This window comes from Dipteris shenzhenensis, chromosome 19, assembly GCF_047967505.1.
Source record: "Dipteris shenzhenensis isolate YYH24624 ecotype China chromosome 19, Dip_SZ_1.0, whole genome shotgun sequence".
In the NCBI taxonomy this organism is placed as follows: Eukaryota; Viridiplantae; Streptophyta; class Polypodiopsida; order Gleicheniales; family Dipteridaceae; genus Dipteris; species Dipteris shenzhenensis.
In genome coordinates this window covers 36,777,797-37,049,116 of record NC_141614.1, presented here as the reverse complement: position 1 = coordinate 37,049,116, position 271,320 = coordinate 36,777,797, and the positions used below count along the sequence as shown (strand labels likewise).

The 271,320-nt window shown below is 42.8% G+C and overlaps 2 protein-coding genes and 1 pseudogene across 6 annotated transcripts; 2 read left to right on the top strand and 1 right to left on the bottom strand.

The window, feature by feature from the left end:
* Positions 1–28,344: 28,344 nt before the first annotated feature.
* ALA2 (aminophospholipid ATPase 2) lies at positions 28,345–155,852 on the top strand. 4 transcript variants are annotated; one of them, XM_087390375.1, is made up of 26 exons: positions 28,345–28,496; positions 28,622–28,777; positions 39,337–39,571; positions 40,148–40,361; positions 40,503–40,619; positions 60,300–60,392; positions 60,544–60,718; positions 68,716–68,882; positions 69,088–69,192; positions 69,992–70,089; positions 75,898–76,040; positions 100,346–100,442; positions 100,614–100,723; positions 109,141–109,305; positions 109,807–109,961; positions 110,297–110,377; positions 110,468–110,588; positions 129,576–129,682; positions 129,871–130,002; positions 130,126–130,279; positions 130,812–130,929; positions 131,317–131,490; positions 131,997–132,048; positions 154,212–154,339; positions 154,473–154,623; positions 154,736–155,852. In XM_087390375.1, exons 3-26 carry the CDS (start codon positions 39,447–39,449, stop codon positions 155,054–155,056), a joined length of 3,303 nt encoding a protein of 1,100 aa, XP_087246501.1. In that variant the 5' UTR covers positions 28,345–28,496; positions 28,622–28,777; positions 39,337–39,446; the 3' UTR covers positions 155,057–155,852. The 4 variants fall into 4 exon arrangements, with proteins under 4 accessions (XP_087246501.1, XP_087246502.1, XP_087246505.1 ...); XM_087390378.1 differs by having other exon boundaries at positions 28,346–28,496; positions 75,898–76,025; XM_087390376.1 differs by lacking the exon at positions 28,622–28,777.
* LOC147890423 (uncharacterized) lies at positions 77,250–80,045 on the bottom strand (annotated as a pseudogene).
* Positions 155,853–193,708: 37,856 nt separating the features above from the next.
* On the top strand, positions 193,709–199,934 carry LOC147890421 (putative serine/threonine-protein kinase WNK9). 2 transcript variants are annotated; one of them, XM_087390467.1, is made up of 7 exons: positions 193,709–194,241; positions 194,503–194,540; positions 194,649–194,876; positions 194,966–195,189; positions 195,273–195,430; positions 195,604–196,090; positions 198,493–199,934. In XM_087390467.1, exons 1-7 carry the CDS (start codon positions 194,122–194,124, stop codon positions 199,521–199,523), a joined length of 2,286 nt encoding a protein of 761 aa, XP_087246593.1. In that variant the 5' UTR covers positions 193,709–194,121; the 3' UTR covers positions 199,524–199,934. The 2 variants fall into 2 exon arrangements, with proteins under 2 accessions (XP_087246593.1, XP_087246595.1); XM_087390469.1 differs by lacking the exon at positions 194,503–194,540 and having other exon boundaries at positions 194,125–194,241; positions 194,617–194,876.
* Positions 199,935–271,320: the final 71,386 nt, after the last annotated feature.

Sequence of the window (271,320 nt, the reverse complement as noted above, 5' to 3'; positions counted from 1 at the left end):
CCTTGCTGCAATTTTCCAGTCATGATGTCATTCTGCTTTTAATAGCAGTCTTTAACCATATGACCCATTTTACCACAGTAGTAGCATTCAACATTATTGTTTGCATTTTGGCCTCTCTGCCATCCACCACGACCTCTTTGGCTCCCCCTGCCTCTAAAGTCACCACGTCCTCCTCCATAGGACTGGTTTTCTTGAATTTGCTGCATATTCTGATTTCTGCCATGGCCTCCAAATCGGCCTGCTCTACCTCTGCCTCTGCCTCTACCTCTTCTAGCATTTGAGTAAAAGACAACTTCTTTTGAAGTTCCCCTTGAAGAAGATGCACCACCATTTCTTTGCTCTTCAGAAATTAGAAGAGTAATCAACTCCTCAAAATCAGGAAAATTCTCACGGACGGCAATGGATGTCTAGAATTGTGCATAATCCTTTCCTAGACCATTCAAGGTCACAAAAACTAAATCATCATCTTCCACTGGCAACCCAATAGATGCAAGTGCATCTGCAATCTTCTTCACCTTCATGTGGTAGTCATTGATGCTCATATTTTCTCTTTGCACATTATGCAACTCCTGCTTGAGCTGCATTTTCTTGGCTTGCGTATTTGTGCTATACATTTTTGTCAAGGTATCCCACGCCTCCTTCGGCGTGCTTGCGTCCTGAATATGCACAATCATAGAATTTGAAATACTGATAGATAGCCGATACATAACTTTTCTGGCTCTCTCATGCCAGCCTTTAAATGCCTACAACTCCTGTTGACTTGGAACATTAGGAATAACTGGTTCTTATTCAGCTCCAGTAATGAACTCCCAATAGCCTTTCCCCTTAAGGCTAAATTCATCATTCTAAACTTCCATGCTTGGAAGTTGTTCTTGTCAAGCTTTTCAGTGACAATCTGTGAAAAGAGCATCAGACGCCATTACAAAACACTACAAAATATTCTATCACAACTTCTGCCTCACAAGGGCAAATTTGCAAAACTGACAAGAGTGGTATTTGACCACACAGTCGCTGCCTAGTGACGATTATGCATCAATAGGCATAAGAATGATTTTGTCACTCCCAATATCTCTGTGCACAGGCATACGATGTAATTTCTGCGATAACTTTTCACCGACCTGTAGAACAGTGGTCGCACAGCAAAAACAGGGCACTTTCCTGAGTGCCTGCGAAAAACTTCCGCCACCAAAACGGGCCCCGAAATGGCCTCGAATCAAAAAAATAATTTCACCAAGGGCTTCGCCTGCCCCCATAGCATATACTACCCTCTCGCCACACCGCGAAGGGCGTCCCAATCTGAGACAGTGCACTCTTGCACTTTTTGGCTGTGCTAGCTGTAGAGATTTGCTCCCAAACTCGAAAAAAAAGAAAAGCAACACTGATCCTCTTACTAGGACACCACGAACTTGGTTTGCTTTCTTGAGCTCCTTACCACGAACTGAGCTCTAATACCATGTGAAGAGAGTGGGAGATAAGGAAGGAGTCTCACTTGCAGCTTTCTCACATACACAATGGGGGAATATACACAAAGGTGGAGGTTGAAAATAGTTTTCCTCTTCTTAGTTGTGAAAGCCAAAAGAACTCTAAGTACAAAAGAATAGGTGAACCCTATATGTGGGTCTCAAACCAAACTCAGCTAACTAAGGTGGCATACTAACTGAGCCACTAACTAGAGTACATAAAGATAGCTATCATCCAGCTATTATTCATGGGCGGTGTACCAACTGCATCTGTAGCTAACAAGTCGGTGACATAAATGCACAACGGTCACCCTGGTATATCACGAGTAGAGCTTGATATCTCAACAAAATTTGCTTGAACGCATAGGGAGAGACAGGAAGAGCGAAGATGAAATTTGTAATCTTGCATCCAACCACCTTACAATAGCCATGTTGGCACCAAGGGGGGCTATTGATCATTGTGGTGCCATGGAGGACTAGAGGATTGTGCCATGGAGCACTAGAGATTTGTTGTGCCATGGAGCACTAGAGACTTATGGTGCCATCTAGCACTACAAGATGGTGAGTCATAGAAGAGAGGTGTGGAGTAGAAAAACATCTAGCACTAGAGGATGGTGACTCATAGAAGAGTGGTGTGGAGTAAGAAAATGTGTGATTGTAAGATGGGAGTTTGCAACAATGGGATGTTGACATGTGGACTTAAATGAGGATTATAATACCTTGAGGCTATAAAACAATGTATTTGATCATTGGATGAATGGAAGAGATGTAGCCTTGGATTTAGTGTCGGATCTTATATCTTCCCATGTGTGGTCTTGTGTGTGCTTCTCTCTATCCTCCATGAGTTTCAAAAATTATAAATCTTTGGATCACCAGTTGGTTTGGGTCGTAGTGAATGATTTACTTAATCCCATCTATTTTTTGATTGAATATTAGGACTAGCTAATTATTTCAATACTGTAGCTTGGATTGTTTAGCTTTATTAAAGACTCAAGGTTGGTGTTGCCTAATGTAGACATAATGTTAGTGCCGATTGATCAATGTACATCAAGTGAAATAGGTTAAAAACTTATGATTTGTATTCATCTTTGAAGAAAAGTGCCAAATTTCTCAAAATGCCTTTGAGATTGTTGCTTTTAATTTACAAAGGTTTGCTAAAAAATATGTGGCTATCACATAAGTTCAATAAAAGGTATATTTGTTTCACTTTTTTGGATGTAAATTTATAGAAATAACTACATAGGGAGATTTTTTAATGGATTTTGGCAAAATTTTGTTTGTGTAGAAAAAGGGACCATTTTTTAAACTCAAAATTTATGGATAAGGGATTTCTACTATACTCCTTGAATGCATGCTTTAGTCTAGTTTTTTATATAGTGAACCCCTCGTGATGAACTTGTTGGTGAATACAAGATTAAATTTTGATTAATATGTCCCAATATGCTTAAAAAAGTATGCCAGATGATGCACTTATGGGCATGAACAATAACTCAAAATATGATTGAAATAGTCTCAAAATGGCACCAACAATTAGTAGTTTGTATTCCTTAAAACTTGGGTTCAAAATGGCTTAAAGGTACAATAAATTTTTGGACTATAACTATACCAACTAAGACACCTATAATCAAAGTAACTATGGAGTTACAATTACTAAAATGGGTTATAGTGACCAAGCATGAATAAGGAACCAAGTTGCTTTAGACTAGCATAATCCAATTCTATTTGTAGCTAAAAGCTAACCCAAGAAACATAATAAAGAGAGCTTGTAAAAGTGATGTGGGACGTATAGTCATGGGTAATGATGATGTGTGGCATGTAGTATGCTTAGGTGGTATTGTGTGCTAAAATGGCAAGTGTTAAAGTGTCACAATGTGACATGTTTCAATGATGAAATATGGCTTGTTGATGTAGCATTAGATAGCATGGCACTAAACATTGATATGGTAGAGGGGATGTGGTAAGTCACACCACATTGTGCCTTATGAGTGCCTTATCCACTTTGATGATGATGACTAACACATGTCCCTTATCCTATCTCATCTCCTATATTGCTACTTCATCTTATAGGTTTGGAGCCTAAGAGGCTAAGCAGGTGGATCTCGGTGGTGAGATAGAGGCAAGCGACAAGTTGCAACATCGTCGTCGGTAAAATGTTCGAGAAGTAAAGAAGAGCTATGTAGACTAATAGAAGGCTCCACACTTGCGGCTAGGCACACAATAGGGCTTCAATAGTGCAATAATATTTTCAACAAATTCAACAACAATGGCTTCGTATATACAACCATGCATTGCAACACTCAAGACCCTAATTCTTAATGAAGCTTTAAGGATATGACAATGAGTATTAATGAAGTTTTTGCTACATGAATATGTGGACAACCATGCCAAGAGCTTGCTAATAAGATATCAACTTACAGTCATAGATCGTGATTCATTGCATGGATTGGGGGATGGAGCTCAAGGTTGAAGATCATGGCTCTAAAACCAATGTTGATGTCGTACTTCTCACTTGCAATGAGTGCAATGACAGTATAACCTCTGTGTAAGCCACTTTGTGCTCCCAGGCATTGGTGCATCATCGGATGAGCTTCCACTCATCCCTTCCATCTACACTTATAAAATCACGACATAAGTTGCAAGGAAATATATTAGCAGTTATAAAATAGCATCTATGAGCTTCTTTTATTAACAGTTATAAAATAGCATCTATGAGCTTCTTTTTTAACTTTAAACATAAAGTGTCTTAAAGCGTTACTATATAGCGATGTTTTGCTCTATTCCGTTGCTATAAAGTGATGCTTTTAATTAAAAATGTCGCTATATAGCGATAGAATAGTGTCGCTATATAGCGACGCTATGGGTTAAAACCCGAAACCCAATGCGACGTGCGGCGCTTTCTTTAGCACTCTCTAATCTCTATTGTAAGCAAAGCAATCTCTCCTCCCACCTATTTTCGATGACCTCCCACTCTATTCTCCACTCCTCACCACTACCCACCCCTCTCCTAGCTCATAGAATCCCTCTCCACCCTTCTCCCTCTTTGGTTTCTTGAAAGGAAGTTTTTCAAGAAGGTGAGTCTCTTTGAGCAATGTAGGTAGGTTTTTTGTGAGATTTCGTTTTGTGAGTGCTTCTCCTTGTATTGCTAAAGTTGTGTACTAGTTTTCATGCTTTATTTCAAAGGATTAAAACAAAAAATGAGATTTCAAGAAAGAAAGAAGACTCACCTCTTCTAGTCTTTTTTGTATTTCTCTTCCTTCTCTTTCTCCTTGTCTCCTCAATCCAATCTCTTTGAGAAGTTGCTTTTGTAATCTCCTCCTTCCTCTAACATCTTATTTGAAAAATGGTGTGAACCATTGACGCTACGGGTCTGGGCATAACTGCATACATCTATGTGAATCAAATTAAGAATATCTCTTGCTCGAGAGGTGCTTCTGCCGAAGTCCACTTTTATTTTCTAAAGCAGCATGCTTCGCAAACTTTTCCAAGAAACTGTAGCTTAGGAATCCCAATTGCCATATTTTGATTCCTGAGATCTAACAAGCTCTTGAAGTTGACATGAGCATATCTCTTGTTCCACTTTGCAACAGATAGTGGCATCTATTGTGGTTGAGCTAACATGGCATGCTTCTCTAGTACTGCTAGCATTCTGTATAAGCATCCTTCCTTGACACCTTTTGCTACTAGCTGAAATCTTCTAGATTTGTCTATGATAGTGCATTCATCTCCGTCAAAGATGACTCGGTAGTTTTGTTCCGTCATTTGACCTACTAGACAAGAGGTTCTTGTTGAGCTTTGGAACATAGAGTACATCTTTCACCAATCCTTTTGTACTAGTGACATTGTTCATAGGGATAACACCTATTCCTTGAACTGGATTCGGTGTATTTTTTGCTATGTAGATGACATTCTTTTGTCCTTCTAATGGTTTCATCTCTATGAACCATTCCTGATGATTTGTCATGTGAGATGATGCACTGCTGTAGATATACCAAGGATCCTGATCTGCTTGGTCGACTTGATAGCAGAAATCCTCTTTTGTATTGTAATCAATGTCTAAGTACATAGTATCAGTCTTCTACATTTCCTTGTTTCTAATGCTCACAAAGAGCTACAACAACAATGACGAGATAACATGCTCATAAAGAAGCACACACTCACAACAAATTTGTCTCAAAGTAACGTTCACAGAGAACTAAGTAGCTCACAAAGAGCTAAAAATGTAGGACTTGTTCACAAAGAACATAAATCCAACTGCTCACGAAGAGCACATGTTCATCAGAAGGCCCAATCTTGATCCTTGAGAAGATTATCTTCTACCAGCATAGTTGCTTCCTCCTTACTATCGACCGCAAGTGATTTATCTTTACTATTCTCTATCTTTAGAACCTCATCTTATTTCTTTCCATAGCAGAACCTCTCTATGTGGCCATCTTTGCCATAGTAAGACCATTTGAGAGTGTTACAAGCAGTTCGCTTCTTCTGTTGGTGGCCAAATAAGTTCTAGAATCATAGATGGATGCAAAATTACGTTTCTCCTCACTAAGTAATAGAACTACACAGTCTAGAAAGTCCATAGTATCATCTAACTTGCATAATATCTTCACCGTGTAGCCAGATTGCTCAACTGGCAAACTCTTTAGCAAGATTGCTTTCTTATCCTCATCATCGACCTTGGCTCCCAGCTTGTTCAGTTGTCATAGTAGTGCTTGCATGTGGTTGAGAAATACTCCAAGTGACTCTGAGTGGTCCATCTGTAAATCAAACAGATCTTGTTTGAGATTAGCCTTTGAATGTTTTAATTGGACTCCGAATAGAGACTCCAAATTTTGCCAATTTTTTGCTGCTTTCAGCTTCACGTTGAGGTGGTAAAAGTATTCAAAACCCAAAGCTTTGCCCATATAGACAATGGATTTCTCATTCTTTGTTTCCCATGCTAGGATTTTGTCATCATCATATGACCTCTCCTTCAGTCTTTTCTCTATCCCAGCAACCACACTCCACAAGTTCTTATGCATGAATAGAAGTCGGGTTGCCAGCTGCCAAGAAGGAAAGTTTTTGCCGTTCAATGTCTCACAAGTATCCCACTAGCCTTTTCATTCTCCATAATCACTGATTGAATATCTCAAGGAAGCAAGCCTCTTGGTCTTCTCAACTCTCTAGGCACTATAATAGAACTCTCAATTCTCACGACCTAGCTCTGATACCACTGTTGGTAAATCAAAGATGCTGAATTAATGCAAGATAAACTCACAAAGAGAAGACAATATAATCTAGTGCATGAAATGTAAAGAAAGCATTTCTGATGAATCTATAATCTTTCAGATATCCTCACTCAATCACTAATGGTTGTGCATCCCTACAAGGTTTTTTGCAACCTCAAAAAAACAACTACATCAGTCAGCCAAGAAAGGCTTAACTCAAACAACACACACACACACACGGAAAATAGTGACCTGTGACGACCACACCTCAGAGCTTGTAGAACACTACCTCATTCACGTGCTTGCCAACAGCAACAAGGCTCCAACTGTCGATGTCACCTAGCCTCTTGAGTATGTTAGAAGTCATTTTGCCTCCCTGAATTCTTGGAGGTCGACTCTCATCGAACCCACTGGAGAAAACCAGTGAAGGCAGCTTACTACATGCATTTTAATGTAGGTGATTGCATGTCAGCTCGCCATATGGCCACACACAAACTTCACCATGCAATTAACCACGTCCATCAACCTTACACTATGATTGACCAAATGAGGATGAGCACCATCCCAACAAACCCCCCTCAGCCAAAATGAGGGAGAAAACAACCAGTCATGAAAACGTGACTACTTTAGGTATTTTAAATGATCATCTCATTTGGGATTCATGCACAAGTCATCCAAGAAGGCTTCTACAAAATCTCTTGGGTACTCCTTGAAGGCGGTGATCTTTACCCACCATTGAAATGTGGCGAGCTCATTGGTGAGTCCAAATAGCATCACCTTGGATGCATACACACACCATTTGGTTGCAAAGGTAGTTTTATGCTGATCCTTTGGGGCGATGGATACATGATTGTACCTTAAGAACCCATCTAGGAAGCTATAAGCTTCCTTCCTGTCTACCCTTTCTAGAACATGTTCCGTGAAAGGCAATGGGTAGTGATCACACTGTGTGGCAACATTGACCTTATTCAAGTTTATGCATACTCAGATTTTTCCATTCTTCTTTAGGACTATCACAATGGGTGATACCCAGTCTGTATGCTCTATCTCATAGACGAATCCTGCATCTAAAAGATTTTGGATCTCCTCCCTCACTATGAGCGCATATTTGGGATTCATAGGATAGGGACGATGTTGCGTTGTCCTGATGTCATCACAACCATGCGTATAGTGTGCTGTACAAATTCATGGGCACACCCTTCATGTTTGTATACTTCTAGGCTATGTAGTCCTTGGACTCTCAGAGGAAGGCATTTAAGGCTTGCTCCTCTTTAAGTGTGAGGTCATCTGCTATTTGTACAAGTTGTGTCTTTTCCCCTTCTGGAGCCAGGTTCACTTTCTTCACTTTGGTCGGGCCATTGTATCCTTAGAAGCAACCTTCTTCTTAGGTTCTCTTGGCTTGCTAGTATAAGATTTTGTGGTCTTCTATCATGTAGGCCTTATAATGAGAAGGAACATGTCACATTTCCTCCTTTTCTTCATCCTCCTCCTCCTCCACTTTTTGGGTTGCTTCTCCCTTGCCCTTGGTAGAATCTCTTAGGCATTTGGAACTTCGGAGTTTCAAACCTGAAGGGGGCTCCTCCATGGAAATTTTTGGAGCCTATGCTACGAGTTGATTGTTGTAGTCTTTGATCTTGATGAGTACATAAGCATGACCAGTTTCACTACTGTTGCGAAAACTCTGGTTGATTTGGTTTCTCAGTGTGAGAATCCTAGATGTGTTCTTGGACTCATAGACAGATCTGCAAACATATCCCATGCTTCTTTTGATGTCTTGACGGTCTTGAGCTATCCTAGCATGACATCTTGCACATTCTGCTTGATTAGATGATATGCATACTTATCTTTCTTATCCCATTTTGCCTAATCTTGGGCAATGGTAGGATCTACTATAGGTGCAAAAACTCATTGTGTAGCTAGAGATCCCATTGCTGGTGCTATGACAACAGCTGGAGTAGAGCTATTGTTGGCTAGATCATCTAATGGTCTAGGTGTAGATCCATCAACATACTCCCATTTGTCCTAAAGTACAAGAATGGTCTCCATTCGGTATTTCCATGTGCCATAATTGGAGTTGTCTAGCTTAGCAGATGCCTCCAGATTGAGGTTGCTAGTCATAGACATGGTGCAAGAAATGTACTCAAAGTGTCGTGAAAATCACTGTACGAATCAACTGCAAAACACTAATGGAAAGAGAAATTTAAGAGAAGAAAACAAGATATGACTAAAAGTAAAAAGGTAGAAAAATAAGTAGTTCTCTAAAAAGAATGAATTTAAAGAAAAATTAAAGAGGGAATTAAGAGAATTGAAGAAAGGAAATTTTTCCTTTATAAAGAAAGGAGCTTAAAGGGTAAGGATAAAAAGAAAGGGGGGGGGAAAGAGAATCCTCTATTGTATGTCTACCTAAGACTTGATCCTCTAGTTCACCCTCTAATTCTCCCTCTTCTTCCCCAATGTCATCCTCCATTACAATGTCATTAGTCGCCTTCTTCCTGGCCCATATCGTCATCTTCATCCTCTGCCCTAGATCCATCGGCATCATTAGTTGATCCATTGGTGGCAAAACTGTATCCACATCCCTATATTCCAAAATATGTTTGCTTAAAGGAGCAACTTGGATCATGTACCACCATCTTGGATCCAAATGATCCAGATGAAAGACCACCTACATTGAAGATGCAAATTTTGCTTTGTTGAGTTGCCCTAAGGGGTTGATTACTTTTCTAAAAGTTGTTGAGAACCTCAAACCTTCCTTTAAATCCACAACCAAAAGCTTAGAAACCTCTCTAAGAACTAGAATACTCTTTCTCTCTCTCTCTCTCTCTCCAATGAATGAACAGAATTTGATCTAAGAAAGAATTATAATGACTCTCTCTCACAAAGAGATGAACGGAAATCTCTTAAGGAAAATGGATGGAAATTTCTATCAAAGGATGGATAAAGATCTCTCATCGGAAGTGGACTCTCATGGATAACACTCAAGAGAACTCTCAATCTCACACTTTCAAGAATCACAATGCCTCAGCGGAAGGCAAGGGAGCTCTGATACCATGACAAAATATGAAGAGGGGAGAGGAGAAGAGTGGAGATGAGGAGAGAGGGCACAGCTAGAGAGCACACCACAAATGACTAACTGTAGTACACTAGATTTAGTTGAAAACGTAGAATATATACAAACCCATTTAGGGTTAGGGTTAGGGTTAGGGCATAACCCTTTCCTTTATAGCACTCTATTGGGTTAGTGCTATGCACATATGATCACATGATATTGAGCGTGAACTCTTAACAACCCCCCTTTTGGAGCTACAGGATCAAGGCCATCATCTCCATGGTGAGACGGATTTCTCGCACTAGGGACTCCAAAACTTTGCTCACATGGACCTAGAAGCTGTAAAAAAGGGTCATATGTCTCCGTCGGCTCCAAGAGAGCTTCCTCTTGAACGGAATAGGGTCGGGTTGGAATTGAGAGGAAGATGCCAAATCTCTACCATTGTCGGATGGCTTAGGCATCGAAGGGTTTGAGTCTCATGGGAGACTGGGCAGGACGAGGGAGTGCAAGAGCCCCCGTTGAAGCAAGGGGTGGAGGTGGAGGCAAAGACAGGGGCAAAGGTGAGTGGTGAGTATGACCACAAATTGTGTAGGGGCGGTAACAGGAAGGCAAGTAGGGCCGAGGATGACCAAGTTGAGAGGAAGGGGGGCAAGTAGGAGGAAGGGTGCAGAGGGAGGCAACAAGGGTGGTGGTGGTGGGGGATATACTTGCATGAACTGTCCCATCGTCCTTTAATGAAGGCACTGACTTGAGAGGCCCGACACCTGAACACTCCATCGAAACTCTCCCACATCGTGTCTTGAGTAGGATTAATGCCAATCAGTCACCTTGAGTCGAGGGACTTCCACCACTAAGGCTGTTGTAGTTGTTGGGGTCTCTAATATTGTGCAAAAGATAGGCTGATGCTCCTATGGGAGCCCCGAGAAACAAAGCCTCACTAGGAATTCCATGTCATTGAATGTGAACCCATGGTACCAAGGGGTGAAGAACACTAGGTGCAGGCCATCGAGCAGGGCCTAAGCCCCAACATGGACAAAATACACAGGGGACTCTCAATGTGCAATCAAGAAGACACAAGACAAGAATGGAGAAGAAGGGTGACTGACTGTATTGCATGTAACCATGTATATAGAGATGCTCATACCCCTTCATAACACCCAAAATGTGCCCCTTCATAGCACACACCCACACACCCCGTGGCATCACCATTTAAGGATAAACCCATGTGTTTATACCTTAACAAACTCATTTAGCTATGCCCAACTCTCAAGAGCTTGGCTCAAGCTAGAAGCTCTAAAGAGACATGCCTTGGAAGGAAAATAATGAAATTTTAGCTCTTTTTCTTTACCATTCTCCCTATGTTGCAAACAATCTCAATAGGTTCAATTCCCATAAAGAATACCTCAAAGGGTTTAAACCATGGAATCCCATCCTTTATCTTTCTTGTCAACGTCCAATCTATCATCCTCTTGAAATGGATTTCTATCCCCTTGATGCATTTTCTTCCTGATCATCCTTGATGCCCTCCTCTCATGCCTTCTTTGCCTTCCTATCTTGCAAGAGTTACCTCAAAGGCCTCCATCAGTTTCTACTCCCCCTTCCCTTTGCCCAATCTTAAGATTCCCTCTCCCTCTCCTGTTTTCCCCTCTACAATTGTAGTTTCTTCCTCTTCCTTTTCTTTGCCCCTCTCCATGTTCCCTTTCCCCTTTCCCTCTATCATGCTCTTTCTCCTCCCATTTCCCTCACCCTCACCCTCACCCTCACCGATTTCTATCTTCCTTCTATGCACCTGTAGCATTTCTTTTCTGTCATCCTATTGTTTCCCTCTACCTTTCCATCTCCATCTATCTTTCTCCCTCTATACCTTTAGCATCTAAAAGCCCTTTGTGCCTCCCCTCAAACATATTTATCAAATACATGTTGTGGCTAGGCATTTCTTGAATGCCAAGTGTAAGAAGACTAAGAGTGCCCATATAAACATCAAAATTTGTGTCTTAAGTTTTCTAGAGTTATTATTAGAATGAGCATTAGCATCAGGATATAAATGTCCAAAAATCCAATACAATCTATTAGCACCAATGGTGGTAAACAATGACTTCTTATCTTGTTTTTTTCCCAACCGTTACTCTCACCTTGCAAACCCCATTTTCCCCTTTTACATGCAAAACATCATTTGCACATCCCTCAATAATATTAGCATTTCAATGGGATTTTTCACATCTCTCTCTCTCTCTCTCTCTCTCTCTCTCTCTCTCTCTCTCTCATATTGAGATTGTGTCAAGCATTCATAAGCAATTGTTCCTTATCTAATTGAATAGTGGAGTGGCTTATTCCACACTCTCTATACCAAAAGAGCCATTTGTCACTCTAATGGACAATTTGAGTGAGTAAAGGGCCTTGATTTAACAAGGATCTAAGACAATTCGACTTGATAGTATTGAGAGTCTAGCAAGGATATAATTCCAAGTGTAGATAGTCCTTATGCACTTAGGGAAACCCACATTAAGGCTTTTTATACATTGTGTTATGTTCACTATTTTGTTAGTGGGTCTCATTTGTATCGCCAATAGGCTAGAGTGACTATGTTGAGTGTGTGAGTTGTGTCGTTTGCTTTACATGGTATCAAAATATATTTCTGCATAGTATCATAGTGTCTGGTTTAGTCTAATAGGTGAGAGGAGCAACTAAGAAGAGATATCAAGTGTTAGCCCCCTTTGTTTACTTCAATTTCATTCTTTAGAATGTGTGAGGGCAAAGGTTGTAGATCTCATCGTTTGCATCAATGCTTATATTCATTGGTTGTGTGTGAGTCCCTCCCTCTCTTGATTGTATGTCGATTTCCTTGTGTGGGTTCTCCATTTCCTTAAACTTGTGTCCTAGTTGAGTATGTGATGTAAAAGGATAGATTTAGTAGATATTATATAAATTGGAAAAATTAGCCTTTTGAGTAAGGCATACTTATTAACCAATTTAGGTAGGAAATTCTTTTGATCACATATCTATAAGAGAGTAGATGATGAATTGTGAGCAATGGGAATATTACAAAGTTACTTATTACAACATTCAATGTAAATAGCAACATTGAGTCATTGCTTGAGTGTTTGAGTGTTTGTCTATCAATGGTATTCTAGAATGCCCCAAAACTATATGTCAACTTATACTTAAAAACATTGATGATACCATTTTGCCTTACATTTAAGTCTATACCAAGACTACCTCTTCCTACTCGTTTCATTCTATGAAGGTGAATGCATTTCTCCTAATCAAAGTATTTGTGTGTTTTATGCCATGAATGTCTTGTGATTCAATAATTTACAACCTCCTTGTGTCAATGTCTATATTCTATCTTGAGAAGGAAAGGACATCACTTCACCTCATGAATGTTTGTACCATGAATCATATGAAGATTTAAGAGGAGTCAATTTGTGTGTGGAGGGGTCAAACGGTGCACTACCAAGAAACCCTATGTATAACGTATTTTCAAAACCCATTACCTGTACTTTTTTCATGAATAAGACCACTCTTATGTATTTTTGTCATGAATAAGATGACCCCTTTTCTATAAAGACTCATGGATTTCCTTTTTAAATTGATTTTCAAAATCCCTTCCGTAAAGGTATTTTTGTAAATGTACATACTTTTAGGTGAACCCAACCTTGTGGCTTTTCGTTTGCTTTTTGTTTGTTTGGCATTTGTAATGTTTTGCACATTGTGCTTGTGTAATCATAGTTTAGCTATTTGGCATTTGATTCCCTAGGGATATGCAGTTCTTTTTGCTTGTGTCTGACTTAAAAGATTAAGTATTGTTGCTCTCACTATTTTGGCATCGATTCTTTTTGCAACTACTATTTGTGATTCGTTATATATATGATTCTTTTGCTCAAGTTTGTTACCATTGAGGAACGCCACATCCACTGGACATATCAATAAATGCACGTGTGTGGCATGCATATTCATACGAAGATCGAAAATAGGATCTCCATAGAGCAAATGCAAGCATTGATCATTAGAAATCACTTAAAACCAACTTACATCATAGAGTTTACAAGCATAGAGACTTAGATAGTTGTGACCTAAAGGCTACATAGCGTCAACACCTTATGCAAAGAAATAGTGATGCATCATCGGAGATATAATTTCAAGTGGACAAACACTCCATTTCTTCATAATTTGTCACAAAAGCTAGGAAAAATGCAGTTCCAAAGCCAATATCAGGCATTCAATAGTAGTATGGACTTAAATCCATATTGGAAATCAGGATTATACACTCATGGCTAACTAAGTAGAAGTATGGCATAAGTATAGACAGAGATCAAAAATTCATTACCTTAACAAAATTCCAATTATACCAATAAGCTTGAGCATGTCCCAGTGCCCTCTATAATCAAAACAGCTAGCATGTTATGACAACCTGAAGTCTCAGTCTCTAAGTAAACAAGCTGTATAGCATCAACATGCACTTTAACTATTGAAACCATCCAATGTTCATAATCTTAACATCAGAAAAGAAAATAATATGGCTATATCATATCCAAATATTCAAACAGAGATACAATTTTAGGTTGACTCTAATATTTTGCAACAACTTCTATGTCATTGGTGAATTTGCACTAAGTTGAGTGGTAAAATAGACTTCTATTATCAAAACTACTTTTTTGCACAAAGATGTCCTGACTCACTATATAAGGTTTATTTTAAAGCAAAAATGTGGACACCAATAAGCATTTCATGGGAGATCTAGTCATTTCTAACAACCTTTAGTATGACATGGAAAGATTTAAAGCTTTCCATTGAGCATTTCCCATTATAGAAAGGCAAAGATCCATATAATCCTATATAGTTCCAAAATACAACTAATCAAAAAGGCTCTCGACTAAAAGCCCTCCGTAGAATGATGCTCATGTGAGAGCACATCTAGCTGTCCTATCTTTAAGCTCAACTGTTCCTCCAATTTTGATCAATCAGCTCAGATCTTTTTGGAATGAATCCTTGGGTTTCTACGAGAAGACTTCCGTGTTCAACTCCTAACAAGTTCATCTCTTCGAATTTTTGATTATGGCTATTGTAACGAACGCAATAGAATTGCATAAGGAGAAACAAAGTTGAGTCAATTAGAACAAAAAAAAACACTCGTTTTCAAATCTGTTATACTATAGTAAATTAAGCACATAAAAGAAGCTTGAACAGGTCTTCTTTCTTTAGCAAAGATTCTCTATGCACGTGAACACATTCATGTAGAATGACGCTTAATTTTCTATGGGAAGGCTCAACATCAACATCTAAAGTTATAAATACACAGAAAGAAGTTCTTCTTCTAGCAGGAGACTGTAACACACCTTCAATAGGTACTTGAGATCTATCTTAATCTCCTTGGTTCATAAAGAGAAGTGAGGTTTTAATATATGACCACTGTGATGGTCATGCACTATGAAATAAGCCATTCCTTTGAATCCTAGGGTAGGGAAGCCCTATGTGAATTCCGAGTCCTTTTGTCTCCCCATACTCAACAAAAAATTGAAACTCACAAACTTGCATTGGCATAGAGTTAATATGCACAAAGTTGAAAACTAATCATGAACTCATAAGAGCACCTTGAATGCATGGCTAGCTCACATTGCATTCTTGCAGCAACTTGAGAAATGAGAGAAACTAAAGGTGATAGCATACATACAGCACAAGTACCGTTACATTGTGCTGTATGGAAAAAATTTAAGGTACGCCAGCTTTGTAAAAAGAGGGAGTAAAGGGGCACAGGGGGAGGGGGAGAGAGACAATACGCTAGTGACTATAGTCCATAGTATGCAATGACTAATCACTATCAAAATTTAATTAGATTCTACTATAGTTGACTATTGATATACATACGTCATACATGGAACTTCATAATACACAAAGAGATTCAACGTGAAATTGAAAGCTCAAAGTTGAGATCGCAGAACATACTAGAGCAACGATTCGTGACTTAAGAGAGTCTATAGTCTACGGGGCTATGTGGACCAAGGGGAGTGACTATAGCTTTGAAGAGAAGGATGGGCTATGTAGGGGTAGCAACCAGCCTTGAGAAAGGATGGGAAGGGAAGAGGTGGCAAGTGTACACAAACAAGTGCCAAATCGATTTAAGCTACAAAGGGATTTTTAGGCACCTTTTATAATTATAGGAATTTTTTTAAAGGAAGGAAGTCACATATGAACCACACCCTTTAAATTTTACTTTTTTTAAACACATGCATAGACACCCAAGCAAAGCAGAACCAAGAACCCCCATATTTACTAGGAGAGAAAAACAACAACCATTGTTTGTATAGCCTTGCAAGGGCATCATTCTGAATCTTAAAAGTGCAACCCCCACATTTTGTCAGGAGAGCAGACCAATTAGCCATTGTTGTATCTGTCACAGGCATCCACATCTTGTGGCCATGCTAGACTACCACACAGGCAGCTAGCTCAATAAGCAATCCACGTAGGCACCAACCACGCAAGTAGTTGCCATGTAGGACTACCATGTAATTAGCCAACCACAGCAGGTGCTGGACATGTAGGCAACACACAAGGACATGCAGGCAGTGCAAGAGCTACCACATGGCAATGCTGACATCAGCATCTGCCATGTGGCTAATCGCCTACCACATCAGCAAGTAGCTCAGCAGTAGCAACAAGTCGATGAGGGAGTAGCCTGGTCGATGGGCCAGTAGCCTACTGGTGTGGTTGGTCAGAGTCTGATGCCCAACAGGGCCTATAAAAGCACTCCCTTGGCCTTCATAGTAGCTTAGTCGATGGGCCAGTAGCCTACTGGTTGATCAGAGTTTGATGCCCAACGGGGCCTATAAAAGCACTCCCTTGGCCTTCACTTCTCATTCCCAACCTCAAGCCTTCCAAGCCTTTAGTGCAACAATAGATAGCTCCCAACAGCAGACCAGTAGGGTGGCTCAACCTCTACAGGGATCTAGTGAGGAATCACCTTATCTTTCTAGTTTTGTAGTTGAGTTTCAGCCCCTCCATACAGTTGTATTCAACCCTTTAGGCATTCAGGGAAGGCTTTATACATTTTTATTTATATATTGCGCCCCAACATAATCGTTATTCCTAGAAGTTTTATTAGCGTTCGCATTTTGATAGCAAGGAATGTTTAGTTGTCCTTTGAAAATCGAATAAATTTTTTAATAAAGTAAATCTTGAATTTATTAAAGAAATCCATTCCTCATGGGTAGGGGACCTTAGATGTGACACTAAAAGTTGAGTAATGAAAGTTAAGATTTGTTTTTGAAACTTCTAAAGGAATTTGTTTAAGCAAACTTTTAAAGAAATCTTTTATTGAAGGGTGAGGGTCACGATACACATATTTTAATATGCTTGCACAAATATACCAATGACACACACATACACAAACACAAATTTTGGGTTTTCTAATGGTAGGCATTCCTATCAAATCAGTGGCAGCTCAACAACTCTTTGCCCGATCAATACATCCCATTCGCCTCCTCATTACATCAGGTTGGTGATGTTTGTTTTTGGCAAATTGTTAAATAACTCTTTCTTCTTGAAGGGTAGGGCTCACGATACACACATTTTAGTATGTCTACACACATGTACCACTGACATGCACACAATTAGAAAACAAAGCATGCATTCTTTGGTTTTCTAATTGTAGGCACTCCTATCCAAGCTCTCTTTTGTGAACTGAAGCATGCTTTTGGGCCTCCTTTCCCTAGCGATTATATCTTATCATAATTTATAGTACCCAGAGTATTTGTATATTAGGCTTAGCAGAAAATAGTTAATGCACGTCTATTAGTGTACTCACTCTCTTCCTCTCTCTCGATGTGTGTGCGTGCGTGTGTGCATGTGTGTGTGCATGCGCACGCATACTTCGATGGCTATAGCTAGAGTTTCTTTTACTTGGCAAGATCATATGTCTAACGAGAAAAAGCTACAATTCAAAAGCTGGTTGTTTGTTTTTCTATAGCTTTACACACACACATGCATAGCTATGGCTACATACATACATGAGAAAATATATCATGTTTAAAGCAAGCTTTTTAAGACATACTTTTTTTAAAGGTGTAAAGAGTTTAAAGCAAGCTTTTTAAGACATACTTATTTAAAAGATGTAAAGAGTTTAAAGCAATATGTTTAAAAAGGGTCCATAGTTGCATTGTAGGTAGTTAAATCCAGTCGATGGCATGCCTATTAATGTAGTCTCTCACACACACATGCATCAATATATGGCTATACACACACAATGAGATATTCTAGACATGCAAAGATTTTCACAAGTTATTGTGGATGCAGTTTTGCGAACATGCCTTCAGTCGTTGTCCCTAGTGCTGACGAGGTAGTTCTAGATATCATTGTGTCATCTGTGTGTGAATGAAAAGACCTTTGTGCAATTAAATGACTTGCAAGGGGTGGGCCTTCCACCTATGGAACCAAGCAAGCAACTAAACATGACTATTCAAAATGAAACACTATTGCTATTGCAAGACATTTGAACTCGATAGGTGGACGTCGAAGTCTTTGAACAATGAGATGATTCACAAGAGTGGGGCCTTCCACCTCTACAACTAAACATGAAACTAATTGCCTATCTTCTTCAAGCTAAAACGCTATTGCTATTGCAAAGCATTTGAATTCCATTCAAGAATTGTGTGAGCACAATGAACACAACATATTTGAGCTCCTTATGGAGAGAAATCCATTTGGATGGTGGTGGAGCATTTGTTGAAACTAACATTACAAGGATTTCCCGAATTGAGAGTGGGGACATTTGTTGAAACTAACATTACAAGGATTTCCCGAATTGAGAATGGCGTAAAGGTCATAAATGAGTACATGCAAGATCTTCTAGGGAGGGGTGGAGAAGGTTCAATTGTATGCGATAAAGGATGTAGGCTACAGATAGAGACCGTAAAGGAGCAAGTGAAGTTGTTTCATAGCAAGGTGTCGACATTTAAAGTTCATTTAAATAGGTTGATAGCTCTGATGACACAAATGAGACGTAAGCTAGACCAAGTTGCAACCCATGGCAATTAAAATTTATACATAATGTATTGATATTGCGTTGGAAGTCAAAGTTGCTCTCTCTCTCTCTCTCTCTCTCTCTCTCTCTCTCTCTCTCTCTCTCTCTCTCTCTCTCTCTCTCTCTCTCTCTCTCTCTCTCTCTCTCTCTCTTTCATGGACCCTATGGTACATTTAATGTCTTTGTTGCTTGCATGATTGATGGCAAATTTAGTCCTCATTACCCACGTGCATTCTCTCTGGTGGGCAATGATGGTTATCCTATTTACATGTGTTGAGATGATGGTAGAAAGATTCAGGTGAAAGGGGCTACAGTAGAGATAATCGTTGGATTGTGTCATTTAATTTTCCTCTCCATGAAGTACACGGCACATATTAATGCTGAAATTTGCTGAACAATTACTGTCAAGTATTTGCATAAATATGTATACAAGGGTCATGATAGAGCAACCATTAGGATGTAGATAAATTGCATGGAAGGACAAGGACAAATGCACAACCCAGTCGATGGTGGCATTGATGAGATTAGTAGCTACTTGGATGCATGGTATGTGTCAGCATCAGAAGCGTGCTGGCAAATTTATGAGTATGCTTTGTACGATGAAAATTTGGATGTCCAAAGGTTACATGTTCATCCCGATGATGAATAATGTCATATTTCGAGTGATGATGATTTGCAGAACATAGTGGTGGGGGATAGAGACCAAAACAGAAAGACTACTCTCACAGAATAGTTCATTTATAATCAATTACACAATGACTCAAATAATTTACTATACGATGACTTTCCAGGCGAGTTATTCTGGAACAAAAGCGGCAAAAAGTGGAGTAGAAGAGAGCTGTTGAGAGTTCACGCTCAACATCATGTGATCACGTGTGCATAGCACCATCATGTGATCATATGTGCATAGCACTAACCTAATAGAGTGCTATAAAGGAAAGGGTTAGATCCCCTAACCCTAACCCTAAATGGTTTGTATATATTCTATTTTTTCAACTAAATCTAGTGTATAGTTAGTCATTTGTGGTGTGCTCTCTAGTTGTGCCCTCTCTCCTCATCTCCACTCTTCTCCTCTCCCCTCTTCATATTTTGTCATGGTATCAGAGCTCCCTTGCCTTCTGCTAAGGCATTGCGATTCTTGAGAGCTTGAGAGAGATTGTGAGATTGAGAGTTCTCAAGTGTTCTTGTGAGAGTTCACTTCCGTAGAGAATTTCCCTTCGTTGGAAAAATTTCTGTCCATAGGATTTCCATTCATCTCTTTCGATAGTTTGTGAGAGATCTATTGAACAAGAGAGTTTTACGTTCATTGCTTGAGTTCTTTGTGAGAATTTCTCTTCATTCCATTGAGATATTATGAGTGAATCTAAGAGATTGTGAGTAATGCTTTGAGAGAAATATAGAGAGAGAGCTGCTCCTCTGTATTCTACCCGATTGAGAGAGATAGAGCTATTAGAGATAGCCACATGCACTTAGTCATTTGTGTAAGCTTTGAGCTGTGGACTCAGTAAATCAATATGCACAGCGTGCAAGCAAGCTACTCTACAATAATCTACTCTACAGCAAAGCATCGAGCCTATCAACTATCTATCGGCTTCTTCACCAAGCCTTCGGTAGGTTATATCTCTAAGCTTTCTACAATGACCTTGCTTCTACAAAGACTTGTGGCACCACGTTTTTTGCTTCCATGACCAAGCTTTACTGCCCACGGTGCTCCAAAGCATCCAACAACTTAGAGACTGCACAAAGGCTCTGAGGCCTTAATCAGAGCTCCCTTGCAGTAGATTAAATAGAGATCTCTAAGAGAGAGATAGGTGGGGGGATCTACAGAGAGACATTGACTCTCTTTGAGGAGTACTTTCCTTGCTGTCTAGACAGCCGCTACTCACAGTCATGCATCCAAAAGAAGCTGCTCCAAACACGCACTCCTAACTCTCGGGCTTCTTCAAAGGCTACTACAAGTGCATCTACTCCATCGACATCTAAGGCTCTCCAGTGATTAGGAGCTTCGACGTGGCTGGCTGACCACCAGCTCTACAACGAGCCTCTACATACAAGAAGCCCTACAATCGCAACTCACTCTAAGCCTCCATCAGTGCAACTAAGCTTCTCCAATGCGCCTCGCCATAGTCAAACGAGCCCATGCTTACATAATCGACGAGACGTGGCTCTACAAACTACGACCCAATGAGCCTTCAACCAACCTTCCCACTGCGTTGCGCTAGAGAACCTTCGACTCCCATAAAGCTCCTTTCAACGCCCATGACTCAATCAATCGACCAGCACTGACAACAGTCGACTATAGCCTAGTAGACCGACACTGACGCTCTCGAATCAAAGGCGACTCTTGCGACACAAAGGCTTTGTCAGCCTTTACTCCTAGTCGACTAAACTGAAGCCAGCAATGCCTAGCACTACAGCAACACAAGGTGACGCTTCTGCTTCTACTCGAGCCTCGACACCTTCTGAGCAACGACTGCTCCACAAGCTCACGCATGCACAGTAGCGCATCTCTCCAACGAGACATCGACAGCCACATCAGCAAGGTACGTCACCTTGCCAGCTCATCAACCATGTCATCACTGCCATATCATCAGTGCCATGTCACCATTGCCATGTCATCATTACCACATCATCAATGCCATATCATCTACCACATCATTAGTGCCACATCATCAGTGCCATGTCATCATTGCCACATCATCTATTGATATCATCATTTGCGCCACCTCAGTTGTCCAGTCAGCTCTAACCTCTACAGGCACACACAGTGCTCCACAGTCACTCCATGTGACCACTCTTGCCACCTCAGCATAGGGCTCCACTAGCACACCTCTTGCTAGGCACAGTGCCACATCATCATTGCATGTGACCCATAGTGACACATCATCATTGAGCACCATTTGCACTCCTTTTGCCCCTCCACCTAGATCAAGCCGTATCTCCTGATCCAAGAAGAATTTCAGGGCACTCTAAAAAGGAAAGTCGCTAAATTTTTAGTGCATTTCACACACACATGCCACCATTGTAAAGCCTATTCGGCTATCTCATGGCATCGTGCACATCATTTTAGCCTTGTAAAGCCTCTTGGCTATTCCCGGCATCATTTGCCACAAGCCTTGTAATACAAATCAGATTTTATATATTGTAGTTCTATCTTCACCGACGGTTCAGAGATTTCACTTCGCATACTCAGTGTATTTGCAATTGATTCATACAGAGATTTTCACGACACTTTTGAGTACATTTCTTGCACCATGTCTATGACTAGCAACCTCAATCTGGAGGCATCTGCTAAGTCAGACAACTCCAATTATGGTACATGGAAATACCGAATGGAGACCATTCTTGTACTTCAAGACAAATGGAAGTATGTCGATGGGTCTACACCTAGACCATTGGACGATCCAGCCACTAGTAGCTCTACTCCATCTGTTGTCACCGCACCAACAATGGAATCTACAGCTACACAAATAGTTTCTGCACCAGTAGTAGATCCTGCCATTGCTTGAGCTCCGGCATAATGGGATAAGAAAGACAAGTACACCTATCATCTGATCAAGCAGAATGTGCAAGATGTCATGCTAGGATAGCTCAACACAGTCAAGGCATCGAAAGAAGCATGGGATATGTTCGCAGCTCTCTATGAGTCCAAGAACACATCTAAGATTCTCACACTAAGAAACCAGATCAACCAGAGTTTTTGCAACAGTAGCGATAGCGAAACTGGTAATGCTTATGTACTCCGCATAAAAGACTACAACAATCAACTTGCAGCAGCAAGAGAGACTATGAACCCCGCAGAAATGGTTCAAGTCATCCTGAATGGACTAGGAGAGGGATATGAGAATCTAGTCCAGAGTATTGCCATCCCCAACGCAAATTTCGACACTGGAATAACTTCAGTCAACTCTACTTGGTGAAGAACTCAGGACTCAGGCAATTCAAGCACGAAAAGGTCATTCTAATGATCAGGCATTCATAGCTTCAGACAGAAGCAAAGGCAAAGGTAGAGGCAGAGGTAGATCATATCAGAAAAGTGGTCATCATCACATCAACAAAATCAAAGTCAGCATCAACATCAGCATCAGCATCATCCTCAGCAGCATCAGAATCAGCAAAGAGGAAATCATTCCAACCGAGGAAGATTTCACGGACGAGGGAATGCATCCACCAATATGTCAACAGTGCAACTACTGTCACAAGTTTGGACACTATGAAAGAGATTGGCGCAAGAAGTAGTATGACCAAGGTGGTCAATCCAGTAGCAATCAAGGGAATTTTCGAGGCAGAGGAAATCATCGTGGTGGACATTCTAGTCACCGTCATTTTACAAACGAACATGAAAATATGTTTCTTGCAAGCGAGGAAATGCATCAGACTGATACAGTGTACCCAGACACTAATTTCAATCCCAAAGAGAATTTCAACTATCAAGTCGACCAAGTGGAACAGGATCCTTGATACATCGACAGCGGTGCATCATCTCACATGACAAATAATCAGGAATGGTTCACAGAAATGAAGCCATTAGAAGGTCAAAAAAATGTCATCTACAAAGTAGACAATACACAAATCCAGTTCAAGGGACAGGTGTTATCCATATGAACAATTTCACTGATACGAAAGGATTAGTGAAAGGTGTGCTCTATGTTCCGAAGCTCCACAAGAGCCTCTTGTCAGTAGGTCAAATGATGGAACACAATTATCGAGTCATCTTCGACGGTGATGAATGCACTATCAGAGACAAATCCAAAAGATGTCAGCTAGTAGCAAAAGGTGTCAAGGAAGGACGCTTATATAGAATGCTAGCTACAGTACCAGATAAGCATGCCATGTCAACTCAACCGCAACAGATGCCACTATCTGCAAAATGGCACAAGAGATGTGGTCATGCCAACTTCAAGTAAATGTTAGATCTCAGGAATCAGAATAAGGCAATTGGGATTCCGAAGCTATAGTTTCTTGGAAAAGTTTGCGAAGCATGCTGCTTCGGCAAACAAAAACCGAACCAACTTTGTCAGAAGTACCTCTCATGCACGAGGTATTCTTGATTTGATACATACAGATGTTTGGGGTTATGCCCAAACCCGCAGCATCAATGGTTCACTTTACTACTTGACTTTCATCGACGACTACAGCAGATATTATTGGGTCTACTTTCTGAAAGAGAAATCTGAAGTGTTTTCCAGATTTCAAGAATTTAAAGCCATGGTAGAAAACTAAACAGGCAGAAAGGTCAAGGTCATGAGATCAGATAGAGGAGGTGAATTCATGTCTTCAGCATTCATGAACTTTTGCAAAAACCATGGCATTCGAAGACAATTCACATGTGCAGATACTCCTCAGCAGAATGCAAGAGCTGAAAGGAAGAATGGGACTTTAGCAGACAATGCTAGAGCAATGCTTAGTGAAAAGCATCTTCCGAATCAATATTGGGCAGAAGCAATAGCTATAGCAAACTACTTGCTTAATTGGCTTCCTATCGAACCGATACAAGGTATGACTCCTTATGAAGCATTCAGTGGACACAAGCCACACATTGGGCATCTCCGCATATTTGGTTGCATAGCATATGCCCACATACATGATGATCATCGCAGGAAATTGGATGCGAAGTCACACAAATGCATCATGGTTGGCTACAGTGAAGAAAGCAAAGCATACAAATTGTATGATCCCATCAACCGCAAGGTCATTATCTCTAGAGATGTAATCTTTGATGAGGAATCAGAATGGAAAACCTTACCTATACAGGAGATAGAAGCATCGACTTCACAGTCATCTACATAATAGGTTGATGAAAAAGAGCAAGAATTGCCCAGCAACACCCCAAGTAGAGCCACAATAGCTCAGACGGTCTACGAGGGAAAGCAGACCTCCAGCTAGATTGACATATGCTTAGAAAGGCAAAGCAATTTAGGTGGAAACCACCAACTATGCTCTTATGACTACCTTCATGGCTACAGAAGAGCCAGTGTACTTCGAAGACGCAGTAGACAAGCCAGAATGGCAAACTACTATGAATGAAGAAATGAATGCTTTGTATGAGAATAATACTTGGGAATTATGCGACCTTCCACTAGGAAAGAAGGCCATAGCAAACAAATGGGTATACAAAGTGAAGTACAATCCAGATGGAAGTATTCAAAGATACAAAGCCAAACTAGTTGCAAAAGGATTTGCACAACAATATGGTCAGGACTATGATGAGACTTATGCTCCAGTAGCAAAGATGGATTCCATACGGTTCTTGATATCACTAGCGACACTCAGCAAATGGAATGTGTACCAGCTCGATGTCAAGAATGCATTTCTCAATGGTTATCTAGACGAGGAAGTCTACATGCAACAACCAATAGGTTATGTTGAACCAGGAAAGGAGAATAAGGTTTGCCATCTCAAGAAAAGTCTCTATGGCTTAAAGCAAGCACCCAGAAGTTGGTACAATAGAATTCACAGGTATTTTTCTAATCTGGGATACATGAAATCCAATGCAAATCATACTCTCTACTACAAAGTTCAAGGGGAAGACATTACTATTGCACTTTTGTACGTAGATGATCTGATTGTGACAGGAAGCAAGGATAGCTTCATCAAAAAACTAAAACAAGACTTATTTGCAAAGTTCGACATGAAAGATCTTGGACTTATGCACTATTGTCTTGGAATTGAGTTATGGAGAGATTCAGATAGCACATTCATGAGTTAGCTTAAGTATGTTGACAATCTCCTAAAGAAGTTTCATATGGCAGATTGCAAGATTGCAGCCACTCCCATGGAACAGAGTTTGAAACTTACTAAAGATTCAGAAAAGCCTACAGTCAATGACAGATACTATAGGCAGCTCATCGGATCTCTTATATATATGACAATCACTCGGCCAGATATTTGTTATGGCAGTAAGCTCACTAGCATAGTTTATGGCAAATCCAAAACAGTCTCACTGGAATGCAGCCAAAAGAGTCTTGAGATACATCAGAGGTACAAGACAGTTTGGGATAGAATACAGAGGAAGTCATCCACGGTTGCATGGATACAGTGACAGTGACTATGCCGGAGATCATGAGACCAGGAGATCAACACAAGGATATGCATTTTTCCTTGGTTAAGGTGCTATATCATGGTTGTCAAACAAACAACCAACTATTTCTCTGTCTTCGATTGAAGTAGATTATAGGGCACTCACTACAGGTGCATGTGAGACTATATGGCTTAGAAGAATCTTGTCAGAAACAGATTACTTTGATGAGTCAAAGCCAACAACAATATACTGTGATAATCAATCGGCTCAAGCATTGGCCAAGAATCCAATATATCACTCCAGGACAAAGCACATTATGTCAGAAAGCACTTCATCAGAGAAAGAGTGTTACTTGGTGACATCACGCTGCAGCATTATGATAGCAAATAGAATGTTGCAGACATCTTTACCAAACCACTCGATAAAGAGCTATTTGAGAAACACCGACTAGCTCTTGGTTTGACATAGAGGAAGGACATTCCCATTAAAGGGGTGTGATGGAATGTAATTCTTAGTCCTTCTTCAATTCCCCAGAATTATCATCTTGAGGCCTACTTCATGATGTTGATCTTGAGGGAAAGTGTTGAGAGTTCACGCTCAACATCATGTGATCATGTGTGCATAGCACCATCATGTGATCATATGTGCATAGCACTAACCCAATAGAGTGCTATAAAGGAAAGGGTTAGATCCCCTAACCCTAACCCTAAATGGGTTTGTATATATTCTATTTTTTCAACTAAATCTAGTGTACAGTTAGTCATTTGTGGTGTGGTCTCTAGCTGTGCCCTCATGTATTGGCGCTCTTCTAGCAATACATTCTAGGAATGAGACTCATTTTTAATGAGATCTATTGCAGTGTACTGGCTACATTAGCATGATTTTGTATGCGGATTGGAAAAACAATTGTAGGGTTATCAAGCATATGCCTAGTTTCCATGTGCACGAGGAGTGAAAGATCCCCAAATACATGGGATATAGATGGTTATGTTCGGACTATGGACACACTATGATAACTATGATCCACTTTCATAGTAACATATTTTGTTCACTATGATCACTTGTAGATTTGACTCTTAAAATAGTGGTGCATTCTTTTTTGCTCACAATCACTCCTGCATTTAGGCTAATACTAAATAATTATATATATGTGACTTATGTGAAGAAGGCTTTGACCTTGGGTCCCACGCATGCTCCGATGATATATTTGACAATTATAGTTCTCTATCATCTTGTGGTCTATAGAATTATGAATTACAAATGGGTTTGTGCATATAAGACTAAAGATTTGTTTAAACTTCTGGCCAATACACGGACAATGCATCTTTTCTTGCTATGCTGGATTAGAGTGTGCAATTGACTAAGGGCATGCTTTCATCTTTGGCCAACATGTAGGCTATATTATATGGTACGATGGTATTGACATACAATGTTTTGCTTGACTCAAAAAAAGCCAGACAGCTTCACAATAGGCATCTCAATGGTCTAAATGGGTTTTTTGGAAAAAAATATTACTTCTATGTGTGCTAGCTTCTTTTTGGAACACTTAGTGGGGCTAATGACTCAAACATTGAGTTGCCTTACATGTACCTCTTGCTAAGCATATCAATTTGATTTGATGTGTACTTGCATTTGATATTGTGACGTGGAGCTCTGCCTTGAAGCTTGCAGTCCCACAATGAAAGGTTCTTGTATAAACATATCTTTTTTTGTGGATGGATGTAGGTGAGTGGAGCCCCTTCAATATCATGTGCAGTGTGTTACAATCTTAGATCCTTAGCACCTTGTGTGTAAAATGCAATCCCCACATGTTGAGTCAATTTTTATATATATTTGTTATATACATTTGAGTGGTCTTTTTGTCTGAAGAATGTATTGAATAAAGTCTTGAAAACACACATATATATGTATGTATGTATGTATATGTGTGTGTGTGTGTGGAGAGAGAGAGAGAGAATGTACATATACATGTATATCTATTTGTCTATCTATCTAACACACACGCACACATGCACGTGCACGTGCTCACACACACACACACACGTGCCATCATTTGGTCTTCAATTCCTTTGTCATGACTTCCCTTGATAGAAGTAGGGGAAATCGGACAGTTGACCTTGTGTAGTGCTTCATTCTCGTCCTCTCTTTTGTTATTTTTCTTATAACAATGGCATATTTGTGAAAGTCAATGGTCAGAGGCGCTCAGCCCAGCAGGTCACTTTTGGCTTGCAAACTGAAAAATTTACAGAAACCGTGCCATAGGGCATATAGATTCCAAAAGCCCTCCAGTTGTGCTCAAGTGGTTGCTCCCCAAGAGGAAAGCAAGAGGCCACCATAGGACGGTGTACTGGGTCTCCAAGTCGCTTCCCTATTTCATTAAAAGAACTTGACACGTGGCTCAACATTAGCTCAAGGTGGGTCAGGTAACTAGCGGAGCCGTAGGAGTTTTCATAACTCACCCACTGAGGAGTCACATTATACACGGCTTGCATGAATGGCACCCAACCAGGTGCAAAAAAAACTTGGAGGGACCAAAGACTAGAGCTTGGATTTGGTATTGGGTTTGACTATTCAAGCAAATCAAGTCCTTTTTAAAGCGCATGATGTTCAAACTTCACTTTTGTGGAAACGCCACCCTTTAGACTAGTTCCTGCAGCCTCATCTTTCACGCAAAAACCCTATTTTTCACTTCTTGCAGAAGCATTATCAGAAGCAGACGCAAATTCAAATCAGCTACAACTATCCTCAGGTAAAATGCTGCTACCAGTTTTACATCTTCGTTACTTCACATTCTTGCCCGATCATGTCGCCGATGAGGCTTCTTTATAGTACCGCTTAGTAACTCACAAGCATGACGCCAATTGAATTTGTCAGTAGGATCGCATTTACTCGAGGGTTCAAACTGCCAAATCTGCGTTCTTCACCTGGTCCAGCAAGCCTTCTCAAACCCGAGAAAGCAACATAAAAAAATGCGGTGTCCTAGTTGGGAGAGCTAATTTTGTGGATCATAAGCTATTTCCAAAGCAATAGGTGAAGAGTTTGTAATGGTACTGCATTTCGTAATTGTGTGAACAAGTGCTCTTTCTTTGATAGTTTGTTGATTCCTTGAGCAGTAACCCCGCTCACTCAGGTGTGTAGCATGTCCAACCCAATCTGTGACTAAATGTCCGTGGCCTCCAATTATTACGTCGAGAAATGTGTTTCAATGCACAGCTCATCCCTATCTCTTACAATCTCCTATGATGAACCGTACGAGAAGAATTAGGAGTGATCCTGGTACGAATTGGTGAAGGGATGCTGCTTTCAACATAAATGGGTGAAAGTCAGGCATCTTTAGTTCTAGAAGCCTAGGCCAACCTGGTAGACGATGCAGAATGCAGAAGGTATGAGGATTGAGATGTACGAATTGGTGAGATGAATGAGTTGTCATAGGATCATCAAGGGATGCTGCTTTCAACCTATATAAATGGGTGAAAGTCAGGCATCTTTATTTCCAGAAGCCTAGGCCAACCTGGTAGACGGTGCAGAATGCAGAAGGCATGAGGATTGAGATGGAATCCATGCTCCGTAATAACAAGACTTGGGATCTTGTGAAAATTGTGCAAGGTCATAGGTACCAAGTTGGTCTTCCGGCTTTCATGAGTGGAGACACAGAGGAGGGGTTGTATGTGGAACAAAGTCCTCAGATTACAGGGAAGAACGTGTGCAGACTTGGAAAGGCACTGTATGGGCTGAAACAGGTTCTTACGGTGTGGGATGCGCACATTGATGATTAGTCCCTCTTCAAGATAGTGTTCAATATGACTATTGCACTTACCGTCTCAGTACTCCAAGGAGATTCTTGAGTCTTACCAGATGGAGGAGTGCAAAGTTGGTAATGTGAGCTTGTCAAGGCGGACAGATCCCCACCGATAGATATCCTAGACTACCGGAGGTTGATTGGCAACCTCATCTACCTGTCCAACACAATAACTGAGATCTGCTTTGTAGGTTGGCTTATTGTGTCAGTTCTCCACCATCTGCTGGCAGGCTGCAGTAAAAGTATTGAGCTACATGAAGGTACTCAGGAGTACCGCATCAAACATAGTGCTAGAGCTACACTGAGTGGTTACTGTGATTCATTTGGGCAGCAGATATAGACTCACAGGTCTACATCAGGCTATTGTTTCATCCTGGCAGGGAGTTGTGTTTCTTGGCTTTGAGGCAGTGTACAGTTGCTTTTTCTTCCACGGAGGCAGAGTACTGAGGTGCTGCATAGGGGCATGCAAAGCATTATGGTTGAGATTGATTTTGGATAACATAACTTCTTTCAGGTTGACCATCCTGAATTGCGACCACCACATTTGCATTGCAATTGCAAAGAATTGATAATGCTTGGACAAAGCACGTTGATTTTCACCAACAAAGGAGTATGCATTGAACATTTTCACTAAGGTGCTCAGTCATGAGACACACGAGTACCTTATGAAGATTCTTGGTATTGGATCTCATAAGATTGGACATTTTAGGGGGGAAGGGGGTGCTTCACCCGCTAGACACTTGGCTAGAACTTAGATGCTCAACATGTAAGGCCCCATTCAGTCATTCTTGAAGACAGAGTCCCATTTGACTATTGCATTTACTGTCTCGGTACTCCAAGGAGATTCTTAGAGTCTTACCAGATGGAGAAGTGCAAAGCAGAGCCTGTCAAGGCAGACAGGTCAGCCACGTGGCAGATCTCCCACTTGGCATGACATGGTTGGCTGATCAAACATGGCATCCTAGAATGGCTATCCCATAATTCATGTTGAAAATGTTGCCAGGCCCAAGCCTATAAAATGGTGGGGGGGTCCTGCTGTCCATGGATTCATTCATGATTGGCAATCAAATAAACATTCATCTCAAGCTCAGCATCTGTGCTCTTGGCCGAAACTTAGCTGAACTCAACTAGGACTTGACTTCTAGCCTAGGAATGACCTTCCTAGTCTGTAGCTTGTGTAGTCCTTCACAAGCCATGGTTTATACTTAAGATGCTAGGTACTTTGATGATTCAGCACATGAATTCCATTGTTTGCATACTGTTCTACACATTTATTACAGTCTACTGTCATTGCTGATTACATAAGTTGTGGAATTAAGATTAAACTAGCATGCTGTAGGCTAGTTTAGCTACATTGGTATCATAGCACTTTCCAGGGCTTTTTGTGGGGTCAATTATATCCTTTTGATTTGAATCTTGGAGCACATCATCTTGAGGCCGGGACCTACCTGCTTGCAAAATTCTGTCGCGGCCAGGTGTCTAGATCTCTTGTGGCAGCCCCTGATTGGACCAGGATTCAAAGTGCTGAGAATTGAACAATCTATATCACTGTGCTCAGCTTGATCCCCTGATCAGAAGCCCTAAAGTATGGTAGTGAAATTTCACAATTTGACCTATGGTTGGGCAGGATTCAGTGGCACTGGCAGAAATCAATTCCTGCAACGATCTGCAACGATCTGGCTATTTATGGCTTCAAAAGCTGATTTGACGGCATACCTTGAGTCGCCTCTGCCCATGGGACACCTGTACCAAGTTTGGTACTGTATCAGTTGTCATTTGCACGTACTTCTGCCTCGAAATTGGTTCCAACAGGTGCATTTTTGATTATCAGAAGTTATGGTTTCCCTTAAATTGGCAGGGTTTGAACGGCAACTTGGACTGCAGAGGTCAAGGAGCACAATTGGAGTAAAACAGGGTCCGTTGTCAGCTCCTGGTTCCTTGCTATTGTGGGCCATGTTCATGTGTAAAACAAATGAAGTTATTAAACATTTTGTAGTATTCTTTTCTGAACCTGACCTGGAATTCTTTACTTTATGCATGTGTCAATCTTTCATTGTTACCTTATGAACTTAGAATTACCAGGAATGCACTATAGCCTCATTGACCTTTTAGTGCTGCTTATGCTTGGGCACTGATGATGACATAAGTGTTGCTTTGCTTGCTAAGTATGTCTTCCTTTTGCTTTTCATAAAAGTTTTTGTTTACCTCTTTTTTCTTCTCTTTCATTTTCTCTTTTATTTTCTTTGTAGATTTTTGATCTTTAGAACAACAAAAATTCTAAATTTGTAGGATTGGACTTATTCTAGTCTTACAAAGGTATATATAAGCTTTTGAGTTGTTCCAGCTAATCTGACCTATTCTATTCCATCTATACCTAATCTGAACATTTGGTTGGGGAATTGAGCTTCAAATTGGGCCAAACTGTGAACTATCCAGACATGTGGCAGTGAATCTGCTGCCCTAATCAGTGATATTTCCTGATTCAGATAGTATTTTCTCACACAGTGGGTCTGTTAGTGCTCTGAATGTCACACAGGCTCCTATACAGTGTTTTGACAGAAGACTTACTGGTCAAACAATGTTCAAATTCTGCAGACAGTGCTTCTATTGAGGATCAGACAAGAAATTCTGTTCAAACAGTGTTTCTGACCTTCCACAGTGTTTGACACTGTTTTTGGCAGTAAATCACTGTTCATTAGAGTTCTAAACAGAGTTTTTTATAGTGAGATTGATTGGCTGCCCATCATGCCTGCAAGGAGGCCTAGTAATCTCAGCAAGAAGCATCAGTTTTGGGGGACCTGGACCCCATTCCAGAGGATGAAGCATTAATGGAGTCAACCAGACTGGGTAATGGCTCCCAATGAGGGAGTCCAAGATGATGGCATGGACGATAATGATGTCCCTGGCAGCAGCAAACAGGGGACTACAGAGAGCACCTCATTTTCTCAAGGCCAGGAGCAGAATAATATTGTTATTTGGATCCTTTATTGCAGGTGCTAAAGGAGATGACAATGGAGATAAGGGCAAATGGACTAATGATGCAGAATTCTTTTGCCACTATGAACAGGAAATTAGATCAGCTCAAAAGGAGCCATGTTCATGAAGGAAAGAGGCCCATGGAGCAAGCCATAGGGGATGACTCAGATTTTGAAACTGAACCATTGCTGAGCCTAATGGAGATCCTCATGGATTCATGTCTTCAGCAAGGAAGGCCCATCATGTTAATGTGGGAACTGATCATAAGAGTAAGGAGTCAACAAGGAGTCATCCGCCCAAGGGTACTAGCCCTGAGGCAGATGTTCTCAGTCAAAGGTTTAATGAATATAAGGCTTTACCAGCTGAGAACTCAGGTCAGTCTTCCCATTTCATCAATACATTCAGACTGTTAGAGCTGCTGAACCTAAGGTGTTCATCAAGACAAGGATGTCAAAGATAAGATTGTTTTATCTAAGTTCAAGGGAGACACTTGTACCCCTAATGAGCCAGTGGAATGGTTGGGTAAGATGGAGGACTATTTTATATTGTACCCCGAGAGTGACTCAAGCAAGGTAAGGTTTGCCGTACTTCACTTGGAGGACAATGCCCATACTTGGTGGAGGCACCTCCAACAAAAGGGAACTCTTGTCCACACTTGAGAGGATTTTAAAGAGCAAATGTTCGAAACTTTTGTATCTCCCTTGGCTAGAGATAAATTGGTATGTGAATGGTATGAACTAACTCAGCAGGGATCAATAAGGAATTATATTAAAAGGTTTTGGAAGCTATCCTTGTTTGCTTTTGAGATTGATGATAGAAGCAGGCTGCTTAGGTTCATTCATGGACTCCATCCAAGTATAGTAGCTAATGTGTCGCTATCACGAGGATGTGAAATTATGGGACTTTTGATTTGCGACTCCTGTAATTTGCGCGTGACTGCTTTGCGTCTCTGGGGTGCGAGGGTCTGGCCATGGGACGGGACTTGGGGAATTAAAATTCCTAAGTGGGTCCTTGGAAATAGTGAATGTGCGCCCAGTTACTAGGCAATTACTTCCTTGGGCCAAAGTGTGCAACATGGGGGCCAAAAGAGTGGTGCAATTGAAAAACTGCTTTTAGGGACCAAAAGAGTGGTGCATTAAAAAAAACACTGCTTTTTGGAGCCTAGGGCCAGTTCCAGGTGATCCAGGGCCTGACAGAGCAAATCGCAATTGATCCAGGAGTTTGTTGCAGGAGGCGATGATTTTTGCCAGGGTGTCTGTTCTAGTTTGCGATTTGCTTTTGGGCTCTTTTGGGCTGTTCCAGGTGCCTGCGATTGGCTCTAGGGCTGTTCCAGGAGTTCTGGACTTGACCACGCTGTTCAGGGTGAACTGCGACTTACTTTTTCAGGCTTTTGGGCTTTGCAGGAGATTTCGACCTGATTTTCTGGAGCTTTGGTATCTTTCCAGGCGTGGCTTCCGGGCTGTGCCAGGGAAGAATCAGCTTTTCTCTGCAGGATCTAGGGTTTTCTAGTCCCGGTGACCAAGCTGTGGATACTGGGTAGAAGAAGGCTTGCTTTTTGCCTACTTTTGCTGTTCTCAGACTGGTTACTGGCTGGTTATTGCGTTTGGGTTGCTTTCCTTGCGAAGAAAGGTTAATTTATGATGTTGGGCAGTAGCCAGGGATGCTATAGATTGAGGCAACCCGCTGGGAAGTGTTTGGTTGTTTGATTGCACCATAGTTCAGCTGTTGAAGGCTTTGTCTTGCAGTTGTTCAGCCATGTTTGGCTGGTTGGGCACTTGGTTGTGCGATTGCAAGAGTGGTTCAGACAGTGGATGCTATTGGGGTCTTTGTTGCATGCTTTGGTTGGCTGAGGATACAGGATTGTCTAGTGATTGGATGTCGTTTACCATTTGAAGTTGAGCAGGGAATTACAGGGTGGGCTGGACGGGGAGTCTGTGGCCATTGGTTTGCATGTGGTGCAGCTTCCCAGAGACCTTTGCAATCAGCCGCTTGGCTTCAAATGAATGTTAAATAAATACCGCAAGGGGCACCAACGTTTGGGACCAATTGGTGTCCTTGTTTCTGAGTAGGAGTGCTCTAGCTCCCCTGTGATTTGTTTGTGGTGCATATTTACTTGTCAATTTACTGTGTATGCTGTAATTAAGTGGATCCTACCTCCCTTTACGTTGTTGAGGCTGGTTTGAGTCGCCCCAAAACCCAAGCACTTTGAGGGAGGCCATGAGGTTGGCTGAGGCAACCCATTAACAATAATAGCCCTCCAATGGTTTCTAAGCAAGAGGAATCTTCTACAATAGCAGCTACTCTCCCTAGGTGTCCTATTGTCTATTGCAGCAAGATAGGGAACACTAAACCCTTTAGGGCTGAGGAGGCCAAGTCCCTAATCAGGCCCAGCCCTAAGGAGGAGTCAATTGACAAGAGGGAGAAGGTGGTGAAGCAAGTCTCTTAGGCCTTGATGGGATGAAAGGAAAAAGAAGAATTTGTGCTATCTTTGTGGGACCCGGGAACATCAGAGTGTGTGCAAAGCCAAATCAGGGGCAAAGTTAGCACGATACTTGAGATGGATGAGGATCTACCCTCTGATAGTCCAGTAGCAGATTCTGAATTCCAAGATTGTGAGAATGATGTCAAGGATAATGATGGGGTTATTCATAGGAACACAAGGGAGTCCTCTTCCCATATGACCCTGGTGGGTCCACTTTATGTGAACTCCACAACTAATTGTGACTACCACTCCATTCTTTCACTGTAAATTCACAGATTGGTGTCACAACTCTGATGGTATGCAATGATGGCTACTGAGCTTGCTGAGAGAGGAATACAGATGCCTACTCATTGGAGATTGGGGTTTAAAACAGCTTTTGGTGTAGTACAAGCATTGGAGTATACACACTCTTATGCTGACCCATCAGTGATTCATGGAGGCTTAAGTGAAGCAATATCCTTTTGGATGAAACACTCATAGCCAAGTGGCAGACTTAAGGACTATTGCAGAGCTTAATACTCATGTTTCAACAAAGGCAGCTGGAACAATAGGGAACACGGGTCTTCAACATGTCTTAAGGGAGCAACTCAACCTCCTGCACTGATATTTGAGGGTGATATCATTTTCCTGTTGCTATCCCAAAAGTGAACTATTTGAAAAGAGTATGGTGGTTGTGACAGTTGCAAACACACTTGCCCTACAATCCCCAGCACTGCCACCATTGCCAGCAAATTCACAACCTGAAGGAGCATTCATATATGAAGAAAGTGTATCTGAGGAGCTTCAAGACAGGGTTTCAACTTGCCTGGCTTCCTTTGGGTGGAGCTGATTATTTTGTAGGGGTCGCCAAGACTCCAAGACCATGGATAAGCAAAGCCAGCACAACCCGAATGTGTTTTGTTGTCAAGTCTAGATAGCCAAGTCAAGGCCAAGCATTCTTCAATCCTGCCTCAAATCTAAGCTCTACAGGGTTTTGTGACAGCTCACAACTGAGTGTTGCATCAGATTACCATGGGATCAATCCAGCCTTTGGTTTAGAAAGTCTCTCAGTTGTCGTCGGCATTAGAAACAGTGTTACTCCTTGATCCTTCAGCTGGACATGAGAGAGTTATTCTATCACATGTAGGGAGCAAATGCCTCATACAGCTGTTGTTACTTCTTGTAATGGATGTTCTACTTTCCACAGTGTATTTTACTGCTTCATACACAACAATCACCATGACCTGCAAACACAGGCAACAGTGTACTAGTGACAGGTCTCCACATGATCTGTGAGACAGGAGAATTGAAGGAACAAGGAGCAGCGGAAGACTGATAGAATAGCCCAAGAGTTCACACACAGTGTGTGTGGTGGGGTGGAATCACAAGCTTCCTAAACTTATGTGCTTCAAATAGATGTGCAGACTCATCAATAGACAATGATCCAGCCAGATATAGAAGCTACCGAAAGAATATATTTCCGTCCAAAACTATGGACATAATACAAAGAGAGATAGATCCAAAGTCCCACTAGAGCGCCTTTGACCTTACCACCACGTACTTCTGCTATATACCGGATATCTGTAGATCCAAAGTCCCACTGGAGCGTATGTAGACTCTCCGTCCTTTGACCTCAGCTCCTTGCTGCCCTGGAAGACAGCCTAGGTCTCAGCCTTACTCTTGAGCGAAGTCTGCAGCAACACTTGCACTCCTTCACCTCCTGGATGTATGCCCCAAGGATGGTGCTTTGCTGCTCCGTTCTGCTCTGCTAGAAGCTGCAGTGGTGGATGATGTTATGAGGACCAAGTGCCTCTTTTTATAGGGGCTGAGCCCCCCAAAACCAACCGACTGAAGGGGGGGAAGTGACCGACTTTCTGCCCCCCCTTCAGCAAAGGGCTGTGGGCAACTCCTCTTGGGCCGTGTGCCCTGTACATTCAAGTGGGGGTCCAGCCCCCCTTGTAGTGTGTGCCAGCTCCCTCCACTCATTCCCATGTATGGGGCTGTGGGCTGGCCTATGTGGCCGACCAGCATTCCTGGCCCTATATAAGGGCAGGGTGCTGCCCACCTCCCTTCCTTGCAACACCTGGCCCATTGTTTGTGCTGCTGCCAGGCCCTATACCTTCGCTTCTTTTCTGCTCTTCCGTCACCTCGTTCCAGGCCAGATCCAAGGCTTGATGCCCCGCCATCTCTCCTGCACATCAGCTCCTTTGATGTACCCTCTGAAGCTCTGGTTTGCTGTGAGGTCTCCTCTTTCTCTCTCTTCTCTGGGCAGATCTTGCCCTAGGTCTCCCTCCCCCATGCTAAATCATAATTGGTTTATGACTTGGAATGCCAAGTGATGGTGGAAGAGATTGCAGCGACTTTGGACTTGCAAGCTCCCTCTTCGCCAACAAGTTCTCTTATGGTAGGTCATGCTTGGAGTTATCCCTTTGTTCAATTCTTGGCACGCTGGCATATTGCTCCTGCTATTTGTCACAGATGTCTAGCTCCCAGGGAGTCCAGGGCTCACCTCTTTTGGCATTGCCCTCAGACTCGAGGCTTCTTGCATTCCCTACAGCAGCTTCTACGGGCACGGTTTCCTGGTGCATGTTTTGGCAAGCATTAGTTATTTGGGATGCACCCTGTTTGATCTTTTCTTTGCATGGTTCGCTATTGGGCACTTTAGACTTATGGAGGATTCAAACTATAGCGTCTTTGGTGATCCATGTATAGCCAAGTTTTCTTTCTTCCGGATGTCTCTGGCGGCAATCAGTCTTTGATTTTCTGCCATGCTTGACATCTGGATTACTCTGTATACTTGTCTTATAATACTATCTTGACATCTGGATTACTCTGTATACTTGTCTTATAATACTATCTTCTGATATTGTATTTGCATGTTCCCATTCTGGGGACTGCACCTTGTGATATAAATACAAATAGACTTCACTATGAAAGTATGTGTGTCTGTGTCCGTGTTTATATATGTGTATGTATAGCCACGTGGCAGCCACAAAACATCCTTCTTAGGGTCGCCTATAGGGAGCCATGTGGGCTGAGGTACTGTACTGGTTGGTAGTACGTCATGTACTGGTCAGTGGTACAGCAGCAGGTAGAGTCTGCAGAGTCCGTAAGCAGCTGTGCAGGCCGGACAACAGGAGCTACATAGTCTGCAGGGTTGGCAGTCTGAAGCAGGCTTGGGCCAGTGGCAGCCTGCCATGTGGCATAGGTGTCTAGCAGACAGGAGCCTACAGCAGGTACCTGTATAATGGGCAGGAGCCTGTTTGGTTGGCTGGAACAGCCATAGACCGGGTCAACTTGCAGTCCGCCAGGTTGGCCGGTCCGCCAGTCTGGTCGGCCGGATCAGTGTGCTAGTCAGTCAGATCAAAGGGGCTAGGGCCTATAAAATGGCCGCCTTGGGGGGACATTCACTAGTTCAGATGCAAGAGAATTGGGCCTTCCATGAGCTCACACAGAGGCAGATCTACCCCGTGTAGCAGAGCCATAGTGTGGAGCAAGGAGGGTGATAAGCAGGAGGACTCACCTAGAGAGCTACTGAAGCCAGTGTGAGGCATTTGGTGATCTAGGAGAAGTCTACGGTAGGAGGTTCAGCAAATAGAACCTGAGTTTGTGTTTTTGCTGCAGGTGTTGGTAAAGATTTGACAGATTTTGTACGTGGTTTTGACAATTATATGTAAGATATTTTGGCTGTACAAGAGTGTGTATTTTTCTCTATATCAGAAGTGTTCTTTTTTTATACATAGATGCACATGGACTGAGTTGGTATCTGAAGTGACGTTGTGATCTCTTCCCTATCTCTATTCCGCTACGCATGCGTTGATTGTAGCAAGCGGCTCTTTTCTCTGACACAAGATTCTTCTGTTGGTTCTTATTTCTTTTGTTGCTTGGGAGTCTAGCTAGGTAATCGAGGTGTTAGGGTACAAACCTAGTTTCTTCAACAGCATCGTCCCTTAAACCACACTCCTTGCAAAAGTTTTGTGGCTTGATGGGTCCTTTTAGTATGGGCAATACATTACAGGCTTCTTCCGCATTAGGCCTTTTCACCTGGCAAGCTTGGTCTCTATCCATAGCTCTGACCACCAGCGAGAAAGACACCACCCATTCTTGAGTGATTTGGACTCTCAAAGGTGTACCTTGATCTAGAAAACTCATTTCTTTTTCGTCTTGAACTTCAGACTTGTATTTTAGGACTTTTTCTGTTATGTGTAGCATATACATTTTTTGCCCTATTGAAAGAGTATGTAAGGGATAACCTAATGTTTCTGGTATGTGTAAACCGCTGCTTTTTCTAGGGTCTACATTTAAGCTTTGTATGCTGTTCTAGCTTGTTTGATGTCTTTTGGTTTTTATCAGATCATACGCTTGGTGCAACCTTTGTTATGTGAAAAATCTAAGGTTAGATTTGGGGGTGGCCAAAGAGGCTATGTGATGAGAGCGAGTCCTGTCAGCATCACACACGAAGAATGAAGAGATATGTTTATATAAACGATCAAGACCTTTTTCAAGATGCCTTCTGCAATAATAAAGTGTCGAATACAAAGTACACGATTTTCAACTTTCTCCCCAAAAACCTATGGGAGCAGTTCAGGTCTGTTATACTATCTAGCCACTTCTCATGGTCGAATTATTAGTTTTTTTTGGGGGTTTCCTTGCTTCTCTTTTAATTTTTTTTAAAACATGCTTCTTTGACTGCTACTATGGAACCTATTGTAAAAGGTAGAAGTGGTGCTAATCTTATGTTTTTGTGAGTGGTGACTGATCTTGGCGAGAAAATTTGGGAAATCACTAGTGTTGCTTAGTAAGGGGAAAGTTTGTTGTTTTAACAGTTGAGTGGCACTTTGTCTTAAGTGCTGTTGATGCTACAGCCTTCAAAATTGGTTTTTGCCTCTTGTTCCAATTATTTTCAAGAGTTCTAAGGACATCCTTGTGTAATACCATTTACATTTACATTGTTACAATGAAGTAAAAAGGTGTCAGGGCAGTAAGTTGAGTTGCAGCAGGTGAGTATGGAAGTTGTGCTACAGCTAAGCGACGAAGTTTTCACTCATAGCCCATTCTATACCCTAGCATTAGTATAATGCACAATGGTGTTTTGAATGTTCTAATGTGGTTGTATGATCATTTTGCAAACGTTTGGTACTAAACTTCTTTTTGTATATTACAGTCGATTTATGAACAAGTACTTCTTACTTATAGCTTGCCTACAACTTTGGCCGCGTATCACTCCTGTCAACCCAGCGAGCACATGGGGACCACTGGTTTTCATATTTGCAGTCTCAGCTTCAAAAGAGGCATGGGATGATTACAACAGATACTTACTAGACAAACAGGCTAATGAGAAAAAAATTTGGGTTGTGCGAAAGGGAATTAAGACACAGGTATTCAAATTGTATGCTGCTGTTGTAAATTTCTGGTCTTCCAACGCCAATACAAGACTGAATATTTAACAAAGTAGGTTCTGGCTTGTGTTGTCTTTCTTCTAAGTAAAATGTCTACTCTCTATTGTGGCTTTGTTGCAGATATGTGCTCAAGCAATCCATGTTGGGGACATTGTATGGCTTCGTGAGAATGAAGAAGTGCCTTGTGACTTGGTCCTACTTGGCACATCAGAACCTCAGGGCATTTGCTATGTGGAAGTAGGGGCTTAACTTTTCTTATTATTCTTCAAATTATAAGAAAGTGATCTTCAATGTATTTAAATGAGTTGTGATGTCAGTTTGTATGAATTATGCACAGTTTCTAAGTGCTGACATAAAATTTTAGTTGGGACAGATGCATAACAGAAAATCTAAGGGTATAGTCTTGCTCCACCCCCACTTGGATCTAACCCTAAACACAGTCCAAACTTAGTCAACAAACAAAATAAAGATCAGTAAGTGACATCACCTCCCAGCCACCCCAAGCACATGGGTTACAGTTCAGACTCCCACAAGGCTATGCCCAAAACTCTAGCGTCCCATACCATCAGAGCCCTCCACAAGGAACCTTCAGCATAGTATCTCTTGATGTGCCATGTAGAAGGCACGAATCTAGGCTTAAGATCCATATTAGCCCATCCAATGGTGTGTACACACTAAATATAAACACAATAGCCTTGGCCACTCTTTTATAGAAGAACATACCACTTTATAGGAAGCGTCTTGGCTAAATATAGCCAATTGGCCTTTTGCTAATGTTCTAAGTCGGCTAAATATAACCAGTTGGCCTTTTGCTAATGTTCTAAGTCCTCTGGTCCCACATTATCCTGCTTCCCTTAATCCCAATTCTCCCTTACCCTGCTGGATTAATCCGAGGATTAGCATCCAGGTACATAATATATTCCCCTCTTTAAGCAGTTACTCTTAAACAAAATTGGGAAAGTTCTTTTGCAAACTGGCAATCGACTCCCAAGTTGAGTCCTCCTCAGACCTATTCTTCCTTTTTAACTTTGAACTTTGGAATTAACTTATTCATAAGTTTCCTGTTCTTAAAATCGATAACTCTTTCAGGTTCATGTGGAACATAGGTTAAATCCTCAACTTCCACAAGCTCTTAATATGGGCGTCTTCAGCCTTTAACGCCTGTTTCAATGTACTTTGAAAAAAAAAACATGAAAAAGACTTGTATTAAGTATGAATAGAACCCACAATAGGAAGCTCAAGGCGGAAAGACATCATGAGAATAGAATACCCTAAACGGGACAAAATAAAGCTCCTTAGAGCGAAAAAAAAAAAAACCCAAGGCTGAGGCTGAAAGTGCCATCTTAACCTTGCTATGGTCTTCGAGAAAAGCCACTCCATTCCCAAAGGAAAATAGCCCTTCTAGTGGAGGCTGCTTGGGAGGACCCCTGCATGCTCACTCAAAGGGCCATAAGCGTGTGTATTGTATTTGACCAAATACTGACCATAGTGTGAGAAGGGTGGACTTGAGATCTATCCAGGCCTCTGTACATCTGGCTCTCCAAATATGCTACATTGAAATATTTATCTCCTGTGGAGAATCCACAGAAGATGCAAGGGCCTGAAGGGGACATCATCTAGAGAGCAAGACTCCATGAAGTGTTGATGAATCGAAAGAGCCCAAGAAGATTCGTGTTTCTTATAAAAGACCTGAGGTCCCGAAAGAGAGAGCTAAGCCATTGAGCCCTAGGTCATATATAGATACACAAAATCGTAGCAATACCCTTCTAGATGGTCTTTGGATGACTACAAACCTGTAGGCAATGCTGAATAGACTCCTCAGCAAAAAGGCATCGAGGACGAGTATATTCAGCCTCAAATTTGGATCTCCACATGTTCAATGTAATTCCTCGATGAATAAAAAAGAGTGATTTTTCTATTCTTGATGGATTTCCAAAGCCTCTTCCAAAAAAATATCCATAAGTCAATAGAGGAGCTCTAGAGGGCCTCTAGCCTTTACACACAATGCGGAGATGCTTGACATGCTCGTCCAGTGAATGACTGTATACCATATATCGTCAAAGAATACCGCTACAAATTGCCCCAGATATTCATGAAAGACATCGTTCATGATCTAGTGGAAGCTTGCAAGCGCATATGTGAGTCCAAAAGGGAGTACTACGGACTTATAATGGCCACATGTAGTTCTGAATCTCGTCTTATAGATGTCATCCTCAGCTATGCATATCTGGTGCTAGCTAGTAAGAAGGTCAATCTTCATAAAATAGGCATCTCCCTGCAGCCTATCAATTCCAAGGAAGGGGATGTCAGTTCTTGATTGTAACTTTGTTCAACTTTTATAGTTTACACACATTCTTCAACTTCCATCCTTGTGGTTCAACAACACCAGATCACCCCAGGGAGATTTACTTTTCCTAATTTGCTCCAAGCATAGATATTCCGATAACTGTAGAGATATCTCATCTTTTTCCATTTGAATCCAGCTTGAAAGGGGCCATGCTTACAGGCTAAGCTTTTGGAAATAACTCTATCTGATGATCTACCATCCTAACAGGTGGCAAACCAAGCGGTAACTCGGATGGAAATACATCTTCATTCACATTATTAGCTTCAGATAATACACCAATATTAGTTTCAAAAGATAGTTTGTTTGAGTATGCTTGTGCTTTCTAAGTTAGAAATGTATTTTGGACTCTTTGTAGGAAACGATACATAAGTGTAAAGGACCATTTAGCTTTTTATGTTTTAAATAAGAGTGAGAGTGAGAGTGAGAATGAGAGAGAGAGAGAGAGAGAGAGAGAGAGAGAGAGAGAGAGAGAGATTCCAGATTTTTGGAAGATTTTGTTTCTTGACTTGCTTGTTTATTTTTGCTTAGTCACCTGCTTCCTTTCTTCTTTATTTCTTGTTTTCTTTCTCTTTTGTTTATTTGACGTATTTTAGTAAGCATTGGGTTTGCCCAAGAGACTCCGCGGGTCTTTAGAAACCCATTATAGCTTCTTATGCTTGGGCACTGATGACGACATAAGTGTTGCTTTGCTTGCTAAGTATGCCTTCCTTTTGTTTTTCATAAAAGTTTTTGTTTACGTCTTTTTTCTCTTTATTTTCTCTTTTATTTTTTGTGTAGATTTTTGATCTTTAGAACAACAAAAAATCTAAATTTGTATGATTGGACTTATTCTAGTCTTACAAAGGTATATTTTTCTATCACCTTAGCGGACATGCAAATTCTTTGAATTTTCGTCCAAGTGGTGATCAGCTGTTCAACTACATCGTTTTATCTTATGCGGGTACAGAAGCCCCAACAGCTTAACTTATTCTCATTTATTCTTATTATTATTTAATCCTTTTGTTTTTGTTTAATAATTTAATTTTAATTTTATTATTTAATCCTTTTGTTTTTGTTTAATAATTTAATTTTAATTTTATTTTTAATTTTCTCTCTCTTTCTCTCTCTCTCAATTTTAATTAAAAAAAAATTTATTTCTTTAAAAAGTGTGCTTTTGCGTCTTGTTTTAGTTGCTCTCCTTGGTTTATTTCATTGTATGACCGCTATATTTTTTATTTTATTTTTTAAATTATTGGTAACTTTCCTTTTCTCTTTCTCTTTCTTTGGTGCTTCTAGGTTGATTAAGCTCTTACAGTGGCCTTGGGGCCCTGGCTAACCCTAACTGTAATCGCTAGTTTGGGGGTATATTGGCTTAGCGATACATGCTAAGATGAATTTGCCTTTTGGAAACCAATAGGGCGATCTCCCGGGATGTTGTCTGGCTCCTGTGACATTCCCTTGTAGTAGTAGGGGAGGAGTTACCTTGGGACGAGTAATGACTGTGCAAGCAAGCCCCCCCCTAAATACTAGTCTCGCTCCTGCTAGAATTAGGGGATATAGCAAGGGAGAAACTGCCTTGGGATGGGCAGGGAGAGTGCAAGCAAGTTTCCCAATGTTGGATCGTTTGACCTCACCGAACAACATCGGAAATACTAGTGATGGTCTTGTCTCTTTGGTAGGTGATTTAGTTAGGTCTAGCTCGGTAAATCAAAACAAAAAAGTTAGAAGAAACATATATAGAGAAAGGTTTAACTTTTTAGCTAGATCAAACATGAATAATCTTCATGATTTTGGGGAAGGTAACATTAACTAGTCTAACTTTAAGGCTTTATTAGTTAGCACTCATTATACTAATAATAACATAAGAATTCTTAATAAACTAAGACGTCTTAGAAACAAGCATCTCAAGAGCCTTCAAAATCTTCGATCCTTAGAGAACCTTGTTGTTGTAAAAGTAAGAGATTCCAAAGCTTTATTGATGCTGATTTAGGACATGTAGTCACAGCTGATACCTCAATTTTGCTTTCTAGTAACTTAAGAGACCTTTTCATGAAAGGCACGAAATTTCGATTGTACTCTTTTAAAGAGTCTTGCCTTTTAAAAGCTATCGATAATTTTTGAAAGATTTTGTTTCTTGACTTGCTTGTTTATTTTTGCTTAGTCACGTGCTTCCTTTCTTCTTCCTTTCTTGTTTTCTTTCTCCTTTGTTTATTTGACGTATTTTAGTAAGCACTGGGTTTGCCCAAGAGACTCCGCGGGTCTTTAGAAACCCAGTATAGCTGCTTATGCTTGGGCACTGATGACGACATAAGTGTTGCTTTGCTTGCTAAGTATGTCTTCCTTTTGTTTTTCATAAAAGTTTTTGTTTACCTATTTTTTCTTCTACACTTCATACTTAGAAGTTGCCCCCATATTTCTTACTTCCACAGAGTTTACAAGAGGGCAGAGTGGGGCATCAAAAATCGCCTTGGAATGGTAGACATTTGGAGCACGATCGTTCACACGCTCAAGGGTCAGTGGGATCAGATTCAGGGGGAGTCCTGGGCAGGGAAGGAAAAGAGACGGCGCTTCCTTCGCGACTGGGACCACCGGGAGTTGTTCTTCCAGCACTCTGCTCAGAGTCTTCAGTGGCATTACGCCCCCCCACCGTCGCTGTTTGTCCACTCTCCGATGATTATGCCCTGAGAGGCTTGTAATTAGCATTTTGACTCCTCGGGCTGTATCCATTCTATGATTGCAGCCCGCTGGCCTTTAGGCCTTCTTGTACTCTCGCTTTCAAGTAATATAACTAGCACTACTTTTTGCGCAAAAAAAAAAAAAGTCGCCTTGGAATACATAGGGTACTCCCCCTTTGATCCCAGGCCCCCCCTAACCCTACTCGATTAAGTCCAAGTTAGTCCTGTTATTTAAACAGCATCAATTTTAGTTGCAGTATTTTGATTCTGATGTGCTTGTTGGTTGGCAACATGGATGGTTCTGTAGGATTGAAATAGGAAAAAAAGGATGCTGGTGTGCAGCTGAATGGAATTGTGATGGAGCTGTAGCAGAATTAATTGGAGTGTTTCGCAATGAGCTACTCTAAGTCTTTGTGGGTGATATGTAGCATGGCCTAGGCCCTGAGGAAGGCCATGTTATGTCTCTTAAGGATGCAGGCAGGGTTTTAAACAAAGAGTAGGCAAACATATCTGGATAGCTATTGTGATAGTGAGACTGTTATCAGCTATGGCTGTCTTAGTTGTTCCTCTTTGGACAATGTCTTTGGACTTAGGGTGCACCATGACCTCGCCCTCATGGGTGAGTGGCTATGGTATTGGTCACAACTCCTTGCTATGTTCCCGCCTCGATATGGTCTAGAACCCGAGATCGGGAGTAACTTGATGTATGGAGCCTGTGGTGGGAGGTAACAATGACTCGTAGATCTTTTACTTGGAGTCTATCCTATTCAAGGGAATGGCTATGGTATGAGCCACACAAGGGTGGTTGCAAGCGTTGATTCAGTGTAGGAGAAGGGAGTTACTGTCTACCCAACTCGACATGATTGAGGTAGATTTGCAAGATTCAGTGTAGGAGAAGGGAGTTAAACTCTCTGCTGAAAGTAACCTGGGAGCTTGTCCTCCATACGTTGTTCGGTGCCCACAGACTTAGCCTTGGACAGACAAGTCCTTGTCTCTATTTTCAAGACCAAACCCTCTCCTTATGGCTGGCCATCGCTTTCACTTTAACTCAGCTTTGTCCCACACCTGGCCCCACACTTGCAGCCCCTTTTTAAAAATGACCAAGTTTGAGGTGCATTCTCATTACTAAGCTGATCGTTGTCGAAGTTAGTTTGAGCATTTTAAGTCTTACAATTTGCCCAGGTCTACATGCAGGTGCCAAGTTCCAACCACATGTTACACAAGTGTCAAGTTGCATTTATTTATTTTTTTCCAAGAAAGAGACTTCTATTAAGTAAGAGAAAAAACCCGCGAGAGCAAGCTCAAAGCATAATACATCATGAAATCATGAGGATAAATAAAACGTGGAAAACAACCAAGGCTGAGGCTGAAAGTGCCACCTCAACCCTGAAGTAGTCTCAGAGAAGAAAGGAGAATCCTTCCATTCCTTGAAGAAAGAAGCCCTCCTAGCTGAGGCTGCATGGGAAGTTGCATTTATTTGTATGCTAACTAGGCAAAAATTAGGTGAGTTCACAAGACATTCGGCAATTCTGGTAAGTATCTAGCTACTATTTCCATTTCTTTATGGCTACTAGTCACAAGTAGGAGAGTGCTGTAGCTAGGCGTTGTTAGACGAGAGTTATTTGCTGCAGCCGACTCCCATCCAGCGGCAGAAGAGAACACCAACTAACTACGTGTGCATGTATGTATAGAAAGTACAATTCAGAACTGTAAAAAGAACACTCAGATATACAGCCAAACAATATGTATGGATGTTACGAACCAAGTAAACTGCCAATATATGTACGGTCACCTACAACATACTGTCGCTGAGGTAGGGTACCAATATCAGATCCGTATGCTGTTTGTATTGAGGTAGACTCCTCTTGATGACCATGTTAGGCTTAGTAGCTAAAACACTAGTACAAAGTCTATGAGCCTATGGAGAGGACTGAAGATGTGGTGTGACGTTACTCTGGTGGTGCCCTCAATGCTGGTGGAGGAATGAAGTCTGCGAGGGGCTCCTGTGATGTATGGGGCTGCTTTGGCATGATGGAGTCCTAGTGATGGTCAGTATGCGTGGTATCCTAGCTTTTGCCGTGTGAGTGTCGGACAAGTGCCACTGACACATCCGTCAGCCGTGCCTCTGGTTTGGTGAACATGGAGGGAAGATCTCCAAGCCTGATTTGTGCATTGACAGGCTGACAGGTTTGTTATATCTCTCTCTCCGGGCCTCGGCTAAGCCATCTCCTTGGGTTGTTGCTATATAACTGGAAAAACTTAGTGATCATACTCTGGGTGAAATCTAGCTGAGCATCCTGATCTCATCTGTGTGCCTTGAGGAGCTGGTCTTTGTGTCATACAGCCTCATGAATGAAAGTCGCCAAATGTCTTTGATCTAGGTGAGACGAGGGTGGGCTGGGATCCGAAATCATCCCTTAAAAGACAATGGTAGTGACCTCGGATCTCATAGAGTCTTCGGATACCGATGGGTCTATGAGACTGAGAAACGTGAAAGAAAGAAAGAAATATTAATATTAACGTCCTCGGGAGGCCTCACGGGCCTATGGGACAAAACACACACCAAAGAGATAAACACCAAATATTAGTTATATCTTGGGATTTTGTATAGTACTCACAAAGTTATTATAGCTTAACTATGTGAAAATCCACACTTTTCGAGAATGCAAATGTGTGCAACGCATGCAAAATTTGAATGCCGATTGGCCCTCCAATCGGGAAGAGCGCCCTCGTGAGAGTACTTGTTTCTATTTCGACCTACATGCAAGGTGGGAGAGAGATGACGGATGAATGCAATGTGGTAGAGAGAATGCGACGTGAGATTCACAATGAAAGGGTGATACCCTTTCATTAATGTCCCTTGAGATCACTCAAGTTCCATCTTCCCACTTACACCTACCCTTAGCCTATGACCCATGCATCTACCATTCAATGCACCTTAATGCACCCTTCCCTTCCTATTGCCCCTAGGACTTAGACACGTCGTGTGTGCACATTTTTATTAATAAAATAAGTATCACATGTCCAAATTCGATGCCGTCTGAAGCAGTGGCTCTAGCTCGACTAGTCCTATCTACTCAGATGATCCACCGCCATAACAAATCGGTCGGTGTCCATCATAAATACAAATACATGATACACCATTGGCGTATAACATAATAATAATGTTTTAATGTCTACTAATCACAGATTAGTGATTTCTCTTGTCATGACACTCCCTCCTGCTTGAATGGGCAGAAGTCCTCTTCTGGATCCTCTCTTGTCTCTTTCTCTTGCGTACGCTTCTCTTTTACTTCTGCATTTGCATCTCCTTTTCATAATCTGCAAATAATCTTCTCCTGGTAGTACACAATCTCTTCTGAATGCGAACTTAAATCTCATCTTCAAGTTCTGGTTCCTCTTGATGTTGAATATTCAAAATGCAGAAGTACCACTGCAGTGCCTCTTCAGTATCTCTTCATGCTCAGAATCCTGTTATGAATACTTAGCTGCTGAAATCTCTTTACAGTAACCTGCTCAATAAGCTTAAACACATTCTCAACAAATTGTATTAAAACGATTCTCTCACCCAAATGTTTTCATTGAACTAGGTAGACCTTGGCTATGGATGATTTTGCGATGGAGAGCTACTTAGTCTATAGAAACTATAGACCTTCAATCTCTTTTTCCAACTCTTCTATTTCAGCCCTATTTATCTTATCCGACGCTCTACATGGAGGAGAAAAATATTTATTCTCTGTCCATACTCTACAATGAATATGCCTACTCTCTATTCAGTTCACACATCCATACACCAGTGTTGGTTGAATGGATAGCATTTACTCTTGGTTCTATGTTCATCGTAGAGTCTTGGGATGAGGAGGTAGAAGCCTCACCCTCCTGCTTGGATGCTTTGCCTTTCCCTTTTACAGAATTGGTTTTGACAATTTTGGCTAATAGAGTAGGACATTTATGCCATGGATGCCCTGGCTTATGTTTCTTACATCCGAAACATTTTCCCTCCTTAATTAGCTTTTTCTTCTCATCGTCAGTCATGGAAGGAAATGGTATCCATCCAAGACGTGATTGGCTGTTAACATTTTGTACAATAACTTTCTCATTTCCTTTGTTGAAGGGTTTACGTGGATTCAATTTCCTCTCGGCTATTTCAGCCAGCTTAGTGAGGTCCTTAAGCGTGGTCGGGTTAAACATTTCAACCTCGTACCTTACTTTTGGGCATAAAGCTGCTAAATACTTCTTAATGTACCTTTTGAAGTTCAGAGGGCTCCCATCCACCGATGCCCAATGGGTGGACAGAGCTACATTTCAGGAGTGTCCTGAAATCCTGGATGCTTATGAGGAAGCATTTCAGTTGCGGACAACCGAATGAAAGACGAAGGGAATGTCATCCTGCTTCAACATGTATCCACTTGCTTGGTACTATTTCTTTTTGTTTTTAAATAGTATGCTTATTAAGAAATGAAATGTTTGGGACTAGGTCTAGCATTTGAGGGTGGACCCCCTTGCTTAGGGTTATGGGCATTAGTGACCCACAAGAGTGATGGCCTCTCTTTGAGAGGAACATCTGGAAACCACACCCCACCTGAGTACCCAAACATGGGACTAATCAAATGCACAGATTGCATACCGACCTAGGAACCATTCAAGAGAATGTTCCCTGAGCTTTGGGTGTGGGCCTGGCAGCATGCCAAGAGTAATGGAGATACAAGATAAGACGACAAACAAATGAGCTCAGTATGGCTCAATTATGACCTTAGAGTACGTCAATAGATAGTCTAAGCTGTTAGGAACGCGTGGGTGCGATCAGAATTGAATTCTGACAACTTTGAAATTTTAGGGTTTTTGGGAGTGACACGTGGCAGTGGCAGGGCATGCAGGCCAAGTGTTTGGCCCCAAATCTGATAGATTTGGGGCAGGTTGTGGGCTGTCCTCTTTGGGACTGCAGCCCACCAAAAATCTGGGACAAGTGTCCACCTTCCACTCTAGGCGCCCGGGGGGGGGGGGGGGGGGGGCTGAGCCTATAAAAGAAGGCCTTTCCCCTTCATTCCTCACATGAAAAATTCGTCACTTTTCTTCTCCCTCCTTTTGGATGATGCAGCAGAACCTCTCTAGCTCCTTGGGTGCAGCCAGCTTCTCCTCAGGCCATTCTCTCACCTCAGCAGCACTTTCTCTCTCTACAACAACACATTCTCTCTCTACAATTCCAGCCCCTCCTCTCCAGAAATCTGCCACCTCTCAGCTCTTCTGGAACAGCAGCAGCATCCTCTCTCCTTCTCCTAGCTTGGAGCAGCCACAGCCCCTTTCTCTCTCCTGCTGCAGTCTTTCTCTCTCTACTGCAGAATTTGTCTCTCTACTGTTCCAGCCCATTTCCTTTGCAGAAATCTGCCTTTCTGTGCACCTCTGGAACAGCAGCAGCTCCTCTCTTACATCCCCTCCCTTGGGATCAGCATTGGCACTCTCTCTCTACAGCTATCACTCCATAAAAACTTTCTCTCTCTAGCCTACAGGCTCTTTTTCTAAGCTGTTCTCATTCCAGCCCCATTTCCACACTCTCCTCACCCAAGGTAGCTTTAGAGGCATCAAGGACTTCATCTACAAAAGGGTCAAGTCACGAAGGGAGCTTGTATTGTCAAGTTTATCTCATTTACAGCACTATTTCATGTTGTTTCTACTATCTTTCTAGAAACTAGTGCTTGTCTCTAATGTTGGATGTAAGTGGTGATTGTTGCAGGCTTCTTCCTTGTGGATTGGGCAAGCCAAGAGTTGAAACCTGAGCTTGAAGTCCTCCTTTTTGTTGTCTACCTTGCACATATGCTCTTGAGTCTTGTATCTAGGTCCTAGGTTTTCACTGAGTTCATCAGTTTGGAAGGTGCATTGCACCTTGGTCTTGTATCTCCATTTTCAAGAATAAAGTGAGCTTGGATAAGGGGGGGGAGGGGGGCCGTCTTGGCCCCTCAATCATATTGCATTTTTCAATGATGTCACTCTGTGTTTAAGCTGTATAAGTCTTAATTCCAGCTTAATTGCAAACTCTTAAGTTCAAGTATATGTGTTTGGCAACTCGCAATCATCTCATTCAAACGCCTCTGCAAAATCCGTTGTCTGAATTGATAGAAAGCACCGAGTAGTTTACATTCTCCTATCTTCCTCACTCTTTTCCAGTAACTCTAGAGAGAGTTTCCAAAATTTGGCTGTAAAATCTGCATTACTCTCATTATTGAACTGCCTATTGTTGAAGCTTCACCTAGCTCGGCTAACTGTAGGACTAAATGTCGTTCAAGTGGAAAGTCCACGACAAGTGCCTTCCCTTTCATTTCCTTGGAAAACTTGGCCACCACTTATCTTTGCTATTTTCAGTTAATGTCCTTTTTCTAGAGTGGGCCCTTCTTGAGACCCTCTGTTGGACCTTGAGACTGGGTAACTAATTGGCCTTAACTGAGGTTGGAAAAATGAAAGGTTAGGTTCTCTTCATGCCTCGGTGGCATGAAAGTGGCTTTCAGTTGCTCCACGCCCATTCATGAATAGGCTCTTTTCTTGTTTGTGACAAGGACCACCACATTAGAGCATCCTTTTGCATATGCAATGTGGCAAGAGCAAGCTTCTCTTGCTCGGTCTTATCTTGATGGGCAAAGTATAGCTCAAAATGACGAATCCAATTGAGGATTTTGTTAGCGTCCCTTGCCCCATCATATTTGGGAAACTCAATCCTCTCTCGTGGTTGGAATTGGGACCTCTTAGAAGGGGTACTCAACTCTTCATCCCCAAAGTTTAAAGTCCTCTTAGTCCCTAATCTTGTCATAATGGACTGCTCAATCATATTGCTAAGCTAGAAAATCAGCTTATCAACAGGAGTCTCCTCTCTTCCTCTTGCACTTGGATTATAATCCATGTGTACTGGGCTTTGAGTTGAAGGCGTGAACTCATCACCTTGTTCTTGGCTGGTCTCATTTCTTCTTTCATTACGAAAGGAGAACTCCCTATCAAGAGGTTCTTGAAGGAGAGACTGCTGTAAATTTATTTGTGGGTTATCATACTCAAGGTGTGTATAACTCTCACCTTATCCATTCTCTTCAAGAGGGGGTGAAGGTGTTCTTTCTCTCTCTCTCTCCTTGGGGTAATGGAGGAAAAGGAATAAGTTCATTGTTATATGTCCCTTCCCCTTCCATTCTTTCCTTTTAGTAATACAAGAAAGAAAATGTCTGGCTGTAATTTTAAAAAAAAGAGGTTTATTTTACAGCAAAAGTCAAGTGTTGTAGAGTTGGTGGTACTTATCCGACTCCCGCTTCGTTTGTGTTGAGAAGATACTTAAAATGACCTCCTTTCCCTTCTCTTTCAAGCTTTTCTTCTTGTATTTTTGCTGTAAACTGATACGCTCCGTTTGGGCTACTTGTTTTGAGTGGACTGGAGCTCTAGATACCGTTATAGGGGGTACTTGATGGGTGGATCACCCCCTTAAATCTTATCCCGATCCGACTTTCCGTTGGGGAGAACGGGGGATCCCTTTTCCTCACGGTTTAAGGCTTTTAAGGGTACATTCACTTTTTGGGGGGGGGGGGGGGGGCGGGGCGCAAATTCACCCCGTGAAGACACCCTGTTCACCGTTCAAGACCAGAAATTTTCAGAAAAATCCCTTGTCTCAGAACCTCGGAGATCGGTCAGTCGTGATTCTTCTCCGCAACTTCTCTTGCGAATTCCGTCGTCCGCAACTGTCGCCCTCTTCTCGTCCTGCTCGTGGATCGTCACCGCTCTGATACCAAATGTGAAAATCCACACTTTTCGAGAATGCAAATGTGTGCAATGCATGCATAATTTGAATGCCGATTGGCCCTCCAATGGGGAAGAGCGCCCTCGTGAGAGTACTTGTTTCTATTTCGACCTACATGCAAGGTGGGAGAGAGATGACGGATGAATGCAATGTGGTAGAGAGAATGTAACGTGAGATTCACAATGAAAGGGTGATACCCTTTCATTAATGTCCCTTGAGATCACTCAAGTTCCATCTTCCCATTTACACCTATCCTTAGCCTATGACCCATGCACCTACCATTCAATGCACCTTAATGCACCCTTCCCTTCCTATTGCCCCTAGGACCTAGACACATGTGTGCACATTTTTATTAATAAAATAAGTATCACATGTCCAAATTCGATGCCGTCTGAAGCAGTGGCTCCAGCTCGACTAGTCCTATCTACTCAGATGATCCACCGCCATAACAAATCGGTCGGTGTCCATCATAAATACAAATACATGATACACCATTGGCGTATAACATAATAATAATGTTTTAATGTCTACGAATCACAGATTAGTGATTTCTCTTGTCATGACAAACTACAGTCTACTACAGAAGCTGATCGGTCTGCATTACATCAGTTTAAGACTTAGGGTCTTTGGGTGAGTTGAAATCTCTGAGTATTGCTTTTCCATCCCTATAAACAGCCCATTTTCCTTCCTTTCAAGCATCCTTCATTTTAGTCAATTCAGTGGCCTTCAGTTTGAGCTGAGTGGGGGTGAGCTCTTCCGCTATCCATACTTTAGTAACTTTCAACTTTTTGGTTTGCTTGAGAATCCTGCTTCTTTTCATCTTGTCCTGGAACATACTTTGGCTTGTATCCCCTCTTTCAAAACAGTTTTACATCTTCAGCTTCCCACTCTATTCATGGGATTCTTTCCATGATATTTTCCAGTTTTTCTTTTTGACTTCCTTCGAACCAGCCCTCTGATAGCCCCCCTATGTGTATGAATCGTGCATTAACCACCCTGTTTTCCTGTTCTTGTACTTCTTCATATACATCCGATGCGTTGATTTTAGTGTCCAATGTTGTTGTAATTTCTTGTTTCACTCACTGGAGCTGAGTTGTAACCAAGTCCTAGATTGTAGTCACCATCGGTACTGCTGTGTTGCATATCTGCAATAGTTCATGAATGATTTCCTGCTTGCCTTGTCTGTCCCAAGCACTTGTTTTCCTCTCTAGAGCTGCAAGTTTGAGCTTAAGCTCACGGATTTCCTGCTGTAGATAGTAAATATGCTCTTGTGGATCTATCATGCTCACCATTCTCTTATTCTGTAGATAATTCTTGGCAAACGGGGAACGTGTCTTTACAAACACGTAAGAGGGGGGCGAAGGGGGAGCTACAATGGAGGAGTATGAGGCTTTTGTCGGGGTAGAGGTAAAAATCTTGAACTTGCGCGTATTAATCCCTAGGGTTGGGTTGGGGGCTCAGCCTAAACCCTAGAGCTACGTCCCTCTTTGCTGAAGCTCTATGCAACCCTAAATAGTGGCTAGGGTTAGGATGACAAAGACACCACTGACGGCGGCCGTACGGCGAGCTATATGGAGACCTGTTGAATGGTTTGTACTGTGACCTGTACGAAAAGAGAGGCGGCTTGTACGGAAAGAGAGACGGCTTGTACGAAAAGAGAGGCGACTCGAACAATCTCTATGGAGAGCTAGCGGGAGGGTAGACCTATATAGAGCGAGAGAGAGAGAGAGAAAGAAAGAAAGAAAGAAAGTTTATTAAAGTCTTCGGGAGACCGTGAAGGTCTATGAGACTAAAGATAACTGATACAATGAGCATAACGGTGGTGGTCTCAAAACGGGCCAACCAACCGTTTCTACAAAAAAGAGGTTATGAGAGAGAGAGAGAGAGAGAGAGAGAGAGAGAGAGAGAGAGAGAGAGAGGGAGGGAGGGAGGGTTTATTGAAGTCTTCGGAAGCCTGATGGGTCTATGAGACGATGAAAACCTGGTACAAATAAGCTGTGGGGGTGGAGCTACTAAGTGAGCATCCACGCCAATGTAGAATGCAGAATGCAAAAATGCAAAATGATAGCACTAAGTACAATGCAAGTGGTCGACTACAGATCAACATCATCATCATCGCCATCAAGAAATCAGGGTGGATGAGGCAGCAATGGAGGCATGAAATCGGCGATAAAGTGCTGTCGGCTGCTCACGGGTGTGGCTCTGTGACATCTCCTAGTCATAGCTATGTGTCTAACAAGGGCCACAGTAACCCTTGTCGGTCGGGCTCCAATTCTGAACAGAGAGGGGATGTCTCCAAGTGTGATCTGCGCGTCAACCCTTTGTCTGAGTTGTCGGGTCACTGGCTCTGGATCGAGATCATGTCGAAGCCTCGTCTCGCGGGTGTCCATGTGATCTGGCAGAAAGAACTCCGTGATACAGCTCTAAGAAGGATCTGCTAAGGAATAAGTCTGTGCGTGTGTGCGTGATCAAAGTATCCTCTCGCGATGCCTGACTACCTCATGGATGAAGCTTGCCAAACATTTTTGGTCTGGGTAGGAGAGGAAGCGGGACAAAACCCCAAAACTATTTCTGAAGAAGCAGTAGAAATGCCCTCGGATCTCATAGTAAATAGGGCACTTGAAGATGAAGTGCTCTTTCGTCTCAACCTCCTGCATGTCACATAATGTGCATATGCACCTCTCCCTGGGTATGCCCTTTGCTCTGCCACTCTCAATATGAAGTCTATGTGAAGAGACCTGGATTGAGTCGTGGGGAAAGATCTAATGGCGGCGTCCTGTACCACTGAGGCAAGGGTGTCCGAGGCATGGGTGAGATCTCCATCATCTCCAAGTAGCAAGACTGGAAGCTTCTGGGTTAAATGGCTTACATAGATGGGGTCAAGGGCACTGTCAAAATGGATCTGGACCCAAGTGGATGTGGGATGGGCCCTCCCTGTGACTTGCATAACAATAGATAAACGAAAGGCTAGGTATGAGTGATCAGCCCCGAGTGTGGGGGGGGAGGGGGGCGGCACCACAAAGTCATGTATCCGTGAGACGAATGCTAGGGGACCCACTGTCCACTGTTCTCGTCCCCCCACCATGTGGGAAACACTTGAGCCTGCTAGATGACGGCCATCTCTGGAGACCATTATATATGATCAGATCATGAACTGCCCCCAACTCAAGTAGGTGTTGCCCATACCCTGTCACCTGTGCTGCGTCTGCTGAGTGTCTCACTATCCCAAGCTCTGTTGCATCTAGTTCCGGCACCATGAGAGAATCAGATGCAAAATCCAGTAGGCCTACTTGTGTATCTCTTGTACGTGCATTGAAGTCACCTAGAAGAAGGACATCACCCTGCTTGGAGAACTCTATGATGTCATCATGAGACGGATCTCATAGTATACAAAGAGAGAGATTAAAGTCCGTGCGAGAACCTTTAATATCTATGGGACTGGTGATCTATATTAACAAATAATGATCTTTTACAATCTAGTGAAAGACAGTATCACAACCTCGCTATGTTTTGAGTACTGTTGAGCTCTAGTCAGATACCATGTTGTGGCGTTCCAAGATTTCTTTTAAGTAGCTTCCTAGCTTTTTGGCTGGCTGCCCCAACAGATTTTTCAGGTTGCTTCTGCTGTCCCCTTAGTTTTCTTTGATGTGTGCATAGGCTTGAGAGAGAGAGATTCTTATTCTATGGTCTACACCCATCATTGGCAACCTTGTGGGTGACTGTCATGAATTGAAACTGCACTATTTGTTATGTTTTCAGAGGATGAGTTTGGGCATGTTCCTGCATTCATCTAACTCTAGATCGTAGGCCTTTGGGCATCTTTATGATCAAGATGTCTAACAAGCCCATCTTTAAGCCTAGATCAGAAATAGCTCAGTCCTTTAAATGTGATTGTCAAAAGACATTTAAAGCTTCCAAAAATCAGCACTTGGTAAATATATGCTAACCGTAGTTTAAGTATTCCAATCGTGTAGTTAGCTTGCTGGTACAATGTTCTGCTCCTGACAGAGTTATTGGATTTCCATGTTCGAAGCATTGATATTTTGATAACCAATATTGATTTTCCAGAGGGTCTGAATGCACAATAGCTCCACAATGTATTCTTTCTGATCCTTATGTAATTGACTCAACAGTCACCTTTTAACGTATGTTTTTAAAACCTCTACGAGATCTTACATTAGAAACCAACTTTAGTAGTATTATTTAACAGGGTACAGCATTATGTGCTCTTTAATAGGCCTTTGCCTCCTTATTCCATTTTTTTTACTTGATATGTTCTTAGTTGGCATCAGTGCTTATCATGAGACAACTCACATTATAAGGAAGCGTTTAAAGTTTAAGTGGTGATACCGAAGTTGAGCTAGTTGCGGAAAGGAGTCGTCCAATTTTATGTCAATGTGGTCTCAAATAAATGTATGCACTAGCACATGCAGATCATCCCGTCGCTGTTTTGTTTTCCATTGCACACAAGTTACTCTTAGATGCCAAATGCTGTGTAGCTCAGTAAAAAAAGTAAAAATGTAACTTCTCTAAAGATTCAAAGTGATATCTGTGAGGCTTCAAAATTTTAAAGGGTCTAAACTTTGAGATGAACACTGGCATATCCTCCACGGTTTTAAAATACAAAATCTTTTATGAGATAAGTCTTAAATGAAACAGAAATACATAGAAGATATTATTTGACATACCAACCGTTTTTCATTATCTATAAAAGCAATTCCATAAAGAAACTACTAGAGCAAAAAGCTTGCCACCACCGAACAATCATGCCTTGCCTCTTGCTTAGCAAAAATGTCATATGCTTTTTCTTCTCTCTAATTTTCTTTAATTCAGTTCACATTAGTAGAACACTTTATCGCAGCATACCATATGTATCGCACAATAATAGTTTTGTTATCTACAATTAAGCTAGGATTGGCATCTACTCAAGCAAGCTATGAGGATACAAGACCTCTAAGTAATTGTATTTCTTATTTCATACATATATAGGATATATGTCTTCTTATCCGTATTAATGTACATAATCATGCTTATTTAATTATAGCAAACTCTTAGCTCACATAATCATGCGCATTTAATTATAACAAACTCTTAGCTCACCTAGATTATCCTAGATTCCATATAGGCTATCATATTTTATTCTTTTTTTCATGCTATTTTAATTTGATATATCACTCTTCTTTAAATTCAATTGTTCCCTTCCATCGCCATACCATTCTTTCTTGTCTCTATATGAGTATTTCAATAAGAGTAAGAAAAATGAAAATATAGAAAAACAAAAATATGGGAATAGATACGTATCTCCTTTGTCCTTTCAAATCTTTGCTTGCTTGGTTGAGCCCCAATCAACTTTCTTTTGCTTCTTGTTCAATCGTCGGTCTGATAACTTTGTGGTTCAAAAGAGATTCCTTGCTGAGCCTCTCTTTCATAGCGACCTCATCATATGCAACTTAAGAAAAGCAATTAAGTAAAGCAAAGAAGAAAGATAAAAGATGTATCTAGAGATGCTTTGGGTATCTCGTCACAACGCTTGTATGCTTGATTGTGTCTACTAAGCTGACAAGAGAAATTGTCGATCGTTATCGAAGCAATTACATGCATATAGTGCATCTGTTTGTTCTTGTTTCATCCGCAGCTCTCGATTCTTAATTTAGTCTTATTGCTTTCTTCCAAATTAAATAGCCATGGTATTTTCCTTAGGAGAGGGACATCCGGGTTGCAATTTTCATACGACTTACATTCTTGAAATCACATCATGATGCTACTATTACTCTAAATATCACTAATTCTATAAGAATATGAATCTTTACTGTTCTCATGCCCTAAGGTTAAATCATCTTTGGTCTCTCTCTGGTCATGGTGGTTCATCTTTCTATCCAAAGACTGCTTCTACCAATTCATTGACAACAAGCACTGAAAAGAAACAACCATAAATTTCTTACCTGAAGTCAGAATATATTGATCCAACCACTCAAAAGAACCGGCTCATACCCTTTGAATAAGCCAACGTGGGCCGTTTTTGTCAATCGCACTTGTAGCGTTGATTTTCAAAGCATCTTTGATAACTTTTGCATACAAACTCAAAACCTAGCAATCAAGTAGTCCATCAGAAAGAACATTCTGAGAACGACTATGTCATTAGATTATAGAAACTCATGTCGCTTGCCTCCCCAGTCAGGCTAGAGCGTAGCCAGACTCTGAAACCACTGTTACGGAAACTGAACTCAAACATGCTGACAAATTCAAGATTTACCCAAACCATAGAAACCAAGAACAAGAAAACAAGTGGGAAAGAGAAGAGAAAGAGAGAGTGACACTGCATGGGGTCCAATCTGCCCCCCTTAGATGGTGGCTCTTGCTTCCCATCTAGAGTATTTATAATTGTAATTCCAAAAAGCAAAGAGCGAATAATAGTACATCCAAAAGCATCCCTTGTCCACAATTAGAGGGATTGCTCAACATAGCTCTACAAGCTTAAAATATCACAATGCTTAATATGCCCTCATCTATAATTAATAAAATAAATTAGCCCACGGCCTAAAATTCATTACTTTACAATATGGCCCATGGTCTTTGATAGCCATTAGATACTTTGATCAATCCAAATCACCTTCACCATCTCCGTTCCTCGTTATCCAACTCATCATCTGTACTTAAGTCGTCAATTGTTACAATCAATTGATGAATCATCACATCAACTAATCCCAACACAATTGTACGCTTGATATACAGACATCAAAATACACACCTTGCAACCAATTGCAATAACACCAGTAATATTAGCGACATTAGTATTAACATGGAATCACCCACAATACTAACCATCTAGCTTGGCAAAACACAGGTAGTTAGGCGTCCCCAACTAAACCTCACAAAGGATGGACCCCTGCCGCGTCCGGTGTGCTCCTATGGAATACTTTGCCATAGTCACATTTGACTAAAATAAAATAATTTCCATAGCAAGAAATATTGGAAATACAATTCCGTAATAGTTCAGTAGGTGTTTCAGTTGAATGGTGAGGTGGGATGCAGTGGTCTGCTTTCATGTGTTAGAAGTATTCATGTCATCCGTAAAGGTCAGAGTTTTAGCTAGAGTATATTGTTTGAAAGAGCCGTGCCTCTCATATGTTTGCTTATTACATATCATGCAGACTGCAGCCATGGATGGAGAGACAGATCTCAAGACAAGAGTTGTGCCACCCCCGTGCCTGGGCTTAATGAGTGATCTTCTCCATAAAATAAAGGTTGACTTTGAATGAAAAGATTCAATATCTGGGCAGTTTCAAACATGTTTGCCTATTAAAAAAGGCAGAATTTTCATAATGCTATTCTGGTCTTCCTTATGGAACCAGCAGGCAGACTTTGAAGTGACTTTTCTGCGTTTCTTGTGTCCAGGGTCTGGTTGAATGTGCTGGTCCAGACAATGATATAAGAAGATTTGATGGAAACATTCGATTATTTCCTCCGTTCATTGACAATGACATGTCCCCTCTCACCATTAACAATACTTTACTGCAAAGTTGTTATCTGAGAAACACAGAATGGGCTTGTGGTGTTGCAGTCTATACAGGTATCTTCATTGAAGCCATTAGATCAAATTGTTTTAAAGTGTTTTAAGTGAGGGAGTTGCATGCAATAGTGTAGAATTAAACAAATCCTGGACAGGAAATAACTGATTTTGTTTGTCAGTCCACAATGATCAGTTGCAATGTTTGTCATTGTATACGCCACTTATGTCTCTCAGCTCAAGGGTGGTTTCGTGACTAACAACTCTACGAGGTGAAGGAAAATGTACAAAGGCAGGCACAAGAGGGTGTGAGGGGCATAGTCTAAAGTAGATGTTTGCACATCAAATTCTGTGGAAGGCCAGAAAGGCAGTGATAGTACTATAAATATGCACATTTATTCTATGTAGATGATAACACTGAAGTGTTACAGAAATGGAAAAATTATAAGGCTGCTGAGTTGCAGCAATTTTGTGCAAAGATTCTTAAATTGGGCAGGGGGACATCAGCTTTGTTGGTCTGTATCATGTTCAACTCACTCAACTTAACAAAGGCAGACAGGGGTGACCACAGTCGTGACACTGGAGCAATGATGTAGAGGATTATTCTGATATGACTATGTAGCATTTAGATTTTTGCTATTGCATTGGTGTTGATGCTCAGTTAGTTAGCTCCACCCTTTCAGCTGGCTTGTATCAGGTTTCTCACAGTCTCATAGACCCATTGGTGTTCTGAAGACTTCAATAGACTTTCTTTCTTTCTTTCTTTCTTTCATGCATGAGGGGTTCCTAATGGAGTTGACATATTATGGGATCAAGTGTGTACCTACAAAACCATTTTGGGTAGTTCTGTTATGGCTTAACTGGCTGGGACAAATGATGGAGATAAACATCAGGGAATGGGCTGAAGAACTTTAGTAAATAGGCAAGGACAAGTCACACGGTACCACAAATATTCTGGTACCTTGTTGTGTCCTCATGGGATAGAGATGGTGGCAGGGAAACAGCCTATATTGGCCCTTCGTTGACTTCAAAAAGCCTGTCCTCACCATCTAGACACATCACTTGAGCTAATGCATATATGGTGATTATAGATAATGGTGTTGGAGCTTGAAAAAATACTCGTTTGACACACTTGTCACCCCAAATTGGATCTTTAAAATTGAGATTTTGTAGGGAAGGGCCTCTCTTGGAATGAGTTGGAACAGATTAAAAAATAATGTTTGACCAGGTTTTTGGGGTTTAGAGACTGGTGGAAAAACAAACGAGGATTTGCAAAACCACAGCATAATCCATTTGCCTTTTGGATAGTTGAATACACGGACAAGGTGCATGCATGCTAGCTGACACACTTGCTTGCCCTGCTTTTGAAGCCAATCTCAAAAAACTGATATTCAAGAGCAAAGTCCTACAACCAAGGCGAATGAAAGCCATGAAATATTGGTTTTAGAGATGAGATATGGAGCCCCTCTTAAGATCTTTTCCTTGTATGGGAACGCCGTAGAAGATTGCTTGGACCATTATTGTTTGGAGTGGTGGGGGAGGTGTATTCATCAAAATAACTATTTGATACTATATACACAACATACAGATTCATCATGTAAGGCTAGCTTCTTTGCCAAATGAGGAAGGTTGAGAATATCTTCTGGAGCAATCTCATGGTAGTATAGCAACCTCCACTAGATCTGCTCTCACATTAGAGATTATATTTTTTTACCGTTGTAATACTGTTTTTAGTCCCATAGGCCATATTTGGCCTCCCCTCCATTGAAGCAAATCTTACCACCATTGCACCATCACTAACACTAGTGCACACAAGTCACATATAAACCAAATAAAAATCTCCTTCAAGTACATTTCCAATACAGACAGTGGGGTGAGGTTTGAAGCCTCTCCTTGTGGAAATGGCTCAAGGGCTTTCTATGCTAGACAATTTTTTTTTTTTCAAAGAAAGGAACCTTCTATTAATACTTGAAAGATTTCATACAAGACAACAGCCCCGAAGGTGCTGAGTATGAAAAAACTGAAAAAGGTTGAAAGAAAAACCGGCCTGTAAATTCCTCGCGGAGTGAAGATGTAGAAAACACTTGCAGGCCAAGCCTTGCAGAAACGAGCACACCTCTCAATAGTCGCCCTGGAGCCTGGAGTCCCACGCTCCTAGGTGGACCATAGAGTGTAAATGATATCCTGCCAGATGGCAACCAAGGTAGCTGAGGGTGGAACCAAGTGCTCTCCCATCACAAGACTGCAATGAGCCACCCAAATGTTCCAAGCTGTGATGTTGGCTACCACCTCCCAAACACCGTCTTCCCTAGTAGTAGGAGGAGCCAAGGCATCGGGGGGGCTGCCTCGTGGAGTGCAATCCTCTGAATGCTTTGACCCTGTATCCGGTAGGCTGGGGAGATCTCATTAATCTGAAACGCGTGTCCTCCCTCTGTCAACCAAGCCACCATCCCCCAGGTGTAGTCTCTGTGAAGACTCTGGATATGTGTCATGATCCTGAGGGCTCTCATCCAGATCCTTGCTGCGCTTCGACAGCTCCATAGGCAGTGTGGGATAGTCTCGAGGACACCATCTGAGCAGCAATGGCACTGCCCCTCCACTCGCATCTGCTCCAACCACGGGCCAATGGGCAAGCCTCCGTGCCAGAAGAAGTATGAAATCTTCCTCGGCTGCAAGCTGGACCACAACCGCGTCCAAAATCTAGAGCGAACATCCTGGGGCACTCTCTGGGTCACCCAGTGTCTCTCCCTCGAGGGAGTCCATCTGAAGTCTCCTGCCAATCCGTGTGGTGCAGGAAAAGAAAGGCACCTCATCTATCGTCTCAGCCAGGCCGCCCTTGGAGGGCCAGAACTACTTCCCCGGGTCCCACTGGACCTCCCTCAGGGGTCGACCCTCCCATAGCTAGAGGCGCCATCTAGAGGCGTCTTGCTCTGAGATACTTGGAGGATCAATGTGCCATTCCTTCCCCAAGCGTTCTACCACTCTGATCATCTACCAGTGTATCCCATCAAGACTCCCATCCATCTCAAGGTCACTCCCAGTGAGGGGCTGAAGTAGGCCTCCAGGTCCTACACGGAAGAAGCTGGGGTGCGTGCTGTCGCGCTGCATCAAAATCCTCAAGGGAACACCAGTACGGGAAAACTGCCCCAACCATCTATTGTCTCTCCAAATGTGAAGTCCTTCCCACCAGGACTCAGGAATGGCTAAGTCGATCTCGCCCATCCGCTGCTGTGCCCCTCTCAGATGTGGTAGGGCATCAAGCCTCGCCTCTGCCTCCATAAGGTAGTCTGCTCTAGCGACCAAAAGACCCTGCCGGACCACTGTCCCACTGTGCCCAACCAATGTGAGTCCGCTGCCCAAGCATACGTCCCTCTTGATCTTTGACCTTTGGGTGCCACATAACGGGCTGACACTCGAACTCCTCTCTGCATTTGGGCGGAGCACGAATGAGACCCCCTGTGAGTCTTTGCCAAACCCTGTCTAGACTCCTCATCAGGGGGGAGCCCTTCCCGGTAAGGGGGGCCTCTGAGAAGATCCATCTATGTGAAGGCTGCCACTGTCCCCTACTGCGTGGGGTGTTCCTCATAAGCCCTCTTTGTAAGAGGAGCTTCCAAGGCTCGGCACCTGGGGTGAGGCCACGAACCACCAACTTGCCAGAAGGGCCCTGCTCTGCATCTCCGGATCAATGATACCCAAGCCTCCCAGTGCCTGCAGCATGATCATCGTCTGCCAAGCTACTCGGGCCCTAGTGTTTCTCGTGCCGTCTGAACCTGCCCAGAGAAAGCTCCATACCAACCGTTGAAGCTGCCCAATGCATCCTCTGTGAAAGCATCAATAGGAGGCAGTATACCAGGTAGTGGCAAGAAGGACCTAGTTTGCCACTAAGGCGCGACCTGCGAGTGAGAGTTTGGCCGAGCTCCAATAGAGAAGCTTGCTCCGAACACTCTCAAGGACCAGGGCAATCTGTTGCTTTGTTGTAATGTCAATACCCACTTGGCATCCGAGGTATCTCGCCGTCTGGCCCCGTGGTATCCATCTGAAACCAAAGTCACTCCCCCACTCACGGATCTCCTGTGTCTCCTCAAAGCCCGTGAAGAAGCCTATGGATTGTGTCTAGTTGATCCGTGCCCCCGAGGCATAGCCAAGGCACCTCTGACTCTCTCTAGACTCGCCGTGGTGCCCTCAACATACAAGGCCGTGTCATCTGCAAACTCCGAGTCAAGGTGCTCCTCCTCTTGTCTGATTGGGAGCCTCAACCCTGTGAGACCCGCCACCTGTGATCTCAAATAGTAGCCCAGAGCCTCCGCTACAAACAAGAAGAGGAAGGGAGCTAGTGGGCAGCCCTGGCGAACCAAGTGAGAGAGAGGAAAGGCCTCGCCTATGTGTCCTCCGATAATCATATGACTAGAGCTCCTTGCGTATAGCGCTAAAACTCCACTGACCCATCTGTTTGAGAAGCCTAATCTCCTCATAGTGCCCACCAAGAAAGACCACTCCACCCTGTCATAGGCCTTCTCAAAATCCAAGAGAAGGATGGCCAGTGGCTGTGACTCCTCCCTGGACCAATCCACAGCCTCCCAGAACGTGAAGATGTTGTCCAGGATGCTGCGCTCTTGGACAAACTTAGTCTGCGTGTCATGAATGATGTCAGTAAGATGAGGCCGTAACCGCAAACTCAAGACCTTCGCCGAGATCTTGTATGCAGTATCAAGCAGAGTGATCGGCCTCCACTGTCGGATATCTGACCTATCTCTCCCTTTCGGGATCAAATAGATCCACCCCCTGCACAAGGACTGAGGGAGAAGGCTTGTGTCGAAAATCTCCTGGCAAGCTAAACGGAAAGGGGTGGAGATAATCTCCCAGAGGTTCCGGAAGAAGGCCGGAGTCAAGCCATCCTCCCCTGGGCACTTCTGGGTCGGGAGAGCCTTGAGGGATTCCCAGAGCTCCTCATTTGTGAAAGGCTCCTCAAGTCTGCTGCATAAGTCCCGCGATACTAGCTCTCGGGCCACAAGACCAGTTGGGGTCATCCTCTCTGTCTGAAAGAGCTGGCTATAAAATCCGATGGTCATGTCAAGAATCTTCTGCGGGTCAATGTGCATGATGCCCTGCGAGTCCCGAAGACACTATAGTTGTGTGCCGGTCAATCGGGGCCCAGTGATTTGAAAGAACTGCTTCGTCATCCTGTTCTCCTATTGTACCCATCGAGCCCGGGAGGAATGGTAGGAGAACTCAGCCCGCCGTAGCTCCGTGTCCTGAAGCTCGAGACGAGCGCTCTCCAATCTGTCACTAAGCCATTGAGAACTGAGTCCTGCTCCCTGAGCCTCTTGATGGAGGCGAGGTCTCTCCTCAAAGCCCGCTTGCGCTCTTGAAGGGTCCTCCTCAAAGCCCGCTTGCGCTCTTGAAGGGTCCTCCTCAAAGCCCGCTTGCGCTCTTGAAGGGTCCTCCTCCGCCTAAGGGCATGAGCCTGCAGCTCCACTCTGCTCCTTTGAATCACATCTGCCACCCATGCAGCCCAGCCCTCACTCGGTGCCATCTCTGAGTGCTCCCAGATCTCTGCCATAACCTGCTGAATCTCCTCATCCTGCAAAAGGTCCTTTTGAATGCGGACCCCTTGCTGGGGGAGACCTCGGCGGGGCTGATCCAAGTGAAGTACCATTGGAGAGTGGTCGGACATCGTGGTACCTGCCAGAATCCTGGTAGAACCGCCTCTGTGTAAGGCCCAGTCCCCAACATAGAAGCAATCTAATCTCTCGAGCAATCCATCGTGTCTCCTCTGTCCAAAGGAGAAGAGAAGGTTGCTAGGAGTCCTGTTGAACTCTGGCTCTCTCCACGGGTCTCTGCCCACTGATCATGAAAATGAATTGCTCCCAGGTACTACGCTCTGCTGCTGGCATCTCTAAGAACGAGGCGCTGCCTTGCTTGTCTTCCCCAAACTCTAGGTTGTTAAAGTCCCCTCCAACTATCCAGGAGTCAACATCCGGAAGACACTCTGACAGCCTCCTCCAAAATGTCGGGCGGTGCTGTCTACACGCTGGGGCATACACGTTCAGGATTCCAATCTTGGACTCTCCCATCCGAGCTCCCATCCAAATTGCCCGTTCTGGAGTGAGCTCGCCTTGATCGTAGACCTCTGAAGCCAAAGTCTGTGAGACTGAGATGCAGACCCCTCCGCTCCGTCCTACTGCGGGAGACCACTCCTCTGGACCTCTCCTCGAGAGAAGGTGATGGCATCGTCTAATATCTGCTGCTGAAAACATGTGCTCCTGAATCATAAGGATGTCCAATACCCGCTCTACCACTGTCCTCTGCAACTCTTGCCGGAGCATTAGGTACTGCGGCTGACTACAAACACGGTCATGGAGCCCGTGTACGTTCCAGCTCACTATGGTCCAGCTCATGAGGACAGGGCAGTTGGGAACAAGGCTCTCCTATGAGTGGGTGCCTGTCCTAGAAAGACTGCCTTGTGTGATTTTGCTGGGGGTTTGGAGGACGAGTAGTCAGTGTCTGTGCGGGGTCGTACTAGGGTGGATACCGGCTCAATAGTGATCTTCCGTGCCCACTTCATCATGAAGGAGGCTTCCACCCCAAACAACTCCGCACACGTTTGGAGGGGCCAGAAGTGTGCTTGCTCCACCTTTGCCTCCATCGGCAATCTGATAACTCCTGTCGCCAAACCACACATTGGCTCCTCGCGCGTGAAGCTCAGCTGAAAGTTTACCTCCGTGCCATGGGCGTACCAAAGATCTAGTCCTTGTGGTCCCATCCAGTCGTCTATCATGAGCATAATCTGATTACCCAAAATAGCATCAAACACCTCTGGGGACCTCTTCTCCAACCCTGTGGAGGCGAACGAAAATCTCCAAACGGGGTGTGTCTGAGATCCCACTGCACTGATCAAACCCCCCTTTCGGGGCTGAAGGACCATGAACGTGACCTCCAATGGTAGAGGGTACGAGTCCGGGATCTCCAAATAGTTCTAGGGTCCTAATCTCTAAAAGTCCCGCGGTAAGGGACGCCCAGGATGGAAGTTGGGAGCTGCTGGCCGGGAAGACGAGCCTCATCCCTTAGGATCCCTCTTTGAGCGGACCTGCCGCTACGATGAGGAAGCAGAAGGGGGCGTCGTATTTCCCTTGCCTGACGGCAGGGGTGTCGAAGCGGAAGAAGCTGCAACTGAAGTGGAGAGGGGGGCGGCGGGAGAGTTAGAGGTAGGGACGCGGGGGACGGAGGGCGGGGGGTGGGAGGTGAGAGTGACTATAGAAGGGGGGACTGAGGGGGGGGGGAGGGGGCAGGGGGAACCTTGGAGGGGGAGGGGGAAGTGAAGAGGAGGAGGGGGAGGGGGGGGGGGGGGGAGGAGGAGTAAAAAGGGCGACAAATTGAGATGGGTGATGGCTGGTTATTTTGTCACAAAGTGAGGCCTTGACTCCTTGTAAGGAAAACTGTAATTGCAATACCATAGAATTTGCCAACAGCCAAAACATGATTGAGTATAAGAAAATAATGTAGCACAACACGGAGTACTTGGTTGAGTGTAATGTCCCCCCTTTAGATGGTCGATGTTCCTTTCTAGCTAGAGTATAGTTTCTTCAAAGAGAGGTCAGTCTGTTTCAAAGATATTGTTATTTTTAAATATATTTTCTATATGCATTGAGGATTGTCCCAGGTTTATGGTATTTATACTAAGGTCGTTAAGTTGATGAATTTTCACTTTTGATAGCTCTCACAGCCCAAGGTCATAAGCCTAAGTATTCACCATTAGTATTTGTAGTTGACCATACTTAGGTTAATCCTATTGTGTGTCCAACCCTTGCTGTGCTTATCTAGTTTTTATGAACTACGGAATTAACCCAATGTCAATATTATGTAGCCCTGATTCATATGACATTTTGGTCCCTAAAAGTGTGGACGATCAGCTCTTCATCACAAACACAGATACTTAGTTGTGTAGTGATGCATGAAGGTATAGTATTTGTTTTTGTGTACAGGTCAGATCTTTTGCTGGACTTGCACTGTTGTTGAAAGCGATGCAGTTTGAAGCTTGGATGTGTGTACTTTGTGTGTAGGGAATGAGACAAAGTTGGGAATGAGCAAAGGATTGCCAGAGCCAAAACTCACAGCTGTGGACGGAATGATTGATAAATTGACGGGTGCTATATTTTTGTTCCAATTGGTAGTTGTTTTAATACTGGGTGTAGCAGGGAACATGTGGAAAGCATTTGAAGCACAAAAGGTAGGCTATCAGCATGCTTAAGATGCTGTATTATGTTATAGTTCTTGCAGACAAATTTAAAGGACATGCAGTTTAATTTTTGTGAATGTTTTCTGATAATGATAGATAGCGTGATTAATCTGAATACATAATGTAGTTGATAGGTTTTTGTGATGTGCAGTTTGACCACTGGTTGTTGTCTTGTTCTTAATGGTGTGTGGTGTAGAAATGGTACGTGAGCTATCCTCGGAAGGCTCCCTGGTTTGAGTTCCTTGTAATTCCTTTGCGGTTTGAACTCCTTTGTTCAATTATGATACCGATATCTATAAAGGTAATATTGAACTTGCCATCTTCAAAAGGGGTTACTTCTAAGCATTTGTGTCAGTATATCTTGACTGTTGTAAAAACCTAAGCAGATATCTCTAGCTCATCACTCAAGCCCAGACACCATGTTAGAAGAACAGTGACCTTGCATCAATTACCAACAAATCATCTAATATGGAATATAATGTCCAAGATACCAACACCACGTATCTCGCTTCACAAATGGTTAGAGAAAACTTTCAGCTCTGGGAAGAGCATAAACAGATGTACAGCCATGTTATAGATATGTAGATTAAGTACAAAACTGGCCTGTTATGTAGCCGACACCTGCAGCACACATCTGCTCAGGTTTGGTACCAAGATGGATCCGTATGCTGCGCCCTTTGCTGTAGAGGAGCCCCACTGCTCACATATGTGTTGGTCTGCACGCTGGATGCTCTTAGCTGAACTTGGCTTGCAGACACCTTTATGTAGGGGTGAAGCCCTCCAAAACTGGCAGACCAATGTAGGGCTAGGTCAACCAGATTAGGACCGACTCTGTTCCTAGTGAAAAAACTTTTTTGAGAAAAGTGTAGTAGTGGCATGTTCTGTTGCCTTGCATTATTAATGCAATAAATGCATGTGATAGGTGTATTTGGAGTTTCTGTAACAACAAAATCCAAAGCAAAATGTTTAATTAGAGCGACCAGAGCCCAGAAAAGCTAATTTATTTTGTTTGAAACTGCTCAGTTGTCTGGCTATGTGGGCTCTAGAGAGTGCAATAGGTGGGAATGTGTCTAATCTACCTTTGATATCTGAATCTGCAGGTGTCTCTTGACCTTGTTAAAGGGTTGTATGCAAAATTTATTGATTGGGATATCCATATGTATGATGAGAAGACGGGCACGCCTGCAGTAGCTACAAAGTATGAAACTGTCATCCATGCTTTCACAGTCTAAAACTATCTTTCCCTTTCCATGTATCCAACGACCATCCAATTTCTTTTGTTTTACAACAGTTGTATCCCTTTTAACTTCTAATCTTCTCGTTTTATTATCCTACATTTGTTCTTTGAGGTCTCTCCTGTTACGGATTGTAGCATTCTGTATAACATGGACTTTTATTGCTTTACTGAAGACATCAAAGTTTTGTTTATGGAGGATGGTGGAGAGGTGATGAAAATGTATCATAATTGCTCGTGTCTAGAGGTCTTTGCAGTTATTTCTGTTACGATAAACAACCACTGAGATCTGTTTTATATCATTGCTTCTGTCACTAATTTTTACAGTTGTGCTTTTTAAAATGATATGTATCATGATATAAACTCCTTGGATATTTGCTTCTATGACATTTGAAGTTCAAACTGCCAACTGCTAAGCAGGGTTGTGGAGAGCAGGGAGCCTTGCTTCTATGCCGTACTGTTAAATGTAAGATGAACTGTTTTTGCTGCCATGAATATTGTTATGCTAGAAATACATTGCTTCTGTCAATAATTTTTACAGGTCTAAAATATGTATCATGATAAAAGCTGCTCGAATGTTTGCTTCTATAAAGCAGTTTTATAGTATAGTATTCAAACTCCAATGCACTAAGTTCCATGGTTGGTTCAGTTGGGTACCCACAGATTAGAGTCTTTGGGTACAATAGGTGTGTTCGATACTAAAGGTGCAATATGGGTTTGTTCCTCGTAGGCATGTCACTGAGAATATTGCAAATGTCTACATTGGGATAGACTATGCAAAATACATGGAGTTGATATTGCCAAGGCTTTTGACACGGTTCAATGGGATTTCATCTTGCAAACCATGAAAGCTTTGGGTTTTGGCACGAAAATGTAGCATGTTATTTACCGGCTGTACAATGACAATAAAGCTGCCTATATATTGTGTGGGGATATTTCTGAAAATTGCACTCTCTGTTGTTCGGTTCGCTAGGGATGTCCACTTAGTGCACTATTGTATGTGATAGCCATGCATCCAATGCTTCAATACATGGATCATCTATTGGCTATAAGCATGTTGCATGGACTGTAAATTCATGGAAGTCGCAATATGGTTATTCAAGCATATGCTGATGGTTCTTTTTTGTCTACATGTGAATTTTCAAAAGCCTAAGCTGTTACCTTTGCGTTCTAAAGACTGATATAGTCTTTTATGGTCGGGGGAAATTAATCCGCCTACTCAATTAGTTTGCCATCTTCGTTATCCTTTCGGATGGAGGATTACTCGTCGTCAACAAACTGACTGGGCACTTGCAAATTTCAAAATTAAAGAAAAAGCTTGATTACTGAAAATTGGCAACTTGGCCGTTGCATGTTCGCCTAAGGATAGTCCAATCTATATTGGTGGCATGTATTCAGTTTTATCTGTCTTTGATCATTGTTGGAAAGGGAGATCTTACATGCTTTATGTCAGCCATTATGGAAATTTTTTGGCGTTCGAAACATGGTCGGAAAAGTTTGAGATTGCTTTCAGTGCAACATCTTTGTTCGCCAAAGATGCATGGGGGCTTGAATATGCTCAACATCCATGTGCATATCCTTGCTCATAAGGGCAAAATGATGCTGCAATTTATGTAAGGAGATCAACCTTGGGCTGCCATGATCTGCTATTTGCTCTTGCGAATCACCACCTCTGCTTTTGGGTATTGGCAGCCCACTCAGTGGGATTTTCTACTTGGATGTATTGATGGCAAAATCAAAGGCTGTCCTTTTCCTTTGGCCTCCAGGATGTTATTTGATTCGAAGCATATTCTTTCCCACTTGGAATGGCTTTTCCGCTACTTTATGTAAGGCAATTCTTTGAGAGGTGAAAGTCTACATTTTTCAAAGGTCTTTGATCCTCCATTGGCTTTATAGGAACCTAGATGTTCCTACTTTATCAGTTTCAAAGGGATTTGCTCGATGGATGATGTAATTCATGGTGGTGGTACCATGATATCTTTTCCTCTTGCTGCCAAGCAATATGCTTTAGGGATGCGTCATCGTCCTTTGTGGCAAACTATTGCTCACATGCTTTTTTGTCGGTACCTCCACTTGAGCTTAAAGATAGGCTTGAAGATTGGACTCTTCATTGGTTTTTGATAAGGCAAACCACCTCTGGCATGCTAATCGCTTGGCACAGTGGTGGAGGAAGAGATTGAGGCAGCTTTGGAGCTTCAAAGTTCCTCTACTCCAACAGTTTTTTTTGTGGCGGGTGCTGCCAGGAATTTTTCCGTCTAGGCAGCTTTTGGCACACACACATATTGCTCCGGCTATATGTTACAAATATTTGGCTCCACAGGAATATGTGCCTCAACCCCTTTGGCACTCTCCACACACCCGTGACTTCTTGGGTCTTCTTCGGCAGCGTTTGAGAGCTAGATTTCCTACTACTAGCATTTTTGGCTTTTAGGGATTCATCCACGCAAACAAGGTTTGAGCTGTTTTCCATTTGGGTTCGTTACTGGGAATTTTGGACTCTATGGAAGGATAGAAATCATAGAGTCTTTGGTGGTCCAACGTTTCCCCCATTCCCTTTCTTCCGATGCTCTCTGCAGCAATCTTTCTTTGATTGTTTGCAGACTCGTTACATAGATTACAATGTATACTTGTCATATAGTGAGATCTTTTGCTGATGAACTTTTGAGCTCTTCATTTAGGGGAAGCTACAGTCTAATATAAAGCAATCACCCCCCAAAAAAAAGCGTGCGCGCACGTGCATGTGTTAGGTACTTGAACCTGAAACACTTCTAACTTTTCACACCCGATGTACCTGACAACCATGATGCTAGTTAGGGTTGTGGAGAGCATGGAGCGTTGCGTCTATGCCATAATGTTGTATGGAAGATGAGCTGTTTTTGTTGTTGGGGATATTGGTACACTAGCAATGCATAATTCGTTTGTCCATCTCAAAGCTCTCTAACCTGTCCTTTAAGTACTATATTGGATGTCCTATATTAAAAGGATAGATACCACTTTTTTTTGTTGCGTTTTTTTTGGCTACATTAACTGTGAGTTTGTTTCCTAGTTGTTGAAATGCCATCACAACAATTTGTAGACCTTTGGCAAAACAAGCTGAGGCCGATCGAACTATCTACTAGATTATCTTGACTAGCTACTCTCCAGGCACTTGGAAGTTTGTAGACAAGCATGCAGAATTGTTGGAGATACAATCCACATTCTATAGGGAATGAATTACTGTGTTTGAATCCTAGACTTGGTAAGAGATATTTCCATAAGTTGGGTAAGACCGGAGAAAATCCATCACCTTAGGTTTTGTTGTTTGGATGGCTAGATCGATTTGTGAATCTCTGGGTTAGTGCGCTCACTCGTGAAGAAAACGAGGATGGGAGCTATATTGGGTTTTTAAAGACCCGCGGAGTCTCTTGGGCACTGATGACGACATTAGTGTTGCTCTGCTTGCTAAGTATGTCTTCCTTTTGTTTTTCATACAAGTTTTTGTTTACCTCTTTTTTCTTCTCTTTCATTTTCTCTTTTATTTTCTGTGTAAATTTTTGATCTTTAGAACAACAAAAACTCTAAAATGATTGGACTTATTCTAGTCTTACAAAGGTATATAGGTAAGACTCAGAGAGCATCCATCACCTTAGGTTTTGGTGTTTGGATGGCTAGATTAAGTTGTGGAAATCTTTAGTTCATCGCGCTTAGGCGTAAAGAAAACTAGGATGGGTGACCTCCCGGGAAAGGGGAGATATGGCAACCCTCATCTAGTTTCCAATTTCTAATATGGTATCAGAGCTGGTTGTGAATTCGGGAGTTATAACCTCAACCGAAGTGTGGCTTGCGGGTGAGTGTTGGAGATACAATCCACACATCTAGAGAGAACCAATTTGTGTTTGAATCTTAGACTTGGTAAGAGAGATTTCCATAAATTGGGTACACCTTACGGTTTTGGTGTCTGGATGGCTTGATCAATTTGGGGAAATCTCTGGTTAAGCTCAGGCGCGAACAAAACTAGGATGGGTGACCTCCCGAGAAAGGGGAGATATGGCAACCCTCGCCTAGCCAATTTCCAACAGCAACTTATTCAAATGTGTGGGAACTGCATTGATCACCGATCTAGTCTTCCAAGTTATGGAGTTCGTCTAGACATTTGCAATGGTCGAATTGGTGTTTGATTCTGATGCATATAAGTTTAGATAATGAAAAGCGTAGTTTTTAGAACATGCTAAACGTTAAATAATTTGAATAACCATAAAGTGCAACTATTGAAGTGCTACATGTCGCTATATGATTAAAAACGAGATTTGAAGTTTGAACTATGAAAAGAGCTGCCCAAACCTTGATTCAGAGCCGTAATTTTAGCCACCCCCCCCCTACGCCCCCCCCCTCCCCCTCTCCCCCAACACACACACACAACCATAAAAGTAGTGAAATTGGTGTCTCTCCCCTAAGGGAGTCCAAGAAGAGACATGTAGCTGTAGATGTTTGCCAATACAGGTGGTGTACAACAAGAAGACATCTGCAGCCCTTGCTAATTGCCGTATTTGAGCAGGCAAAAATAACTCTCCCAGGTCTCAATGTAGCTCTCTCAGTGGACGACCCTCCGTGAGCCAGTTGAATGCATTGGAGTAGTCCCTCTTAGGGTTCCGATAAACGTCTCAAGCTCATCTATGTAGAGGCAGAACAAGCTTGGTGATAAAGGACAACCTTGTTTGACCCCAATGGTGCTCATGATCTCCTCTATCCACCCTGCACCAGTCCGAACCTACCTGGGACTCTCTCATAAAGTGCCATGACTGCCGAGATGATCTCTTGATCGTATCCCAACTCCTGTAGGCGCCTGATGGGTCGGACTCTTGGCACTGCATCAAAAGCCTTGCGAAAATCCACAAAGCAGCGATACACCCTCTGTCTCTGTGCCTTGGCCTTCTCGATGGTCCCCTTGAGTGTAAGTATATGGTCCATGGTCCCGTGATCTCTTGGAAGCCTGGCTGCCCCATGGCTTTGAATCCGCGAAGCTCTGCAACCAGTCTAACCTTTGCATCGAGTACTGATGCGTAGATCTTGGAGATAACATGTCCAATCATAATGGTCATGTTGTTTTCAGGACTCATGGGATCTCTTGCCTTGTGTATGGGTGTGATGGTGTTAAGGGTCCAGGTGTGTGGGAAGCGTGTGCAAACTGCTTCATTGAAGAGATTTGCTAAGATTGGGGCCAAGGTATTATATCTCAATGCAACGAATTCCATGCGTAGGCCCTCATGATCTTTTGCTCGGCCATTGTGAAGCTTCCGTGCTGCGTGCTTGACACCACCGGCTATGAAAAGCGTGCATGAAGTGGGGCGCGGTACATGTGCAAGGTCAGGTGCTGGCTGGTTAGGAACATCGTACAATGCGCGTGCGTAGGAGTGCCAGGTTTTGGTGTCTGTGAGAGGGGATGGGGCTCTCCGTTTGAGGAACCTCCGTAGAGATTGTTGTGCCATCTTTTGTGCTGTCGTCTCTGCATCTTTTGAATTGACGTATTTCATGTGCGCATATGTTATGCTGGCAAATGCATTTCATTTTGGAGCATGGTGATGATAAAAAATGATTTTGATTTACGAGGTCCTAATTATAGACTTGTCCATGGAGCGATTCTATATCTGGGTTGATTGTAAAAAATAATCCTACTATGGTGCTTTTCAAATTTGAAGGAGATCTCTGAACCCCTTTTTCAGCATTCATTTCATGGCTGCATCTTTAGAATCTATTTTAAGACTCTTGAGTTTCTTCTTTGTGTTGTGTGTGCAGCACAGCAATTAGTGAAGATTTGGGGCAAATTGAATTTGTTTTAACAGACAAGACAGGGACACTGACTGAAAATGTGATGGTCTTCAAGACATGCTGCATCAAAGGTGTCCACTATGGGCATGTGACAGGTGATGTGTTAGCAGGTATCACCTGAAAGGATTCTTGTTTGTAAGTGGGTATGTGTGGGGTGGGTTGTCGGGCGGGGGTGTTGGGTGTTTGTGTGTATGTGCACATGTATGGGACTGTGTCTGTGGGTTTGTGTGCGAGTGTACATATACATGTTTACCGCTGGGGTTTTGAAGGAGCCCTACAAGTTCTGAAGGGCATAGGTAGGCACAAATGACAAGCCATGAGTTATTTTTATCCATGTTGATGGGAATAGTATACAACCGTAGCTATGAGCATATGGAGCGCTGAATGCATAGCTTGCAGACGTCTTGACTTATGCATATATCTTTATCTAATTAATGCCTTTCTTTCCCGTAGAGTGCACACTATATTACTTTCTTGGCTTTCTTGACTTTAACAAGATCAATTGCTATCTACTTGTGGTGACTTTGGGCCAGCTCTTTCACACTTCATACAATTGTGGCTTTGAGCTCGTTATCTTTGTTATAACATGTCATGACACAATGATATTACCTTTTTAATAACTGGAAACTGCTCTGAAGTTGATCTTCTGTTGTGAATCATCTAACTTGTGAAATCATGTCAATGACATGGAAAAAGAACGGAAGAAGGCTATATGAGAGAAAGCTTAAATGCAGGAGCACATCATACAATGCATGAGGAAAAAACAGCACAAAATGAGCTAATAAAAAACCAAGGTGGAGGCTGAAAATGCCATCTCAACCCTGAGGGAGACTCAGAGAAGAAAGGAGATCCTCTCCAAACTCTAAAAAAAGTAACTCTCTTGGTAGTGGCTGCTCTGGAGGATCCCTGCATGCTCGCCCATATGGCCATCAGAGCATGGTTGACACGTACGATCATGTTCGGTGCGTGCCATTCGATATTAGTGCGGTACTAAACGAACTAAAAAATCTTAGGTGTACGTCCGATGGTACGTTCGATACAAAAAAAAAGGAGGGATATTTTAGAGTTTTAGAGTAAGTTGAAACACAAACATGTCCATGACTTGATTCTTGAAAGTTAAAACACAAACATTCTAGCATCTACATGTTGCATAGGTGCAATTTGCAAAACTTAAAAGAACCGAAGATATATCATGATTCGTGACATAAAGTAGTGAGTACAAAAAGGGGGACCAAGGTCTAATATAGATGGAAAAAGTTTTACAAAAAGCTTTACTACTACAGGCAAGAGCCTAGGGCCTAGGTCCTAGGTCCTAGCCTCTAGGTACTCCCATCACTGTCAAATCCAAGACTATGATCACTCTCACTAGAGGATGATGAGGATCCATGAGACTCCTCACCATAGTCACCCTTACTAAGAACATTGCTCTTCTCATCACACTCCGGCTCTCTAGCCACAGGGGTGTCCTCAGCAACGGATGTGGTTGATATGCTCCCGGAGCCGCGCCTCACATAGGTTCGGGGAGTTGATGGCACGGATGTCTTGATACGGGGTGTGGATGCTCTGCTACCACGAGTGCTACCAACTGGAGTGGTGACCTTTCTCCCAATGCAAGTGCGTGACACTCGTTGATCTATCTCCTCCAGCTCTGTCCCTGAAAATCTGGTCCTGCTTTGGATCGTGCTCTCTGGTAACACTTTTAAGCTTATCTGCCGATAGCTTGCACTCATCCACATTTACCTGAAAATTTGACGTGTGGACTGTAGTTAGAACTTCCTAGTATGGAAAGCAAATATGAGTTTACAATATAGGAAGTTGAAAAGTCTACCTGTCTAGCCATAGGCATCTCATGCATATTGCGTAACATACGTAAGTTAGAGCGACAATAAATAAGCCGCTCCAATTGTTTTGTGCTAAGCTTGTTGCGTATCTTTGTGTGAATGAGAGAGTAGGCAGACCAATTTCTCTCACATGCACCATAGGAGCAATCCTAATGTACATCAAGATTCAAACATTAATGTTAAGTAAACGATTTCAAGATTGAAGAGCCCAGAGGTATGAATTGAAATATTAGAGTGTATTGCGTTCTAGCCTTAGATTTCTAATTACCTGTGCAAGAACCCTCATAGCTACTTTTTGTAGATGACCAAAAAAGAGGTTTGACCAAGGAGTCCCTCTTTCAACACACAGTGGAAGCAAATGCGGTTCCCCTCTGGTCATTGTAGTTAATAAGTTCTTGAAGAAATGGACCATGCTTGTCCTCATGCAAGGCTTTAGGAAGATATGCATCTCTATCAGAGGCCAACTCCGAGTTCGTAAAGACAGAGGGGTCCTTGAAAGCGGGATGCATGAGGGAAGCAAAACCATGGATGGGTCGTTTCATCCACTTCCACCTCTTGTTGACATGAAAGAGGATATCATCCTGCTTTGGTGTGGTATCCAAGATATCACTAATATCCAAAGCATAACGATAAGTTAGAGTCTAGACTCGAGATTATTAATTAACATTCAAACTCAAAGAAACAAGATTCGATATTAGGATTGTAGGTTTATAAGTTACCATGACGGACTAAAATCCGTATCTAGAATGATGGAGGCGCTAATCTCTGCAATGGCTTCTTTCATGAAGTGATGGAGAAGCCCCAAAGTAGCCCCCTCCATGTTCGACATGCGTAATACCTTGTACAAGGGTGTAATGGCAATGACAATGGCCTTCACCCCTTGCCAAAAAGACTCTTTCAAGCAAAGCCGTTGAATGTCTTTGGCATCTTGTTGAGTTGCATTCGACTCTCCTTCAAGCCATTCTTTATATACAATTCATTGGACATGACCGTCTTTTGGACCTTGTTTTGAACATCATAGAGCCGCTCAAGAAGTAGCCACATAGCAGCAAATCGTGTCTTTGATCGCTTCTTGAGCTCCAAGTCGGAGTAGATACGAAAGATGGCAGAAGCTTGTTTTTGGAGTTGATGGGTCTTTACCCAAGGCAATTTACCAATGTCCTCCATGAGAAGGTCAAGGCAATGACTAGCACATGGAGTCCACACTATTGAGGGGAACTCCCCTTCAAGCATGTGATCCATGGACCTACAATTGGAGGCATTGTCCGTTACGACTTGCACCTCATTTGGGGGACCGACTTACATGACAAGTTTCAGCTTGTAAGATTCAAGGAGTAGATTTGCTTATGGAGATCAAAAAATATAAGAAGCTAGCTGCCACATGACTCTCGAGTCTCAACTTGCCTCAAGTATAGCATCCCGAATGTGACGATAGATAAAGGAGGCGGTGGTTTTTCTTCCCTTCTCTCCCGCATCCACAGCCTGCAAGAAGTATGTGCCAAGAGGGCAAGAGACAAGAATGTTGATGATGCCTCTCTTCTTTCTATCACACCATCCGTCGGAGAGAATGGAGCATCCATACTTAGCCCACCTGGCACGCACGGGCTCGAGAGATGTGTTGATTCTCTCCCTCTCTTCATCTAGCTTCTTGGTACACATGTTGTTGTAGCTAACTCCATCCCACCCTTCACATGGACCAACCGAGGCTATGGATTTTACCATTCTTTGCCACCGGTCACATCGAAGCACATGGAAAGAGAGATTGCACTCAATGATGGTGCGTGCAATCTCTATTTCAGCTTGTCTTTGCTGCTCCTTCAAGAATGACAATGGACTGGAGAGGCCATCCGTGGCTTGGGCAAGAGTGGCTTGCCTCCTCCTTGGTGCATCACTTGTCTTCGTTCTCTTTGATGCCGTACCGGAGGACATAGTAGCCCCAGCGGAGGCAACGGAGACGGATTGAGAGACCTCATCCTCTGCTTCGGATGAGGAATTATTTGGGCACACCATCTTCTCTCGTGCCATAGAGGTCTTCTTCCTTGGCTTGAAGGGTAAGTACTTTTGACAACAATCTTGAAAAATGTCATTGGGAATCTCTATGCATGGCCCGCATTGCCCACTCAACTTACATAAATGAATAAGAAGGCGGGCCACACTACCAGTTTGGGCCATGGGATAATACTTACAACTCCACTTGCAAACATTGGACTTCTCTTTCACTCTCTCAAAGTAAGCACAATGCAAGGAAAAGGCCTCATGAATAGTTGGTGGCATTGCGGGCAGCGGGGGGGAGAGAGAGAGAGAGAGAGAGAGAGAGAGAGAGAGAGAGAAGGACGAAGAGGCTTGAATCTTGATGCTTGGAGAAAGGGAGAGAGATGGAGATGGAGAGGGAGAGAGATGGAAATGGAGAGGAGCTTGATGGAGATGGAGATGGAGATGGATAGGGAGAGGGAGAGGGAGAGAGAGATGGAGAGGGAGAGGGAGCTTGATAAAGGGGCCCAAGGGGATGGAGAGGGAGAGAGAGAGAGATGGAGAGGGAGCTTGATGGTGAGGCCCAAGGGAGATGGAGAGGGAGAGAGAGAGAGATGGAGAGGGAGCTTGATGGAGAGGCCCAAGGGAGATGGAGAGAAGCTTGATGGAGAGGGAGATGGAGATGGAGGGGGAGCTTGATGGAGAGGGAGAGGGCGATGGAGATGGAGGGGGAGCTTGATGGAGAGGGAGAGGGAGATGGAGATAGAGAGAGAGCTTGATGGAGAGAGAGAGCTTGAAGAAGAGGGAGCTTGATGGAGATGGAGATTGATGAAGATGGAGAAGTGATGGAGAAGGGGGGGGGATGAAGAGGGAGCTTGATGGAGAGGGAGGGAGAGGGAGAGAGAGAGAGATGGAGAGGGAGCTTGATGGAGAGGCCCAAGGGAGATGGAGAGAAGCTTGATGGAGAGGGAGATGGAGATGGAGGGGGAGCTTGATGGAGAGGGAGAGGGGGATGGAGATGGAGGGGGAGCTTGATGGAGAGGGAGAGGGAGATAGAGATAGAGAGAGAGCTTGATGGAGAGAGAGAGCTTGAAGAAGAGGGAGCTTGATGGAGATGGAGATTGATGGAGATGGAGAAGTGATGGAGAAGGGGGGGGATGAAGAGGGAGCTTGATGGAGAGGGAGGGGGAGAGGGAGGGGGAGAGGGAGAGAAAGAGGAAGATGGAGATGGAGATGGAGAGGGGAGAGGGAGAGGGAGATGGAGAGGGAGGGAGAGGGAGATGGAGAGGAGGTGGGCAGCGGGCTGCTTGATGGCTAGGGAGATGGAGAGGCAAGAGTGCTTGGTGGAGAGGGGGAGGGGTATATATGCAGGTTTGGAGGAGAGGCTGGCCCCAACAGTAAAAAATGGGCAGAATTTTTCAGCACGACCGCGGAAATCTGAAAACTATGCCAATGGGACGCTCTGGAGGGCCTCCAACCTCTACTGCTGAGCTGAAGCCTCCGGCCATTTCTAACTGTGTAGCGAAAGAAGGGGAAGCTCTTCTCTCGGTGCCCCTCATCAATCCATTCCCACTCCCTTGGGTGCCACTGCAAGAACCTAATAGGGGAACCACCATACAGCCAGAGTCTTCAAGACCCCAGCGCAAGGAGAATAGGATCGGGATCAAGATACCACTGTGAGTCCCTGTCCCACTCCATGAAACCTGCAATCCTGATAGGTTGAAATGCAACCTCCAAAAGAATATCATCAGAAGACTTGATAAGTCTGCCTCCCGATTGAACATCAAAGACTAGGGTATCCTCATATGCATCCTGCAGTGCAATAATTTGTTAACAGAATGCCCGTCCCCGAAAACGCTCCCTACCAAGTGGACTCTGTGAAGTCTCTGATCCTCTGGAAGTCTCATAAAGGCCTGCCAAGCGCCTACTGTAGAAGCAGGTCCCCTCTCCCATCTAGACCACTGCATATAATGTGACTCCAAGTAACCTGCCATGGTCATCCAAAATCGAGTTATTCCACCTGAGTGGCTAGCCGTCTATGAATTTCTTCAGGAGAGGTAGGTGGAACTCTGCGAAGTGTGTTTCTGAAGCAGCCCCAAGCTTTCAGAACAGCAGCCAAGGGGGAGATTTGAGATGGGCTGAAGTAAAGATTGTAGGCCATCTTCTGGTGGTTCTAGTGATGTCCTATAGGCCATGGTATGTGCCTTGTAGGCATAAGTGTAGGCACTTATAGTGTTAGTGCCTTTTAGGCCACATAGGACACTTAGTCCTATGTGACACCTAGGACACTTAGTCCTAGGTCTAGGTACAAGTACTTTGTACTTGTATGTTTTTGATCTATCTAAGACTTTGATGTGACGGCTGTTCTACTACGACTCCTTGCTACCTGCAGTCTCTCTCTCTTCTATCCGATCCTACAGTGGTATCAGAGCAGGTATTGCTCTTGTCTTCCAGCTCTCCTCAGCCCCCCGAGTCCTCCATTGCTCATTGGGGGTCTGTTGCTCTGCTGGTCGACACATCTCCAGCTGCTGCAGCTTTTTCGAGGTCTCCTTCAGCACCCGTGGCCATCATTTGCCATTTTTCTTGTGCTACAGATCCAAGCACCCAGCTTCCGCAATCTCATGCCACCGTACAGCCTGCACACCAGACATCCGTACTGTGACGTACGGATAGTCGCCGTACACTGCGCTCCGTACTGTCACGTACATCTGCGATCCGTACACTGCGTTGTACCTGATCCATACACTGCGATCCGTACCTGTGCCGCTGTACAGCCACGTGTGAAGACCCACCTACCATGGCCTATAGGGCATAAGTGTAGGCACAAAGTGATCGCACGGCTTCTGTTGTACGGAAGCACAAGTCGTCTCCAACGTTGTACGGCAGGTCTTCACGCAGCTGTAGGCGGGTCTTCACATGTGGTTGTACGGCGGCACAGGTACGGATCGCAGTGTGGCCTATAGGGCATAAGTGTAGGCACAAAGTGATCGCACGTGTGGCGCATGGCTTAAGTTGTACGGAAGCCTGGTGTATAGAAGCACAAGTCGTCTCCAATGTTGTACGGCAGGTCTTCACGCAGCTATAGGCGGGTCTTCACACGTGGCTGTACGGAGGTATGGATCGCAGTGTACGGAGCAGGTACAACGCAGTGTACGGAACACAAAAGTACGGCGACGCAGATGTACGTGACAGTACAGAGCGCAGTGTACGGCGACACAGATATCCATACGTCACAGTACGGATGTCTGGTGTGCAGGCTGTACGGTGGCGTGAGATTGCGGAAGCTGGGCGCTTGGATTTGCAGCACAAGAAAAATGGCGAATGATGGCCACGGGTGCTAAAGGAGACCTCGAAAAAGCTGCAGCAGCTGGAGATGTGTCGACCAGCAGAGCAACAGACTCCCAATGAGCAATGGAGGACATTGGGTGAGATTGCAATAAATTGGGTCACATTTGCAAAATCTCAGCAAAATTTGGGGCTTTTCTGCATTTGCCCTCTTTTTGGCCTATTTGCCCTCAATAAATTTGGGGCTTTTGCCAAATTTGCTGTTTTTTGCAGTGAACATTGCCTGTCACAGTCACATTTGGGTCAGATCTGCATTTGCCCTTTGATTTGGGTCTGAAATTTGCAGATATTTGCTGTCATTTTTGGGACAGCCAGCTTTTTGCAGTGATAGCCTTGAGGCTTTTGGGTTTTCAGGTCTTTTTCAGGGTATCACATTTGCTATGGCTGGGAACAATCAAGATTTATTTGGAGTTCTTCGTGAAGATGATAAGTTAGATGGCACCAACTATCCGATGTGGTCTTATCTCATGAAACATATTCTTGTTGCAAAGCATTTGTGGAATATTGTTTCTGGGGCTGATCTGAGGCCAGCCAATCCTCTCAATCCAAGTATATTGGACAGCTCCTTGATCGTTTTCAGTTTGAGGATTGCAAGCCAATCTCTACTCCAGTGGACCCTGGCTTCAAATTTTCAGCTCATGATGGGAGCCCACCATGTGATATCACTCTTTATCAGCAGGTTGTTGGATGCCTTATTTATTTATGTCACACTAGACCTGACTTGCAGTATGCAGTATCTCAGCTCAGTAGATTCATGCACATGCCCAGTTCACAGCATTGGCAGGCAGTGAAGAGAGTCTTCAGATATCTCAGAGGCACTCAGGATTTAGCCCTCTTCTATGGTGATCAGGGTTCACTTACCATGCATGCTTACACGGATAGTGACTGGACAGTATGTTCCGACACTAGAGTGTCACATACTGGCAATTGTTTTTTGCTTGGCAATTCATGTATCTCTTGGCTCAGCAAGAAGCAACCAACAGTTGCCACGTCTAGCTGTGAGGCTGAGTACAGGGCAGCTTTCACTGCTACAGTAGAGTGTGTTTGGCTGCGACAGCTACTTACAGATCTTGGTATTTGCCAGACATCCTCCACTATTGTCTACACTGACAGCCAGAGTGCTTTGGCCATTGCGCGTAACCCAGTGTTTCATGCGCGTACCAAGCATATTGAAGTTCACTATCATTATGTTTAGGAGCAGTTGTCAGTAGGAAACATAGAGTTGTCCTATCTTCCCACAGAGGACAACATCGCAGATATGTTTACAAAGGCACTTCCTCGTCCCAAGTTCGAAGTCTTCCGACATGCTTTACACTTGGTTCCCTTTGTTACATGATCTGACATTCCTTGTACATTCATAGGTGGCTATATCCTTTTGGATGAACATGTGCCACCATGACAAAAAACTACCAGGTATTGTGAGACGTTTCCAGAGTACTTCAGCCCATCCCATGGAGGGGGGTTTGTAGGCCATCTTCTGGTGGTTCTAGTGATGCCCTATAGGCCATGGTAGGCATAAGTGTAGGCACTTATGGTGTTAGTGCCTTTTAGGCCACCTAGGACACTTAGTCCTATGTGACACCTAGGACACTTAGTCCTAGGTCTAGGTACAAGTACTTTGTACTTGTATGTTTTTGATCTATCTAAGACATACAAGTACAAAGTACTTGTACCTAGACCTAGGACTAAGTGTCCTAGGTGTCACATAGGACTAAGTGTCCTATGTGGCCTAAAGGCCACTAACACTATAAGTGCCTACACTTATGCCTACAAGGCACATACTATCTAAGACATACAAGTACACAATACTTGTACCTAGACCTAGGACTAAGTGTCCTATGTGGCCTAAAAGGCACTAACACTATAAGTGCCTACACCTATGCCTACAAGGCACATACCATGGCCTATAGGGCATCACTAGAACCACCAGAAGATGGCCTACAAAGATCCATCTGCTGCTGTCCAACCAATCTTCCCCATGAGAAGGGGTACAAGACTGAATGCTGCGCGAGAAAAAATATTTCCAGGGCTCCTGTCTAGGCATCAATCCACATACTACGAACTTGTAGAGCAAGGGCATACACTGCAAGTTCGGGTCAATAATATTCATACCTCCTCCTGTGGGGAGAATGAGGACCTCCCAAGCCACCCTGGCTACATCATCTAAGGTGCCATCTAAACCACTCCATAGGAAGTTCTTGATAGGTCTCATGAGCTGAGCGATACAACTTCTAGATCTGCACCAACATGAGCAAACGACCCAGGCAGTGGCCAATAATACCTGGTTCACAACCACAACTCTGGATACAAGGTCAAGTCTGGCTGAACTCCAAAAGATGAGTTTCCTCCTGATACTCTTCAACACGAGAGCGAATTGTTGTGCCGGAGAGATGCCCATCCCAACTTGGCATCCCAGATATCTGACGGAGACTCCCCTTTGAGTCCAAGTGAACCCTTTGTCATTCCCGCAGACTGGAGTGTCCTCATCACTCATCCAAAAGCCATTGGATTTGTTTCAATTAATGTGTGTGCCTGCCGCAATGCAAAACAAATCCAATGTCGTCCTGAATGAAGTAAGAGTCTGTGGAGTGGCATCCAAAAAAACAGCCGTATGACCTGCCAACTCAGTGTCTAAGAGCTCATCCTCCTGCCTCAGAGGAAGCCTGAGCCCTACAAATCCCAGCCGGAGCTCTAATGTAATAGCTCATAGCCTCAGCCACAAAAAGGAATAAAAAGGGGGCTAAGGGGCATCCCTGACGGACTGATCTGGTAATCTTAAACCTTTCCCCCCTGACTCCACCAATAAGAACTTGGCTATGGGCTGATCTATAGAGGGATGACACCCCTTTGATCCATGCATATGAAAAACCAAAGCGAGTAACTGTGCCCTCCTGAAAGCCCCAGTCTACCCTGTCATAAGCTTTCTCAAAGTCCAAGAGTAGAATGGCCAGCTTGTGGCCATTATGCATGGCCCAATCCGAAGCCTCCCAAAATGAGAAGATGTTATCAAAAATGCTCCTACCATGCACAAAACCCGTCTGCATGTCATGGATAAGATCTGGGAGAAAGGGCTGCAGACGAAGGTTGATAGCTTTAGCTAGGATTTTATACAAGGTAATCGGTCTCCACTGAGACACTAAGTTCCTACAACCCCCTTTCGAAATCAAATGAATGAGGCCCTCCGTAAGTAAGTCTAGCATCTCACCCGAGTCCCATACACCCTGCAAGGATGAGGTAATGTGATCCCCAATCTGATCCCAAAATGCAGTAAAAAATAAGGGAGTAAGTCCATCTGAACCAGGACACTTGACCTTATGAAAGGCAGAGAGAGCAGTCTTGAACTCTACGTTGGTGAAGGATACATCAAGTGAGATAGTCATATCCCCTGTCACCAACCCAGATAACTATTGCCAAATAACCACTCTAGCATCATCTGTGGGCTGAGTGTCAGGATCTGCTGTAAGAAGGGAGGCATAGAAATTGGTGGCAACTGCAAGACAGCATCTGAATGTGTTTGAAGAACTCCGCTTGAATCAACAAGCTATGAGACGCTCTCCCTACTATGTCTGGGGCCAAGAGTAGAGAAGAACTGCTTGTTGACCCTACCTCCTCTCTGGCATGAAAGGCATACTCTGCTCTCTGATCTAAAAGTGACTGCTGTTGAGCCCTTGCTGCAGCAAGACGCTCCTGAATCCAAGCATCTGTAGGCCTCTTCTGCTCCTCCCTTTGGAGGGTAGCCAACTACTGGCGGATACCTATCTCACGCTTGAGGATCTCACCCCTCCTGATACAAGCAACTAAAAGATAAAAGTCGCTAATATCAGAGAGGGCTGCGGCTAAGTCTGAAGGAGAAAGCTGCCCATCCTGCAAATGAGATACGCAAGTCCTCAACACTGTCTTTGTAAGGCCTTGCTCTGCAAGAAAGGAATCTGGAATCCTAACACTGGTAGAGCGGCCCCTCACATGAGGATATGAGACCATCAGTACCACTGGAAAATGATCCGAAGTGGACACCCTAGCTGCAATGCAAAAAGTACCACCTCTGTCAAGAGCCCAATCATCCACATAAAATCTGTCAATCCTTGCATGTATAGGCATCTGCAATCTCTTGTTCGACCGAGAAAACATGAGAGAATGTGGCTGAGTGTGAAAAGCATCATTGTGCCAAGCATCCATGTCACTGTACTGAAAAAGGAAGGCATCCCACGCTGCTCTCTCTAGGGAGTGAATGCCACCTTCCCTACCACCCCTTTTGTTTGAGGGCATTTCAACCATGTTGAAATTGCCCCCTATAATCCAAGCATCTGCAATATGTGACTAAGAGAGCAGTTGTTTCCAAAAAAGAACACGATTCCCTCTAGAATTGGGTGCATAAAGGTTTAAAAGACCAACCTTATCACCAAGGGGAGTATAGAAGAAGAAACATAGATGCAAGTACCTCCCCTGGTGCCCAAGGTGGGTGACAAAAAAGTATGGCCTGAAAGAAGCTTACCCGACTTGGCATAATCCCTGACATCCAATTTGTGTTTCCGAATCATCAGAATGTCCATGGGACCCCCAGCAACACCTGGATGAAGTTGGTTACGAATCAGCTGCCTGCGGCGGCTGTGAGGTACACCCCCGAGGCCCAGAACGTTCCAATTGACAATCCTCATCTGCGAGAGGAGGAGACCGCATAAAAGATCCTACCCGACGTGGTAGCGGAGAAAGCCCTTTCCTGCGAAAAGTTCCTTCTATCAAGAGGAGGGAAGTCAATTGGGGATAGCACACCCACATTTGCTGAGGGGGAAACTCTGTCCACAGATGTCTGAAAAATGTGCTCCCCGAGCATAGATGGTACTACAAACTCCTCTGCTGCCTCAAACTCAGCCAAGTATGCTAGAATTGAAAATGAATTCTTGCGAAGTACCTTTGGCGCAGGAGTGCGAAGGAGCCATGTGGAAGGAGGAGTGGAACCAATAATCCCCCTACCTCTGTCAGATGTAGACAGACGTGCAGGAGAGGGAGGGGGGTGCCGCAAGAACTCGGCATGCTACATGACCTCGGCCACGACTTTGGCATTATTCTCAAGTAAGGCATGGGTCTCTACCGAAAGGATCTCCCTAGGTAAACGCTCCCGCACATGAATACGTGAAGGGGTAGGAGCAGTCTCATTTGCACATGGAACCAGGACATGAATGTCTCCTGCTTGAAGAGACCAATCTGCGGCCCCATCAGTGGTACCCTGAGGTGGAATTGGTTCCCCAACTCTGATAGGCACCCAATGGGGGACGACCGAAACAAGACGTGCTGACTATCCTGTCCATGCTGTAGAAGTACCAGGATGAGAGGCTAACAGTCATGGCTGTGAAGTCGAAGGTCTAGCAGTGCGTGAAGTGGTAGGAGCTGATCGTGAGGAAGGTCCAGGTCGGGTGAAGCTATGAGACGCACTTGTGGATCTTTTAGGTCTTTTCTTTTCCCTTGGGCAAAGTGCCCAAGGGTCCTGCAAATCCTACACTAATCCTGTCTCCCTACAGTCTCGACTCTCTGTTTGAAGGAGCCATCTGGACCCTGAAGAATAATGTGGTCATCCGAGATGTTAGGATTAGAGACGATGACCCTAACACGCAGTATCCCATCGGACTTGAGTGCCTCTGCTGCTGAAGAAGGCATTTCAGGGAGAGGGGGGAATCTTAGTAACCACTCCAAAGGCGGCTCCAATGGAATGTAGAAGTCGATGGTACACCTAAGGAAGGTATGTAAATTTGATGAAGAGTGACGTCGTCTGGCTGTTTTCCTCGACAGGATCAAACCCCAATGAAAAAGGGGTCAAAAACATCCTCCTGGAGCTCAGTGCTAATAGGCTAGCCTGAAGCACTGTACGTGCTATCTTTGAGGAGTCAAAAACAATCTGGAAGAAACCTCGCCTAAGCAAACGAACATCTGTGAGGTGCCCTGCGAGGTCTCCAGGTAAAGCGGCGAGCATCTGGTCCCTGGCCTATAACCTGGAAGGGTGGGACCCATGGATGCAAGCAAAGAGCGATGTGGAGCTCTCCTATTCTGTAACTTTTTTGAGCTGTTGCAACTCGTCTTTCGAGAAAGTGATGGTTTTCGCGGCCGGTGGAAGCGGGCGAGGATTGGTTGAAGGTTGGGCCATCGTCAATCAAGGTGTGAAGGCCGATTCGAACACAGAAGGCTTCGTTTGACCAAAAATGCTGCTAGGAAGGGCTAGGAAGAGGAGGAAGAAGGATAGAAAAGGAAGAAGGAAGAGTAGGGGGGGGCTGAGGGAGGGGAGGGTGAGGGCTAAGGGGAGAAAGGGGGCAGCAGGGAGGGAGAGGGAGAGGGTGTTAGGAGGGTAGGGCGGAGAGGGAAGGATGAGTAGGGGAGGGAGTAGCCGGGGGGGCTAGGGAGTGAGGGCGGGGAGAAGAGAGGGTGTAAGGGTAGGCGGAGAGGGAGGAAGGGCTAGGGAGAGAGGCCGGAGAGGCTAGGGGGGAGGCGGAGGGGCTAGGGAGAGAGGGCGGAGAGGCTAGGGGTAGGCGGAGGGGCTAGGGAGTGCGGGCGGAGAGGAGGGGGTAGGTGGAGAGGTGACAGGAGGGCCGTACGGCTGAGGAGAAGGGCAGCGGGGCTGAGAGGAGAGGGAGCGGGGCTGAGTGGAGAGGGCCGCGGGGCTTAGAGGAGGTACGGGAGGGAGAGGAGAGGGCTAGCAAAGGAGAGGAGAGGGAGGGGGTAGGCGGAGAGGTGACAGGAGAGCTGTACGGCCGTACGGCTGAGGAGAAGGGCGGCGGGGCTGAGAGGAGAGGGAGCGGGGCTGAGAGGAGATGGGCGGCGGGGCTGAGAGGAGGTATGGGAGGGAGAGGAGAGGGCTAGTAGAGGGGAGAGGAGAGGGAGGGCCGTACGGCTGAGAAGAGGGAGTGGAGCAGCACAGGTCGGGGAGGAGCAGCAGCTCCCTAATCGGTTCCAAATGTTTAGAAAAGCATGGGGTCACAAATATAATTAAAGAGCTGGAAAAAGAGAGAGAAAGAAGGAGATGGCTGTCTATTACATAGAGAGATCCATTGCTTGGTGCCAGCTCGAAGCTATAGTGTGGGAAGTGCAAGGGTGAGCTAAAGCAGGAAGCAGAGTAGTTCTTGTATGTGCATCTCATGGAATCTTCCACATGGAACAGTACAATACATATTGTATTGTACGGTATGTGTACCTAAAAGCATGTTTTTTTTCGGGGGGCTTGCGGGGGGTGGTTGGTTTACCTAATCTGTCCCCCTTCCTTCAAATGTATACTTGTAATTATAAAATGCATCTAAAAATCCTGCCATGACTTTAAATCAGGCTGATTTGGTGCTGCAGACTTGTGGCGACATTTTATGATTTATTTACTCTTGCTCAAGCCTCTCCATCCATGCTGCCCTTGCCCTCCCTTTTAAGCCCATTTCAAGGCCGTGCAGCCCCTCTTTGTGACTGTTGCAGTTCACGCTGCCCTTCTTACTTTGCCTGCCCTTCTTGATACTCATTTTTACTGCCAATTGCCCCTTCTTTTCCCATCTAATTGCAGCTTTCTTCTCCATGGATACTTGATTCTGTACTTTGTCCCATAGGCCGGCGAGGCCTCCCGCGGACGTAAATATATCTTTCTTTCTTTCTTTCTCTCTCTCTCTCGCTAGCCTATCCGCCCTGCCCGCTAGCCTCTTCATCACCTCGTCCAGCCTCGCTACTCCTACATACCACTCCCTCGCCCAGATCACAGCGTCCCCACCCTCAGTACAACCTCAGCACCCCACCTTCATTCCAACCCCTCTCGAGATCCAGTTCCCACTTGGACCAGGACATCTTTCCCCACCAGATGCTTGGGACTCCCTATTGGCTGAGATACACAGCATCCAGGCCCGTCAGGCAGAGCTGACACATTACACTCAAGAGCAGGCCCGATACACCTAGGAGCAGGTCCGCATTACACACGAGCAGGGGACCCTTATCTAGGGGCTCAGACACGACGTCACACAGCTTCGAGAGGAGCTTGGGACCCTGAGAGCAGCGCCTGGAGGGACCCCAGTCATAGAGATGGAGGCACAGATAGCCACGATACAGTCGGCTATAGCAGAGAACGACTAGATGGGTGGATGTGGCGAAACAGGAGCCCACAAAGGCAACTGTTTCAGCTGCCATACAGGAGCAACAGCAGAGGGCTTCGAAGGCCCTCAACATCCGGATACGAGGGATCACGCGAGACAGCACCAACACCACTACAGCGCTCATGGAGGAGGCGATCACCTTTCTGACCACCACCATGGGGGTCCTCGACCATGGCATAGAGGGAGCATGGCGTGTTGGGAGAGACCCCAACCGAGAGCAGCCCCTAGTCATTTGCTTCAGAGATTCACATGCTTGACTAGTGACACTTGGACACCGAGCCGCCCTACGAGAGTATCCCACATTGTCCATGGACGAGGATTTGACACCACTACAGATTGAGGAGCGACGAGTTCTTGTGCAGCAGCGGGATGTTGCCCGTAAGGAGGGGAAATGGGCTGTGGTTCAAGATGGTAGGCTGTTGACCGGCACCGGTCGGGCTCCCACCCGTACCCCCTAGGGGGACGGGGCCTATGAGACTCAGGTTTCTAGCCTGCACCATTTGGAACTGTAATGGTACCTTATGGTCGGACCCAGGGAATTTCTTGGAGTCTTATACAGGACGAGACATAGTCTTTTACATGGAGACACATCAAAGCCCAGAGCGTCCACTACCGATAGTCAGTGGCTACACATGGGAGTCAGCCTTCAGGGATGAGACGAGGGATACAGGAGGAGTCCGAGGATCAGGCGGGGTTGCACTATTGTACAGGTCTTCCCTTGTTGGACCATCTCCATTGAGAGGAAGGGCGCACACTCTCGATTCATGTGTATTCGGATCCGATGCACAGACACCCGTAACCTTCTCATAGCAATATGCTACTTCCTGCTAGACACATCCCACTTTGCCAGAGTGGCACGAGAGGAGGGTGAGACATCGCCATATGCACCCTCACCATATGCATCCTCACATCAGGATATTCCCAGACCTTTCAGCCTGCGGGGAAGTTCTCCTTGTTGGGGACTTCAACGCCAGGACGAGCACGCGCCAGACACCACTCCTGGACTTTCGAGACGACTCTATCATGCTACCAGACATGGACCTAGATGGAGCAGGTATGACCAGGACCTCATCGGACCGGCACGGCCTTGTTACACCATATGGACACGCGCTCCTTGATCTGGGCAGGATGCATGATCTCATCATCTACAACGAGCTTGACCTATGGCCCTCCTCAGGCGGTTTTACTTGCTTCCCACACCGGGGGGGGGGGGGGGGGACTCGTGTAGTAGATTACATCATGGGATCCCCTACCTTCACTTCATGTATCACCGACTTCACTGTAGCACCACTCCCACTAGGAGTAGATCACACATACCTATTCTTCACTATCGCCACCCCACACTTAGCCACACCACACACACCACATAGGAAGCATGACACCCACCACGACATACACTTTGATCATAGCCTCTTCCCAGCCTACTCTGGATGCCTAAACAGACTCCTAACCTACATCAATCACATACCACTCATAGAGGACCGTGCTGCCCTGATTAGTCGCACACTCCATAAGGCTTCCCTCCAAATCTTTCCCCACACCACACAGTCCACTAGACCACCACCTCTTGGTTGTGTACCCTGCAACAACTGGTACGATGAGGAGTGCAAGGCTTATCGCCGACAGCTCCGACTTGAAACCAGATGTCACCTCCCGAACACACCAGACAGGGTACGTAAGTACCGACGTCTCGTACGTTGGAAGAAGCAGGCATTTCTTCGTCGAAATGAGGAGGAGCTGTTGAACATCTTGTACGGCAACAACTAAGGATTTTCGGCAGAGAGTCCTTGAGCATAGGTCTACATCAGCCCTCTCTGACACGAGAGTCTGGCACACGTATGCACATTATCTTTATGATGTCCCACACCAGCCCACTCCAGATCTCATACACACACCTCGCCCCACTACTTGCACGTTCTTCACCAGAGGGGGGGTCAAGGATGCGACATTGAAACTGGACAATGGCCGAGCTAAGGATCATGAGGGGCGATGCACTGGGTTTATCGCATATGGGATCAACACTTTAGCCCTGATCCTAGCAAAGCTATTCAATGATGCTGTTTGCCTTGGCTTCCCTTGCACTTGGACACTCAACACTATCACCCCCATCCACAAGGCACGGGATCCCATGGACCCGAGGAACTACATGACTATCATGATTGGACATGTGATGTCCAAGATCTATGCAGCAGTATTGGATGCGTCGGTTAGCCTGTTCGCAGAGATGAGACAGCTCAAAGCAGAGGTTCAGGCCGGTTTCAGGCGAGACCACAGGACTATGGATCACATACTCACACTCAGGATTGTCATTGAGGAGGCCCATATCACAGAAGGAGAGGGTATATTGCTTGTGGATTTTTGCAAAGCTTTTGACACTGTACCTCGAGCTCGTCTCATCACACGCCTACAGACATTGGGATTTGATCAGGAGATCATCTGGGCAGTCATGGCACTTTATGAGAGAGTCTTAGGCCGAGTTCGGACAGGCGCAGGTTGGACTGATGAGATCTTGAGTACCATAGGGGTCAAACAAGGTTGTCTCTTATCATCAACCCTGTTTGGCCTCTACATCGATGAGCTGGAGACTTTCATGGGGGCGTTCGGAGGGACCGGTTGCTCACTTGCCGGATCATCATTAGGATTCTTCTTTATGCAGATGATGTGGCACTCTTGTCGTCCACACCCGAGGGGCTCCAGCGACACCTGGATGGACTCCAAGCTTTTTGTCTATCCCATGATTTGGAGGTCAACCTTGGCAGTTCAATACAGTTCGGATGCCCCTCCGGTACTCCCACGCACCATCCCGATCGGGCCACACACCAACTTGGTCATTCGAGAGGATCTCTTGCAGCACACACCTTTAGGACCTGGTTGGAGTCGAGGGAGCTTCCAGTGAAGCTGAGTTTCTACATAGATCACTGTCTTCGTATTTCGGAGAAGGGATTCATCACATCACCAGGGTACATTGAGCTTCATATGCCTCACTCACTACGGATCTCCATTGGACAGTTTTGGGTATCATCACATAGAGAGCGGTAGAGCAAAGGGGATCCCTAGGGAATATCGCATATGCATATTGTGCGATTGTCAAGAGGTTGAGTCAGAGGAGCATTTTATTTTCAGGTGCCCAGTGTACTACGAGATCCGAGGCCGCTACCATTGTCTCTTTAGAGACGGCTCCAGGCTCCTTTCCAAATTCCGGATCCCTAGGGAACAGCGTATATGCATATTGTGCGATTGTCAGGAGGTTGAGTCGGAGGAGCATTTTATTTTCAGGTTCCCAGTGTACTACAAGATCCGAGGCCACTACCACTGTCTCTTTAGAGACGGCTCCAGGCTCCTTTCCAAATTCCTCACCTACCCATATCAGAGATGCCTCGCGGCCTTCATTCACAAGGGGGTCTGACACAGAGACACAGAGAGTACTTACTCAGGTGACGGGGCTTGGCCACACCATCAGACACCTCTCAGAGCAGGATCAGAGAGTTCTTCCCATCGAATGACATTGATCGTCCAGTCTCTAGCCACAGACGTGACAGAGACTTCGACCCGACGACCGCAGCACGACAGGAGAGATTGAGGAGACACACATAACACTCTGGGTGACCTCCTGCCATTGTTTAGACTCGGGATACGTCCCACGGGAGTCATGGTGGCTCAGGTCTTGCGTCGAGCCTCCTCCAAGAGATCGAGACGCACGGGATCCCTTGACGGACGCTAGCGCCCCATCACCGGCTATGCACCAACCAGGGCGACATACGGAGGATTACGTTCCGCTCCAGTCTTTTTTATTTTCACTATGATACCCAGATGTATTTGATTATGTATGATCAGACTTAGGATTCAGCACAGGTGATGATGCTCGTTTTAGTAGCTCCACCCTTACTGGGATTTGTATCAGGTTTTTTTTCAGTCTCATAGACCCATTGGTCTTCGGAAGACTTTAATAAAATTTCTTTCTTTCTTTCTTTCTTTCTCCGCTCCCTCTCGCTAGCCTCTCCGCCCTCTCGCTTCCCCTCCCAAGCTTTTCCTGTTTTGCCCTCTCCGCCTGCAGCTCCGCCTTGCTGCAACCCCTCCTTTGCCCGCTGTTGCCTCCCCCATAATGAAAGACAAAGGGGGATGAGGACAGGGGACTAGACGGGAGACCCTTCAGTCCAAATTTACATCTGCGAGGAGATGGGGAAGGGGAACGGTGACAAGGGGAAAACACAAAAGCAACTCAGCTTGGAGGACTTCAACAAGCGCAGCAATCGGAGTGGTTTGACAGTGGACAGCACCGCGGCCTTGAAGAAAGGGGCCCACCCGAAGCCTATGCTGCTCACCACATCCTCGACCTCTATGGTTACCACCACTATTTCACCACCATCATCCGCTTCATCATCTACGCCACCTCTCCCCTCCCCCTCTCCTACATCATCATCACAGGTCTCCTCTCCAGTAGCCCCACCACTAACCCAACCGGCCACGGCTCCACAGTACTTTTCTCTCGTATCCCCTCTACCTCTCAGTCAGCCACCCTTCATCACCTCGTCCGGCCTCGCTACTCCTACATACCACTCCCCGCCCAGATCACACTGTCCCCACCCTTGGTACAACCTCAGCAGCCCACCTTCATTCCAACCTTTCTCGAGATACAGCTCCCACTTGGACCAGGATATCTTAGGCCCCCACCAGATGCTTGGGACTCCCTATTGGTTGAGATACACAGCATCCGGGCCTCTCAGGCAGAGCTAACACATTACACTCAGGATCAGGCCCAATACACCCAGGAGCAAGCCTGCATTATACACGGGCAGGGCACCCTTATCCAGGGGCTCAGACATGACGTCACACAGCTTCGAGAGGAGCTTGAAACCCTGAGAGCAGCGCTTGGAGGGACCCCAATCACAGAGATGGAGGCACAGATAGCCACGATACAGTCGGCTATAGCAGAGACGACTAGGTGGGTGGACGTAGCGAAACGGGAGCCCGCAAAGGCAACCGTTTCAGTCGCCATACAACAGCAGCAGCAGAGGGCTTCAAAGGCCCTTAACATCCGGATACGAGGGATCAAGCGAGACAGCACTAGCACCACTACGACGCCCATGGAGGAGGCGATCACCTTTGTGACCACCACCATGGGGGTCTCCCACCATGGCATAGAGGAAGCATGGGAGAGACCCCAACCGAGAGCAGCCCCTAGTCATTTGCTTTAGAGATTCACATGCTCGACTAGTGACACTCCGACGTCGAGCCGCTTTACGAGAGCATCCCACCTTGTCCATGGACGAGGATTTGACACCACTACAGATGAGGAGCGACGAGTTCTTCTCCAGCAGCGAGATGTTGCCCACAAGGAGGGGAAATGGGCTCTGGTCCGAGATGTAGGTTGTTGACCGGCACCCGTCGGGCTCCCACCCGTACTTCCTAGGGGGATGGGGCCTATGAGACTCATGTTTTCGAGACCCTAACCTGCACCATTTGGAACTGTAGTGGTACCTTATGGTCAGACCCATGAAACTTCTCGGAATCTTACATAGGATGAGACATAGTCTTTTACACGGAGACACACCAGAGCCCAGAGCGTCCACTATCAATAGTCAGTGGCTACACATGGGAGTCAGCCTTCAGGGATGAGACGAGGGATACAAGAGAAGTCCGAGGATGAGGCGGGGTCGTAGTATTGTACATGTCTTCCCTCTTTGGAGCCATCTCCATTGAGAGGAAGGACGCACACTCCCGATTCATGTGGATCCGGATCTGACCCACGGCCACTCCTGACCTTTTCATAGCAATATGCTACTCTCCCTATGCACCCTTACATCATGATATCCTAGACCTTTCAGCCCGCGGCGAAGTTCTCCTTGTTGGGGACTTCAACGCTAGAACGAGCACGCGCCAGGCACCACTCCTTGACTTCCGAGACGACTCTATCATGCTATCAGACATGGACCTAGACGGAGCAGGTATGACCAGGACGTCATCGGACCAACACGGCCCTATTAGTGTAGTAGATTACATCATGGGATGCCTTGCCTTCACCTCATGTATCACCGACTTCACCGTAGCACCACTCCCTCCAGGAGCTGATCACACATACCTATTCTTCACTATCGCCACCCCACGCTTAGCCACACCACACACACCACATAGGAAGCACGACACCTACCATGACATACACTTTGATCACAGCCTCTCCCCTGCGTACTCTAGACGCCTAAACAGATTCCTAACTTACATCGATCACATACCTCTCATAGAGGACCGTGCTACCCTAATTAGTCGCACACTCCACGAGGCTGCCCTCCAAATCTTTTCCCACACCACACGGTCCACTAGACCACCACCTCTTGGTTCTGTACCCTGCGACAACTGGGACGATGCGGAGTGCAAGGCTTATTGCGGACAACTCTGACTTTAAACCAGATGTCACCTCCCGAACACACCAGACACGGTACGCAAGTATCGATGTCTCGTACATCGGAAGAAGTAGGCATTTCTTCGCTGAAATGAGGAGCTGCTGAAGATTTTGTACAGCAACAACTCTAAGGATTTAGGCAGAGATTCCTTGAGCGTAGGTCTCCATCACCCCTCACCGACACGAGAGTTTGACACACGTATGCACACCATCTTTATGATGTCCCACACCAGCCTCCTCCAGATCTCATACACACACCTCGCCCCACCACTTGCACGTTGTTCACCAGAGGGGGAGTCAAGGACGCGACATTGAAACTGCACAATGGCCGAGCTAAGGATCACGAGGGGCTATGCATTGAGTTTATCGCATATGGGATCGACACGTTAGCCCCAATCCTAGCAAAGCTATTTAATGACGCTGTTTGCCTTGGTTTCCCCCGCACTTGGACACTCAACACCATCACCCCCATCCACAAGGCAGGGGATCCCATGGACCCGAGTAACTATAGGACTATCAGCCCTTGTTGGGGACCTATCATGTCAGAGATAGAGTGGACACGGGTGGAGCGCCTGCAGATCCTGATGCTCTCACGGATGATCCGGGGGAAACCATCTGTACCACATCACATCATTCAGGCCGAGTTTGGTGCTTCTCCACTCCAGCTAGATGCAGCCTTTTAGACCATCACATATCTACACCGGGTTAGATCATATGGGGACTGCACATCAGGGACACAGAGGTTGCCATGGTTGGCTCTCGATTCCTCCATGAGGTTGGTAGCAGAGGGGGACGAGCGATGCTGGTATGCACGGACTCACAGATGGTTTGTTAGACTAGGGTTTCACATCGATAGGATACCTCCTTTTCAGTACAGTTTACATGCTCCTCCGCCGGTACTCCCATCCACCATCCCGATCGGGCCGCACACCAACCAGGTCATTTGAGAGGATCTCCTGCAGCTACACACCTTTAGGACTTGGTTGGAGTTGAGGGAGCTTCCAGTGAAGCTGAGTTTCTACAGAGATCATTGTCTTTGTATTTCGGAGGATGGATTCATCACACCACCGGGGTACACTGAGCTTCATATGCCCCACTCACTACGGATCTCCATCGGACAGTTTCGGGTATCATCACACCGCCTCTGCATAGAGAGTGGCAGAGCAGAGGGGATCCCTAGGGAGCATCGCGTATGCATATTGTGCGACTGTCAGGAGGTTGAGTCGAGGAGCATTTTATCTTCAGGTGCCCAGTGTACTACAAGATCCGAGGTCGCTACCACTGTCTCTTCAGAGACGGTTTCGGGCTCCTTTCCAGAGTCCTCGCCTACTTAGATCAGAGATGCCTCACGGCCTTCATTCACGAGGGGGTTCGACACAGAGAGTACTTACTCAGGCGACAGGGCTTGGCCACACCATTAGACACCTCTCAGAGCAGGATCACAGAGTTCTTCCCATCGAGTGACATTGATCGTCTAGTATCTAGCTGCAGACGTGACAGAGATCCCGACACAACGATCGCAGCATGACACACGAGACATCGAGGGGACGCACAGATCACTTTGGGGGACCTCTTGTCGTTGTTTAGACTCGGGATACGTCCCATGGGAGTCACGGTGGCTCTGGTCTTTCGTCAAGCGTCCTCCAAGAGACCGAGATGCACAAGACCTCTTGACGGAAGCCAACATCCTATCACCGGCTATGCACCAGCCAGGGCGACATGACATACGGAGGATTCCGTCCCGCTCTAGTCTTTTTTTTTCTCATTGTTATACCTAGATGTATTTGATTATGAATGATCAGACTTAGGATTCAGCACGGGTGATGATGCTCGTTTTAGTAGCTCCACCCTTACTGTGATTTGTATCAGGTTTTCTTTCAATCTCATAGACCCATCGGTCTTCCGAAGACTCTAATAAAATTTCTTTCTTTCTTTCTCTCTCTCTCTCTCTCTCTCTCTCTCCCCCTCCTCATGTTAAAAAGAATATTAACTTAGTACCTTTTCTTCTTTTCCATATGGTACACGTACCGGTACTTGTTTCGTACGCATTGTGTCGAAAGTATGGTACCACCTTGGTAGAAGGGTAATGGCTAGCGAGGGATGATGTGGAACCACCTTGCAAAATAGTAGGAACAACTCGTGATGTGGATTATGTGGCAGTTGATTGCTTGTCTAGAGCAAGAATTGCATACTCTCATTGATTTTAAAGAGACTAAATTCTATGATTGCTACATATTCGGTAATTCTAGAGGTATGTGTGCTTCTTCGCTTGACAATGCTGACGTGATGTTCTAAGCCCTCTTGAGATTTAATAGAACACATCTCTTGACACAAATTATCATGCCAAATTTGTGTGTAGGTGTTGTGTATGTGCATGTATGCAAGAGCACGTGTGTGCTTGTGTTTGTTAATGTGGAAAATCATCACATCTTTGTGGTATCTGTGTGGAATACAAATAAAGTAGAAGGTATGGAGCCTATGCAAGTAGAACATATATATGTGCGAATTCTTAGCTTAAGTTAGTAGTCTTTTGGATAAAGAGCCAATGTGAGGCTAGGATAAGTAGAATAACTGAATGGTGAATGCTACAATTGGGCTTCTTTTATTTGTATCTGCTGGTTTCCTTCCATGACAAATCTGGAGAAGCGACTACTTTATCCTGTGTGCATCTGTCAATCTCTTGGGAAACTCTTTGAAGGAGATGTAAATTATCTTGGGTTGGCCAACTCACTGAATTGCATTTATCACCATGGCAGATCCTGATCTAGGACATGCTGTGGTGGACATGGTTCCAGAGGTCATCAAATTTGTGTTAGTGATGGCATTGTGCAACACAGTTGTACCTATCAGAAGGTTTGACTTTGCCTTGCTTTGGTGATCTTTTTGGTAAAAAGAAATAAAATTTGAAGCTACATTCCACAGATTTCTATTTATTGAGTTTGAAATCTAGCTGCGAATTCAAAACCCAAACCCAAGTATTTGCCCCAACTGAGATACTTCTCCCGTTTTTATGACATGCTGCAGTCCTGATGGCTCAATTTCATACAAGGCTCAATCTCAAGATGAGGAAGCTTTAGTATCTGCAGCCGCACAGTTAAATGTGGTTCTGATCAGCAGGACTACATGCTTTCTCCGTATGTAGTATGTTTGTTATTTGTCTCCCAATTCCAGGTTTACTGTTTTTATGTATAACGTTGTTATTGAAACAACTCTACAATGTCTTGGTATTAACATAGCCCCTTCATCGGCAGATTTATTTTTGAGGATTGTATATTTGTACATCAGACAAACATTAAATTCATATCATCTCATTATGTAGCTTCTACCCTAAAATTGTTAATGTTCATCTTAAATGCCATAGAAACAATTTCAGCATTTAGGGTTAGGCTGAATGTATGAAGGAATTTGTGGGAGCTCCTATTGAGGATGAAGGAAGGATGGCACTTTAAAACTGAATCGTGTATTGTAGATTTCAAGATCTTTTCTTTTTGAAGACACATCTAACTTTTTGCTTTCAAAAGCTCTCACTTCATGATTGAGAGATTTCAGTCAGCCCTATGAAATCTATCTACAGAATATCAGGTGGTGGCACAGAGATTTCCTCCCAGCTGTTCTTCACAGCAAAACTCACATGACATGTTTTTTTTCCCATTTCTACTGTTACCAGCAAGCCTCAAATCCCTAGATGGATCTAGATCTCACATGTTACATTTCTAAGGGCTATCTTTGATGCACACTTTTACCCTCTTGGGATACATTCAATCCATTTGCCCCTGGGTACATGTCACAATTAGGTGCGCCAAGGCCTTTGGTTCTAGATCTATGTAGTCCATTCCATTCACCCCCACCGACGATCTATTAAAACCTTTTGACTGTATACATAAATGTCGGTCGTGTAAAGAATATGGACAATTGATCCTTATGAGTTTATGCTATCTCGGCTGTAGCATAAGATTCCTTCTCTCTAGGCATCATTGGCCTTATGATGAAATGTGGTACACGAATTTTCAAGTTGCTTCTGAGAGGTAAACCATGCCATGCAACCAATAGCATGGGTATCTTTTAATTCTATCTTTGTATTGTTCCTCGGTCATGATTCTTATTGGTTGGTGCCTTGCATTATCATCCATCTCTTGAAACAAAACAATACCAAGTGGCCTTGGTGCAATAACTGTTTTAAATGAGAAACTTGAAACAGTGGGTGCACCTTACACCCTTTTGGTGATTCTAACCTATAGGCTACCTCGCCTATTCTTTTTAGAATTAACGACTGCCCACAATATCTGGGTGATAACTGAGCACAGGCTCTTGGAGTCAAACACTTAAAGTGCAAAGGAATCGTGAGAAAATCTTTTTCTCCTTAAACTCTTTGAAATTTTATTTTCATCCACATATGTATGAGCCACGTCTATAGCTTGGCGGTATTAGCTCTTGCAAGCTCCAGCATCTCCTGCATCTGAACAACATAGTGCATGGCACTAGGCAGATTTTGAGGTATTCCAACTATAGTTATATTTGCTAGTCCATGATCATAGTTCAACTCGAAGGGGCTCATTCTTTTAGAGGAATGTTTTTTATCATTGTAGGCAAACTCCAACAATTGCAGCCACTTGTTCCATGTATGTTGCCTTAATGATAGAAATGCTCTCAACATTTCCTCTAAATTCCAATTGACTCTCTCTGTTTGACAATTCGTCTCAAGATGATCTCCACTGCTCACTCCCAACTCAATGCTTATTGTATCAAACACTGCAATCCAAAAATGACCGATAAAACTATATCCCCCGTCCGACACTATGGATTAGGTAATCCATGCAGCTGAAATTTATGATTAATAAACAAATCCGCTATTTGTAGAGCACTAACAGACTCCCTAGTTGGAATGAAGTGAGCCATCTTGGTAAGACGATCAACCAACATAATAATAGCCCACCTTGCGTCATAGGCCTGATGGTATTGCTCTCCCATTTGCCTGATGGAATTGCTTTTCCATTTGCCTGATGGTATCTCCATGGGATGCAAAGGGCCAGGTGGCTTCAACCGGTCTGCCTTATTCACTTGGCACGAGAAACACCGTCACATATTCATGCTTTCTCATCTTTTTCCAAAGAAATCGCGTCCCACGAGATATGTCGTCTTATTGACATCTGGATGTTCCGCACATGGGCTAACATGGCATTGCCGAATGACCCTTTGCTTGAGTCATTCTGACTACCTTGCCATTATGTTTTTAGCATACCATCTTCTATGATACATCTTACATAAGTTGGGCCTTTTCTAGATGCTAAGTTATCTATTAGCCCGGATTTAATCACAATAGCCTTAGGCAAAAGGCTCTAGACAAACTCGTCCACTTTCTGAGTCTCCCTTATCTTTGTCATTAGAGAACTCTCTGATTTCGTGAAACTCATATTATGCATAGTGCATGACAATGCATCAGCAACCTTATTTTCCTTTTGTCTTCGGTACTTAATCTTTATGATAAACTCTTGTAAGAGCTGTGGCCATTCAAGCTAGGCTGTTCATAAAAATACTTCAGAGCATTGTGGCTCACATCCGTGTAAAACCTTGAACCATACAAATAATGCTTCCATGCTTTCAAAGCATGAATAACAACGTACAACTCTTGTTCGTGAGTTGGCGAATTACTCTAAGAGAGGAAAAGCTTCTTGCTTTTAAAGGCTATTGGCCTTCCCTATTGGAGAAGAACCGCTCCCACCCCATGTGAGTTTTGGGGAGAGAGAGAGAGCAAGAGAGTGAGCTGAGAGCTTAAAGCTTGAAAGCTTAGTTGCAATAGAAGAGTGTGTGAGTTTAACTGAAAGAGTGAGAGATAAGGTTTTGTCCTAGTGACAAAACCTTAGTAGTCACTAACCATAGTTAGTGGACTAACTGCGGTTAGGGGAAAAAACCTCTTAAAGAGGGAAAAGTGCCCCTAACTAGCTTATTAAATTACATTGGTCACTGCTGAATTATATCTATAATTCTAACACCCCCTGCAGTGCCAATGTCATGTACAAGGTTGATTAATCACCAAATGGATATAAGTTCAGGGCACTGCGAAATGCCTCAAACTTTTCACGTGGTAGTGCTTTGGTGAAAATATCTGCAACATTGTCATGTGTGGACACAAAGATCATACTGATCTCTCCTGCATGCAACTTCTCTCTGACGTAGTGATAGTGAACCTCAATGTGCTTCGTGCGAGCATGAAACACTGGATTCTTTGCCACTGCAATGGCACTCTGACTATCAGTGAGAATTGGAGAAGGACCCTCCAATGACAGATGAAGATCAACAAATAGACGTCGCAGCCAGACACAGTCAATTGTTGCTGTGAAAGCTGCCTTGTACTCAGCTTCACATGATGAGGTAGCCACTGTAGATTGTTTCTTGCTCAGCCAGGAAATGCAAAATTTACCCAAAAAGAAACAATTGCCACTAGTGGACTGCCTAGTGTCATAATCACCAGCCCAATTTGAATCGCTGTAGGCATGCATCTGCAAGTCACCCCCCCTGGGAAATAACAAGCCAAAAGACTTCGTGCCCTGCAAATAACGGAAGATGCGCTTAGCTGCCTGCCAATGCATAGTTTTTGGGCTGTGCATATACCTGCTCACCTGAGATACTGCAAACTGAATATCAGGTCTAGTGTTGCAGAGATATATGAGGCATCCAACAGCCTAACTGTAAAGTGTGGCATCAACTAATTCTCTTGCATCATGCATTGTGAGTTTCAGCCCCGGCTCCATGGGAGTGGCTATGGGCTTACAATCATGCATGTCAAATCTGTCCAAGAGTTTCTGCACATACTTGGACTGAGACATACAGTGCCACGTCTCTCTTGAGAGAACTGGATCCCCAAATAAAAGTGAAGCAGTCCCAAATCTGACATGTCAAAGTTGGTCTGCAAATCAGCTTTGAAATCTACAATATTATCTTCATTGGACCCTGTGAGCAGTAAGTCATCGACATAAAGAAGGATGACTAAAATTTCCCCCCCATCCATCTTGATGTAGAGGGTGCTCTCAGTAGGACTATTGTGCAGCCCCTTGCTGGTCAAAAAGGCATGAATCTTGGCATACCATGCACGAGGGGCTTGTTTCAGCCCATACAAAGCTTTGTTTAGCTTGCATACCTGAAGTGCATTTGCTGTAATTTCAAAGCCTAGAGGTTGTTTGACATAAACCTCTTCCAACAAGTCTCCATTTAAGAAGACTGTTTTTATGTCCAAGTGATAATCTATGCCCTTTTTTTGAGCATAGCCTTTAGCAACCAGCCTTGCCTTGTATCTGTCAATGGAGCCATCTGGCTTTCGTTTCACCTTGAAAACCCATCGTGTGCCAATGGCATGTTTACTTGGTGGCAAGTCTACAACATCCCAAGTCTGATTTTTCTTAATGGACTGCAACTCATCGTGCATGGCATTCATCCAATGCACATTGTCCTTTGCTTCTTCGAATGTTGCAGGCTCCTCCTCATCGAGAAGAGTACCTGCATATGCTGATTCCACTGAATTAGCACCTTCCATGTGCCTTGTTGCAGTGCGAGTCGTGCCAGGTAATGGAGCATCAATCTTACTCTCCCTGAGAGTCTGTAACAGCCAGTTTGGGGTAGCTGCACCAAGAACTTGTTCTGCAGCTGCACCCTGTGCACGACCTCTTCCACCTCCTTGCTGGGGAGGGGTATTAGGTGCCATACCTGCTGGTCGGATCTCACCCCCATTCACATAATCCCATAAATTGCGAGAAATCAGAATATTGCGTACCATAAAACTCCAGAGGGAGTAGTTGGTACCATCCAACTTGTCTTCCTGTGAAAGACCACCGAACTGGAAATCATTCTGATTTTGCTGGGCCATATCTGAGAAAGAGATTTTAGCAGATACAAGACTGAATTCCCTTACTGGGAATGAAATGCACAACTCCCAAAAAACACAGCCAAGCACTGGCTGTAAATGCAACTCAGATTTCTGCACTTGCACTGTCAGAAATCTGTCCAAGCATCAAAAAACTCTCCAGAATCTGCTAAAAGTGCTGCAAAACACTTCAAGAAAGGCAGTATGAACTGAAATCTCCAAAATTGCTCTCCCAACATAAAAGCCCCAAAATAGGCCCGAAATTGCAACCAGAAAGGGGCAAATTAATCAAAAGCCCCAAATGTTGCAAGAATTACGCTCTGTCTGCAAAAGCCCTAAATTTCACTGCGAAATTCGAGCTTGAAATTGCAATCAGAAAGGGACAAATTTACTAAAAGCCCCAAATTTTGCAATTGCAATGCAACCATATTAAATGTTCATGATGTGCATCAATACTTTTGTTGTAAGAATATCGTCAATAAAGTGTGCTACAAACTCTCCTTTATGTGTGTGTAGTAATTCTTTCATAAACTTGACGAACATAATCAGAGCATTGGTAATGACATTGGAACTACAGTCTGCCATCCGACCAATATACTTCCAGTCTATAATTTGTAGTATTTGGCACTCTACCCTTTACAGGTTTGATCATATGTACACTAGACTTTGGCTCCACTGGAGCCTTTTCTTTGTCTTCTTTGGGTGGTCTCATAGAGAGCAGTTGAACCTTCCTTCTTAACTCTAATTGACATATCTTAGCCTATGACTGTTGATTCATAATTTGTTGTAAGGCATCTTCTACAATGGCAATCCTACCAGTCAATATATGAGCCATAGGTGTGACACCTACTAGGTCAGCTAGACGCCTGATTCTACGGAATCCACCTGTGAAGTTTCTCCAACTGGCATCCATTGAGTTTTAGTTGGATGTGAAGAGATAAATATGGGGCTTTTTCCCTCCCTTAAAAAAAACACGTACTATCCATGTAATAAACCAGCTCCCAAAATCTACTACTATACATGCATAATCCAAATACTCAAACTTGCCCATCACTCCAAACCGCAAAGCTGTAAATTCACAACAACTAAGACTAGTACCCTTTCCCTATGCTAGGGAAATACCTGCAACTGCAAACATCTAAGATTGCAACTTGAGGACGTACAAAATTCCAAAGATCTACCAAACTGAATTCAAGAGGGAATAAGAAAGCTCCTTGGTGCAATTTCTCTCGTCTAGCCCCAATAGTTTTTTTCTTCCATGCTTGTTAGTATGTAGGTTCACCTCTAAAAGATCATTGCCGCACCAAAGTCCTACTAATTCCATGTGGGAAATCCATCAATGTGTTGAATTATCTAGTCAATCTGTGTGTATGCCAATTAACTAAAAAATCTTTCATGCTCATGAAATTTTGAAGCTGCAGAGTCATCATGTGTATTCGATAGTTGAAACACCTTACCTCTTGTTGATTGTGACGGGTGCATCCATTCGCTCGAAAGGTCTTCATCTGACCATCATATGAATCAATGACCTTGATGGCGATGCTCCGATTGAAGGCCTCGTTCTAGGGTAATTCGTGGAAGTTGTTGAGGCTGATCAAGTTGATCTAGTTGAGCGAAGCGTCTCTGGTTTTTTGTGCTTCGTCTCCTTGGCGGTGTCCACGTTACTCTTCTCGGCCTTTCGCTTTGGATGTTGGTTTGATGCCATTCGGTCTGATGTTTTGAAGCCGGGGTTTGGAGGCTATGGAGGTAAGGGAGTTCTGGCTGCTCTGATCGTGAATGAGAAAACTGATATCCTCTTCCACGAAGATTGCGCAATGATCATCCTTTTGAAAAAACCCCTTTCTCAATTGGAATTCTATTTTGTTCCCAGACTCTGATGAGAAATACTTCACGCTTTACTAATAAAGAAGGTTGCTTGCCAAACATGGAGGAGGGACGAGCGTAGTTGACTATATCATGGGATCCTTTGCCTTCACATCCTACATCACAAACTTTTCCATCCCCCAACCACCCCATGGAGCCAATCATACCTACCAATTCTTTAGCTTATCATTCCCCCTACCACCATAGAGCACATCGCGTCCCACGTCACTACTTTCCAGGAGATTTATTTCAACCATACACTAGCCCTTGCCTATGCCACCCCTCTCTCTTGTATGCTTGAGGATCTTGACGATCTCCCACATTTAGAAGATAGAGACGTAGTTATCACCCGTTCCTTACTGCTTGGGCACTAATGATGACATAAGTGTTGTTTTGCTTGCTAAGTACGTCTTCCTTTTGTTTTTCATTTTTTTTAAAAACCTCTTTTTTCTTCTCTTTCGTTTTCTCTTTTATTTTTGTGTAGATTTTTGGATTTTAGAACAACAAAATTCTAAATTTTTACGATTGGATATATTCTAGTCTTACTAAGGTATATTAGTTTAATCATGGCCTTGCCCTCTTCCTTTTTACCCCTCTCCCTTTCTCCACAACTAATTAATAGGAATTTCTAGGAAATTCATATGATGGGGCACTTATTCACCAAGGCTCTACCAAAGTAGAAAATTTTCCTCTACAAGCATCTCCTTGGTATACAAGATAAGTCATTTCTCAAAAGGCAGATTGATAATGCATGATGGTGAATTTGTAAGAATTAAATCAGACTCCTACAACCATTTTGTATCATGGGGGGGACTGTGGGGCGTAAGCTTATCATGGATAGAATAATGCCTTCATGGGTTGTAACCAAGTTCACATCAAGAATTTGACTCTAGTTCAATGAAGGAGTTTCGGGTGCTTGAGAGGATGGTGAAATAATAATTTTGTACCATACATGTGGCACTATGCCATGTGTCACTATAGGACTTAATCATAGTTCTAGGGTTTAAGGTTTCATACAAAACTCAATTTCTTTTTATTTCAAATTTGTGTGCAAATCATTTCAGCTTCTCAAGCTTTTTCCAATGTTGTGTGTTTTTTCACTGCTCTCACAAACTTCATAGCCTTTGCCATGCATTGTAAGTATTTATCAACGTGGGTGACTTCCATGAGACTAGTGAATTGTTTCCTTTTACATAATGACTTTGTGCATCTTCTTGGATTAATCTAAATATATAGTCTATATCATACTAGCAGACATGGAAAACATATCTTTTGAAGTTTTGTTCAAGGTTGCAACCTAGTAATGTTTTTGCTTGGAGATAGACATTTAAGAGGGACAAGGATGTGTTCACAATAAGGTGTAGCTTAGATGAGCAGAATGTGGAGTGCTTTTGTTTTCTGTAGAGGGCCCACTTGTCTAAAGCATGTGGCTCCTCACTCCCACACAAGCATATCGCACGTTCGTATTTTTTTCATTCTCATAGACAAAAGAGGTCATAGTCATTGCATGGGGGGTTGTACCAATGTAGGCTGCTCTCCTCTTCTACAAAGGGTGCTGAGAGAGAGGCCCTTATAGGTATATAAGATTAACGTGCTTGGCCTTGCCATATGCCTATAGGCCTTCAATAGGGCTGTTAGCCACACATTATACATTCCTGGTGTGTGAGTTATGTTTTGATTATCCCTGGTCTTGTTTAAACAATCGTCACTCTTTCTGTAGATACAAAAAAAGAAAATCCTGCAGACAGCGGGCAAAAATTGTAGTCAAACTAACAATTTCGTCCTTTCATCTTGGTCAACAAACAAAACTCATTTTGTGCGTTTGTATTTCAGAAATAAAGCTCTTGGGTAATCTGCTCGATTATGAGGTTTTGGATATTTTGGAGTTTACATCTGATAGAAAGAGGATGTCTGTGATTTTGAAAGAAGGACACAGTGGGAAAATAATGCTTTTGACCAAAGGGGCTGATGAAGTGATATTTCCTTTTCTGCACAGTGGTAAGAGGAACAGAACATAATAAGGTTGTTGGTTGCATTATCTTTGTCTTAGAATATTGTATTTCAATTAGCAAAGAGCATTGAAGTTGCATGTCTTGTTAAGTCCATTGTCATACACAAGCAATCTCTCTAGAGCTCCAAGGTTTGAGAGTACTGTTGCTCATTGATAGCTGCATGAAGCTTCTCACATTGTGAAAGTTATCTCAAAACTTCCCATTATATAAGAACTTAGTGGCTTATCTGTGAGCTGAAGTAGAATGCAGTAGTTGGCCTTGCCATAAGTGGAATGTGGAAATCCATGAACCCAGGAGCAGTTTGCTTTTGCTCTCTCTATTTGTTCACGTTTCCTTAACTTTTCTTTGTCTCTTTTTTTCTCACTGCTCATTATCAATAGCTCTCTTCTCTTGGACTCTCTCCCCTTTTTTTCTTGCAAAATCTGTTATAAGTACATGTTTTCTTGTTAGTTGGAGTAAAAGATCTTGCTTTGTAATTGAAATACAGATCAACATGTAAAACGTGTAGCTGAAGCAGTGGATCACTACTCACAGATGGGACTGAGAACTATGTGCCTTGCCTGGCGAGACCTTGAAGAGACTGACTATATTGATTGGTCAAAGAAATTCAAGGATGCTAGCACTAGCATCAAAGATCGTGAGGTTGGTGAAACCATTGAACATTTTAAGCATGACAATTATAGATTTTTGACTGTAGATTGAGAGGCCCCGTATGTTTCCTTTCACATGAAAGGACAATTAGAATACAATAAGATTTGTTTCCTGCATGTGCAGATTAAGATTTGACAGGTGTGTTATGTGTTCAATCCTATTCATACCAGAGTCGTGTTTTTTGGCCTTTCGCTTTTTGCTTTCTTGGGGAGATAATGCTTTGCAAGCATACTGTGTGAAGCTCCATGCTAGTTCCTTTATCTTGGTTTTTAATCTATATTTATTATTTGCATACATCATAACTCATCAAAAGGTGCTATTTTCAGTGGAAGATGGCAGAAGTCTGTCAACAACTCGAAAGAAATCTTGAACTACTCGGGGTGACAGCCATTGAGGATAAGCTACAGGTGCATTGTTCTCTGCTGAAATTGTCTCTTGAGTGTGAGGTTTTAAGTACACCGATGGATTTATGATTGCATGGTGAATTTTGTTCGCAGGATGGTGTTCCAGAGACAATATCTTGTTTAAGAAAGGCAGGGATAAATTTTTGGATGCTTACTGGGGACAAACTTAGTACAGCCGTACAAATTGCTCTGTCTTGTAACCTAGTCTTACCAGGTATGCTAGCTGGTGAAGGCTTTTGTTGTTTTCCATAAATCCCCTTTTTCTCTGTTTTTGGCATTTAACACCCTTGTACAAGCATTATTATATATTGTTAGTGGTGGTCTGCTGTTTGTAGTTCAGCTGTCGTACAAAACACCATCTATTAGGCTCACTATTTCTAACTGCAAAACATGGCCAGATATAGTGTCAAAGTCTTTTTAATGTAAACACTACTTAGTCAATCAAATTTTGGAGGAGATTGATATTCTCAAGAGATTGATGTATCCTTTGATTCCAAACTCCTAGAGATTGCTCAGCTCTTTAGCATAGACACAACACCTCCTGACATGAACACACAGCATATCCTTGAGGCCAATCCATGTAGATGCATTGTGGGGGTCTAGGAACACCATTGAGAGATACCATCTTGACAGTCATATAATGTAGGTGAACCCGTTCAAGAACACCATTGTGGGGGTCTAGGAACACCATTAAGAAATACCATCTGGTTAAGAAGAAAGATTCCAGTGTGCATCAGTGCATAGACTACAAGAGACTAAATCGCTTTACAATTAAGAACAAATATCCATTACCTCAGATGAACAATCTCATTGATCGGCTCTGCAAGCTAAGTACTTCATGAAGATCATAGTGCATTTCTAGTCCTCTTTAGAAATGTGACATTCATATAATGTAGGTGAGCCCGCTCAAGAACACTATTGCAAAGGTATGGGCTGATATTCTGTAGGAAAATAGCGTGCTATTAAACATTACTAAAATCTGGCCATTCCTACAAGCACGGGATTCCTTCAAAGAAATATTTAAGATTAGGGCCTCCAAGTCTCATATTTTGGAAATCCAAGTGGGGAGGGTGGTTAAGAATAAAACTGTGAACCCTTCTCTTTAAAAGGAGACTTCCGTTTGTCTTTGTGATGTGTGAATGCCCTAGTTTTTCAGACTAATGGAGTGTTGGTTATCATGGAAAAGTTTCTGCATGGAGTTACCGTGATTATATGGTTTCAATCTGAAAAGAAGGGAAGTAGACTATTTCCACATGACATTCAAATGCATGATGCATGGTCATATTTTTCTTCTGGTCACATAAAATATAATGTCCAGTGTATGGAGATTTTATCCTCTAATGCCTGAGAATATGCCATCTGCTCTTATGGCATGTACCAAGTTCCAGGTTAGGACCATGTACTTCCCGTTGAAGTATACTAGTCAAGGCTCGAAGGTGTTTCTCATCTAGTATGTCTTGGGTTACTGAACATTTGATCTCTGTCACTAGAAGTTAGCACAAATGAATCTCTGTCTGGATCCACATACAAATAAACGTGGAGTTGGGATTATGAGTTCAGAAGGGATGTAGAACAACAAGACCAGCTTTGACAACTATCTTCATGGCATGGGCAACATTATGTCGTGCTTTTATCAGAAAATCCTTGAAAAGAAACCAAGACTGCTGGCAAAGCTGCATCGGTGGGTTGAGAATAGAAGTAATATGACCAAACCTCTGTGCAACGGCAATGCATTTCAGGGTATCACGTGTCTGAAAAGCTGTTTTAATATTTTCAGGGATTTTTGGGCACACAGGCGGGATCAGGGCATACAGTTAGAGCATGATTACTGAGTTTTTCCAGCCATATAGCACCGACCAGCAAGAACTGCGGAGGCGGTCGGCATGGGACGTGATCCAGAGTTACGACAGACTCGCTAGCAGACTGAGACACAGATCATATTATGGGATCTTCTCTCCATGCTCACCAAACTGGAGACATGACCCATAGGAGTGACAGTGGCACTTGTTCGCTAGGCCATAGCCAGGAGACCTCGGCAGCCCACACATGGTGACATCCGCCAGTGCTCCATCACAAGTTTTAGCAGCCTCACACAGTGACACCCCCTTCTCAGGACTGATGCCTCGCCAGCTCCCATCCTATGATCTCGGAGAGTTTTTTCTCTCCATGTATTGGTGCTTATGATCATGATTATGGACTCTTCTTTTTGTTTTCGTCATGGGTGTTGATCATCGTATCAGGTTTCTTGCAGTCTCATAGACCCTTTGGTCTTCCGAAAGACTTTTAATACTCTCTCTCTCTCTCTCCTCTCTCTCTCTCTCTCTCTCTCTCACCATATGCAGCTCTTTATATCAGTCCATTGTCGACTTCTTGAGCTGCGGGGAAGTCATCCTGGATTTTATTGTCGCACCTTCCCCCCCAGGGGCTGATCGTACATACCTCTTCTCTAGCATCTCGACACCCCCCCTCATAGCATCTTCCACTCCACAATCGCCTACACCACCTTTCATGACATAGGTTTCGACCGTGATCTTTCACCTATATACTCAGCCTGCCTTTACATACTTCTCACATATATTGACTTCATACCCCTACTAGAGGACCGTGCTGCCCTGATCACCCACTCACTACACAAGGTTGCCCTTCACGCTTTCCCTCACACCACTCGCTCCACCCATCCACCACCACCTGGGACCGTACCTTGGAGTAGTTGGTACGATGATGAGTCCAAGGCTTTACGCTGTCAGCTCAGACTCGAAACCAATAACAACCTTTTGAATGAAACGGAGACGCTACACGAGTAGCGTCGATTGGTACGCAGGAAGAAGTTGGATTTCGTTTGTCAGAACTACTGAACATTCTGTATAGTAACAACTCTAAGGACTTTTGGCGGAGATATTTAGCTAGCTCTGACCTTTCACATATACCTTGCCCTACCTCCTGCACACTCTTCACTGAGGGGAGAGTGAAGGATGCCCTAATGAAACTTCATAATGGCTGAGTGAAAGATCATGAGGGCCTATGCACTGAATTCATTGCATATGGGATTAATGTCCTAGCCCCGATCTTAGCAAAGCTCTTTAATGAAGCTATTTGTTTGGGGTTTCCACGCACCTGGATTGTTAACACTATCTCACCCATCCACAAGGTAGGGGATTCCATAAGCTTGGAAAACTACATGACCATTATGATTGGAAATGTCATGTGCAAGATTTATGCATCAATGCTTGATTCTAAGGTCAATCGATTCGCAGAGTGCCGGGGACTTAGAGCAACCGGACAGGCTCGATTCCGATGCGACGATCATGGGACCATGGATCACATTCTCACACTCAAGTGTATCATCGAGGAGGCGAGGGCACGGAAGCAAAGGGTATATTGTTACTTTGTGGATTCCCGCAAAGCCTTTGATGCTTATAGGAATCGGGTATGACTAGGAGATCATTTGGGCCATCATGGCACTTAACGAGAGAGTCTCAGGCAGAGTCCAGGTAGGTTCGGGGTGGATAGATGAGATCATGAGCACTATTGGGAGGTATCCTTTATCACCCACCTTGTTTGGCCTCTACATTGACGAGCTTGAGGTAGTTATGCAGACACTCGGGGGAGATGGATGCTCGTTGGCACGTTGATCTGGATATTGCTATATGCAAGTGATGTGGCACTTTTGTCTTCATCAGCAGAGGGGCTCTAGAGACACCTTGATGCACTATAGTCCTATTGTGAGTCCCATGATTTGAAGGTCAACCTTAGTAAAACCAAGTTCATGATCTTCAATATATCTCGAGCCATTATGCATCGGGAGTAGTTCATGTTTGAGGGTCGCCTGTTGAGACTATTTTGTCATATACATACCTTGGGGTTACCTTCTTTGGACTTATCTTCACTATGAGACGTGCGATGCAGGCTTGCCTGAGCAGGGGATACGCTTCATTGGCCAGATTAGAGAGGCAGTGGTTGTGCTCACACTTTCAGGATCCGCGGACCAAGGGATTGTTGTTTGACTTCTTGGTTCGTCCAACGGGGATGTACGGTAGTTCTTTTTAGGGGCCGTATCTGTCAAATATAGAGTGGGCTCGTGTGGAGCGGCTACAGTTTCTCATGCTATCATGGATGATCTACGGCAAGCCATTTGTCCCTCACTAGATCATTCTGGCTGAGTTTGGGTCATCCCCACTACAGCTGGATGTATCACCTACCTATACGGGGTCAAGGGGTACGTGGATTGCACTTCTGGGCATAGTAGATTACCATGGCTACCATTGTTCTCTTCTATGGCACTATCAACAGTAGGTGACCAGAGATTCTAGTATGCACGCACAGAGAGATGGGTTGAGCGACTTGGGCTCCACATGGATAGACTCCCTCCCGCCATTCTCTCCTCTCCTATCACACGAGGTCAACCTTGTCATCCGCGAGGATCTTTTACAGCTACACACATTGCGGACCTGGTTGGGACCCCGAGCGAGCTTTCGGTGAAGCTCAACTTCTATAGGGATCATTGTTTACATATCACAGAGGTCTTTATTGACCCACCAGGATATACACAAATCCAGTTACCCCACTTTATTGACCCACCAGGATATACACAAATTTCGGGTCTCTTTACATAGACTGCACATTGAGAGTGGTAGGGTAGAGGGTCTACCCTAGGAGAGGCGCATATGCACATTATGTGACATACATGAGGTCGAGTCGGAGGAGCATTTCATTTTCAGGTGCCCACTTTACAATGAGATTCGAGGATGCTTCTACTGCCTCTTCAGAGACAGTCTGGGGTGTTGTCCCAATTTCTCTCCTATCCAGACCATAGATGCTTTTGGCGGCGTTCATCCATGCGGCAATCAGGCACTGCGAGCGTCTACTTTGATCACGAAGACATGAGCAGACCTCCTTGGTAGACCCTTCTCATAGCTCGATCATGGAGTTCTTCCAGCTAGAGCATGTGGACCCCCGTACTACAAGGCCCCGACATGATTGGGATCCAGAGCCAACGACACAACAACTCAGACAGAGGGTTGACGCACATATTACACTTGGGGATATGCTGTCTTTGTTTAGAGTCGGACTCGATTGACAGGGGTCATTTTAGCCCTTGTTAGACGCAGAGCTATGACCACGAGATGACACAGGACCACGCCTGCGAGCAGTCAACAACACTCTATTGCTGACTTCATGCTTCGGCTGTCTTATCCTCTTGGATGACCTGATGATGATGATGAGGAGGAGGAGGATGATGTGTAGTCGATCTTTCTAACGTGACTATGTAGTACTTAGCACTAGCTTTTTGCATTCTGCATTGGTGTGGATGCTCGTTTAGTAGCTCCACCCTCACAGTTTGTTTGTATCAGGATTCTCACAGTCTCATAGACCCATCGGTCTTCCGACGACTTTAATAAGCTTTCTTTCTTTCTTTCTTTCTTTCTTTCTCTCTCTCTCTCACACACACACACACACACACACACATACTTTTTTTCTTTTTATTTATTTTTGGTGAAATCTTATATTTATGTGTGGGAAACCCCAAAAAAGAGGTAAAAACCCACCAATAAGTACAAAGGAAAAATTTAGAAGTAAAGCCTCGGAGCAAAAGTCATGAGGCAGCCAAGTAAAAAGTTACATATCAAGATCAAACACAACATCCTCCAGCTTCAGATTATATCTTTGTAAAAACTGATGCAATGTAGAAACCACACCATCAATAAAAACAAGCTGTTTTTTAACCTTGTGATTCTTCTTAATATAGGCGGGCACCCGAAATTTCTGAATCACAGGGTCAAAAACGTGTTGTAACATGGGATGAAAAGAATCCAGTGAAAATGGCACACACACACACACGCGCGCACACTTTTTTTGTGGGTTAAAAAAACTTTCCATTAAGACAATTTTACATTCATAGCTGTCCCAGAGTGGAACATCTACTACTGAAAACTAAAAATACTGATAAAAGACCCCCAACTGGGCTAGAGGAAGGTTACACACACACACACACATTTAAAAAAAATAGTGAAAGCCATGTTTGTTTACATTACAAAAAGACCGTCCCCAAAGAGAGATCAGCCAATGCAAAATCAGAAAATCTCAGTATAAGACAAGTAGACAGCATAGTCTATATGGTGAACGGACAAACAATCATTGAATGATTGCTTGAGTGACATCCGAAAAAAGAAGAACATGGAAGTTGTGGGCTCATGAAAAACAATTTGATTCCTATCTTTCCATATAGTCGAGAGTGTCCAATATCTGACCCATAGAAATAACAACTCAAACTCCGATCGTCACGGGTGAATCCCAAAGAGCCATAAAAGCTTTCCAAATGTAGCAAAGGGAAAGCGTGCTTGAGGACAATACTGAAGCACCAAGAAAAAATCCCGAGTGACGGGACAAGTCCAGAATAGATGAAGCATAGATTCCCTAGGAGCGAAACATTTGTGGCATAACGCAGGAGCAAAATGTCGACGAGCCAGGAGTTGGCCAAAGGGAATGACACCCAGCAACACTCTCAATTAAAAAACCTGCTAGCGAAGGGCCAATTTGTGTTGAGATATCGAGCTTCACTCGTGATATGCCAGGGTGATCGTTGTGCATTTATGTCACCGACTTGTTAGCTGCAGATGCGGTTGGTACATCGCCCATGAATAATAGCTTAATGATAGCTATCTTTATGTACTCTAGTTACTGGCTCAGTTAGTATGCCACCTAGGTTAGCTGAGTTTGGTTTGAGACCTAGCTATAGGGTTCATCTATTCCTTTTGTATTAAGAGAGAGATTCTTTTGGCTTTTACAACTAAGAAGAGGAAAACTGTTTTCAACCTACACCTTTGTGTGTATTCTCCCATTGTGTATGTGAGAAAACTGCAAGTGAGACTCCTTACTTCTCTCCCACTCTCTTTACATGGTATCAGAGCTTGGTTCGTGGTAAGGAGCTCAAGAAAACAAACTAAGTTCGCGGTGTCTTGGTAAGAGGATCAGTGTTGCTTTTCTTTTTCGAGTTTGGGAGCAAATCTCTGCAGGTAGCACAGCCGGAAAGTGCAAGAGTGCACTGTCTCAGATTGGGACGTCCTTCGCAATGTGGCGAGAGAGTGACATAATTTTTTTGATTCGCGGTTATTTCGGGGTTCGTTTCGGTAGCGAAAGTTTTTCACAAGCACTCAGAAAAGTGCCATGTTTTTTGCTGTGCGACCACTGTTTCGCAGGTCAGTGAAAAGTTACCGCAAAAATTACATCGTATGCCTGTGCGCAGAGATATTGGGAGTGACAGAATCATTCTTTGATGCAAAATCGTCACTAGGAAGTGACTGTGTGGTCAAATACCACTTTCGTCAGTTTTGCAGATTTGCCCTTGTGAGGCAGAAGTTGTGTTTTTTGTAGTGACAGAATATTTTTGTAGTGTTCTGTAATGGCGTCTGATGCTCTTTCATAGATTGTCACTGAAAAGCTTGACAAGAACAACTTCCAAGCATGGAAGTTTAGAATGACGAATTTAGCCTTAAGAAAAAAGGCTATTGGGAGTTCATTATTGGAGTTGAACGAGAATCAATTATTCCTAATGTTCCCAATCAAGAGGAGTTGCAGACATTTAAAGGATGGTATGAGACAGTCAGAAAAGTTATGTATTGTTTGTCTATCAGTACTTCAGATTCTATGATTGTGCATATTCAGGATGCATGCACGTCGAAGGAGGCGTGGGATACTCTAACAAAAATGTACAGCACAAATACGCAAGCCAGAAAAATGCAGCTTAAGCAGAAGTTGCATAATGTGCAGAGAGAATATGAGCATCAATGACTACCACATGAAGGTGAAGAAGATTACAGATGCACTTGCTTCCATTGGGTCGCCGGTGGAAGATGATGATTTAGTTTCTGTGACCTTGAATAGTCTAGGAAAGGATTATGTACAATTTCGGACATCCATTGCCGTCCGTGAAAATTTTTTTGATTTTGAGAAGTTGATTGCTCTGCTAATTTCTGAAGAGCAGAGAATTGATGGTGCATCTTCTTCAAGAGGAACTTTAAAAGAAACTGTCTTCTACTCAAATGCTGGCAGAGGTAGAGGCAGAGGCAGAGGCAGAGGCAGAGGCAGATCTGGAGGCCATGGCAAAATCAAAATATGCAGCAAATTCAAGAAAATCAGTCCTATGGAGGAGGACGTGGTAACTTTAGAGGCGAGGGGAGCCAAAGAGGTCGTGGTGGATGACAGAGAGGGCAAAATGCAAACAGCAATGTTGAATGCTACTACTGTGATAAAATGGGTCATATGGCTAAAGATTGCTACAAAAAGCAGAATGACATCATGAATGAAAAATTACAGCAAGGCAATTATGCATCATCTAGTAGCAGCATTTATTTGTGGTGCAGCACATGACCAATTTTGTGACAAGTGCAGAAGAAAGCAATGATGTGTGGTATGTTGACTCAGGTGCATCGAATCACATGACAGGTCATGCAGAATGGATGCAGGATGCAAGGAAAATAGAAAGACCAGGATTTATGGAGACTGGTGATGATACTGCACATCCTATTGTGCAGATTGGTAAAATTCCTTTGTCTATGCAGAATGGAAAAAAGAAATACCTGTCTGATGTATTTCATGTCCAATGACTATTACCAAGTCAAATTTGAGCTATGTTGTTGGGTTGGTAAGTCAGTTTATGCAGGCTCCAAGGAAATCGCATTTGGATGCGGCTAGACGCATACTGAGGTATATGAAGTCCACATTGCAGTATGGACTAATTTGGGGTTCAGATACAGTTGCATGGATACACTGATGCTGACTCTTCATAGTTTATAAGACCAAATTTGATGCAATCTTTTACGCCACCGTTTGGCACTATGATTAAAACGCCAGAGTCGGTTAGCATGCTGCATGATCCAATGAGGAGTCAGCAGAATCTCTTACAAAAACCAGCTACTGAAATATCAGCCAGGCACAACGGGCACATAGAAGAACCTTGGCTATGCAAAAACCAATCAGCAAGCTGATCTGTGAGCTCCAATCTGGGTGTCGGTAGGAAAGAAAAAAGCACCTGAGAGAGGGAATGCCAAAGTGGTCTGTAATGCATCCCCAATCCATATTGTCTGGCGGCCAATGGAAAAGGCAATAAAGTACCATCATTGCGAAGGACATTACCAACAAGTGAAATACCTTTAGAAGAGAGGAAGTAGGAATGCCTAGGTTCCTATAGAGCAAGCAGCGGGTGAAATACTTTCGACCAGTTGAAGTTCTCAACGCTCTAAGACTTGCCTTGCAAAGAGTCATGCCCAGTCCATTTAAGATGAGATAAAATCTGCTTCCAAGCTAAGAGCATTTGAGAAACAAAAAGACAGCTCTTAATCTTACCATCAAGGTGTCTCAGAATAAAGTCCCATGGGATGCCAATGCCCAAAAACAGGAGTAGACAATTGCAAAAGAAAATGAGAGATTGTGGCTGTCCAAGGCTGATCACCTTCTAGAAAATGCAGCATCATTTTACCCTTGTGCGCAAGAACCAGCCTGTTCCAGAGAAACCCAGTTCACTGCCTAGGGGATCTCTGGTACTAGGACTAACAGCCAGCTGGGGGGACTATACAACAAGCGAATCCCTCGTGGAGTGAAAATGTAAAAAACTCTTGCAGGCCAAGCCTTGCAGAATCGAGCACGCCTTGCGATAGTCGCCCTAGAGCCTGGGGTCCCATGCTCCCAGGTGGAGCGGAGGGTGTAGATGATATCCTACCAAATGGTGACCAAGGTAGTCGAGGGTTGAACCGGATGCTCACCCATCACCAGACTGCAGCGAGCAACCCAAATGTTCCACGCAGTGATACTGGCTACTACTTAACAAACGCTGTCCTCCGGAGGAACAGCAACAGCCAGGCTATCAAGGGGGACCGCCTCATGGAGCTCTATCCTCTGAATTCTCTGACCTTGTATCCAGTAAGCCGGGGAAATCTCATCAATCTGGAACACATGTCCTCCCTCAGTCAACCAGGCTAGCATCCCCCAAGTGTAGTCCCTCTGAAGACTCTACATACGGGTCATAATCCTGAGGGCTCCCATCCAAATCCTCACTGCGCTAGGACAACTCCAGAGGCAGTGTAGAATTGTCTCTAGAAAAGCAGCAATGACACTTCCCCTCCACCCGCATCTGCTCCAACCACGTTGATAGGACAAATTTTGTATCAAGTTTTTGAGCACTGTAGATAGCTGTGGGTAAGCACATAGATGTACACATCTAGGGTAGGTGTGGGCTCCTGAGTCGTGGATTTTTCTTTTTCAAGCATGATGGACTGATGTATAGTTTTTTTGAGACAATAAAGTATGTTTTGCAGGGACTTCATGGAAAATGATGAAATGCAATGTGGTTGTACCAGATCTCCAGAGCAAGGGTATCTAGTGTGTGGTCAAGTGAAAATGTTTTTGGGGTCATGTAAAATCAAGTCATGAAGGGGTTTTTTAAATTTTCCTGAGTCAATGTGGTCTTGCATTTTACGGGAATTTGATATGTTCTGGTGCCCATGTCAAGGGGCTTTTCATGTGGGTGTACAGGGGTGCATGCAAGCTTTGATGTGCATGCTAATGTGTGTGGGAATTGTGTGACTAAAGGTCCACATTGTGCATTTAATGTGCCTTGGGCGGTATTTGCATTTTTTAATGGGAGAGTGGTAAATTCCACGTGCTGACGTGGAATGGAAATTCTGGAAGAGAACGTGCACATGCAAGGTGGCTACGTGATCTAGAATAGGGATGCTTTGTCTGAGTTGATCGATGGGATGCTTGCTGGAAGGAAGTACATAATTTCCTGGCTGTCTTTTCTTTTTTTTCCTTATCAACGTGCTAATGGGCAAGCGTCCGTGGGTAGCCAGCTAGAAGACATATGATATCTTCCTCGGCCGCAAATTGGACCATAACCACATCCAAAACCTGGAACGGGCATCCTGGGGCACTCTCTAGGCCACCCATTGCCTCTCCCTCTAGGGGTCCACGTCGAAAAATCCATCTGAAGCCTCGTGCCAATCCGTGTGGTGTAGGAAAAGAAGGGCACCTGGTCCACCTGCTCGGCAAGGCCTCCCTTGGAGGGCCAGAACCACTCTCCCGGATCCCATTAGACTTCCCTCAAGGGCCAAAATCACTCCCCTGGATCCCATCGGAGTTCCCTCAAGGGCCTACCCTCCCAAAGCCAGAGGTGCCATCTGGGGGCATCATGCTCTGAGATACTGGGAGGGTCAATGTGCCACTCCTTCCCCAAGCGTCGCACCACTCTGATCATCTGCCAGTGAATCCCATCCAGACTCCCATCCATCTCTGGGTCTCTCTCAGTGAGTGGTTGGAGTAGACCTCCAGGTCCTATACGGGAAAATTGGGCTGCGTGCTTCCTCGCTGCATCATCATCCTCAAGGGAACACCAGTCCAAGAAAACTAGCCCAACCATCTATTGTCCATCCACATGCAAAGTCCCTCCTACCAGGACTCAGGGATAGCTAAGTCAATCTCTCTCATCTTCTGCCCTATCCTGTTAGATATCAATGCTCCACTCTCGTGTAACTACGTGGGAACCAGCTAACTCTACTTGTAAGCCCCCCATATGAGGAGAAGTCATTTGAGTAGCTCGGTTATCCGGTAGGTCCTGGTTTGGACACCAGATGGGGGCCATGTGTGGCTTGATGGCTGGACGGAGTTGACACACTGCCAACTAGGCTACATGCAAGTGCGGGAAGGCATCCCATGACTGATCGCATTGAGGTAGACGGAGCATTTCCCGGGACAGCCCACTCTCGGGTTATGGGGCCCGTTTGGAGCCTCAGATGATTCCGGATGGCTCTAGGCCGAACGATACCGTAGGTTAGTTGGTCTATTTTGCGCCACAGTTCTATCATATGGTCGGTGGCCTATTTCGGGACCGACCCCCAGTCGGCCGTTTTGGGCGGACTGGGTTGGTCACCCAATTGGGTCTAACCGACTACGATTGGTGGCTGTATAAGAGCAAGCCCGTGAAGCCCATTTTATCACTGGCTAGAGTAACCGTGATTCCTTGGCATCCAGCCTCCGTCCTGTACTGTTTCCAGCCTGCCATCGAAGCTTCTCTCATAGGAGCGCACGGTTAGGAGGCAGCACCATCTATTGTATCAGTTTTACAATAACCAAATTTTTTATTCTCCATACTATCTGCTTTTCTCTCTTGCGTACAAGATCTTGTTATTTGTTGAGCACAGACGTTGTATTGTTTTCTTACATGGTATCAGAGCCTGGACTCTAGCAAGAAGATTTGGTAGTGTGTTTCTGTTTGCGAGCAGATTGTGAGAGATGGCCCAGTCCGCAAGACTGCGAATCCCACCGCTCGACGAAAGCGAAAAGTTGGACGGCACTAACTATCCACTCTGGAAGTTCAAGATGAAGATCATCCTAAGCGCATATGAGATTTGGGATACTGCTAGTGGGGTGGACGTGAAGCCGGTTGCGAGACCGGATCCAGCCAATGCAGGACAACAGATAGTACCAACTACGGATGAGATTCTCGCGTGGACAAGAAGAAATGCAGATGCGCTGCGTTCTATTATCTGCAGTGTAAGTGACTCTGTCATGGCGTTAATTCAACATGTCACCACAGCGGAGGAGGCATGGACGGTCTTGAAAAATCAGTACGAGACTACGAATCAGACGTAAATTTAGAATCTGGAGACTCAACCCACGAACGAGAAATTGCTGAATCTGAAGCGGCAGAGAAGTTCATCACCAGAGTGAAGAATCTGCGCGATCAGATGACTGCGATTGGCATCACCATCACCAGCGAGAATCTAGCACGAAGGTGCATACAGATTCTCCCACCAAAGTACGACGGTCTTGTTACGGTGCTGAATACGCAGAATAAAAATTCGTCCCTCAACTTTGAGGATTTCAGCACAATGCTTCTGGAGGAGGAGATGCGTCAAAAGACAAGGACTGGAGAAGATTCGGCTTTCTATGCTGGACTCTAGTAACCCATATTCTTCTGATGATAAAAAGAGAAAGAAGAAGATCAAGTACTTCTATTGCAACAAGGCATGGCACAAGCAGAATGAGTGTCAGAAGAAGATTACAGATGAGAAGAACGGAGTAAAGAAAGAGTCCAGCAACAGCACGTAGGCAGTACTAGTAGAGCTATTCGTAACAATTGAGGAGATTTCAGTTCATGTACCAGTCGAAAGGATTGGTATATCTCTCTACAGTCAGTAGGGAATGACATCCTGGTAGCAGTCGGCAATGATGCAAAATGTCCAGCAAAAGGAAAAGGTACGATTGCTCTCAAGACAGATGGAGTTGTAAAATAGTTGTCCGATTTTCTTTATATGCCAGATATCAAGAGGAACTTGTTGTCCGTTTCTGCGATCACGGATCGGGACCTCAAAGTTCAATTCGATAAGAATGGTGCACAGATCTTGGATCTTCAAGAGAAGGTCGTTGATAAAGATACACTGCGTAACAACATCTACGAACTCTCAACTTTCAGTGCTCGAGCGGATGTGAAGAACACAAAGCTATGGCATGAGAGGTTTGGTCATCTAAACCTTAGTTCTTTAAAGGAGATGCATAAAAGTGGAATGATTGCTGACCTACTAGAAATTACAGATCTGCCCGATGTATGTGAAGCTTGCATGATGGGCAAGCAGCATCGGCAGTCCTTTCCTAAAGAGGCCAGCAGGGCAAAGGCTCCTCTAGAGCTTGTTCACATGGACCTCTGCGGAAAGATAGAGACGGAAGCTTTGGGTGGTTCCTACTACTTCATGACGCTGATGGACGACTACAGTAGAAGGATATGGATATACTTCCTGAAGACTAAAGATGAGGCTTTTAGTAAGTTCAAAGAATGGCATGTAATGGTCAAGAAAGAAACGGGGAGGAAGGTGAAGAAGTTGAGATCAGACAGAGGTGGTGAGTTCACATCAAGTGAATTCGAAAGTTACTGCAAAAGTCACGGGATCAAGAGGCGAAAATCCCCGTCACATATATCACAACAAAATGGAGTAGCAGAGCGCAAGATGCGCGTCATCTGCGAAATGGGCAGGAGTATGATGAAAGAGAAAGATTTGCCAAAGACTTTCTGAGCTGAAGCATGTAACACGGCAGTTTACATTCTGAATCGTAGCTACACGAAGGCTGTGAACGGGATGACTCCACTGCAGGCCTTTTCTGGTAAGAAACCTTCTGCTGCACATTTCAAAGTTTTTAGATGTGACTGTTTTGTGTATGTTCCTGATGCTAACAGGACCAAATGGGAATCGAAGAGCCGGAAGTGTATTTTCTTGGGCTACAGTGAAGAGGCGAAGGGTTACTATCTCTATAACCCTGTTACCAAGAAGGTAATAGTAAGTCGCGATGTGGTCTTCTCAGAACAGCCGCATTACTTGGAGGGGGATGCTTCCTTCCCAGACAACGAGGACGAGGATATTCATCCAATACAACCACCAACAACAGACCGAACTCCCCAAACGGTGCTTGGGAGGATTCAAGATAAAGAAGAGGAAGAAGAGCCTGCAGAACCACAACGGCAACGGCCATTTTCAAAGTGGGTAAAGCAGCTTTTGGACGGCATAGAACCGCTAGCCATTGAGGAGGAACCATCCGAACACCGTCGGTCCAAGAGATTAGAGAAGCAAAGAAGGGCGCAAGAACACTTGGTCAACTACGCTTTGATGACAGAGGTGATCCGTGCTGATGAATCCAAGTATCTTGAAGAGGCACAGGGTGATGATAGGTGGATGGAGGTTATGCAGTCGGAGTATGGCTCCATAATGAAGAACAACACTTGGGACCTTGTGGATCGTCCACCAAAACGCAAGGTAATCGGTACCAAGTGGGTGTATAAGACTAAGTATAAGTCCGATGGCACGTTGGATAAGTACAAGGCTCGGCTCGGCTCGTGGCAAAAGGATTCGCACAAGTACATGGTTTTGATTATCAGGATACTTTTGCTCCCACAGCTCGACTAACCACAATTCGCATTGTTTTGGCTTTAGCTGCCCAAGGAAGTTGGCCCGTGTTTCAGATGGATGTAAAATCCGCCTTTCTGAATGGAGATCTCAAGGAGGAGGTATACGTGGAACAACCACCAGGTTTTGTGATCCTCGGTTCAAAAGGTAAAGTCTGTAAACTGAAGAAGGTACTTTACGGGCTGAAACAGGTTCCACGAGCGTGGTACCAACGAAACATGAGGAGGATTTTTGGGGACATGGGTGCAGTGCAGAACAAGCCTACGCAGTTATCATGTGACAAGCAGAGTTGCATGGCGATTGCAAAGAACCATGTGTTCCATGCTCGCACAAAACACATTGAGATTCAATATCACTTTGTATGCGAGCTCATCATGGATGGAGAGGTCGACTTGGTGTACTGTCCGACTACAGAGAATGTGCGAACATCTTCACGAAGACTCTTGGAAGAGACTTGCTGGAGAGGCATCTTCATTGACTTGGCATTGGCCCAAAAAAGTAAGTTCACTTGCGGGTGGACATTGAGGAGGGGTGTTAGATATCAATGCTCCACTCTCGTGTAACTACGCGCGTGTAACTACGCGGGAACCAGCTAACTCTACTTGTAAGCCCTCCATATGAGGAGAAGGCATTTGAGTAGCTCCGTTATCCGGTAGGTCCTGGTTTGGACATCAGATGGGGGACCATGTGTGGACTGATGTCTGGACGGAGTTGGCACACTATCAACTAGGCTACATGCAAGTGTGGGAAGGCATCCCATGATTGACCGCATTGAGGATAGACGGAGTATTTCTCGAGGCAGTCCACTCTCGGGTTGCGGGGCCCGTTTGGAGCCCCATATGATCCCGGATGGCTCTATTTTACGCCACGGTTCTATCGTGTGGTCGGTAGCCTATTTCGGGACCGATCCCCAGTCGGCCGTTTTGGGCGGACTGGGTCGGTCACCCAATTGGGTCTAACCGACTATGACTGGTGGCTATATAAGAGCAAGCCCGTGAAGCTCATTTTATCACTGGCTATAGCAACCATGATTCCTTAGCATCCAGCCTCCATCCTCTACTGTTTCTAGCATGCCATTGAAGCTTCTCTCACAGGAGCGCACGGCTGGGAGGCACCGGCTGGGAGGCAGCGCCACTATTGTATCAGTTTTACAGTAATCAAAATTTTGATTCTTCATACTATCTGCTTTTCTCTCTTGCATACGAGATCCTGTTATCTGTTGAGCACAGACGTTGTATTGTTTTCTTACATATCCCTCGCAGATGCGCTATGGCACCATGCCTTGCCTCTACCTCCATCACTGTCCCACTGTGCCCAACCAATGTTAGTCCACTGTTCGAGCATACGCTCCTCTTGATCCCAGATCTCTGGGTGCCAAATAAGGGGTTGATGCTCGAACTCTTCTCTGCATCTGGGCTGAGCTCAAATGAGGCCTCTTGCTAATCTTTGCTAGACCCAGACCCTTTGGCGGCTCCTCATCAAGGAGGAACCATTCCCCATAAGGGGGACCTCTGAGAAGATCCACCTGTGTGAAAGCTGCCACTGCCCCCCAATGCGTGGGGTGTTCCTAAGAAGCCCTCGTTGTAAGAGGAGCTTCCAAGGCTCTGCACCTAAGAGGGCTCTGCTCTGCATCTCTAGATCAATGATACCCAAGCGTCTCAGTGCTTGCGGCATGATCACCGTCTGTCAAGCAACCCGGGTCCTATGTGTTCCTTGTGCCATCCGAACCTGCCCAAAGGAAGTTCCAAACCAATCGTCGGAGCTGCCCAATGCACCCTTTGTGAAAACACTAGCAAGAGGCAATATACCAGACCGTGGCAAGAAGGACTTGGTTTGCCACTAAGGCACGACCTGCTAGGGAGAGTTTGGCCGAGCTCCAGTAGAGAAGCTTATGCCGAACACTCTAGGACCGGGGCGATTTGCTACTCTGCTGTAATGTCAATACCAACCTGGCATCCAAGGTAGCTCGCCGTTTGGCCCCGCGGTATCCATCTGAAGCCAAAGTCGCTCCCCCACTCACGACTCCTGTGTCTTCTCAGAGCTTGTGAAGAAACCTATGGACTTAGTCCAGTTGATCTGTGCACCAGAGGCCTCACAATAGATAGCCAGGGCTCCCCTGACTCTCTTCAAACTCGCTGTGGTGCCCTCTACATACAAGGCTGTGTCATCTGCAAACTCGGAGTCCAACAGCTGCTCCTCCTGCCTGATTGGGAGCCTCAACCTTGTGAGGCCTTGGCTAGCAATCAGGGTCTGCACCAAGGAAAGAGAGTCTACAAAACAGAGAGCGGAAGACGTGAGGAGCAGGAGCAGCAAGCCCGTACATACAGTACAACACTGTGCAAACGTTTTTCATATAGTTGCAGGTCTTTGGCTGAGCGGTACTGCATAGGAGAGCTTGTGGGTGAGGTTGAAATCCTAAAAAGGGTGTGGAGAAAACTCAGAAACCATAGCTTGCTCCTCATCCACCTCTCTCTCTCTCTCTCTCTCACTCACTTTTTTTATTATAGTGAAAGCCATGATTGTTTATATTACAAGAAAAACCACCTCGAAGCGAGGAGCTAGAAATTACATCAGCTGAAAACCTTTGTACATGCTAAAGATCGATGTAATGAGTCTGCAAGCAGTCAAAAAAAGATTGCTGCAGAGAACGCTTGAAGAAAGCAAATAAAGAAAATGTTGGATCACCAAAGAATTTACAATTCCTGTTTATCCACAAAGTCCAAAGTGCCCAGTAACGATTTTTCAAACAAAGAAAAGATCAAACTCCTGAGTGCGCCGAGAAGAATTTCCCAAAAGCAGGAGTCGGGAATCTCGTTCTCAGCCGCTGTCAAAGAAAATTCAGGAACTCTCTCTCTCTCTCTCTCTCTCACACACACACACACACACACACACACACTTTTTTGGGGGGTGAAAACTTTGAATGCTTTATATTACAAGGTAGCTAGCCCAAAACTAGGAAGCTAGAAGATACATAGCTAGAAAATACATAAAGAGAAAATCTCAGTGTAGGACAAATATACATCATACTCTATATAGTGAGTTTGCAGGCAATCAAAAAGAGATTGCTGCAAAGAACGACGAAAGAAAACAAATTTGGAAAAACTAGGGTCACCATAGACTCTATGGCGCGCGTGCGTGCGCGCACACCAAAACAATAAGGACATGTCCATTAGGGACTTTGTAAGGCAGTTGTGTCTGGCCAAGATTTGGAATGAACTAAGCGAAAATATGGCATTTCAAGGGTGATAGTGATACCTTGATGATGACATATTTGTGTTCAAATGGCACCTATCAGCAAGATGAGGACCAACTTACTTCAGATTGCTGTACAAACAGGAAGATTGAAAAACATGTTAAGAGAAGATATGGTAAGCAAGATCTGATGCAAACCAAAAAATAAAAAGATGTGCCACAAACGCCACAAGCTGCTTAGTAATTGTGCATAGCGCTCATTGAACATATAGGTTTCCATCACACAAGACCTGTATAGCCTCTTCGATATAGCTAGGCTTTTACATCACCATAGAGCAGACACAGTGGCCAGACAAGTGCTATATAGCACCATTCAGAATTAGGTAGTTGCCAGCTGTGCATAGAGATTCTACTCATAATCATTGATGCTAATTCTACTGCCCCAGACATTTTGACATTTTTCAATGTTTGGTTGGATTGGGAGATTCACCTTTCCTGAAAGTATTTTGCATACAGTGAAAGGAGGCTTGCGGTTATCCACACATCAAAGGTGGAATATGATGCCACAAACGCACTTAGTCCACCCTTCTGCATAGGGCACTCCACGTATACACCACCTGCATATTAGCATCCACCACTGTGCGACTAGAGTTCAACCTATGGGGGCATTATGCTGCCTTGGCCAAGATTCAAACATGGATGGTCTTGAAGGCTGACATGTCTTGAGTGGGACGATAACGCCAATGATCAGCATCCAGTGTTTGTTTGCAAAAGCTTAAACTTGGTTATCTATTGAGAAGAAATGTAAGCTGATTGTAGAATACAACAACATAATTGTCAAGCTATTTAGATGAATGTGGCACGCTTGAAGGCTGATTATCGAGCAATATGAAGACATTGCTTTCTAATCTATTTTCTCTTGCTTGGTATATGTTCTCTTTAAGGTTTTTCTTTAGCTTCCCTATGCATTCCAACGTAAGTTTAGATTATAATAATGTTTTATTGAAGACAAACCTTTGCTTTAATAACGAAAGTGTGAACTTATCTCTCTTCTGGTCTTGCAGAGCCTGAAGGCCAGCTCTTGTATGTTCAAGGTATCACTCAAGACGATGTTGCAAGTAGTCTTGAAAGAGTGCTTCGGACTATGAGAATAACAAGTACAGAAATAAAGGTCAGACCTATCTTGCATCAACTTTAAAATGTTTCATGAATAAGACTGGACTGGCACCTAAATGATAGAAGCTATGTTGCCAAATCTTTTATTATCTATACAATAATCTGGAAGTTGGAGAACTATGGCCTTGGATATGCAAGTAGGCAAATCTGAATTCAAAATGTATACGCTCCATTTTGTAACAGGATGTTGCTTTTGTTATTGATGGATGGGCCCTGGAGATTGCACTCAGGCATTATTATGCTTCATTCATAGAGCTTGCTATGCTTGCAAAGACCGCTGTATGCTGTCGTGTGACTCCATCACAGAAAGCTCAAGTCAGTTGCTCTCTTTTGTCATTGAATAACTGTTCATACCTTTGGCTGGTGACTTTGTGTAAGGTAACATCGTAGAAGAACATTACATGTGTAGAACTGATTGCTCGCTATTGTTGATTGCAGCTTGTTGAGCTGCTTAAAAAGTGTGATTATAGAACTCTTGCAATTGGAGATGGTGGAAATGATGTAAAGATGATACAGGAGGCTCATGTTGGTGTTGGCATCAGTGGTCGAGAAGGCCTTCAAGCTGCAAGGGCATCCGATTTCAGCTTTGGAAGTATGCTTTTGTCAAAGTAGCTTTGTATTGAGTCTTTCTATAAAGGGTGGATGTCCTTGGGATTAGTGTCATGCTCTCTGAAATTACATGTCAACCGTGCTTTGCTGTCAATTCTGCATATCGACTATGATAGGCAAATACTTCATCATCTGTGAAAAAGAAACAAGTAGGAAAATGCAATATAGCCATAATGCGGCAATTATCTCCTGTTCCTGGAATTAAATAAGGTGTTTTGCATAAAGGGAATATCTTAGATCTGATTTTTCAAATAACAAAATTAATCTTATACCCCATATGTAAGTCAATGTTGAGCGTCTTTTAATTGTTTCTAGGAACCTTCTTTTCTTATCTTCTTAGGTCATGCTTCTCACAATTTCTGTATTCTGTGTTGTGACCTCTAGTCTTTCCTTCTTAAAAGTTATTGAATCAGCGGTTAGATTTGCATGTGGGGCCATTCATAGAGAATAATTTGTGCTTAAGATATTGCCAAAACTAAGATCTGATTCAAACTGTGCATTGGACTTTTGCACAGAATTCCGCTTTCTGAAAAGGTTGATCTTGGTTCATGGGAGATACTCATACAATCGAACAGCATTCTTGGCTCAATACTCAATCTATAAATCATTACTCGTGTGCTTCATCCAAATATTGTAAGCTCTAAGCTGAGTAATTGCTGTTACACATTTGGATATTGGGATCAATGATATTAGGAATATAAAGGAATATAATGGGTGACATGTGACACCATCTGCAAAATTTGTAGCTTGGAGAAAGCCATCTATTGGTGCGACATCCTTGAAATGACGTGATGTAGTTCTTTTCTTTGATAATAAGCTAAGCATGTTTCTATTTGAGGTCTTACGGTGGACATGTTGTGTTTCTTCTGTCTTTAGCAGATGCTTTTCTTCTGAATGGTTGATCAGAATTTTTGTCTGCTATGGAAGTGTCTGCATGCTTGCAACTGAGCTTGGACTTTGAGGGGAATTTTGGATGAATAGTTTGCCGATAACTGTGCGCCTGTGCTACCTGCTGGGAAGCTTTTCTTTTATTTCAGGTGTGTCAGGAACAAGCCTATTCAATTCATTTAGCCTTATGGCGTATAATGTGTTATACACAAGTATTCCTGTGATGGTGAATGTCCTTGACAAAGATGTGAGCGAGAGCACTGTGGTCCAACATCCACAGATTCTCTATTATTGTCAAGCAGGCAGGTAAACCATAAGTCTTTAGAAGCTGCACACATACTTGGCTTTGGCACGACTAAGTTTTGTGAAGTATAAGTTTTTGTAGACTTGTGTCTCCCCCCCAAAAAAATAATAAAAATGAAAAAGAAAGTAAATAAATAAAATAAAAAATGAAATAAAACTAACTAAATAAATAAACATATACATGTTTATTGATGGATGGATGTATGTATGCATGCACGCACGCACACACTTTTTTTTTTTATGAAAGAAATTTTGCATTAAAAAACATTTGCATTCATAGCTGTTCCAGTGTGGAACAACTACTACTTATAAAGAAAAACTGACAACTAAAAGCAGTAAAAGCTGCTCATGTAAAGAACAGCTAGTACACACACACACACACACACACACACACACACACAGATAGATAGATAGATAGATAGAGAGAGAGAGAGAGAGAGAGAGAGAGAGAGTGAGAGAGAGAGTTTTCAGCATGCAAAGTCTCATCTTGTGGCATGTTAAATGTGCAGATTGATCAATCCAAGTACTTTTGCTGGGTGGTTTGGCCGCTCCCTTTTTCATGTATGTTCTTTTGTACCTTTGATTATCTGTAGTGTTGAAATTCTTGATACAAATAAGCATCTATTAACTTCAACCTGATACTTCTAATATGTGTGTGTGTGAGTACACACATGCACATGCATGGTACCAGGCATGTATGTCTAGCCTTCTCCTTTAGTGCTAGCCATCGTCATGGCTGAGTTTGCCCTTCACCTCCAGAGTGCCAACATAAATTCAGTATGAAGACTTTGTACAAATGCATGCTCAAGTATGCGTGGGTGTGTGGATTTGTATGTGCGAGAGCATATTTTTATACTATGGTCTATGCCCACTGTTGAGTGCTGATGACGTCAGTGGGGATGTCATAGTTATGGTTTTCAACCTTATGAGTGACTATCATGAGATTGAAATTGCACTATGTTGTGTTTCTAGAGGATGAGTGTGGAAATGTTTCTGGATTCATATAGGTATCTGTATGTCCTGCATGTACGCACACACACACACTTTTTGGTGAGAAGAAATATTTTATTGGTGTGAAATAATTACATTCATAGTTACTTCAAAAGCGGAGTAACTACTATTCAATTGAAAATCTCAGTATGAGCCATATATACATCATGATCAATCAAATGAATATGAAAGCAATCATAAAACAATTGCCGCAAAGATCGTTTGAAAAAAACGAAAGATGGAAAAGTAGGATCACCAACAAAGACTCTATGATTTATGTCCATCCATAGAGTCCAAAGTGCCCAGTAGCGCACCCAAACAAAAAATAAATCAAAATCCTGTCTAGCGGGATGAAAACCAAATAACCAGAAGAACCTGCCAAAAGTAACAATAGGAAATCTCGCTCGACGCCCCTGACGAATGAGAGCGAGGAAATCACAAGTATGTGGACAGTGCCAGAAAATGTGAAGCATAGATTCAACAGAATGTAGACATCTATGGCAGACAGCCGGGTCAATATGTCTATGCGCCAGTAACTGCCCAGATGGAAAAATGCCAAGTAGGACTCGCTAAAGGAAAAGCTGTCGCCAAAGAGGGATTTTATAATGCCAAAGGAGATGCAGCCGCTTTCTCAATTACTTGAGTGGGCGATCCATATGCCAAATAGAATTGGCTCTGTCAGAAACCCAAGGCGGATGTAACAACACTTTATACAGAGAAGACACTGTGATATGTGAGAGCTTCAAAGGACAGGCTGAAGAAGATGAAGAATGGAGAGTCTAATCCTCAAGCTTGTCGTGAAGTTCCAAACGAGGTACTGGCAAGAAAGGTTGAAGCCAGTCAGTCAGGATAGTGGGCTTCATGGAGCATGGCTCTCTTTCACAGTGGTACTTGGATCTTGATCCGCTTCTCCTCGCCCTTGGCTCATGGAGGCTGTGGCTCTATGGAGGTGTCCCAATTAAGTTTTTGCAGTGGGACCCTGGGGAATGGGAATGGATAGATGAAGGGCACCGAGAGAAGTGCATCCCCTTCTTTCGTTACACGGTCAGTAATGCCATGAAATTCTAGCTCAGCTGTAGGGGTTGGAGGCCCACCAAAGCTCATCATTGGGAGAACTTTTAGATTCCCGCTGACTTGCAGAAATTTTTTTGGCAGAGACTCTGGAAATCCCGCCAGAATAGAAAAATCACTCTCTTCTTTTGGCTTTCTATTCATGATGGGATAGCAGTAAACCATTGGAGATCCAGGTTCGGAGCTGTTGACCCTTCTCGCCCTCATTGCCTTTGTGCTTTGGAGACAATACAACACTGCCTTTGGGATTGCAGACAGGCGAGAATCATATGGAAGGGGATTGCAAGACTTTTCAGCACTTTTGTTCGCCTACCTTTCTATATGACCTGGGGATCGGTGGCTTGGCTTACTCTTTCAGGGCTCCAGGTATTTTTTGAGAGACTTGATTCCTCTTGGGCTCTTGACATCCGACGACACCTTGTGGAGTCGTGCTCTCTAGAGGATGTTCCGGCCACTCTTTTCAGGGCTGCTCACTCCTCGGTCGACTCTCCATGTGAGATCCTAGCTAGCATTGCAGCATGGCACATTTGGAGAGCCAGATGCACTGAGGCTTTGGAGGGTTCTCAGGTTCACCCTTCTCAGATCTTGGCCAGTACTTGGACAGATACGATACACACTCTGATGGCTATTTGGGCGACCATGCTGGGATCATCTCGAGCAGCCTCCTCCAGGAGAGTTACTTTTCTCAGAGATTGGAGAGACTCTCCCTTCTTTGCTGAGACTTCTACAAGGTTGAGATAGCATTTTCAGCCTCAACCTTGGTTTCTTTCTACTGGATTCCTCTGAGGTGTTTTTATTATTACATGCTTAGCATGGTGTATTTCCGCACAGAGCTTGCTCTAGCGGGTTTCTTTCTTACTTAATAGAAGTCTCTTTTTTGAAAAAAAAAGAAAGGTTGAAGCATTATTGAAATTTTATGCCTAAAGCACGATAATGAGCTCCCAAACCATACTTGCTAGCAGCCGCAAAAAAAGATAAAAGAGTGCCATCATCCTGAAGTACATCCGTCACAGAAGAAATACCTTTGAAAGATATAAAATAAGAATGCCTGGGTTCTTGTATAGCCAAAGGAGGGTGGAATACTTTGGACCAATAAATATTCTCAGCCCTCAGCTTCTGATCTTGCCTTGAATGGAGCCAAATAGAAAATCCCACTGTGTAGGCTGCCAATGCCCAAAAGCAGAAGTATCAATATGTAACAAAAGAGAGCGGATCATGAAAGCCTAAGGCTGATTCCCTTGCATAAACTGCAACATCATTTTCCCCCTGTGAGCAAGTATATGCATTTGAATATTGAGTATGTTCAAACCCCCGTGCATCTTTGGAGAACAGAGACGATGCATAGAGAGTAATCTGAGACTTTTCTTATTTTGCATATTCTTTAGGGTAAAGAAAGAATCATCAGCATAGGCTTGAGCAACCATGCTGCGATTTGCATCCAATTCCAAACCATGAAGGGAGTGTAGCCATGAGATGATCAATATATTGCAACATAGGATGGGTAGCAATGGCATACAATAAAGCACTAAGGAGACATCCCTGACGGACCGAACAACGAAGAGTCCACTCATCAGAGAGATCTCTAGAAAGAATGCAAGCTGCATTGTTGTCCTTGTAAAGCTAGTAAATAATCTGCTGCATTTTTGCTCCAAACCCCAATGTTCGGATTGTTTGCGAGATGAATTTCCATTGAATTGTATCAAAAGCTTTTGCAATATTTACTTGTAAGAGCAGAACATCCTGCTGCGTGTATTTGGCATATTCAATCCCAATGTAAGCATTGGCAATATTATCTATGATATGCCTATGGGGGACGAAGCCATATTGTGAAGGATGCAACCCATCATGCAAATAACCTTTAATACGATCAACAACCATTTTGGCTATGATCTTGTAAATGACTGGCATGAGCGTTATTGGTCTCCAATCAGTGAGCAAATCACATAGTTGCTTTTTTGGAAGGAGCTTGACAAGTCCTTTTTTCCATGACATAGGCATTTGTTGAATTTCCTAGGCTGAATTAACCATTTGCAGCAAAGTAGGTTTGAGGATATCCAAAAGGTAAGAAAAAATTCCACAGTGAGACCATCCCATCCTGGAGATTTCCATTTGCCACAGGATTTAACAGCATCTGACAGTTCTCTTTCAGTGAAAGGAATTTCCAATTCCAAAGCCTGAGCATCAAAGAGAATGGGATGGACATGCTGCAAAGAAGCTGGCGGGCAGACACAATCTGAGGATTAAGAATGTCCGCATGCCCAAAATGAGATGAAAAGTGTTGAACACAAAAAGCAGCAAGCTCCGATTGAGATGAGGACCAAGAACCATGAGGCATCCGGATGCGACAAATATTGGCAGCCGGTCTTTTGTAATGCAAACTTTTAAAGAATTGCTTGGAAGAGTAACCTTGATCCCAAAAAGCCCTTTGCTGAGATCGGGTCTCCCATTTAGCAAGCTTTCTATGATCATTCGATTGGAGACATAATTTAGCCTGACATCATAGCATGCTTTCTTCTGAAGACAAAGGCCGAAGATGAGTGAGTTCAGTCAAACTCTGGCAAGTGTATTTGGCATGCTTCACGATCTCCCTTGTGGCCTGCATGTAGGATTTACCATAATCCCGAATAACAGCTAGCATAAGCCTGCCATGCATAATCCAAATCAATGTGCATCTGATGAGAAAGAGGTTGAATGGCATCAGAAACCATGGCTTTAAAATCAGCATGGTCAAGGTAAGCATTATTTATCAACAAAAGGCGTTTGCAAGCCAATCTATCATCCAGAAAGTCATGCAAAGAATTAGGTGTTGTTAGGGTGACAAGAGACACAGGTCATCCCACATTCTCTCATGTTCGTGAACAAATTGAAGGTGATGAGCTTCTATTGGAACCCTTTGAGTTTGTTAAGGACGAATATACAATAACCAAACGGCAAGAGGAACGATGGAAAATCAATGATCAACAAAGACGAGCATGGTCAGAATATGTGAAAGCATGGTCAATCCAAAGCTGACAAGTGAAGGCATCAGAATGCTGCGGATCAACCTGATATCATATGTCCAAGCGTGCCTGAGATGAATATTAAGCAGTATGCTAAAAGGTATAGCCCAGAAGCATGGGCTGCAATTCCTTCCAAAGATCAACTAGAGACAATTGAAGCAAACAATTAGACCATGCCTGCTTTTCAGAAGCCAACATGTGAGTGTGGCCCGAGGTATTATCTCCCGGTTGTGGGGCATTATTGAAATCACCGCGGTTGTGGGGCATTATTGAAATCATTACAGATAAAAGCAGAATGTCGCCAGGGATATTTATGCATAGCATCCCAAATCAAAGCTCGATGGAAGATTGCAAATTCAAAGATGTCGCCTTGAACAAGGCATTGTCCATCGACCATGGTGATCATTGAAGGCCACAATAGGGTGAAGATCATGCTTAACCAAAAAGGCTACCCTAGAGAAAGAGTGCTCTCTAGCATAGAAAATGTCATAACCAGCACAATGTCCAGATGTACCAGCATACATATGCTGATTATGCTCTTGTAAAGCCACTATATCAGGCTGCAATTGGCGTATATACACCCAAACCAGTTTTCATTTTCGACCATCACACAAACCTTGTACATTCAAAGTGACACATTTAAGATGATCAAGCATATTTACAGATATAGGAGAGGTATGTACAACAGCAAAAATGCCTTCTATGTCTGCATTTCCACCTCAGTATCCAAGCCTCGTCCCTGAGAAGAAAACTCAGCCCAAGGAGAAGACAATAAGGCAGCAACTTCCTCTTTTGGAAAGAGGGTACGATTGGCAGTCACAGCAGCCCAAGTCACACCAATGCTAGAGTTTTCAGCTGGTGTTTTGCCCTGAGAGGAGGCACTTTTTAAGTCTGGGAGGGCAAAGGTCTCCTAGGTGAGATGACTTTTGTTGGGGTTTTCCAGGCATCATTCAAAATTTTTTCCCTCACTTGAGGATGAGAGGCCAAAGGGACAGAAAGAGGAGCATCACCATTCGAAGCAACCGGTGCTTTCCCTGTCCTGGACAGCAAAAAACTGTTTTACCTACCCCTTAGGCTTCATCAGAGAGGAGGCATTAGAATTCTTGTTTGGAGGCTGTGACAATTCAGCCTGCAATGGCATTTTGGGAGCACGTGATGGGCATTGTGAAGCCATATGCCCGAACTTCTTGCATTCAAAGCAAGCACCTACAAAGAGGCCCCATTTCAATTTATAAAAGGCACTGCCCATCGAAGCATTATTCACTATGACCGAATAAGAGTCTGGGGTTGGATTGTCTGTATCCCACAAAATGCAAAATCTACTTGAATTGCCATTAGGCCGTGGTGGGCAAACCACTTCGCCAAGAGGCTGCAATTTTTGGCAAAAGAGAAGCCAGACATTGAGGGAAATCCATAACTTCCACCCAGACAGGGCATCTGTGTCTGATCAATGCTGCCTAGTAATCTCTGGTAGGTCACCAGGGCAACACATGAACCATGTGCTGCCCATAGAAGAGAGGAGAGCGCTCCAATAAAATCTGTCTATGATCTTCATCTGCCATGATCACTTCAAAAAAGCCCCTTGCTGCATAATGAACCTTTTTAACATAGCAACCACCCAGGGTTCTAGTCAACCAGTTACCAACATTTGCAGCAGCAGGCATACGTCCTAGAAAAAAGATAATAATGGCATGCTTGGCATATTCCTTGACAAGATCAAAAATATCATCCACATCCACCATGATGGCCGTGGTGGGAACTCGATCCTTCCAACTCTTTCGAGTGTCTTCAAAACCCTCATGCATCACCTCATAGACAAGCTGAGCCTCTGCAGTCTGCAAAGTCATGAAGGGGGTCATCTTGACCTATAACCTGCTTTTGTTTTTTGTGTTGCACTGATCTCTCTTTTTGAAAAGTCTTTTCGTAAGGACAATCCACCATTTGAAGGTGAGGAAAAGAAGGTCCAAGAAAAGAAGCAGCTTGAAAGAGAGCTGTAGAAGAAGGAACCCAGAACTAAAAGGGAGGCTGTGGATTATAGAGCAAGAACGAAGGAAAGGAGCAACAAAGAGTGCTAGAGCTGAAGAAGACAATGAGAAAGAAGACTGTACGGAAAGGTCTGACAATACGGAAGTTGTATGTAGTAAAAAGTACAAAAGCTGTACAGGATAGCAAGGGATAGAAAAGCTTGGCAGTACGGAATAGAAAATAAATCTGTACGAAAAAGAAGACAGAAAAGCTGACAACACGGGACTGTACGGAAAAGAGAATCTGTACGGAATAGAAGAGGATAGGAGAGGCTGACAGTACGGAAAGAAAACGGACAGTAGGGTCGTGGAGGCAAGCCACACCGTGGAATGATGAATCTGTACAGACGGGGCCAGACAGTAGCAAACGGGCAGTCTGCCAGTGTACGGACAGGAAAACGGGCCTTGTACAGATTCCATACAGGGTGTACAGAGACAACGCAGGGATGTACACACGCACACACACACACTTTTTTCTAGTGAAATCTTATATTTCTGTGTGGGAAACCTCAAAAGAGGTAAAAACCCACCAATGAGTACAAGGAAAAAATTTACAAGTAAAGCCTCAGAGCAAAAGTCATGAGGCAGCCAAGTAAAAAGTTACATATCAAGCTGGAGGAGGATCAAACACAACATCCTCCAGCTTCAAATTATTGCTTTGTAAAATTGATGCAGTGATGAAACCACACCATCAATAAAAACAAGCTATTTTTTGCCCTTGTGATTCTTCTTGATATAGGTTGGTACCCGAAATTTTTGAATCACAGGGTCAAAAACCTATTGTAACATGGGATGAAAAGATTCCAGTAAAAAAGGCACTTCTGCATCCTGAACAGAAGAAGACTCTGGCACATACATCAAAGGCAAAGTGGCTAAATCAACATCTGTATCCTCCGACGAAAGAGCTGCATCTGATAAAGCAGGACTCAGCATTTCAGCTTCACTGTGAGGATCAACCTGAGAAAGAGTAGGGGCAACATCTTGTATATAATTCCCTTTGCAAGGGGCCATCCATATCCTAAGGGGAAGGAGGCTGAAGATGCTCAACAGGAGTCGGATCCTGAACTTCTTCAGCAAGAGAAAGAGTGGCATGTGATTTTTCTACCTTGCGGGGAACTCGATAAAGGAGCTTCTGTGACAGAGGCTGAGCACAATTGGCAAAGAAGATCCAGTTGGAGAGAAGGAGCACCATCAGAAACATCCAGCTTTGCCGATTTGAGTGAAGGCGAGGCAAACACACCACCATGCTTCCGCCGAAGAAAAACACGAGTAGTAGGAGTAGAGGTAGGAGGAGGAGGGGCCGAGGCAGAAAAAACAAAGGAAAGAGGGGTTGAAGCAGTAGGAAGGGAGGAGGAAGGTGACACCGAGGGCTGCAACACCAGTACGGAAGGCGGAAGGGACTTATTTTCAGGCAGTACGGAAGAGGGAGCAGAGGAAACAGCTCCAGAAAATGCAGGGACAGATGGAGACCGTACAGGGTGTACGGACGGCTGCAGGACAGGGTTTGCAAAAGGAAATGGCAGAGAGGAAGGCTGTTGCAGGCCAGTGGCTCTAGGACTCAGTCCCGAGGGCTGTACGAAGGGTGCAGGAGAGGCAAGAACCTGTACGGACTGCGTGAAGAGACCAGATGAAGGGCGCGACTGGACAAAACTGGGCTGGGACTGTACAAACGGGCGTGAGAAGGAAGCAGGAAGCCATACAGAGGGTACAGATGGGGCTAGGAGGTGAACAGAGGATGACAGAATGGAAACAGAAGGGGACGGAGGGTCGACCAGGGCTACGGGGGCTCCAGAGCTCTCCATCGGTACACCACACACACACACACACTTTTTTTTGGGGGGGTGAACTTTGAATGCTTTATATTACAAGAAAACTATCCCAAAACTGGGAAGCTGAAAAAGTACATTAAGAGAATCTCCATGTAGGACAAATATATATCATAGTCTATGTAGTGAGTTTGCAGACAATGAAAGTGATTGCTGCAAAGAACGACGAAAGAAAACAAAAGGAAAAAACATAGGATCACCAAAGACACACACACACACACACATTTTTGGTGAAAATGTTTTTTGCATTATATTACAGAGACTATCCCAAAGTGGGATGTGTTCAAATACATCAAGAAAAGATCTCAAGTATACAACATGATCTATAGACTGTGTTTGCAAGCAATCATAGAAAGATTGCTGCAAAGAGTGCGTGAATATAGAGTAAATTGAAAAAATTGGATCACGATTTTTGTCCTTCCATAGAATCCAAAGTGCCCAATACCGAACCCAAATGAAAAATAAATAAAAACACACACTCTTTTTTTTTTAAAGTGAAATCTTTATATTTCTTTGTGGGAAACCTCAAAAGAGGTAAAAACCCACCAATAAGTACAAGGGAAAAGTTTTAACAAGTAAAACCTCAGAGCAAAAGTCATGAGGTAGGCAAGTAAAATATTACATATCAAGCTTGAGGAGAATCAAACACAGCATAATCCAGCTTCAAATTGTTGCTCTGTAAAAACTAATGCAGTGATAAAACCACACCATCAATAAACACAAGCTGTTTTTCGCCCTTATGATATTCTTCTTGATATAGGCTGGTACTCGAAATTTTTAAATCAAAGGGTCAAAAACCTGTTGTAACATGGGATGGAAAGATTCCAATAAAAGAGGTACTTCTGCATCCCTGACAGAAGAAAGCTTTGGCACAGGCATCAAAGGCATAGGAGCTAGCTCAAAGTCTGTGTCTTCCGATAAAGAAGCTACATCTGATGAAATAGGGTTCTGCATTTGAGCTTCATTCGGAGGATCAATCTGAATAAGAGCAGGGGTAGTATCCTGAGAGAGAGCATGCATATCATCCTGTAATTGGCCCTCTGCAAGGGCTACATCCATATCCTGAATAGAAGGAAACTGATGGTGCTCAACAAGAGTGCAATCCTGAGCTTTTTCAGCAAGGGGAAGATTTGCCTGTGATTTATCAACCTTCCTCCAGTAGTGCTTCGGAGCAGTAGAGGACTTCATCAAAGAAGCCATAGCAGAAACTGGAGGAGAAGGGAGAGTAACCTTGACAGTTGAAGAAGGAGCAGGTGGTATGGGCCTGGATATGGAAGGGCAAGCACGTGCAAAATGGCCGATCTGTCGGCACCGATAACATGCAGTGGGGAAAGATGCAAAATGGAGCCTGATGCGCATCGGATGAGCAAATCCCAAATCAAGATCCAGAGTAGATGGCACGGGCTGCGTCATATCCCACAGAATGCAAAGACGAACATCACGGGAAGCTTGCAAGAACTCCTATCTCGGAATATGGAGAGGCCTTCCCAAAAAAGCTGCAAGAGTTGTGAGATGCTGAAGAAGAGGCACAGGCAGCGCTTTGAGAGTAATCCAAACCGGATAGTGAGTCAAAAGTGTCGCAGAAGGATCGAAAAGTGGATCCCAGGGCATAACATAAGCAAAGAAACCCGCTCTAGGAACACCATCATCATTGACAAGGCGCTCTACCACCTCAGTTGAAGAGCACTGGGCATAGTAAAATCCTTTGCCTAGAAAGACAAAGGAAGAAATACAGTCCAGACCCACTGCCCATAAAGTAGAGGCAGACTCCAAATTTTTGAGCTTGTCGAAGACTAGAGACCAAAAGGGCAGAATCCAAGGATAAAACCCTGCCCATAAAGTAGAGGTAGACTCTAAATTTTTGAGCTTGTCGAAGACCAGAGACCAAAAGGGCAGAATCCAAGGAGCAAACAAGTGGGAAACTCGATGAAGGAACTTTTGTGACAAAGGCAGAGCACAATTGGCGAAGAAGATTCAGCTAGAGTGGTGAAGGACCATCAGAACCATCCAGCTTTGCCGATTTGACGAGAGGAGAGGCAGTCAGACCACCATGTTTTCGGCGAAGAAACACACGAGTAGGAGCAGAGGTAGAGGGAGGTGCCGAGGCGGAGAAAATAAAAGAGGGAGGAGGCTACGCAGGGGACTGTACGGGCTGTACGGTCTTCCATATAGGCTGTACGGTCGACCGTATAGCCTGTACGAAAGGCCGTACGTCAGGGACGAAGGACAGTACGGAAGGGTCCATAGCGAACGAAGGCCGTACGGGAGGCAGAGGCAGGGTGAGCGAAGGTGGTACGGAAATCCGTAGAGCTGACGGCAGCTGTACGGAAGACGGAGCAGACAGCAGAGGCGTGCCAGGGTACTATACAGACGGGGACTGTACGGATGGAATCAGGGCGGAAGACTGTACGGACGAGGCTGGCTGTGTGGAGGAGGAGATCTCCATCGCGCTCTCCCCCATATATACACACACTCTTTTTTTTTTGTGAGAAGAAATCTTTTATTGCTGTAAAATAATTACATGCATAGTTACTTCGAAAATGGAGTAACTATTACTCAACTAAAGATCTCAGTATAAGCTGTATACACATCCTGATCAATCAAACGAGTCTGAACACAATCATAGAATGATTGCTGCAGAGGTCGTTTGAAAAAAATAAAGGATGAAAAAAGTGGATCACCAAAGACTATGATTTCTATCCATCCATAAAGTCCATAGTGCCCAGTAGCGTACCCATACAAAAAATAAGTCAAAACCCTGTCTCGCTAGATGAAAACCAAACAACCAGAAAAGCCTGCCAAATGTAACAGTAGGAAATCTCGCTCGAAGCCTCTGTCGGATGAGAGCGATGAAGTCACAAGTATGTGGACATAACCAAAAGATGTGTAGCACAGATTCAGTAGGGTGTAAGCATCTGTGTGACAAACAGCCGGAGCAATATGTCTGTGTGCAAGTAGCTGACCAGATGGAAAAATGCCAAGCAGGACTCGCCAAAGGAAAAGTTGTTGTCGAAGAGGGACTTTGTAATGCCAAAGGAGAGGCAGCCTTTTTCTCCACCACTTTAGTGGGCGATTCATATGCCAAACAGTATTTGCTTTTTCAGAAATCAAAGGCGGAAATAATAGCACTTTATACAGTGATGGCACTATGATATGTGAGAGCTTCAAGGGACGGGCTGAAGAGGAGAAAGGGCGTAAAATCCAATCCTCAAGCCTATTCTGAAGTTCCAAGCGAGGTACCGGCAAAAACGGTTGAGGCATTGCTGAAATTCCATGCCATAAAGGACGATAATGAGCTCCCAAACCGTATTTGCTGGCAGCCATAGAAAAAGATAAAAGTGTGCCATCATCTTGAAGTACATCCGCCACAGATGTAATGCCTTTAAAGGAGAGAAAATAAGAACGTCTTGGTTCTTGAATGGCCAAAGAAGGGTGGAATACTTTAGACCAATAAAGATTCTCAGCCCTCGAAGAGTTTCCCGACAAAGAATCTCGACCATGCCATTCCAAGTGGGATAAGATATGTTTCCAATCGAGAAGCAGGCAAGAAACAAAAGGGCAGCCTCTGATCTTGCCTTGGATAGAGCCAAATATGAAATCCCACTGAGTAGGCTGCCAATGCCCAAAGGCAGAAGTATGAATATTTAATAAGAGAGAGCGGATCATGAAAGCCCAAGGTTGATCTCCTTGCATAAACTGCAACATCATTTTTCCTCTGTGAGCAAGTAAATGCATTTGAATATTGCGAATGTTCAGACCCCCGTGCATCTTTGGAGAACAGAGACGATGCATAGAGAGTAATCTGAGACTTTTCTTGCCATTTTTTGCACACCAGAAAATTTTCATGATAGCTGACATAAAGGAATTCAGCTCTGCCTTAGTGAACATAATGAGAGGTAGATAAAATTGTATGTATGCTATCAAAATGGATTGTGCGATTCGCAAACGAACATGCAGTGGCCAAGTTGCAAGCTTCCAATATTCAAGTTTTGCCCTCAACTTTGTCAACACCCAATCAGTTTGTTGGGAACGGGTGAGTTCCCAACCTAGAGGATAGCCAAGATGTCGAATAAATTGAGAAGCGGGGACAATTTTCCCAGGCCACAGAAGACTGTGCCATTCCTGTTCATGCAACGGTAACAATTTTGATTTCTGAAAATTTACCCAAAGGCCAGCAGCCAATCCATATGTAGAAAGAGCCTGCATAATCATGGACAGATCAGTCCAAGTATTTTTTGGGGTAAAGAATGAATCATCAGCATATGCCTGAGCGATCATGCTGTGACTGCCAGCAATCTCCAAACCATGCAATTGGTCAGTGTCCAAAAGGTGGTCCAGATATTGAAGCATTGGATGAGTGGCTATGGCAAAAAGTAAAGCACTTAGGGGACATCCTTGCCTAACAGAACAACCAAGAGTCCAGGATGTATAAATATCCCCTGAAAGTATGCAGGCAGCTTTACTATCTTGATATAACGAAGTGATGACTTGCTGCATTTTTGTGCCAAATCCCAATGCCTGCATAGTCGATGAAATAAAATCCCACTTAACAGTATCAAAGGCTTTGGCAATATCAACTTGCAATAATAAAACATCCTGTTGCGTGTATTTGGCATATACAATTCCAACATAGGCATTAGCAATGTTATCTGTGATATGCCTACACGGGACAAAACCATATTGAGCAGGATGCAACCCATCATGTAAAAACCCTTTTAGCCGATCGACAATCATTTTTGTAGTGACTTTGTAAATGACTGGCATGAGGGTGATAGGTCTCCAGTCTGCCAAAGATTCACAAATTTGTTTTTTTGGAAGGAGTTTAACGAGACCTCTCTTCCATGTGTCTTGACATTTTCTGATTTTGCCATGCAGCATTCACCATATGTAGCAATGTATGCTTCAAAAGAGGCCAATATTCTAGAAAAAACTCAACTGTAAGACCATCCCATCCTGGAGATTTCCATTTGCCGCAAGATTTGATTGCATCTAGCAGTTCTCTCTGAGTAAAAGGTTCCTCCAATTCCAAAGCTTGAGTAGTGGAAATAATGGGAGAAACATGCTGCAACAGTAAATTTCTTGCAATCAAAGCTTGCTGTGAGGGAGGAACTGTAGAACCAAATTGTTGAGAGAAATGATGCACACAAACAGAAGCAAGCTCTGACCGCGAGGTGGTCCATGATCCATCAGGCATAAGCACCCTGGAAATTTCTGTTTTTAATCTCCTCTGATACAAGCTTTTGAAAAATTCTTTGGAAGAGCAGCCTTTATTTGTAAAGGCTCTTTGTCTGGCTCTAGTCTCCCATTTAGCCAGTTTTCTGTGATCATTGAGTTTAAGACAATGTCTGGCCTGGCATAGTGTTGTTTGCTCATGCAGGGACAACGAACTAAGATGGCTGAGTTCAGTGAGATCCTGACAAGTGAGTTTAGCCTGAGCAATACTTTCCCTCAGAGTCTTCATGTAGGACTTGCCATAAACTCTTATCACAACTTGCATTTTGGAAACAAAAGAATCCTAGGCATCATCAATATGAATATGGCTGCGAGAAGACAGAGAATGAGATGCTTCAGTAACCATGGCCTTGAAAGCATCATGTTGCAAGTAGTTATTGTTCACGATCAGATGTCGCCTTTGTGGCAATCTATCATCTGGCATATCATGAAAGGATAACCGCAACCATAGAGGTGCATGATCAGAATGCACAAAGGCATAGTCAATCCACATTTTGCATGTAAAATCCCCATTTTGTTGCGGAGCTATACTATACCATCGATCCAGACGTGCCTGATAAGAAGAAAGAGCATTATGTTGGAATGTGTATCCAGGTGACAAAGGCTGCAATTCCTTCCAAAGGTCCACCAAATCCAGATGCATCAGTAATTGAGACCATGCATGCCTTTCAGGGATTAACATATGAGTATGTCTGGAGGTATTGTCACCCTGTTGAGGAGCATTATTGAAATCCCCACATATAAAGGCATGATATCTCCATGGATATTGTTGCATGGCATCCCAAATTTTAGTTCTTTCTCTAGAGGATTGAGGTGCATAAACAGAGGCAAATTCAAACACCTCTCCTCGAATAATGCATTGAAGAACAAGCCATCTGCCTTTGTTGTCATTTAGGGCAATAATGGGTCGAAGCTCATGTTTGATCAAAATGACCACCCCTGAGAAAGATTACTCTCTAGCATAGAAAATGTCATAGCCACAGTAGTGTCCTATCTTTCCGGCATAGACATGTTGGTTGTGTTCTTTTAATGCCACTATGTCAGGCTGAAATCTATTGATGTACAGCCACACTGTTTTTCATTTCCTACTGTCACACATCCCCTGGACATTGAGTATAAAGCATTTGATATGAGCAGTAATATTTACAGATATGTATAGCAATATAATAACTATGTACAACAGCAAATTTCATGATGTCAGCCTTGCATTTCTATCTCAGGGTCAATGCTTCTCCCCTGAGAAGAAATATCCACCTGAGGAGTAGACAACAAAGCAGTAACCTCTTCTTCAGGGAAGAGTGTTCAGCTAGCTGTCACTGCAGCCCATGTGATCCCAATTCCTGTATTGACCTCTAGGGTGTTTCCACTAGAAGACGCACCATTCCAAGTGCGAGGGGGGGAAAGTCTTCTAGCAGAAATAACTTTTCTTGGACTTTGCCATCCATCGGTTGGAGGTTTCTGTCCTTTTGCCGAGGGTTGAATAGCATGAGGGGAATGTGAAGAAACATTCCCATTTGAAACCACTGGAGCATTGCCTTTATCCTGAATTCCAGCAAACTGTCTACTACCTTTGTTTTTATTTGCAATAGTAGTAGGAGCATCTTTAGTGGGCATTTGAACCGGCAAAGCAATAGGAGGCATTTTATGCTAATTCATTGGACACTGTGGAGCCATGTGTCCAAATTTTTTGCAGTCAAAACAAGCCCCTACAAATAGTCCCCATTTCAGTTTGTAAAAGGCACTTCCCATGTCCACATTATTCACCGTGACTGAATAAAAGTCAGGTGTGGGATTATCAGTATCCCAAAGAATGCAAAATCGATTTGAGTTGCCATTAGGCCGTGGTGGGCAGACCACTTTGCCTAAAGAAGCTGCAATTTTAGGCAAGAGTGATGCCATGCATTGTGGGAAGTCTACAACTTCAACCCAGACCGGGCATCTGTGTCAGATTAAAGCCTGATAATCCCTTGTGGGAGACCATGGCAATACATGCACCATTTGCTGTCCAAAAAAAAGAGGCGAATGTTCCAAAAGCATTTGTCTGTGTAGCTCATCCACCATAATAACCTCAAAAAAACCCCTGGCTGCATAGTGCACTTTGCGAACAAACGAGCTAGCTAGTGTGCGAGTCAACCAGTTACCTATGTCTGCAGCAGGTGGCATCCGGCCTGGAAAAAATAAAATGACTGCATCTTTAGCATATTCTCTGACAGGATCCACAATTTCATCTACTTCAACCATGAGGTCAACTGATGGAACTGAGTCTTTCCACTCTTTCCTTGTGTCTGCAGATCCTTCATGCATGACATCATAGACCAGTTGGGCCTCAAGAGTATCATGTATTGGGTCATGCTGACCCTCAGTCTGCTTTTGCTTCTTGCAGTGAACCGAACGTTCCTTTTGAAATGTCTTTTCATAGGAATATTCAGCCATAGCTTTGTAAAAAGTGGAACTCAGAAAGGAGGTACCTGTAAAGTGGTATTGGAGGAAAGAAACCAGTCCCAAAAAAAGCCCACAGGAAACCCACAGAGAAGAGAAAAAGAGTATACGTGTAAAGAGAAAGAAGGGAACGAGGGATGTAGAGGTCGAGATAGGATAGAAAACAGTTTTGTAGAGGAAGAAGAGAGAAAAAACCAGTAAAAAATCCCAGATGAACTATATTTCAGAGGAAAATGGAAGATTTTGGCCATGGGAAAGATGTAGCAGACCCAGAGACTGAAGAGGGGAGAAACGGGAGCGAAGGCCTTCAAGATCAGTGCGCAGCTGTAGTCCGGAGGCAGAACCCTGCGTGGAAAACAGTCCAGAAACCAGATATGATGTGGGAGCAGCAGACTGCTACAGACGAAATGGTCTGTACAGGCCGTACAGCTGTACGGAAGCTGTACGGAAGTCTGATAGGCTGTACGGCAGCTGATGACTGCTCCAAAAGGCCAATTTCAGGGCGTTGATGCAGCGCAGCAGGGTGCTGATGTTCACGGGCTGGTTGCGGGGGGCTTTGGACCTTATCTGCAAGGTGTCTCCACTCCTCTCTACTCTCTCTCTCACACACTCTCCTCTCTCACACACACTACACACACACACCAGGGCACACGCACGCGCGCGCGCACACACACACACACACACACTCTTTTTTAAAAGTAAAATCCAGTGCAGTGTATTTATATTCTCATAAATTTACAAGATGGGAAGTCACCAAAATGGAGAGTATCCCAAAGATCAGAAACATAGAAAGAAAAGCTCTATGCAAGAAGCATGTATATCACCCTCATGGCAGGCATCATATAAGGATTGCCGCAATGAGGCTCGGAAAGATTCATATGACTTGTGAACATGCCGACCCAAGTATACCAAATTATGCTCACTCCAGATTGTCCAAAGGGCCCAATATCTCACCCATGAGAGAAATAGTAAGTATTGAGACAAAGACCTCATAAATCTGCCAAATAACCAAAAGTGTTTCCCAAATATGTGACTCGGGAAATGGAGCCGAAGATGATCTGAAATTCTCCGAAGGAGGTTCCTAGAACCCGGGCAGTGCCAAAGCAAATGAGGGACAGTCTCTGAAGGAGCCTGACATTGTAAACATGTGGATGGTGCAAAGTGACGTTTGGCAAGTGTGATTCCCACTGACAATGTGCCTGTCATGCATCTCCAAAGAAAAAGTCTTTGTTTCAAAGGCATTTTACACTTCCATAATATCTGGAGATTCTTCCGCCACCATGAGAGGGGCTTCCTGATATGCCACAGAGTATTAGCATATTGCTGAATCCATGGAGCAGGCTGAAGAAGCCTGTAGGCTTTGATGGAGGTCGAGGCAGGCAGAGGAACCGGACGAGAGCATGTAGCAGAGGGTTGCAATTGCCAATCCATAAGCCTGTCTGTGCCAGCCATAGGAGGAACAGGTAGAAAAGGAAGTAACAAATCAGCAATTTTTTTCCATATCGACCTATGATGCATTCCCAATGCATAGGAAGCAGTGGCCTGAGGAAAAGATAAGACATAGCCGTGATCATCTACCACATCATTGATGTATCTAATTCCCAATTTCATGAGATTATATGCCCGAACAGGTTCGTGTAAGGCAAGTGGAATATCAAAGATGGCACTCCAATGAATACTTTCTTTCCTCATTGAGTTTGTCCTCGAGCGATTATCGGGAGCCCATTTGACCTTAGAAAGTACTTGTTTCCAATCAAGTATCCGAGCAGTAGAGAAAGGACAGCCAGGTATCTTCCCTACAAATCTCCCAATGATCAGTAGTCCAATGGCCATAAGCAGATGTCCTCATGTTGACACATGGATGCTATCATACAAGTCCATGGCTATTGTTGACGGAAAAAAGTATGGAGCATAGTCGCCCTCCTTGCAAGTACATGATATCTTATATTGAGAACATTAAGTCCACCATGCATCCTAGGAGAGCACACCATTTCCATCTTCATTAGTCTCAATGCTTTCACAGCAGTTTTTGTCCTCCATAACAGCTCCATAGCTTGAGACATAAAGGCTGAAATATCTTTGGAGGACCAATGTAGCAAAGGCAAAAAGAACTGAACATAGGACATTACAATGGACTGTACTATTCTAAGCCTGACATGAAGTGGCCAAGTAGAGATTTTCCAATATTCCAGTTTATGTTGAAGTCTTTGGAAGATCCATTTTAACTGTTGCTTCCTGGTGATATGCCATCCTATAGGATATCCCAAATGCCTGACTACATCTTTGGAATGCACTACCTGACCTGGCCAAAGAATAGAATGCCAGTCACATTGTTTCAGGGGAAGCAATTTAGATTTGTCAAAATTGACTTGCAATCCCGCTGCTAATCCATACAATGATAGTGTGGTCATAAGCATGTGAACTTCCCGAGGAGAATTCTGTGGCATAAAGAAGGAATCATCAGCATATGCTTGTGCCAAAAAAGATGCAGCCCCAGGGATTTTAAGACCAGTCATCTGTCTTGTGTTTGTAAGATGATCAAGATACATCAAGAGGGGATGGGTCGCAATGGCATAGAAGAGAGCACTAAGAGGGCAGCCCTGTCTAATTGATCTAGCCAACGTCCACGACCGAGATAGATGACCCCCAAGAATGCACTGAGAAGTAGAGCCAGAATAAAGCCAATAAATTGCATTTGCTATCTTGGGACCAAAGCCCAACTTTGTCATGATTTGAGAGATAAAATCCTATTGAACAATGTCAAATGCCTTAGCAATATTTACGTGCAATATGAGCACATCTTGATGCGAGTACTTAGCATATTCAATTGTAGTCAATGCATTGGAGATATTGTCATGGATTTGTCTTCGCGGCACAAACCCATACTGATGAGAATGAAGGCCCGCATTCAGTATCCCGTGAAGCCTATACACAATCATTTTAGCAATGAGTTTGTAAACTACAAGCATCAAAGTAATAGGCCTCCAATCTGACATATGGTCACACAGATGTTTTTTGGGCACAAGTTTGATTATGCCATGCTTCCAAAGGTGCGGCAAGTGATTTTCTTGCCAGGCAACATTGATCATTTGCAAAAGGACATCTTTCAAATCATCCCAAAAAGAAATATAAAATTCCACCCTAAGGCCATCCCAGCCAGGGGACTTGTATTCGCTGGGGTGGGACAATGCATTATCAAGTTCTGTGTCAGTAAAAGGTCTCTCCAATGTAAGTACATCATCCATTTTCACTATCTCAGAAACATATTGAAGAAATTCAGTCCTCGCATCAGTCATTTGATTTGATGGGGAACCACGAGCAGAGAACAATTTCTGAAAATAATTTTGGCATTCATCTTGGAGATCAGAGAAAGAGTGCGTCCAAGAGCCATCTAGCTTCCTTACCCTTAGACATGAGTTTTTCTTTCGAGTAGCATGCAGGCCCTGGAAGAAGGCTTTTGATGAGCAGCCCTTATCCATGAGAGGCTTCATTCTTGCTCTAATCTGCCATTTGTGCAATTTCCTCTGATCATTATCAGTCAGTTTGATCCGAGCATGTGAAAGGGAATCATTTTCTGATTCAGAGAGAGGCCTTAAATGTGAAAATTCAGTCAATTGTTGTGCTGTCCTTTTTGCCCATTTAACCTCATTCCTCCATTTAGTCATATGCCAGTTTCCATACTCCCTAATGACATTCTGTATACGAGAGACAAAACTGTCCCAAGCATAATCCATGTCCTCCTGGGCATGCAAAAGCAAGGGATGAATTGCAAGTCTGATCATTTGCTGGAAATATTGATGTCGGAGATAAGCCTGATTAACATGCAGTAATCTACTGGAAAGAGGTGGCAAATCATCCAGTGGCATACCAAGTTGCAGATTTATCCATAATGGGGCATGATCTGACAAGCCCAATGAGAAATCTATGAGGAGACGAGGGCTAAAATCTGCATATTGTTGTGGGTAAAATAAATACCATCTGTCAAGTCTTGCCCAGTATGTAGTAAATGCATTATGATGAAAAATATATCCAGGCACTGACCCTTGGAGAAGCAGCCATAAATCTTCAGCCTGCACAGAAAGAAGCATGCTATCCCATTTCTGCCTTTCCGATGATAGCATATGAGATCTTGAAGTGGTGTTATCTCTCGGCAGAGGGGAATTATTAAAATCTCCACAGATAAATGCATTAGATCTCCATGGATATTTTTCAAAGAATCCCATAAAGAAACCCTCATGGCAGAGGTCTGGGAGGCATAGACTGATGCAAACTCAAGAATATCACCATTGACATTACATTGTATGACCGTCCATCTGCCACTGCTGTCATTGAAGGCTAACTGAGGCTCCAGCTCATGTCTAACCATTATGCATACACCTGAGTAGGTAGTGGTACCAGCATAATATATATCATAGCCGCCAAAGTAATCATGATGACCAGCCTTAGAGTGTTGATTATGCTCTTGCAAACAAACAATATCTGGCTGCATTTTATGTACATAATTCCAGAAAAGCCTCCACTTTGAGACATTGCAGAGGCTCTGTACATTGTATGTAAAGCACTTGAGTGTTTGATGCATGAAAGAGATATATACAGAAAAGTATAAGGATGAAACAAGATATCAGAGAGGCAAAGCCTCTGCCTGCATGGACTGCATGCCTTCATGATCCGTGAAAGATATAGCATTCTCCCCTTCTTCAGAATCACATATGGGGATGCCCTTCTTCAAAACCCCCACCTAATTTTGAAGGACAGGAGCTGAAGTGGAAGCCTGTCCTGGTGAGGGAGAAGAAGCATCCCATTGACGAGATTGAAAGGGGTGTTGCTTTAATACAACCACCTTCTTAGGCTGTTGAAAACCATCCCGATCTGTTCCCACAGATTCCTTCATCTTCTCTTTTTCTTTTTCTTTTCCTTTTCCAGCAAGTGATTGCACCTGATTGATTGGTTTGGCATTCTTTGCTCCATTACACACACACACACACACACACACACACACACACACAGAGGCAATGCTTGCATCACCTTTGGGCACATGAGGCAATGCTTGCCAAACAAATTTAATATTAGATTATACCCTGGTGAAGCTAGCTGCTATGCATGTATTATTCTAGGAGCCCTGTTGCAACAAACTGGATCGCTTTCTTTGCAAGGCTACAAATTTTCATGTTTCAAGGGTCATCGGATCAGTGGGATACTGGGTGTTTTGGTTTATTTGCCTTCTGCTTTTCTGGACCACATAAATATCTGCACGACATCTGCTGATTTGGAGCAAACTGGATGGTTTCCTTGTTCCTTCCAGTACGTATTGCCACTCTCCATTGGAGTCAGTCAATTTATCCAAAAGATTTATCGATATACACAGTTTGAGATTCGTTTCCATCTCGGTTGGGAGGAAAGGCCCCTTCAGTTGCTCCATGAAGGGTCGGTGCCAAGTAACCTCAGTATACATATATATTGCAGGTGGAATGAGTGCGCACATGTGCGTGCAAGCACATTGCACTCTCATGCACATGGGTGCCTACAGGTGCGTGCATGTGGGCATGTGCAGCATGGAGCTCAGGGGAGGCTATGGGACAGAGTGGAAAAGGGGCAGCAGGCATTGCTCTCGTTATCTGATTGATATTACTCTGGATCTGTGGATAGCCTATGCTTGAGTCTTTTGGTCTTGCTCTTCTTCTAGGGCTCCTTCGTTATTTTCTTCCTTCTGTATAAGTACTGAATACCTGCATATGGTTCTATTCAGTTTTGTATACATTTTAATAATTATCTGGTGTCTTATTTTCTCACAAAATGAAAGTTTTATATTTGGAGTCATTCTGTTGCACAAAAAACTTATATTATCAAGCTTTCTTATATTTGGTGGATTTGCTAAGCCTGATGCATATCCTGTTGGTAAGCTTTTGCAGGATGTATTGTACACATCATGATTATAGAAAAGGTTGTGTGCCTATGTGCTCTTGTTGGGTTAAGATTGCCCATTTTTCAGTGTAGAAAGACAGATTCAACTGAGTTATGTATAACACATTGTAATGTCGAACTGGGCAAATGAATATCCATTAATGTAATAACCTTCTGTGCCTTGAACAGCAATTAGATCTTATTACTAATGCGACAGATTCGTATTACTTCATTTATGGCAGGCAGCGGTTGTGTTTCTTGTGACAACGAACGTCTACAAAAATGGAAGTAGTAACTTGGAGGAACTGTCCATGGTAGCTTTCTCTGGGTGCATATGCTTGCAAGCGTTTGCTGTTGCTCTTGAAACCAAGTGAGTTTGTCACTCATAGAATACTTATTCTTTACTTTGTAAAACATCATTTCTGTATCTGTTGGTCATTGTCACCCGTATGATTGTGATCAAGGGCCAGGCCTCTCAGTTTTTCCTTTATTCAATATTGCAGCTCCTTCACTGCACTACAGCATATTGCAATATGGGGAAATCTTCTGGCATTCTTTGTTCTAAACCTCGCTGCTAGTCTGGTGTCATGGAGTGGGATATATACTATTATGTTTCGATTGTGCAGAGAACCTGTGTATTGGCTTTCCATGCTGGTGAGAAATTTGAAACGTATTCTACTATTTTTATTTAGGAATATGAGGTCCTGTTCTTGGAGGTCATACCTACCATTTCTCTGATATAAATAAAATTGTGCTTGTTTTTCAGCTTATTGTTATTGCAGGTATGGGGCCTTTGCTAGCTCTCAAGTACTTCCGCTTCACTTATCGACCAAATGCAATTAATGTACTGCAGCATTTGGAACGTTCTGAACCATCTTCATGTTTGAGATGCTCTTCTGATGATGGATATGCAGTGGGCATCAACAATGAGGGCATACCTATGAATCTTACCAGCGTGAAAACAGATCAAAATTCAATGTATCAGCCTTTACTAACCGATAAAGCATGCAATGTCAGGATAGACCTGACTGCATGCTCCTCCCTTGGGGTATCATCAGCTAACAACCCCCGCACAAAAAATACTTAGAAGCTGAATCATGAAAATGTATAGTTAAATCAAGTTGTACCACTATAAATTGAAGGTGATGCGGAGATAAGATCCACTCCAGATCACCATGTCAGAGTCCATACCCATCACAAGAAAGAAAAGAGAAGAAAGGTGTATAGGGAAGGTTTTCTCTCATTCTGCAAAATCAAGGCTACAAAGAGTTCAACCACAAATCAGCCAAGGCTGTATCTGGGAGGATAGGAAATAAACAGAGTGAATGTGGAAGAAAGATCCTTTTGAGATCACCATGTCAGAGTCCACACCCATCAGAAGAAATCTGAAAGAAAAAAGGTATAGTAGGAAGGTCATGTCCTAAGACAACTTAAAATCAGCTTGGGCTGTATCTGGGAGGATAGAGGATTTTGTTTTGCATCACTTGCTGAACCTTTTTGGCCGTTTTGTCAGAAATAAAGCTCTGTAATGACCATCAATCATTAAGTATAGCCTTGTTAATGTCTAGGGGCAGATCTTTTTGAGACTTTTTGAAATTACGACAGTTGGAAAGAGGAGGCGGATGCTGGAAAGTGTATCGTTCACCCTTGTGTTGATGAGAGTCTTTTAGATTTTCCCTTGTCAGCTATGTGTGAATCTTTTCCCTAGTTAGCAATGTGTGCCAAAATAATGCGTTCTCACAAGAGATTCACTTTTGAAGGGAGCTTTCCATGCCTTTATTTTCTTGTATACGCTCAAGTTCACATTACATGCTGTCAATGCTTGTGAACAATCTTGGGGCCATGGCCTCCACATGCCGAGTTATCTTTACAAGTGGTTGGTGCAATGATAGTCTCATCAATCACATGGGATCCTTTTGGAACAATCATATCTATTACTATGATTTGCTAAAGTTAAAGTAAATGCATCAATAACTTTTACTTAAGATGATAGGTAGATCCTCCACCTTCTAGATTGGATTGGGTCTCACGTATTCTCATGTCTCAACCATTTTTGGCTCCCCTAAGTGTTGCATATACAATAATTGGCAGTCCTTGTTCCATGTTCCACATTGGCTCTGAATAGTATACAAAAGTTGAAAGATCTTAGACATTTTAGTTTGCATTAAACAAAAATAGCAGCACCAATTTATTGTCTCACTTACAATTGCTATTTTATAGCCCATTTACTCATGAGATATCCTTTGTGATGTTGAGATAGTCTCTTACTTTTTTGTAAATCTATGTTATGTATCTAATGTGGTAAAGGGTGCTCTTAAAGATAGCGTGTAAGGTATAAACTATAGGAAATGCACTCCTCTACTACCTACTGTGATTTCACTCAATAATGGACACCACCATTGTTATTTCTATGATACTTATGCTACTAGTCATAATTCATGTCACAATAGAACTTGTGAAGTTCGAAAGTTCGTTGGTCCTAAACATGGTTTTTGCATACTCGTGGTAGACATATATATACCTACTTAGTCTGCAAATGATTGGCTTTCACGAATAAGCTTGTAGATTAATGTGTATGTTTTCAAATTACTTCTTGTAGATACGTTGCAAAGCAAATAGATTGCCATGCTCTCTTTTTTTTAAATTGTGAAAGCTATGATTGTTTATATTACAAGAAAAGCCATCTCAAAGTGAGGAGCTAGAAATTACATTAGCTGAAAATCTCTGTATATGCTAAATATACATCATGATTGATGTAGCGAATCTGCAAGTAGTCAAAAAAAGATTACTGCAGAGAATGCTTGAAGAAAGCAAATAAAGAAAATGTTGGATCACCAAAGACTTTATAATTCCTGTTTATCCACAAAGTCCAAAGTGTCCAATAACAAACCCAAGTAAAGAATAGATCAAACTCTTAAATGCGCGGATGACAACCAAAGAGCTAGAAGAATTTTCCAAAAGCAGGAGTCGGGAGTCTCGTTCTCAATCGTTGTCGAAGAAAATCCAGGAACTCATGAGAGGACGGGCAAAACTAGAACAAATGAAGCATAATCTCTTGAGAAGCCAAACATCTGTGACAAACACCACAATCGAGCTAGTTATATGTAGCAAGTTGGTTGGTTGGTAGAACTATTAGCATTTAAATAGAAAATCTCAAGCTTCCAACTAAACTTGCTTGTTCAATATGTTGTGAGTCATTATAATTTCATACAATAACTTTTAAAGCTTATCTATGAACTTGTAAGAGTAATAAGCGATTAGAGTTGTTCCTAAAACACACATTGTTTATAGCTTTGCAAGGGCATCTATATACTATTTTGATCATCTTGTTGGTCCAAATGGTTAAGTATTATTGTTTTCTAAATTGTTGCCATTTAAAGTCGTGTAATTTGTAATTTGATTGTGTTGTGTTGAGGTAGGTCTCAAATTTGGAATTTATCAATATTTGTAATGTGCTAGTATTCCTATCTATTTGCTTCTCACGGGTTGTCCCACATAGGTGTCACGATAGCTCACCACGAGTTCTTCTCCAACTGGGAACTAGGGCGAGTAACGTAACCTCCCCTGTCGGCTCTATAAGCGCAATGGAAGAGCCTCCTTCAGGTCCCAAACCCCCTATATCCAAGCACGGCTAAGGTCAAAAGGGCCACTGCTTCGGTAGAAATAAAGAATGAAATTGAAGAGAAAGAGAACCGACAACAGATACCATGCCATTACAAGGCCTACACGATTGAGGATCGCAAGATCCTATACCAACAGGCCCAGAGGTCTCAAAAAGACGGATGCTCTCAAGGGTATGATGGGCCAGCCTTGGTCAAGGAGGTAAATCTAGCTCTGGAAGAGTAGGACTCCCAACCCGTATTGTAAGGGCAAATAGGAAGGCCATGCCAAAAGTGAGGGGGTAGTACACCGACATGAAAGGGGTGCATGTCGCAGTATTGTAGCACACAATTCCCATGTTAGACGATGCCAGGTTGGTATATCAACGCCCCTATCTTATGAATCCTAAATACGCACTCATAGTGAGGGAGAAATCCAAACAACTCATAGATGCGGGATTCATCTATGAGATTGAGCATATGGGTTGAGCATCGCCTATTGTAATAGTCCTAAAGAAAAATGAAAAATTTAGAGTATGTGTGTATTTGAAAAAAGGTTAATGCTTTCACTAGACATGACCACTACCCCTTGCCATTCACGGAACATGTTCTATAAAGGGTAGCCAAAAAGGAAGCATATAGCTCTCTAGACAGATTTTTCAGGTTACAACCAAGTGTCGATTGCCTCGCAAGATCAACATAAGACTGCCTTTGCCACCGAATGGGGTGTGCATGCAGTCAGGGTGATGATATTTGGATTAACCAATGTCCCTGCTACCTTTTAACGGATGATGATCACGGTATTCAAAGAGTATCTGAGAGACTTTGTGGAAGTCTTCTTGGATGACATTTGCTTGAACTCGAAGTGGGATGAGCACCTAAAGTACCTCAGGCTCGTGCTCTAGAAATGCCTCTTATATCGCATATCTCTCAATCCTCTTAAGTGCCAATTTTGGGTCAAACATGGTGTCATCTTGGGCCGCATAGTGTCCTGGAATGGAATCTCTACGGACTATAATAAAATTAAACTCATCTTGGAGTTACCACCCCCCACTAATGCCAAGGGAGTCCAACGATTTATTGGCCACACGGGCTATTACAGAACATAGCCCGTCCATTATACAAACTGCTAGTATCCTTTGAGTGGATCGAGAAATGTCACACATCCTTTAAAACCCTTAAACTAGCTCTAACCACCGCACCAGTGTTGAGGTCACCTGACTGGAATTTAATATTCCATGTCCTTATCGATGCCTTCAACTTTGCCATCGGGTGTGTTTTAGCCCAACCCAGGGAGCATAATTTAGATTACCTAGTATAGTTTGCGAGCCGCCAATTAAACAAGGCCGAGGATAACTACACCACAACTGAGAGGGAAGGTCTCACCATGGTCTACGTAGTTAAGAAGTTTGTTGGCTAACAATTTTGTCATCTTCGTGGATCATCAAGCATTGCTATACTTGGTCAACAAACCCTGCATGACTGGATGCATCACCAGGTAGATGTTAATCCTTCTAGAGTTCGACTTCACAGTTGTTGTACGTAAAGGGAAAACCCATGTCCTGGTCGACCACCTATTGAGAATCCCAAATGGTGAAGCCCCAACGGGAGTAGAAGATCATCTCCCAGATGCTTCTCTCTTCTTCCTCGACATCATTCTCGAATGGGCCGCTGAAATCGGCCACTCGGCTAACGGATTACCCCTAGGCCAGGATCTGAAGAAGGATAGAGTCCGCAAATTAATTAAGGACGCAGTGCCATATCAACTGATAGACGGCCAACTATACCGCATGGGCAAGGATGGCATCCTGCAAAGATTTGTGTGCGAACACGAATACATCGATGTGCTTGAAGAAGCCCACTCAAGAATCGCAGGTCATTTTGTTGCTGATGTTATAGCACGTAAAGTGCTGCAAGCTGGTCTTTGGTGGTCGACACTCTTCGGAGACGTTGTCGAATTCATCAAACGATGCGACCCCTGCTAGCGTATCCAAATCCCACACAAGGCAGACGTGATGCACTTGATCGGAATCCAGACTGATCAACCCTTCGAAAAATGGGGCATCTATTTCATTGGACCCATAAGTCCAGCAGTACAACTAAGGGGAGTAGGGCCAGATACATTATCTTGGCCATCGATTACTTCACCAAGTGGGTAGAAGGAAGAGCCGATGCGAGATCCACTGCCAAATTCTTATATGAACAAGTCATCATGCGGTTCGGATGTCCATTGGAGTTAGTCAGCGACTGAGGAACTCACTTCCTCAACGAAACAATAGCAATCCTAACTAGTGAGTTTATGATCATACATAGAAAGTCAACACCATACTACCCAAAAAATGCTGTAAGATCATCACTTGTACAGTAGGAGCCAGTCGTACTGACTGGGAGATAACCTCGTAGAAGCGTTATGGGCCTATGGGACCTCCTACAATTTGGCCACGTATTGTACACCCCTCAGTCTGGCCTTCGGGGTGGAAGCAGTAATGCAAATGGAGTATGTAGTGCTAAGCTTTGTCTTACCGTTAAGGAAAGACACACAGAGAACGCGCTAGCAGAACGGCTAGTTGACCTCGAAAGGTTAGAAGAGGCAAGGTTGCGTGCAACCTACTCTCTCTGGGTAGAAAAGGCCCGACATAAAAAGTGGTTTAATCGCAACCTCAAGAACAAGGACCTGGATGAAGAAGATTTGGCACTCCTATACAGCGTCCGTAATACCAAACACAAGCCTAAGTACCGAGGTATGGGTCCCTACCGCGTGGTTGAGATCACTCCCCAAGGGTCGTGCCGAATAGCCACCCTTGATGGGACAAAAATGGATGGCTACCTTAATGGGAGCAAATTAAAAAGATACTACGGGCCACTCATTCTCTCCACTCTCCAAGCCATGCATAGAGAAAAAGAACTCAAGGCCAAAGTGGTCAAGATGAAATGCCAGGCCATCGAGGAAGCCAAAATCTATGACGCTAAGCTCTGCTAGCGTAAGCAAATGACACTGCTCAAGGCAATGACTGAACAAATGCAACTAACGGATGAGCTAATAGTGGAGCCAGCCAGGTTGCTTGTTCAATTGCAGGTTCTGTGCATGCACACCAAAGCACTCGTGGATCTAGGAGCAAGCCACAACTTCATCTCCCGTGAGGTATGGAAAAAGCTACAGGTACCTCTAACCCTCACTGTTGCTTTAGTATAAGAGCTATAAACGGTCAACTCCTACAAACTTTGGGTTTTGTGAATTTAAGTAACGGTTGTTCGCCAAGCATTAAATATACAATTTTATGTTCTCCCCACAGAAGCAACCAAAGAACATATTATATTGGGAAGAACTTGGTGCTACGTCGTGAACTGTCAAATCGACTGGTGCGTCCGGACTGCTTCACTCGCCAATGGTGGCAGAACGACAGTAGTCCGATGTGTGGACCAAGTCTTGCTTCTTCAGTTCCGCCCTCGTCGATCCACGACAATGAAGCTACACAAAAGGATGGATCGGAAGCCCCAACCACCTCCAACACCCCACCAAAAGCCCTAGCTCGAAGGGGAAAGAAAGCCATCCATAGTAAGTAAACCGGTACCATTGCTCACTCCACCGCCACCACCATCCTCCACTCAGGAAATTCGTTGAACAGTAAGTACAAGAGGCTATCCTCTGTGCCCAACGTGACTTCAATCGGACCCAACTCCCAGAGGAAGTCCAAGTAGCATAGAAGGCCCTGGTTGCCTTAGGGATGTCTCTTCCGAAACCATCCGTTACAAGAAGAAGACCACACCGCCATCCCATGCTACCACCTCATCCACCATCACACCCCTCCAACATCTCAGTCAACACCCACCACTTGGGCAGCCAAGGCAAGAAGATCGCTTGGGTCCTGATGTCGAGGGTGCAAGCTGTGAAGGTTTCGAAGGCAGCAACACAAGAACCTGTGTCTCCTCGGGATACATCACCACAAGAACCTACCACGATGAAGCGAACGAAGCAGGCCATCCCCAAGGTGTCGAGTACACACTAGTACCATGAATGGTTCGACTTAACACAAATCTTGCTAAGGGCAACCATGGAGGAGCGCAAGGACTGACCCCTCCCCTACGAGGTGTTACACGAGAGCCTCCCTCTGATTTTGAAGGCAAACCCTCCAAATTACCACCTCCAATGGTACCGACCCACTCACGAAAGCAAGGGTCTATGCCAAGGGCGGTCACATAAGAACCTGCTTCCCCCAAGAAGAGGGACCATGCCGCAACAACTAAGCCTAGGGTAAATTTGCCTCTGGCATCCAAGGTAAAAAACAAGCTGGACAATTACTGCACGTGGCTATTTACATGCTATGCAGCAGTACGGCATCCGCCCACACCGCATTCATCATAATCACTGAGTCCAGATCTAGGTGAGTCAGTATGGTAGGCGTCTCACCTCACACATGCAGCCCACCAGCCCTTGCCGAACACACACACACACACACTCACGGTAAGCACTAGGTGATCAGTCGTCCATTTTTGCATTTATTCGCCATCTTACACGCTGACCTCACCATGAGCCCTGCACCGCACAAGTGCACTCTACTCACTCCCTCTCCCACTCACCTTCATAGCCCCTGCTTCTCTTTCCCTTTTACTTCTTTACACAATTAGTATCCCGATGATCGTCGCCATAGAGGTATCCCACCGATCGCCGTCGTCATCACCAAATCACGCCAGTCGCCGCCCAAGGAAAATCACACCGACCACCACCATAAAGGTATCCCTCCGATCATCGCCAAAGAAAGACCCCGCCACCCATCGCCATCGTGAGATCGCATCGACTGTCATCATCTCGTATCAGGCTGGTCGCGGTCTTTGTCACATCACACTGGCCGTTGCCATCAACTTACCACGTCGACCGTCACCATCTCCTTACCCCACCGACTGTCGCTATCTCGTATCCCGCCGGTCGTGGGGATGCTAAATTTATATAAATAGGCTTATCCTGTCGGGTCCTTGCCATAGCAGTTGCCCCCAAACTCTTGCAAAATTGTCCTAGAATTCTCATAGCCTCTTGCTCTCTTCCACTGCCCTCTGAACAACCTGTTTATGTCCTCTTGCTCTTCCTCATCCACCAACTCCCTCATCACTCAACTTCCCTCCCTCTTTCTGATGGATCCCAAACACGAGTTCTTCGAGCTCGAATCAGACTTAGAACTCCACCCTCGCCCTATCCCACAGGTCAGTGGCCCCTCAGACTCCCAAAGCACTCTGTTTGCCACGATTCGCATGCCTTCCGAGATCCCCTTAGAAGATTTGGAAGGGGAAGAAGAAGTGTCCACCAGGCAAACCACTCAGGAGGGTACGACAGCAGTAAGTACACCTCCCTCGAGATCAAGAAAGTGCACCCTGGTGCCATCTGCAAGCGAGTACAAGGTCGTGTGCTCCCAAGCACACTCACCACTTGGAGAAGCATGGCTCCAAGAACTGGATGCGTGCGCTGTGTGCACTCGCGCTTCACATACGAGGGCCATGACTACACCCTCCACTACCATACCGTAGTAGCATATGTAGCATTGAAAGAGCCAACGGTGGAGGATGCGCTCAGAGTTACCGGCTTGTTGAGCAAAGTGGCCGACCGCCTCCCATGCCACCTGGACATGAAGCTGTTGGTAGAATTCCTCCAGGCATACAACAACACCAATGTTGGCATCCTGCCAGATGCAACAAAGCCACCACTACTGTATCAAATCAAGATGTGGTACGGGCAGCCTTCAACCTGTCAGTCATCAGTGAGAAGTACTCCAAGAAGAAGAAGCTAGACACCCTCAGCAAGGTTTGTCACAATGATAGCCAGAAGAGCAAGGGCCACCTCCAGTTCACAGCCATCCACAAGCTCGAGGTGGAAAGGCCACAACAAGAGCCTTGCAATGGCTCATACAAGTCGAGGACACAGACCACCATCAATCCGTCATGCTAAATATTTTGCTACGCTTTGTGGAGCCTCAAGATACCAATTGGGCTCACTACTTCTGCACCCAAATGAGGGATGACCTCAACACTCATGGGGAAGTAATCGACAATCCCATGCTACATGCCGGTTCTCTACTACTTGCTACATCAACATCTGCTAGTTAGCTTTGGGCTAGCCAAAAAATCCGCCACAGGGCCAATACAGACAGAGCCCGAAGAGATAGAGGTCAAGCCCAAGCGAGTGAGGACAATGCCCAATGCCACTCCGGCCAGTCATGTGCAACTGGACCCAAGTCAACTGCTCGCAAAATATGAGGACCACCAGCAGATGCAAGAATTCATGTGCCAACAACAGTGACTCTAGCAAGCAGATTCTCAAAACAAGGGCAAACGGGTTCAGGAGGAGCCCATCCTCATCCAAGACCTCTAGGGTGACAAAACAATCACCATTGGCATCCATCCGGGAGCTAGAGCCACGCAGACCACTCCCGATGTGCCCTATGTCTCGGTCTCGACAACCCCCCAAGAGACTACATCTTTCGCCACTGGCACCTTTTCCTCTCCAAGGGCAGGCCTAGCAGAGGCCTTATAGTTTTGCAGCACGCCCCAATATAGGGCAGCAGGTGGCTATAGCCACATGTCAGCCGAGCAGTTATCAAGTGCGGACCTGATGGAACAACACCTCTTTGAAGCCATGGCACGGCTCCCATAGATCGCCCACACAATTTTGCAGAGGAGGCAGGAACAAGCCTCACAACTCTCAGCTAGTCTCCAGCAAGCACCACTCTCTGCACATGATAGCTAATCCGTAATGGTTGCAGCCCAAGCCACGAGCCAAGCAGCAGTACAAAGAGCGGAGGAGTACCAGGCAAAAGCTGAGGAGCTCGAGCTAGCTCTTACAAAGCTTAAGGACAACCTCGCCACAAGTGAATCCCTGGTCCAAACTCATGGACCAGGCCAACAAGGAAGAAGCAAGCCTATGAACAATGTTGGAACAAAAAGCGCAGGCAGAGGCACAATACGCCCGAACACAGGAGCACCACCAGGAATAATAGATCCAATCTCTAAAGGATCTCCTAGCACAAGAAAGGGAACTTACGATTTCCCTCCAAGCACAAAATGAACACTTGCTTGCCTTCGGCCAATTAGAGAAGTCATGATTGGAAGACCGAGAGCAACAAGAGTTCCAAATGTATGGGGAGGTCTCTGCACAGTTCACCACATACACACTTGCACCACACACCATCCCCCAAACCCTCCAAATGCACTTCAATGCACTCCGTACACAAAACCGGGATATAAATCTAGGGGTTTGAAGGGGCTGATTTGGCTGGATGGGTAAATTCCGGGAAAACATGGCACCTCCTTCACAGAAGCCTCTGGAAATGGCTCAAAATCATTCTACAAATTGCTAAAAAACACAGAGGTCTATAACTTCCACCAGAAAACTGATATAAAAAATTAAAGTACATACAGGGATGTGCCTTGAAGGAGCTTCGTACTGATATAAGTTTCATTGAAAACAAATAATCGGTTGAAGAGATATGGACAGTTTACTAAAAGGGGGTAAAAACTACCATAGAAATAAACAGTCATACACAGAGACTCATAACTTCTTGTCTTGGACCCAATGAAAGAAACTAATTACATGAGAGGGAGACCCTTAAAGAGAGCTTCACATGATATAAGTTTCATTGAAAACAGATAACCGGTTGAAGAGATATGGACAGTTTACTGAAAGGGGGTAAAAATTGCCATAGAAATAAACAGTCATACATAGAGACTCATAACTTCTTGTCCTAGACTCAATGCAAAAAACTAATTACATGAGGAGATCCTTAAAGAGAGCTTCGTGCTGATATAGGTTTCATTGAAATCGGACCACCGAGGAGAAAGTTATAGGCCAAATATTGCAGGGATCTAACTGCTATATTAACTACCATCTGCCCATGCAGATTTCGCCTAAGCAAACTACTCCCTCAAGGCTCCACAATTATCAACGATCCAATGCCCCTAGAATTCATCTAAAAGAGAGGAAGAATCTTGCATGGTGGCTCGAGAAACAGATGAACCATGTGTGCACAGTGAGCGGCCGAACAAGAACTACTTTAGAGACTTGAATAGAGAGGGAAAAGAACATAGGAATGAAAAAAAGGAATGGAGACTCAAGGAAAATGATAAGAAGTGACTTTCATTGTCATGAGGGTAAGACTCCACTCAAATACACTCAAAATACTATGAAGACAAGGGAGAAGAAGAGGTTTCATACATACAAGAGGGAGCGAAAGCTCCGAGACTACTCATAGAGAGAGAATGAACTAGAGAGAGATGGACTCAAGAGTCTACATAAGAGAATATCTACAAGAGGGAGAGAAGACTCATGGACGAGGCTTGAGGAGACTAGAGCTGCAGCAACATGAGGCCTAATGGTAGAAGAGATGATGAACAAGGGAGAGGAGGGCTCCTTTTATAGAGATTTTGTCACCCTCCACCCATTTACAATTGCTGCCTGTAGATTCTTTTTCCCATCAATAACATAAGCCCATATGTCACCATCCATGTCCTTTTTGGCTACTCTTGTCATGTGTCCCATCAAAAGATGCTCAAGACTCTTATATATTAAGAAAGTCAAGAGTCTCCCCACATGGAGCCCATAGGGACCCTCTCTTTTCCATATGTCCACATTCTCCTTATTCCACATGGGAATTCTAGAAGGATTCCTCTTGACTCCACGCTCCTCCACACGCCTTCCACACGCTTGGCATGTGGCCTCTCTTATATTATTGGAACACATGGACATGAGCCCACCTCTTTATATGACTCACTCTTCCTATTTTCTAAAAACCCCATAATATCCCATACACAAATAACTTTCACCCCATACTAAGGTTTTTATAATTCATACCTATGGTATTTACAATGATCCATTCCACTCATCCTCTCAATCCCATACAATATCTTAGAAAATAGAAATAAGTGAGAGCTGCTAGGTTATCACTTGATCTCAAACTCTTAGCAAACATAGAAGAAAACAATACCAATGCCAAATAAAAAATATCAATTTTTGGCGTCACATCTTTCCCCCCCCAGCAGATCCTCTCTAGTGATAGAGAGGGTCTGTTGGCCCTCAAGGTGATTGAGCATAGAAGAATTTAAGGCGATACTCATTGGTGCATCTGGGTATCACCATGCCATCAACATCCTCAAGCTGATAGGTTCCATTGGTGACATTCATATACATCCTTATGGAGGCGTGGCCAAAAGTAACCAATCTCTGCTTCTGGAACCCTTGAGAAAACATGCCTTCTTCCACATATTGCTGAACATCTTGTAGTTCTGGCCATCTAGTGTCTACCAAAGAAACCACCCCTTGGTCTTGTACTACAATGGCTTGAGTAGCCAACTCATCTACCCTTTGATTTTCTTTTTTGTTTATATGAACAAACTTGCAAAAATCAAATTGACTACATAGTGCCATAGCGTTTTGATTAAGCTCCTTCAAATTAGGACTTCTTGTCTTGTAATGCCCTTGCATTTGCTTTATAAAAAGCTGAGAAACTCCTCTTACTTCCAATTCTTTAACTTGACTTTGAAGACAACCCTCCAAACCAAGAATCAAAGAATTATACTCAACTGCATTGTTAGTTGTGATACCTGAAAGCTCTTGTCCTCTTGCCCACACCTCTTGACCTTTAGAATTCATCAAGACTATCCCCGTGGCTCCTTGTTGGCATGGACTAAAAGCCCCATTAAAATACAAAACAAGAGCTGTTGGTGGTGTATCCCTTTCATCTTTAATGTTCTCCTTACATTTCTTTTCTTCTCCTAGATCCTCCTGTCTTGTGAACAAATCTGCCATAGTGGACCTAGTGGTATTTTCAGTGACAAAAGAGAAAGAGGACTTGTGAAGATATGACAACCATTTTGCAAATCTTCCCCCAGGATTAGGCTTGCAAACTAGATATGCTAATACAGTGTAAGAGGTAAGGAAGAAAAATGGTCGAGGTAATAAATAGGAGTGAAACTTTTTGACTGAAAATACCAAAGAGAGAGCTTGCTGCTCCATTTCTTCATACCTTGTTTCCACCTCTGTAAGCTATCGGCTAGCATAATAGATGGTTGCATTGTACCTGCCTCTCCTTTTTTTAGCAATACAGCATCAATTGAATGCAAAGATACACTTGGATTTACATAAAAATCTTGAGACCACACCAATCAGGGGGCTTCAATATTGGGCCCTTACTCATGGCCTCCTTAAGTTGTTGAAAGCCTCTTATTGCTCCACACCCCATTGGAAAGAAACTCCTTTTCTTGTCAATAAGTTCATGGGATGCACTATCTCTGTGAAATCATCACAAAAGCGTTGATAATACTTGCTTTTTCCTAGAATTCTATGGACCCGAGTGACACTATCAGGACTTGGCAATGCCATGATTGGTTGAACCTTGTTAGGATCCATTTGCAGGCCTTCTTCAGACACAATATGCCCCAGCAAGACTACTTTTGTTTGAGCCAAATGATACTTGCTAGGATTTAGACACCCTTTTGCTTCATCAACCCTAGCTAAGGTCATCTTTAATTTCTCCATGTGATCTATGCATCGAGAATAAATGCAAACATCATGCAAAAACACCCTTATGAACTTTCCCAAGTAAGGCTCGAGCACTTGACTCATGAACCTTTGAAATGTAGTTGGTACATTGGTCAATCCAAAAGGCATCACTCTGTAAACAAAAACTCCCCAAGGTGTGACAAATGATGTTTTCTTTTGATCTTCCTCCTGAATACAAATTTGAAAGTACCCCGAATACTCATCACATACAGAATACATCTCATGCCCTACTACTTGATCTAGTATTTCATCTTGGAATGGCAAAGGAAAATGATCCCTCTTAGTGCATGCATTCAAAGGACAATAATCCACACAAACCCGCCACTTATTTCCTTTCTTTAGTGTGACAACTATAGGACATATCCATTCTGAATCATCAATAGGAAATATGAATCCCGCCTCAAGTAGTTGTGTTACCTCTTTCTTTAGTGCCTCAGCTTGGATCACCCTCAATCACCTTAAGCGTTGCACAACTGGCTTGCTTTCTAGCTTCAACTCAATCTTGTGCTCCACAAGAGAGACTGGTCGAACCTATGAATAGCTTGTTGCAAAGAGACATGAAAAATCATCTAACATATCCAAGTACTGGAGCTTCTCACTACCTGATAGAGAATCACCAAGAAGCTCTTCATTGTGTTGGCATCGTTTAGGTGTTCCACATCCTCCACATGGAGTATCTCTATAGGATCTTCTTGTACCACCACCTTGTTTCCTCCTGACTCATCCCGATCAGCACCAAGACAAAGACCAAAGGCCATTCCTTCCACCTCACCCTTTGAGCTGGACTCCTCGGAGCTACACCTTGTCTCTTCTTCTTCATCGGTTAAGTCAGAGCTCAAACTCTCTGATGTTGAAGACTCCTCCTTGACAACTTCCTTTTTATGACTTCTGACGTTGGAGCGCACCTTCTTATCATTTCCCTACAAAATCAATTCTTCAATATCCCACTTTTGAACAACCTTCACCTTGTATAGCCAGGGCCTTCCCAAAATCAATGGATAGGCACGTGCATCTAGCTTAGTAGGGATCACCTGAAAAGTAGTCGGCATAGAAATTCCACATACATCCACTTCTAGATTCTTCACAACTCCCAATGTCTTAACCCTAGTGTTGTCAGGAGCCAATTTGATGTGATAAGGAGAGGTAGTACTAGAGTATTTTAAATCAGCATCTATCATGGTCTTCTCACTCATGACATTAATCGATGCACCTCCATCAATGTAAACATTAGAAATCACTTGACCATCAATGATCACATCAACCATAGGTACATCATCACCAACATCTATATCTACCTTTTGAACAACAAGAATGGCACTTTTCTTCTTTGACACTCTTGTGCTTGCTAGCTTTCCCCATTCCTTTCGTAGTTTAGAGACAAAGCAAGTAATTGACCAAAGGTGATATGAGCTTCCTTTTCTTTAAGGTCGGACAACAAGTCATAGCTTCCAATGCCTTGTCCTAAAGGAAAGTCTGATTGGCTAATTCTCCTTCTAGATGCCTTCTTTTTCTTACTATGGTGTTTCTCTTCCTGATGTTCCTCATCTACTTCTTCCTTGCTTTCTTCTTCTTCTTTTGCTTTACCACGCCCCCGTTTAGCCATCATTACCTCTCTTTCCTCATCCCCTAAAGAAGCTTCTAACAAGGATACTTGTTTTTCTTCTTTCTTTCTCAATCTAGGACACTCAGGGCAATAGTGACCTTTTTTATTACATTCATAGCAAGTGACCCCACTCTTATCTCAAGGCCTATCCTCACTCTTTGGTGCTCTAGGTTGTCATGGATTAATGAAATGGAATTTCAAATCAACAAACTCTGCCATCAATTGGGAGATATTATGATCTAACTCAGAGGACTTTGGTACCTGAGGAGTGCCCATTACCTCCATCTTAGAAGTTATAGCTGTTGAAGACACAAAAGAGGATTTGATCTTTAGAGAAGCTTCTTTCTTGGTCGCAATGTGAAATGCCTCTACGTATGTTGTTGGATCTTTACTCATTAATTTTGAGCGAAGATGAGGCTCCAAAGCCATAACAAATTTACTCATCTTTAAGTGCTCCATCCCTACGAGACTTGGAGGGGTTGATGATGCAGATGCCACAGCTTGCAAAGCTGCCCTTTCATACTTTGTCCATAAAGTTTCATATCGGATTGCCAACACAGAGACCATCTCACCCTCTCCTTGATAGAAACGGTCCAACTGCAACATCAAAGCAATTGGCAACTCCACTGTCCCAAATCTCTGCTTCATTGTTGCCACCACTTGGTCCCAGTCCTCCTTGGTAGAGTTAGGCAAGGCCTCATGCCAAATCAAGGCTACACCTTCAAGAAAATCAGGCAAAATCTCCACCTAATCCTTCATGGACCATCCAGAAAGCCGGCATCCTCGAACAAAATCCTGAAGATAAGACTCCCGGTCTTCCCCTTGGGTCCCTCGAAACACTAGAATCTTCACCATGATGAAACACAAAAAGGAAACACCAAGATCCAACTAATATCCCAAACAAGATCCCACAGAGCCTTAGTATACCAAGACCAACTTATTATTCATAACCACTTGTTGAAAACCCTCCACAATGTGATCCTCAACAAAATCTTAAAAAATAAGTGACCAACCAGCACCATGAAAACATTGTGTATAAATGCATTCAAGAATCACCCTTCTCACAATTGGAAGTGCACATAACAGCTTCAAGATATTGTACTCTTCATCATTTGCATAGCAAAAGAAGTTGAAAGCATTGAGAATCACCACTCCACTGTTATAGTAAAAAACTACCCAAAGACTCAACTCTTCTTCACACCAAGCTACCATGCATGAAACAATCCCCAATCTATCATTGTGCCTACTACTGGAATTGTCGATTCAGCAACATATTCAAGAGTGCAAACATCAAGGATGTGATCATAATGATCATGCGAATAGCTTGAGCATCACCTTCACAATCTTCTAGTTCTCTTAAACGGGCTGCAATCTCTTCTAACGGAGTTCTTCCAGGCATCTTCTTTATCACATCAGAAACACATGCCTATACTAGGCATAACATGCAATCAAGTACACCCGAGACCATTTAGTAGGGTGGAATGAATCCAATACCAAATGTACCCGACATCTCTACCAAAAGATACGACATGAAGTTGGGGGTAATGCACCTCTTAGCTTCCTGCTCTTCCTAACCTTAATAATAGAGACCCTTATCACTTGCAAAGAGAGATGAAGAAAATATTTTCATGCAAAGAAAACCACAACATATCTTTCTCCTTACTTCCCTTAGAGGAGAATGAATATGGTAACATCCCAAGTGATGTTTTAGTCCAGCATCGAGAGAAGAAAAGCATCCGCAGAGGCCATTATCTCACCAAGCCGGTTGGTGCCAAAGAGAAGACTTCTTACTCTTCCCAATCTTAATAATAGAGACCCTTATCACTTGCAAAGAGAGATGAAGAAAATATTTTCATACAAAGAAAACCACAACATATCTTTCTCCTTGCTTCCCTTAGAGGAGAATGAATATGGTAACGTCCCAAGTGACATTGTAGTCTAGCATCGGGAGAAGAAAAGGATCCGCAGAGGCCATTATTTCACCAAGCCAGTTAGTGCCAAAGAGAAGACCCAATGTAAAAAACTAATTACATGAGAAGGAGACTCTTAAAGAGAGCTTTGCATTGATATAAGTTTCATTGAAATCGGGCCACCGAGGAGAAAGTTATAGGCCAAGTACTGACAAAGGGTCTAACTACTATATTAACTGCCATTTGCCCATGCAGATTTCGCCTAAGCAAACTACTCCCTCAAGGCTCCACAATTATCAACGATCCAATAAGTGCCTGATGATCCGCGTGGAAGTTGACCTTATTACCCAACAAATAATGTCTGAACTTATGCAATGCATAGAACATACCTAGGGCTTCTCTCTCTTTGACTGCATAGTTTTTCTCATGTTTTGCTAGAATTTTGCCACCATAATACACGTCTGAACCATTTAGCTATTTTTTGCTACATAAGGACTGCACCCACAACTATATCTGAAACATCAACAAAAACTTCAAACGGGAGAGTCCAATCTGGAGGTTGGAGGATAGGAGCAAGCATTAGCATCTTCTTCCAATATGTTGAAGGCATTCTCTTGTGGTTCACCCCAAATGTAGGGTTCCGTTTCTCTTGTCAGTTTTGAAAGTGGATAACATATATCAATTAAATATCTGAGAAATCGGCAATGCCACTTGATTTTGACCAATAAATCTCTAAAGTTGCTTTATGTTTTTGGGTGGCTTGGCTTTTTGGATAGCAGATCCCTTGTTGCGATCAATCTCCATACCTTGTTGAGAGATGATATGTCCAAGGAGAATGCCTCTGCTAACAACAAATGCACATTTGGCAGGATTCATTTGGCAGGATTAAGGCTGACTCCAACCAACCTACATTTTGTAAAGCATAAGGCCAAATGATGCAAGTGCTCCATCCTTTTGCCAAAAACTGAAAAGTCATCAAGAAAAACCTTCATAAAGCTTGTAAGATAGTCAGTGAATACTTCTTGAATGTATTTTTAAAATGTTGGTGGAGCATTCTTAAGTCCAAAGGTCATCACATTGGAAGCAAATACTCCCCATTCTATAACAAATGCAATTTTATCTTTAGCCTCGGGTGCCATCTTGATTTGGTTGTAACCACTGAATCCATCAAGAAAACTATAAGTCTCATGACCTTCCACAACATCTAACAAAGAATCATAAAATGGTAGAGGAAAAGGATCAGTAATGGTGGCAGCATTGAGCTTTCTATAGTCAACACATATTCTGAGTTTTCCATTCTTCTTGGGGACAATTACAATGGGTGATAGCCATGTAACATGTGTGAGAGGATAGATGAATCCTACTCTCAGCAACTTGTCTATCTTTTCCTTCACTTGTTTTGCATAATTTGGATTCATTCTATATCTATTTTGCACCATTGGAACAACATACTTTCTCAAGTTGATCCTGTGTTGGCAAAACTTTGGGTCTACCCCCTTCATGTCTGTGTACTGCCATGCAAATATATCTTTGTATTCCGTCAATAAGTCTTTGAGTGCCATTTTGAATGGTGGTGGAAGTTCTGTACTGACCAATACTGTCTTGGGGTTGTTAGTCTCCCCAAGATCCATTTCTTCTAGGTCATCCTGTCTGACCCTTGCACTCCTTTTCATATGCTCTTCAAACTAACATTCAGCTTCAAGAATGGCTTGTGCAGAGGATTTGTGGCTGCTCTTCATTAAATCATCCTATGTATCTAAGTGATTCTCACAATTTAATTTGCTTTTGATAGTTTTTGCTTCTGACTGCAGTTTCTGACTGCAGTCCAATGTTATACCTTTAGACCGTGTCATAGTCAATGCCTCAATGTTTCTCTGATTTTGTGTCCTTGTATATTATAATCATCAATAATTGGTGAAGTAAACCATGTTGACATGTGGTGGTGGCTGCTGCTATTTGCTTTGGTTACCTCTTCCATTGTATTGAATGATATGTATTCCTCTTTCTTCTCTATGCTTACACCACAATTCACATTGTGGTCCTTGTCTATGGCCATCCAAGCCATTTTATGTGCATGCTTGATCTTGGTTTTGTCTTTGTTGATCTCCCCAATTTTGCTGATTGGGTCTTCTTGGTACTGCATTGTGGAATCTTTATTGTCCTTGCTTGCCTACTGCAACCTAATTAGCTGCCATGGGTGGGGCCTGATTTTGGATGTGTTGAATGTGTGGTGGGACTCATCCTCTATATCTTGGATTGTACCAACATCTCTCTTTTTCATGGTTGTCCTTCCCACAAAAGTCACAGTGAACTTTGGGTGGGGCTGACGGTGGCTTCAAACTCTGTAACTGGTCCTTAATCATTTGCTCCAACTTGAAGTGTTGTCTTGATGGCTCCTGAAATATATCTGACATGAGCCGAGATATTTGCCATGAAAGAAAAGAGAAGGAGAGCTAATGTCATTGGATTATGTTAGATTGCTTGTACTGCAGTCTTGCCCACTAAGCTACTTGTAATGTCGATGGAGCTTGATAATTTGAAACCTTGTGTAGGACTTTGTTGTCGATGTAATTGTATTGATCTTGATTTTATTGATGAACTGCTTCAAAACAACCATCTGTCACTTTGTCAAGTCAGAACCAGTCCGACATCGATCTGCTTCTATGAAAGTCCCAATCCGAGAAAAGGCTTTGTAGTCATTTACACCTTATCATAGTTCTTCTAACTTGTTTAGAGGTTGTTGTAGACTCTTGAGCGTGCTCTTTCCATGAATTCTTGTTGGCAAAAAGTTGTAATCTATCTCCTACTGTAGTCCGTTGGAAGTTGGATTTTTGTATGAATTCATGTTATGAATGCACTGATTTGTCAAGAGTTGCTATGTCGTCTTTGTTTGGTATTGAAGTAGCCTTTCTGCAGGCACTCTACTAGTGATTGTATTCATTCGAGTTGTTGCTATTGTTGGTTTCTTGCTGTTCGAGTCATTTTTGATTGTATTATTTTTACTCTTTTGCACAATTGCTATGTAGCAGCAACAACTGGCTGGGAGTTTGAACGTAGTAGAGGATTGCCAATAGTGTTACTGGTGTCTTCAAAAGGGGGAAAAACACCAACACACATCCACTTTTGGTAATGGAACTACTAGAGTCGGATTCACGTCTGACTAAAGTCAAAAAGAGAAAAATTAGAAATGCACATTCAGAGAGAGGAAACAATGTTTTAAAAAGGCAAAGGCTTACAACTAGTTTGTATTCCTAGCTTACACCATACAACTCTCTTTAAAAAGGAGACGACATGGTGCTTATAACATATTCCGATAGTATTCCGACAATAGTTGGATTTCTGAGCATCATTCACTAGACAAGGCCACTACTCTAGAGTGTGAGCAGTTACAAAACGGCCTCCACTCTTATATTGCTGTTACTCCCCAAAGTGATGGCCACATGGGAGGTGGGCCTGAACAAGGAGAGACTATGAATCCCATAGAAATGGTTCAAGTCATCCTAAGTGAACTAGGAGAGGGATACGAGAATCTAGTCCAGAGTATTGCCATTCAATGGCAAATTCCAACACTAGAAGATTTACAGTTAGTGTTACTTGGTTCAGACTCCAGAATCAATCCATTCATGCATGGAAAGGTCATTCCAATGATCAAGCATTCACAGCTTTAGATAGAGGTAAAGGCAAAGGCAAAGGCAAAGGTAGAGGCAGAGGCAGAGGCAAAGGTAGGGCATCTCAGAGAAGTGCTCATCATCATCAAAATCAGCAATAAAAACATCATCTATAGTAGCATTGAAGAGGAAATCATTCTAATATAGGAAGATTTCAAGGACAAGGGAATGCATCCACCAACATGTGAACCATTTAGTGCAACTACTATCATAAGTTTGGACACTATGAAAGAGATTGTCACATGAAACAGTAGGACCAAGGAGCTTAATCCAGCAGCAACAATCAAGGGAATTTCTGTGGAAGAGGAAATCATCGTGGTGGTGGACATTCAAGTCACAATCATTATGCCAATGAACCTCAAAATATGTTTCTTGCAAGTGAGGATATGCAAAAGGCTAAAACGTCGGATCTTCACATTGATTGCAATTAAAAAGGAGAATGCAATTATCAAGTCAATCAATCAAATCAATATCCTTCATACATAAATAGCGGTGCATCATCTCACATGACAAAGCATCAAGAATGGTTCACAGAGATGAAACCACTAGAAGGACAAAAGAATGTTATCTATACTACAGATATCACACCAAAACTAGTTCAAGGGAAAGGATTTGTCCCTATGAACAATTTCACTAGTACAAAAAGGATTGGTGAAAGATGTAGTCTATGTTCCAAATCTTAGAAAGAACCTCTTGCCAGTTGGGAAAATGACTAAACACAACTAAGTCGTCTTTGATGGAGATGAATGCACTATCAAAGACAAATCTAGAGGATATTAGCTAGTAGGAAAAGTAGCAAAGGAAGGACCCTTGTTCAAAATGCTAGCTTCAGTACCACATTTGCATGCCATGTTAGCTCAACAGCAACCGATGCCACTTTATACAATATGGCATAAGAGATATGGAGGTGTCAATTTCAAAAGCTTGATGCATCTAAGAAATCAAAATATGGCAATTGGAATTCCTAAGTTATAGTTTCTTGGAGAATTTTGTGAAGCGTGTTGCTTCGGTAAAGAAAAAAGAACCAATTTTGGCAGAAGCTCCTCTTGAGCAAGAGGTTTTCTTGATTTGATTCACACAGATGTATGGGGTTATGCACAGACCTACAGCATCAATGGTTCACTTAACTACTTGACTTTCATCGATACTATGGTAGATATCATTGGGTCTATTTTCTAAAAGAGAAATCTAAAGTGTTTTCCAGATTTCAAGAGTTCAAAACAATGGTTGACAACCAAATAGGTAGAAAGATCAAGTCAAGAGATCAGATAGAGGAGGTGAATACATGTCTTCAGCATTCATGAACTTTTGCAGAAGTAATAGCATTTGAAGGCAATTCACATGGGCAGATACTCCTTAGAAGAATGCAATAGCTAAAAGAAAGAATGGGACTTTAGCAAACACTGCTAGAGAAATGCTCAATGAGAAGAATCTTCCAAGTCAGTATTGGGCAAAAGCAATTGCCACTACAAACTACTTACTTAATCGGCTTTCGACCGAACCAATTAAAGGTATGACATCTTATGAAGAATTCACTGGATATAAGCCACACATTAGACATCTCCACATATGTGGTTGCATAGCATATGCTCACATCCATGATGATCATCACAAAAAGTTGGATGTGAAGTCACGCAAATGCATCATGGTTGGCTACGGTGAAGAAAGCAAAGCATACAAGTTGTATGATCCCATCAACCGAAAGGTCATAATCTTGAGAAATGTAATCTTTGATGAGGAATTTGAATGGAAAACCTCAAATACATAGGAGATATTTAGTCACCTACAGAAAAGGTTGATGAAGAAGAGCAAGAATTGCCAAATACACCCTAAGAAGAGCAATAACTGAGATGGTCTACTAGGGAAAGAAGACCCCCAGAAAGATTGACATATACTTAGAAAGGTCATGCAATTCATAGTGAAACCACCAATTATGCTCTTATGACCCATCATGGCTTCAGAAGAGCTAGTGTACTTTGACGATGCAATTGGCAAGCTAGAATGGAAAAATTCTATAAATAAATAAATGGAAGCTTTTTGCAAAAAACAATACTTGGGAATTATGCAACCTTCCACCAAGAAAGAAGGCCATTGCAGACAAATGGGTTTACAAAGTAAAGTACAATCTAGATGGAAGCATTGAAAGATACAAAATAAGAATAGTTGCAAAAGGTTTTGCACAACAATTGGTCAAGATTATGATGAGACTTATGCTCCAGTAGCAAAGATGGATTCCATAAGATTTTTAATATCACTAGTGAAACTCAGCAGATGGAATGTGTACCAGTTAGATGTCAAAAATGCCTTTCTCAATGGTTACCTAGCTACATGCAACAATCTACAAGGTATGCTGAACCAGGGAAAGAGCATCAAGTTTGCCATCTCAAGAAAAGCTTCCATGGCTTAAAGCAAGCACCCAGAAGTTGGTATAGCAGAATCGACAACAAGTATTTTTCTAATCTTGGATACATGAAGTCCAATGCAGATCATACTCTCTACTATAAAGTTCAAGGGGAAGACATTACTATTGCATGCAGATGATCTAATTATGATAAGGAGCAATGCTAGCTTCATCAAAAAGCTAAAACAAGACTTATCTATAGAGTTTGATATGAAAGATCTTGGACTTATGCACTATTGTCTTGGAAGTGCGTTCTAGAGAGACTCAGATAGCACTTTCATGAGCTAGCAAAAGTATGTGGATAGTCTCTAGAAGAAGTTTCGTATGGCAGATTACAAGATTGCAGCCACTACCAAGGAACAAATTTTGAAACTTACTAAAGATCCAAAAAAGCCTAAAGTCAATGACAAGCACTATCAGAAACTCATTGGATCTCTAATATATCTGACTATCATGAGGCTAGATACTTGTTATGTAGTAAGTTCACTTGCATAGTTTATAGAAAATCCAAAACAGTCTCACTAGAATGTAGCCAAGAGATTCTTGAGATACATCAAAGGTACAAGACAGTTGGGAATAGAATACAGAGGAAGTCATCCAAGGTTGCATGGATACTATGAAATGACTATGCAGGGGATCATGAGACTAGAAGATCCACACAAGGATATGCATTTTTCCTTGTCAAGGTGTTATATCATGGTTGTTAACTATTTCTTTGTCTTCAATGGAAGCAGAATATAGGGCACTCAAATATGTGCATGTGAGGCTATATGGCTTAGAAGACTATTGTTAGCAATAGATTACTTTGATGAATCAAAGCCAACAACAATATGCTATGATAATCAATCGCCTCAAGCATTAGCCCCAAGAATCGACTATATCAATTCAAGACAAAGCACATTGATGTCAAAGAGCACTTCATAAGAGAAAGAGTGTTACTTGGTGACATCACATTGCAACATTGTTACAGCAAAGAGAATGTTGTAGATATCTTTACCAAACCACTTGGGAGAGAGCTTTTCGAGAAGCACCCAAAAGCTTTGGTTTGATGCAGAAGAAGGACATTGCCATTAAAGGGGTGTGATGGAATGTGATTGTCATTCCTTCTTTGATTCCCCATAATCATCATGTTGAGGGAAGGCCTACTTCATAATGTTGATCTTGAGGGAAGGTGTTGAGGATTCATCTCAACATCATGTTTGATATGTGCATAGCACTAACACATAAAGTGCTAAAAAGGAAAGTGTTGGAAACCCTAACCGTAACCCTAAAGGGATTTGTATATATTCATTATTTTCAACTAAATCTAAAGTACAAGTAGTCATATGTGGTGTGCTCTCTAGCTGTGCCCTCTCTACTCATCTCCACTCTTCTCCTCTCCTCTCTCCATATTTGTTCACCCCCACTAATAAGCACCCCTAGACAATTTGCTCCAAGATACACCGAGTACAAGAGACAAAAGAGTGCCACCCCATCAATTGAGACAAGGTTAAAAGAGAAATGAATGAAGAGGAACCACTTGTTGACAAATGGCTCAAGTAGGTGAAGGAGGACACTAGAAAAGGACTAGACAAGCCACACCACAGATGCAAAAAGGCGACCAACCATTGAAGCACAACCCACGACATTATACCACATGGATGAATAGCTACCTAGAAAGTCCTCATAGCCCCCGTCCTATGAAATGATATCACTATGTGCAAACAAGGGGAGTTCACTCAATGATGTGATGCTTATGCTCTAAGGGTTTGACAGGCAATGACCCTATGTGCCACATAGTAGAAAATTTTACACCACTAGGAGTCATGAATTTTAGGGCACAAAGACTAGAAGAAGAAAATGGTTTGCTACTGGGGGCAACATGCATATCGGCATTTAACATAGCTCTCATGAGAAGGCCATCGTGTCTAGGAGGGAGACAATGAGAGTGGTAGAGGGAGGCACTAGGAGGGAGAGGGAGATAATGAGATTGAGGGGTTTGAGCTAAGGGAGAGAGGGGGAGGGAGAGGAGGGGGTTTGAGCAAGGGAAGAGAGGGGAGGGAGAGGCTAAGTGATGGAAGGGAGAAGGGGGATGGCGAGGCTAAGGGGAGAGAGCAGGATGGGAGTGAGGCAAAAGGGAGGGGAAGGGCCTAGGAAAGGAGGGAGAAGGTAGCAGAGGCAGAGGGCAATGACAAGGGGGTGAGAGGGTGCATACTAAGATTAGGTTAATTGAAGCCATTATTGAGGGGGGCCTTCTAGCTTAGGTTAATCAAGGTAATGTATGTGCCCCTAGAGAACTAATTAATTATTTTTCAAGGGGGTGTTGATTTTGGCTAAGTAATAAGCAATTTTTATTTTGTGTGCATACATCTGTCTTCTCTTTGTTCATCACTCAATTTTTAAGTTCTACATTTTCCCTTGCCCGAATGCTACGTATTCATTGCATCTCAATTTTATTCATTCATTGAAGAGAAAACACCCCCCACACATCATTTGGAAATGGCAATCACCCCACACAACTAGAACTAAAGGAAGGACAATGGGACAAACCGAAGCACCATTGTGATGTACCTGCTGCAGTATCATGATTCAATGCAAATAAGGATGATAAGGCCGAATCATCAACCAAATCATTGCATATCTGCTTATAGAATTTGTATCGTTAAGTTACCATATCGTGGGACAAGTGGACTAGGTTGCCTTTATTAGAATTAGCCTATATTTATAGAAAATAGTCTTCCTAATGGATGAGTTCATTTGCAATCTGGAAACAGATTGCCTAAGGGATGTGATCATATGCAAAGGGCATTTCCATAGCTTATCGTAACATGAGGATGCTTGAAGAGGAAATAATATTGTATTTAGTCATTATTAAGACCACAATTTGCTATTTATGAGATGTGTTTAAATGCATGTGTGGATTTATGTGTGACTCCTAGGTGGCTTACGATTTAGTAGTTTTTAGATTACTATAGATCAATGGACAAAGACTGTTTGATGGGTTAATGTGGATGCGATTAGAAAATACAAAATACAAGCAACTTCCTACATTTGCAATCAGAGTTTTTCAACCATAGTTTAAAGGCTTTTGCTAGTGAATTATTTTTTAACAAATTGTTAGAGTGTGGCATTCTACATGCCATACTTTACAAGATACCTTTAGATGGCTAAACTCATGAAAGTAGCATGGGATCACTATGTTGAGGTCAATCCATGGCAAGCCAAGTTTTTTTTTAAATAAATAAATAAACCAACTGGCTTATAATACAGGTTGATTAGGCCCAAAAAGTGACCAAATTCCACATTCAAAGATAGCCAAAGCAACATAGCGGCATACTGCCCACGACCCACACTACAAGGTAGTCTACAAAGAACTAAACTATCAGAGAATGACAAATGTCAAACAAAGTCATGCTCTTAACTGGCTTCTTTCTCTACAAAATCACATTGAAATCCATTTCCTATTTTGCAAGGAAACCACCATCACACCATAGTCTTCTCCTCCTCAAAACCACCTAATTCCGCATACACAAGCCAATCTCTTTTTCCTCAATTCTGCACCATAGCCACTCAAGAAGAACTCAAAATGCTTGCAAAACAAATTGTAGAGGTGGCAAAAGGGTTTACCAACTTTTTGCTAACCTCATTATGTTCTCACTATATCATTGCCCCATGTATTAGTTAAGTCCTAAGCTAATCTTATGTTCTTTTCATATGTGTTGTTCAATATGCAAGGACTTGATTAGTCTCTATCATGAATCTCTGTATAGTGTAAGTTTGTGCTTTGCAACATCTGTCATCCAAATTGTTGCACATTCATACATGAAGATAAATATCTTGTAGGGAGCTATGTAGAAATAGTTAAAAATGGCAGACATTAACTAAAAATGCTTTGAGGTATCAACATGCATTCAAGTTGAAAGGTTGTATACAATGGCTCTTTGGTAGCTCATAATTACAAAGAGAAAGCACATGTGAAAAGCATTACTTAATGCTAGTAGGTGGTTGTCGTGTGCAATTGACCTCAACACAAAATGATCCCAATGCATGTAGGTCATCAACATCAAGTTTTCATGTCAAGTGGTTTATCTAAGTCATAATCAAATGTGTGGAAACGTCCATGATTATCCTTCCTTGGTGACCATCATTTTTTTCTTTTTTGTGACATTCTTTGTTACATGCTCTTCCCTTTCTTTAGGAAACATTAAAATGTTATAGAAGTTGTCACCTTATTCTAACGTCCTTCTTTTATATTATCCAAATTGTAGTATATTGCATTTCTCAATATTCAAATGGTGCACGTCAAAGCATTTTTGAAACATTATGAAAAGGATTTGGAAGCCTGCTCACTTTAAGCTTTCACTTGGCAATGTCAAAAAAGCAAGCATGCATGATAGGGGCCACATCATGCATTGAGTAGTTAGTTGGGAGCTAATGTTGCTAAGGCTTTCTCTAAAATTTTAACTTTTTTTTGTAATGTTCCAAGGCTTTCTCCAACAAAAAAGAAAACTCATGACCTGTACATGTAAGTGTCTAGCAAACTTTGACATAATTGGCTTGGCATCACAATTTACCTTGTCAACGTAACAATCAAGTGTACTAGAGGCATCAAAGCATGACATGGCTCGTGTTTGCATGAGATGTGGGAAAATAAGACTATCCCAAGCTGCATACACCCATGTAATTCAAGTTAAAGAACTATCTCAAGCTTCTACTTTCCTTTTGTAATCTTTTAAATTGAAGGTACATACACCCTTGTAATTAAAGTCAAAGAACTTTGTAAATGCATTTTACATGCAAGGATCGAGCCCTTAGATTTGCATGTAATACCCTAGGAAAGTAGACTGCTCTGATGGAGGGGATTTCTAATAATCTATGCTGGTTTAATGAAAGGTTGCTTTTATAAAATGACTATAAAAATCCTCTTAGGAGCCTTGGCTGTGATTGATAGACCTATGTAGAGGGCTCTAGTTCTAATGTGCTCCTATATAGAGGCCGATGCCACCTCTTGTTTTGCCACGATCAAATTTGGAGGACAAACTTGTGAGCAATTATTAGTCCTCGTATTCATTGGGAAAATGGAGGACTAGCAAGACTGAATGGCAATAATGTGTGAGCTAGGACTCCCTCCTGAGTCACATGCTCTTAGGCTGGGTACACACGAAATCCTTGCCCGCCAAAGCCACAATTTTGTTCCTTTTGACAAGTAGGGATCAATAATATCCAAGCGTTAAGGTTCTTGCGTACTTATCGCAAAGCTCCAAGTTCAAGCCCCAGCAATCGCATTGGTGATGAATGATGATCGTTAAGAAAGTGCCTGCCCATACACTCGCGTGGGGGGTCATGCTCGGCCATGTTTGTCCAAGCAGTGTGAATGGAGAACTCGATGATTTTCCAACAAGGAGGCTTGGCGTCGAGCAAGGAAGTAAGAGGGCATTCCCACGCTCTAAAACTGTTGTGGCTATTTTCACAGAAGTTCAGAATGCCACTATTCCCTTGCAGGCTTTCGGAATTATAGCCTGGAATGAAGGTGAAGAGAAATTGTCCGTTAACAAATACAGTGACCACTTCCCACATAAGATGATGCCTGGCAAAAGCTCACAAAACACGGAGGGGAGGAGGTTTGTCCTCATGCGGGAACAAAACGCTCAAAAGCAGCGGCATGATGGATGCTGAATTCTCAAGTGAAGGCGGGAATGCCCTCTAAAAGGCCGAGAGGGTGGGTAAGGAGTGGACCAATGGGATGTTGGGGAGGGAGGAGGGCGACCAATGGGAGAGTTAATTGGGGATGTTGGGGAGGGAGGGTGACCAATATTGGGAGGGAGGGAATGGTGACACAACTACAAAAGAATATAAAGGGGGTCCCGCACGCGTAGATAAGGATTGTTCATATTAATACAAGTGTCGTGAGGCGAGCCACCGTTTTTATATAACTATTTTAAAACTATAGCCGCGCTTTGAGATGACCGGGAGCAGCCGGTCCGGGCGGGTCTTATCCGTTGACCGTTGCCTCTAACTTCCAGTGACTCACGGGCTCCAGCCTGTTGCCCTCCCCCTTCCCCTGATCCTCCCTTATACCAAAAACCTTTAAAAATTAGCAATTATTAACATCCCATACCTTGGGACTTGCTAAATTTATTGCACGCCTCCACTACCTATTGCACTCCACGACTACATCGGCTCAATAATTCTAATGTATTTTAATCCATAATGTTCCCATATACAAAGATAAAGTATTCCTTCCTTTCCAATGTCATGTCATCTCCACTCGTTATCCAATGAGTTCCGCTTTTCTTTCTTGGATCTCAATAAAAAACATACAGATCTTGAGATCATCCAACGACTTTTCCTTTTAAGATGTTTCCACCTCCCATTATGTAGTATACTTCGATGAGACATTAAAGAGCTTGTTGGAATCTCTTATTCAAAACCACAAGATGTGATGTAATCGTGCATGTCTACAGAATTAAGCCCTTACTCATGGTGTCAGCATTGTTTTTGTCCTAGAACCTATATAGAGCCACCTACTACTCTCTTGCTACTCTACTACAAGACATGACCCTTAAATTCCATGGCATTCCTCCCTCTTCTCATATAAAGAGTGTCAAAGACACAAACATGGTTGGCCACCACATTTAATCACCACTAAGGTCTTGTGGATGCTCAAAGAGTCTTCCACACTATGAAAGCATTTAGCTTTCAATTGCTTTTAGCAATGCAAGCTCACTATAAGTTCTTCGTTGTTTTCAATATATATGGGGAGATCTAAAATGGCCCCCTCCTTGTTTAAATAACAACTTCTTCCACTCTCTTGACCATGTACATCATTTTTTTCAGTTATATGGTTGATTGGCTCTTTTCATAAACAAGGTTGTTTGTATAACTTTCTTTAATATCGTTGATTATGTTGGATTATGTGATAGCTTACTTCATTATAGTGCCACAATTTTTAATTTCTCCTCCAAACAACCACCCAACCTCATCGTTTTAGTGCCTAAAGTCAACAAAGTTCTTCCATGTGTACAAAAGAAACTGGATTGGGATTTATGATCTAAAATCTGAAAAAAACTAATGACTTGGCTATTAGAAACTCAATAAATCCTTTTATAAATTCTGTGCAGGTGGAGATATAGGCTGTAATAAAGTACATTAGAGTATTCCTTAGAAATTGGTGAACCTCTCATTGATTGTTTAGTTCAAAGAGTTCACATTTGTTTCATCAGTTGCTCAGTTTGGTCCCTGAATTCAGAAAGAATGTTCTGACAAAGTTTTTGGGGTTAAGATGCAAGTCAGACATGGGGCATATTTAGTAGTGGATGCATTTGTGCATTGCGCAAGTCATTAGATAACTCATGATAAAAAAAGCTCAATCCTTTTAGTGGTTGGTCAAGTTGGGATAACTTTTAATTTATGATTTATCCATGTTAGCAATCAAGCATGCAATGATGTAAATGCTTCGAAGGGCTCTTTGTAGATAAATAAATATTGGTGGAGGACCTTCTACACACATGGACATGTAGGATGCGATGAACTACATTGTTCACCATTAAGCTAATTGACTATACATGGAAAGGGCAAACCATTTTAAGCATTTCCTATTTCTTAAACAAAAGGAAGAGCTATGTCCATACATGTGAATGGCCTAAACTGAGACTTTCACGCATAGCCATTTGTGTTACAAGACACCTTAGACTTGCACAAGGCCATTTTTTCTTAATAGAAAATTGATTTGAAGGTAAACATGACATAATAAGATTGATTTCGGGTTTCAAAGCTCTTGGGGGGCCTTGGGCTCCCAGATATCAGACTTTGCAATATTTCCTTAATTACTAAATGGCTTTCGAGACTGTTGGACACGTAGGTCCCCTGGGTTAACATCATGTCAAAGGACTTCATTTTGCCAAGGGTAATATTAGAGGTGTTGGGAGTCGGTTGGGGCTCTCTTGGTACCATAGGTTTTCCTCTCAATATTAGAGGTTCGATTATGGCCACAGGTCTCATGGCCACATGGAAAGAGAGCTCGTACTTGGTTGAGTGGAAAGATCGTGAAGGCCTATGAGGTGATGCAAGTCTATACAAAAGTGTTTGGTGGAGCATTGCATTTAGGAACAATCTGTTTGGATACCATGACATTGTAAGAGCCAAAGCCCTCTAAGAGGTTGGTAGGAGGTTGGGTGACTCTAGTATTTGCCCAACTAACTCCATGTTGGCTACAAGGGCACCTCGGGTGGAATGGACCTATTGCAGGCAATACTGGAGAGAGTTCCACAATGATGGCCTACCAGTCATGTGCCATCCAAAGAATGGAAAGCCAAGCAATGGATGCTAGGCAGAACCTGGCTCATCAAGGTTGCAGTAGCTAAGACAGTGTATGGCTAGCTCATTCGGAGGAGTTGAGCCAAAAGTGGTCACTATAGAGAGGAGCAACCTAGTAATCGCGCAAGTTGAAGAGTATATGGAAACACTCTAAGTCTGGAAAGGCCATCTAAAAGGTGTTGATGCAATGGCTCTTCGTCCCTTGTGCCCTTTATGGGGATGCACAATCGAAGCCCTCCAACATCTGATGCTTCACTGTAATGTCTCCCACACTACATGGGCACAGGTGGAGAAAGCCATCAGGGTGTTGCGTATAATGACCAAGTTTCATTTAGGTGCCAACTGGCACTTGACTCTTATAGGCGATACTTCTCACTTTAGGATTATGGCCCACACGCAGTGGCAGATACAACAAGACTTCACTTGGGGGATGGTTGCATGGCTCATGGAGAGAGGGCATGCCTTCTTGATTAACAGTCTCGCCAAGGTATTGGGTCCATGGCCAGCAAGTTTTTGAAATAGAGAGACTCATGATGCATTGCCACCTTCTCGTGTATGTCCGATGCCCTCACTAGAGGACAAGTGTTTGGGAGACAATATCCAGTGTCACTACCTGGAACTTATGGGTCACATGGTGCAGTCAAGTGATGGGTGGTCAGCAGCTTACTCCATTGCTACCCTTGTTGCCATCTAGCAGGACATTATCTTTACCTTGCGTGCCATTCAAGAGCATGGTATTCTAGGATTGAGAGCAAATGTTGAAAGATGTTAGCGATTCTATAAGGCTTGGCCTGTAGGCATCTTCTTCGCCCTTTCTCATAGGGGATATCCATTAGATGTATAGGCCACCACCCTGGTTGTTAGCCCCTATTCCAGAGATTTCCTAAGTAGTGTTTTTGGGGGGATTAAACTATCGAATATATTAAGGGGTTGGTCAGGTCCTAAAAAAGACCAAGTACAAAAAATTGGCAGACAAAATGGTCCATGTGCCCTCTTCCTTCGCTGCATGCAGCATGAGATTTCACGGTTTGATATGCATACCAATACGAAGAAGGTTTCTCCTAACCACTGGAACCTTGTGAGAAAGTACCCATCCAAAATTCCTGAGGAGCCCATTGGTCTTCATCACTATTGCCGCCACCTTGCCATCACCCTCTTTTCTATGATTGGACTATTTGGTAATTCTTCACAATATTGATTCAACAATACTTTTCATTTAATTTTGCTCCTCTACTTTTCACAATGAATCACATTTTCCTTGAATCAAATGAAGTCTTCATATTCTGTCCTTGCATATATAGGTTTTCTTGGTAATTTGTTCAAAATATAATTGGAATATTTGGTACTTCTTCATGGTGTGAAGAAGTACCAAATATTCCAATTATATTTTGAACAAATTGCCAAGAAAACCTATATGATAGAATATGAAGACTTCATTAAATTCAAGAAAAAGTGTGATTCATTGTGAAAACTAGAGGAGCAAACTTCAATCCATAGGACTTATTGAATCAATGTTGTGAAGAATTACCAAATAGTCCGATTATAGTTTGAACCTATGTATGCAATGACAAAATATGAAGGCTTCATTTTATTCAAGGAAATTGTGATTCAAGGTGAAAAGAAGATGAGCAATGTTAAATTAAAAGGACTTCATCTGATTCAAGGAAAATGTGATTCATTTTAAATCAATGTTGGGAAGGAAGTAACAAAAACTATATTTTGAGCAAATTAAATCAATGTTGGGAAGAAGTACCAAATAATCCAATTATATTTTGAGCAAATTACAAAGAAAACATATATACGCAATGGCAAAATATCAAGAATTCATTTGATGCAAGGAAAATATGATTCATATGATTCAATAAAAAATTGGAGATTGTTATCCATGAAAATGTCAGTGTCATGATCTAATGAGGAAAGGAATTAAAATCAAGTTTTAATTTATCATGGTTGGATACAATGAACAATGTGGGCATAAAAGTTGTGTGCTCCAATCAACTCCCAATCAGTGCTAGCAAAACCAAGGTAATCAAAAGGAAACCAACTCAGAACAAAAAAATGGGGATTTCATGCTAGCAAAGCAAAGAGAGTTCAAAGAACAATACAAAATGAGTTGAAAAGAAACATAACCATATTCATAAGAAGCTTGAATCAAGAAGGCCATGTAGCAAAAGAAACAACCACAAAAGTTGACACATTAATGACAAAGAAAGTTGATGGAATGCATTAATGACAATGATTATGTGCTCACTTCAACAAATGATGGAGATTCCATGACAACGATACTAAAAGTATTTGAAGAACAATAAGAAGAAACATAGAAACAAGCAAAACAACAAAATTCAAAAGGATTTAGAACTAATAAGATGAAACAAAGAGAGGAAAAAACTACTAGTACAAAAGCGGAATTGCCAAATGTACTTTGAAGGTGGTTGACAATAGCCAAAATGGCAAGCAACAACTATGAATGGATAAATGAATCATTATGACAAATTGACATGTGGGAGTTATGTGAAATAAAGCACTTGCAAAAATATGGACTTAAAAAATAAAATACAACCAATTGAACATGTGAACAAAGACTGATAGCAAAAGGAATTGCACAATAGTACGGTGAAGATTATGAGGTCACATATGCGAGATGCAAAAATAAATGTAATTGTTTATTTATTTCATTGGAAACAAGCAATAAATGGAATAATCCTCAATTGGATGTTAAGTGTGCACTTTTGAATAGATGTTTAGATGGATATTGTAAATGGAATGGATTATGGAAGCAAAGGAAATTAAAATTTGCAAGCAAAAAGGAAGCTCCCATGGACTTAAACAAGGCCAAGAAGTTAGTACATAAAAAATGAGGGATCCTTTCAACAAGCATGTGACAAAAAGTACCAAAGAATTAATAACACAATTGCAAAAATCTGTCCTTGAGAATTTGACATGACATATATTGGATTCATGCATTGTTCTCTGAGAAAAAAAATAGAGGAATGCACCTTGCCAATTCATAAGTTGGGACAAATTATATGGACAACTTAAAAAGAAGTTACAAATGCTAGCACAAGGCGGCACTTATTCCACTATAGAAAAAAATAAAAAACTAAGGAAAAAAGAAGGAAAGCCAACAAGACACATCCTATATACAACAGATTGGTTCATTGTTCTACTTGGAAATAACAAAATGTAAGAAGCCAACAAGACACATACTATATACAACAGATTGGTTCATTGTTCTACTTGGAAATAACCAATGCTGACATATTCTTTATAGTGAGTGCATGAGGTCAATAAACGAACTGAGGTCAATATGACTTCAAATCAGCGATTGTATTGGAACACAAAATATTGAGTACTAAGAATACCAAAGGAACAAAGAGGATGGGAATTGAATTCAAAACACTTAATATTTTCTTTCTCATCCACTCAAGTAAATATTGAGCATTAAAAACATGAGCATGTGAGCCTATATATGGCAGCAAGATATCAACTATTTTAAGGGACAAAGTAAGACATAGTTAAGTAGATTTGTGGCAGGCAGTCTTTCCATCGTGGAGGAGCAAGTAAGTACTGATTCGAAATCGAAGCTGAATCCTACTATTTTATCAATTGTTTAAGGAAAAAAGGGAATGACTAAAATAGTGGACATGAGACGCGACACAGGGGTCCTGATCCTCCCTACAAATGTCAGGGGTGGTGATTATTATTGGTGTTGTGATGTCCATATTTTGGAAGCTGAAGTCTAACAAATACATGAATAAGGCGATACAACAACTGATCCTCGTTGCAGGTTTTTACAATATTGTCACATGGACTACAACCATATGAAAAAAGGTATAGTCATCCTTTAATCTTGCATCCATCTTGGATTTTCTTGCTCCCTTGCATCGATAACATGCATTAAACAAGAGGAATGTTGTAAGAATTCAGATTGAAAACAAGAAATTTTGAATGGACCAATAATTGAAAATATTTATACTATAACATATAATATATAATTATTATAACCACACATAGTGTGGGTTGGGAGGTGGCACACTTCCTTCCCCAAAGAGTTATAATTCAGAGGGAACGAGACCTTCCCTGGGTGTCAGATAACACCGAGAATATTAGCGCCACGGATAAGTCTCGCGAATGGATAAGAAACTGGCAGATTATCTAAATGTCCATAGTTGTAACCATAGTCCAATGTTGGGAGACAATACTTGGAAAACTTGCTAATGTGACCCTGAGAGGATACGCATGTGTCCTTGAGTGGGATGATTCCAACATTATCAGATCATTCAGTAGACTCTCGAAAAACACAAAAAGACAACTATCATCAGAGAAATTCCAAAGTAGAGCACGTAACATTCTCACTGTCCACTTAGCCAGTGTTACGTGCCTCTCCAACCTTGGGAAAATGGGAGGTTGATCACTGTAGTAAGTTGAGCTTTTAGGCTTGTGAGAGTAGAGCATAGGGTCATCGTTGTGAGGCTCTCCAAATCTTCACATGCCAATAAGCCCAAACTTGCAAATCAAGTAGACCATCTCTTCAAATCAAATAGGTTTGAAATGTTTATATAGTCTTTTTATTGTGAAAAGCACCTATATGCTTTTAGTGCTTTAGTCAAAAGCTTAGCTTTTACATCAAACTAAATCAAGGGCATAAGATGAAACCAGAGCAAGGGCTTAGATTCATGACACTTGGCTCAAGGGGGTGTGAGAAAACCCAACCATCTCCCTAGGCTGCCTACCATAACAAGTTGGAAAAAGTACTAGAAAATGTTCTAGTATAATATTAAAAAACAAAGCACATTAATGTTAGATAGTTTTTTATTTAAAGAATGAGTTGGAGTTTGACATATAAATTTCCAAGATTTTCACAACAAGGATAATAATGCATCTATTTTCACATAATTGTTGACTTAGACCATCAAGGATGAGGGTAGAGCTTGATGTGATAAATAGATTGATTTCACTAGCCATTCACCTTGCTAGGGAGGTTATTGCACCACCACAAGCCATGACATGTCTCAAATCATTTTAGGTCTTGTGTGTTCATTTGTGTAATCATAAATAAGGGAGAAATAATTAAGCTCCCCCTTTAGGCATTCTTCACATCCTTTATTCTACTTGTCACACATACATTTTAGTATTTGAATAAGGTACTCAACATCTCTCTCTCTCTCTCTCTCTCTCTCTCTCTCTCTCTCTCTATACATTGCACATGTGCATGTGCAATATGTGTTTTTTGTAACATGAATTCACAACCAAAATTACAATCTTCACACTATTTATTTACTTCATGTGGTAGGAAAATTTAAGGTAGACTACCTATCCTTGCTAACCTACATATGCAAATCCACTTATTCAACCTCATTGTTTTAGCATTGTCTTAGTCTAGCAAAGATAAGTGGATCTTCTGTTATTAAATTTATAACAACATAATCAAATAATGATACCATCAAGATCCCAAATGAATAATGCCACTAACAATGATTTAAAATGAGACTTCAAACTGTATTTCTTTAAACAAAAATCCAGCTCTTCCTGGATTAATGAATCCTCAAAAAGTAACAATCCTTAGAAGTTACTCTTTCCTTGATTAAAGAACCAAAAGTAAAAGCTAATTGGATCTCACCTTTTAAGGTATATAACAAATATTCATGGACTTATATGGAGACTTGAACATGTGCCTGTATGTGATCATACAATTGCTAGAATAGACGTGTATGCATTAATAAAATCAATACATTCCTAAAAGGCAAAAAGGTAGAAAGAGATTCATGATCCCAAGAACATGCAAAGAGTGGTTTTTGAAAGTATTCTTCTAAATGATGAATCCATATTTGTGTAATTGGTACTACTCTTCAGTGACAAAAGGTAATTGAAGTATCTAATTTATAAAAATATCCTTGGGCCTGCCAATGTGGAGGAGCTTGGTCTCTTCTAGGGGACGAGAGATTCGATACATGCTTGAGGCTTGTGAGCTTTGAGATTTTGTAATGTTTATTGTTGGACCACATAAGTGGATATCAAAGACTAAAATCTAATAAAAGGGGATGACACTTCACGGGTATCTCTTTGAAGAAAGTATAAGCTTTCATTCCTATGAGAATTATTCTTAGTACTATCACAAAATATCCCTTGGTCATTTGTATGACTTTGTATCCACACAAGTGAAAATCAATTAAATCCCTTCAATGCTAATAGACTTTACAATAATTGAATAGGATTGATGACACAGAATTATATGGTAACTTTGATGTGTAGAGAAGATGGAACAAGATACAAGCATAGAGCGAAAATTTATGCTTCCCATTCTGTTGTCTTTGTGAAAAGAACTAACTTTTTTGCATCAATACAATGCCATAGCACAAAAAGACTATGAGAAGAAAGCTCAGGTAATGTCTTTGAGATAGGTGACACAAGGTAGTCCACAAAATTGTACAAGTTAGATTACTTCGAAGACAAGTTTCACTGTGTGTAAACTCTTTAACGAGCAGCCCACAAACAATGTGCTATCCACATAATCTCATAAAGAAAAAAAGGAATTTAAGAAAGGTATATAGAGCTAAGATTTCTTAGATTTCACAATATAATTGTAGGTACACATGATGTGCTTGTTTACACCTTCAATTTTGAAGGTGTCATTTGGAAGAACAAAGGGTTGTCCTAGAGCCAATGAAAAAACTATAGCCATTGTAGTCCTAGATAAACTCTCTTGCTTCAAAGTAAACAACTTGAATGAAGTTTTAACAAGCTTTAATGTAATTTGTGAATTGGCCCTAACAAAGGTCTCATTTTGAGACATGACGACACTGCGGGAAACAACTTGCTCCCTATTCAAATACATTCAATTTAACATTGGGCAAGCAACATTTGAAACGCCAACACTTAGTGCTTAAGTCCCTTGTTGGATGGTATGATGGAATATAAGATGTGCCATGCAAAAAAAGGAGCAAGAGGGGCTCTAAGATTACTCATGCTTCCACACATGAGCATGAAAAATAGTGGTAGTGGAGGCTTTTCTTGGGGAGGGTAGTGTATAAAAGTGCAAATAAGACTTATGAGCAAGCATGCATAAAAAGCACCCCTGTATTTGAAAATTAACATATTTGTTGACAAGTGCACATGTTTGCATGTTGAATTTAAATATTCACGTGTAGAGAATAATAAGCTGTGCATTTATTTAATGCCCACGAGCAAATATGATATTCAAGTCACTTGATTAAAAAGATCCTCTTCTGTGCCTAAATGTGCCAATGGCTGAGGGGGAGAGAGAGAGAGAGAGAGAGAGAGAGAGAGAGAGAGATCCCTGGGAGTGTTTGTGATGGCAGTTTGGATTGTCGATGCAAGTCTGCCGAGTAAGTAGGAACGATATGAGTGTATATAACGTGGCTACATCACGATAAGAGATGTGTATGGAGTCTGTCTGTGGCATTTGACTCTGGAGAGGCAATGCTTTCAGGCACACGTCGAGGATCGGGCAAGATGGTGACGGCGAGGGGTGGTGCTGAGATCAACAAGAAGGGGGGGAGCTAGGGGGGGGGGACTTGAGGTCTGCAATCTCACATGGGGGTACAATAATGCAACTGAGGGCGACCGGAAAGAGACCGGCAATAGGCGGTCACAAAGATTCTGGAAACAGGGCTCTCTCTCTCTCTAGGCTTCTCTCTCTTCGCACTCTCTCTCTAGAAAGGGGATGATTTTCTCTCTCTTCCTAAATGAGCATTTCGTCCATTTTCAGAGTCTTTCTCTTCATATTTGAGCTCGCTCAAGCTCCAAACTTGCATCTTCCGTCGTCTTCGCCAATTGGGTCCTCGCCCTCCTCCTCCTTTCTGCCTTGCCCTCTCCAATTTCGCACTCCTCTGCTGTTTCCACAGCAGATCGTGCACCCGCTTCCTTTCACGGATGTTCTTCCCTTCCACTCCCTCCCCTCCGCTTATTAGCATGATTGTTGCCTGGATTTGCTTCTTCCATCCAGCTGCATTGGACTCCCTTGGACTCGACCCCTCCGGATGGCCCTGCCTCAGTATCTACGACCACGGCCCCAGACGTTGCCCCTGCTGCTGCGCCATCCTTTACCATAGATCTTCTTTCGTGCTCTAGAAGACCTTCATTTGAGCTCAGCTCGTTTCACCCACGGTTCGGAGAATGCCTGATCATAGATGCAGCAGTAGCGGTCGCTGTCTTCACGAGCTTGCCAGCGGGAACGAGGACAATAGCAATGATTTCGAGTATGTGGAGGTCGATCCAACGGGTCGCTATGGACGGGTATATCAATTTCGAATTTCCAGACTATAGTGCCTCATTGTGTCGGGAAATTTTGAACTTCTTCGGCCGGCTGCGTCTTCTCCATACGGCAATTTAAAACTTGCAATAATATTTAGGATCTCCTGTATTTTGGTGAAGCGTTCGATGCACGCATACGTTGAGCATGAAGGGATTAAAGGGAAAATCTTCACGGTGTGGTTTATTTGACAGATCTTCAATTGCGGTCTTCCTGATCATACTTTTCTGATTTTGTGTTTTTAGTACAAAGAAGTGCTGGGCAGGGGAGCCTTCAAGACTGTGTATCCTATGCGACATTCTTCTCCGTATTTTTTTTTTGGGCCTTTACATCCTGACGTCTCTTTATCTGTTCTGCAGGCTTTCAGTTGTTGACCTTGACATGCACATAGATACAGGGCTTTTGATCAAGAAGATGGAATCGAGGTGGCGTGGAATCAAGTTCAAGCACAGGATGTCGTACAGACTCCTGATGATCTTGACCGTTTGTATTCAGAGGTTCATTTGCTCAAAACACTGAAGCACAAAAACATAATGAAGTTTTACCATTCGTGGGTGGACGAGAAGACAAATAATATCAATTTTATAACCGAGATTTTCACATCAGGGACACTGAGACAGTACGTGCTCTCTTTAAATATTGGGAGTCCTGTTCACTTTTTTAATTTTCCGTCAAGTTAGACTGACCATAAGCTCTTTTGGATTTTAGATATCGTAAGAGGCATAAGCACGTTGACATCAAAGCTGTGAAAAATTGGTCACGGCAGATCTTGCGAGGCCTGCTTTATTTACATAGCCATGATCCCCCCATTATTCACCGTGATCTGAAATGTGACAATATTTTAATCAATGGCAATCAAGGGGAAGTGAAGATTGGAGATCTTGGCCTTGCAACACTCCTGCAGCATGCTCATGCAGCTCATAGTGTCATTGGTATGTTCAGCTTGAATTAGCATGAGCGTTTGCGATCCCCGGGGTAATTCTGAGCTCTGAGCTGAAACCACCGCTTATTGCAGGCACCCCTGAGTATATGGCTCCTGAACTTTATGAAGAAGAATATACTGAGTTGGTTGACGTCTACTCATTTGGGATGTGCCTTCTGGAAATGGTTACTTCTGAATATCCTTACAGCGAGTGCTCCAATGCAGCGCAAATTTACAAGAAAGTGACATTGGTAATTTCCTTTTCGATTCTGAAGCACTCTCAATTTTTTCCCCAAAGCACGATACCCTTCTTATTGCATCAGGCCATTGCTCTGGTTATGAGCCATGCAGACTCTCATTATGCTAAAAGTATTCCCTCTTCATTGCTGACAAGCTGATGTCAGTTTTCAACACTTCTGGCCAGGGGAAAAAACCAGAAGCCTTGATGAAGGTCAAGGATCCTGAAGTCTGTCAGTTTATTGAAAAATGCATAGCAATAGCCTCAAAACGGCTGCCTGCACGAGAGCTTCTGATGGATTCATTTCTTAGATGTGAGGGAAGTCAAGAATCGGTGGATTCTTATCCACATATAGGCCGAATGATGCGACAGACTCATAGTCTGGATGATTTAGCATTGTTTAAGGAGGAGCCCCTTGGCAAATCTGCAACAGTGCAGATAAGTTATAAATTAAAGGAGACTCTTCCTGATAATTGTGATAATTTTGTCTCTTCTTCTGGCGAGCATAAGTCAGGCCTATGTGCTGATCACCATGGCAATATGAACTTTTGTAAGCTTTTGCCTTCTTCCCAGTCCAGAGAGGAGCGTGCCAGGAATGTGGATTTCAGGGTTAATGGTAAAAGAAGGGAAGATGATACTGTGTTTCTGAGACTCCGCATTGCAGACCCTGAAGGTAATCGTGTCTCATCTTTGAACTCAGGATATATAGGGAACTTTATGTATTAAACTTTATTTGCGAGTGACTATCATGAGATTGAAACTGCACAATGTGTTGTGTTTTTAGAGGATGAGTTTGGGTATTTCCTGGTTATGCTTGGGCACTGATGACGACATAAGTGTTTCTTTGCTTGCTAAGTAGGTCTTCCTTTTGTTTTTCAAAAAAGTTTATGATACCTCTTTTTTATTCTCTTTTGTTTTGTCTTTTATTTTTTGGACTTTAGAACAACAAAAAATGTAAATTTGTATGATTGGATATATTCTAGTCTTACAAAGGTAGGTGTATATACAGTGTCTTAGCTCTGCTATGCTATGAAGAAGGCGAACACTTAAAAGAAAGACTCATGCTATATATATTTGTGAAGGCTCATATATAAAAGTTTAATTTAGGTTAAATGATTGCTAATCTGCATTATAGCCTTTGCATGAGTATATATATATATATTTGTGAAGGCTCATATATAAAAGTTTAATTCAGGTTAAATGATTGCTAATCTGCTATAGCCTTTAGCATGAGTCTTTCTTTTAAGTGTTCGCCTTCTTCATAGCATAGCAGAGCTAAGACACTGTGAGGTAAGTTTATTCATTGGCAAAGACGATAAGGTCTTTATTTGTATGCCACCTCTGGTGTGAGTCCGTTGGCAACCTTTAATCTCAGTGATATCCATGAAGGTTTAATGTCTCATAAATTAGCATTTGTACAACGTACAAGAGATACAATAATTGTCAAGGTATAGCATAAGCAAGCAAACATATTAGCTAGGAACAAGTCTGTGCTGCGAGGTTTCACAGGAATGTGCATGGTAACATGATGACTACATAAGCCTTGCTTTGCTTGCTAGGTATGTCTACCTTTTGTTTTGCAAGAAATTTGTTAGCTCATTTTTCTTCTCTTTCGTTTTTTCAATGAAAAGTATTGCGAAAATCTTGCTCTCTGTTCTATCCCCTGGAAGGCTATGTAGCCATTATAAATATGTGCATATTTTCTGTCTCCATGAAGATTGCATGGAGGCATGATCAAGTTGATGTCAACTTCTAACATTCTTTGAAGCATTATAAGTGTGAGTCTATTGCGTAGAAGTGCATAACTAGAAGTCTAAAAGTATTTCATGGGTGCACTCAGTGGGAATGTGCTTTAGATCAACATTCAAAATGGCATAGCTTTCCAAAACTTTCCATCATCCCCCTGGCGCCCTTCCCGAAAACCCCATGTTGTGCGTTAGTGCTTGTATCTGGAACAAGTTATTTTTGGTTTCCTCAAAGTTTCTGGCTGAAGACCATTTCTTATGCTTCACTTCTGTATCATGAGAAGATTGTTGATCCATGAGCCTTATTGAAGAAAGGGTGGCATGTACAGATATGTTTCATACTGCTGTTTTTCCCATTGGTTGTGTTACATCTGTCAAATTGGCTATCCGTTGAATTTTAAGTCGTGTCAATGGAAGTAGCTATTATATTTAGCTTTGTTTTATTTTTTATCCTTGTGAGCACTGCTTGAAGAAGCATAAATATCTTGAATTTGCACTTTTGATTAGCCTTTTTTTTACAGTGACAGTTTCTATGGGTACAGACGTGGACACAGTAGCTATTATATTTAGCTTTGTTTTAATTTTTATCCTTGCGAGCATTGCTTGAAGAAGCAGAAAAATCTTGGTTTTGCATTTTTTATTAGCCTTTTTTTACAGTGACATTTTCTATGTGCACAGTAGTGGACACAGGTATCACCTTGTGAATTTTTTCATCCAACTTGAGGCTTGTTGATGTTGTGATGATTCTTCAACATTTGTATTGGTCTGTTGCCTTTTAGCTTACCATTTCTCAGGTTTTTTTGCCTTGGAGAGGAAAACAAAGAAATAATATTGGCAGGATCTTCCTTCTACAGCTAGAGCTATGGCAGAAACTCATACAAATATATTGTCGACATAGTTGGTACTGCTAATGCCTATATGCTTGTCGAGCGGGCGAGGGGCGAGGTCTGCCACGGGCGCCGTCGCGTGCAGGACAGGGAGTTGACAGTCTTTAACCTTGATAATAACACGGACTGTACTGTTTGTTTTGCTTTGGGCATGTCCTTGCCATCTTTGCAAGGAAGCAAATACCAGTATGTTGTTTAATATTCCCTATATTTATGTTCTGCACCCCTACTTTTGGTTGCCGATGTCATATATTGGGTATGCTGTAGCATTCAAAATGTAGGATTGTATGTTGTGAAATTAAGTGAAAATGGTTATCAATGAAGTTGTGGATTGCATTTTGTTCAAGCTTTCTTACTTGTGTTTATATAAACCCTGAAGGCTCTGGAGAAAGCGTACCTTATATGTGTAAACTACGGTCTCATTCTCAGTATATTTTGTGCAGGTCAAGTTCGGAACATTCATTTTCCATTTGACGTGGAGAGTGATACAGCAATGTGTGTTGCAAGTGAAATGGTTGCTGAGCTTGATCTCACAGATCAAGATGTGACTAAAATTGCAGAGATGATCGATGCTGCGATACTGGCTCTAGTCCCTGAATGGAAGCCGGGTGTGGCAATTGATGAGACCTATGGGGATGGGGAGGCCTTTGTAGATCATATGGACAGCAATGCAGATGAAGGTGAATTTTCTAGAAAGGTGAGTGTCTTGGATCCATTGACAACTGTCCTGTCTGAAGGTCCCCTTGAGGACACATTTCCTTCTATCACCAGCGTTTTGATCCCAGAGACTGTTCCTCCTGCAAGAGTGGAGGGTGCAGTATATGGGCGATTTGAAGAAGTCATGTATCAGTGTCATAAGTCCGATTTTCTTGCTGGTGTGGCAGAAGAACAGTGTACTGTTTCTAGTGTTTCATCTGATACTTTGCAAGGAGAAGTTGACTGGGGCTCAACAGATGGATCTAGCTCTGCCGACTCACAGACATCTGTTGCGTCTCTACATAAGGGTGAACCAGGCACCCCACGTTTTCAAGAGTACTCATGTACTGGACGTAATGATGACCCTAAGGTAGCAGCAGCCTTCAATGAGTTGGTGGAGTCTAAAAGAAAGGATGGACCTTTAGGTTATGGACATAAGTCATGGGAGGGCTTAGTTGAGGGCAAGCCATGTCTTGACTTTTACACTAGTTCTGTATTGACCCAGAAATCAAAAGACGAGAAGGTTTGTCAACAAGATATTGTGGACCAGAACTTGCAACAGTTTGTGTCTACACCATCCTTTGACAATTGCAGGGATGTGAGCCATGACTATGATGAGTCAGCGGCTCAGGAGTTAACAGAGTTGGCTCTTAAGCATGAACAAGAACTGAGGGAACTACGGCACAAACATGAAGAAGCATTATCAGATTTAAGGGGCCGTTGGCGACAAAAGAAGAATTCAAAATTGAGTTTGGCTACAAATGCCAATCTAATTTAGTGTGGTTCACATGCTTATTTGCAAATTCAATGACAGTGTATAATGAGTGCATAAGAAGCTCCTGGCAGCATGTACAGAAATTTGAGCAATTTAGCAATGAAAGCCCAACTTTGGTGGACAGATGCTTTCAACAGCTCGAGCCTAAAGGTCTATCTTTGTTTGGAATTTACCCCTTAATGGCAAGCTTTTATGCTCGTTTGGGAGAGACTAAAATGAAATCGTTTAGACTTCACAAGCAGTTGTAGCTTGAATGAAGAGATTTGGACTACTTTTTGATTAGCCTTCTCCTTTAGTGCTAGCCTTCGTCATGGCTGAGTTTGCCCTTCACCTCCGGAGTGCCGACAGAAACTCAGTACAAAGACTTTGTATAAATGGATGCTCAAGTATGTGTGGGTGTGGATTTGTATGTGTGAGAGCATACTTTTATACTATGGTCTACACCCATTGTTGGGCGCTGATGACGTCAGCGGGGATGTCATAGTTTTGGAAAATGTGGATGCTGGGAATTTTCAAGATCTAGAAGATGAAAACTAGGAAGGTGCTCACATATAAAGAGCTTGGTGCTACTGTGATTACTACAAGTTTGTGGCAAGATGACAAGTGATTGTCTCGTTTATTGACTTTGCTAAAACTACACTTTAAAGGAGCAAGACAAAATTCAGCCCCTCCATTGGTATTGTGAATGGTAAAAATGACCAACGCTATTGTGATAATTTGCAATGTGTGTCATATGATGTCACATGTATAATATAAAATATGAGGTCTATGGAACCATGGTTGAGGTGGCAAGGTTCCTCATGTGGCAATATGGATGGTCCCATGTGTGTATGAATTGGAGTGGTTGTGCATAGTCCAAGGGATAATAGTTTTAGAAGGAGAAAATAGGATGAGGTGGCAAGCATCTTTGTGCCAACTCTCCACTTGTCCTCGTAGATGCTTGTGTGCATTTTAAGATAGGGGAAGCTTCCAAAGGAGGTGAGTTATCCATTATTGACTTTGAACATAACATCTTGATTTATGTGGAAAATGCGGATAAGGGTTGCTGCCCCCCATTGGGAGATATTGGTTGAAGATGCCCACAAGGAAGATACCCCCTCCCATCTTGTGCATATGGGATGCCAATTGATCAAGGGATAATTGGGTATAAAATGAGGGTATGGGAGCAAGAAAGGGAGAATTAGATATAAAATGAGGGTATGGGGCCTCTCCCATTACATAGACCTTCCATTTTTCATATCTCGTCTCTTGTATGTGCCACCGTTCTCTCCAATTAAGCTCTATGAAGACTCTTCTCCTTCCCTCATGGAGTCTCTCCTTTTCCTTCATCTTCCTCGGTAACTTTCACCACTCCCTCTATATGTGTGTATTTCTTATGTGTATATTTCTCTCCCATTCATCGTCCACTGATTGGCTCCGTCCTTCCCTTCCTCCTCTGGTTATTCCTTTGATGCAAGTGGAGAATGGTATATCTTATATGGACTTCAAGTGGAGGTATGGAGTGGCTCGATATTTCCTTCATAGTACTAAAAATAATGTACCATTCTTGTCCACATGACATTGATACGTTTAGATTTAGAACAAGAATACGATTCACAAAGATATTCACTTCTATATATCTGATGACAAGGACCATGGCACTCTTTGTTTAGTAGTGCTTTATACTCTACCAACAATGGTTGTAGGATGAGGGTGTTAAATTTAAAAGACACTGGGTTTGGTTTGATGGTGTTGAATCACAATTTAAGGTGGTTGGAGTGGTGGATGAGGAAGACTAAGATAGCACTAAGAAAATGTAGTCTCATCGCAAGGAAACAATGTTCCACTTATCCTGGAAAATGGAAAATGTATTTGAGACTACGCTTCTTTGAATACATAAAAATAGGTAGCGGAGCTATAATTCCAAGAATCAGTGCGGTGGTCGCTCCAAGATAACCTTAAATTTTGGGCGATGGACAGGTTGTCAAGCCAAAGATTGCGCTGAGACAATGTTCATCATGATAGATTGCGTCTCATTATTATGCCAAAAACTAGCGTGGTGGTTGTAGACCTATGATCTGCATGGGCGTGCGGTGGCAAAGTTGTGGCAAAATGTTGTGCGATGACAGGTGGTTAGGCCAAAGACTGCACTTCAGGGGTGTTCAGAATGATAGATTACATCTCATTATTACTGCAAGAACCGGCACTGTGGTCTCTCCAAGCCAACCTTGAGTGATGTGCATGGGCGCGTTGCTCAATGACAGGTGGCAAAGCTGCGCGGCAAAGGCGTGATGATAGGTGGTCAGGCCAGAGAGTGCGCTGTGCAAAGCAGTGCAGAGATGCACGATGTAGGACAGAGCTACCGTGTGTCAAGCTCTGTAGTGTTTAGAATAAATAGATTGCATCTCATTATTATGCTAGTACGGCATCATGATGTTGGGAAAATTTTCGATGAGAGTGCGGGTCTGCGCTAAATTCAAATTTCACCCAAGAGCATATCGTGTCGTGGCCCCAAAATGGCCCCAAAAATAGTTCTGTGATTGGCTACACCCAAGCAAACATTGACCTTGTAGGGTTTATGGAGAATCTCAGGCAAAAAAAGTGGGCATATCGATAAAATTTCACCTAAGAGCGCGTCACGTTGTGACCCCAAAATGGCCCCAAAAATAGTTCCGCGATTGGCTACATCCAAGCAAATGTTGACCCTGCAGGGTTTATGGAGAATCTCAGACAAAAAAAGTGGGCATGTTGAGTTTATGCCTTTTGAAGATATGCCCAATGATGTGAATGTCCAATTGGATCCACTATATGAGTGTCACCATGATGCACTAACTAATTGCCTCATCAAAGGTGATATTTTGACTATCAATGATGCAAAAGAAGGCATCATTGAAGGCATGGAGTTCTACGAAATACAATGTACATGCCTAAAAGAAAGAGTTACCCATGGATGGTTGGAGGGTGTACAAAGGCCACAAGAATATGTGGTGTCTAAGGAGTTCTATGCCTTGTGCATATTGTGAAGTTTCCTATAATAAAAATTGAAGGGGGTTGAATTTGTACTACCTATCATTTGAGGTTCATGAAACAATTACCATAGCATGCCTTTTCATTCATTGCTTTTGCTATTGTTGTTTCATGCACAATCTGTTTATTACTGAGAGCATAAACCCACATGCCTATCTCTTATGAAAACATGGGGGTATCTGCTTTTCAACTCCTATGCCTTTCTAGCTAGTATTCTATTTAAATAATGCTTGGTTAACCAACATAGAGTTCTAGTGAGTGCTAGTTGCTATTACTAGTAGCCAGCAAGAGTTGATAGCAATCAATGTTAGTGCTAGTTGTCGCTATTAGCAATTACTAGTTGTCACTGTCATAGGCACTACAATATTATGCTCGATCCTTAGTTAACTACAATATTATGCTCGATCCTTAGTTAACTACAATTGAGTGCTAGATAGTGCAAGTTTCTATTACTAGAAGTCACAAGCAATCACTATTAGGGCTAGTTGTTGGTACTAGTTTGTGTTGCTAATTACTGCTAGTTAGTGTTAGTTAGTGATAGCTAGTTTTGTCAGTGATAATTAGTGGTGTAGGAGTCCTTGAAGCTAAAAGAATGGAACTTTATGCCATAGAACGATATCACTAAAGCTAAGGGGATGGAAAATGTGTGATTTTTCTTATGACCTACTTGTGATATCACAGTGGCCTTTTGATAAACACTTTCCTCAAGGTCTCAAGTTCAAAGTCAATGTATATCGATAGCCACCTTCTGTGATTTCTAGTGACTACTATTACTAGAAATTGCTAGTGACTGCTATTACTAGCAATCATTCTAAGTGCTAGTTGCTACCAGTATAGCAGTACTAGCTGTCAGTGTTAGTATAGCAATACAATATAATGATCAATTAATGTCTAGATAACCAATTGTGAGTGCGTATTTAGTTTCTCTTTACAGTGTAATTTAGGAAAAGAAATAATCATCCTCAACAAGTATGACATCATAATGGAACAAGATGACAATTTCAAAAGGCATAGGTCTACTAATAATTCAATTTCCAAATATCAGGGTGAACTCATGGATATATCTCCCTCTTAGGATACAAAATATTATTTTTATGTTTTTGGGTTTCATGATAATCAAAATTAACCCTCATGTAAGACTAAGGGTCATCATCATAGTTCCAACCTTTGTAAGAGTTGTTATTAACCCTGGTGTAACAGTGAGGGTCATCAACACAACTCCAACCCTCTACATAGGGCAATAGGGTATTGTCCAAATTGTAAGAGTCCTGGTTCTTGTCTTATAGGCCAGAGGATAGAACAAGCACCACCTATAATTTTATGAGCCCTTATATCACCAGGCATCAATCAAAATCATGTTTATGGCATTTGACTACAGAAGGATTTCAAAAGGCATGTGCCAATTCATTTAAAAAGATAGGCGTGTCTTCCATGCCAAGATAATTGAAAGGTGCTTTTGTGTAGTGAGTTTGATCAAGAATACCAAGAAATTACCTTGGTTGTATACCGTTGAAGCACTATGATATTATGCTCGAAATTTTGGCACGTGTTGCTAAAATCTAAAATATTATCATGAACAATTTGAATGACCATTCAAGAAAAAAATATGGCCTCATGTATATAGGTTGTCCCAAAAGAATAATCCAGAAAGGGACTTTGAGAGGCATTATTAAAATCTTGATATATTGCATTGTAAGATTTGATTAGCAATCCATAAGTATCCAAAATGATACATCCCTTTTCTTGACATGGGTCAAGTGCAAAAATGGGACCATAGGTTGTGGGAAGTTCTTGTCCCTAAGCTTGGATGTGGGCCTCCCATTTTTATCAGAATGCTAGACATCTTGAGTATGTTCAAAGATGTATGATAATTTATCCTCTATAGAGGTATCATTGAGGGGGAGGGCAATGTATCCTCTACAGGTGCATCATGAAGGGGATATGGTAGTCCATTCACTACAGATGCATCAGTTGGTGGTGCATCCAATGAAGGGTGCATCATGAGAGGGAGATGGTAGTGCATCCATTAAGGTGCATCATGAGGGGGATGTAGGTACATCACAAGGGGGGGGGGGAGGAAGATGTGCATCTGCTGCACATGCAACATGAATGGGGTGACGATGGTACATCCATTGAAGGTGCATCATGGGGGGTATGATGGTGCATACAATCCAAGTACATCATTACTTTATTTAGAACCTCCCCCTTTCCATATCCCCTTTTTTGTTAATTATCCAAATTGGGTACTCAAAGTAACTTGGAGTTAACAAGAATCTTTTTCATCTCCCCCCTTTCTATTTTTGTGATTATTTTTTATAACAAGCTCTCCCTTGTTGTTGAACTTGGATCCCTCCCTTATCCTTGTGGATTTGGTGGGGTATTCCATCTCAATCCTTTATACCAAAATATTCCTAGATTTTCTTTGGAGGTAAAGTTGAAACATCATTGGGATACAAGTAACCTCCCTTCCATGATTCTATGTAGACCAGGAAATCAATCTTCCTATTGGAGGTGGTGGCCTTCATGAGGTGAGTGTAAATGTTGTGGTTTAGGGTCCCTTATATGCACTTATGACATGTGGATTGGGGGGACAGTAATACCATATGTAAAGTTATAAATTGGTGGCCCTTCGACATATTGAGTTGATTGAATTCTCTTCTTATATCTTACATAGCTTAAGGATTGTGTGTTGGAAAGTGATTGTAAAGAATGAGGAAAGAGAGTGGTATAAGGAGAATAGATTGGTCCTCCTTTCAAAAGGTGGCATGTATAAAAGTCCTTTGGTTGAGTTTGGTTTTTACTAGTTGATTGCAAGTTTGAGGAATAGAAGCTCTCTCTTATGCTCAAGAGTAGTGTTTATGTTCTTCTTGATCTTGCCTCTTGTGAATGCCACACACCCCCATTCCACCTTCTCCCTTATCATTTCCGCCTCCCCCCTCTTATGACTCCAAGACACCCCAAGATGTGCTTATGTGTGTCTAAATCTAATTTTAAGACACTCTTGCCCTTCTTTTATTGTGGCATACATTGTATGAAAAACCATAAGCTTCTAGCAAGGTATTTGTTATGAAGTGTCTACTCAATCTAAAGATGTCAGAAGGTGGGTCTATGGCTGATTATTTGAATCAATTCAATATGAATCCAAGCCAATTCATTTGAATCAATTCAATATGAATCCAAGCCAAGTAAGGTTTGTTGGAGTAAAATTTTATGATGAGGTTTGAGCTCTCTTGATTTTGTCCTCATCGCTAGAAGTTGTGATAACTTCATCATGGCTGTGAGTAGCACTATTTTTAGGTCAAAACACTTAAATTTTGATGATGTTGGTGGTGTTCTCCTTAGTGAGGAAATGCGATGGAAAATCACAAGTGAAACATTAGGTAGTTCTTTGATTCCTGAGAATAGGGAAAGGCGAAGGGAGAGATGAAAGAGCACAAGAAATCACGACAAGTTAAGAAGAAGTAAACTCAAAGGAAGCCTGAAGTGCTAACATTCAATTGTGGGAAGAAAGGACACCTAAAGAAAGACTGCTGGTCATGAAAGAAAAAGGAAGGAGATGGACAAAAGGAGAATATGCAGGAAGCAAATATACTCTGGCCTGACTACATCACACGGTTTTTGCCTTGCCACCTCTCATTGCGCAGCTTCGCCATTTGTCACACTATGCAACACAATCTTTTGTTGTGCTGACCACCGTGCTGGTTCGAGCAATGATGTTGGTAGGGAGCGACCACCACATTGGCTTGACTACATCACACAACTTTTGCCTTGCCACTTGTCATTGCGTAGTTTCGCCATCTCTCACTGCGCAACACAATATTTTGTTGCGCTGCCGTGTTGGTTTGAGCAATGATATTAGCATGGAGATACCACCACATTTTCATGAAGACCACCGTCGCATTTCAATCCCTAAAGGGAACCCCTCAAGGTCCATATTTACAACCACCGTGCTGGTTGTTAGAGCTATTTTAGTTCTAAATCGAGGAAAATATAGTCTTATTTTGGAGCTATTTTAGTATTATTAGTCCTTGTGCAACAATTTCTAACCACCACATTGGTTCTTGGAGCTATTTTAGTTCCAAGCTAAGGAAAATGTAGACATTTTGCAATTTATGATAGTTTCCTTGCAACCACTGTGCTGGTTATTGGCGTTATTATAATTCTAAACACGAAAAATATACTCCTATTTTGAAGCTATTTTAGTCCTACTAGTCCTTGTGCAACAATTTTCGCTAGTTCTTGGAGCTATTTTAGTTCCAAGCTAAGGAAAATGTAGTCCTATTTTAGTCCTTCTGCAACAATTGCTTGTGCAGCAATTGCACTAGTTGCACTAGTTGCAGTAAATCCTAAATGAGAGCATTTGTGAGCCATTTTTACTATAGTAACAATAATTTTTTCAACAGTTTCTTGTGCAACGATCCCTATGGTTTCAGTAAATGTAAACGAGGGCAGAAATATGCGATTTGTGCTTCTTTAGAGCCACTTCCACCACCAAAGTAACAACAACAATAGTTTTTGCGATAATGGTACTACATTGAAATTGAAACAAAGGAAATTACATCCGATAGTTTTTGCGAGAATAGTATTACATTGAAATCAAAACAAAAGAAATTACATCCAAAGCAAACATTTAACAAAAGAGATTACATCCAAAGATGCTAGCACTTTGTGTTTGCGACACTTCTTTAAACACTTTTAGCACTTGTTAACACCACCACTGTGGTGGGACCTGGTGTCACTTTTTGCCCTTGTTAGCACACTTTCTTACACTTTTGATCTGGTTCCTCGTATGCAGGGGATAATACGAGCACCTTGTAGTTAGCACTTTCTTACACTTTTGACCCAAAACTCCTCGTATGCAGGGGATAATATGAGCACCTTGTAATTGAACATAGCCTTCTTCATAGCAATTTCCTTCAAGGAACTTAGAGAGAGAACTCAACTTGGTGGTGAGCTCCCTGTAATCAAGCACAACCTTTGACAGTGGGCAGGAGAACTCAATCTGGTGGTGAGCTCTAGCACACTGGTGCTCTTAGTGTGTTGGAGCTCACCAGCAAGTTGAGTTCTCCTTCTCCAGTGCCAAAGGTTGTGCTCAATTACGAGTGACTCTCCACCAAGTTGAGTTCTCTCCTAGTGCTTGACGAAACAACGATGACGGACATTCGTAGTAGCTGAGAACGGGATCAAATACGACAGAACTAAAATTCATTCTACAATCCCCCCCTAAGACCTGTTTCCCTTGGCTCCCCATCTTGCAACTTTATTGGTCATGGCTTTGGCTCGTGGAGTGTTGCAGGATGGAGAGCCAAGGCAAGCAATGGATCCCATGACTTGAACAACATTATCAAGGGGCATCGAGGTTGCAGTAGAAGATTCATCACAGGGGTGGAAGGGGTCTTGGAGAGCATGGAAGGGGGTAGGAGAGGGATTTTTCTCAATGTGGTGAATTGTTCTCTGCCCTTAAGGCCTTTATATAGCTAGAATTTATGCCCTCCCACTCTTTTCCCCTTCGTTTCTTATGTCCGTTTGTGTGACTCTGGGTGCCTATCACTACTAAGAGCATACAATCCACCCGTTGGATTTTGTTGGTAGCCTAGCCTAGTGTAAGTGGTCATATACATCATCATCTAGCCATGACGTGCGATTAGATGGCTGCCATGGGACAATTTCTTGGTCATCGGAGCCAAGATCATAATAATTCAATGGTTTGAGGGGGGAGGAGTGGTGGCACATGCATCTAGCTTGCTGGTAGCCCAGCCTAGCATAGGCGGTCATATACATCATCGTCTAGCCATGACATGCAATTAGATGGTTGCCATGGGAGAATTTCTCGATCGTTGGAGCCAAGGTCATAATAATTCAATGGGATGAGGGACAAGGAGCGGTGGCACATGCACCTAGCTTGTTGCTGGTAGCCTAGCCTAGCGTAGGTAGTCATACACATCATCGTCTAGCCATGACGCATGATTAGATGGTTGCCATGGGAGAATTTCTCGTTCATCAGAGCCAATATCATAATAATTCAATGGACACTATAACTAAGAATTCTAAAATTTTAACAGTTAGTCTGATATGTTCTTGCAGTCTAACTCCATCTTAATGCTAATTTGAGCGTGTGAATTAGATGGTCCCTCAAGCAAAGTTATTGTTATTATAGTCTAATTTCGACTCAATGCTAATCTGAGCCTATGAACTAGATGGTCCCTCATGCAAATTCATTGTTATTACAATCAACTTCCTTGAAGAAAGGCAAGATCAAAACAGGACAGTAGATTACCATTGAGTTAGTTAATCAAATTGTAATAACAATAGTTCTTCATAATAAGAATGAGAACTATTGTTATTACAGTTTGATGAACTGATTGAATGATAATCTAATCTTGTGAACTAGATGGTCCCCGATGCAAAATCATTGTTATTACAGTCTGATTCCGGCTCAATGCTAATTTGAGCCTGTGAATTAGATGGTCCCTCATGCACAATCATTGTTATTATAGTCTGATTTCAATTCAATGCTAATCTAAATCTATACACTAGATGGTCCCTCATGCACAGTCATTGTCACTAAAACAAGCGTGGTGGTTGCTTAGGATTTGCATTTTCCCTTGTTGGGATTTATTGATTGGGATTTACTAAAACAAGTGTGGTGGTTGTTTGGGATTTACTAGAGGTTATATTTTGTGGGGGGTTGCAGTAAATCAAGAGTTAATCCTATACCAAGGAAAATGCATTTCCTTGCCAGTGCCTACCTCCTCTAGCTAGTGCCTACCTCCTCTAGCCTTAACTATCATACAACTAACCTGTCATATTCATCAATGTGTGTGGGGAATCTATTGGTACACGGGTCTTCAAAGATGGCAAAGATCTCATTGGCCCTACATAGTTAGCATGTCAAGACGTCTTGATTTGACACATTAGAATATGTGAAAATTATAGCTTAGATAGTAGGAGAGCAAACTAGTTTAAAAAACTGACAGGTCCCGAGTGAAGGAACATCAAAGGAATAGAGATGGAAAGTCATAGTAGCAATGACATTTTTTATGCCACTTGTCTTGAGATTGATGAAGGCATTTTGCAAGGGGTCCCTCGGCAACCCAAGATTGTCGAAGACAATATTGATCACTTGGAGGAGGAACAAAGAGTTCCCAAGAGTGTCATTCACAAGATGGTCATATTGCAGGAGGAACAGTGGGAAGGCCTTCAATATTATAAGAACCCACAATTTGTGAAGTATGTTGCTGAAGGTTCCCACTGTGCAAAGTGTCGAGCCCTATTCTTGGAATCCTTGTGTAAATATTAAGTCCTTCAAAGATCTTGTACTTGATCTCTTGGAATCTTGGATATATATTACTCGGGATTTTTTATGGGGCTGACCACCCCTCTAATACAATCAGCTTTTCAATAGAACTTAAGTAGTAAATTTTCTTCTTTGAAAAAAAAGTAGTAAATTGTCTTTGTATTTATCCATCCTTAGATATGATGGTGGTCTCCTTCCAAAACGTAGAATAGTAACTTGGTTGTATACTACTTGGGTATATAACTTTAGGGCCTAACTATACATTTGGCTTTTGTATATAACTTTAGTTTTAAAGTAATAATTTGCCACTTATTCATCCTTGGATACCTCTTTTATGAATGCTTCACTCAGCTGGACTTTATAATTTGAAAATGTTTCACTAAGTTGGACTTTATAATTTGATGGGCATTTTCCAATAATACAGTATGATTCTATAGCTTGCAATTCATTTAGGATTTATGGTCACTAGCCCGGTGGTTGAAATCTGACAATAGATAAAGAGAACCAGCCTAAAGGGGACTGTTTTAGTATAGCACTTTGCAACAATACGATCTGTTTTACGATAGCAAGGTGGTCACTGCAAGATAAGTGGTCTAGATAAGTGGTCGCCAACACAATGGATGGTTGCACACTAGGATATTAATTGCCACCAGTGCGATGGTTTGCTTCTATTATTACAAGATGAATTGGTTGGTTGCACACTAGGATATTAACTTCCACCACCGTGGTGGTTTTCTTCTATTATTACAAGATGAATTGGTTGGTTGCACACTAGCATATTAACGGCCACCAAGACGATGGTTCTATTATTAGAAGATGAATGGCATGCAATTCATTTGTTTAGGATTTGTGGTCACAGCCCGGTGGTTGAAATTTGACAATAGTTAAAGAGAACTAGCCTAAAGAGGATGCCATAAACAAATGCATTTTCTAATATTTCACTAGCCCGGTGGTTGAAATCAGACAATAGTTAAAGAGAACCATCTTGTTTGTGGGAGCTATTTTCCTTGTGTGCAACCAAGGAAAATGCAATTGGATCCCATGACGTGCAATTCAATGATGAAAAACAAGGACATTGGTTGTTTGGGATATACTAAAACAAGCATGGGGTTAATCTATCATTTGGTATTTACAAAAACAAGCATAGTGGTTGTTTAGGACACATGATGAGGATCTAGGTGGCCTTTCTTGCGACATGAGGAGGATCCAAGTGGCCTATAGGCTACACATTCATCAGGGAGACATGGGCATCAATTCCCATGGAGTAATGCTCCAATATGACCAAATCTCAAGTCATTCATAGCTTGCCTGCACAGGTCAAAGCCCATGTGTGTTTGGCAAATTGACAACAACAAACATTCCTGTCTTTGAGTTTCTTCACATACCAGGGCTTCCAATGATCAAAGCTCCTCTGCCCAACAATTGAAATGTCAGGATTTTTATCCGTAAAATTGAGATACAATCTGTCTGCTAACCTAACATGCAAGACCCCTTTTTGCACTACTATGAGGAAAACAAAACAAAATATAGTATGTGTAAAAATGCAGTCTAATTAAACTAATCAACCTATGGGAAAACAAAACAATATCAACCCTCGGGCTGGTTTAATACAAGAATATATAATGAGGTAATAGCAATACAAAACAATTTCAACCACCATGTTGGTTTAGGACAAGTCACAATTTCAACCACTAGGCTGGTTTAAGACACAGTCATAATTTCAACCATCAGGCTGGTTTAGGACAGTCACTATTTCAACTACCGGGTTGGTTTAGCCTGATGGACACAATTAGATTATAACAAGTATATTTCTTTTCATTTTTTAATTTCACAATTAGAAAATAACAATATATTTCTTTTCATTTCTATACCAATATATTTCTTTTCATTTATTTACTTATGTTCAACCACAATTTCAATTAGATATTGCTATTTGACTTGAAATAACATCGGGCTGGATTAGGACAATCACATTAAGTCCAAGCCATCTCGGTCTAGAAATTAAGTGGTATTTGACCCGAACAGGAGGAAATTAAATCTAACTAATTTAAGTACTAAGAAACACAATAATTTGAACCATCGAGCTGGTCAACAACGAATGTTTGTTCAACCACACGGGTGTTTGAGTTGAACTAGCCACGGTTGCATGACATTTCAATTATCGGGTTGGCTTAGTAAAATAATAAAATATTGCTATTTTGTTGTGAACTATATTGCTCTTACTTTCTGTTCAACCACACTAGTTCATGACAATCACATAACTAGTGTTTGAGCTGAACCAACCATGGCTGTATGATGTTCCAACCATCAGGTTGGTTTAGGACAATCACATTAAGTCTAAGCCAGCTTGGTTCAAGTGTTTGAGATGAACCAACCATAGTTGCATGATATTCCAACCATCGGGCTAGTTTAGGACAATCACATTAAGTCCAAGCAACCTAGTAAACTATCCCAAAGCTCAATCACAAACAACCACCGGGACGGTTTAGGCAACCATTGAGCTGCATTGTATCAAGAAATGAAACAAGTAAACTATCCCAAAGCTCAATTATAAACAACCACCAGGATAGTTTAGGCAACCACTAACTTGCGTTGTATCAAGCATGTGTATGATGTGCTCGTCAAACATCTTGTGTCCCGTTTGCTTTCTACAAATGTCCTTGTTATTTGGAGAAAATCTTGTACTTTTGTGCCAAAACATCACCACTATTGCAATGACTTCTGGACTTAGGTTGTCTCTCCTTTTCTTGCGTTCTATTGAAGCCCATAGACTACTCGGATTGGGATGATCAAGCATTGCTTCCGCTCTATGTGCATCTCCTAATGTATTGGTAGGGTTGTCACTCTATGAACTTTAGGGTGTAGGCTAAAGCTTGTGAAAACTTGAGACTGGTATTCACCTGAATGGCCTAATGTTTCTTCCTCGAATGCTACCACCAATTGTGACATCAGAGCTCATGTTCTTTGCTCTGATGGCAATGATTAAATGCATGCATCTGCAACTGCTTCTTGCTGCTGCTTTGCAAGGAGTCTTCTTTCTTCTCATCGTTTCTCTCTTCGCAAACATTGCAAAAGTGTCTTCCATTGCCATTTTGATACCGTGTTGTTTCTTTCGTCGACCCATAATATGTTCCTTGTGCCCTAACCAAACTTTTCAGCTTTCTTGTCTTGCGGCCTATGTCTACTTCTCTTGCAAGCCATGGCGAGCTGCATATTGCCATGGCAATGATCAGTGAAAAACGACAATGCCAAACCAAAACAAAGAGAATCTAGCTTGTGAGGTGAGCAAAGAATAGAAGACAACTTACCTAAAAGACAACAATGCCAAACCAAAGACATCACAAGGTCACGTCAAGGTGCGTGCAGGCTTCAGGGAAGGGGCAAGTTCTAGATAGTTAATCTTCCAAGTTTTGATGGGCGAGAGGTTTGAAAATTCAAAATGCATGGGAGTAGCAAAATTTTTAGCTCGTGGTTTTTTCCCCTCTGGCAATACACGTCAGTAGAATTGGATATCCCAAACAAGTGCAATATGGCCTCAAATGCTTCAAAACACAAATAGGCCAAAGGGCACGCTATCGGGTTTGATACTGTGTATTATGAAATGCAATGAACTTTGGCATGCTTATGAGCCATATAGCAAGCAAGTGCATGGAAAAGAAACAATTCAAAATTGTAAATAGTGTTGGATTTATTAAAAGATCTTTGCACATGCACAAATTGCACATTTTTAACTTCTAGATACCAATACCAATAACTATCAATGTTTTAAGACCACCATACAGTAGTCCTACTAGTTTGGATTCCAAAATTTTTAGTCCATTTTCGTTTTCAACAAATCAAAAAAAAGTTATGGAGCGTGCCCTCATGATGGGTGTGCATCACTTTAGCACAACATTGGAGGCCTGTTAATCCATGCCTAATGTTCTCATTTAGGTGTGTCCTTGCATTGAGGAGAAGCTCATGTAGTGTACTTTTGAATGATTACTTGGTTGCATGTATGTATAGAACAAATTTTTTATGTTTTTGAATAAATTGCTATATCCTATAGTCTTCAAGATGCATGCTTCACATGCAACATAGCACTTGTAATGCTTTAACAATCTCGTTCCAAATCCTTATTCCATAATGTTTTGGTCTCATGTTCAATTTTGGAATGTGTACTACAACTTGAAGACAAAGTTTGCTGAATTCCATTGGGCAATGCATAAGTTATGGGTCATAAAAGATACCTATATACAGAAAATTCCCTGAACCTCACCAAAAATGGCTACACCCAAATGACCCACAACATTGCTACAGTCCAATTGTAAAGGTTGATCATTTTCGCAGCCCAAGGTACATAAGTGCAAAGAGAATGATCTGGTAGTAAACGAAGGTTTCCCTCGAAAGGCTCTCATCTAGTGATGCATGTAGTTGCATCAATAAGCAAACCAAAATTTACTTCACTTGTACCTCTTGGAACCACACTTGCTCTCTCTATTCTATAGAATCCTCCAACTTGCAAAAAATTTACAAATTGGTGAATGTAGGTGGAGGGTATTAGCAATGTACTAGTATGGGAACAATGCTTGTCTATTAAGTCACCCTTCAAATATACTGGATATTTGCGACTTTGTATGTTCCATACTTACATAGTAACTTCCCCTCAAGGCGAACCTATGTGGTGCACATTTTGATAGTTGAGTTATTCCTAGTAACACCAAGGAATTACCCCCCCTATGAAGTTTTCTTTGCTTGGAATAAGGGCTTTGGCATTTGAACTTTGAAGGGAAATTATGGGGTGGTGGTTGTGCAAATTGTTATTCTCATTGGGTCCATTGTAAGAATTGAATTCCTCATCCTCTTTCTTCAACAAAATTTCTTTGCTAGCTACATTTACACGTACTAGTACAAATAATATACATAAACAACATATGGGAAATTGTAATTATAATGTGTTGAATAAGAGGTGCTTTGAAGTTGCAATGGAAAATCAAGTGCTTGTTGATGTCCCTCCCAAGAGTTTTAGTGTTTTAGAATGTCATCTAAGTAAAGTATGACTTTGTTTTGAAAGATTAGATCGTGGAAGACGTTGAAAGGTGCTTGGAGCATTATTACTGCCGAAAGGCATTACATTAAATTGGCAGAGATAAACGGTGTTCTCAAAGCAGTTTTGGTCTATCTTCTAGGTGCACAAGAATTTGCCAAGAACAAGACTTTAGATCTAAAGAAGTGAAAATTTTAGCATGAGCAAGATTTTTAAGAATGTCATCTATGCGAAGAAGGGGGTAAACATCTCTTATTGTCACCTTATTTAGAGGTCGAAAGTCGATGCAGAAGCGATGGGAGCCATCTGGCTTTTTAACGAGGTGTGGTTTGCAGGCGCATAGACTTCTAGAGTAAGAGATAATATTATCTCATAGTATAGCTTGAACATGTTCACGAAGCACCTAGATTTCTTTAGTAGAACATCGTTGAGGAGCTGCAGAAACTAGAGGCGAATCACCAACCAAATTTTTTTGGAAGACATCAGCTGTTGTACTTGTTAGAGCACAACCAGCATAAACATTAGGAAATATGTTCAGCATTTTAGTAATGTGGGCTTGGTTCCAAATATCTTCTTGGAATGCCGTTGAAGAAAAATTGGAAGATGGGATATGAGGCGTGATCCAAGGGATTGGATCTGTATGTGGTAGTCATAAGCATCGATCTTTGAAATCAACCACAACATGTTGTTGCGTAAGCCAATCACACTCTAACGTGAGAGGATAATTTTGTTTAGGTAAGACTGTAGTCGGACGCGGAGGCTAATCCTTGAAAGGATGGCTTGATTTCCTCAACTCCTTGGGCGTCGGACCAACGGTGATACTCTGCAAAATTCAAAAACTGGTCCATCCACATGAATATGTCTTCATATGTGTTATCTGTGAACGGTTTTGGATGGACTTTAGAATCTTATCCGCTAGTGTTAACAAGATGAATTAATTCAATGGGCCTGCCCGGTAGTGTTTTGTAGGGTAGAGTAGGGAGTGGTTTGAACAATATATATAATTTGTGGCAGTGATACTATTGTTGCTAGATTGTGTTCCAAGTATCAGACTCGCCTTTCCCACAAACTTTTCTATTGTATATCAGAGCCTTTCATAAGGTCTATTCTCCCATATAGAAAAGCTGAATTACACTTAAAGTAAGAGAGTCCATAGCTAAAAGGTTGAACGAACACCAAAGGGCACCTACCACAGCAGTACTACTCTTCAAATAGTACATACCTGTGCAAAACCACAAATATCAACGCAATGAATCAATATCCACAAAAATCATGTGACTAGTTTGTAAGCCTTACATTCAACCCATACAATCGAAAATTTCCAAGAGAAGTATCACAGACCTTCTACATATGCTTATTTGGCCACCTCTTCAAAGTTCTTGTGCAGGGATCTCTTTGGTAGACTTGCTAATCAAAGGTTGCCTCAAACTTTGAAAATCCTTTGGGCTTTTTCGAAGCTAGTGATAAGCACAGGGCTACCAGAAAGACACTGGATGTGCACGAACATCACCATTCTTCTCTTCCCTTAGAGTAAAACAAATCAGTAAGCTTTGTCTAATTTCCAAATGTAACTTGTTTGTATATAGCATGCACCTACCATCGAAAACGGAGCTCGCTTCATCAACATGCAAATGGACTCCTTTCCCATAGCTCTTTGCCACTTCTGCAAACATATCACAGTCGCTTCAAAGATAGACAAAAGAAAGAAGAGAAGTATTTCTAGAGGTGTAAAAGTGAAGCATGAAGCAACCCTGCATAAACGACTGAGCCTCTCCCAAAAGTGTTCATCTCTGTATACATCGACTCAGGTGACTCTTCATACTTAGCCATCTGTGTACAACTTTGAAGGAAGAAGCCACCCCAAAGCGAGCAAACATAGGAACCTAGACGCTTGAAGCGTGGCATCATTTTTTTTCTAATTATGAGAATGCTTTTTCATAAGAATTTGCTCGGCCACTGATGTCCCAGGCAATGTAGGAATCGATCTTCCATCCATCATCCATCATTCTTTGCAAGGATGAGATTAGAATCGAGATGAGATTAGAATCGAGATGGGCTCATTAGACGTAGCAAGGTTAGAAGAAAATAGGGGACGGATCTGCAAGGTCCGGTACGCAATCAGACAAATGGAGTGAAAACAATGTGCTTCCTGGTCGACTCTATTGCTGATCCGTCGAGCAAACGCGACTACGAAGCAAGCAACTTTCAAAGAATGGATTTTTCGATCTTGTGATTGCGAGCTTTGCGATGTGTGTGCAGTGCCATTGATTGCATTGAATTGAATCGCAGAGCTCCGATTTCTGAGACATTGATCTCACGATGGGAGCTGCAGATGAGATGAGCTTGTGAAATAAGCGTGGCAGCCATGCAATTTAGCTTCAGGAGCAACTAGCAATACGTTCCCAATGAAGTAGTGCGTTCTTAAATCGTTGTCATCTTTGAAGAGAATCCGCTCGTAATGTTTGCAGAAGTTCTCAAAATTGAGCATGAAAAACCTTTCGAGCGATTCACTGGAGAGGAACTCACCTTCGATTTTGGTGGAGGTGGTGGTACTTGTGGAGGAGGAGGTGAAAGGAATGTTAGCACCATCGAGCGGAGAAGCAAATATGGGGGAGGTAAGGCGGTGAAGTGGAAGGGAGGAGGGAGGAGGGGAGAGGGAAATGAGAGCGATGGAACATATTGCCTTCCTCAGCAACATCTAAAGGCCCAAATCTTCGAATTCAATCCATCATAAAATCTTTGTTGTATGATAGAAGAAAATGCCAAGACGAATTTGCATTGGACTGTCCATGCATTGATTGCAAGTGGAAGACGCCCATCCATGAACAACGACTTTTGTACCACAATATCAGAAAGTCATAAATACGAGCCTGCCAAAGTTGCTAGCAACCGATAGGAAATTCTCACCCCAACAAATAGAAATAATCAAAATTTTTAGCTTTGCCAAAATCAAACCATTGCTAAGGCTACCCAGAGGACAGGCCAAAAAAGATGTGCTGTCAAATTTGCAACAGGCAATTTAGACTGGACCCACTCCAAGAGAAGAGTGGCTAGGATGTCTGGAGAGAAAATAGTAGGCGATGAAAGCGGCTAGGAATGTTCAGCATGTTGAGGATCAGAGATTACCCGACGTCTCCACCAAAATTTACATATTAACAACACTAAAAAAAAAGACGACACAAAGACCAATAGAAAGAGGGAAGCCCTCTTCTCTCATTCCCCGATCCCAAATTACAATGCTTCAGGCTTCTCTTAAGCCATGCTTTGACCAGACCTTGATTGGTGTACCATTACAGGCACGGGTCACCACATTCTTGGAGTAGACTCCGTTAATTCAGGAACCATGACGACAGAGACACATCAGACTTCATGTCAGCAGGTTTGCTGCTTGTAGATTCGCCACGTCAGCCACAGCGTCAATCAATAGCTACGTCACGATATGCAATTGAGTTACATTCATACGAAATCAAAGCGTATGATTGTGACAAGTGGCTTCATGAGAATTGAGAACCTTCGATAGGCTGTCTTGCGTAAAAAATCACTAGAATGTTAGGCTGGGGTTGGCCGTTTATTTTTGAAAACCTAATCTACGTTGCGTGGGAACGGTACCGAGCATTGGGAAAAGCAAAAGCGTCGATAACAAAAAGCTATTTTGGATGCCTGAAATAGGCCTGCTGCCACAAGCACCACACGCTTGAGATGGCTGCCGGCGACCAGGAGGCAAGAGATACCACAATACCATCGTTTCCCATGGACCTGCTTGAAAATGTGCTTGCGAGATTGCCCATATCCCAGCTCTTCCGCTTCCTCTCCGTCTCAAAATTTTGGAATGATCTTCTGCGCTCACCTGACTTTCACCGATTGCATTCTCAGCATGCTCCTCCTGAGACATGGTTCTTGATGTACCACAGAATCAACAGCCAGGCTAGGATTCTGGTGGTGGATAATTCTAGCAAGAGATGCAGATGGATTGCCCCCCCTACTCAATTTCTAAAGTATTTTGGATCCGAGATGGCTTTCGACATTTCGTGCAGCGCCAGAGGTCTCACCTGCAGCTTGGTCATTGATTGGGAGGATCACACGAAATCATCTGTGCTGGTCTTAAACTGTCTCACCGGCTCTGTGAAAATGCTTCCCTCGTGTCCTGGCCTAGCGTCTGCATATAGAGATCTCTACTGGATGGCTATGTCTTTCGATTCAATCAGTAATTCATACCGCATAGTGGTGATGATGAAAGACACCCACGTAGAAGTTTACGATTCTAGGACAGGGTGCTGGAAGGTACATCCTCGTGCGCCGTTGGGATGGAAATCAGCGTGGGTGGGCAAAAACTACGTGGGTGAAGTGAAAGGGGAGGAAATGCTGTGGATTTCATGCAGAGGGAAAGTGTGTAAGTTTGAGGTAGGGGAGGGGAGATGGAGCGAGGTGGAAGGGCTGCCAGGGCTACCGAGGATGAGCGATGATTTGAAGGAGAAAATCAGTGATCCAACCATCTTTCAGTACAAGCAAGAATTAGTTCTGGTGGCAGGAATGAGGTTTTATCATGGGTTTGTGGTTTGGAAGCTAGAGAGGCATGACTCATTGCCAAAATGGGTGGAGATAGCAAGAACGCCTCGACATCTACAACACTGGAGCCTCAAACCTTTGCGAGTCCAATTCACAAGCGTTGGGGATCTCATCCTCATGACTTCATGTAACGAGTATCACCCATGGCCTCCCGCCGTTTACGACATGGCTCTCTCTCAATGGCACGTCCTTCACCAGGCTTCTCCTCCCGGCTTCCTCTTTGTGTGTATTCAACCCAACCTCCTCCCTGTGCCTTAAAAGTTGGAAGCTGGGAGCCTAGCTTTGCGAATCGAGACTCGAAGTTTGTGAATGTTGAAGTCTGGTGATTGGTCTTTCAAGCTTCAACCTTGCATGTAGCTTGAGCGACTCTAGTACGACTGAGCTTTGAATATGGTTGCTCAATGTACTATGTGTTGGAGACATGAGAGTCGAGACTATAAATTCTTGGAAGACGAGATACTATGAGACTTGAGTCACATCGACCAGTTGCGGCTGAACAGTGACTCGTGAGTGAAAACTTCACGAAAGTCTGCTAACCCTAAGAGAAATAAGGTCATAGCTACGAAGAAATAAAATCTAGGGCTATGAATCAATCTACTATTTAGTGTTAAGTATTTTAAATATTATCTCTTTTATATTATATTATATTATATATATGACTAATTTTTAAAGTCCTTGGTAAATTTTAACCGGTATTCTAAAGGAACCTTTAATTGTAGCCTAGATTTTCAAGGTGAACATTTTAAATAGCTTTAAAATACATTTTGCCTCAAAATTTAGCCCTCATAAATAACCTCCTTAGGACAACTTATGCCAAATTCAACCGGTGCAAATACACTAAAGGAGGTTTTTTTCTAGCACTACTTAGGTCTTCCCACAAGTGGCATGTTCATATGCACAAAATTAAGCCAGTCTTTGCTGGAAGTACATATGCAGCACTCAACTCTTATTTTTTTGCTTTGAACGTATCTCTCCCTCAGGTTGCATAAATTCATCCAAATAAATGTTTACGATTGCCAACGGATGAGTAAAGGATGTTGAATATATTAACCCAAATGGGGGTTTTTCAGATTTTAAAGGCTTGATTGGGCGATCAGGATTGCTTCTTATCTCATCTCATCTCATCTCACCATATCTTAAGGAGGGAGGAAGGCCCAAGAGGGTGCCATGTGTCGTGTGAAAAGGGAAGCTTTGAGAGTGCCATGTGTCACTTAGTTGGAGAGAGGCTGGACTACCACATGGCACAATAGACATGGGGAGCAAGTGCAGAGCCGCAGACTGCCATGTGTCACGTGGCTGGAGACTCCAGTGGGGGCAGAAGGGAAGCTACAAGGGAGTGGAGCATTCAATGCTCTGGATTTGAATTTTGTGCTCCACCTCTCCATCTAATGTGCCTCTAGCTCCAGCTCATTTCACGCCTCTTCATGATGCCTCTAGCTCAAACTCATTTCACACCTCTTCCACCAAGCTCTGCACCTACAACCATGCCTCAACCAACCTCCCTTTGGAAGCTCCGGTGATGGCATCTGACAACCTAGTGATACTTGTTGCCTCTATGCCCGTCTGAGAGCTTGGTGCCCTCTCATCTGCCCGATTGGTGAGCTCTGTCATGACTATTAGCTCCACCTCCGTCTGCCCGAACCTAGCTCAACCTGACATCCATCTAACAAAGGTGCGGCCTCTGTGCCCGTCCGATAACTCCAGCCTCTAGTCACCCAAGTTCCAACCAAGTTTGACCTAACATCCATCTGCATGTCTACCTCTGCGTGACTGATAGCTCCACCTCCGTCCGCCCTGACCTAGCTCGATTGGACATTCATCTGATGAACCTCGGCACCTAACAGACTTGACATCCATCGGACGAGCCTCGCAACTTGATGAATTGCCTCACGAAATCAACTGACGGATCTACTAATGGATTCAACTAACGGATCTACTCACGGAATCCGTTGATGGATCTACCGACTGGGGGGGCAGGGCAGGCTAATCACACTTGGAATCGACTATTAGGGAGGTCAGAGTAGCCGTAGGGGCATCAGCCATCCACTGAATGCTTGAAGGCTTAGGTACCTGCCATTGCATATAGCATTTCTCATTGCAAAAAAAGTGAGTACCACACTTTTTTTTGGGGGAAACTGTGAGTGGAATAATCCAATATAATATCCATCTCCACCTATTTTATATTACTTCTCCCATGGTCCTTAGTCCATGTCTCACTAAATGCAGGCATGGGACTGCCTCGGTGGAGGGGTGGCACATGGAGGAACCATGCCACCTTAACATTTTATAATATTACTACCATGGATTATGTACAACACACCTTATGGGTCCTCTTACGTGGAAGGGTGGCACATGGTCATGCCCTACCACCTCAACCTTGGGCCCTATGCACACCATATTTTGTTATACTATTGCCACACATACAAGCACACACATATATTTATGCCTTTACCATGGTCAAAAATATCCATAACCGTTCCCCCCCCCAGGTAGGGAATGCACAGCATTTCCATGCCTGGGACCATCACGAACAAAGAAGGGCTTGAGATAATGCTTATTGATCACCTTCTTGCCATATGGCTCATGCAGCTCCTGTACTTGTACAGACCCATTGCTACATTCCTTGATGACTTTGTATGGACCAACGGTCCATAGTGGAAGGAAATTTTTATCCATTTGGTGGTCCAATCTATTATCAAAGCATAGCACATCATCCCCCTCAGCAAAGTGTCTTTCCCATCCCTTGCGAATCTTAGTATCCAGGTTCTTTTGGATCTCTATTTAATGGAGTGCAAAGCATCGGGTTTCATCTAGCTTCTCAAGTTGTACCAACCTGGCCTCTACATGTTCATCTTTTGTCATCCTTTGTTCTTGTGCTAATCTCAAGGCCGGAATCTCTATCTCTAGGGGTAAAATTGCCTCAGTACCGTACATCAACTCAAAAGGAGTGTGACCTGTAGACGTTTTATAAGTGATGTTGTAAGCCCACACAGCTTCAGTGACCTTCTGATCCCACTGGCTCCTGTTCCCTGTGGCCATTTTTCCCATGGATTTACAGAGGAGGCCATTGGTCCACTCCATTTGTCCCATGGATGCTGGATAATAGATGCTAGAAGTGCAATAATCAATACCCATGCGATCCATGAGCAACTCCACTGCTTCATTTAAGAATGGACTCCCATGGTCAGATACTATTTCCATGGGTGTCCCAAACCTTGTGCAGATACTTTCAAATATGAAATTTGAAACTGCCTTACCATTTGCAGTGGGGAGGGCGATAGCTTCAGCCCACTTAGTGACATATCGAGTGGCTACCAAAAGATACTTCTTTTTGCGGGCAGTCATGGGTAGGGTCCCAACAAAATCTATTCCCCACTTTTGAAACGGATGGATGGACATCACTGGGTGATGTTGCCCAGGATGCAAATCCTTCCTACCAAAGAATTGGCATGGTTCACAAGTTTTGCAATACATAGTGACATCCTTGAACAAGGTCAACCAATAGTACCTAGCATGTAAAATCTTCTTAGCTGTATAGTCACCGGCATAGTGGCCTCCACAAAATCCATCATGATAATGCTTTAATACCTTAGGTGCTTCATTTGCATCAATGGCCCGTCTTAGTACCCCATCCAGGACTTGATGGTATAACACCCCATCAAAGAGAGTGTAGCGCCTACTATCTCTACGAATTTTCTTTCTCTCATAGCTAGTACTTTCTAGAGGAAAGGAGAAAGGGGTCAGAAATTTGTAGATACCACCATACCATGGATCCCCAACTTCTATGGCCACTACAAGGGTTACATTGAGGCACTCCTCTAAATCAATCAAAGCATTCTTCAAGTTGGAACAACCCCCCTTTATGATTTTGAAAGAAAAATCATATTCTTGTAGAACTGCCAACCATTTGGCCAACCGGCCCATGGGATTTGGTGATTGAAGAACCTGCTTTGCAAGACCATTGCTACAGATTATAACGAAGGACTTTCCAGCCACATAATGCTTAAATTTCTCAATGCAGAACACCAAAGACAAGGCATGTTTGTCAGCCTCAGAGTAGCGTCATTCAGTTTCGAGCAATTGTCGAGAAGCAAATTGAATGGGATACATGAACCGATCCTCCCCTTGCTGGAGAAGAATACCTGCTAGGGTATGCTTACCAAACCTAGGATTGATATAGAAAGTCTTTGACCAATCAGGATTGCATAGAATGGGTTCTAAAGCTAGAGCACTCTTGATTTATACAAACCCATGATCACAATCCTCATCCCAAGAGAAATCAACCCCATCTTTAGATAGAATAGTCATGGGTCGCGTCAAAGCAGCATATTGATCAATGAAGTAGTGATAGTATCCTGCTAGATTGACAAATGAGCATACCTGATGTTTGGTTGTTAGCAGGGAGAGCTTGAGGATAGCTTCTACCTTCTTGGGGTCGGCTTACGCCCTTGGATGAGACTATATGCCTTAGTAACCTCCCTTGAGTGGCTACAATGGTGCATTTATCAGGGTTGAGGCTGCCATTCACATCGTTGACCCTTTGGAAGGCCAACCTAACGTTCATGACGTGCTCCTTATGTGTCGATAATATATAGAAATCATCTAAAAACACCTCCAAGAAAACCCCCAAATAAGGAGCAAACACGATCTACATAAATCTTTGAAAGATAGCAAGAGCATTGGTGAGGCCAAATGGCATTACTTTGAATGCAAACATCCCCCAGGGTGTGGCAAATATGGTTTTAAGTACATCCTCCTCAGCAATTCTGATTTGATAAAACCCGGAGTAATCATCACATAGAGTATACATCTCATGACCACTTACCTTCTCAAGAATGAGTTCTTGAAAGGGAAGATTATGATGGTCCCTCTTGGTGGCCGCATTTTCTTATAGTCGATGTAGACCCGCCACTTGTTGTTTTTCTTTGGGGTGACTACCACTGGTGAAACCCATTCAGTATTGTGAACCAGAACAATAAACCCATCTTCTACAAGTTTTTGCAACTCTAAGCGCAAAGCATCGGTTTGTAGGGGCCCTAATCTCCGATACTTCTGAGCCACAGGCTTCGCATTAGGCTTCAACTCTATCTTGTGCTCTATGGTAGTCACATGGTGAAGGTGGTGGTAGCTAATTGCGAAGAGGTCAGGGAAATCTTTGAACATTTCTAGGAACTCGTCTTTCTCACTTGGAGTGAGGTCTGGGGAAAGCATAGATTCAAGCTGTTGAGGACTAGCTGCTATCTTTTCTGCAGATGGCGGGGTCAGAGACACCCCCATCATGTAAACTTCCTCCTTTGAGAACTCCTCCCCCCGGTCTGATTCTTCCATTGATTCAGACACTGAGGATGAGAGAGTATCACTATCTTGCTCCTCTTCTTCTTCTGGTTCAATGGCACTTGGTTGCACCAGAATCTTCTCCTTAGAAGCACCAAAAGACATGTGTTCTATCTTCCAATAGCTGACTGCATCACTCTTTCTCAACCATGGTCTCCCAAGTATGGATGGGTAACTCTTGCCTGTATCTTCGATGTCCACTACTTAGAAATTGACAGTGGTGGTTAACCCATTGACAGCGATGGGCAAATCCTCGATGACTCCTAGGGTGGCGAGTCGTTGACCATCTGCTACCTTGATTCGAGTGGAGGAATGCCTCATGCATTTCAAATTCAATTTCTTCATGACACGAGGCACCATGATATTACATGCAGCTCCCCCATCAACACACACACTTTTGACACGGCAATTATCTATGATGACATCTACTATATGCGGGTGCCGATCAATTTCTTCAAAGATAGAAGAAACCTCTCGTACCTTTCCCTTTTTCTTGCTCCTCCTTGTTGAGAGCCCTTGCTGCAGCTCACGTCTCACCTTAGGGCTTAATGCTATTAGTTGAGGAAGCGTGATGCTCAAAGACCGATGAGCAAGGTCCTAAATGCGACCGAATAGTCCTCTTGCCCCGAGTCGATGGGAAAATCCAAGGGCGACCACTTACTCCTGTGAGATCTTTTAGTCTTCTCTGTTGGTGGGTCTGCCATCTCAGCATTTGAGGGCTCTGAGAAGGACACCTTCTTCCTGGGGCAGCCCGGTCCATGGTTTGGAGAGGGGTCTGACATGGTACGACTTCTTTTCCCGAGGTCAAGGATCTCTATGTCAGAATCCTCGGTGCTTGATTCACTTAGAAGATTTACCCTTGGAATATTAGGACATTCTGTGTGATAATGACCCTTCTGGTGGCACTCGTAGCACACAACATTGGCACGTTGGAGGGCGATTGGCTTGATTTCTGATGCCCATCGTCTCAAGCCAAAGATCATTCAGGGCATTGGCTAGGTCATTGACTTCGAGTTCTTTAGCAGGAGGGGCCGGGGGAGTAGGAAGGAGGGGGGCTTGTGGCTGAGGCTAGGGAAATCTTCTAGATGGAGGGTGAGGATATACACCCTGTTGAGGGTAAGCACCTAAGGGAGGACCATACATTTCAGGTAGAGGCAGTGGATACATCCCTGATGAGGGGTGGAGGTATGCCCCTGAGTTGGACCCCCTAGGTTGTTGTTGCAAGAATTGAGGGGGTTGCGGAGGGACAATCTTCTTCTTTGAAACGGGGTCAAACTGAACTTTATCAAACTTTTGAGCAATCTCATGTGCTAGCACCATAGTTTCTAAATTCTCCCATTTAAGCTTGACGCGGAATTTGTCACTTGCTCCTGCTACAAGGTAGCCCAGCACATGCTGAGTCATTCCAGCTCAAAATTCGGCATTGTCTTCCTGTGTGGCAATTAAACAGTCCAAGAGCACGATCGTTCGATCCACATATCGATGCGCCGTCTCACCTTCTGACTGCTTCAAGTTTGCCACATGTAGGTACACATTCTCTGGCTCCTCTTCTTTACTGAAATACTCAATCATTGCTGCTGTGAAACTTGGCCATCTTTGGCGAATGTCTTCGGCCTGCTTCTCATACCACACTTGAGCCAAACCCTCTAGAAATGTGGGAAGAACCAACATCCATCTATCTTCAGTAAGAAAGTTGAGAGAAACACAACGGCGCTTGAAGGCCACAAGATACTCATTTGGATTTTCTTCAACCCATCCACAGAACATGGGAATGTCAGCCATGCTTGGAAAATGGAAAAGAGAGAGACGAAATGAGGCTTATCTATTGGCAAACAATGGAAAGAGGTAGCTTGAACTGAAAATCAGGTGAAGATACATCCACAAAGCACACATAGGCAGGGTACGGTGTGAATGGTGTATTGTGAAATACTACACGGGAAGAATCTTTAGCATAGAATAGCTCATAGACAATCTTAAAAGGATCAACCCTCATGATATCACATCCATCTTTACAAGCGAGGGTTAGAGACATGGCGCTGCATGAGGTTGTTCATCAAGGAAAACAAGAATGCCATGACAAACGTCAATAGTTGGAGGGCTTGCACATCACCTTCAGCTTCTTCCAGTTCTTGTATTCGTCATGCTATTTCTTCAAGGAGTGTGCGGTTTGGCATCCTTCTTTTGAGCAATGTCCTTAAGGACTTTTCTGATGATCTTTCGAAGTTGGTAAACTCGTATCAAATATGCCCAACACTTAGTTTCATGATGACCACAACCTTTGCATTCCTGACAAATGATCACCCTCATTCGTGGCTTACGGCTTTGTTGGGGCGGTGCTTCCGCTTGCTTCATGCGTGATTGAAGTACAAGCTTCACATGCCAAGAAATCAGCAGCTATATTTTGAGCTCAAGGGATATGCTGAATTTTTACCTCTTCAAATTGTTGGCAACGTTCCCATGCTTGTTGATGTCATGGAACCAAGCTTCGCTCCGCACCTTCCACCTTCCACTAACTTGTTCACACACGAGTTGAGAATCTCCTTGCACATCAAGTTGTTTGATGCGATGTTCTTGTGCCTTTTGTAGCCCAAAAATGAGTGTTGAGTACTCAGCTTGGTTGCAAGTACTTGCTAGTGCATACTTGCTATAACAACACACCTCACCCCCTGGTGAAGTGAGCTTCACACCCACATCAGCAGCCTTGGTCGAAGGTTTGTATGCATCATCAAATTGGAGCAGCCAAGATGTCATCACACCAAGACTAAATTCCGGACATCCCAAGTTTCTTGGTAGTCCAAGATAGGTAGAAGGAGAGGGTGGGGAGAATTCAATACTTGAGCAAGATGTTCAGCACCAAATAAACTTGCAATCCTTTGTTGATAGTTTATCGTTATACCAAAAAGAATTACAACTTGAAGCTCAAAATGAGGCACAAAGGGTTGATTAGGTACAAAGGGATTCCTTGGTCGAAACATTAGACGAACCCTAGAAACCTTTGTAATGAGATCGAGAAGAAATCATTCAAGACAAGCTTATCCATAGGAATTAATAAGCAGATGTGCCAAATCTCTCCCCAAGCTTGGGGAACATCCCACCCTTCGAAGAATGTCACCCTTTTAATTACCTCTGATGCAGCAAGTAGCTCAATCACCGCACAATGAGTAGAATTGAAATCAAAGTCCTCCCAGTGTATCACTAGTTCTTCACCTTGAATCATCCATGGTATATCATGCCACTTGTCGTCTCCTTGAACAATGCATCGTACAATCAGTTGTTGAAGATTGACATGAAGATCAAGAAAGAGATATTCCCAATTGGTAGCCGTAATGGGTGGAGGACCAAGCACCAAATCCTTGAACTCGTCGAGAAGTGACATAAATATCCACCCTCCTTATGTGACATGCGTCCAAGGAGTGAACTTGAAAAAGTTCAGAATCTATGATCGAGTATCAGATATGAATAGAGCACATGAAATGAAGTACTTTTGCTTTTTACAACACAAGGAAACTCCCTACGGTTAGAGAGTTACAATTCATGAGATTTCACCATATAAGCAATATCATTACACTTTCATCACTTCCTATTTGCTGGCCCATTGGTAAGCCTTCCTTTTGTGAATGGGGAGGTCTTGGGTTCAATTCCCACTCCTTAATAAAAAGAGAGGAGAGGAGAGGAGAAGAGAAAGAGAAGAAGTAGAAGAAGATAAAAGGGGGGGGCGCGAGGTCTATTGCAGATGCGCAGGAGCAGTTTTGCATGGCACCGCACAGAAGATGCGTAGAAATGAATTTGTAGACATGTGGCACCACACAAAAGACGCGCAAGAACCCAGAAGATGCACAGGAACCGCAGGCGGAAGGTGTAGAAATTGAGAACTTCTATAGGCGCAAACACGGAGAACTGCGAGCAAATGACATGCAGATTGGAGGTGCAGAAGCAGAGAACCACACACGGAAGGTGCTATAGAACTACACCCAGCTGTAGGAGTAACGAATTTTACACCACTAGCCATGGAGATTTCGATCCTAGTAGCCACACCAATTCTATTAACTAGAAAAGAAATCAATAAATGAGGCTAGATGCTAGGCATGGCGATGCTCGAGGGCCATGGAGGAAAAGGGAACGTGAGGGAAGAAGCGTTAACATAGGTGGGGAAAAGGGATTAAGAGGGGTGGGAATGAAGAGGGGGACTATGGCACAAGGGGGAAGGAAGAGGGGGAAGAGGAGCATGTACATGATGGGAGGTGGAATGTAGAGATGGAGACATCAAGGGAAGAGTCATGCTTTATTGGAAAGGAAGGATGGGGGGGGAAATCAAAGTACTAGCTAGGTGGCTTTACAAGAATGAGCGTGTCCCATCAAGGAATAACCCCCTCCTTTTATAGCCAAGAGAGGGGGTCTCTCCCAATAAATGCATTCTCCCACATTCATGGTGTGTGTGGAAAAGTCTCCCATCTGGGCTAGGTGGTTACACACTCTCAATTGTGTGCGACAACCCTTGGCTCATTTTTCCACATATATCAAGCCCCATATCCCACGTCTAAGATACTCCCTTGGTCTCTTCCCAATTTTATAATACGTTCAATCATCTAGGAGGACAAGTGGAGGTTGGCACAAGGAATCTTGCCACCTCATCTTACTTTCCCCATTATTTAACTTGCATTCTTGGACTATCTACACCCCCCCCACATGGACCTATCCTACATGGTGGGAATAATCCAATATAATATCCATCTCCACCTATTTTATATTACTTCTCCTATGGTCCTTGGTCCATGTCTCACTAAATGCAGGCATGGAAACGCCTAGGTGGAGGAGTGGTACATGGAGGAACCATGCCACCTTAACATTTTATAATATTGCTACCATGGATTATGTACAACACACCTTATGGGTCCTCTTACGTGGAAGGGTGGCACATGGTCATGCCCTGCCACCTCAACCCTGGGCCCTATGCACACCATATTTTGTTATACTATTGCCACACATACAAGCACACACATATATTTATGCCTTTTACCTTGGTTAAATTTATCCATAACTCTGTGTGTGTGTGTGTGTGTGTGTGTGTGTGTGTGTGTGTGTGTGTGTGTGTGTGCATGTGCATGTGCATGTGCATGTGCGTGTGTGTGTGTGCGCGCATGCGTGCACGTGCACACGTGCATGCGCATGTGTGTGTGTGTGTGTGTGTGTGAGAGAGAGAGAGAGAGAGAGAGAGAGAGAGAGAGAGAGAGTTTTAGCTTGAAAATTATTTCAAAATATTGGAAAAAACTTTAATTATTTAGCTTGAATATTTCAAAGTATTGAAAATCATCTAAAAATTATCTAAGCCATGAGGTGGGACTTTAATTTATTGTAAAGCATGTTTTGAAAAAAGTATTTACAATCTATTCTTATGGAACAATGATTTGCCTCGAAGATTGTCTATTGTATCCCTACAAACCTTACATATGCCTAGCTCTCTTTGAGCTTACTTAAGAGCATTAATGCATACTATCCTCCCATGGTGGATTCTTTTGCAAGGGCTAACCACCCTTACACACACACACACACACACACACACACACACACACTTATAATGCATTCAATGTTTATTTATTTTTTCTTCAAAAAATATTTAATGCATTGCTTCTCCACTTTTATGCATGGTGTTTTGTATTCCAATGTGATTTGTCATCGGCCAAGACAATCACAAGGTCAATAAACACTAATTTATTAAAGCTTGAATATGAGAGAGAGAGAGAGAGAGGGTCAATGTTTGCTTGGCTGTAGCCAATCGCAAAAAAATTTTTGGGGCCATTTTGGGGCCGCGATGCGATGCGCTCCTGGGTGAATATTTGAATTTTGCATGCACCTACGCTCTCACAGGAAATTTTTCCGACATCATGATGTTGCACTAGTGTAATAATGAGATGCAATCCATTTATTTTGAACACTGGAGAGCTCAACACACGACAGCTCTGCACTACATTGCGCATCTCTACACTGCTTCACACAGCGCAGTCTCTGGCTTGAGCTGCTTGACCAATTATCATTGCGCATCCTTTTGCCACAACTTTACCACTTGTCATTGGGCAACGCACCCATGCAAATCATTAAAATTCAAGGTTGGGTTGGAGAGACCACCGCATTGGTTCTCATCGTAATAATGAGACACAATCTATCCTTTTGAACACTGTGGCAGTGCAGTAGTCTTTGGCCTAACCACTTGTCATCGCATAGCCTTTTGCCGCAACTTTGCCCATGCAAATCATACTTGGGGTTGAGAGGCCACCGCGGTGGTCTTTGGCATAATAATGAGACACAATCTATCATTTTGAGCATCACCTCAACACAGTCTCTGGCTTGAGGACCTGTCATCGCTCGGAATTCAAGGGTCTTGGAGAGACCACCGCGCTAGTTCTTGGAGTTATAGCTCTATTACCTATTTTTACATATTACAGGAGGAGGTCTATGATGACCAACACAGGCAAATAGAAGGAGATCTATGATAGCCACCATGCTGGTCCTTGCAGTTATATATTTGTGTGCTAAGAAATATGTATTTCCTTGTGCAACCAAGAAAAATGCAATTGACGACATGTCCCTTGAGGGGTCCCCTTTACGGGCAAGGTCCATATCAACATGCCATATCTATCCATGGCATCCTGGATATTGTATAATGGTTGGTACAGGAAGTGAACATGAAGAAGGGGTAGCTACTCTGTCAGGGCTAGAAGATTACCATCACTAAAATCATGATTGAAAATGCGCTAGGCATTCCTAGAGGCGATTCGCAAGCACAATTCTTTGAGAAGTAGTGGAAGAGACATGATATTCTAGATGTATATCCCAATGCTCAGATTAGTAAAGATGGTGGAGTCAAGCTTTCTAGCTCGCCAACAGACTTCCAAGATGTGTTGAAGAAGACCATCCACTTCTTTTCTGATACCAAAGGAACCGCAAAGTTCTAGTAGGTTCAAGCAACAATAGAGCAACTGAAAGGACTTGATGTATCTTTCTCAAGGGCGATCTCTAAGAGCATGATAACCAACCTAAAGAATTGCATAGATGGCAAATCCCAATTATCATCTCAGTCTGCTATTGGAGTTGCAATGCACTTGATGGCATCTACCCTCAAAGGGATTTTTGAGCAATACGATAAGAAGATGTCTCAGAAGGTGACTTTTCTACAAGAGAAATCCACTAATGTAGCAAAGCTAGTGCAACTTGAGAAAAAACTCAGGGAAGGTGTAGAAGCCAAGGTAGAGGAGGCCAAAGAGCAAGCTGAGGCTACTGCAAAAATGGTCTACATGGAAAGGCATAGAAGAGAAGAAGCAGAGAAGGGCATCAAGGAGCTCTAATATAGGCTTGAAGAAGTGAGAGACATCGGCGAACAAGGAGCTAGCAATGATGCGAAAGGAGCTTGAAGATCAGAGAGCCAAAATGAAGGGTCTTTACAAATGAATCTACAACATGCAGAACGCATTGAATATTGAAAAAGACCAGATGATGGAGGAGCTGAAAAGGGAGAATGCAGAAACCAAAAAGGTGATCCAGGAACTGCGAGAGAGCTTCAAGGCCAAGAAGGATTGGGGCAGAGAGTAGAGTAGTTAGGGTGGAGAAAACAACAAGGTAGCTCTCCAAGCTAGGAAGGATGCAGAGAGCAACCATAGTAGAGCAAGTTGCAGCAGCCATGGTGAGGGTTGTCTTTTTGAAACACTATTGGAAGTTCAAAGAGTAAGCTACAAGACCTGCAACAAGATTATGATAGGGTTGTACACGAGTTTGCCGTGGCTTTCGACAGTTTTAAAAAGTAGTCCATTGTCCTAAGAGATTTCCAAACTAGAACGAAAGTCTTGGAAATGGCCCATTTTGATATTTTAAAGCAATTTAAGCAGCTTCACCAGATGCTGAGGCATTTAGATGAAGCTAGTGCACAGAGTGAGCAAAGGGTGGAGGAGATGAAGGATAACATTCGCAGCCTTAGGATGAGGGAGGAAGGAATTAAGAAGCAACTTCATCATGTATAGAGCAAGACTGTGGTATATTGACATCCGCAATAGTTAAATCGGATGCCTATCCTACTATGCATTAGGGTCTAAAATGCATGGTCTACCATACCCCCATCATAGATGACTGCATGATCTGATGGCCTGCCTGCTACAACTATATATGACTAGAAAGTAGATGCTGTAGCTCAATTTGCCATTTGGGCAAAAAATGCAAAAGACAAGGAACTCAAATTGAAGAAGGCCAAGACCGAGCCTGACTACAAGGAAAAGGATCTTGAAGGGAGGAACCAGCCCCCTTCAAGAAAGGAGCAAGAAGGGCTGAGCTTGCAACAACCAGGAAGCTCAAATCAAGGAAAGAGGAAGCAACATGAAGGGAGGGGCCGGGCCCCTGAAGGAAGAAACCAGCTCCATTATGGAAAGGAGCAAGGAGAGCCAAGCCTACAATTAGGGAGCTAAAAAATGTGACCTGCTCAAAGCAATGTGGAACCAACCCCCTGAAGGAAAGGAGTACTTGAGATGTAATGTGAAGGAAAGGAGTCTTTGAGATGTAATCTATTAAATTGTTAATCTTCTCCAAAGTTTACTTGGGCAATGTTTTCTTAGCTATGTGACTAGATAGTGTCCTTTGACATGCCAAGGACCATAATGTAAGACAAAAGATTTTGATTAGACAACTAATGTGAGACTGAAAGATTTCAATTAGTCAACTAATGTGAGATGAAGATTTCGATTAGACAACTCATGTGCGATGAAAGATTTCAATTAGACAACTAATATGAGACTAAAGAATGAGAAGTTCGGGCTCAATGAACTCTCTCCCTATTTAAATGCAGTGTGCAGACACAACTAAGAGCCCATTATGAAATCTAGCCCCAAAACTCTGTACACCAATACACCTACTGCAAATCTATGGCATACCCAAAAGACTTTGGAATGCTTTTGTTCTATTTGAAAACGATGTTGGATGACCTTCTCATAGAAACAGACCCAGAGAAGAAGAAGGAAAATAGCTACAAGTAGGACATGCTTTGGTGGTGGGTGTATTACTTGGAGTCGCAGAGATGGTGAATAGTAATTTCCGTGGCTATTGTTTTCCCTACTCCTTTAAAGTACTTGTCAAGCTCATGATGTAGGTTTCTTTGGTAGGACATGATGGAGGTGCAAAGTTGTATAGAGCACAAATACCAGTATGAAGAGGACCCCAAGCAAAAGGAGGAGTTACTATGGGCATACAAGTCGATAGAGACAAGCAAAAGTGTGTGATCCGAGTGTGTGAAGAGGTCTGCAATAGTCCATTAGACTGGCCTAAAGAGATGGGAGATGCTTGCTATAGAGGTTGATAAGATAGTTGGGAGTTTGGAATTTCCTTGAGCCACAAAATGTCATCGTATTTTGAAAAAGTGAAAATCTTGTAGACATTTCTTGGACTTGTGGACTTTCTTGGCCCTCCATCATCCATGAGCTATGGTGCTCATAATACCTGATTTTGTGTCGACCTGCTTCCATGTTAGTACTTAAAAAATTTTAAGTAGCCCAGTGCTTGAAATCTGACGGTTAAAGATAACCAGTCTAAAGGGGATTGTTTTAGTATAGCATTGTGCAATAAATTTTAGGATAATGCAGCAGTAATGCAGGGATAGCATGGTAGTAGTGTAGGATAAGTGATCGCCAACATGGTGGTTGGTTGCACTAGGATATTAACACCCACGAATGTAGTGGTTTGCTTCTATTATTACAAGATGAATGGATTTGTGGATGTGTAGATTTGTTATGGGAAACCAGCGTGGTCAATGAGGTCATCAAAACTCTCCCCAAACTATGGCAAGTCATTTGTTTCTCCATTGTTTGTCACTCCATCTGAACGTAGAGGAAAAATTGAACTTACTCCCATGTCTTCACAGTTGCAATGTTCTCACAATTGTCATGATCCCCTATGATGCACACACTGTAGAAACAAGAAAGTTTTCTTGTTTTAATCAGTTGATTGTTTAAAAAGCACTATATGCTGTGAAGACCACGAACTCCTTTAATTTTCTCGCAATCGTGCCGGCTTCTCCTTTGCATTTCATCCACTTTCACTTCATGGAACACTCTGCATACTACACTATTCTTATGGCTTTGTTTACTCTATGTTGAATGCACGCCTATGGAGAGGTTGATTGTAAGCCATGTTACAGCATCATGGGCATCATTGAGTTTTTCTTGAGGGCATGTTAATTGGTGTTTAAACAGATCTTGCTCAATAAAAGCACCACATCCATCATGTTCACCCTTTACATGGCCAGACCCAAAGAAATTCCACATCATGTCTAGACCAGTCAAGGATTTGAACCTTGAGACAAAGTAGAATCCATAGGATGATTTAAATCGACAACCAACACCATCTGACCACACCCAATGTTGTTTTATATTTTTTGCATGGGGATTTTCCTTTTTCAGCCATTCCCAATGCAGTAGAAAAGCATGCTGCACAAATAGGGTGTCATGTTTGGGTCAACGTTTTCTTGGGTGTAGCCAATCACATAACTATTTTTGGGGCCATTTTGGGGTCACGACGTGAGGTGCTCCAAGGTGAATATTTGAATTTTGCACAGACCCGCGCTCTTGTTGAAAATTTTCCCGATGTCATGAATGCACACTGGTTTAATAATGAGATGCAATCTATTTGTTCTGAACACCATATAGCTTGACACATGGCATCTTTGCACTACTTCCTGCACCATAGTCTCTGGCCTATGTCGCTTGATCACTTGTAGTGCAGCCTTTTGCTGCATTGCTATAGCTTTGCCACCTATCACTAGGCACGCACCCATGCAGATCATTAAAATTGAAGGTTGGCTTGGAGAGACCATTGTGCTGGTTCTTGGCATAATAATTAGATGCAATCTATCATTTTGAACACTGCCGTGGTGCAGTCTCTGGCCTACTGACCATCTATCAACATGGAGCCTTTTGTCATAACTTTGCCCGCAGCCCACCCGCAGCCCATGAAAATCATAGGTTTTCTTGGAGAGACCACCACACTGGTTTTTGGCATAATAATGAGATGTAATCTATCATTCTAAGCATCACCTCAGTGTAGTCTCTCGCCTGATGACCTGTCATCGCCCAGAATTCAAGGTTGTCTTAAAGAGACCACTATGATGGTTCTTGGAGTTATAGCTTTGTTACCTATTTTTACGTATTACAAGAGGAGGTCTTTGACGACCAACGCACTCGAAAATAAAAGGAGATCTATGAAAGCCACCGCACTGGTTCTTGGAGCTATATATTTGTGTACCAAGGAAAATGTATTCCTTTGTGCAATCACGCAAAATGCAATTGATGATATGGCCCTTGAGGGGTCCCCTCTAGGGGCAAGGGCCATATCGATATGCCATTTCTGTCCAGTGGCATCTTGGATATTGTATAATGCACATCGATATGGCCCTTGCCCCTAGAAGGGCCCCTCAAGGGCCATATCGTCAATTGCATTTTTTGAAAGTTTAATTGTATTTTTCTAGATGTATCTCCATGCAACCACAATGGTGGGGTCATTAGAGCTATTCTAGAGCTATTTTGGTCATAAACCAAGGAAATTGTAGTCCTTCTTTCCTAGTATATCAATGAGGGCAAAAGTACAATTTATCAAGTGAAAATTGAGCAAAAGAGATTATAATGTACATCTACATCCAATAACAGGTTATATAAAAATTATCAACTTATACCGAGAAAAAATTAAACAAAGGATCGTACATTTATAAAAACTCAGCAATTGCTGAGAGTCTTAAAGGGCAAAAGATTATAGGTAGAGCCATAACCATTCAAATACAAATATAAAAGTTAACAACAGTGCATACTGAGAGACTCAAATTGAACAAAAAGAGATTACATAAATGCCTTGGAGACCAAAACATTACATCCAGTGAGCCAAAAGATAGTTGAGAGCCCAAAAGATTACATCCAACCATTGCTGAGAGACTCGTCTGAGCGAGAGGAAATTTGTACAACTCAATTTTCTGCCAGTCTAGCTTGTTGCATTAAAAAATTTTAGGGAGTCGAAGGAGGATACGATGGAGAGGCCGAAGACCCCATGCACACTACCAGGACTCAGATTACGCCCCCCCAGCAAGTCGAGAGTATGTTGCTCTGAAAATATTGAGGCCTTCATCAACATCTAGGGGGAACCCATATAGCACAACCATAAAGAGGCCCTCTGTGAGCATGTCATCTAAGGTGATGATGTTCAAATGTGTGGGAAATTGCCTGTGGGAATGAAGGGTCTCCACTACTACTAGCATTTTTACTCCAGATGAGTGCAACACAATCACCTTATATGAGAAGGCAGATATTATTGGGATCACTAACCATCGAGGGAGGGTGGTAGTAGGCATGCTGAAGATGAGTGGGTGAGTAGCAGATGAGTGACGAGAGTTGGGGGGGGAGGGAGTGTGGAGCAAAGTAGAGCAAGGGCAGAAAAGAGCTAGAGGAGGGGTGTGGAGTAAAGTAGCAAAGCATGGGTAGATCAAAGCAACATAGTAAAATACCAAATGCCACGGATCTTATATATATTATAAAGTTTGAGCCATTGCAGTGGCTGGAGCCCAAGGTTCCATCCATATTAATTGCAGGCCACCATAGTGGAATCCCCTAGATGGGCTAGTAATCATGAAGAAGATGCCATGTGGTGCCACTCCAGTGGCTAGTAATTAACTGCCAGTCCGATGGAATCTTAGCCACAATAGATGTGGCTAATGAGAGCCACCACCACCGAGCAGTAATTCCCACAAAGGTAAATCATGAAGCTCTAATCACTCAATACCATGTCTAATCACTCTCACTACCATGCACTCTAGTTCTCTACTGAGCATGCAAGCCCAATGACTAGTAATTTTTACCACACTCATAGTGATCATGCATGCTTAAGCGCGGTGGTGGGTGAGCAGTGGCACGGTGGAATCATAACCATGATAGACGTGGCTAATGACAACCACCACCATCACGCATTAATTCCCACAAAAGTAAATCATAAAGCCTAATCACCTCTAATCCCTCATTACCATGCACTCTAGTACTCTCCTGAGCATGCAAGTATGGTGACTGGTAATTTATTGCACTCGTAGTAATCATGCATGCCATCCCAGTGGTAGTAACTAGAAGTTGAGTAATTTGCGGGCCACTGTGGTGTGGCTAGTAATTAACTGCTAGCCCGGTGGGTCTTAGCCGCCACCACAGATGTGGCTGGGAATCTTAGATTCCACCACCTCTAATAATTCATTACCATGCAAGTTAGTACTACTGCCTTGAATTATTCAAAATTTGGGTCAACCACCATGGTGGATCTCACCTTGTTGACAGTAGTCAAGCTACAACCACTGTGTGGCTCTGACCTTGATAGTAGTCGAGCTACATTCACTGTGGTGGCTTTCACCTTAATAGTGTAGTTGGGCTACAAACCGTTATTCCATTCCGTCTTTTGTCCCTCTTGACCATTTCTTTCTCCCTTTTGCAATCAGACTGTAAACTCAAGCCTCCACTATTCCATTTCCGTTACTGTTTCATCTTCTATCCCTCTCAACCATTTCTATCTCCCTTGCACTCTTCCTGCAACTTCTATCCCCTCTTGTAATGGACTGTGCACATTCCATTAGCTCCTTGTAAAGAAAGAGGGAGAGAGATAGGAGACTCAAGTTCAGCTTTCTTCACAACACACAAAAGAGAGAGGACACAAGGTTGGAGGGTGAAGCCTTTCTTCACTTTTGCACACAACAACAATACAATAGAAGAGGGAAATACCCTATATGTCAAAACCTAGAATACGTGGTTCATATGTGAACCCAAACCAAAAACATACGTGGTAGTCTAACTACACCACGAGTACAACTAACATAGACGGTGACATAAATGATAGTCATCCAGGAGATATGTCGGGGATAGAGCTTGATATCTCAACACTCCCCCTCAAGCTCAAATCCATCTCACGTACACCAAGCAAGCTCCTAAATCTGCGAAGCTTCTCGGTACCCAATGCCTTCGTAAAAATATCAGCCACCTGCTCCTCAGTGCTGACATAGACAAGATCAATCTCACCAGCTAGGACCTTCTCTCTCACAAAGTGATAATGCACCTCAATGTGCTTCGTTCTAGCATGATAAACTGGGTTATTAGCAAGCATGATGCTGCTAATGTTGTCACAATGAATGACAACTGCTGCATGAACTGACTGTCCCATATCTCCAAGTAGCTTCCGTAACCAAGCTACCTCACATGCAGCCATTGCTGCACCCCTGTACTCAGCCTTTGTGCTCGACAAGGCAACTGTTGGCTGCTTCTTGCTGCTCCAACTGATGGCACCACTCCCAAGGGAAAACATAAAACCACTAGTAGATCTCCTGTCTGAGACACTACCATCCCAGTCAGCATCTGTGTATCCATGTACCTATAATGCACACCCAGCTTCATAAAACAGTCCATAATGCAATGTGGACTTCACATACCGCAGTATGCGCCTAGCCGCATCCAAATGTGGCTTCCTCGGTGCCTGCATAAAATGACTCACCAACCCCACAGCATAGCTCAAATCTGGTCTGGTTATAGTCATGTAAATCAAGCTACCTACTATGCGCCTGTACATAGTAATATCTTCAAGAAGCTCACCTGACTCTACATTGAGCTTCACATTCTGCTCCAATGGAACAGAGATAGGCTTACAGCCTGTCATCCCATATTTGGACAGCATGTCCAAACCGTATTGCCTTTGCAACAGCCATATCCCACTCGGGGATCTAATAACCTCAATGCCCAAGAAGTAACGCAGCTCTCCCAAATCCTTCATCTCAAATTTCTGCTTCAACAGCAGCTTCACTTCATTAATGTCTGCATCACTATCACCTGTAATAATCAAGTCATCAACATAGATGACTATAAGCACAATCCCTCTGTTTTTCCTTTTCACATAAAGTGAAAAATCTGAATTGGAAATCTGAAATCCAATAGTGACAAGATATTGCCCTATCTTGTCTGACCATGCCCTCGGCGCCTGTTTTAAGCCATACAAGGCTTTGCGCAACCTGCATACAAAATCGGGGTGTGCTTTATCCTCATAACCTTCTGGCTGCATCATATAAACCTCTTCCTGCAAGTCACCATGCAAGAAGGCATTTTTCACATCCATCTGATGCAAAGACCATCCCTTTGCAGCAGCCATAGCAATTACTGCTCTCACGGTTGCCATCCTTGCAACTGGGCTGAAAGTTTCCTCATAGTCAATTTCATATGTCTGTGCAAAACGTTTGGCAACCAATCTTGCCTTGTACCTGCTAACAGACCCATCAGCATTGTGCTTTACTTTGTAAACCCACTTGCAGCCAATAGCCTTCTTATCATGAGGCAAAGGCATCAAATCCCAAGTGTGGTTTGCATCCAAGGCAGCCATCTCTTCATCCATAGCTGCTTCCCAATTTTTATGCCCTGCTGCATCCTCAAAACATGTGGGCTCTGGCTCCTCTAGAACCTTGACCATATAAGCATAGTGATGTGCTGTATACCCATCATATCTCAGCCTGTCAACTGGATACTTAATACGAGTGGACCTCCGTACAACTGGATCAGTTGCAGGCGTCTTTAAATCATGCCTGCTTTTCCTTGCACCAGGTGTAACAACATAAGGAATCCCAAGTTCCTCATCAAGGCTCATTTCAGAGCCGCTTGACTCTCCATCAACATGAGAACTACCAGTAGACACATCAAATACTAGAGCATGGTCCACTTTTTCTTTTCCCTTATGTGATACCTGCACAACACTATCAGGACTGCCATGTGACGATTCACTAGATCTCAATCTCCCTGTCCATGCATTAGATCCACTAGTAGAGGACTCTCTGGGTCCACTCAAGGCTTGAGATTGTTGCTTTGCATTTATTGCAGCATTCCCATTTCCTGTATCTGCATCTCCTACCATAACAGTTGGTGCATACCGGCTGCTCATTTCATCAAAAACAACATCTCTGCTCACTTGCATTTTGCGGGTGGAAGGGTTATAACAGCGATACCCTTTCTGGTGCTGAGCATATCCAATAAAGATGCATTTTTCTGCCTTTGGATCCAGCTTTGTTCTCTTCTCATCAGGAACATGAACATAAGCTATGCAACCAAATACCTTCAAGTGAGAAATATCTGGTTTTTGGCCTGTATACATTTCTTCAGGCGTCATGCCATGGACAGCTGCAGTGGGGGTTCTGTTCATAATATAAACAGCAGTTGCTACTGCTTCAGCCCAAAAATAATCAGGCATGTTTTTCTCATTTAGGATAGCCCGTCCTACTTCTGCAATATGCCTGTTCTTCCTTTCTGCAACCCCATTCTGCTGAGGGGTAGACCTGCATGAGTACTTCCTTTGAATTCCCTGTTCTTTCAGATATTCACAAAATTCTTCTGAAAAGTACTCTCCCCCTCCATCAGATCTTAGCACTTTAATATGCACACCTTTCTCTTTTTCAACCATGGCCTTAAAAGCCTTGAAATGGCTGAACACTTCACTTTTGTGCTTCATAAAATAAATCCACACCTTCCTTGTGTAGTCATCAATAAACGTCACATAATAATGGCATCCACCAATAGAAGCAGCTTTGGTTGTCCAAACATCTGAATGGATCACTTCCAAAGGTCTTCTGCTCACCTTAGCATTTTTAGGAAATGCATGTCTGGCCTGCTTACCCATTTGGCATGCTTCACATACCTTTTGCATTCCCTCAACTCTGAATTTAGGCAAACCTGCAACAATGTTTTTCGTTTGCATAGATTTCAGCCTTTGTATATTCACGTGCCCAATGCGTTTGTGCCATATCTCAATATCTGCAATGACACCTCTCCCATGCGCAAACATAGCAGCTTTCACCTCAGGCATATCAACATCCAAGGTGAACATTCTACCATCTTTGTTGCCTTTTGCAACCAAGCGGCACTTATTTTTCAGGTCCTCAACAAAGCATCCATCAGGATTAAATCTAACCTGCAGACCTTGCTCAACCATCTGGCCAACTGAAACCAGGTTCTTAGTGATTTTTGGAACATGAAGTACATCTGCCAAGTACTTCGTTTTGCCATCCTGCATAGCCAATGGCACTTTACCAACCTGCGTAATTGGGTGCGCAGTATCATCACCTGTTTCAACATAACCTGGCTTATCCAAATTTCTAACATCATGAAACCACTCACCATGACTGGTCATGTGGTTAGAGGCACCTGAATCAACATACCAAACATCATTGCAAGCTGCAGCATCTCCTGACATGGAGTTAACCATATGCTGCATCACAAAAAGGTGCTCATTTCTGTCGTCACCATGCCCACTTGATGATGCATAGTTGCTTTGCTGCAACTTTCCACTTTTGATGTCATTCTGCTTTTTATAGCATGTATTCTCCTTGTGTCCAGGCTTTCCACAATAATAGCATTCTGTGCTGCTATTTACTTGCTGGTTCCTTTGCCATGAACCACGGCCTCTTTGGCTCCCCTTGCCTCTAGAACTACCACGTCCTCCTCCATAGGACTGGTTTTCCTGTTGTTGCTGTTGGTTCTGATTTCCTGCACGGCCACCAGAACGGCCTCTTCCTCTACCCCTGCCTCTACCTGTATTCGAGTAGAAAGCAGTCTCTTGAGAAGTTGAGGTGGCTGAACCACCATTCCTTTGCTCTTCACTCAGCAAGAGAGCAATAAGTTCCTGAAAATCAGGAAATGTTTCACGGACTCCAATGGATGTCCGAAATTGTGCATAATCTTTCCCAAGACCATTCAAGGTCACGGACACTAAGTCCTCATCATCAACAGGTGCTCCAATGGAGGCAAGAGAATCTGCAAGGCCTTTCACCTTCAAGGAATACTCATTTATATTCATATTTTTCCTTTGCACATTGTGCAACTCCTGCTTTAGCTGCATCTTTTGTGCTTTGGTATTTGTGCTATACAGCTTCACCAATGTATCCCATGCCTCCTTAGGCGTCTCTAGATCCTGTATATGCACAATCATAGAATCTGAAATGCTAACGGACAGCCAATACAGGCATTTTCTGGCTTTTTCATGCCATTCTTTAAAGGCCTTCAATTCAGCAGGAGTGGGAGCAGTACCCAAAACTGGTTCTACAGTTTCACCACTGATGTAATCCCAAACTCCCTTTCCCATAAGGAAGTTTGTCATCCTGAACTTCCATGCTTGGAAGTTGTTCTTGTCAAGCTTCTCACTGACAATGGTAGACAGATTCTCAGACATTTTACAAATCACGAATTGCAACAGCAACCTGTAAACACAGCAAATGCCTCACAAGGGCAAATAGCAAAACTTCTGCGAAAAGCCTCACAGGGGCAGATCTGCAACACTGACGAAAGTGGTATTTCACCACACAGTCACTTCCTCGTGACGATTTTGCATCAACAGGCAACAGGCATGAATCTGCAACTCCCAATATCTCTGCACATAGGCATACAATGCAATTTCTGTGGCACCTTTCCACCGACTAGCCGCGCGGTGGTCGCACAGCAAAAACAGGGCCTTTTTCTGAGTGCCTGCGAAGAACTTCCGCCTTCAAAACGGGCCCCGAAACGGCCTCAAATCAGAAAAATAAAGTCACCAAGGGCTTCGCCTTCTCCCGCAGCATATACTGCGCTCTCGCCGCACCGCGAAGGGCCTCTCAATCTGAAGCAGTGCACTCCTGCACTTCTGGCTGTGCTACCTGCAGAGATTTGCTCCCAAACTCGAAATAGGAAAGCTACACTGGTCCTCTTACTAGGACACCACAAACTTGGCTAGCTTTCTTGAGCTCCTTACCACGAACAAGGCTCTGATACCATGTAAAGAAAGAGGGAGAGGGATAGGAGACTCAAGTTCAGCTTTCTTCACAACACACAAAAGAGAGAGGACACAAGGTTGGAGGGTGAAGCCTTTCTTCACTTTTGCACACAACAACAATACAATAGAAGAGGGAAATACCCTATATGTCAAAACCTAGAATACGTGGTTCATATGTGAACCCAAACCAAAAACATACGTGGTAGTCTAACTACACCACGAGTACAACTAACATAGACAGTGACATAAATGATAGTCATCCAGGAGATATGTCGGGGATAGAGCTTGATATCTCAACACTCCTCACATAATCTTTCCTCCCCCTTTGTAGCATAGTGCTCCCCTGATCTTGAAATCATGACATATGGGAGCTCCTCTCTCGCTCTTCAAAAGCCCAATTTGGATGCTCTCCAAACTTCACTAGGTTGGTATAGGAGGTGAATGTGAAGGAGGGGCAACTAGTCTATCAAGGTCAGAAGATTACCATCAATGAAAGCGTGATTGAAAATGCTCTCGAAATTTCTAGAGGCAATTTGCAAGCACACTTTTTCAAGAAGCAGTGGAAGAGATAGGATATTCTAGACGTATACCCCAATGTTCATATTAGTAAAGATGGTGGAGTCAAGATTTTGAGTTTGCCAGTAGTAGACCTCCAAGATGTGCTGAAGAATACCATTCACTTCTTTCCTGATACGAGAGGAACCTGCAAATTATGGTAGGTTCAAGCAGTAGTAGAGCAATTGAAAGGACGTGATGTATCTTTCTCAAGGGCGATCTCCAAGAGCGTGTTAACCAACTTGAAGAATTGTATGGATGGCAAATCCCAAATTGTCATCTCAATCCGCTGGAGTTGCAATGCACCTAATGGCATCTACCCTCAAAGGGATTTTTGAGAAATACGATAAGAAGATGTCTGAGAAGGTGACTTTTCTACAAGAAAAAGACATCGATGCAGCAAAGGAAGCACAACTTGAGAAACACCTCAGGGAAGGTGCAAAAGCCAAGGTAGAGGAGGCACAAACGAGGGCCTTGTAGGCACAAGAGCAAGTTGAGGCTACTACAAAATTGGTCGACATGGAAAGGCATTGAAGAGAAGAAGAAAAGAAGATCATGAAGGAGCTCTGAGATAGGCTCAAAGAAGTGAGAAATGATGGGGACATGGCGGACAAGGAGCTAGGAAAGATGCAAAAGGATCTTGAAGATCAGAGGGCCAAACAGAATGCATTGAACATTGAAAAAGATCGGATGATGGAGGAGCTAAAAAGGGAGAATGCAAAAACCCAAAAGGTGATGCAGGAACTATGAAAGAGCTTCAAGGCCAGGAAGGATGGGGGGTAGAGAGCAGCCGGGGTGGAGAAGACAAGGATGGGGGGCAGAGAGCAGCCGGGGTGGAGAAGGCAAGGAGGTAGCTCCCTAGGCCAAGAAGGATGCAGAGAGTAGCCATGGTGGAATAAGTTCCAGCCACCACAGTGGAGCAAGTTCTAGCCACCACGATGGAGCAAGTTCCAGCCACCACGGTGGAGCAATTTGCAACAGCCACGGTGAGGGTTGTTTTTTCGAAACATTGTTAGAAGTCCAAAGAGCAAGCTACAAATCCCTGCAAGAAGATCAGTATAGATGTTTGCACGACATTGCCATGCCTTTCAATAGTTATGAAAAGCAGTTCATTGTCCTGAGAGATTTCCAAATTCTTGGAAATGGCTCATGAAGATGTTTTTCAACAATTGACGTAGCTTCAATAGATGATGAGGGATTCAGATGAAGCTATTGCACACAGTGAGCAAAAAGTGGAGGAGATGAAGGAGAACATCCACAACCTTAGGATGAGGGAGGAAGGAATCAAGAAGCAACTTCGTCATGTATAGAGCAAGATTGCGATATTGACGACCACAATAGTTAAATCAGGTGCCTATCTTGCTATGTAGCAAGGTTCAAAATTCATGGTCTACCATACCCCCATCATAGATGACTACTGTATCGAATGGCTTGCATGCTACCACCACCCTGTGCACGTTCTTTGCTTTGGAGTGTTTGTGCATACAAAATCGCTATGTAGAGAATGCCATTTGCCATTGCCCAGGTCATGGACAGATCAATTGTGCCTACCTGCTGCAGCTATCTATGATGAGAAAGTAGATGCTACAGCTCAATTTGCCATTTGGGCAACAAATAAAAGACCAAGAGCTAAAATTGAAGTCCAAGACCGAGCTTGATTGTGAGGAAAAGGAGCCTGAAGGGAGGAACCAACCCCCTTCATGAAAGGAGCTAGAAGGGTCGAGCTTGCAGCTAAGAAGCTCAAATCAAGGAAAGAGGAAGCGGCATGAAGGGAAGGGCCTAGCCCTTGCACGAAGGAACCAACCCCATTCTAGAAAGGAGCAAGGAGGGCTAAGCCTGCAATCAGGGAACTCAACAAGGAGTCCTTGAGATGTAATCTGAATAAAGGAGTCTTTGAGATTGTAATCTATGTAATCTATGTGTAATCTATTGAATTGTTAATATTCTCTAGAGTTTACTTGGGCAATGTTTTCTCAGCTATGTGACTAGATAGTGTCCTTTGATCCATGCTAGTGCGGTGATAATAATGAGACAAAAGATTTTGATTTGACAAGTAATGTGAGATGAAAGATTTTGATTAGATCACGAATGTGAGACTGAAATATTTTGATTAGTGAACTAATGTGAGATGAAAGATTTTGATTACACAACTAATGTGAGACGAAACATTTAGATTAGACAATTAACATGATATTGAAGAATGAGAAGGTCAGGCTCAATGAACTCTCTCCCTATATAAGTGCAGTGGAGACACAACTAAGAACCCATTACAAAATCTAGCCCCAAAACTCTGTACATCGATCCAAACTCTGTACATCGATCCACCTACTGTGAATCTATGACATACCCAAAAGACTTTGGAATGATTTTGTTCTATCTAAAAATCATGTTGGATGACATCCTCATAGAAATAGACCTAGATAAAGAGGAAAATAGTTGCAAGGAGAACATGCTTCAATGGTGGGTTTATTACTTGGAGTTGGCACATACGATGAATATTAATTTCCCTGGCTATTATTTTTCGTGCTCCTTTAAGGTACTTGTCAAGCTCATGATGTAGTTTTCTTTTGGCAGGACATGATAGAGGCACGAAGATTTATAGAGCACAAAGACTAGGATGAAGAGGACCCCCAATGAAAGGAGGAGTTACTATGGGTGTATAAGTCGGCAGAGTCAAGCAAGCAATGTGTAATCCGAGTGTGTGAAGAGGTCTACCATTGTACAATAGACTGGCTTCAAGAGCTGGTAGATGCTTGCTATAGAGAGGCTGATAAGATACTTGGGAGTCTGGAATTCCCTTGAAAAAGCAAAATGTCGTTGTGTTTTAAAATAATAAAAATCTTGCAGACATTTCTTCAACTTGTGGATATTCTCATGGTGCTCGTAATACTTGATTTTGTATCGACCTGCTTCCATGTTAGTACTTAAATGTTTTAAGTAGCCTGATGGTTAAAATCGAACAGTTAACTATAATGATTCTAAAGGGCACTAGCACTATGCAACAAATTTTAGGATAGCACAGTAGTAGTGCAGGATTAGTGCAGGATAAGTTATCACCAGCATGGTGGTTGGTTGCACTAGGATATGAATAGCCACTAGTGCGACGGTTTGCTTCTATTATTACAAGATGAATGGATTCATTATGGGAAACCAGTGCGGTAGTTGTTGGGATATACTAAAAGCAAGCATGGGATGAAATCTGACAGCTAATGCAATGATAAAAAATCTAAAGGGCACTGTTTTAGTATAGCACTGTGCAACAAATTTTAGGATAGCACGATAGAAGTGTAGAGATAGCGCAATAGTAGTGTAGGATAAGTTATCATCAGTGTGGTGGTTGGTTTGCACTAGGATATTAACAACCACTAGCATGGTGGTTTGCTTCTATTATTACAAGATGAATGGATTTGTAGGATGTGTGGATTCCCTGTGGATTCATTATGGGAAATGATAAACAGTCTAAAGGGAACTATTTTAGTATAGCACTATGCAACAAATGTTAGGATAGCATGGTAGCAGTGTAGGGATAGCATGGTAGTAGTGCAGGATTAGTGCAAGATAAGTTATCATCACCACTAGTGTGGTGGTTGATTTGCACTAGGATGTTAATAGCCACCAGTGCCGTCGTTTGCTTCTATTATTACAAGATGAATGGTTCGTAGGATATGTAGAATCATTATGGGAAACCAGCATGGTGGACATTGGGATATAATAAAAAGAAGCATGGGTTTTACCATTTGGGATTACAAAAACAATTTAATAAAGCCAGCACTGTGGTTGTTTGGGATATACTAAAAAGAAGCAGTCTCAATACAAATTCCATTTTGTAAGATAAGTGGGCATATTGTTTCTCTGCAATGAGACTACATACATTTTCTTAGTACTATCTTAGTCATCCTCATCCACCACTCCAAGACACCCCAAGAGGTGCTCATGCATGTCTAAATCCAATTTGAAGACACTCTTGCCCTTATTTTATTGTTGTGGCACAGGTTGCATCTGGAACTTAATAGCTCTTACTAGATGAGAGTACACACATGTTTGTGGACTCTTATGTAGCATTTTGTAATTGTGGCCTCCCTTGGGTGTTCTTTTGTACCAAAAGCCTCTGACTACTACATCCCACTTCTCATAGGTTGTTCCCCAATCATCCTTGATTGTTTCCTCAACCTTGTACTTAGGTTTTGTTCACTACAATAGAAAGTATGGGTCATCTACCTCGTTCTCCCTAGAATCTACGACAAGTGCAAAGTTATCCCCCTCTTCCAGACAATCAGTGAGGTCATTGAAACTCTCCCCAAACTATGGCGAGTCGTTTGTCTCTCCATTGTTTATCAATCCATCTGAACGTAGAGGGAAAACTTGAACTCGCTCCCATGTCATCCAGTTGCAATGTTCTCACAATCGTCATGATCCCCTATGATGCACACATTGTAGAAACAAGAAAGTTTTCTTGTTTTAATCAGTTGGTTGTTTTAAAAGCCCCATATGTTGTGCAGACCACAAACTCCTTTAATCTTCTTGCAATCGTGCCGGCTTCTCCTTTGCACTTCATTCACTTTCACTTCATGGAGCACTGCATACTACAATATTCTTAAGGCTTTGTTTACTGGTATGTTGAATGCGTGCTTGTGGAGAGGCTGGCTGTAAGCCACATGTTATAGCATCATGGGCATCATTGAGTTTTTCTTGAGGGCATGTTAATTGGTGTTTAGACATAGCTTGATTAATAATAGCACCACATCCATCATGCTCATCCTTGCCATGGCTAGACCCAAAGAAATTCCACATCATGTCCAGACTGCCGGTTAAGGATTTGTGAACCTTGAGACAAAGTAGAATCCACGTGCTGATTTAATTAAGAGGTAGCACCATCTAACCACACCCAATGTTGTTTTATATTTTTCTTTTTCAATCATTCCCAATGCATTAGAAAAGCATGTTACACAAATAGGGTGTCATGTTCCCTATCATCTGAAATGTAGAAATGGTAAGTGCGTTGCACTGCTGACCTGGACTCCTTTGAGTCAGCAAAAGCAGATTGGCATCAGGCATGGAAGAATCAAGCAAATGATTGTACATGATATGCACAAGAATTGTTATTTGCTTGTTGTACCAATGAGAACTTTGTATCTCATATTGTTCTTCAAAAGAATAATTTTCTGCAAAATCTATGACAGATACAATAGTGTCATGGGGAAAATTGGCAAGGCATGTCGTGAACTACTTATCCTACCACAACTGGCCATGAAAATTGCATATTTTGGGATGGATTGAACCACGTAACTCTTTTTATCAGATCCTTCAACATTCACATTTTCATATCTCTTCCATTTTAGAGCAACGTGATTATCTTTCCTCATTTCATTTGGACGGACATTGAATGCCTTCTTCTTCAGCTTCAAACTCCAATGCTTGCATGCGCCATGAATGAATTCAATCATGTGCCACTCGTGGTCTCCCTTTGGAAAAACCACTAGCTTCCACAGAGACCTCAAGCTACAAAACCTGACCTCCCTTACAACACATGATGACGATCCAGGTGGCCTATAGAGACTGGGCATTCATCATCGAGGAGGCATGGGCATCAATCCCCATAGAGCAATGCTCCAACACGACTAGATCTCAAGTCATTCATAGCTTGTCGAGCTAGGTCAAAGGCTATGTGTGTTTTGTAACAACAACAAACATTTTTGTCTTTGAGTTTCCTGATGTACCAGGGCTTACAATACTCAAATCTTCTCTAGCCAATTGAAATGTTCAGATTCTAATCCACAAACTTAAGATACAACTCCGTCTGTTGACCCAACATGCTGGAACAATAGAACAATGAACTCCCTTTTTGCTACTACTAAAAGAATACCAAACACAGTCTAATTAAAGTATATAATGAAGCAAAAAAAATTTCAACCACCGTGCAAGTTTAGGACAGTCACAATTTCAATCACCAGTTGGTTTAGTACATGTTTAGGATAGTCAACCACTGGGCTGGTTTAGAACACGTTTAGGACAATCACAATTTCAACCACCAGGATGGTTTAGGACACTGTCATAGTTTCAACCACCGGGATGGTTCAACGTGACGGTCTCAACTTCACATATTAGACAATAACAAGTATATTGCTTTTCATTTTTGAATTTCACCATTAGAAAATAACAATATATTGCTTTTCATTTCTGAATTCCACAATTTAACAGTGGTATATGACCCAAATAGTAGGAAATTAAATTTAACAAATTTAAGTACTAAGAGACACAATAATTTCAACCACCGGGCTAATCAATAACTAATGTCTATTCAACCATGCAGGTTTAGGACAATCACATAACTAGTGATTGAGCACACGCAACCATGGTTGCATGATGTTCCAACTACTAGGCTGGTTTCGTAAAATAACAATATATCACGAAATATATTGCTATTAATTTATGCTCAACCATGCCACCGGGCTGGACAATAACTAATGTCTGTTCAACCACGCTAGTTCAGGACAATCACATAACTGGTGATTGGGCTGAACTAGCCTACAGTTGCATGATGTTCCAAACACTGGGCTGGTTTAGGATAATCACATTTAGTCCAAGCCTATTTTAAGAAATGAAACAAGCAAACTATCCCAAAGCTCAATCACAAATAGCCACCAGGTTGGTTTAGGCACCATTGACTTGCATTGTATCTAGCATGTGTATGATGTGCTCCTCAAACACCTAGCATCCCATCTGCTTCTTACAGATGTCCTTTCTATTTGGAGAAACTCTTGTATTTTTTGTGCCAAAACATTATCATTGTAGCAATGACTTCCGCACTTAGGCTGTCTCTCCTTTTCTTGCATTCAGTAGAAGCCCACGGACTTATCGGCTCGAGATGATCATGCATTGCTCCTGGTCTACGTTCAACCACCACTGGAGCCATGTTGGTCCTTTTGATTGACATCTTTGACATTGTGTGCCCACAATGTTTCTCCTTTGTCTCAGGGGATACCAATATAGCTAATGTCACCCTCTTTGTAACTAGTTGATCTAAACTGTGCACCCCTTTCAGTTTCTCGGAATGAAGTCCCTCCACAATCACTCATTGTAGGAGATTGGAAGAAAATTTGGGACTTTTCTATGATGACTGCTCCACATGGTATGAGCTGATAAGGATTCCTCTCTATTGTGTGCTATATTGAATGGAAATAAATATTGCACACTAACACCATCTTTTGTTTAGATACTCCATCTTTTATCGGCTACCATATTGGTCCCACCTCAAGATCAATCACCTGCTTGATCCCATGCATATCTTCAAGAATGTGGCATCTATCATTTGGGATCATTTGATTGGGACACAAGATTCCTTGAGCACAAGGAAGGATCTACACACCACAGGGACAATGCATGAAGCTTGGCCACAAGAAAGACCAAATGGGCATGTATTTTTACCTCATGCACCATGGACGTTATCAAAGAAAGAGATCATGGTGGTGAAGTGGGCTATCACTACAATTTGTAGTCCCACTAGATGGATGAGGTGTTTGAACTTGGGCCTTCACAAAGAGCAAGAAAAGAGGCATAGAGCAATTATACAGCTTGAAATCTCATGATTGCCACAAGATGCTCCAAGTAAGTATGGCTTGGCATAATCTCTTTTTCCATCCAAATTTATGAGTCAAGAAGCAACTAAGCAACCATCGCTCATGTGTTCAGTTCATACTACCTACTAGCATTTCTCATTATGTATCAAAGGATGTAAAGGATTGTATTTATGAGATGGGTGAGCTTGTGAGCTACTTCACACAAAATATGGGAGAGCTTGATGCAAGGTCTTCATATTGCTAATATGGTGCACTTTTTTCTTTCTAGGTATTTGATCTCAAAGAAAATAGGTCCCACCATGCTCTATTCTCACAAGCCAACTATATCTCATAGTGCATTTGGTGGGATGAGATTGTTATATGCGGCATTGTACATGCACAATGGTTGTTCTTCCTCGAGTGCTTCATGAAGACCATGAAGGGTTTTGTGAGGCAAAATGTAAGGCCCAAGGTAGCATGTCTAAGGGTTGGTTGGTACAAGAGTCACTTGTATATATTTTTGAGTTTCTTGTCTATGTGGATAGGTATCTCCCACGACTATGTGGAGAGATGAAGAAGACCTAAGGATGACCTCTATTGTGCCTCAAGGGAAAGGACAGAGAAAAGTAATGGACAGGTAGTTGCTTATTAATAATCTAAACTTGTATTGCATGCTTAATAGTGATGTGATGAAAAGATGGGTGACAAGATATGAGGATTCAAAGGCAAGAAGACAAGGAGAAAGGGCCCTCTTTTGTACACACCATGGATCTCGTGTGCCATAGCCTAAGCATTTAAGAGCACTTCCAAAGGATATTCATGTTGATTGGCTACTTGACAAAAAGGAGAGATCACAGAGAGATGAGGGGATGCATATCACAATGGAAGAATGGGAGTGTGCTAGAGGATGCATGCAAAAGGTCAATATATAGAATATTTTGCATAAGCTAGGAGCTTTCAACAATTTAGATTACTTATTCATTTGATTTTGTCTTGGGGTAGTGTACTATGTTCAACGCTATATGGTGTGAGGGCAAGCATTTTCAGACACTATGACAAGGTCGTCCACATAAAGGACCACGATCATACACTTGCCTCCTTCTCTAAAGATATATAAATTTGCATCAGATGGCTCATCTTGAACCCGTTTTGCAAAAAGTAGGCATCAATTCACTGGTACCATGCTCGTGGGGCCTATTTCAGCCCGTAAAGTGCCTTCTTCAGTTTGTAGACTTTACCTTTTGAACCGGGGATCTCAAAACCTAGTGGTTGTTCCACGTATACCTCCTCCTTGAGATCTCCATTCAGAAAGGCAGATTTCACATCCATTTAAAACACGGGCCAACTTCCCTGGGCAGCTAAGGCCAAAAAACTGCGAATTGTGGTTAGTCGAGCTGTGGGAGCAAAAGCATCTTGATAATCAAAACTATGTACCTGTGCAAATCCTTTTGCCATGAGCCGAGCCTTGTACTTATCCAACGTGCCGTCGGACTTGTACTTGGTCTTGTACACCCACTTGGTTCCGATTACCTTGCATTTTGGTAGTCGATCCATAAGGTCCCAAGTGTTGTTCTTCATTATGGAGCCATACTCTGACTGCATAGCCTCCATCCACCTATCTTCACCATGTGCCTCTTCAAGACACTTGGGTTCATCAGCATGGATCACTTCTGTCATCAAAGCATAGTTGACCAAGTGTTCCTATGCCCTTCTTTGCTCCTCTAATCTCTTAGACCGGCAGTGTTCGGATGGTTCCTCCTCAATGGCTAGAGGTTCTCTACCATCCAAAAGCTGCTTTACCCACTTCGAGAATGGTCGTTGCCGTTGTGGTTCTGCAGGCTCTTCTTCATCTTCTTTGTCTTGAATCCTCCCAAGCACCATTGGGGGGGTTCCAACTGCTGTTGGTGGGGGTACTGGATGGATATCCTAGTCCTGGTTTTCTGGAAAGGAAGCATCCTCCTCCAATTGATGCGGCTATTTTGAGAAGACCACATTGCGACTTACAATTACCTTCTTGGTAATAGGGTTATAGAGACAGTGACCTTTCGCCTCTTCACTGTAGCCTAAGAAAATACATTTCTAGCTCTTCGGTTCCCATTTGGTCCTGGTAGCATTAGGGACATGCACAAAACATTCACATCCAAAAACTCTGAAAATGTGCAGCTGAAGATTTCTTGCCAGAAAATGCTTGCAGTGGAGTCATCCCATTCACAGCCTTCGTGTAGCTATGATTCAGGATGTAAATTGTAGTGTTACATGCTTCAGCCCAGAAAGTCTTTGGCAAATCTTTCCCTTTCATCATACTTTGGCCCATTTCACAGATGATGCGCATCTTGCATTCTGCTCCATTTTGCTTTGATGTATGTGGCGGGGGTTTCTGCCTCTTGATTCCATGACATTTGTAGTAACTTTCGAATTTAGTTGATGTGAACTCTCCACCTCTGTCTAATCTCAACTTCTTCACCTTCCTCTCCGTTTCTTTCTCGACCATTACATGCCATTCCTTGAACCTACTAAAAGCCTCAGCTTTAGTCTTTAGGAAGTATATCCATATCCTTCTACTGTAGTTGTCGATTAGGGTCATGAAGTAGTAGGAACCACCCAAAGCTTCCATCTCCATCTTTCTGCAAAGGTCCGTGTGAACGAGCTCTAGAGGAGCCTTTGCCCTGCTGGCCCCTTTAGGAAAGGGATGCCGATGCTGCTTGCCCATCATGCAAGCTTCACATACATCGGGCAGATCTGAAATTTTTGGTAGGTTTGCAATCATTCCACTTTTATGCATCTCCTTCAAAGAACTAAGGTTTAGATGACCAAACCTCTCATGCCATAGCTTAGTGTTCTTCACATCCGCTCGAGCACTGAAAGCTGAGAGTTCATAAATGTTGTTGCACCATGTACCTTTACCAATGACCTTTCCTTGAAGATCCAGGATTTGTGCACCATTCTTATCGAATTGAACTTTGAGGTCCCGTCACGGAAACGGACAACAAGTTCCTCTTGATATATGGCACATAAAGAACATCGGACAACTGTTTTACAACTCCATCTGACTTGAGAGCAATCGTACCTTTTCCTTTTGCTGGACATTTTGCATCATTGCTGGCTGCTATTAGGATGTCATTCCCTATCGGCTGTAGAGAGGTATACCAATCCTTCCAACTGGTCATGTGGCGTGATGCACTACTGTCAATGATCCACGGTTCATCCACAAGTACATGAACTGCCTCCGTGCAAATCTCCTCAATTGCAATAAACAGTTCTACTGGTACTGCCTGCACGCTGTTGCTGGACTCTTTCTTTACTTCGTTCTTCTCATTTGCAATCTTCTTTCATCACTCATTCTACTTGTGCCCTAACTTGTTGCAATAGAAGCACTTAATCTTCTTCTTTCTCTTTTAATCATCAGAAGAAGATGGGTTACTAGAGTCCTTACCCTTACCTTTCTTTGATCCAGTCTAAAAAGTCGAATCTTCTCCAGTCCTCATCTTTTGATGCATCTCCTCCTCCAGAATCATCACGCTAAAATCCTCAAAGTTGAGGGGTGGATTTCTATTCTACGTATTCAGTGCCATAACAAGACCATCGTACTTTGGTGGGAGAAACTGTATGCACCTTCATGCTAGATTCTCGCTAAAGATGGTGATGCTAATTGCAGTCATCTGATTGCGCAGATTCTTCACCCTGGTGATGAAATCTGTCGCTTCAAACTCAGACAACTTTTCGTTCGTTCGTTGAGTCTCCAGATTCTAAATCCGTGTCTGATTTGTGGCCTCGTACTGATTTTTCAAGACCATCCATGCCTCCTCCACTGTGGTGACATGTTGAATCAATGCCATGACGGAATCACTAACACTACAGACAATAGAACATAGCGCATCTGCATTTCTTCTTGTCGACGTGAGAATCTCATCCGCAGTTGGTACTATCTGTTGTCCTGCATTGGTTGGATTCGGTCTCGCAATCGGCCTCATGTCCACCCTAGTAGTAGTGTCCCAAATCTCGTATGTGCTTAGGATGGTCTTCATCTTCCAGAGTAGATAGTTAGAGCCGTCCAACTTTTTGCTTTCACCGAGCAGTGGGATTCACAGTCTTGCGGGCTAGGCCATCTCTCACAATCTGCTCGCTCGCAAATAGAAACACACTACCAAATCTTCTTGCTAGAGTCCAGGCTCTAATACCATGTAAGAAAATAATACAACGTCTATGCTCAACAGATAATAGGATCTCATACACAAGAGAGAAAACAAAATAGTATGGAGAATTAAAAATTTGATTACTATAGAACTGATAAAATAGATGGCACTGCCTCCCAACTGTGCACTCCTATGAAAGAAGCTTCGATGGCATGCTGGAAATAGTAGAATACGGAGGTTGGATGCTAAGGAATCAGGGTTGCTATAGCCAGTGATGAAATGGACTTCATGGGCTTGCTCTTATATAGCCACTAGTCGTAGTCGATTAGGCTCAATTGGGTGACCAACCCAGTCTGCCCAAAATGGTCGACTGGGCGTTGGTCCCGAAATAAGCCACCGACCATACGATAGAACCGGTGCGCAAAACAGAGCAACTCACCTATGGTTTCCATTCAGCCCAGAGCCATCCAGGATCATCTGAGGCTCCAAATGGGCCCTACAACCCGAGAGTGGGCTGCCTCGAGAAATGCTCCATCTACCCTCAGTGCGGTCAGTCAAGGGATGCCTTCTCGCACTTGCATGTAACCTAGTTGGCGATGTGCCAACTCTATCTGAAGCCGTCCAGTGATCAGGCCACACATGGCCCCCATCTGGTAACCAAACCAGGACCTACCAGATAACCGAGCTACTCAAATGCCTTCTCCTCATATGGGGGCCTTACAAGTAGAGTTAGCTGGTTCCCACGTAGTTACACAAGAGTGGAGCATTGATATCTAATAGCTTTGAGGGAGTCAATGGAGCCATGGATGATTATTGTGGCATAATCCAAGATATTCTTAAGCTTGACTTTTGGCACTTCTTTGTGTATGTTTTGTATTTCAAGTGGTTTAAGGATGTGGTGGAAAGAGACCCTAATGATTGCCATGCAAGTGGCTTTGTAACTATTGACTCCACAAACTTTTGGCAAAGCAAGAAGGACACACTAGTACTTCTGTAACAGTGTGAACAGGTACTCTACACATATATAAAAATTCTCTCTTACATATATTTGATACCTTCAACACAAGCAAATTAACATGTTTGTATTTGTGTTTGAATAGGTTGTCTATCAACAACTAGTGGATAATAAAAGGTGGTGGCACATCATACCTATTACACCATGTTTCAAAGTGATGTATAGTACATTTACTAATATGGAGTGCATGGAGGATGATCATGTCCATGGAGGTGATGATGATCGTGATACAAGAGAGGAGGAGGATCATGAGATAGGAGATACAGATATTCAGGCCATTACCTATGAGGATGAGCTTACCATTGGTGATGCTGATTTTGATGAGCACAATAGCACAAGTAGTAGTGGGCTGAATGTATTTGTAGATCTCCACATTTATTTGAATATTGAAGTAGATAGTTTGGCAAGGGTTGATCTCATTGAGGATCAAACCGTAGCCCATCATTATATCATTCAAATTTCTTACATATTGGCAAAACTATTATATATATTGTCTCATTCTCGTCATCTCACTTAATTTTTGTGTATGTGTGTTTGGTAAAAATCATATTATGGTGTGTGACACGTGCATAGCATTGATATTTTTATAAAATTAGGTGCTTTGGTAATCATGGCAATGTTTGGCAAGCCATGATGCCCATTTATTAGCACCAACAGTAAAATTTTAAACTCTATTCCATGTTTATAAATGCATCTAAATGTGCATCTATTATACAGTGTAGACACATTATTAAATGCATGTATAGCCACAATTTTAGATGCTTGTATAACCATGCTAATAGAAGCACCCATAATTTCATTAACTCTATCAATGATTATAGACGTGCCCACTATTGTTTGCATGTATCAAGTGTGTCTACAGATGCATTGTGTTGTGAAATTACACTGCACAGTTGAGGCACACATCATGTGGTATCATGTGGTCATACCATGCAGTGTGAGACCATACCATGTGCTATTGAAAATCACACCGTGTGGCATGCATGCATTAGCCCAGTTACACCGATTGGTGTATTTGTACACCACGTGGTGTACTCAAAAGGGGTCTATTAAACCACAAGGACCTGCCAGTTTTTGCCCACTTCCCATCTTGATAGCTTCCCACCTCCTTCTAGTGAGCTTCTAGCCTTTCTTTCTTTTTCAGTCAGGGCCAAGTGATGGCTCAGTTGGCCAAATTCACCTCGCCCTAGCTAAGAGAGGGAAAGAGAGACAGTGAGAGAGAGAGAAAGAGAGAGAGAGAGAGAGAGAGAGAGAGAGAGAGAGAGAGTAGGCCAAAGAGGGAGATGTGTGTTATATCTATGTTTGCTTGCAGACACACACACACCATGATTTTTTCATTAAGAAGCTAAACTTTTATATTGGCTTTGAAAGTTTGTATGCCCTAATAAAAATAAATGTTTGAAACATTCACTAGTATTTGAAACTTTAATGCAAAAAAATATAAAGTTTCACTAGGATTTGCATTTTTTCCTTCAAAATTTAAAATAACTTATATAAAAAGTACTATATTCTACCAAGATTGTGAAACTAAAAAAATGAAGTAAAAAACTTTCGCCAATATTTTATATTAATATATAAGCATAGCTTCGATAAAAACATCCCTCACACACACACACACACACACACACACAAACATTACTTATGCCCTGTGATTTTTTTGGTACATTTCTTTGGAGAAAAGAATGTTCTTTTTGCTTTTAAATGTTTGGGAACTTTCAAAACACAAAAAATGCCTTTTTAAAACTGATCAAAGCATATTGGTTGAACCATAGTATACCGTGCCGTGTAACACCACACCACATGGTATAACCTAATAATACTGCACGGTGTCATGTAAAACCGCATGGTAACTTACACCACATGGTTTAGGCACACACCATGCGATATCATGTGGTCATACCGTGTGGTGTGAGAGCATACCTCACAGTATCAAAAAGCACACCATGTGGCATGCATGCATTAGCCCGGTTACACCGGCCAGCGTATCAGTACACCGCACAGTGTACTTAGTTAGGGTCTATAAAACCATGGGGATCCGCCATTTTTGCCAGTTTTTTCCCACTTCCCAATTGTCTTGATAGCTTCTCGCCTCCTTTTGGTGAGCTTCTAGGCTTTCTTTTTTTTTTCAGTCAGTGCCGGATGATGGCTCACTTCAACTGGTCGAATTCACCTTGCCCTAGCTAAGAGAGGAAAAGAGTGTGTGTGTACGTGAGAGAGAGAGAGAGAGAGAGAGAGAGAGCAAGCGAGAGAGTGAGATGTGTGTTATGTCTATGTTTACTTGTTGTGTGTGTGCATGTATGATGTCTATCACTTAGGGCCGAATGATGACTCGCTTCAACCCGTTGGATTCATCTTGCCCTGAGTGGCGTTCTTTTAGGTAGTATCATGATCAAAGCCAAGTGATGGCTTGCTTTGACCAGCTAGATTCACCTTTCTTTGGTCTAGTATCATATATTCATATATGTTGTATATAGATGTCAATAGAGTAAGTTATTGTCCAGATGATGGCTCGCTTTAGTTGGCTAGATTCATCCCTAGGGTGCCAACCCCTTTAGTAAGAAAATAGATGGGTTTTTATATTTTAGTGTTATTTTTGTTCTACCCCCCCTCATCCAAAAGACCCCGCCCCCTTGGACCTCACATATTATGAAAAATATGTACAAATCTTAAAATCTTGCATACTCTTCAAGGTAAATACCTTATATTTTGTGGGATGAGGGACATGAAATTTTCATATTTATCCCTTGTATATTTGATTTTTTTATAAGGAAATCCATGCATATTATATATGGACCTTGTCCCCCCATATCTTGGATTTGGATGAGGATAGTAACATACTACATATTGAGTTGGCACCCTAGGGATTCATCTCAACGACAACCTTAAGATGATCTAGATCAGCGATTTTGTGATCACACATCTAGTTAGGGGTTTTGTGATTGTTATTATATGTTTTCCTATTTCATCTTATATGGCCTATCCTCCTTCGATATGGTTTCTTGGACAATTATGGCTTACCTACATTTTGCATGGTTTAATCCAACCTCGATTGTTTGTATGATCCATGCTATTGCTTATAGGCTCTACGCTATAATTATCTATTAGGAGTTTGATGTTTGCAGGTGCGCATAGATTTCAAATATGTTTTCAAAGAAATTATGTTGTACATGTTCTGTGTGTTTGTACATACAATTTGGTTTTCATTGTCATTGTAACATAGCAATGATTGTTGTGTTGATTACATAATTTCTTTTGCTTTTGTTTTTGTGATGATTGTTGAGTGCAATGTAATGCATTATTATTGGTGTGTGAATTAGTTAGTTGCTTATGCTTTGGTTTTTGTATATACACGTCATCATGGTAGCACAAATGACCGAGTGCTTATGTAATGATTATTGCGTGGATTATATCTATACTTCTATGTGTGGGTCTCGATGGTGACTCACATGTCATGGGGATGTTGAAGAGATGCCGATGGAGCCTCCAGTCCAAGCTACTCCTTGTGAGAGAAATGCAAGGCATGAGCCATGTGCAAGTGTCACTCAAGCAGCCTTCGGATTGTGGAAATGTGTCTCCATGCAAGAAAGGGGGAAGGGGAAGAGGGGAGAAGAGAGGGGAAAAGGGAGGGAGAAGGAGAAGGGAAGAAAATAGTGAAGGGGGATGGAGTGGCAGACACAAGGGCACTATAATGGAAACAAGAGAACACCCAAAACACTCTCTTGGAAGAGAAGAGGGACTTGCATTCAAACTTGTGCAAACAACAATGAAGACCACTTTGGCCTTTTATACAAGTCACCTTTTGAAGGGAGGGCCAACCCTTTTCCTTTTAGCAGTCTCCTTGTCTTTTACAACCAAAGGCTCTTGGGCTCGTAGGGTGCCAAGGCATATTGCTATTCTTTGCATCTCTCCCTACTAGTGGAAATAGCGCTTGTGTTAACCATATTGAAGCGCTTGGGACAAGCCTGGTATTAGGAGGTGGTCCTAACCGGTTCCCAAATAGTGCTTGTGTTAGCCTCATGCCTCCAAGGCTTAGGTGATTTGGGACTCAAACTCCCTAAGTGCCCTCATGCCTTAAGCCATTTGGGGCTCAAACCCCATAAATGAGGCTCAAAACTTGGAGTGGTGAGGCTTAACTCCTGCGAGACACTTAACAAGCAGCTTGTAGCAGTAGTAGCTAGAACGTATAATGTCTGCACGTTGCATGGATGCTTTGGTCTGGGGATATTTGGAAATCAAACTCCTTGAGTTTGAGCTGTTCTCCTTAGCTATTTTTGTGGACGTAGACCTAAAATGTGTGCTTTGCCTGCATCTTTGGCCTTGGGGTATTTGGGGATCAAACTCCTTGAGCTTGTCTATTGAAGTAGATCATGAAGCCTAATCACCTCTAATCACTGAATACCCTGCATTCGGTGACTATATTCTGTGGATGTTAACTTGCCCCCTTTCCTGTTTGATGATCCGTTCCTCAGCCGCGCTAGAGGAGGTCAGTGGTGAGGACTATTTGTAGGACTGCATAGCAACCTAGCTGTTGTGGTGAGGCAAGCAAGGCATAAGTGAAACTTTCAAAAATGGGTGGCGTGCATATCCTCATACGTGCAAATGTGATATCTGTGGAGATTGCGGATGCAGAGGTAGAGGCGGAGGTCCTGGAATTACGTAGGACCGATGTCGGATTGAAGACAATTTGGTTGTTCAGATTGTGGAGGCGGTCATCGATGGGGCAATTGTGGGTAGGGAGATCGCGGAGGAGTAAGAGGAAGAGGAAATTGAAATGTATCACTGCTATGATGGCAGGATCTGAAACTAAGCTATACATGTCCTTTGGCAGAGAGTCAGGGTCATTGGTTGCCTGGGTAAGGAATGGGCCACAGATCCATCTAGGTTGACCATTGCAGAGGATCATAGATGGAGACTTTGGATCTTTCAGGGTCGACCTCTTGCGGAGCTTGACTGGGACCCAGGTGAGTGGGCATGGCCTGCTCCGGTGGCAGGCGCTCGTCCTCTTTCTTTTTTCCAGTACTCTACGAGGGCAGGTTACAGGCTTCAGCAGAGAGACTCTCATCACCTACCATCTGCCTCACAGCATTGGCACGCACAGGGACTTACTGCAGAGCTCTTGTTGAGCTACTGGACTCACTTTTGGGGCATCAGTAGAGCCAGGAAAGTCTCCTACTTTCTTTGGCTCACTATTCATAGGGGTATACGTGTGGGTGAGGCAGAAGCAAAATCCCTCTTGATTCATCTCTTTGGGGAGTTCTCTCAATTTGGCCCAAGTCCATCATTGTTCCATTGGCATATACAGTGGGTGGATGCAAGAATCAATGTGGGCACTGTGGTAGTAGTGCCAAAATTTCTTTAGCTTCAAGAAGGGGGGTCGCCATCGTGGCGGTAGATGGCATCTGCATCGGTTATTGGGACAGGAGCATTGGGAGTGAGGCTATATCCTCCTCTTGTGCGCTTTGGATGCACATGTCTCCCGTCATTGAAGGACTACATGATGAATTGTGTGGGGGGCACACCTCAAGAATTTTGTAGAGATGGACGTGGGAGCCCTCGAGCTGGTGCTTCCAATGATGCATTAGTGCACTGTTGGGCAACTCGTGAAAGGACTGCAAGTCGGGGTGCCACTAGACATCTTCAAAGAGGGAGAGAAGGAGCGATGTCGGAGTGTCATCATAGGAAATGGGCATGGGCTCTGCTATTCCTATTGGCATTGTTGTGTCGGCTTCCTGTACAAAATTGGTTGCTCGAAGCAGCATGTTGAAGGCTGTGTTAGGAAGTCCACTAAAGTTGTAGAGGAGATGGACGGGGAGGTCCCGTGTTGTGGTGAGTTAGATGAATACTCGAGCAGTGTTGTCCGAGGGAGGGGAGGTTGGGTGGCTTGTTGGGTGGGTTGGGCGGGATCCAAAGGAGGTGGTGGTGGAATTTTGACAGGGGGCGGCAGCATTAAAGAGGGCGATGGCTTCTTGGCAGTCTTCCTCGGTGACTTCCTCAGGGTATGCTACATGAATTGCTTCAAAATTGCTCACCAAGTACTCAAGCAAGTCTTGGAGAGTCTGTTACACCCTATTGTAGAGGATTATTATGCCAAGGGGGTGGTAGGTGGTGGATTGGTAGGTCGCAAGGTTCCCTTGATTGGATTGCAGAGACTCGGCCATAGGTCTGCATCCAATTGATGTCTGCTTGCAAACTTTTGGGTGTTGTGATGCCAGAAATTGATATTTTTAATTTGTCATTGGTATTGTAAGAGTTTGAGTATCAAGTGATAGCCTAGCAGCTCTCACTTATTTCTATTTTCTAAGATATTATATGGGATTGAGAGGATGAGTGGAATGGATCATTGTAAATACCATAGGCATGAATTATAAATACCTTGGTATGGGGTGAGAGTTATTTGTGTATGGGATATTATGGGGTTTTTAGAAAATAGGAAGAGTGAGCCATATAAAGAGGTGGGCTCATATCCATGTGCTCTAATAATATAAGAGAGGCCACATGCCAAGCGTGTGAAAGGCATGTGGAGGAGTGTGGAGTCAAGAGGAATTCTTCTAGAATTCCCATGTGGAATAAGGAGGACATGGACATATGGAAAAGAGAGGGTCCCTATGGGCTCCATGTGGGGAGACTCTTGACTTTCTCAATATTTTAAGAGCCTTGAGCATCTTTTGATGGGACACATGGCTAGAGTAGCCAAAAAGGACATGGATGGTGACATACAGGCTTATGTGATTGATGGGGAAAAGAATCTATAGGCAGCAATTGTGAATGGGTGAAGGAGGGTGACAAAATCTCTAATAAAAGGAGCCCTCCTCTCCCTTGTTCATCATCTCTTCCACCATTAGGCCTCGTTGTTGTAGCTCTAGTCTCCTCAAGCCTCTTCCATGAGCCTTCTCTCCCTCTCGTAGATATTCTCTTATGTAGACTCTTGAGTCCATCTCTCTCTAGTACATTCTCTCTCTATGAGTAGTCTTGGAGCTTCCGCTCCCTCTTGTATGTATGAAACCTCTTCTTCTCCCTTGTGTTCGTAGTATTTTGAGTGTATTTGAGTGGCGTCTTACTCTCATGGCAATGAAAGTCACATCTTATCATTTTGCTTGAGTCTCCATTCCTATGTTCTTTTCTCTCTCTATTCAAGTCTCTAAAGTAGTTCTTGTTCGGCCGAGGAAAGAATACAGATCCTTAGACAATCTAACATGTTGAAAGGACTTCTAGTGTGGATTGTAGAGGAACTTTTGTCAGACTTTATTGAGGTGTCCAATTGTTTTTGGCTTGGCTGGTGCCTTGAACTGGATGGTAAGAGTTGAAATGAAGCTAATTTTGGAAGGTACCTTGAACAAATACTTCTAGTACTTTGAAGGGTCCATCATACCTTAGCTTGAACTTTTCTGGCATTTTACCCAACTTTGTATTGAACATCAAACTAAGTCACATTTCTTGAATGACTTGAACTTGATATTTCTATTGATCCAAGTAGCTCTTCTTTTTTGAATGATGTCAGTAGTGTGGGAACTGCTTAGTCTATCTTCATCTAATTGTAGAAGTTCTTGCAATCTGGAATTAATGGATTCCTCTAGTGAAGTCTTATTATCAATTGCACCTCTCAAGCTGCCTATAATAAATTCCATTGGCACCACTGCCTCACATCCATACACCAATCTAAATGGTGTCAAACCAGTTGCAACCTTGGGAGCTATTCTAAGGGCCCATAAAATTGAATCAAAGTGCTGATCCCAATCTTTTGGATGATCAGCCACTGTCCTTCTGTACACCTTTTTCGTAAGCTTATTAGAACTTTTTGCTTGTCCATTAGCTTGAGGATAATGTGCGGTAGAATTTTTGTGCAACATCATGTGCATCCTTGTAATCTTTCTAATTGTTTTCTTGATGAAGTGGGTATCTCTATCTGATACTATTTCAATAGGTACTCCAAATCTAGTCACAATATTGTGGTAAAGAAAGTGTGCCACAATTTTTGCTTTGCATGTCTTAAGGGATATAGCCTCAACCCACTTTGCGCAATAATCAGTTGCACCCAAAATATATTGGTTACCTGTAAATTTTCCTGGTGGTTTGATAGCACCAATAAAATCAGCCCCCACTTTTGGCATGGTCCAAAAGGGAGAGTGGGCTAATGAGGTATTCTATCAGTATCAAGTAGTCTATCATCCCTCTGGCACGGTAAACATGCCTTTGCATAATTGTGAGCATCTTTTAACATAGTAGGCCACCATAAACTAGCTTGCAAGATTTTCTTACCTGTAATGTCTCTAGAGAAATGTCCTCCTACTACTCCACGAGCTTCTGCCAGGACAACCTTTTGTTCATGATCTTGCACACATCTTCTAATGACTTGGTCAATTCCCCTTCTATATAAAACATCAAAAATAACAAAAAATGGCCTGCTTTGTAACACAAGTTTTTTCCTTTGATCCCTACTTAAGGTTTCAAGGATCAATCCATCAGTAAGAAAAAAGTGCATCTTATCATACCAGTTTTGGGGGTTCCTCAATTCTTACCATGAAAATGCCTACATCAGGTAGTTCATCAAGTATACCTATTGGAGCTTCCCCTGATGTCAACCTGCTCAAATAATCAACAATGGCATGCCAATTCCTAGGTCTATGTACAATTCTGTAGTCAAATTCCTGCAATAAAAACATCCATCTGGCCAATCTGCTTGTCAATTACAGTTTGTGTGAGATCCTTCCTGTCCAATGTCAAATTTTGCATCTCTCCACTCAATTCCTGGCAGAGATTTGCTACTTTTTTTGAAGGTCTCACTCCCACTGTCTTCTGCTACATTCCAGTTGTCTGATAGTCCTCCAATCCTTATTTTCTTTGAGTTGAGCTACCTTTCAGCTTACTCTCAGAGCTTGCAAAGGTGAAGGCGGCTAGAAAGGAAGGCAAATGGGCTCGGAGCCAATGAAACTAATCATACAGTACAAAACAGGCACCACTGGTAAGAGACTTCACATGAGTCTCTTTGCCTCTCCTAGATTGATGAAAAGATCACTGGAGCTCATGCTTATAGCAAGTCAGTGTTCACATCCACTTGCCATAGACTCCATTGCCTACCTGAGCCATATATGGCACCCAAACTAGCTCTCAAAATCACAACCCTCATCTCCCAGCAAGCTCTCAAACAGCCATTTGATATCCTTAGTGAGATTGCCCTGTGTGATGCTGACATGGGGAAGAAGACAAGCCTCACCCATGCTCGCAAGAGTCCCTGAAAGAAGGAAGTTGGAGAGGAAAAGCCTATCGTCATTCCCGATCTGGAAGACACAGAATCTGACAATGAGATGCCCTTGCCCCCTTTTAAGAAGCAAATGGTGCATCGGCAATTTTAGGATCTCAATTGACCTCACAAAGCACAGCAAATAGTTGCACAAGATTGGTCTTTTGCCATATGCAAGCCTACCATGGAATGCTTCGAAGGACTAGCCTGATGCTCTTGCCCAATATGAAGCTATTCAGAATTTTGGAGGTATGATGACCCTAAATCTCATGGTTACCCCGAAAATCATTACTAAAGTTTTTCAATTAGATTCTACAACAAGAAGTCGTGTACAAAAAAAGTGTAGACGGAGACATGCAGAAAGAGTTCGGTCTGCCTGAGAGCAGAAAAATTACTTCTTTATCGCCAAAGTTGAGGATGCATGCAGATGACAACAACTTGTATGGTACTTGGAATGATTGCAATTGTTAGTCAAGACCAACACCATGAGCCGTGACTCTTATGCAACACTTCATGCAGCAGAGGAATCTCATGGTCACATCTTCTTCACTGCACGCTGATGAGTGAGATTGCAAGGAAGGATTTAAAAATGTCAAATGCCCACACCAAAATTGCACCTTTTATTTGTGCTCTTTTTGAATATGCTCATCAAGCGGGCTAGAAGCGCCCTGATGTAATTGTGCTGTATAAGAAAGAACAAAACACATCCATGATAATCCGGATGATGATGATGAAAAATGGGAAGCAACAAGTCATTCAAGATCTTGAAGCTGCACACTACACCAAGAAAGAAGCCACAATGGCCATGTATGGTCAGTCGTCGCTGGTACGCCTCTCACTAGTGAGCTTTTGGCTGGACTATCCGACATACCAAGCTGACAAAGAAAATAAAATCAAATATGAAGGCCAAGTCGATGTTTTTGAAACAAGAAAAATGGCAACAACTCGAGGAGAATCTGCCTCATTTTTTGCTAACATCCTCTCAAAGAAGCTTGCTCGAAGCACTCTCCCCTAAAAAAGATGTTGGAATTGCAGAGACAACTCCACACATCAGTTTGACCACAAGAAAAGGTGCAAAGGTATCGACCATGGAGGCAAAACATGCACTGTAGGCATTGCAGACATTCCACGAGCAGCAAAGACAAGGGCAAATCTTCACTTCACAAACAGATCATGGAATTGAAGCAGGACAAATAGGCTGTACATAATTACATCATTCAGCAACAAACTACCCGGAAACAACTTGAAGAGATCAAAACTGAACCTGCAATAGTGAAGCAAGAATATGCCCAATACGAGGAAATGCAAGATAAGCAGATTTCCAAGCTTACAAGCCAAGTCAAAGTGCAGAAATAATGTCTACCAATAGTTACAACCTAGTTAAAAGAAATGATATTGGAGTTTTTCCTCCAATTGGAGAGACTGTCTGCTTGTAGATTGAGAACACCATTCTCAAAGAAAGAGTTTTATGCACTCGAAGGGGTAGAGGAATCTTTGAAGGAGATGGCTGAAGAAATTGATGGTGTTTTTCTTAGTTCAACACACCTCAGATATATGAAGCGATGTTAGACGAAACCTCCCAGGGCTTGTGGTATAATTTGAAATAGAGATTATATGTGATTTCTAAATGGCCTTATGAAGCATTTGCTTCAATTGCTTATACATACGACATTATGGCCAATGAGATGGAACTGCTAAAGTCAAAGGCTCATAGCTCAGGAACAAAGATGGTGCATATTGAGGAGGCCACAGCCCCAGATGTTTTTGAGGCAGAGTTGTTAAACTCTAAAGTGGCCCTCCTGCACTAAGGTGGCACTATCTGGGTGCACATGCAAGGAGTTGTGTGTGCTTGTGGAGAGGCTGTGTGCCATGTGGCATTGATGAGGTGGTAGTGCTGACATGGCCTACCTACATGGCATAATGATTGGACCTACTGACATGGTGTGATGACTCAACACATGATGTGGCTTATGTGGCTTACTGGACCCCAGTGCTGGCATGGTAGATGAGTCACCATAGTGATGTGGCAAGATAGGCCTCATTAGAGGGACACCACATCATTCAATTCTTATCTACCAGCTTAGCATGCCACTGGGCATACTTTGAGTGGTGATGATGTGGTCCTGTGTGGACAAGTGCCACATGTGAGACTTTGGGTGCACCACATGTCACAAGGGTAGCCAACCCTTGTGATGATAAGATGTCCCACAATCTTTTAGATTCCAAACTCTGAGATGCTTCAAAATCTATCAAGACTCTATCAATGTATGTGAGCTCATTTTCATTGGCATTTTGCTAATCCATTGCCCATGTTGATGAGGTCGATGAAGCCGTGGCACCTCTATAGGTGCTCTTCATTGGAGAAGCATGTGAGTAGGAGCCGTCGGGAGCTCGTTGCCTTGTTGGAGCTCGTGTGTTGAACCGCCTAATCTATTTTTCCATCATCTAAGCATTGTAGCTATAGATGGCAGATGTGTTGGTTGGAGGAGCTATTGACTTCATTTGCCATGGTCGTTGCTAGCTTGGTGTTGTAGATAGATGCTTGCCAGGTGTGTTGAATGGGCTTTGGTTATACTACTATTAGGTCAATGGTAGTTCGAGAAGACATAGAGCCAAGTTGAGGACCTAGTAGTCTATGTGCAAAGGGTCACAGTCGGTGGGTTGGAGTCACGGGAGCCAAGCTTAGATGTAGATGCAGACTTTGTTGGAGTTGTAGTTGCTGTTTGCAGCATTGGGAGGCAACTTTTGTAGTCAACCCCTTACTTTGTTGAAAGCTTGACTTGTTGAAAGGACATGTTGCCCATGTGTAGGCTGAAGCTTGGAATAGTTCGCTACTTATAGTTGAGCCTTTCTTGAGTATGTTGATAGTCATTGTAGGTCTGTAAGCTGCCTTAGAAAAAGTGGCTATAGGATCAAGGAGTTGCTCGCAGAAAGCTCTCTCTCTCTCTCTCTCTCTCTCTCTCTCTCTCTCGTTCTCATAAACTAGAGACTACCTTTCTCTCATAGAAACTAAACTCAAGAACAAGCTGGATAGAAACTACCTTCCTTTCTCTCACAATAAGAAATTCATGAAAAAGAACTCACAAATCTCTCTCTCACACAAGCAAGAAGTCTCACTAACATTAAAGGAAATCTTTCATCAATAGGATGAAACAACACTCAATCTCTTGATCTCTCACACTCTCGCAATGATCGTGATGCCTTAGAGGAAGGCAAGGGAGCTGTGATACCATGAACAAATATGGAGAGAGGAGAGGATAAGAGTGGAGATGAGGAGAGAGGGCACTTCAAAGTTAATACTAGTAGGATATGTAGTGGAGATGGTCAGTTGGCCGATCGAACCACACACTCCCATTGCAACAAATTGCTGCATGGATATGAATTTTGACTTGAAGAGACAAGACTAAGAATATCTGATGAGGTCATGCCTCATGATGTTTGGCCCATTATACTAGACCTCTTTTAGAGCAAACTATCTACAACCTCAAGCAATCAAAAAGGTCCCTCCCTTTAAATTGGTGCAAGATGCATTTCAAAGCTAGCATTGCAAATGAGTAGAAGTGGGAGCAATGTGCAGAATAGTAGACAAAAAATCCAACAAATTGAATGACTAGGGGTGCCAGAGGAGGAAACACTGTGATCAACAATCTTGATGGGGAGAAGGTAGAGCCAGTGCCAAAGAGGAGGCATTTGAATTAGAGATGAGCATCTACTATTCAACATCATCAAGGACAACACTGATCGAGCATAAATTTTGTTCCACTGATGGAGTATGAACCCTTTTCACCTCTTCCTTTCAAAACAAATGAATCCCCCATGCCTCCACCACCTCAATCCCATCTAGAAAACTTGGTGGATGATTAGGATTCATTGCTTCTGCTAGAGATCTTGGTATCTTTGCACAAATCCTCCTCTTTCATGATAGAGCATATGTTACCATTATAGTAATAATAAGACCTTATGCCTTCTTTTAATGAGGAGGATGTTGGTAGCTTAGATGATGTAGCAAGCTTACACATTCAAAGAGCGAATGGACCTACTTAGAGATGTGTAAGTAACCATGAGGGATTATCCATTTGAGGCACAGTCTCAATTGAACCCATATTCTTCTTGACGGACCAAGTGTGATACTTTGTTCCATCAAATCAATCTTGGAAAGAGGGGTTAAAGGTCCAAAATCAAAGTGGCCACGTGTTACAAAGAAAGGTGTCTCTCCCAAACCTTCACAAGAAACATTATGGAAGATTTTTACACATTACATGCTCTTCACAAATTCTCCCATAGATGTTGTTTTTTTAGATTCATGATTAAGATAGGAAGAAGAGGTTTTGGACCCTTTTGAACCTAAAGGAGCCCACAGATTTCAAAATAGAGGCCTCTAAGCATGATTCCCACCACACAATTGTTTGCTCTTTATATGTAGCTAAACATAGAGGATATATGTTGTAGTCTAGCTAGAGCTTTAGAGATATTCTGTTGTACTCTAGCTGAACATAGAGGAGATTTTGTTGTAGTCTAGCTACAACTTGAGAGAGATTATAAGAAGTTATAAGGATGGGAGAAATCTCAAAGAACCCAATCTGACAATTGGTATAAAATAGACAAGTAATGACAACCCATATGCTTGATCATATTCTTGATGGTAAGATGCTTGCCTTTTGAGCACAAATGCTACGAGCCAAGGATATAAGTGCCATCTTCTTCAACTAGGCCTCTAGTAATAAGAGTTTCTCATAAATCGATCACTAGTAATACCCAATTTCTTTTGAAACAGAAAACAATTAGGATAGAAAATTCTTGAACATGAGGGTTCTTGAACATGCAGCTTCACTCAGACAAGCTACCTTGCTTATCTTTTGTTGCTATCTATTGCATTGATGAGTAGCTTCTCCACTTTGTTTTTGTCATTTGACAATGCCAAAGAGCCACTAATAAGTAGAGAAATAATCTAGAGAAATACCACCCAATGAAGCATCAAGAGCTTGCAAAAATCCAAGATAAGAAAAAACAACTGATGATGATGGCTTGGCACATAGATAAGACCTCCTCAATGGAACATTAGTAGCCCAAAGCAGTATTCTTTGTTCAATAAATCACAAACTCAAATCACTCCACAAACAAAAATAAGATTGGAACAACCTTGCCTATGCACCCACTAATAAAAAAAAGAATCTCCTGAGCAATTTGCACTGTGCCTTTGTCGTACACAAAACTTGAATCTCATCTCCCTTTACAATTTTTTCATAGCATAGTAGGGGACA

Excerpts from the sequence above, each read along its gene's own strand:
- LOC147890421 (XM_087390467.1), top strand. The coding sequence starts at position 194,122 with ATGCCTGATCATAGATGCAGCAGTAGCGGTCGCTGTCTTCACGAGCTT. Across the intron at positions 194,541-194,648 it reads AGGGGAGCCTTCAAGACTGT|ATACAGGGCTTTTGATCAAG; the intron begins GTATCCTATGCG and ends ACATGCACATAG. Across the intron at positions 194,877-194,965 it reads ACATCAGGGACACTGAGACA|ATATCGTAAGAGGCATAAGC; the intron begins GTACGTGCTCTC and ends TTTGGATTTTAG.
- ALA2 (XM_087390376.1), top strand. The coding sequence starts at position 39,447 with ATGAAGAGATATGTTTATATAAACGATCAAGACCTTTTTCAAGATGCC. Across the intron at positions 129,683-129,870 it reads TAACAAGTACAGAAATAAAG|GATGTTGCTTTTGTTATTGA; the intron begins GTCAGACCTATC and ends ATTTTGTAACAG. Across the intron at positions 154,340-154,472 it reads GCTGTTGCTCTTGAAACCAA|CTCCTTCACTGCACTACAGC; the intron begins GTGAGTTTGTCA and ends TCAATATTGCAG.